Below are 213,400 nucleotides of genomic sequence, written 5' to 3'. Positions count from 1 at the left end.
TAAGGGTTCGGAACGGAAACTATGATTTAAGGGTGTTGGCATCCCCCAATCATGACGCAAATGCATAGGGATGATGTCCTAATCATTATCGGTCTGTCGACACCAAATTCGTCATGGTACGTTGATATTTTGTGGCACGGGTATTGGACCTCGATACCGGGATAACAGCAGGGTCCAGAATTTCAGAACCACAGACCCTCCTTTTGCCCTCATATTAGGCAATAACTCATGTTAATCTGAGTCCAAATCTGTATAAATGAATTCGTGGAGATGCTGCTGTAGCATCATTCTGTTGCTCAGTTCGTCCCTTGACACAGGCTTCCTTACACACGGAGTAGCACAGAGGCCACATAGTGCAGGAGCGCACTGTATACACAGGCAGAACATAAACAGAAGCGCTAAAATCATCCCAATGAAGATCAGTGTTTTCCATCCCCAGGCAGTGATCAGTTCCCAGAACCACCCTAGCAGGGACCAATCCCCTTTTTCCACGTGAAGGGAACCAGATATTTCGTGTAGTTTGGAGATGGCCTGGTACACTGTCGGTGCATTATCAGGGATGAAAATGCAGCAACTGGATTGGATCACTCTACATACACCACCACGGTCTGCAAGTATGATATCTAGGGCAACCCGGTTCTGAAGGGTCATAAGTCGATCCGACTGAAGCTCAGCTGTTAAGTTGCCAAGGGCTCCGGCCGTTTCGGTCACGGCGGATTCAACTATCCTCGATAACTGGCGAATGTTCCTGCTGTTCACCATAGGCCCCCAAAATGGCAGAAAACCCTTTGCGAAGTCTGCAAATTCCTGACCCGCAGTGTCGTCTTGACTCACGACACCCCTAGCTGTTCTTGTCCGATGGTAATCTGCCCTGGCCGTGTAGGTGGGTGGCAGCAGAAATGAGATGAAACACGTGCCCGAGAAGTTAGGGGGCAACCATGTATAGGCTTTGTCATGGCAGACGAAATAGGTGCCTTTAGCTGCCAAGAATAGAGGGGAAGTTCGGGAAGCGAATACATACGTTTCAGTGCATACGCTCTTCCCTATTTGTGCTTTGGGATCCCTGCCGATACCTTGCAGACATAAGTGACCTCGGTGGGGCACTATCCAAACTGGGCGGGAGTTCTTTGCTGTCTGGCACTTACTCAAGGAAACCCCATATTTAGTTACGTTCCAACGACTGTATGGAGTGAGTTCATCTTTAGGAATCGCTTGATATGTGTCAATATCCCTACTCATATTTCTTATCCCTGCCACGAGTGCCTTGTTGCTGGAATCGCTCTCAGTGGAACGGGGCGGGTATGGTTCTAGGGCGAACAGGAACATGCTCTGAAAAGCCCACAGAGAACCATAATAACTGAATGGCAGGATGAAGTATGGGATACCCTTATCAGTTGTGTGCGGCATGAGTCCGCATATCCAACAGTTCGATGTGTTCATTATGGACTGGTGTTGGTGTAGGAGTTGGATGAATGAGTTATTTATAAATTCGAGTCTTCTGGCAGACTCGTGTTCAGGTAGAGGGTGAAAGGAGTGTGGAGAGATAGTAGGAGGAGGTGTGGGCCGAGTGTCATTTGCAAAGGTAACTTGAAATATGAATAGAGTATAGCCAATCAAGAACAGCGTTATGCTACACAACATTAAAATACATATTATCAGAAACCTTTTTCTGGCCAGTACTGTGCATAATTGCCTTTTAAAGTTCGTGAATCTAGCAGGTCTCTCTACCCTCGGAAACTCCATCCTCTAGTTGCTGCCCGCGGTGGGAGATTGATTCTGCCAGGGAGTGCGCTCTGTCCAGTCCGGGGTAACTCCCTTGGACCAACCAGAACCGTTGACCTAAACGTCCCCAGCTGCACTCCCCAGACTTCAACCGCGACCCTAGCAGCAGAACCGGATGGCGGTTCGAAAATCAAAAAATGAGCAAGTTCCCTGGGCGAGAGAGCTGAAAAATCAAAAATAGTTCTTGGGGGAAAGGAAAATCGCATTAATTTGCCTTTTTTTTTTATTAGTCTCTTTGTCTCGACCTTAGATTATATCGTTGTTTCCCAGGTACGGTGTGGTCTTCAAACAATGTCTCAGGTTCTGTAGTGTCCAACTGCATTGACGGTGGCACAAGTCCTTGTAAAATACGATCACTCTCCTTTGCGGTACCAGTTCCTTTCAGACATGCATCGCTGAAAGGGACGAAGCGAGGTATGGACTCTGTCTCGGAGTCGGCAATTCCTTCCTTGACCCACCGGTCATATGGAAGGGGCAGAGGGACCCGTTTACAATGGGTCCCGTGGATCTAGTTCTTCTTTCCTTCCACCCGAACGACTGATCTCGTGGAAAGAAGGACAAGGTATGGTCCGGTCCACCTGGGCTGTCCGTTGTTCGTGCGCTGAAAATTCCGCACCAGCACCCAGGTGCCGGGTTCGATGGAGTGACCTGGATCATCAGAGGCTGGTGGAGAGGAACTGTGAACCTGTTGGTGTAAAACACGCAATTTAGTTGTTAATTCGCACAAATAGTCAATCAGTACAGGGTGCTCTATTTCGCTGAGTTTCTTTGGCCTTGGCACGCCCCAGACATTGGCTGGGCGGCCAAACACTATTTCATGGGGGCTAAGTCCTAATCTGGAATGGACAGTCGTTCTGGTAGACAGGAGTGCTAGAGGCAAGGCGTCAGGCCATTTAAGACCTGTACTGGCTTGGATCTTGGCTAGTTTGAGTTTTAACGTGCCATTGTAGCATTCCACTAATCCAGCTGATTGGGGGTGATTTGCAGCGTGGAATTTCTGGTGTATGCCTAGACACTCACACACTCTCCTCATCACTCGTCCCACGAATTCACTTCCATTATCACTCCAGACGATTCTAGGCATACCGAACCTAGGGAAGAATTCCTTGACAAGGGCTTTGGCAGTTGACAAGGCGGTGTTGTCCTTAAGGGGATACTCTTCCACCCACCTGGAGAAGGCGCAAACAACAACGAGCACATATTTCAGATTGTTGCACCTCTCCATGTGGATGAAATCGAGCTGCAAAACCTCGAACGGGTACGTTGGAGGCGCAAAATGACCAGCTGGAGTTGGGGTTCCCCTACCGGGATTGTGCTTCAAACACACCATACAGTTTCTGACCACATTCTCTGCACATTTTGGGATATTACTATTCTGCCATACTGGGGCCAATAGTTTACAGATTCCTTTCGTACTGATGTGCGCAATTCCATGGGCCATTGTTACCACTGCAAGTACATATGCGTTAGGTAATAGCCATCGCTGGTGTTCTGACAATTCGACCCAACAACCATTCGCATCTAATCTACCCTTGCTTTCTCTCCATTCATTCACCTCTTTCTCAGTGGCCTCAGATTGCATAGTTTTCACGCTTTCAATGGTGTCCTCACACATACCCACATCGGTAATCCATCTAGCGGGACCTACAACGTACATCCGACTCATTGTGTTCCTTGCAGTCTCTTTCGCAACCTCGTCTGCAAATGCATTCCCACGGCCGACATCATCTTGAATCTTTCGGTGTGCACTGCATTTCACAATTGCAACTTGTAGTGGCAAGGTCAGTGACTCGAGGAGCTCATTAACTAGCTGACCATGTTGTATCTTTGCACCATGCGACGTCAGGAACCCACGTTCACGCCACAATCTCCCAAAACTGTGAGCCACGCCAAAGGCGTATTGGCTGTCAGTGTACACATTCACTCGCTTTCCTTTCGCCAACACACATGCTCTTGTAAGTGCGATTAGCTCTGCGGCTTGCGCGGAATTGTGGGAAATGCGCGTGGTCTCTATAATGGTGTGTAATGTCGTTACGGCATATGCTGCAGTCGTATCACCATTCGGCAACTTGAAACATGAACCATCAACCCATAAAGTATTATTGCATTCAGGAAGGGGAGTGTCCTGTAAGTCTACTCTCCCTTTGGTTTCTTCTTCTGTCCTAAAGCAGCAGTCATGTTTTTCAACCTCGTCTGTCTCTGCCGGGATGGGTAGTAGCGTAGCGGGGTTGAGTGTATCACACCTCTTTATGTGAATGTGACTCGCTAACAGTGTTAGTTCGTAACTGGACAGTCGAGCGCTAGTAAGATGTTGTGTCTTCGTCCTGTTTAGCAAAATGTCTACTGCATGCGGGACCATAACGATCAGAGTGTTATTCATGACTAACCCAGCGGACTGCCGAATGCAGACAGCCGCTGCGGCGGTGGCCCTCAGACAACTTGGTAGTGCCCGAGCCACAGGATCTAGAGTCGCTGAAAAATACGCGCATGGGCGCTGTTTGTCCCCAAAGTATTGTGTTAGGACTGATAATGCACAACCTTCCTTCTCATGGACATATAATGTAAAAGGCTTACTGTAGTTGGGGTTTCCCAACACAGGAGCCGAACACAATGCATCACGCAACTCGTGGAAACTTGTCTGACAATCTTCAGACCAGGGCATGGGATTGGGCGTGTCTTTACAGAGTAGTGCCAGCAAGGGTTTAGCCAGTAGTGAGAAATTCGGTATCCATTGTCTACAGTACGATGTAATGCCCAAGAAGGCCCGAACCTCTCTCTGTGTCCTCGGGGCACTCAGTTCTGCAATTGCCTGTATTCTTTCTGGTGTCAGTCTCCTTCCCTCCTTCGATAAGATGTGACCTAGGTAGGTCACTTCTTGTCGACAAAATTGCAGGTTTGAAAGAGAGACTTTGTGCTTCATGTCACATAAGTGACTCAATAACGACAATGTAGCGCGCTTGCAAATTTCTTCAGTGTCTGCAGCGATCAGCAGATCGTCGACATACTGAATCAGAGTTGAACCATCAGGTAGAACAATCATGTCTAGTTGTGTTTTCAGGGCCTGACTGAATATTGATGGGCTTTCGCAGTAGCCTTAAGGAGCGCGCTTGAAGCGGAAGCTTCGTCCTCCTAAATTGAAGCCAAAAATATCTCTACTCTCCTCAGCAATCGGGATGCTGAAGAAAGCGTTCTTCAGGTCAATCACCGAAAACCAAGTGGCAGAAGCTGGAACCATTGTCAATAAGGCAGTAATGTCGGGGACAACTGGAAACTGTGGGATAACCACCTTATTCACTTCTCTAAGGTCAATCACAAACCTGTACACAGGGGGCTGTGAAGGATCGGTACGCTTTAAGATGGGCAAAACAGGACTGTTACAAACGTTGCCTGTTGTTTCTTCGATGACATCTTTCTCGATCAGATCATAAATAATCGTCAACAACACCTTTTCGCATTCGCTAGATATTTTGTATTGGGGAATACGTGGCAACCTAACGTTGGCTTTCAATGTTATGACATACGGTGCTATCTCCAAACGGCCTACATCATTGGAACCATTAGCCCATAGTATATCCGGAAGAGACGACAATTCAGTTGGAACATTTTCCTTTGACAAATACATTGGAGAAATGACTTTCTTACCTAACATAAGTTGTACTCCCAAGGGAGAACAGTACAAAGTCGCATATAACCTCTTTAGTAAATCCAAACCTAACAAATTTTCACCGCAACCTGTTGTAAGAATGAGGGGTGCTTCTAACTCGCATGGGCCAACAGAAATGGACATGGGACTAGAGATCGGGTTTCTAACAGGGGCGCCAGAGAAACCTACTGAAACATTCATTTCGCCAGACAAAGGTGCGCCAGGAAGTTTCGAGTGCATAATAGAACTTTTTGTAGCACCAGTATCCAGCAGAAATGGCTCTGACACTCCTGAGGTAATCACCTCGATATAAGGTCCATTCTGATCTACTGGAACTGAAACAACTCCCTCTCTTTGTTCGTGGCTGTCCTAGCAATTATTACCCTCATTCTCGTGTTCGGTGTAATAGTCGTCAGCATAGTACTGAGCTGACCTAGACGATGCATTATTCTGTTGGTCAAAGCTGTTCATGGAATTCTGAGGCGGAAAAGAAGTTGTATTCTGGGTGAAATTTCCACGGCCCCTACCCCTAGGAGCATGTTGAACACCTCTACCCCTTATACCTGAAACACCGTTTAAACGTTGCGCAAGAGCCGGACAATTACCTTTGAAGTGACCCTCTTCCTTGCAATATGCACACTGATTCGGGCCATACGGAAGACGCTGATGGGAAAACTCGTTTCCTTGCGTGTTTCTCGAATACTGCTGTGGTTGTTGATAATTGGGTTGACTAGCCGTGCGAGGCGGATAGGCCTGCTGGAAAAGAACTTTAGTTTTTAAGTCTTTCGTCTTTTTGTCTACCTTATCTAGCTCGTCTTTGTGCCTATTTTCATAGTACTGGGCTGTAGCTAAAATCTGCGCTGACGTGGAGACAGCCCAAGCACTTTCTGAATCTTTCAGTTTATTACACAGTTCAGGAAGCATATTATGTACAAATTTGTCTACAAACAATCTTTGACCACCCTCGGTAGCCATATCCTGACCACTATGATCGGTGAAAGTCTCCTCGAATCTCGTGAAAAAGTCAGACACATTCTCATCTTTCTTCTGCTTGCACGCAGACAGCTTGTCCCAATTTACGCGTAATTCAGGCATTAATCTTTTCATGTACGCGATAATCCTACCGGGAAGTTCGGCTATTAACGGCTCAGGTTTAGAACCACCGACTTGTGTAGCGGTAATATTAGCCCATGAGTCACCTAGTTCTTGATCATGATCTGTATGACGAATTTTACTCCATAAAGGATGCGGAACAACATTCCCGAACAACATGTCTACGTCCGCTAAATTCATTATACATGAGCTGGCAGTCTGCGATAACTCCTTATAATACCCAGTCGGATTTTTACGGGGATCAGGTAGTGTCTGCTTGAGTGCTAAAACTTCGGATCTTTTCCAGGGGACATGTACCCATACACGCTGAAAATGTGGCATAATTGGTGGATTTACATTCGCATCACCTTCCCTCCAAACTGGAGGAACCTCTCTCATGGGGTACTGTCTCGCTTTTTTCCTACCTGATACGTCGTCTTCGTACAATGATCTAGAGACGTTTCCCTTACTCCTATAAGAAAACAATAAATCTATCGCTTTCTCAACATCGGCACCTATAATCATACCCTCATGGAACTTAAAACGCATACGCCATAATTCGTTCATTTTGCGTTTGGGATCATTTGTCTCCAAATCTTCACACAGATATACACACATCTCTTCGAATACGTATCTCTGAGTGGGTGCATCCCATTGACGGAAAACTTCCATAACAGACTGAACATCATATCTAACAGTGTCCGTAATCCATTTGCGTGCTAGCTCATTCAGCACTTCTCTTTCCTCGTAATCAGGCAGCTGACTACGTAACTGTCTACGTTCTGTTTTAGGGGTCGTTCTAGGCGACCCAAAGAAAGGTGAAAACAGATCAGTGACAGTACTTGCCACTCTCTGTCTAATAGAAGGAGGAGCTTGCGGAGGGGTAGATGCGTCGGAAAAGACATGCTGATGCAAAGAAGAAGTCGAAGCAATAGCAGAGGAAGTTGAAGCAGTGGCAGACGTAGTATCATAGGGAACAGTTGGAGCTGTAGGCAAAGTGGTAGAAGTAGATGGAGTATGTAGCAAAGGCGGCGGCCCTTGAGAAGGAGCGCCGGAGAAGTAGAAACCAGCTGAAGAGGAGCTGGCGTTTGTGCAAGAGCTGTGTTTCGTGCGCCGGGGCGCGGTATAATAAAATGCTTTGGGGGTGCGGTAGCGTCTAACGCATACGGTGGCGGTGAGCTTAATAAGTGGGACATTAATGGATCTTTCTCAGATGTTCCTTTTGAACCTTGTCCCTTATCTGGTAACATTGGGTAGCATTTATCCACTGCTAGTTTCGTGCTCCTAAGCACTTGTTCGCTTTCCTGCTCTTCCTCGTTATCCCTGTATGCAACGGCAGCTTGCACCATCGACATCCCTCTTTTATTCCTTTTTGCTAATTTTATTTCTTTCTGTTTGGCTTCTTTGCGCCATAAGCGAAAAGAGTCAAACATCGCCGGCCGGGCTTTTTTCTTGAACAATTTGACCTCGATGTTATCTAATATTTCTGAGTCAAAACTACCATATTGGGGCCATTTTAGAACACCATCCTTGCGGGTGTATTTTATCCACACTTCATTATATGTGATAGGACCTACGCCATGTTTTACGTATAACTCATATGTTAGAGTTCCAATCGGAGGAACCGGACAGGAATCCCCTAATCGGGAGTCCTTACTACAACCAAGACAAAACAAGTTTCCAAGTCTGCTAAAACCAGGCATCTTTGCTCACTAGTCTAGCTTCAAACTTCAAAGGGTTTATCGATTACAATATTTCTCGTGAATACACGAGTCCTTCGGCTTTGGGGCTTGCAAGTACCAAATCAAAAGCATATCTCAAGGATACCAAAAACTAAGGATCAAACTAAGGTCTGGGAGACGCTCCACTTATACTTAACTGAAGTATTTGAAGATCGATGACGTCACTAGAAGACTCGTCTATCGTTTCGCTCTACCAAGGATCACTGGGTCCAAAACAGGGCGATAGTCAGGGCAGCAGTCCTTCGCAGCCGTCGGGATGCGGGGAACCTCGCAGCAAAGACCTTCGGAACCACGTCGACATACAGGGGTCGCTGAAGTGGCTGGCCATCCTCTGGAATTTTCACACGAAGCTCCTCACGAACATCTGGCTTGGACCGTCGCCGCTTGATACCGCCCCGAGTTGGGCGCCAACTGAGGTGCCGGGTTTTTAGGAACCTGGTGGTGCCAGGGGATAACACCCGAAGACCTCTGAGTTCTCCCTGTTCCGGACCACAGAAACACAGAGTCTTCCAGTTGAAGTCAGAGATCGAGTTTTATTGGGTGCACCCAAGTAACACGTGTCCTAGAAATACGACAACACGGGTCGTATATCCTCAGGAGACTGTTCGTTTTTACAGAACCAGGCTTCTCCTTATTTACAGAAATAATAGCTGTAGGCAAGAATTCTTGAGTTTATGATATGGCTATACACATATTTCTACAATAATACAAAGAGCGAAGTCATGTAGGCCAACCCATATTTTAGACGTCCAGTTCGTGATAGATTACCCGGCCAGGCCCGGAACTCCCATCAGATATTGATGAAACCCCAATAAAGCAGGGCACCTCCTAGTCATAAACTGGCCATAAACAAGGAACATGGACAGGTGTGTGTGTGTAGAAAACATGGTCGGTATGTAGTGAATGGTTTGTGGCATGTTATGCATTGATGCTATCTTATTCGGCCACTGGGCGAAGAGCTGCCCAAACAGGTTCGGCTGGAGGCAATGGAGTCAGTTGGGACAGATCAGGGGAAAGTCAGGGAAGGTGGACGTGTCCTTTTAGATCAAGCTCGACCTTACTCAATTGACCTATATGAGGGCAAGACACAAGATGGATGCTGTTCACAAAATGGAGTCTAAGGGTTCGGAACGGAAACTATGATTTAAGGGTGTTGGCATCCCCCAATCATGACGCAAATGCATAGGGATGATGTCCTAATCATTATCGGTCTGTCGACACCAAATTCGTCATGGTACGTTGATATTTTGTGGCACGGGTATTGGACCTCGATACCGGGATAACAGCAGGGTCCAGAATTTCAGAACCACAAGGTGGTCTTTGAAGAAGGCCCTTTTTGCAGATCTGATGAGGTGATGGTGTCTGCGGGTGGCGTTCTTGTGGGCTGCATAGCTGTCTGGTGTTTGTTCACGCATCCATTTCTTCTTCAGTTTTCGGCATGTCTGCTTGGAGGCCTTAAGGTCTTCAGTGAACCAGCTGGCTTTCTTGCTGGTGTGGCTGTTGGAGGTTCTTTTGAGCGGGGCGAGGGAGTTGGTGCAATTGTCGAACCACTGTCAGAGGTTGCGGGTGGCGTTGTCGGGGTCGGTGGGGTCAGCGGGTGGGCTCTGGGCGAGGGAGGTGGTTAGCTGGTCTTCGGTGACTATGCTCCAGCAGCGGCGGGGCATCTGTTGGGTGATTTGGTGCATGGTGGGCTTCTTGAAGGTGAAGTGGATGCAGCGATGGTCGGTCCAGTGGAGTTCGGTGGTGTGGTTGAAGGAGACTTGGGGGCTTGCAGAGAAGATGGGGTGGAGCGTGTGGCCGGCTGAGTGGGTGGGTGTTGTGACGACTTGTCTGAGTCGGAGGTTGGCTAGGTTGTCGATCAGGGTGGTGGAATTGGTGTCGTTGTTGTTCTCGAGGAGGAAGTTAAGGTCACCGAGGAGGATGTAGTCCATGGAGGCGAGGGCGTGTGTGCTGATGAAGTCGGCGATAAAGTCGCTGAACTGAGGTCGGGGTCCGGGGGGTCTGTAGATCAGAGTTCCTCTGAGGATGGTGTTGGGATCGGTGTGGATCTGGAAGTGCAGGTGTTTGGTGGTGCTGATGGTGTCGTTGGTGTTGGTCGAGACTCTGAGAGTGTTCCTGTAGACGATGGCAATTCCTCCTCCTACTCCGTTGGTTCGGTTCCTGTGGGTGATCTTGTAGCCTTCCGGTACAGCTATGGTGATGTTGGGTGCCGAGGAGGCGTTCATCCAGGTCTCTGTCAGGAAGGCGACATCCGGGGAGGTTGAGTCGAGTAGGTCCCAGAGTTCAACGGCGTGTTTGCGGGCTGAGCGGGTGTTGAGGAGGATGCATCTGAGGTAGTTGGGTTCTTTCCTGGTGGTGGCTTGGCGGGGCAAATGCTGGTGAAGCTGCAGTTCGGTCAGGGGAAAGTTCCATGGGTGCGCTTCGGGGCGGCCAGATAGCCGGTGTGTGGTCATTCGGTGTTAAGTGCGTGGAGGGTGCTGGCATCATAGTGGTGGTGGGCATCATGGTGGTGGCGGGGGCCAGAGGTTCTGGCGCTGGGTGCAATCCAGGCCCAGACGGGCGCCGACGGGCTTGCCTGAGGCGCACCTGTTGCGAGCGCCCGCTGCGAGCGTCCTCTGTGCGGCCTCCATATAAGGGGAGTTGGGAGGGAGGCACAGCTGGGAGGCGGGAGGCGGGCGGCGAATGAGTGAGCAGGTGGGCGGGGCCGCAGGGACGCAGTGGCGGAAAGAGCGGGAAAAGGGTGGGTGATGGACGGTGGGCGGGGGGAACAGAAGGTAAGTTGGGCACAGAATTAGCATGGGGGAACAAGGAAGGAGAAATAACAGCATGTTATAACAGGGCAGATACAATCAAGGAAGGAGAAAGAACGACACGTTACAACAGAGAGAGGAAAGAAGGCAGGTTACAGCAGGACAAGTACAGTTAAGCAGACTGCAGACCAATCAGTGCAGCAGAGTGAGCACCAGTACACCGAGGCAGTGCATCGGCGTGGGGAGCGACCTGCCTGCAAGCAGGGTCAGAGGTTGAGTGTAAGCAGGGCTTGAGGAAGTACATAAAGGCAGAAGGACAGTGCCTGTGTCTGGGGCCCCCTCAGCAGCCCTCCCTAACTTCACCAGCATCCTTCCTCCACTGAGCTGTGCCAAAGTCCAGCTCACCCACCTACCAGCCCCCCAACAACGCTCTCCACTCAGGGGACTCTAGAATGCCTGGTTCCCCCAGAGCAAGCACGGTCTAGATTCATTCTTCCTTCAGCTGTGACAACCTTTTCTAAAAGCGAAGCCCTTTGCAGTGAGACCTGTTTCTGAAGTCCTGAATTCACTCAAAGTCAGCCCTGTGCAAAATGTATATTTTGCAAGAATGATGTGCAACAACCTCTGAGTATCTTCACCTTGAATCCCCTGATACTCTCAAAGCATTGCAAGCATTGACAGGATTCCTGGACTTTGGACACATTTCCATCCTATGCAGGGAGAACAGGACCTTTAAACAATTGATTACTGCTCCCTTTCTGTCACAGATTGGACAGAAGAGCATGCTCACATTCTCAAAGATTGGGAGAGGCATGATAGCATCAGACATTTGCAAATACAAGGCAATGCAATCAGTTTGGTTATAAGAATAGTCTCTAGCCAATCAGCATTCAACCTGCCTTCTGTAATAAAGGACAAACCCCCAGATGCATCAACAACCCTATTTGCTGATTCCTTAATAGCGAAAAATACCCATTCGCTATTAAGGAATTGCAAAATGGAATGCATCAAGAAATAACTTAAAACATAGCGATTTCTTAGAATTCCTTAATTGCGACTCGCAAATTGAAACTATTCTCACTGCTGTCTAAAGTGCTCTCAGTAAGAAGTGACCACTGCACCAAGAAAGAATGAACTGTAGCAGCGCATACGTAGATGCTGCCACCAAAGCATGCGGTCCCAATGCTGTGTGTTACATGTGCGCAGGGTGCAATGCGCCACGCGTTAGCCCATTTCAGATGTAGAACTTAAATAGGGCCATGCACTGCAAATACAGGAGTGTTCACAATACCAACAGGTCCTGTTAAATTTGAGCATTGAGAAGTTAACATCAAGCATACACGTGTGCAGAGCTGAGGCGACAACTGCTCAAATGACACTTTACTTAGGTCAAACGCCACATTTTGTTTTCTGGGATACAATGTTGATTTAAGGCATTGGGAGGCCCATGACTGCACAGACTCCAGAGGGAAGACATTAAAAGCTGGACAGCTTACAGCCCTCACAACTGTCTAGTAAACAAGAGTGCAGCCAGAAACAGAAAGTGGCCTCACTTTTCCCCATATCCGAATGACAGTGAGTGAGTAAGTGAAGTGAGTGAATGAGGCACTCATTCGGATGCTCCCCCGAAGGAATTTTGAAAATGCTAAATGGTGAATTTTACACCATTTTTCTCAATGCATTTTGTCATCCATCCGTTCATCCTTCTCTCCATGCGCCCTTCTTTTTTTTCATCCACTCACCATTCCGTTCTTCTTTAACCCGTTGCGTACCGTTCCGTCACGAGCCTCGGGTGGGCTGTGCTGGTGACGGAACAGTTCCGTCACGGCCCGCTCGCCGCGCCTGCGTGGCGGGAATTCCGCGCCTGTGCTGAGCGGTCTATTAGGCGGGCGGGGCCATGACGGAACCGTTCCGTCACAAGCACAGCCTACCCGAGGCTTGTGACAGAGCGGTTCCGTCACGAGTACGGGAGCGCCACCCGGCCCCCCTCAGCGCTGCAGCGGAATTGCCACCGCAGCTAAGGGGTTAATCAGTCAATGCATCCATCCATCCATCCACCCATCCATCTATCCGTCCATCCATCCATCCATCCGTCCATCCATCCGCCCATCTGTCCATCTATCCGTCCATCCATTCATCCATCCATCCACCCATTTGTCCATCCATCCATCCTTCCGTGCATCTATCTGTCCATCCATCCATCCATCTGTCCATCCATCTGTCCATCCATCTGTCCTTCCATCCGTCCATCCATCTATCCGTCCATCCATCTATCCGTCCATCCATCCATCCATCCATCCATCCATCCATCTGGGATGACAAAGATTGAGGGGCATATTACCAAGCAATAGCGATAATTATCGCTATTGCTTGGTTAGAGAGAAAATTTTACCGCTACGTTGCGGCGATTTTTACCGCAGATAAACCTTGGTATTACCAAGGTTTATCGCAAATGCGATAAAAAACGGCCGCAATGCATGAATATCGCTGAAAAGTCAGCGATATTCATGCATTACCGAGCTAATGCTCTTAGCCATGTTATCCACCTCCCATTGGATAACATGGCTAAGAACTGCTCAGGGGCAGGTGTTAGCTTTTGGAGATATTCGCGCTTAGCGCGAATATCTCCAAAAGTTGGTAATAGGAGATAGCGATGTTAGCGACTGTTTCCAGTCGCTAACATCTTGGCACGCCCACTTTGCATGTCATTAGTGATAAATATCACTGACATGCAAAGTGGGGCCCAAGATGGTCGCTATCTCCTACTAGCTGTCGCTAACTGGTGTTAGCGACAGCTAGGTAATAGGGAGATAATTTTATCTCCGCTTTCTTGGCTTTTAAAGCCAAAAAAGCGGAGATAAACCCCCTTGATAATATGCCCCTTAGTTTCTTTGAGTGCTAGTGCAAAGAGTTGACAACTGGGCTGTGAAGTGCGTGCTTTGTCATGTAAAAGAAAAATTGCATTACATACGTTCTGGTATTACTAAAATCTACCCTTTGAAAGCACCATTTTATCATAAAACTCTTTACACATTTTGTATCCGTCTATCTTATTCTGCGTGTAATGAAGTAGAAAATAATGACACATATTCACATTGCTTTCTGTCAAAGGCGGTGACCTCAAAGCACTAAAAATACACAAGTTACTTTTCTCCACTGCACCTACCATGATTGAATTCTGTGGCCCTCTGGTTACAGACAGAGACCTCTGCAGTGCATTAACTAATAGAAGTTTCATAATGTACTACAGTGCATTTACCACTGAGTAACAACTTTTTAAATTTATTTTTCATTTAAGCTGCCTATTATTTTATATGAAGCCACCTGATGGTGACAGATCTGAAACACGTACAGAATATTTTGGGGCTTCTTTGTGAGAGGCTTGCACCACAAGAGCGCCACTTTTTATATGCTCCAGCAGTGCAAGCATCGCAACCATACCTATGAGGCGGAGCAAAGTCACCCTGAGCGGCTTCACAAGGCCTTGTAGATACGGAGTAGGAGAAAGCAGCGTTGCCTCACTCTGCATCAAGGAGGCATTCCATGGGCGGTTCCCACGCAACGCCCATGGATTTTGATACTGTCCGAGAGTTACAAATTCACGTAAACCTGGGACAGCGCCCAAACCTCACGCCTCCCCAGCGGAGGCGTAACGAGGAGGAATGTTTTCAGTTCTCCTCCTTTCTTTCTCTTTCCATGTGTGCTGTATTCTGCAGCTCTCATAGGAAGAGGAAAAGACCTCTCAGGATTGTTCTTGTGAAGGAGAGTGGCCCCTTCCTGCGTAAAAACAATCCTGCCTATGTTGGTGGGAGGCAGCGATTTCTGCGCCAACGCAAGGGGAAAGGACAGGAATGCACCGTATTTCATGAATACGGTACATCCTGTCCTTTCACATTGGCGTAGGGCAGTGCAGCAAGGAGACTTGCGTCACTGTCCTGCACCAATTCCTCACTAATGAACCCCTTTGTTTTTAGCCACACCTTTGACCTCGCCCCCACGCTCACTGACCTTTGGTTTGATAAACACTGTTTAATATTATTTCCCCATCGTGAAAATGGTTTGCGGTGGGAATTGGGGGCGTTTATGGTTGTCGATAGTTGCCGATGATGAGGAGTACCAGGTTCTAGAACGTTTTGTCAGGAGGAGGTCCTTATGCCTAAAACACTTTGACGAGAGTGTCCGGCATCAAAATGTTTGAAGACCTCTGTGATAGAGGGTAGAGCAGCAATGCCCTCGCACAAGAGGATGTCCCGGTCCGAACCCCTTAACCCCTTGGCTGCGGGGCTGATTCCCCTGCTGTGCTGGGGGGTGGGGGGCACGCACAGCACCCCGGTGCTCATGACGAGCTCAGCTCGTCATGAGCCACGGTTCTCGTGTGCTCATGACGAGCTGAGCTCGTCACGGCCACACCCGTTTTCATAGAACGTTCAGCAGAGCAGGGGAATTAGCCCCGCGTGCGAGCGATCTAACGGCTGTGACGAGCTCAGCTCGTCATGAGCACACGGGAACCGTGGCTCATGACAAGCTCAGCTCGTCATGAGCACGGGAGGGGTTAAAGACCAACCAATGCTCAAGCACAGATTATTTAAATGGTTGATAATAAAGCAATATTGCCCTCCGCACACCCTCTAGAATAAATAAATGAGCTTAACAAATATTTACAGTGGTTCAGCATTGGTAACTCAAGAGATTCAGAATCAGACTTTTCAAAGACTGTCCCTTTGAATTAAAAAATGGCTGCAGAATTAAATAAAAATTAGAAGAAACTGTACTAGAAACTCCGTTACAGAGTATGGTATAGAGCTAGATATAAAAACTGTATTGCATGTATGTTTTGATTTTTACGAATGCTGATTTTGCTTCTGATTTGGCTGATTATACTCGTTTGTTGTGCCAATGGTGCATGTTGAATACATTACAAAACTCAAATATTCAGATATAGCTGTTCAAATATTAAATTACTTTTTGGAGAAAATTCACAGATTCACTAGAAGTGTGTCTCCGTAAGCTATAACAGGCACACAACATAGGGGCTTATCTACAAGGAGTTAACACCACCAGAACATCACTTTTTCCGATGTTCTGGTGGCGTTAAGTCCTTCGCCTTATTTACAAGGCGGTGTTAAGCCTCTTAACATGGCTTAACGCTACCTTGTAGATGATGCCCCTGCTCATGCAGCACTTAGCATGAAAGGGACGGACAATGTGAGTTGCAGGGGGCGTTCTGCCGCAACACCCATCGATTTTTGACACAGCCCCAGATTTATAAGTTATGGGACAGCGTCAGACGTATCACCAGGGAATACCTGGTTCTTAAGCAGTCAACATTTCTTCTCATATTTTGCTCTTTCCATGTGTGCTGCAGTCTGCAGCAAACATAGAAACAGGGACTTGCCTGTAAAGATTGCTTCCTGCACATAAACAATCCCCCCTGCAGTGCAGGCACCCTTGCAACATGGCGCCAGGGTGCCTGCGCTGGCACTAGGCAGCTTTTTTAGCGCCAGCGGTAGGGGAAACACAGGGGTGCACTTCATTCTTGTAAATACGGTGCATCCCTGCATTTTGAAACTGAAGGAGCACGGCGGTACCAATTTTTGGGTAACACCGCGCTCCGCCTGTTTCTCGTAAATATGCCCCATTGTGTCTACCAGGAGGACTTCGAATTTCAAGGGCTCATTTACAAGCCCCTTGTGCCGCCAGTGCGTCTCTTTTATGTGATCAAAAGTGACGCACCGGCGGCACAAGAGGCTTCTAAATAAGCCCCTCAGATTTTAGGTCCTGCAGAAACTGTGCAACAGTCCCACAGCTCTCACCTAGCATCCTACCTGCAGGCCGCTACGCCAGTGATTCGAACATAAATGCAGTGAAGGAATTGGTTCTTGATCCACAGTTGCATACTCCCATTTTAGATGCTCACCCACATCTCACTACGAGTAATTACCCGCTTAACTGCACCGGATGACAAGTTGACATTCACTCATTTGCAGAGGATGTCAGCCAATCGTCCAAGGCACTCTGAAAAAATTGGTTCTGGTGCGCCAAAAGGTTTTTTTTTTTATAAAGTCAAAGGGGCATATTACCAAGATTAAGCGATAATTATCGCTTAACATGGTTAGCGTCAATATTATTATCGCCGAGCTCCGCCGATTTTTATTGCAGATAAACCTTGCTATTATCAAGGTTTATCTCAAAAGCGATGAAAATCGGCTGAAATGCATGAATATCACTGAAAAGTCAGCGATATTCATGCATTATCGAGCTAATGCTCTTAGCCATGTTATCCACCTACCATTGGATAACAGGGCTAAGAACTGCTCAGGGGTAGGTGTTAGCTTTTGGAGATATTCGCCAATTTCCAAAAGTACGCCTTTGTAGGTAATAGGAGATAGCGATGTTAGCGACTGTTTACAGTCGCTAACATCTTGGCACGCCCACTTTGCATGTCATTAGCGATAAATATCGCTGACAGGCAAAGCGGGCCCCCAAGTCGATCGCTATCTCCTACTAGCTGTCGCTAACTGGTGTTAGCGACAGCTAGGTAATAGGGCGATAAAATTATCGCCGCTTTAGCGGGAAAAATTCCTGCTAAAGCGGCGATAAGGCCCCTGGTAATATGCCCCAAAGTTTGAACATGAGGGAAAGGCTTCCTTGCTGTCCCAAATTTGCTTTTCTGGGTTGCTGTCACATGCAGCATGCACACTGTGCAGATGTTACAGCAAACCAAAGTGAAAGCAGACCACGCCATTAGGTCAGGCAGCCTAACGCTGCATCTGAGCATAGATGAAGGCGGGAAAGGCAGCGCTGGAAAGGGAACAACGCCTCCTTTCTAGCTTTTCATCTCTCTAGTTGAACCCTGCTTGGGTATCACACCTGGGAACATAACCACTAAGCAGGGATCTATCGACTAGACACCAGAGGAGGCTCTCTTAAAGGAGATTGGCCCATTGGGATATGGCTCACTGATTTCACCCCCATTGTTAGAAGGTGACTCTGACACTATGGGCCACCTGGATTTTTTGCTTTTTGAGCACCTAATTGTTGAGCTTTTAATGTGGGGAAGCCTCATACATTGGGACTCACCCACAGTGAACTCAGGATGTAAGAGACTGCATGGGGATTTTACTGGTATACCCTGGCTTGACCAGGCCACTGCACAGCAGCTGGGATAAGGGACACCGGGCTGGTTAGATGCACACGTGTACAAATGAAGTTGGCAAGGAAACTGGAAATACAAAAGCATAGTTTAATAAACCCTTAAAGGTGGTGATACAACCTCCACAACACTTCTACAGCATTGTACAGAGTAGCACACTGAATACAAGCACATGGCCCCTTTTATTCACAGTGGAAGGGGTTCAGTTTACAGTTTAGACAGAGGTTACAACCACGTAAAGACATTTCTAAACATATCAGTGGGTGGAGCTAACAGTATTTCTAGAACATGGGAGGGCTATGCTAATAAGGAACAGCTGCTACGTCTGCTGAGCATGCGCTACACTCTCAAGAAGGACTAATAATAACTGTTGCTAGGTAGAATCCACAGTGTAACTGGCAGAGAGGTAGGACAATCAGAACATTGAGCACATGGCAATGTAGGGCATGAAAAATGGCAGACTCGAAATACAAAATGGAATCCGTATACTAGATATTTGGACTAATGCATTATGGCTTTGGCTAATGCTTAATAATACCGCTGTTTTATTTACAACAGACGACCCTTTCAGCATTAGCTGAAGCCATTCCATTTCATAGGGTAGTCATCATACTCATCTTGAATGTCAATGCTCATAATGTTAGAAATTTCTTTAGTTAGACTTTTTTGATAAGCAGCTTTGGAAACAGCTTTCTTATTGGGTATACAAGAGGTAATACAAAGAGAACATATCATAGGACCACATTGAATACACATACAGCAAGTGAAGAGAATTGCTACTATTATACAAAGGCCAGTGAGGATCTTCCAACCCCATGTAGTAAATAAGGTCCAAAACCAACTAGAGAAAGTCCATGTACCATTATCTACATGTATGTCGGCAGCTATTTTATGCAGTTTATTTATGGCATTATATACAGAAGGCGAGTGGTCTGGGATGAAGACACAACAGCTGCTTCCAATAATTCTACAAGCTCCTCCCTTTTCTGCTAATATGACATCTAACACCATTCTGTTCTGCAGGGCAACAATTCTAGTAATTTGCAACTCTTCAGTTACGTTTCCTAGTGCTGCAGCAGTTTGGTTGGTCACTGCCTCTACAACTCTAGTTAGTCTTCTTATCTTTCTACTGTTTAGGGCAGCTCCAACAAAGAAGAATAAACCTAGGTTAAAATCTACATATTGCTGCAAACTAGTGTCGGTCTGGTCCACATCATCGATAGATAAAGTACGTTTGTATCTATTCACAGTGGCATTATTCAACAATTTCAAGTCTTTATGTTATGTAGCAGGTGCTAAAAACACTGGTGGTAATAAAAACGATACATAGCATACTCCTGACCAGCCAGCTGGTAATCGATAATATCCTCTATTACCGCATACAAAATATGTATTATGGGATGCTAAAAATGTGCTATTATTCAGACCATCTATATTTAAGACTTTAATACAATCACTAACACCTACAGGGATGTACCCAACACTTTGCACACATAAGTCCGCTTGTGCTTGTGCAACTGAGATCACAAATTTTTCACTTTCGACAGTGTCTCTAGTGTTCGTAAAAATGTAGGGAGTAGACTCATTGTCTGGTCGATATTCTTCCCACTCCCATATAGTTCCATTGGCTTGTGGATAGCCTTCTTTATTCTGGTGACATTCTTTGTTTAGTCTAAAAAGTAACCTTCCAACAGCAGGCTTTCTTGTGGCAAATAGAAGAGTATACCAGGCACGACAAGAACCATTATGAGAGAAAGGGAGAGGTATGAACGGTGTTCCCCCCTTCTTCTGGTGCGCTGGCATCATACCACATATCCAGCAATTTGTTTCATTTGTAGCAGTGTGGGTATGATGTAGCATCTGAATGAAGGTGTTATTTACAAAGGACAAGCGGTGTTTTGATTCCTGATAGGGGAGCGTATAAAAGAAATGCTCCTCTGGCACCGGTGTAGAAACCACATATAGATCACGGGCAGGAATTACATCCTCAGCAAACCACGTGATAATGGCAACAACTGCCACAATATCAATGAATCCAAAAGCGCAGATCACTTTCTTTCTCTCCATGTTGAACAAATGTCTCGCAAATCTTCCTGAAACTAAAAAAAAGGTTGTCAGAACTCTTCCCCCAAGGCGGCCGTTGTTTTCTTCACCAGCGGGCCAAGACGGGTGTCACTACTCTAATGCAAGGCTGATCCCCCCCCCCTTGCCTCATCGGCTCTCCGTTGCACCAACCGAGGGGCCGTTCTGACAACAGTCTAAACAGCAGCAAACTTCTTCCTGAGTTGAAGGTTGTATTTTCTTACTCCAGAAGTCGTCGGGTCCGGGAAGAACTCCTCTTGCTCATCAGGTACCACAGCAGGGCCTTTCTCTGTAGTCAGGATTTCTCGATGGTCAGTCAACACGGCAGGCTCCACCAATCCGGGTTGCACTCTGCGACAGTGAAGGGAGTGGATCCAGTTTTTCCGGTTGGTCACTCGGACAGCCATTCTTGTTGCGAGCAGAACCTGCTCGGGACCGCACCATCAGGGCTCCAGGCCACTCGTCCTCTCGAACGCCTTGATGAGGACGAAGTCACCGGGTCGGAGACTATGACCCTCGCCTGTGGACCGGTCAGGGAGTGCTTCTCGAACCTGTTGATGAATAGAAAACAAGTTATCAGTTAATTGTGCCAGATAGTCATTCATCAATACACAAGGTACATCATATACGGAACTTGGTTTGGGCACTCCCCAAATATTCATGGGACGACCAAACACCACTTCATACGGTGTAAGGCCGGTTCAGGAGTGTGGTACTGATCTTATTGACAACAATGCCAAAGGCAAAGCGTCTGGCCAAGTCAGAGAAGTGGAAGCCTGGATCTTTGCTAGTTTAAGCTTCAGTGTTCCATTGTACCGTTCCACCAAGCCAGCCGACTGTGGATGGAACACTGCATGGAACTTCTGCTTTATCCCCAGACCTTTTAGAACATACTTGATAACGTCTGCTATAAAATGAGGCCTGTTATCACTCCATAGCAGTCTACAAACACCATACCTAGGGAAGAACTCCTTCAGTAGCACCTTTGCTGTAGTCATTGCAGTATTGTCCTTAGTAGGGTAGGCTTCAATCCATTTCCTGAAAGCACACACCACCACCAAGACGTACTTTAAATTATTACAGCGTTCGAGTTGGATATAGTCCATTTGCAGGACTTCAAAAGGGGCAGTAGGTATTTCAAATCCTCCTGCTGGAGTCTGTGTTCCTTTCCCTGGGTTGTATTTAAGACAGATCATACAGGTCTGTACCACTCTCTTGGCCGTGCTAGCAATCTCTGGATGCTCCCAAACTTGCGCAAGCAATTTCACAATCGCTGAAGCTCCAACATGTGCTATCCCATGTGCCATTTGAACCATAGGTTGGACAAAAGCTGTGGGCAACTTCCACCTATCCATTTGTTTGTTGCGCCAACAACCTTCATCATCCAGTTCTCCATTTTCAGACCATTGCTCTCGTTCTTTATCAGAAGCAACTCTCTGTATTTCCATCACTTCTTTCCTAGCATCATGCCATCGTTCTGCTTGTGACTTCACAACATACATTGAAGTGGAGTCAGGTCTCATTGCAGTTTCTCGTGCTACTTAGTCAGCGAAAGCATTTCCTTGCCCTACTTTGTCGGTAACCTTCTTACGTGCACTGCATTTCACTATAGCTATCTTTTTAGGAAATGTCAAGGCAGTCAAAAGATTGTGCAACAATTCTCCATACATAATTTGTGCTCCGTGTGATGTCAGAAAACCTCTTTCTTTCCAGAGCAGGCCAAAGTCGTGCGCTACTCCGAAAGCATAGCGGCTATCTGTATAAATATTCACACACAACTCTGTACTAAGTTCACATGCTTGTGTCAATGCTATCAGCTCCGCTGCCTGGGCTGATTTCTGTGGTATGCGTGCTGTTTCCACGATAGTATACAAAGTAGTGATGGCATATGCTGCCGAAGTCGTACCATCCGGTAGCTTCAGGCAGGAGCCATCCACCCATAATTCTCCATCTACATCTGAGAAAGGCGTATCCTGGAGATCGATACGACCCTTTGTCTGTTCCTCAGTCACAAAAATACAATCATGTGCTTCTTGTGCCTCAGGCTGAGTCGTCGGGAATGGTAACAATGTTGCTGGATTTAACGTAGCACATCTCCTCAATGTGATATGGGGAGCCAGCAACGTTAGTTCATATCCGGTCAGACGGGCACTTGTTAAATGCTGCGTCTGTGTTTGATTCAAAAGGCGTCAACAGCATGGGGAACCAACACTAACAGCTTGTGAGATAACACTATTCCCTCACTCTGACGTATTGACACAGCTGTCGCTGCGACCGAACGAAAACACCCCGGCAATGCCCGAGCAACAGGATCGAGCAATGCCGAGAAGTATGCACACGGACGCTGCCTGTCCCCGTGCATCTGTACTAACACAGATGACACACATCCATCTCTCTCGTGTACATATAATGTGAAAAGTTTCGTGTAATCAGGAGTGCCCAACACTGGTGCTGAACAAAGGGCCTGACGTAACTGTTGAAAAGCGTTTTCACATTCATCTGTCCACATAAGGGGAATTGGAGTGTCTTTTGTCAACAGCGCTAACAGTAGTTTGACTATGTGTGAAAAACCCAGTATCCACTGCCTACAAAAGGACGTAAGACCCAAAAATGCTCGAACATCTTTCTGTGTAGAAGGTGTTGGTGTGTCCAGGATGGCTTGGATACGATCTGATGTAAGTGCACGCCCCTCCTTAGACAAAAGGTGGCCTAGGTAGGTCACCTTAGGTCTACAGAATTGCAATTTCTTCTTAGATACCATATGATTGTGGGAAGCCAGAAAGGAAAGCAAGGACAACGTACAAGTCTCACATTGCTCAGGGGTGTCAGCAGCCAACAAAATGTCATCGACATATTGAATAAGCACTACCCCCTCAAGCAAGACAAAGGAATCCAACTGTCTTTTCAATGCCTGACTGTAGATACTAGGGCTCTCAGTATAGCCCTGTGGAATTCTACAAAATCTATACGATCGATTCTTCAAAGTGAAGCCGAAACGGTAACGGGTATCAGGGTGAATAGGGATCGAAAAGAAGGCGTTCTTCAGGTCGACAACCGAGAACGTTGTCGCTGTTGGTGGGACCAAAGTAAGGAGTGTCGTAATGTCAGAAACAACAGGATATTGGGGCACCACTATCTTGTTTACCTCCCTCAAATCAATAATGAATCGATATACCCTAGTATCAGTGTCTTTCTTCAAGATTGGTAGAATAGGACTGTTACAAACATTGTATGGGACTTCTTCCACCACCCCCACTCGGATGAGATCCTGCACAATCTGTATGAGCGCCTCCTCACCCTCCTGTGAAATCCTATATTGAGGCAGTCGTGGCAACACAGCTCCCTCCTTCACACTAATGTGAACCGGAGGAATGACCATTTGTCCCACATCAGTGTCTGAAGTAGCCCACAACGTGTGAGGTAAAGAGGCTAATGCAGCACTTTCAGCGACCATACACACTCTCTCTTTTGCGGGGTAATTGTCATTTAAAATCACACATACTCCTTCAGGGGAGCAGCGGATTGTGGCTCGAATATGTTTCAACATATCTAGACCCATAATGTTGTCAGGCGTGTTTGAGGAAAGCAAGAATGGACATGGTGCTGTAAATTTATCGACATGGAATGCAAGGGGTTGGGATTATGGGCTAAGAGAAGGTGTTCCATCAAACCCTACAGATGTGATCGTTAAGCCAGACAGGGGAGCCCTCGGAACCAATTGTTTAGACAAAGCGCTACGAGTAGCCCCTGTATCAACCAGAAACTGATCAGTAGAACCCAAAACATGTGCTGTAACATAAGGACCCCTCTGATCTACTGGCACTTCAACTGATTCCTCCCCCCATCCTACGCAATCCTATGCATATTGGGAATCATGACTTTCGGGGTGCACATAGTCAGACATCTGATACTGATTTCGTCTATCAAAGGTATTAGACCCTCCTTGTTGTTGCTCCTTGGATTCAAATCTAGCCCTGTCATTTAGGTTACCTCGTGGTCCAGAGAAACCCCCACGATTTCTCCCAAAACCTCTACCCCGTCCCATAGCCCTGTGCTCTCGCGCTAAAGGACACTCATTGGCCCAGTGGCCTCGCTGCTTACAATATGCACATTGATCTTTAGCCAAGTCTGTGTGGTTATATGTAGAATCATAAAAACCCCGACCACCTCTATTATTTCCTCTCTGGGGTGGTCCATACACTTGTGCTAACATAACTTTTGTTTTCAAATCCTTAGATTTCTTATCTTCATTACTTTTTGCTTCTAATTTCTGGCGCTCGTAATACTGAGCCATTGTCAGGAGGGATGCCGGAGTCTAAGTCGTCCAGGAGCTTTCACTCGCTTTCAACCGAGCTGCTACTCCCGGTAATGAATTCGAGACATATTTGTCTACAAACAGATGTCGACCCGTGTCATCCGTCAGAGACTGACCACTGAAATCGTGAAAAGTTTCTTCAAATCGCGTAAAGAAGTCAGAAACTGATTCGTCTGTCTTTTGCTTGCAAGATGCTAACATAGTCCAGTCAATCTTTTTAGGGGGGATAATCGTCTTCAATTTAGTCAAAATGGCAGCAGGGAGGCCTAGATTGAGCTGGGGTGGTTTCTGCGCAGGTTTCCTAGCTCTGTCCTCCTCCTCAATGTCTTCCCATTTAGCTTTAAACGTCACTAAATCGTCAATTTTCCGTACTGATCTCCACATGTCAGGGGGTAATATAAGACCAAAGAATAAATCAATGTCAGCTAATGTCATAGTACAAGAATTCAAAGCCCCCTGAACTTCCTCATAAAAGGCAGCAGGATTTTTCCGTGGGTCAGGTAACACTTTCTTTAAGGCCATAACATCCGCTCTATTCCAAGGAGTATATACCCAATTATAGATAAAATACCCTCGGGCATCAGCTGAATTTTTATCTGAACTAGTACCCGCTCCTTTAGGAGGAACATACAAAGGCGCTGCCTCTCGCATAGGTTTAACATGCACAATCTCGACCTTATCTGAAGAAGAGATAGGTGATTGTTTCCCGTCGCCACTCAAACCCGTCTCTTTGTCGTCCGCCGTCTCTTGTCGTTTTTCTTCTCGTAACCGAGACGTCTCATCCCGCAATGCGAATAACCGTCGAACTGCATCAGCTGCCTGGGAAGGAGAAAAGAGACCTTTACGCAATTCTTTCTTATCTTGTACTATGTCATCAGGTTCAAGAACAGGAGAATATTTTCGAAAAGCCCCTACTACTTCATCAGAAAAGGTTTCAAGAAAATAATTTTTTTCCCTGTCCGGCCATTGTTCAAGAGGCAACAATATTTCAGCAAGAGGAATTTTACCCTTAAGAATACGATAAGAAATTTGTCGGAGCTCCGCCATATGATCAGATGTTAACTTAGACCGCGTGTCTACCTTATCTTTAAGTGATCCAGAATCCTCATCTTCCCCTTTCGGAGCAGACGGGCCAGCATACGGAGGCGGAGAACGATCTAGTAATGAAAAATCATCATCAGAATTATTAAGGACAGGATAAAGAGGCCGTCTAATAGGATATTGGCCAGATATCTGCAATCTACGTTCTTTTTCCCGTTTTTCTTCCGCTTCTTTTTGTTCACGTTGTCTCATTTCTTGCGCATTCTCACGCACATTCTTCCTCTGCTCTTTCTCAATCAGCGTATGTTCACGTTTCTCACGCTCACGTACTTCTTTCACCCACATTCGCACACTCTCAAACATGTCTTGTCTCGCTCGGCGCTTACACAGGCACTGTTCCAAATACTCAATTTTGCGCAAATCAAACGAACCATACAAAGGCCATCTCAACTCAGGATCCTTCTTGGTATACTTCCTCCATAATGTGCTGTACATTATAGGAGAAAGACCAAACTTGATGTACATATCCCTATTCGGCGTCCCTTCTGGGGGAGCCGGCTGCGATTCTTCAAGACTTAACCGGTTTCCACAGCAGCACCACTTACGTAGTGTGCTAAAAGCAGGCATGCTAGAAATAGTGCGAAAAACGCAATATTATACAGAAAAATAGCGCTTAATCGTTGCGCCGCTCACAACCATATGTTGGAGAAAAATCTCCACATTACCTACCTATATGTGTTGCAACGCATATATACCCATATTCATAATCATAATATGATCGGTCATCCAAACATCTCCATATCCATATCCATATCCATAAGCCACTGCAAGCGTATCCTAAAACTGCCTTGCTAATCACTGGCTACCATAAACACTTACAGTAATTACCATACAATGGTCCTTACCAAGCACGAGCGTCCAGATTCCACCTGCCAAGTTTCACAATTTGCTCAAACAGCTTATCCACAGCAAACCGACAGAAGAGGTCTCAGTCGAGGACCGGCGCCACCCAGATGGTCAGATAGGAAGGAAGGAAGAAATACCTCAGGATGCCAGGACTAAAGACGCCGCTGGCAGTGATCACTTCCCCGGCAGAGTTCCATTCCTTCGTCACGACCAGTCCTTCGAGCCTCCGAGTCGCCGATGAGCCCCACGTGACGGGCGCCAATTGATGAATTCCGACCTCAGCAAGGCCCAAAGGTACCGAAAGGGTTCGCCCTTCTGTGTACAAAGTCCTTAGACTTACAAATGAAGTTGGCAAGGAAACTGGAAATACAAAAGCATAGTTTAATAAACCTTTAAAGGTGGTGATACAACCTCCACAACACTTCTACAGCATTGTACAGAGTAGCACACTGAATACAAGCACATGGCCCCTTTTATTCACAGAGGAAGGGGTTCAGTTTACAGTTTAGACAGAGGTTACAACCACGTAAGGACATTTCTAAACATATCAGTGGGTGGAGCTAACAGTATTTCTAGAACATGGGAGGGCTATGCTAATAAGGAACAGCTGCTACTTCTGCTGAGCATGCGCTACACTCTCAAGAAGGACTAATAATAACTGTTGCTAGGTAGAATCCACAGTGTAACTGGCAGAGAGGTAGGACAATCAGAACATTGAGCACATGGCAATGTAGGGCATGAAAAATGGCAGACTCGAAATACACAATGGAATCCGTATACTAGATATTTGGACTAATGCATTATGGCTTCGGCTAATGCTTAATAATACCGCTGTTTTATTTACAACAGTGGGACTGGGCCCTCAAAAAGCCGCCGATCGGCCGGGGTTGGGCAACCCAAGCTGTTACCATCACCTGGGGTCTGGGTGGGACTGGGGCCCCCACTGAGGCCCATGAAGTGGCCGGAGGCCCACATCACGGCTCTCCCCGGAGTAGCGGGAGAGCACTCATCAATTATGCAGGAGCGCCCATAATGCCTTGCATGCCTGGACCTGCCTGCAAGGAAAACCCAGTGTTTTTTTCTGCTTGTGGTGGCCCCCGGAGAGTGAGGTCACCACTACATGTGTGCCAAGGTGGAGGGGGAGCTGCAGGAGAAAGCAGTTTCCCCCAGCACGACTATTGGAAGTCCCTCCCCAAGTCACATGGGGATTTGAAAAAAATAACCACTCAAGGGCTCAGTCAACATTTAAACACCTTCTAGGCTGGAACTTTTGTCCTAGAGCTGAGGGTGTGTGGAAAAGTACATCACGGAGTGAAGGGCTGAGTTGGGGATATCTGGAGAAGGGCATCCTCTAGAGGTGAAGAGGAGTAATTGCACCACAAATTAATTTACTAACGGTTATTTATTTTAGAGGGACTGAAGGTCACATGTGTAATGTGAAGTACTGGTGTAAGGTGATGTCATAAGCAAAGTGGGGTTATGTTGCCAGACATTCCTGCTAGGGTGTCTGGCTGTGTATGTGTAATCCTGTCATTTCATCTGTGATGCCTTTAAGGGCTGTAATTGCAAAGCATTCTAATGATACCCAAATGTTATCAGTACTATCATTCTAAAGTGGTGCTTAAACATGTATTCTTGCTGCTGCACTTAGATGAAGAATCCAGACTGCTAGCCCTTAAGATGTAGCGGTGCATATTTCATGGTCAACAGGAAATGCGTAGCCAGGGTTGTGTGTCACCAAGGCAGTGTTACCTAATTTAAATGCTTGTTGAGATACTGGGGGGAGGTGAGGTCGCCACTGGGATGGTGCCAGTGTGCAGGGCCCACGCTCCAGGTTATGATCCACTAACTGCATTGGGGGCGAGATGATGTGCATACATGGGAGTGGTGGTACTAGACCCCACCCCCCGCGGGAGGGGTGGAGATGTTATGCAACGTCACAAAGTAATTCCAGCAGCTTATGTATATTTGTAAATTGGTGCATAATATTGAGTAGTGTGTGTGTTTAATAAATGTACTCTTACGGTGGCGTGGCTTGGACGGCAACGAGGACGGGTGCCTAGGTCCGATACCTCCACCACTCCGAGGGGAAAAAACGGCGAATTGACTAGCAAAACGAGCACCTTTCAGAGCCAAGAACAGAAATTGGAGCGTCGGAACACCTGGTGCACGCATTGAGTGCAAAGAACCCCCCCAATAAGGAAGAATAAAAGAGAATCCCTACACTTTCCTCTGGAAGAGAAGCGGCAGAGGGAAAAGCAAAATGGTGCTTTTAAAAACTGCTTGAGATCGGCTGGGTGTGGTCGGCTCGGGCGGACTCTGCAGCTGCATAAGATCCCCCCACTATGACAAGCCTCCGACAAGCCGCCAAGTAAGTGATAACGGGCGAGAGGGGATTTGGCAGCATCGCAAAACACCACGAGCAAGGCAGAAACGAAACCGAAAGCGCACAGACGGGGGTTGCCACTAGCCGCCACTCAGCCGCGCTAGGCCACTCGCCAGCATAATAGCAGCTAGGAAGTGTCAAGAGTCCAAATAATTACCGCAGACGACGAGGAAAAGTAAGGCCCCAAAACAAGCGCAATAGAGGAAACAGAGCCGACGGGAGTCAGCCCATCGTGGCTAAATCGAAACCGAAGGCACACCTCTGGGAGCCGCCATCTTGGCGACATCACATGCCCCAACAACTAGACCGCTGCATGAAGCCGCGATAGAAACAAAGAACTCACTGGCGGCGCACGCGGTCGGCTCGGGCGGACTCTGAAGTCGCAGGAAGGGTGAGTGCCCGCATAAGTGTGCAGCTATGACAAGCCCCCGACAATCCGCCAAGTAAACGCTAACGGGCGAGAGGGGATTTGGCAGCATCGCAAAACACCACGAGCAAGGCAGAAACGAAACCGATAACACACAGACGGGGTTGCCATTAGCCTCCATCAGCCGCTACTCAGCCGCGCCAGCCACTCGCCAGCACAATAACAGTTAGGAAGCGGCAAGGGTCCAAATAATTACCGTAGCCGACGAGGAGAAGTAAGGCCTCAAAACGAGCGCAATAGACGGGAGTCAACCCATCGCGGTGAAATCGAAACTGTAGGCACATCGCTGGGAGCCGCCATCTTGGCGGAAACATATGCCCCACCAACTAGACCGCTGCATGAAGCCGCGATAGAAACAAAGAACTCACTGGCGATATCCGCGTCAAGGGCGAACACATCGAGCTAAGGCTGCGTGCACCAACAACGAGCAGCAACAATTGAATAAGATAAGCGAGACTGGGCAAAAGAAGGGCATCTAACAAGGCCAACAAGAAAAACAGCTAAACGGCATCCGCGGCCTACAGGAAGAGAGCGTGAGCGGGGAAGCTGGCTCAAGTGCTACCACAAACACCGCAAGGGGAGCCGCTGCCTATCACAACACAGGCAGGCCAAGCAACAAGGTCCTTACAAATAGCCCACTACGCAGTTGAGAAGAGGGTAACATCACAGCAGAGAGTAGTGGACAAGGGCGGAAACTGGCAGGAGCAAAGACCAGGACAAGGTCCATCCGGGAACCAAGCAGATATAGACTAGACCCTCTAACCGCAAGGGAAGGTCATCTCGAGCCACAAGGAGAACGACCTGAGCACACACTCGCACAACAGAAAGGCGGCAGACTAGACAGCTACCTGGCCAGAAGAGGGTTCACAACAATGGCAGGTCAAGAAGCAAAAGGATCCAACAAGCCCAAGAAATACAAAAAGGACCCACCAGAATCGCCACAGAAGCAGACGCACGAGATAACACTGGATATGATCCTCAAAAAGGTCAACGAGGGAAACGACTTAGCTAAATCAACCAAACAGACAATAGACAACATGCAGCTTGAGCAGGCAGCCATAAGGGCAGACCAGCACAATACGAACAGCAGGATAGACGCTGCAGAAAAGCGAATCAGCGACATAGAGGATGGTAACGCCCAATCAAACAAGTCTCTACAGTCCTTCTCTAAGGTCTCTATCACCCTCCAGAAACAGCTAGCGGAACAAGACGACCGCAGCAGGAGAGGGAACATAAGACTCCTTGCGGTTCCTGAAGGAGAAGAGGACAAATCCGGATCCTGTATAACCCTCATAGAAGAACTAATACCACTACTAACAGGAAACAAGTTTGACAGACAATTTGAGCTAGACAAGGCATACAGGGTGCCGGCAGCTAAACATACACAAGGACGCGGCCCACGGCCAATCATCTGCAAGCCCCTAAGATCACAGCAAACAGAGGCAATTTTTCCCGTAGCACGGAAAAACCAGAACCTACGATGGAATGGCAACAAAATAATAATAATGCAAGACTTCTCAAGGCAAACGGTGGAGACTAGAAAGGGATTCCTGGTGCTAAGGGAAAATCTGCAGAGAGAGAACATCACCTTCAGCTTTGCTGGCCCTTTAAAAATGAGGATCACAGACAAATGGTGAACATTGGTTTTCGAGGACCCAAGCGAGCTGAGAATGTACCTCCGAGGCCCACCCCCGGAGGATATGGAGGCTCAAACCCTAGGAGCGACAAAAAGGAGAGCGTCCAAAGACAATCCAGGGGCTGAAGGGACTGAAGGTGCAGAGGACAACTGACGCCAGCTGCATCTAGGGTCACGCAATATGGAAGTGGGGGCTGCACCCCCAACGAACAACTACAGGACCGGCCGACCATACTCGCCAACAGAACGTGAACACAGAACCACACGAAACGCACAATGCTGGACATTGACACAACGCTAGATGACTAAAACAAGGCAGCCCAACACTAGGTAAACGCCGGGAACAGTATTAGCAGGACTAGTAACGGCTGCCTAGTTCACAAAGAGAAGCTGCGCCGGGCCAGACCGCTCCGAGGCGACCAGTAAGCACAAATTATGCACAGAATAAGCAAACTGGGGAGACCCAGAAACAACTGGCTGAAACTAGTTATATTCTACCTCGCTGAACCAATCTACCTCAGGTTACAACAAACTACCTCAAATCAAATATCCTTACCTCTCCAGTCCTGCGATCAGACGGAACGATCGCACAACAGGAACACTTTACATATCCTTTTAATGTTGACTAAGCTCTCCGGACATTGTCGACCTGGGCCACAGAGGGAGAGGGGAGACACCTAATAGCCATAGTCTAAGCCATTATTCCGACCTAAATAAATAATAAGGGCTCTGATTCAGCTCAACACAAGACCTCGGGGGGGAGGGAGGGAACATTGCTCGTATTTCAATCATGTGGGGGTGGGGGAGGGGTGGGAGAGGGGCAGGAGGGGCAGGTGGTCTCCAAGTACAGTTTCTTTTGTTTCCTTTCTTTCCTGTTATTTACCTTTCCTTAATCTTCTCTTTCTTCTTTTCGGACAGACGCAAGCGATCACCCAGCCAGCCAGGGCAACACATCACGCTTCATAGGGGGCAACACCGAAGGGTGAGCGGGGGCCAACAGCAGGAGGACTAGGTGCACACAAGATCCCCTCACTAATGGGCGACACCAAATTTAAGAAATGACACAAAAAAAAAAACCACAACTGCTCTCACGTTAAAGGGCTCAACCACCCGGTTAAGAGAAGGAAAACGATAGAATATCTGACAAAACTAAAGAGCGATGTGTGCGTGCTCCAAGAAACCAAGTTATCAGCACAGGACGCACAACGGCTGAAGGCGAACTGGATAGGCCACACCTTCTGCTCGCCAGCAGCGCATAAAAAGAGAGGAGTAATCACACTAATAAATAAGAAAGCCAGGCTGACACTGCACGAGAGCTACGATGACGAGGAAGGGAGAATGCTAATAACTAGCCTCAAGCGAGGGGAGGAGGTGATACATATTGCCAATATTTACGGCCCCAACACAGAGGACACCACCTTTTGGAGGGAGGTTGAAAATAGGCTGAGTAAGCTTCCCCAAGAGGACCTACTGATTGCAGCTGGAGATCTCAACCAAGTACTAGACCCTGCCACAGATAGATACCCGAAAGAGTCAGCCACCGCCCTCAGGGGCAGAATACCCTTAAGAATCTCTGCGCCAGAGGACACCACCTTTTGGAGGGAGGTTGAAAATAGGCTGAGTAAGCTTCCCCAAGAGGACCTACTGATTGCAGCTGGAGATCTCAACCAAGTACTAGACCCTGCCACAGATAGATACCCGAAAGAGTCAGCCACCGCCCTCAGGGGCAGAATACCCTTAAGAATCTCTGCGCCAAGCTCCAACTTAGGGACCCATGGAGACTCCAACACCCAGATGCTAGGGATTACACCTTCTATTCGCACCCAATCAACTCATACAGCAGGATCGACTACATCCTTATCTCAGCCTCACACACACACCTCATAGAACACACAGAGATTTCCCCAAGAACTATATAAGCCCACTCACACATCAGCCTAACGCTTAATGGACTACACAACGAACACACAAGCCGCAGGTGGAGATTCAACAGCGACATTCTTAAAAATCCAGCTAATGTAGCAGAGATAGAGGAGGCCATACAAGAGTACTTAGAGTTCAATGATAACCCTGACACTGACAAAGGTACACTCTGGGACGCCATGAAGGCCACAGTCAGGGGTAAGATACTTAGCATCAAATCTAGAATGAACAAAGGCAGAAATAAACAAGTATTAGAGCTCGAGGTGCAGATTAAGGATCTGGAAATGCATCACAGCACCAACCTAACAGGCAAGAACACCCTCACAGTTCTAACTAGGAAGAAATACGAACTCAACAAAATTTTAAGCGAAAGGGCAAGCATGTGGATAAACAAGTATAAGGCAATAAACCTCTGCTCAGCGAACAGGGCAGGGAAAGCACTAGCCTCATACCTTAAGTGCAAGCAGAGGCAACACACGATAACAGACACAAACGAGACCTCCCAAACATCAAACAAGGAAATCCTCAAGGTCTTTAAACACTTCTATGAGTGCCTTTACAAGGAGGACAAAGACCTTAAAGCCGACGCTGGTGCTAGCCTCCTAGACAAACTAAACCTACCCAAACTGACGGAAGTACAAAGAACGTCTCTAGATCAAGACATAACTGGGGCAGAGATAGAGAAAGCAGTGGCAGCCCTTAAAGATAACAAAGCACCTGGGCCGGACGGATTCACAGCAGGATACTATAAGCACTTCCTCCACCTAATCAAGCCTACAATGAAAGAGGTCTTCACGCATTGTATCAAAAAGGGGAAAATGACAAACTCGATGGCGGAAGCCAACATAATAGTCATCCCAAAAGAGGGCAAAGACCCACAACATCCGCAAAACTACCGACCCATCTCCCTAGTTAACGTAGACTGCAAGATCTACGCAAAGGTCCTAGCAGTGAGACTGAACGCGCAGCTTCCAAATCTAATCCACAACTCACAGGTCGGTTTTCTCAAGAACAGGATGTCCCAGGACAACACGAGACTCCTATGTCACCTAATAAACCATGCCTCTAACAACACTAAACCAGCAGTCATGATCGCACTCGACGCCGAAAAGGCATTTGATAGAGTGTCATGGCCCTTTCTTGACCAGTGCATGCTAAAGTTCGGACTAGGGGAAAACTATAGAAGAATGGTGATGGTGCTCTATAACGACCCGAAAGCCCGTGTGGTAGTTAACGGGGGCACCTCTGACCCCCTAAATCTGGGAAGAGGAACCAGACAAGGCTTCCCGCTCTCCCCAGCACTCTTCCTACTTTCCCTGGACCCACTGCTGACCATGATCAGGAACAACACTGAGATAAAAGGAATCTCCTTCATGGGCAACACGGTCAAACTAGCTGCATATGCGGATGATGTACTCATCACAACAGAGGACCTGGGGCCTTCGATAGCAGCCCTAATGACCACCATTGGTGAATACACACAGGTATCGGGCTACAAACTCAACAGGGACAAGTCTGAGTGCAAACCACTAAATGTGCATACAACAAGGTGGGTGCTAGGGGACTCAGGGCTGACCTGGCAGAAAAGCTTCCTGAAATATCTTGGCATCTACTTCGGCAGGGATCTCAAATCAACACTCGACTACAACGAGAAAATAATTCTAAACAAGCTAAAAGAGAAACTAGACACATGGTCACCAATGTTTGTCAGCTGGTGGGGCAGGGTAGAAACAATAAAAATGATGCTAACCCCCATGGTCAACTACCTACTTAGCATGCTCCCACTCATAACTACGGAGGACTTCCATAAAAAAATTGAATATCCTGACAAATAAATTCCTCTGGAGAGACAAGAAACCCTGGATAAGCCTACAGAAATTAAAATTAAGCAGAAACTTAGGGAGACTCAACCTCACCAACTTCAAAACATTCCAGACAGTATGTCTAGCCAAACAAGGGATATACTGGCACTCAACAGAGCAGGAATACACGCCAGTATGGCTGGCGCTAGAAAGAGCAATCCTAAAAGGTCTTGACCCCCTAGCCCTACTCACAGCTAATAAACACCCTGAGGCCAACAACACCATACTCAAAAACACCAAGAACGCTCTCCTCAAAGTAGACAAAAGAATGGAGAAGAGCATTAAGAACCCAGGATTGGAATCTATTTGGGACAACACCAAAATAAAATATAAAGACAAGACACTTAGTATTAACACGTGGTATGAACGGGGCATCTCCACCTCCAACCAGCTAGAGAGGCTGAACGTCCCGCTCACATTCGACTGCCTAAAACAAACACACAACTTACCAGATATAGAATTCTACAGCTTCTTAAGAATAAGGGCGGCCATCACAAGAGCAGACCTAAACAAAGATGCCCCAGCAATCTTCCAGTACATGGCGAACCTTATCAAAATCGGCCACCATACATCGCACCTATACAAACTCTTGAGTCCGAAAACAACAAGATTAAATGCCAAAACAACAGAATACTGGGAAGCCCACCAAGGTAGACAGTTCAGTGAGAAGGAAAAGATGCTCCTCTGGACTTCAACAGACAAAAACAAAGTCACCCCAATCCTAGCACAAACAAAATACTGGCTCCTTCACAGATCGTACTGGACGCCAGATCGCCTGGCGGCTGTCGGGCTCCAGACTAGTGATCTGTGTTGGAATTGCCAAAAGGAAAAGGGAGACTTAGCGCACCTTATCTTTTATTGCCCTAAAGTCAAGACATTCTGGGGAAGAATAGGGGAGTTCATACATAAAGTAACTGGGTACTTGCCACAATCAGACTTCCTAGGAGTAGTCACCGGCTTGATGCCTCCAGAAATAGAGTAAAAAAACGATAGCCAGCTGACCGACCTCCTCCTCATAGCGGCTGTTAAGACTATCCTAACTAATTGGAAAGACACGGGGAAAGCATCCTTCAAAAGTTGGCTCAACTGGATCACTTTCCTAAGAGGGGCGGACAACATAACAAAAAATCTATCACCAAAATGCAACTCAAAGGGCGAGATGTAGCACTCCTTGGACAAATACCCGGGCTGGCACAAATCACCCTAGGCAGCCCACACATCTCGGTACCCCACCCCCCAGCCACTGACCGTCGCGCCTATCGCAAACCCCTGGAAGTTTGCCGGCTTACTATGCGCTGCCCTCACTGTCCTCTCTTCTCTTTCTTTCCTTTCCTACTTTTGCTTCCCTCTCTCGAGGGCAATACATAGGCCCATCAAGGCTGCAAACATCATAGATCGTAAAAGACTACCCAAAGTGTAAAATGTCCAATCATATATACTGTACGCCAACTGTAACCCCAACAGTGTTATAACATGACCAGTATTGCCTTCATTCTCTCTGTACTGTTTATGTTAAACATTTTCTAATTAAATCTTTTGAAATTAAAAAAAAAAATACATAAATAAATGTACTCTTACTTTTATAAAGCAAAGTACAGACTGGACAATCAATTATTGAGTGTTATGTTTTTTGCGTCCCTGCAAATGGCGATTACTAGCCCACACCACCTCCCTTGAGTAAGCCTCAGACTGCTCTGCAACGCTACCCTCTGAGAGTCAGACGCTACAATTGGGTGTTTGGTTCCCAGTGAAGGACAAATGTAGTCCTGTTATTTGTGCAGGCCTCACAGATGCTGCCTCGTTTTCCATCACCCATGCACAAGTGTTTCTGCTCCCTGTGGGGGCCACATGGGGGTGCTTATTACTAATCTGCCCCTTTGTTGGGAGAAAGCCCACTTGACGCTAGGGTTTACTGACCATAAATAATAAAGGGCGGAGGGAGAATTCTGCAGCTTCCCACATCATCAAAATGAGTCATTTTTATGGCAAAAATGTGATATTTCCATATTGTGTTTTAGGGCCTTTCCTATCACGTGTGTGAGGCTTAGTCATGCAAGTGAATACTCTTTTTGTCGTGAGAAGAATAAAACATAAAAGAACATTTGTTTCTGTTTCTATCAACTAGACTTTTTTTTGCTTCCAAACGTGAGCCTGTGTGCAAGAAAGAATACATTCTGCCAAAGCCCCCTCCTACTCATTCGAACGTATGGGTAACCTGAAATTCCGAGACGTACAAATAAGCACTATTTCCAAACTCATTATCTTGTGAACATTTCATAGGGTGTCTTCATACCTATTTTCAAAGACTAACTTGTATTATATATATTGTTGTCTGGTCAGTTCACAAAGAAAAATCATTCCAAGCTGCAGGTCGGTTGTTGGCTCCGGCTATCGCGTGTTTTTGGACAACAATCACTATATATTCCTGCGAACAGAAGGATATAGTATGTTTGTAAGTCGGCCTTAAGGCCAAAAGTGACATAAAAAAGGCTCAGCATTGGGGTGGGAAAAGGCTCAGTAGTTAAGGGGTCCTAAGAAGACGTTTTGCTATCGCCAAGATGCTGGTTGGTACCTGCACATATTGAACCATTCATTCTATCAGGATTTATAAAGCGCTGCTAATCACCCGATAGGGTATCTAGGCACTCGCTGAATGCCACAAGGCCCCGATTCTGATATCAACCGAGGGAACACTGCCGAGCTCTGAAATGGTAAAACTTTAGTTGCCGTGAAATTTCTCAACTTCAAATTCCCTTCGACACATCAGACGGATCGCGAGCCGCACTTTTACCGCTGACGACTCTTCAACCACTCAAAGATGCTGGAACCTTGATACTTGCAAAATTTATTTTCAATAAAATACTTTGAAATAAAAAAATAAAAAAAATATTTGCACCCTTGCCTCTTTCAAGGGCAACATCTCCCACAGATTCAACAGTGGCCTTGGGAACTTAGGGTGAGTCAATTCAAGAGTCCAAACAGGCTTAGAGAAGAAGAAGATTCCCCCCCCCCTCAACAGGAGCCTCTGGAAGGCGAGGAATCTTGTTTGTGGTTTTCTGCTTCTTCTTGGAAGGTTTATTCTCTTCAACTTCAACTGAAACAAATCCTCTTGGGGCAGGATCAGCCTTGTTGCTTTTGTTTGGCCTGTAAAATATGGATGTGAGTCGTGTTTGACCCCAGACACCGCAGATAAGTGTCATGACGTGCAATCAGTTTGGAGTCTATAGCTTTGGGTATGCTGCAAGGGGCCTTGCTGTGCTGCCTGCCCTACCCCAAAATCCCAAAAATGAGGGCCTCTGTCTTTAAGGTGGGTTATCATTAACCCAAGTGAAAGCACGCCCATCGCTGTGATACCCAGGGCTTCAAGTGAGCCGGGTACTGCCAGGGCTGAGTAATGGGAATTGTAAATGTAAATGTAAATGTAAATGTAGTATACTTGTAAAGCGCACAGCTGCCCCAGCAACGGGGCGTCCCGGCGCTGTATAACTCTGGGGAACCCGTCCTGGCTTTCCCTGTGGGATGGTCCCTTGCTGGGAGTCCCCAAGGTGGAGCCAGGCATCCCCGGAATTGGTGGGGCCGTTGTGGAGATTAGGCAAGCTAATGCCCAGAGTTGCCGAGTGCAACCCCTGATTAGAGTAAGCACCGAAGCGAGAATTATCGAGTCCGCTGACCAAGGTCCACAACCCTGCCGCGTGGGGAATTGAACCCTGGTCCCGGGCTTACTTCTGCTCTCAGGCCTGCTGCCTCTAACCAGTGAGCCACACTACTACTATTGTAGTGTCTTGATAGTAATGATGACAGACACTATATATCTTTATCAAGGAGCTTTATTCTCTGCTTGTTTCTTCGTCCCAGTCCCTACTCTAACTACCTCTTAGCCAGTCCCTGGCTCCTCCTGTTCCTGTTCCTAGCTCCGCCCCCCCCAAGCACTAGACTGCATTGCACAATGTTACAGGAATAAAAGCGCTAGGCATTGAAGGAGGCTCCTACCAGACCTCCCTCTCTGACCCCCTCAGAAAAGAAAAAAAGTTGAATTAAAACAAATGAGTGAAAAGCTTAGAAGCAGGGCTGGTGTTGTTCTATTAAAAGTATAGCAGACATGCAGGGTTTGAAGGTATGCTGGGTCCTTCTGACAGGTGTAGGTTCTGTGCTTTATAAGTCTGGCAGCCCTACAAACAAGCACTGGTAACGTCCCTTTAAAGGCTGGCAGCCCTGCAGAGAAGGCCTGATCATGTCCTTGGAACTAAAGCATCCATGAGTCATGAGAGGCATCACCTTTCTGGCCCTCAAGGGACCTGCCAAGCTTCCATCTAGGGGCACACTGGGAAAGCTCAGTGGGTGCAAACCTGTTTGTTTCTGTCTTTTGCTTTATCACGAAAGACAGGGAAGGGTGGGAGGCTGTGGCATGTCGCTCTTGGTGGCCAATGGATGGGAGCACAGCGTCTCTGGGTCACTCCACAAAGGCTACAAACTAGCAAGATGGCGCCTGGCAAGTTTCCACTTGTTGTCTGCTCCCCCCTGCTTTCCCTCCACATTTGTTTTGTTCCCTCCCCCAGTCCGTATTTCTGATAATAACAATCCCTTTTTGTAAAGCGCAAACATATCACCCCATTAAGGGTTTCAAGGCACTGGAGGTCTTCGGCGAGATTAAGGGCCCGATGTAGGTAAATCTTTTTTACCACTTCTTAAATACCGATTCATACCGAATCGGTATTTAAGAAGTGGTAAAAAAGAGGAGGGCAGATGTAGGTAATTTTATTTTTATAATTACCGAATCGGAATCAATCGGTATTTGCCGATTCGGTAAATACCGAATCGGTAATGCCCATTGATTCCTATGGGCATTGAAGCCCATAGGAATCAGTGGGCATTACCGAATCAGTATTTACCAAATCGGTAAATACCGAATTTTGCAAGGGTGCAGGGGGTGTCACTTTGACACCCTCTGGCACCCCAATTACAGGCATGTGTGCCATGTGGCACACAGACATGCCCTAAGGGCATGTCTGTGTGTCACATGGCACAGGTGTGCATGCACAGATGTGCATGCACACCTGGATTCGGTATTTTACCACCCAATTGGATTGGGTGGTAAAATACCGACCCCTAAAGGCATGTGGCACTGTTTGCAGTGCCACCTACATGTGAGATTTACCGAATCGGTAAAATTACCGATTCGGTATTTTACAGAATCGGTAAATTTACTGATTCGGTAAATTTACCAATTCTGTAAAAAAGGTCCCCTACATCTCAATGACCCATTTACCGGTCGGTAACGGCCGAATTCGGCCGTTACCGACCGGTAATGGCCACCTACATCGGGCCCTAAGTGAGCTATTTCGCAGAGTTACATGATGTTGGACGGAGCTGCTGCTGGCGCCAGCGGTCGAACCGTGAGCCCGCTCGGGAAGCAGCTGCTCTGGCTGCTGCACCACACCTCTCCTTGTGGTGTTGTGTTGTCTTATCTGCGTTCCTGCTATATCCCTCTGCTCCGTGCCCCTGAGTCGCTTCAGCCTCGCTGCTGCGGGCACTGACGGGTGTTTCTTGGCCTCAGGGTGGTCCCTGCTGCCTTCCTGGCTCGGTGCTGCTGCTGCCTCCTTTGAAGTGCCTGGGGTGCCCCACTGCCTTCCCTTCCTGTGTATGCTTTATGTCAAGTCCTCGTGTACAGTTTGTTATTGTGCCTCTTGTTCTTAAAGGGCTGAGACAGATTTTGGGATCTCTTTATTGAGGGCAGAGATGTTTTAATGCATGGGCGAAGCGGGCTGGGCCCCAGCCTTTCAGGGGGCCACTGATAGACCCACCTCTGTTCTGCAGAGTCTTACCTAATGACCTTGAATATAGCCTTATAGCCCGCCGTAGCGGGCTATACCGGCTATTAAAGGCCTGCTCCCACGTTGAAGGCCAGAGCCGAAGGCGAGGGACTTTAACAAGCGAAAAGAACTTTAATAACAGGTATAGCCCTGCTACAAAGGGCTATAAGGACATTCTGCCACTAGAGGGCAGAATGTTCTAACAAATAAAACAATGGTCTCTCGAAGCTCTAGGGCATAGGTACTCACAAACTTTCTCTCGGGGGCCAAATTTACAGTTTGGTTTGTGTCCGAGGGCCGCATCGGTGGGGGGCGGGGTCAGTGGGGGAGGGGGCGGGGCTAGAGCAACAACATAAAACTGACCATGAGGTTGATCACAGGTCCCTGCAGCAGACGCCTTCGTCCACTGAGCCGTGCCAGCATACACACATCTCTCTCTCTCTTTCTCTCTCGGTCTCCCTCCCTCTCTCTAGCTCTCTCTCCCTCTCTAGCTCTCTCTCCCTCTCTCTCTCTCTCCCTCCCTCTCTCCTGTCTTCCTCTGTCTCACTCTGACTGTCTCACTCCCTCTCTCTCACTCCCTCCCTCTCTATCCCTCCCTCTCTCTCTCTCACTCCCTCTCCGTCTCCCTCCCTTTCCCTCCCTCTCACTCACTCTCCGTCTCACTCCCTTTCACTCCCTTTCCCTCCCTCTCCCTCCATTTCCCTTCCTTTTCCGCCCTCTCACGCCCTATCAGTCTCCCTCCCTTTCCCTCCCTCTCACTCCCTCTCCGTCTCCCTCCCTTTCCCTCCCTCTCCCTCCCTCTCACTCCTTCTCCGTCTCCCTCCCTTTCCCTCCCTCTCACTCCCCCTCCGTCTCCCTCCCTTTCCCTCCCTCTCCCTCCATTTCCCTTCCTTTCCCTCCCTCTCCCTCCATTTCCCTCCCTTTCCCTCCCTCTCCCTCCATTTCCCTCCCTTTCCCTCCATCTCACTCCCCATCAGTCTCCCTCCCTTTCCCTCCATCTCACTCCCCATCATTCTCCCTCCCTTTTCCTCCCTTTCCATCCCTCTCCTTCCCTTTCCCTACCTTTCCCTCCCTTTTTTGTCTCCGTCGCACTCCCTCTCCCTCCCTGTCCGTCTCACTCCCTCTCCGTCTCTCACTCCCTCCCTCTCCCACTCACTCCCTCTCCCACTCACTCACTCTCACTCACTCACTCACTCCCACTCACTCACTCACTCACTCACTCCCACTCACTCACTCACTCACTCCCACTCACTCACTCACTCACTCACTCCCTCTCACTCACTCCCTCCCTCTCCCTCCCTCCTTCCCTCTCACTCACTCCCTCCCTCTCACTCACTCACACTCTCTCTCACTCACTGTCACTCACTCTCACACTCACTCCCTCTCACTCACTCCTCCGTCTCCCTCACTCACTCCCTCTCACCCACTCACTCCCTCTCACCCACTCACTCCCTCTCACTCATTCTCACTCACTCCCTCCCTCTCACTCACTCCATCCCACTCCCTCCTTCTCACTCACTCCATCCCTCTCACTCACTCCATCCCTCTCACTCACTCATCCCTCTCAATCCCTCTCACTCCCTCGCAGTCACTCCCTCTCACTCTCGCTCACTCCCTCCCTCCCACTCACTCACTCCATCCCTCCCACTCACTCACTCCATCCCTCTCACTCACTCCATCCCTCTCACTCACTCCATCCCTCTCACTCTCTCCCTCTCACTCACTCCTTCCCTCTCACTCCCTCTCACTCACTCCCTCTCACTCCCTCCCTCTCACTCACTCCTTCCCTCTCACTCCCTCTCACTCACTCCCTCTCACTCCCTCCCTCTCACTCACTCCTTCCCTCTCACTCCCACTCACTCACTCCCTCTCACTCACTCACTCCCTCTCACTCCCTCTCCGTCTCCCTCCCCCTCCCTTTCCCTCCCACTCCCTCTGTCACCCTCTGTCATCTCACCCTGCCTGTGTGCCAGCCGGGGCACACAAACACTCACAGCCGCACCCGAGCACTTCACAGGTCGTTAAAGGCCATTTGCATGTTAATGAGGCCTTTGTATTTCACCTCTTCTTAGGCCCCTGCAGCTGTACTCTGGCCATTAATAGGATCGCCCGCCGGCAGCCTCCACAGAGCAGCAGAGTCTCTCGCGCTGCTGCAGACACTTAAAAAAACAAACCGTAAAACACAGGTATGATGTCTCGGGGGTCCGCGGGCCGCCAGGGAAGGCTTGCCGGGCCGCCCCTGGCCCGCGGGCCGTACTATGAGTACCCCTGCTCTAGGGGATTTAAATCCCCTCGAGCTCAGAGAGGCCTTTGTAAAACATTGGAATGTTGCGCTGTGAGACTTTACCGGCCCGTCAACACACATTGATACAAATCCAGACTAGACTCAGAGCAAAGCAGCACTTCTTGCACCTTACCTCTTTCTTCTGCTCTCTTCTTCCTACCCTATCTCTAATGTTTCACTGCTAGACAATGCAGGGGGCTCCAGCTGGACATGGTCAAAATAGTATCATGTAATGTTTGTAATGCCAGCTACGTTTTCATGTAATTCTTGTAATGCCAAGTATGTTCATCCGGAACCCTTCATGAGAATGCGATGTACCTGTTTTGTAAAAAATAATTATAAAAATACCTTGAAATTAAAAAAAATAATAACTTTAATAACGGTATAGCCCTGCTACGCAGGGCTATAAGGCTATTAGAACATTCTGCCACTACAGGGAAGAATGTTCTAACAAAACAAAGGCCTTTTGAAGATCGAGGGGATTTAAATTCCCTCGAGCTCTGAGAGGCCTTTGTAAAACATTGGAATGTTGCTCGGCGGGCCTTCACCGGCCGTAGAAGCCCGGAGCACTCCATTGTCTGCAATGGAGCTCCAAACATTCCAATGGTCTTGTAATTCTTAAACATTGTTTTAAATACAGCTTTCCTTTAATTTATTTTTAATGTGAGTGATGTATGGGACTCTATTACAGACATTTTGCAAAGAAATGTGTTTATGTTTTATTCAACATCTATAAAAAAAGTACCCTGTAGGTAATAGAGAGAGAGCTGGAGGGGCTGATGTGGAGTTTGGTGGTCGGTGGTCCATCCGTCGGTACGTTGGAGTACTCAGACATACCCTGGATTCTCCACCAGACAAATTCAGAGCTGTCCGTCAGCCCTGGGGATAACTCTGAGCATCGGCACCAATCGCCATCAAAGCGGTTCCTGTTAATGTTGTTAAAGTTTGACGACCTGCTCCGGCTGCCAGTCAAACCTTTCAAATGTTTTACTTTTTTCTAAAAAAAAACTCCCAAAGGGGGAGGTTGTTTTGGGAAAAAGTGCAATTAATGGCCCCCACACCATGGGAGTTGTCTCCTATGGTGTGGGGGTTATCATTTGATTTTTATTGTCCCTGACTGCAGCTGAAAAACAGCAAAACAAAACAAATAAACACCATTCACTCTACATCAGGTGAACGGTGTTATATGTGAACCTCTGGGGGCCGATACTCTGTCGTAGGAGTATGTCAGTGACGTAGCCGGAGTAGGCTAACTTAACATCCCCCTTCTGTAACTCAGTCGGCGAACCTTCAGTTTGGTGGAGAGGGCACTCAGTGCTGGTACGGGGGAGAATCCTCCCCCACAAACTGTAAGCAGCCCAGGAGCGCTCAGTACCTGGTAGGGATTCGACCAGAGTTAAGCAGAGCCTAGAGGCTTACTGCTGGCTTGTGAATAGGCCCCCTTTCCGCTGTGTTTAGCGTGAAAGGGGCGTGCAGTGGGTGTTTTGGTGAGTGTTCCACTGCAACACCAATTGATATTTACGCTGCCCCCTATTCACAAGGGCAGGCGTAAATAGGAGCTAACGCCAAACTTAGGACAAGGAAACCCCTGGTGTTAAGTGGGCGATACGAGGACAAATGCTTTATTTCTCTTCGTTTTTGCATTTTCCATGTGTGCTGCCTTGTGAAGCACACACGGAAAATGCAAAATGCCATGGTTTGTTTATGTACAGGAAGGTGTCCCTTCCTCTACATAAACAGACCTTTTTAAAAAAATGTTGTTTTGTAACTTAAATGTGTGCTGCATGAAGCAGCACACATGTAAGATACAAACTAGCATTTTAGGTTTATTTATGTGCAGGAGGGGACACCTTCCTGTACATAAACAAACCTCCCTGCTTGCAGACACCCTTGCACTCTGGTGCAGGGGTATTGGCGTTGGTGCTAAGTTGTGAAACTTAGCGCAATCGCAGCGGGAAAAGCAAGGCTGCACCATCTGCTTGTGAATATGGCGCAGCCTTGCTTTTCCGAAGTGGCTGCAGTCCTGCACGAGTTATCTTTACTCTGAAGGTACCTCGCCACTGTCACTCAGGCACTGATCATAGTAAAAGACAGTTTGATAGTTTTCACTTCATCGCTGTTGGAAGAGACCACAATGAGGCAGCTAATGCATGCAATACTTTATTTTTTATCATTATACTTTACTAAATAAAACATTTTTTAGCAACACTGTATGTCAAGGCTTGATGACGTTCCAGATCTGGGTCTCGTGCTTAGTGGGTGATGTTCTTCATTCATTGGTCAGGCTGTGGATGGAAAGAGAACGACATTAGAGGTCATGTACATCGCATCACCATAAGCCAATGGGAGTGGGAGGGTGGGAGATGATATACATCATGGATCACACATCATATACGTGATACGTCACATCAACATCAGCGAATGAGAGTGAGAGGGTGGGTGCTGATGAGGGAGAAGAAAGAAAGTGTCAATTTATCGAAACACCTCCTTTAGGCACTGATCTCACTGAGATGCAGACACTAAGGGCACCTGCACACTCGCGAGGCGTTGTGTTATGATAGTTCTTACATGGTGCACTTTTAAGCTGCCAGACAGCTCTTTTCAAGTAGGAGGCTGCAAACACTTAGCTGGAAAGCAGTAAAGGACGGTCGATGCTCTGCTGACCCGAAATAGTTTTAAACAAACAGTGATAAATCCAACAGCCGTCTGACAGAGTAACAATGCTAAAAATATTGTGTGGACAGAATATTGAGTCAAAAATATTGAGGAACAATTATCGAGAGGGTGCGTGCAAAGGAGTCAGTATAGAGTTACTGTTCTTAACTCCATGTCTACTTACCTTGAAGACGTGTATCGTCATGATGCATATATGTGGAGTTAAGTGAAACTCTGCTCACCCGTAGTAACTTACCTTCACAATATTTTGGAATCGATATTCTGTCCAAACACCAAACCAGTATCCAACAGTTTATGGTTTTCTAATGTGAAAGATTTGGGTGTCACGCCCAGAGAAATCCTGCCTTCACACAAAGGCCCCCGCAGGGAGACTGAAAGTGATCCAATGGACTTTAAAAAGGATCTTTTCTTCGAGCCAGGCCTGGCGTGGGTGGGGCTGCATGGGTGGTCATGCTCGACTCTTGGCGGCTTTGATGCCACTCACTTGCTCTTGCAGGAGAGTCTGGAAACCACAGTGGGGGTCTCCAACCAAACCTTGGCTTGCCTGCTTCCTCCAGAATCATAGAAAGTTGTGAGTATAGTACAAGCCACTCCAAGGGATCCGACAAGTGGGAGGGGCCCCATTACAGGTCGTTCGATACCACATATCAGTGCAACACTACTTACATCAATACTCTTGGAAATAAAAATACAACCTAATCTTCACCTCATGACTCTCCTGAGTGAATGGGAGGCAAAATCTTGTAGCATCACATATCCCATGAGAGGTAGCAACAATATTACAACATCTCAGACACAGGGTGCTGGCTCTCCTCCACGCGTGGAGTCATCCAGTCTGTTCAGTGAAGTCAGGTTCTCCCTGGCAGCAGTGGGGTTTCAGCCCATATGTGAGTTCCGGTAACCTTGAGTGACTCAAGTCAGGGTAAACGGGGACCGTGCAACCGCCCATGAATCTGCCTCTTCTTTTGGCCACTGTTGGGTTATTTCCGCCTCCTCCCGCATTCCCAAACACCACAAGCACAGGACCCCATCCCAGACAGACCTTTGGCTGGTAGGCACACTGCTTTAATTACCATGCCAGTATCCACTTCTGACCCCCTCGAGAACCACGGCAGCTCTGACTTGAAGTCCCATGAACAGTGCTTCAAGTTGGCAGGAAGTGTCCGGTACTGAGTTCCAGCACATCTTTCATTTGAAAGGGAGCGTACCGGCACTTCTCAGCGCTGCGGGAATGCATTTAATAGGAGCCTACCGGCACTTCTCAGCGACAAGCAATACTCTAAGTAGTAAGTGCCCGCACTTCTATATTATCATTAAACTCCCTGCCCATGAGGCAGCCAAGAATGGGCACCCTAGGAGCTGCCATGTTTGCTGCTTCTGTGGTGACCGTATGTGTGATTGTTTAGTAGGACCAGGCCATTATTAGCTGGATCAGTAGAGAGTGAAGTCTCCAGACCCAGCTTGTGTAAAGTTCCAGTTTAATGTTGTTGGACTTGGCCCTTTTGGCAGGTTCACCCCTAAACTTTTTGCTTTTATATGTGACTTGGTGTTGGTTGTTTTTGGCTTCTGCGCACTTTAACACTGTTTCCCAGTGGAAAGTGCGTGTGCACTCTGAGTGCATGTGGTGAGATTGGCCTGCCCTCCCATAGGAATGCATGGGGGATATGTGTGTCGATGGTAGTTCCTGATGTGTGGGGAGTGCAGGGTCGAGTTTGGTATGTGCAGACTCGTGAGATTAAATGCTGCGCGATGATGTGTGTAGATTTAATGTGTCTGGCGTGGAAGTGCCACTTCTAGAAGTTGGCATGTCTGTGTAGTAAATATGAATTGACTGTCTGGCTGGTGATTGGCTGGAGCTGGCTGGTGTGCCTGGCTCCAGGAGTCAGGATGGGTCTGCCCCAGTGGCGAATGGAGAGATCTGCATGTTGATGGGAGGGAGGAGTGCACCTGGGACCTGAATAGGGCTAGGCCTTCCCTCCACAATGCTGGCTCCACCCCCTGTGGTGCGTCTGATGTCCCTAGCCTGTCCTGTGAATGGGGAGAGGGGCTGAGCACAACAAAGTGTTCCAGAACCAGCTGCGACTGGTTCTCCCCCTGCCCTGCAGCCTGAGACAAAGGAAATATGGGTATAAGAAGGGGCTGTGACCCCATGCAAAATGTTCTCTGTGGATCCTATCTTGAGGGGGGGGCCTGCTGCTGCTGCTGGGCGCCAGGAGGTACCGTCACTGGGGACTGCCTCCCTGCCTGGAGGGCCCTGTGAGCTGGACCCTGGGCCCAGCCTTTGCCCCCCTGCCTTCCTTCCCTGAACTTTCCCTGAACTTTTGTCTTCTGTCTGCCAGCGCCTGGGAAGCGCTGCCCCCCCCTTACCTTCTAAGAGACTTTCCCCTGGACCTTGGGGGCTGTAGCGCCTGGGAGCGTTGTGCTTATTCCCTTGGTGGCCCTGAAAGAGAGAATCCCAAGCGCAGGGATTCCCCCCGTGGCCCCTTCGTAGCTGGTGCCTACCCTGCATTATGACTGCCGTGAAGGTGTGTATTTGAATTGCACGGGTGCCCACCCCATGGCTTTGTCCACATTTCTCTCTATAAAATTCTAGCGGGTGCCCACCCCGCTTGCTACATTCATTTTTCATCCCAAGGGAGCCTACCCCTTGTTTTGGCACCAAAGAAAATCACCGCCAGTGGCCCGGGAATTTTGTGAGGACCACCCTTCCGTCGCTGATGTCGAGATCGCTGCGCTGGGATTGGCCACAGTGTTGGGCATCCCCTAGTAAGGTAGGGGCTCGACAGAGACGAACCGCGCTGCCATTGGCTGCCCCAAGAAGTAAGCAGGAAGCAGACGGGAGCCTACCCCCGTAATCCTGCACCGCAGAGAAGAAGCAAGCGTTTCACCCCGGGGCTCCCGGGAGCGAGGGAAAGCCCCGGACCGCCTGCTTATTAAGGCGGGATTGACCGGGAGCCTCGGAGGCTCCGCCAGAGAAGACCGCGATCCATAGGAAGCGGAGTGGGCACGAGGCACATTGCCGGTGCCTGCCCCTCCGCGAGCCAAGAAAGGAGACCACCGCCTCAGGGAGATCCCGGCCCCCAGAGGACGGACCGGGTGGAGAGAGTAGTCCCCTACTGAAGAGAGCTGGTGAGTGAAAGCCGGCTGAGTGGGGTGGAGTGAGGTCGCGCACCCCGCCGGTGTCTCTACCCTGAGCAGCCCCGCTTCACAGAGGGCTGCTCCGACGTTTGGCCCTTTTGGTGTCCTGAGCGGCCCCACTTTGCAGCGGGCCACGCCACCGTTTAGTGGGACCTTTTTCTTTGGTTGTAGAGCGGCCCCAGGAGGCAGCGGGCCGCTCCCACGTTAATCTCCGCATTGGGGGGGCAATTCTTTCTGATTTAGAGCCCACGTGGCTCCCAAGCACACAGGGGCATTTCTTGTAGTCAGAGCCCGAGAGGCTCCAACGTTGTTTGGCCGCATTATCTAATTACCGAGCCCCGTGTCTCCAATGTGATTTGGGGCACATTGGTTTCAGAGCCTGCAAGGCTCCCACGTTGTTTTGAGGGCACTGTTGTTTCTTAGAGCCCCCGGGGAGAGCCAGGGTGCACGCTTGTGCCCAGGCTCAGTTCCCCATCTGCCCAGCACTTAGTGGGCAGCTGCATCGTTTAGGCTCCAAAACCCTTGCGCATTCTTCTTTGGTTGCCTGCGCAGCCCAGCCCTGACATTTTGGACAAAGGGCTTTTTAGCCCCTGAGAGGCCAAGTTGGTCTGGGGGTCAGTATCTAATGCAATTCTATGCAAGGTGATGGTATTTGTGTTCATGTTGGTAATGACCTGATGCCTTATGTGATTTATGCATAATGTGCAATGCCTTTATGCTTGTGATACCACTAACTGTGTTTATATGCTTAGGAGGTTGTTTTACCTAGTATAGTCATGCTAGTGAGTTGATGGTTCCCTGCGTGATATATGCCTAAGGTGGTTAGGATTGCGTAGTGTGTACCTACCTGTTACCAGTGGTTACTGGTTGTGTTCTGCAAGTATTATTTTGTGCATCAATTATTCTACATTCGAAGTGCTATGTCTACTAAATGATAATTCTGACAGTGGCCCATGTGGCCCTGTCCTGTGTATATAATCCCCTGTAAATACTGCCCAGTGCCAGTTGGCACAGTGTAATTATGTGATTATGATCTAATGTGTTTATGGTAATACAAAGGCTATTTTTATATATATCCTTGTGTGGAGTTCCTTTTTGTGGTGTACCTAGTATGTTGCTGCCGTGTGTGGGAGACAACCTTTACAACGCAACTTTTACTATGCAGTGCCATTACGACGCAACTTTTACAACGCAAACCATTACAACGCATTGCGCTGGGGGGGCGCTCTAGGATAGGGAATAGGTTTAATTTACTATCCAACACCTTCCCAACTATCCACGGGGACTGGAGTTGGAATAGTAAATTAAACAATTCACTATCCAGTGCCCCAAAGCACTATGCGTTGTAAAGGCATGCGTTGTGAAAACCGCGTTGTAAAGGTATGCGTTGTGAAAGCATGCGTTGTGATGTCATACATCCGCTGTGTGTGTGTGTTGCGCAAACGCTTTTCACATTGCCTCTGGGATAAGCCTGACTGCTCGTGCCAAGGTACCAAGGGGGTGAGCAAGGGTTATCTTGGCGTGTGACTTCTTGCCCTGACTAGAGTGGTGGTTTCTGCCTGGCTTTGGCGCAAGCCTTAGCCAACCAGTAATCCCATTTCTAACAAATGTGAATACAGACAGCTGACATTCAGCACATGTGCTGATTGTACGTGTGTGCAGTGCGGGTGGTGCACATGTATGGTACCAGGGCTCTGTTTGGTGAAGTCTGAAGACTGGAGTCAAGTAGGATCTACTTAAGATGGCGGCTGATTTGGCATGCTCCATTGTGAAGGGTGGTACTGCTTTCCCAGACAGTGAAAGTTTTCTGACAGCATTTCTATTACAGTAGAGTGGTAACCCAGACACCGTACTCAGGGGGATAGATCTATGGCAACCCATAGAAATTCCTCGCAAACCTTAATCCTTAGCACTGTCATTTTGATATTATTTAGGGGGGGTGGGGCTGTAGTGTCTGTTGCTCAATCAAGGCAAATACATATTTTCTAGTTAGGGTCTGTCTTTTCGTCTGTCCATGATTTCTGCTTCAGGAAGGCAGATGGCCTTTAGGTACAGAGCTCTCACGCGTCACTCTGTGCCCTTGTTATGTACACTCCTGCGAGCTCTCACGCGTCACTCTGTGCCCTTGCTATGTACACTCCTGCGAGCTCTCACACGTCACTCTGTGCCCTTGTTATGTACACTCCTGCGAGCTCTCACGCGTCACTCTGTGCCCTTGTTATGTGCACTCCTGCTTGGAGTCAGCATCATTATTCCCTGCTGAGAGTCATTACTGAGAAGCACCCATACACTGACATTTGAAAGAGAACCAACCCAAACCGGAGGAAAACCGAGTATAAAAGTGAAATCCAAAGCATCCCAATTTATTCCAGTACAGGTTCTTCTTGACCAAGGAAGGGAGTATCTCTAGAGTAATTGAAGGACTATTGTGTGACCAGGGCTGGTGTCTGTATGACAAACAGTCTCACACATGTGAGGGCACATCACTTGAAGTATGCACTTTGAGTAGCTGAGAGTTTGCTGGGAAGTCTCCCTGCCTGCTGTAACAATGAAGGAGAGAGCCTTGTCCAGGAGGAGGAGCGACTGGTCAGGAGGAAAAGCCAAGCATGTTGTGTTGTAGGGCTTGTCCTTAATCTCCATTTTGGATTTCCCTTTTCAGCTTCACATCTTTTTCCAATGGTGACTTTTCGCACATTTGATTCTAACACAAGAATGTGCTGCATGTATTCTTGGTAGGCACTGTCACCATGTAGTCTGTACATTTAGTTCAAGGGTCTTACTCTAGCCTTCCAGCCCAACACCTTACTCTAGCCTTCCAACCCAACACCTTACTCTAGCCTTCCAGCCCAGCACCTTACAACAGCCTTCCAACCCAGCACCTTACTCTAGCCTTCCAACCCAACACCTTACTCTAGCCTTCCAACCCAACACCTTACTCTAGCCTTCCAAGTCAACACCTCACTCTAGCCTTCCAACCCAACACCTTACTCTAGCCTTCCAGCCCAGCACCTTACAACAGCCTTCCAACCCAACACCTCACTCTAGCCTTCCAACCCAACACCTTACTCTAGCCTTCCAACCCAACACCTTACTCTAGCCTTCCAACTTGTCTAATGCCTTACTCTAGCCTTCCAACCGAACACCTTACTCTAGCCTTCCTACCCAACACCTTACTCTAGCCTTCCTACCCAACACCTTACTCTAGCCTTCCAACCTGTCTAATGCCTTACTCTAGCCTTCCAACTTGTCTAATGCCTTACTCTAGCCTTCCAACTTGTCTAATGCCTTACTCTAGCCTTCCAACCGAACACCTTACTCTAGCCTTCCTACCCAACACCTTACTCTAGCCTTTCAACCCAGCACCTTACTCTAGCCTTCCTACCCAACACCTTACCCTAGCCTTCCAACCCAGCACCTCACTCTAGCCTTCCAACCCAGCACCTCACTCTAGCCTTCCAACCCAGCACCTCACTCTAGCCTTCCAACCCAGCACCTCACTCTAGCCTTCCAACCCAGCACCTCACTCTAGCCTTCCAACCGAGCACCTCACTCTAGCCTTCCTACCCAACACCTCACTCTAGCCTTCCAACCCAACACCTTACTCTAGCCTTCCTACCCAACACCTCACTCTAGCCTTCCAACCCAGCACCTCACTCTAGCCTTCCAACCGAGCACCTCACTCTAGCCTTCCAACCCAACACCTCACTCTAGCCTTCCAACCCAACACCTTACTCTAGCCTTCCTACCCAACACCTCACTCTAGCCTTCCAACCCAACACATTACTCTAGCCTTACAACCCAACACCTTACCCTAGCCTTCCAACCCAACACCTTACTTTAGCCTTCCAAGCCAACTCCATATTCTAGCCTTACAACCCCACACCTTACTCTAACCTTCCAACCCAAAACCTTACTCTAGCCTTCCAACCCACCTAACACCTCACTCTAGTCTTCCAACACCTCACTCTAGCCTTCCAACCTGTCTAACACCTCACTCTAGCCTTCCAACACCTTACTTTAGCCTTCCATAACCTGTGCTTACCCTCTGGCAGCTTGGCGCAGAGCAGGCAGGCTTATCATCAGAGACAATGTGTAAAGCGTTTGTGCAACACACTCACACAGCAACACAATAACTACACCACAAAATAGACTCCACACAGGATTGTATAAAAATATACTTTTAGTATTATATTTATCAGAAGACCAAAATGACATGAGTTGCAAAAATAGTGTGATTAATGCAGGATTACAATGTCCCATTCGATGCAGAAAATAACCATTGCATGATTATTATTTTTTGATGTGGGTAACGGAGAGGCTCTTTCCTCAGAGCAAAGTGCCTTTTAGGAACAATCACTCATATTGCAGCACAAGCATGGGCACAGAAGCACTGCACTCCTTTTAGCAGTTATACGGTACTTTCTGGGATGTTATTCACACAAGACAAATGCAATACAAATATCACACAAGTACCATTCTAGTTATCACAATAAATGTCTGAAGGGCATGCAATGTTCTAATAAACATTTGCTTCCTTGAGAGATGTTAAGACCACATGAAATGCAACAAATAAACAACAAGCGCCGAAGCACCTTTGCTTCTACCAGGGCATTAATGGTAACCAGTCTGTTGAGGGACAATGATCCTCATCAGGGATTAATCAAAGGACTCCTTAAGGCGGGAGCGGGCAACGCAGCACTCCGCCAACTCCTTGTGATGGCATCTATCAACACAACTGAGTTGCACACAGTGAGAGCCCGAGAGGCCTCCTGCGGTCCCTTGCAACAGCGCGTCTCTCAGGGCCTACACTCGCCTCGCCGCATTTGTGAAAGTGGCGGGGGAACTGCCTTGAGAATCGGGGCCACGCGGGCTGTTCAAGGGCAATGAACACAGCGATCCCTAGTGTTGTACATATGCTCTTTCTTGCAATTTTTCCAGTATTTATTTAGATCTCAGTGCCATATAGTGCATGTGTATTTCCTGACTGTTGTGTCCAATCAGGTTGATCCACATTATGATATATCATCATGGAATCTTTGTTGGGTATTTACATGATGTAATGCAATGTTGGGTGCATTTGTCGGCACTTCGTTCAGGAGCAGCACGTCAGGCTTTCACCTGCGTGTGGGCCTTTATGATATTTATTATTTAAAATAAATATTCTTTTTTGGGTCGAGCCTAGCGGAAGCGCGCATGCGCTGCTCGCTCTGCGAGGCATGCTGTATTAGGGTATACACTGGAAGCCCCACCCACTCTCCGCCCATATTTGTCATTGGCTTGTGTCATTGTCCTTCGAAAATGCTGGCTTCTGATTCTGGCTTCTGATTTGTACATAGGCTTATTAGTCCCGCTTTGGTACCGCCTTGTCTGGATTTGTTACCGCCCATAAAGACTGTTTGGATCTAGCCATGTGCAAATCAGATTTGGCCCCAGTTCTCATAACATGAACAATGTATGTGCTAATTTAAGGCAGAAGCTCTGCAACTGTTTTGATCTGAATGGTGTCACAAGTAGTTGAATAGCCCGAGCAGTGGTATTTTCTGATTTTAGGAAGTGGTAAAAGATAGTTTATCACAGGAACTTGAACGGAATGTGCAGCTTTTTTTGTAAATGTAACAGCACAAAACACAGTCCCCTCCAGCCCACTTTGCCATGGTTAGAAAGATCTATATGAAGTCTGAAGTCCTTTAGAAAGTCCTGCTTGCAAAACATGAGGGGTTCGAGTCTGACTTTAGCACTAAGTTTGATTTACCAAATAAAGGATTAGGTGTCCCTGGATTGTGTTATTCCCCAATTTTAGGTCTGGAACTTGAAATATTGCACATCAGCTCAAATCTATACCCCACTATATCATTATATATATTTGCATGTGTGCCTGATTCTTGCTGACCCTATAGAGTTCCAATAGTGTCTACCACCGAGAGTTCCATGATTACCTGTCTCCTATGGACCTTATAGAGAGTTCTATCTGTGTCAGGGGAGAACAAGTGAGCATCTAACAATGATGTTATGATAATCAGATGTACAATTTTGATTTATATGTTGAACAGACATTGTTATATTATTTTTCTTTTGTTCTGTAGCATACATTTAACCTGCGGATGAAGGACAATGATGTCTGAAATGCATTGAGGATTCAAAGTTTGAACATTCAATGAATGACTGAAATAGATAAACATCACATGTAATTATTAAAGATTCAATACACTTGGTTTGGAAGCAAAAGAACAGTTGGATGATATATTGATGATTTATTTGAGTATATTTGTGGAACCATTGAACCCCTATTGGGGAGACAAAGGAGTGCCAGGCGGACACTGCACTTGTATTGGGCAGTGCAACAGTGGGCTATCTTTCACTTACACAGCTCCTTGCTCATAGAGCTAGCTGGGCCTACCTTAGGGGTTATCTGTGTGTAATAAAAGGGGAGTGAAAGGTTTGGCAAGGAGTTTTAAATGCCAAGTTAAAGTGGCAGTAAACTGCATGCGCAGGTGCTGCTGTGGCAGGCCTGAGACAGATTTGAAAGGCGACATCTGCGGGTGGCATGAGAAGTGCTGCAGGCCCACTAGTAGCATGTAATTTACAGGCCCTGGGTGTATCGTTTACCACTTTACAAGGGAGGTACAAGAGAATTAAATATTCTAAACAGGTATAAACCAATCATACCCTGTTGTAGGGGTGAGAGCACTTGCACTTTAGCACTGGTTAGTAGAGCTAAAGTGTCCTAAAGCCAACAAAAAGGTCAGAAAAATCGGAGGAAGAAGGCAAACAATTTGGAGATAACCGGGCAAAAAGGGCCACGTCCAACAATTATAAATATTAGTAGCTTTTCGATCGCTACTAAGCAAACATTAAAACGAGTTTTCTGGCTGTAAATAGCATACATTGGAAAACATACATTTAGCTTTTTTAATGTGTGGTACGATGGACTTGAATACACCTGGATTAAAAAGAAGTTCATTTTGTATGGGGTGGAACTCTGGGGGCACTGTCCAATGAAAAGTATATCTAAAATTGAATATAGTTTTATCAGTCACGTAGTTGGTCTCCTCCCTAGTACCCAACTGTTTCACTTTGACTTGATTTGGGCATTAGACCGATTGCAGATGAAATAGGACTTAGACCACTAACTTTTTGGAGATGCATTTGGGCTACTGCAGAACTGGTTTTATAAAGGTCTGAGCTAAAAGAGGTAAGAGGTCTCTCAGGGGCAGGGAAATGACCCTGGTTTACACACATTAGAGACACGCTCCAGAGTATTGGGAAAATGAGCATGTGGAGTGATCGACAGTTTCATGTCCTGCAGCACCCAGGAATGAACTTGTTTGGAGTTATAGGGGGCAGAAACCTTCTCTCCTTCAGGGGAGCTCAGCACGAGGCTCTCTAACAGTAACATTCATGAGAATTAAAGATTACTATAACTCTGAGTCTTTCCTAGATGAAGTTCAGCCAGCCCTAGCTAGGAAACTATGGGCCCGATGTAGGTCGCCAATTACCGGTCGGTAACGGCCGATTTCGGCCGTTACCAACCGGTATTTGGGAATTGACATGCAGGGGGCATTTAATTTACAGAATCGGTATATTTACCGATTCGGTATATTTACCGATTCTGTAAAATACCGAATCGTTAAATTTACCGAATCGGTAAATACAGATGTAGGTGGCACTGGAAACAGTGCCACAGGCCATTACCGATTCGTTATTTACCATGTAATACTATTACATGGTAAATAACGAATTCCAGTGTACATGCACATCTGTGCATGTACACCTGTGCCATGTGGCACACAGACATGCCCTAAGGGCATGTATGTGGGTCACATGGCACACAAGCCAGTAACAGGGGTGCAACAGGGTGTCAAAGTGACACCCTGTCCCCCTTGTAAAATCGGTAATTTTACCGATTCGGTAATTACCGAATCGGTATTTGCTATTGAATCCTATGGGCTTCAAGGCCCATAGGAATCAATGGCAAATACCGATTCGGTAATTACCGAATCGGTAATTACGGAATCTTACCGATTCGGTATTTTTACTGAATTTTTTACCCACATAGCAATTACCGAATAGTGAATACCGAATTGGTAAAATTCGGTATTTACCATTCGGTAATTTGCTATTACCTACATCTAGGCCTTCATGTACAATTTGGGCGTGGGTCACTTCCTCTGCGCTCTTTTACCAATAAATGAGCAGGTGATGGAGCAAGGGAGAGACAACAAGTTTTGTGTACCCCTTGTGAAATTAATTTCGTATAACAATAACCGAATTATTGGTGTGATGCATGAAAAATTAATCAACAAAACGCACTTAGACATTTTTATTGCACGTGGGAAACGAATTGCCATTTTCAAAAATATTATACTAACAATTGTGAACGAGTCGTATTAATATAGTCCTGTAATACGGAAAAAGCATGTATGTTATGCTTCATTAGAGAGTATGTATTTATCGTGGCAAGAGAAAAGTAAATGCACTTGGTAAGTAAATTAAAGCTATATGTCACGCTTTTGCTAGGTAATCACTAAATAGGGATATTAGAATGGTGGGAGGTAAACAGACAAACTAAGGGGCATATTACCAACAAATAGCGATATTTATCGCTAAGTAGGGTTAGCGGCAATATTTTTATTGCTGCGCATCACCGGGTTTTATCGCTGGGATAACTTGCTATTAGCAAGGTTTATCTCAAAAGCGACAAAAATCAGGCGAAATGCCTAAATATCGCTGAGAATACAGCGATATTCACGCATTAGCGACGAAATGCTCTTAGCCATGTTATCCACCTCCCATTGGATAACATGGCTAACAACTGGTCTGAGCAGGCGTTGGTTTTTTGGCGATAGCGGGAATATTTCCATCGCTACGCCTGCCTTGCTAATAGTCGCTAACAGGTTGGGTACGCCCACTTTGCATGTCATTAGCGATAAATATCGCTGACATGCAAAGTGGGCCACAAACCGCTCGCTATCGTCTAAAAGCTGTCGCTAACATTAGTTAGCGACAGCTTGCTAATAGAGCGATAGAATTATCGCAGCTTAGCGGCCGAAAACGGCCGCTAAACCGGAGATAATTGCCTATCGCCACCCTTGGTAATATGCCCCTATAATTCTAAATCTAACCTCTGTTGTGTTTGTTTTTGCACTAGTTCTCATTGAAGCCTATGTGGCCTGATTGTTGAAAATGGCTGCTGACTGCGGGGTTGACATCGGCCTAAGAGAAAGAGGCTCTATGCATGTGCATAAATGAAAAGCCAAGTAAGCAGAATGACTGGTACACAGAGCAAAGTGATGTCAAGGTCAGCTTGACCTAGGGCGAGGAAGTGAATGACAAATATAAATGGAGATGACTGTCCTGAGAACATGTTAAGGATGACTACGCATTTTGGAAAACTGGTTTGGGCGAGGAAGGGATGAGGTGATCATAGCCACCCCTCTAATGGACCAATCAGAATGAACTGTCTACCCTAAAAGTTTCAATTTTAAGTTAGATGGTTAGAAAAAAAGGGTATAAAAGAGCTTATTCGAAAGGGTGAATAAGCTTGCTCCTTGGATTTATTTTGCACCACGACATGCTGTCGGATTGAACTATTTTATGGTGCTAGAGTCTTTGAAATATTAATGTACTCTAATTTTTGGAGCAATGAAGATGATGATCGAATGCAGAGATTTTGTTTTGGAAGAGAGGCGCTGAGGAGAATAGAGAGGCAGATTGAGACTAGTGCAACTCTGTTATTTTCTTATAACAGAACTTGGTAATATGATTTCTAAATTTCATTTTCTTTTAACATGTACTAAATAAAATGCTTAATTCTTGCTTGTCTAATACATTTTTAAATTTTAAACTCGAGTTGTAGTTTTATTTTATTAAAATGTTATGATAGATTAAAATGCTAAGGTTATAGGATTACTATGATTAAGCTGGTCTTAGTCTCCATCAACTAACTACTACTAGATGATCTATTGACCAAATAGTGGAGTACCTTGGTGTAGGATTTTCCAGGTAACATATTAACATATGTTGAATATTATAATGTATAAAGCACAAATCCTAGGTAGCCCGCTAACCAGCAGCTCGTATTCTTTGTCACTGATTCAGGTGTAAAGTATGTGTGTGTGTGTGAGTGTGACTCGCGGCGCTATGGGCCCCACTGATGAGTAGGTAATAATTGCACCTGGGTTAAGTGAAATGAGTATTGAAGGTTGTTAGAGAGTCACAGGCACCGTTCCGTAGCGTGCCCGGCCTGTGGGAAAGCTGAGGAATCAGAGAGTCATGTATTTTTTCTTCTGCCCATTGTCCAGAAAATTTAGATCTGGATGGTTGGTACAGCTGTGCAGAAATCTGGGGACCCCTTATTGTGCAGAAGCATTTAGGCTTCTGAAATACGATACCCAACAATCGATTACATATGCTGTCTCAAGATTCCTGTTTTCTATGTGGTTCATGCGTAAGTCAGTCTTGAGCCTTTAGTATTCCCACCTAAGCCAAACTGTTGTGTTCTTGGGGAAGGCCCAGGCTAGTTGTGGTCCGTGCTTGCTCGTTCTAATAGCACAAAGGTCTTCCATGGGGCAGGGATTGTGGGCAGAGGAGCGAGGAGTCTAATTGGACTTTCTGCTATTAAATTATAGCTGCATTATAGGAGGTTTTCTGAAAATGGTTGAAATATCCGGTCCTTTATCTGAGTGATTTAACGATTTGGATTTAGGCATATGCAAGTTATTCTTGGGACTGTAGTACTCGCACCTCAGCCAAATTGCTGTGCCCTCAGGTGGAGGTCCAGGCCAGTGTGTGGTGCGTGCCCGCCTGCTTTATCTGTATAAAGGCTCTCTATTGGGCAGCAACTTTGGGCAGGGGAGTGAGAAACCATTCGGGCCTTTTTAATCTATAATTGCACTTTAGAAAACTCTCTGCAAATGGTCCGAAGATCTTGCCCTTTTCTAACTGAGTTTTTTAATAAACAGGATTTTTTCTTATTTTACCATGAAACATGGAAGTTATAGTTTTATATTGTTATCTGAATATATTATAAGTCTTTATGGCCATGGCTGAAACAAAGAAGTATTTACTGAGGTGCACAGAAATATTCTAGAAAACGAGGTTTTAGAAATACTGCCACTTGACCACAGGCTATGAAGAGTACTGTCCAACTAAGTGAGTCGACCACAAACTACTTTTTTATTCTTCTCGATGTAGATAAAGAGACTCACACTCCTAGTGGAGACATTTTCCATCTGTACAAAACTGGTTTGAACCATCTAAAAGCAGACTATGTTTACATCAAACAATCACGAGTCCCAAGATTAAGTTAGATAGGCGTGGAGGAATATTGGCCTTTTTTTCGCATGCCATAACAACGCATGCCATAACAACGCGGCTGTTACAATGACCGCGTTGTTATTTCGCATACTGTTACAACGCAAGTCGGAAGAACGACTTGCTTTTAGGGGGCGCTTCCAGCGGTTGGTGAACCAGGTATTATCTGGCCTGGAGTCCTTCTCAGCAGCTTACCTGGATGACATAGCTGTCTTCAGTAGCACCTGGGAGGACCATCTGCAGCGTCTCCAGGAGGTGCTGCGGGCGTTACAACGGGCTGGCTTGACCATCAAAGCTAGCAAGTGCTAGATTGGACAGGGCTCTGTCGTGTACCTGGGACACTTGGTGGGCGGAGGTAAGGTGCAACCCCTCCAGGCCAAAATTGAGACCATCATGGCCTGGGAGTCCCCCAAAACTCAGACTGAGGTCCGAGCTTTCCTCGGCCTCACTGGCTATTACCGCAGATTCGTCAAGGGATATGGCACCATCGTGGCCCCCTTGACCGAGTTGACGTCCAAAAAGCAGCCACGTCAGGTCATCTGGACGGCTGCTTGCCAGGAGGCATTTGAAACCCTGAAGCGCGCGATGTGCACTGCTCCGGTGCTGGCCACTCCGGACTTCCAAAAAGAAGTCATCGTGCAGACAGATGCCTCAGAGCATGCCGTAGGCGCCGTGCTGTCGCAACTCAACGATGATGGCCAAGACCAACCTGTGGCCTTCATCTCCCGAAGACTCCTTCCTCGGGAACGCCGATGGAGTACCATCGAGCGAGAAGCCTTTGCTGTGGTCTGGGCTTTGAAGAAGTTGAGGCCATACCTCTTTGGCTCTCACTTCCTGGTTCAAACCGACCACCGACCCCTTCACTGGCTCATGCAAATGAGAGGCGAAAACCCAAAGTGCTAAGGTGGTCCATTTCCCTACAGGGGATGGACTTTAGGGTGGAACATCGACCCGGAGCTGACCATGCCAATGCTGACGGTCTCTCCCGGTTTTTCCGCCTTAGTGATGAGAACTCCCTAGAGGTTGGGTAGCTCTCCCCACTTTCAGCTTGGGGGGATGCATGTTAGACCTGTCAGCCCTAGGGTGGTCTTTCCCTGTGATTTTTTGCCCTTGCCTCATTTTTCCCACCTTCGTTTTGTTGGCCCTTAGGTCTTCGGGCACCTTTTCATAGCTAATGTGTGTTAGGGTGCAGGTGCTCTCTACTTTCAACATGGCTGCCACTGGCCCCTGCTACTGCAGCGTGGTCTTTTTAGTGTAGCACCCTAGTTGCCAGGAGCAGGCTGGGTCCCCATACAATGTTGCAACACCAGCCACCCAGCCCCTGTCCATAGTTAGAGTGGGGAAGCTCCTGGTACCTTCCAGAAGAAAGGCGGACCTGACTTTTCCCGCCTTAGAGAGTGGTCACCTGACCTGGGCGTATATAAGCAAGGGAGGGAACTTTTTCTAGTCAGTTGGGGCATCACTGACCTGGGAAACCCACACAGGAGTTTTAGGCGGGAGGGCCTAGTGAGGAACCTATGCTACTGGGAGTGACAGGATTTGGGTGCTGCCTCTTAAGCTGGGTGAGGTGTCCAAAGCTAGCCCCCTGATCTGGCCCAGTGGTAGGGAACCCCAGGGCCCATCTGCAGTGACTGAGGAGAAATTCTTCAAGCCTTCAACTCATCACTCCCCCCCCCCTTCCACTTCAAGAACAAGCAACTAAGGGCGCAGAACCATCCAAGCGCCAAGGAACCTGCTTCCTGGGACCAGATACTGGACTGTGCTGCCCTGCGCATCCCCTGCCTACAACTGGGCCTACCTGTCCCCCCCCTAACTGAACTGTATGACAAGCGCTATTATTTGCTCACATCCTGCCTGCCCTGAGCTAACTGTGCCCTCGTGACTCTAGCGCTGAAGTCCCCTGTGAGGCACTGGAATTCCAAGGCGTTTTTCCCCTCAGGGATCATCCTGCCTGCGAGGCGCTGCGTTGGCCCCCAAGCGCTCACCTGCTGTCCCCGAGCGCTGTGCCCAGAAGCGCTAATTGCCAGGCCAACTCACCGCCACGGCCCGGAGCTGTCCGCCCCCTCCCGGGGTGTCGTAGAATCTCCTCAGAGGGAGCGTGTATCCCCCTCGGCGGCCCCTGTATGCCAGGAGAGGGCCGCTGGAAAACCTGAGAGGCCGCGCTGGGCCGGGAAGTATCCTCATTCGTCTGCCCCGGCGCTCCGGTGAAGAGGCGCGCCATTGATCCCCCCTCGGCGGCCCCCGGTGTCAGAAGAGGGCCGCCGCAACGTAATCACTAGGCCGCTAGGCCTGAGGCCTTCCCCTACCTGCAGCACGTGACGGGGGAACTCCGGCCTCGTCATCGGCCACGCCCCCGCCACGCCGCGCAGCCATTGGCTGCTCCGATCCAGCCCTTCTTTCAAGGCCGGCACCCGGAACAGGCTGCGATTCATCGCGGAGGGGGCCCGAAGCTGGAAACGCCCCTCCGCTTGGTCCCGCAGTGTGTGTTTATCGCCCCTGGCGCCGGTGCGCTGTAGCAGCGTATGGCACCGCATCAGGCCGCGAGAGGTCCCCCAGCCGGCGGAAGCTTCTCCCGCCGACTCCAGCCTACGCAAGGACCCCGGAGGGCCAAAGCATAGAGGTAACCCCCTGGGGAGGAGGGCGGTAGGCCGAGTGTGGCCCGAGGTCGCCCCTCCCCCGGGGTTAACTGTGACTGGGCCCTGTTGGCCCCCTTTTGAATGTGCCTCAAGTATTTGGAGGCTGGAGGGTCAGACTCTTTCCTCATTAGATCGTAGTGCACCATATTTACAAGCCTGATAAATTCTACGTGAACCATATTTACAAGCCTGATATGTTCAAAGTGTACCATATTTACAAGCCTGATATGTTCAACGTGCACCATATTTACAAGCCTGATATGTTCAACGTGCACCATATTTACAAGCCTGATATGTTCAACGTGCACCATATTTACAAGCCTGTTAATGAGAGGGAGAGTCACTTCACTGTACTGAATTTTCTTGCAGAGGTGGACTTCCACAATATTCTGATGATCTGATCTGGGTCGCAAACCGATCTGTATTCACAAGAAGAAAGGCTTGTCACAGATGACTAAAGGCTGTGTTCTTTGAAGTTCCTTGTTCGACTGATAAGTACTTGCTGATATGTGTTATTCCTTTCCAGGAAAAGCATCCATGAGAGGTTTGATGTGTTAATTAGACGCATTACTATAGTCGCTTCTTGTAGGATCCTCCAGGTTTATACAATTACCCCTTTGCCTGCCGAAGAGTCTGATGCGACAGGCGGGGTTAGTTAATGTTTCACTGCATAGATGAGCTGGTTGTTATTTTAATGAAATGTCTTACTGAAATGCTCATCTGAAATGTTTACCCATTCACAGGAAATGCAATCTGCACGTGATTCATGAAACGTCTTAATGAAATGCTCGTCTGAAATGCTAATGAATTACCAATGCATTGATCTAATTGAAAGCCTATAAAAAAGATCTTGATTTTTCAAATACAACTACTGGTGTGGTCTCCATTATTGCGCCACTGTGTGTTTCATTGGATGTGTGTGTTAAATAGCTGCTTTACACGTAAGCCCCTGGCTGCCTTCCTGCTCGAGCCATGCTACCCCACGGAGAACTGGTGGTCCCAGTTCTTACATTGGTGGCGAGCGGTGGGATCCAGGACCTGTAGCTACCTAACCCTCCAGTGGGACAGGGCGTGCTGCAATTAATTGGGCACCTATCGTGCTACAAGCAAACCCAATTGCTCATCACTGTCTAGCCTGCAACAAAGTGTGTTGAACCAGTATTGTTGCCCACGTCCTAGAATTTTTCTTCCAGGTTATCTAGGTCCTCACCTGACAGAATGGAGTTCCAGCTGGCTGACCTTGATAGGTACACGGCAGTGCAGTTAAGGGAGTTTTGTCAGGGGATGGGGGTGCCTGTGGGGACGAGAGCTGTAAAAGAAGAGCTCCGTACCGCCTTAAGGGCATGGGTAAGGGCCCACCCAGAGGAAGAAGAGGATGGGGAACAGGTCACACACGGGGAGGTGGACACTCAGGAAGACCCAGGCCTACTCAACATTGACATATCAGACAATGTATTGCCAGGAAGACGTTCCGGGGCAGGGAGCAGTGTATCTAGGGAGAGTGTGTCACCGCAGGAGTCCGAGGACAGGAGGGAGGAGAGGCGATTGAAGTGGGAGCTTGCCAAGTTAGAGTTAGAGAGAGAAAGGGAAGATAAGCAGTTTGCTTTGGAGAGAGAAAAATTAGCATTGGAAGAAAGGAAGTGGGCGCACGAGCTGCAGCTCAAGGAAATTGAGCTGCAAGCATTGCAGTTGAGTGAGCCAGGAAGTCCTAATGGTGGCAGCGTACCATGAGCTCATCAGGAGCCCAGATTCTGGTTACCCAAGGAGGTGATAGCGAGCTACACCAAGGGGGATGACATTGCCAGGTGGTGGGAGGCGTATGAAGTGGCCTTGACTGCCCATGGGGTGCCTGAGAAACACTGGGGAGGTGGTTTGTACCGGTATATACCTCCTGATGTCAGGGACTCACTCCTGTATTTGGAGAAGGCAGACCAGTTTAGGTATTCCCCATGAAGGAGGCGCTTATCAAACATTTTGGCCTCAACCCTGAAAGGTATCGCCAGAGGTTTCGTGGCAGCCATTAGCTGTCCACGCAGAATTGGGTGGATTTTTTTTAATATGCCCTAAAGGCTCTGGATGGTTGGGTGCGTGGCAGCGAGGTGCATGATTTTGAGGGTCTGTATAACCTTTTTTTGAGAGAGCACCTCTTGGATAAGTGTTTTCCGGAGTTGCGCCAACGTTTGGTGGACCGCAAGCTTACTGATCCCCGTGAGCTTGCAGAGGAGGCGGATATTTGGGTTAGCACCCAGGTGTCACACAAGGGCCCCGGGGGAGATGGCCCGAAAGGCGGACAGGGCGCCCCTCAGAAGAAAGAGGGTGGTGATAAAAGAACGGAGTTCTCACGAGGCCCACAAACTAGACAGTTTGGGAAAGGAGTAGGTACCCCACCTCAGAACCGTTCCCCAAAACCCACTTACCCTGACACGAGTCAGCAGCCAAAAGTGATCCGGTGCTATGAGTGCGGAGAGGTCGGACACTACAAGGGAGACCCCCAGTGTCGCAAACGACCCCCAGCCCCCACTGGTGGCAAGAGTCCCGGGGTGGCTAGTGTAGCGCTTGGGTTGGAGCTGCCCCTAGATAGGGAAGGGGAGTGGACAGGCCTGACCCTGGTTTCACTCGGGGATAAAGAGATGGTCCCAGTGACGCCCTTACCATCGAATACTGCTAAGTACCAGCAGAGGGTGAAGGTCAATGGGGAGGAGGTGGACGCTCTGAGGGACACAGGAGCCAGCATGACCACTGTAGTGAGGCGGCTGGTGTCCCCTGAGCAGGTTGTTCCTGATGTGTACCATCCGGCCGTGTTGGCTGACGGCAGAATGAGCTACTATCCCGTGGCTCAAGTTCCCTTTGATTGGGGAGGAGTGTCAGGCCCGTTGAGAGTTGCGATCAGCCCTGCCTTGCCAGTGGACTGTCTGCTCAGTAATGACCTCGAACATACCGCCTGGAAGGAAGTGGAGTTTAAGGCCCACACTGAGATGCTGGGGTTACCAGGGTGGACGTGTGTAGTCACGCGGTCCACAGCTGCCCGGCAAGAAGTTCAACCCGGGTTGGAGCCTGAAACAATGGCCAAACCCACTGTCGGTCCAGAGGAGAGTGTTGTGGAGGACACACCCCGTGTGACGGATGGGGAGCCCGCGGAGGTAATCCCGGAGTCCGTGGAGGTGGATGTCGTTCCCGTGGGAGATTTGCCGACCCTTGCCGAGTGGCATGTGGAAGGAGGTCCTACCCGGGAGGATTTCTGTCGGGCGCAGAAGGAGTGCCCCGCGCTTGAAGGCATGCGGCGACAGGCCGAAGCCCAAGCGATGAACAAGGAGACCGGCAGTTATCACGTGTATTGGGAGGATGGCCTCCTGTACAGTGAGCCAAGGGTTCCGGTGCATGGGTCTTCAAGGGCCTTAGTGGTCCCCCAGTGCTACCGGGCCTTTTTGATGGAACTGGCGCATGAGATACCCTTAGCCGGACACCTGGGCCAGGACAAGACCTTTGCTAGGCTAGTCCCACATTTGTATTGGCCTAGGATGAGAGTTGCCTCTGACACCTATTGCAAGACCTGCAAGACTTGCCAGGCCAGTGGCAAGACTGGGACCAAATTGAAGGCCCCATTGGAACCACTCCCAGTGGTCGGGACCCCTTTCGAGCGGGTCGGTATAGACATCGTGGGGCCGTTGGACCCTCCGACCGATACGCGACATCGGTTCATTCTGGTGTTAGTGGACCACGCCACTCGGTACCCGGAGGCCATCCCTCTGAGGACCGTTACTGCACCTGTAGTGGCGCGGGCCCTAATGGGGATATTCACCCGAGTGGGATTCCCCAAGGTCGTGGTGTCAGACAGGGGCACAAATTTCATGTCAGCCTACATGCAGGCCATGTGGAAGGAGTGCGGAGTGACATATCGGTTCTCCACTCCTTACCACCCCCAGACTAACGGGCTCGTAGAGCGCTTCAACAAGACCTTGAAGGGGATGATCCGGAGTCTGCCAGAAGACCTGAGGCAGAAATGGGACATCCTCCTCCCTTGCTTGCTGTTCTCGTACCGCGAGGTACCCCAGAAGGGAGTTGGGTTCAGCCCCTTCGAATTGCTCAATGGCCATCCCGTTAGGGGACCCCTCAGTCTGGTCAAGGAGGGTTGGGAGAAGACTTCGAAGAAGCTTCCCCATGATGTTGTCAGCTACATGCTGGCATTCCGCAGCCAGATGGCTAAGCTGTGGAAGGAAGCCTCAGACAATCTGGAGGCTAGCCAAGCCATCATGAAGGAGTGGTATGACCACAACGCTCGGACGGTGGAGTTGGACGCTGGACAGAAGGTGTGGGTCATGGAGCCTGGGGAGCGTAGTGCCCTCCAGGACCGGTGGACTGGTCCGTACGAGATTGTGGAGCATAGAGGCCAGACCACCTACGTCATGGACTTGAAGACCCCCCGACAACCCCACCGGGTGCTCCATGTCAACCGCCTGAAGCCTCATCATGAGCGATCAGAGCTGGCTCTCCTCATGGTGACGGATGGAAGCAAGGAGGAGAAAAGTGAGCCTCTTCCTGACCTTCTAGCGGCTCAGGAGAAGGATGGTTCAGTGGAGGGAGTTGTCCTCTCCCCATCCTTGACCCCAGAACAACAGAGGGACTGCTGCCAGGTTTGGGTGCAGCACGCCTCATTGTTCTCCCTCACGCCTGGAATTACACATCTGTGTACCCATGATGTGGACACAGGGGACAGTCCGCCAGTGAAAACCAAGTCTTACCGGCTGTCCGATAAAGTAAAGAACAGCATCCAGGGTGAGGTGACCAAGATGCTGGAGTTGGGAGTAATCGAGCCCTCCAGCAGCCCGTGGGCTAGTCCGGTCGTGCTGGTGCCGAAAGCGGCTCCGCCAGGCGCCACACCAGAACTTCGGTTCTGTGTGTATTATCGGGGGTTGAATTCTGTCACCAAGACAGATGCTCACCCGATACCACGGGCAGACGAGCTGATTGACCGGCTGGGAGCAGCCAAGTACCTCAGCACCATCGACTTAACATCAGGGTACTGGCAGATTGCCATGGCCGATGGAGCAAAGGAGAAGACAGCGTTCTCCACCCCCGTGGGCCACTTCCAATTTCGAGTGATGCCCTTCGGGCTCAAGAATGCTCCGGCCACCTTCCAGCGGTTGGTGAACCAGGTATTATCTGGCCTGGAGTCCTTCTCAGCAGCTTACCTGGATGACATAGCTGTCTTCAGTAGCACCTGGGAGGACCATCTGCAGCATCTCCAGGAGGTGCTGCGGGCGTTACAACGGGCTGGCTTGACCATCAAAGCTAGCAAGTGCTAGATTGGACAGGGCTCTGTCGTGTACCTGGGACACTTGGTGGGCGGAGGTAAGGTGCAACCCCTCCAGGCCAAAATTGAGACCATCATGGCCTGGGAGTCCCCCAAAACTCAGACTGAGGTCTGAGCTTTCCTCGGCCTCACTGGCTATTACCGCAGATTCGTCAAGGGATATGGCACCATCGTGGCCCCCTTGACCGAGTTGACGTCCAAAAAGCAGCCACGTCAGGTCATCTGGACGGCTGCTTGCCAGGAGGCATTTGAAACCCTGAAGCGCGCGATGTGCACTGCTCCGGTGCTGGCCACTCCGGACTTCCAAAAAGAAGTCATCGTGCAGACAGATGCCTCAGAGCATGCCGTAGGCGCCGTGCTGTCGCAACTCAACGATGATGGCCAAGACCAACCTGTGGCCTTCATCTCCCGAAGACTCCTTCCTCGGGAACGCCGATGGAGTACCATCGAGCGAGAAGCCTTTGCTGTGGTCTGGGCTTTGAAGAAGTTGAGGCCATACCTCTTTGGCTCTCACTTCCTGGTTCAAACCGACCACCGACCCCTTCACTGGCTCATGCAAATGAGAGGCGAAAACCCAAAGTTGCTAAGGTGGTCCATTTCCCTACAGGGGATGGACTTTAGGGTGGAACATCGACCCGGAGCTGACCACGCCAATGCCGACGGTCTCTCCCGGTTTTTCCGCCTTAGTGATGAGAACTCCCTAGAGGTTGGGTAGCTCTCCCCACTTTCAGCTTGGGGGGATGCATGTTAGACCTGTCAGCCCTAGGGTGGTCTTTCCCTGTGATTTTCTGCCCTTGCCTCATTTTTCCCACCTTCGTTTTGTTGGCCCTTAGGTCTTCGGGCACCTTTTCATAGCTAATCTGTGTTAGGGTGCAGGTGCTCTCTACTTTCAACATGGCTGCCACTGGCCCCTGCTACTGCAGCGTGGTCTTTTTAGTGTAGCACCATAGTTGCCAGGAGCAGGCTGGGTCCCCATACAATGTTGCAACACCAGCCACCCAGCCCCTGTCCATAGTTAGAGTGGGGAAGCTCCTGGTACCTTCCAGAAGAAAGGCGGACCTGACTTTTCCCGCCTTAGAGAGTGGTCACCTGACCTGGGCGTATATAAGCAAGGGAGGGAACTTTTTCTAGTCAGTTGGGGCATCACTGACCTGGGGAACCCACGCCGGAGTTTTAGGCGGGAGGGCCTAGTGAGGAACCTATGCTACTGGGAGTGACAGGATTTGGGTGCTGCCTCTTAAGCTGGGTGAGGTGTCCAAAGCTAGCCCCCTGATCTGGCCCAGTGGTAGGGAACCCCAGGGCCCATCTGCAGTGACTGAGGAGAAATTCTTCAAGCCTTCAACTCATCACCCCCCCCCCTCTTCCACTTCAAGAAACAAGCAACTAAGGGCGCAGAACCATCCAAGCGCCAAGGAACCTGCTTCCTGGGACCAGATACTGGACTGTGCTGCCCTGCGCATCCCCTGCCTACAACTGGGCCTACCTGTCCCCCCCCTGACTGAACTGTATGACAAGCGCTATTATTTGCTCACATCCTGCCTGCCCTGAGCTAACTGTGCCCTGGTGACTCTAGCGCTGAAGTCCCCTGTGAGGCACTGGAATTCCAAGGTGTTTTTCCCCTCAGGGATCATCCTGCCTGTGAGGCGCTGCGTTGGCCCCCAAGCGCTCACCTGCTGTCCCCGAGCGCTGTGCCCAGAAGGGCTAATTGCCAGGCCAACTCACCGCCACGGCCCGGAGCTGTCCGCGCCCTCCCGGGGTGTCGTGGAATCTCCTCAGAGGAAGCATGTATCCCCCTCGGCGGCCCCCGTATGCCAGGAGAGGGCCACCGGAAACCCTGAGAGGCCGCGCTGGGCCGGGAAGTATCCTCATTCGTCTGCCCCGGCGCTCCGGTGAAGAGGCGCGCCATTGATCCCCCCTCGGCGGCCCCTGGTGTCAGAAGAGGGCCGCCGCAACATAATCACTAGGCCGCTAGGCCTGAGTCCTTCCCCTACCTGCAGCACGTGACGGGGGAACTCCGGCCTCGTCATCGGCCACGCCCCCCACCACGCCGCGCAGCCATTGGCTGCTCGGATCCAGCCCTTCTTTCAAGGCCGGCACCCGGAACAGGCTGCGATTCATCGCGGAGGGGGCCCGAAGCTGGAAACGCCCCTCCGCTTGGTCCCGCTGTGTGTGTTTCTCGCCCCTGGCGCCGGTGCGCTGTAGCAGCGTTTGGCACCGCGTCAGGCCGCGAGAGGTCCCCCAGCCAGCGGAAGCTTCTCCCGCCGACTCCAGCCTACGCAAGCGCCCCGGAGGGACGAAGCATAGAGGTAACCCCCTGGGGAGGAGGGCGGTAGGCCGAGTGTGGCCCGAAGTCGCCCCTCCCCTGGGGTTAACTGTGACTGGGCCCTGTTGGCCCCCTTTTGAATGTGCCTCAAGTATTTAGAGGCTGGAGGCTCAGACACTTTCCTCATTAGATCGTAGTGCACCATATTTACAAGCCTGATATGTTCAACGTGCACCATATTTACAAGCCTGATATGTTCAAAGTGCACCATATTTACAAGCCTGATATGTTCAACGTGCACCATATTTACAAGCATGTTAATGAGAGGGAGAGTCACTTCACTGTACTGAATTTTCTTGCAGGGGTGGACTTCCACAATATTCTGATGATCTGATCTGGGTCGCAAACCGATCTGTATTCACAAGAAGAAAGGCTTGTCACATATGACTAAAGGCTGTGTTCTTTGAAGTTCCTTGTTCGACTGATAAGTACTTGCTGATATGTGTTATTCCTTTCCAGGAAAAGCATCCATGAGAGCTTTGATGTGTTAATTAGACGCATTACTATAGTCGCTTCTTGTAGGATCCTCCAGGTTTATACAATTACCCCTTTGCCTGCCGAAGAGTCTGATGCGACAGGCGGGGTTAGTTAATGTTTCACTGCATAGATGAGCTGGTTGTTATTTTAATGAAATGTCTTACTGAAATGCTCATCTGAAATGTTTACCCCTTCACAGGAAGTGCAATCTGCACGTGATTCATGAAACGTCTTAATGAAATGTTTGTCTAAAATGCTAATGAATTACCAATGCATTGATCTAATTGAAAGCCTATAAAAAAGATCTTGATTTTTCAAATACAACTACTGGTGTGGTCTCTATTATTGCGCCACTGTGTGTTTCATTGGATGTGTGTGTTAAGTAGCTGCTTTACACGTAAGCCCCTGGCTGCCTTCCTGCTCGAGCCATGCTACCCCACGGAGAACTGGTGGTCCCAGTTCTTACACTTACTATTCCAACTCAAGTCTGTGCGGACACTAGGGAAGGTGTTGGATTTTAAATCCAACACCTTCTGCCCCCTAACGCAAGTCATTTTTCCAACTTGCATTGTAACGGTATGCTAAATAACAACACTGTCGTTGTAACGACTGCGTTGTTATGGCATGCGTTGTTTAGCATGCAAAGTAAAAGCTGTTTACCGGCATGGAGTAGACATCCAACTTGGCAGACCCCTTTAGTCCAGTGTTTAGTATTTTTTGAGGGTTTATATTGTTTCGATTTCATTGTCCCTTCAGAGGACGTTATAAAATACTTGAATGGACATTTATTGGTAATGGGAATGTGCACTTAAAATGGTGGCTATTTATGTACTGTATGTATGTATTGCTTTTTCACTTTTATGGTCATTTGACCGAAATACATTATTTTGATAACGATGATGAATATGCGGTACGATGGACTTCGATGCACATGGATGAAAAAGAAGTTTATTTTTATTGCAAAAAGTAGGACAATTCTACCCTTTGTTAATACACTTCAATTAAGAGCATTTAAAAGAGCCGTGAAGGGGTACCTGTAGTAATGTAAGCCATCTTTCTATGATGTATTGAATGTTCTACTATCACCAGGGTTGTCATTCCCTTGGTTATAGAATGTTTGCACTGAAGCTTCTGAGACTGTTATCTCATTCCCTGGAACGGTATTAAAGACTGTTTCCCTCAATCTACATCTGTGTATCTGGTCACTTCAGTACCGCCTACTGTTTAAATGCAATAGTAAATATCAAACATCTAAAACTGCAAGTAGTGAGTTCAGAGACCACAATGGCAGCAATGACGAAGCGTTACTCGAACCCCTTACAGGCGACAACAAAACGCGGCCATGATGTTAGGTTGTGTCAGATAATCCTCACACTTACACCTATTGTGCAAATAATCATTAAACATAAACTCAGATCCATCCTCTTAGGTGAATCAGGAACAAGTTTTCACAAGAGTTTGACTGTCTCAAATGAAAAGTTGGATCATGGAGAAAAAATGATTACCTCCCAAGGAGGTGAGAATTAGTGTCTCATTCGCTACCATTGGCAATGTTTTATGCCCGTAAACCCCTGTGAAAAGTATGTGAAAAAAAGAAAAAATTAAATTTCACTTTGCTTTTGAAGACTTTAGCCTTGTGTTTGATCCGGTGGAGCACCAAAATAAACCCAAATCCCAGTTGCAAATGGTGTAAAACAGGGATGTGTGTTGGCGCCCTTACTCTTTTCACTTTAGGTATCTGACTTTTCACGTTTTATAAAATATCTCAACCCTTCCTTCCGAAATCAGGGAATCATGAGATTTCTGGACTAACATATTCTGCTGACTTGGTGCTTGTAGAACCTCCCGGGGGAGGTTGGGGTAGCAGAGACAGATGCATTAGCTAACTACTCAAACCCACAATCTATTGGGTAATCAAAATAAAACCAACATTGTGAAAATGGGAACAGGCGGACTGTCAAGTGGTGATCCAATAACAAATATCTTGAGGCAGTTAAAGCTTTACTGACCTACAATTCACAATGACTAACAATCTATCTTGGTCAAGTTAAATGCAAATTCAATTAGCAAAAGCCAGTTCTGTTGGTTTGGATTTTGCTTTATGTTCTTGGGAAAAAAAACTTGCAATGTTTTTAAATAACCTAAAAACCTATAAATTGCCCCAGTTGTGTGTCATGGAATTAAAGGACATCCAATTACTTCCATTTATTTATTTATTTTATTTATTTATTTTGCTCATTTGTAAAGCGCATGAATCGCCCCACATGGGGTATCTCCGCGCTGAAGACTAGTGAGGTAATGTCAGTTGACTCAGAACAAGAGTGTTTTCAGCTGCTTCCTAAAGCTAAGATAATTATGATTTAGTCGCAGCAACTCAGGGAGCTGGTTCCATAACTTGGGCGCAAGATGAGAGAAGGCTCTACCTCCCCATTTCACTTTCTTAAAACGGGGAGTAACTAGGAGGCCTTTGCCTTCCGAAGGAAGCCTGCGTGGAGGCGTGTAGACTGTCAATTTGTTTGATAAATATGACGGGCCAAGTTGATGAAGACTCTTAAAGACTAGAACGCATATTTTGAAGTGGATTCGTTTGCGAACCGGAAGCCAATGTAATTTGTGAAGGAGGGGCAAGGAGGGAGTGCGGCGAGGGGCATTGGTGACCAGTCGGGCTACTGTGTTCTGAATCACCTGCAAAGAACGCAGGGCAGAGTCTGTAGCTGAAATAAGAAGTGAATTACTAAAGTCCAGCCGGCTTAGGACCAGAGCATGTATCAGGGTCTTACGGGTAGTGAGGGGTAGGAAGTGAAAGACTTTCCGTAAGAGGCTGAGGGCATGGAAGCAAGATCGTCTCGTAGATGCTATGTGCTCCTCCATGTTTAACTTGTTATCAACAAGAACCCCTAGGTTTTTTACAACTGATTTGGGGGTTGGAGCCGCACCTAGTTCTTCCGGCCACCAGCTCGGGGACCAGCTGGTGATTGCCTCCGTGAATAGCATGATTTCCGTCCTAGTTGTATTAAGCTGGAGGAAATTTCCGATTCATCCATGCCTTGATTTTAAGCATGCCTTCAGAAAAAATTTCACGGATGTTAGGAGCATTAGTATCATAGGCCAGGAGCAGCTGTGTATCATCTGAGTAGGAGACTGGGATAAACCCAATCTCTCTAAGCAGAGCAGCCAATGGAGCAATGTAAATATTAAAAAGGGTAGGGCTGAGACAGGAGCCCTGAGGGACTCCCTTAGTGACCAAGGTGGTTTTGGCTTTAAATGGGCCCAAGTTGCTGCCGGGCCGCCCCGAAACACATTCACGGACCCTTCACCTGCAGAACCTGCAAGTTCACCTGCCTCCGAACCTGCACCGCGCCCGCCAAGCCAAGCACCAGCAGCAACCTCAAGTGCATCCTGCTCAACACCCGCTCCGTCCACAGACACGCCGTGGAACTCTGGAACCTCCTCGACACAACATCACCAGACATCGCCTTCCTCACGGAAACCTGGATGAACGTCTCCTCAGCCCCCGACATCGCCATCGCCATCCCGGACGGATACAAGATCATCAGGAGGGACCGCGTCAACCAGACCGGAGGAGGCATCGCCATCGTCCACAAGAACACCATCCGCATCACGACCGACTCCAACGACACCTTCGCCGCCGCCGAGCACCTCTACTTCCAGATTCACACCAACCCAAAGACGACCCTCAGAGGCACCCTCATCTACAGACCCCCGGGACCACGCACACAATTCAGCGAAGACATCACGGACTTCATCAGCCCACACGCCCTACCCTCCGCCGACTACATCCTCCTAGGGGACCTCAACTTCCACCTGGAGAGCAACAAGGACCGCAACACCGCCGCCCTGCTGGACAACCTCGCCAACCTCGGACTCAAGCAACTGGTCAACACCCCCATCCACTACGCCGGCCACACGCTTGATCCCGTCTTCTCATCCAGCAAGCACATCACCTTCAGCCACTCCACCGGACTCCACTGGACCGACCACAGCTGCGTCCACTTCAGCTTCAGAAAAACCACAACCCACCACCACCCACAACAGGTTCCTCACAGGAACTGGAGCAAGATCGCCGCCGACCAGCTCACCACCTCCCTCAGCCAGAACCCACCTGCCAGCACAACGGACCCCAACGAAGCAGCCCGCAACTTCACGCAGTGGCTGACCGCCTGCGCCGACGACCTCGCACCACTGAAGAACCCTCCCAGCAGACCCAGAAGCAAGAAGGCCCCCTGGTTCACTGACAAACTCAAGGACTCCAAGAAGACCTGCCGCTCCCTTGAGAAAGCCTGGCTCCTCGACCAGACCACCGACAACATGACCGCCCTCAAACACGCCACCCGCAAGCACCACCAGCTCATCCGCACCACCAAGAAAAAATCACTGAAGGAGCGACTGGACAACAACGCCCACGACAGCAAGGAACTCTTCAGCATCGTCAAGGAGTTCTCCAACCCCAGCACCGGCAACAACGACATCACTCCTTCACAAGATCTCTGAGACTCTCTCGCCTCGTTCTTCCACCGCAAGATAGCCGACATCCACAACAGTTTCGGCGCTCCACCCACGCACCCAACCGTCGAACCAAGGCACCCCACCACCACCCTCCGCACCTGGACCACGGTGACCACCGAAGACACAGCCCGCACGATGAACAGCATCCACTCCGGATCTCCAACCGACCCCTGCCCCCACCACGTCTTCAACAAGGCCGACTCCACCATCGCACCCCAACTCCGGGACGTCATCAACACCTCCTTCAACACCGCCACCTTCCCGGAGAGCTGGAAGCATGCCGAGCTCAGCGCCCTACTGAAGAAACCAACAGCGGACCCCACCGACCTCAAAAACTTCTGCCCCATCTCGCTCCTCCTTTTTCCTGCCAAAGTCCTCGAGAAGATCGTTAACAGACAGCTTGCCGCCTTCCTCGAAACGAACGGATCCCTTGACCCCTCGCAGTCCGGTTTCAGAGCCAACCACAACACCGAGACCGCCCTCATCGCAGCCACCGACGACATCCGAGCCCTGCTCGACAACGGGGAAACAGCGGCACTCATCCTCCTGGACCTCTCTGCAGCGTTCGACACTGTCTGCCACCGCACCCTAGTCCAACGCCTCAGCAACATCGGCATCCAAGAGAAGGCACTGGAGTGGATCATCTCGTTCCTCGCCGGAAGAACACAGAGAGTCCGCCTCCCCCCGTTTCGATCCAAGGCCACCGAAGTCATCTGCGGCATCCCGCAAGGATCATCACTCAGCCCCACCCTCTTCAACGTCTACATGAGACCTCTTGCTGCCATCGCACGCCAACACAACCTCAACATCATCTCCTACACCGACGACACCCAGCTGATCCTCTCCCTCACCAGAGACCCCGACACCGCCAGAACCAACCTACATGAAGGGATGAAAGACGTCGCCGAATGGATGAAGAACAGCCGCCTGAAACTGAACTCAGATAAGACGGAAGTCCTCATCCTGGGACCATCGCCCTCCGCCTGGGACGACTCCTGGTGGCCCCCAGCCCTGGGCACCGCTCCTAAGCCAACAGACCACGCACGCAACCTGGGCTTCATCCTACATTCCTCCCTCTCGATGACCAGACAAGTCAACGCCGTCTCTTCATCGTGCTTTCCCACCCTTCGCATGCTTTGCAAGATCTTCCGATGGATCCCGACCGAAACCAGGAAGATGGTCACCCAGGCCCTCGTCACCAGCTGACTGGACTACGGAAACACCCTCTACGCTGGAACCACAGCCAAGCTACAGAACAGACTCCAACGCATCCAGAACGCCTCCGCCGACTCATCCTGGACATCCCCCGACGCAGCCACATCTCCGGCCACCTGAAGGACCTGCCATGTTTCCCCGTCAACAAGAGTATCACGTTCAGGCTCCTCACCCACGCACACAAATCTCTCCGAGACCTGGGCCCCAAGTACCTCAACGACCGCCTGACCTTCTACACGCCCACCCGCCAGCTACGGTCTACTAGCCTCGCCCTCGCCGCCGTACCACGCATCCGAAGAGCCACCGCCGGAGGCAGATCCTTCTCCTACCTTGCGGCCAAGACATGGAACTCCCTCCCCATCCACCTTCGGCTGACCCAGGACCACCTCGCCTTCAGGAGACAACTCAAGACCTGGCTGTTCGAGCAGTAGCGGACCCCTTCCCCCAAGCGCCTTGAGACCCTTCCGGGTGAATAGTGCGCTATACAAGTGTTATGATTGATTGATTGATTGAAGTTGACTGTTTGGGTCCGGTCCTTGAGAAAGTCAGTCAGCCATTCCAAGGCTTTATCCTGAATGCCTATTTTACTCAATCTATCCAGAAGAATCTAATGCGAGATGGTATCAAATGCGGCGGATAGGTCGAGCAGTACCAAAATGACTGCTCGACCCCCGTCTGCTTGCAATCTAATATCATCCAATACCTTGACCAAGGCAGTCTCGGTACTATACCTAGGTCAAAATCCTGACAGGAAATAGTCCAAGCAGTTGGAAATCTCAACAAAGGAGGAGAGGTGCTTGTTAATATGTTTCTCCAATATTTTGCTATAGAGTGGAAGCAGGGAGATGGGACAGTAATTAGTAATCACGTCCGGTGGAAGTTTTTGATTCTTCCTTATTGGCATAACTTGTGCATCTTTCCATTCTCTTGGAAGTTTACCAGCATTAATGGAGCTGTTAAAATCTGCTTCCAATGGTCCGGCCAAAGTGGAGGCAAGAGTTTTGGCAATTTTTGCCGGGGTGAGATTTTTGGGGGAATCTGACTTAGCAGATATGAGCAGGGTTTCTGTTTCTCCTAAAGTAAGGAGGGGAAACGTTTTTAGGGAGGACTTGGCGTTTTCCAAGGAATTCGGTAGAAAAGTATCTGTTTCTAAATCCCGAGAGCTGCACAAGGGAAATTTAGCATAGATATCCTCAACTTTGTTTGTTAAAAAGTTGGCAATGTTATCGCAAAGTAGTTGCGACGGCTCATCTTCGGGGTGACAGGCCTTAGGGTTCACTAGAGAATTGAGGATCTGGAACAGTGTTTTAGAAGTATTATCAGCTTGTTCCAATTGCGAAGCAATGTATTTCTTCCGAGTATTTCTAATATTCTTGTGGTATATCCTCTGTCTCTCTTTGAAACTATCCCTGTCTAAAATTGCTTTAGTTCGTCGCCAAGTTGGTTCCAATGTTTTACAAATACTTTTTTGTGCATTCAATTCTTTCGTATACCAGGCAGCTTGGGGCCGGCGTGCCACAGTGGCCGTCTTTTTTATAGGAATAATGGCGTCTAGAGTAGTGATGGTGGCCTCATGTAGAGAGTTCAGATGCTCTGCCACTGTTCTGTCAGCGGGAGGTAAGGAGGCATGAAATGCCTCAGAGAAGGACACTGGAGAGAGTTTGTGCCAATGCCTATATCTACGTACTCCGAGTTTTTTGTTCGGTAAATTCACTCTTGGCCCTACTAAATCAAAAGTAATCATATAATGGTCCGACCAGGTTAATGGTAAAGTTTGTTTATATATTAGGTCAGAAGAATTTGATAATATTTGATCAAGGGTATGCCCTGCGCTATGTGAAGGCCCATTATTTTTCTTGACCAGACCCAGGGAACAAATTTCTCCAACAAAATGCATGGTCTCTGAATCAAGACTATCTTCACTGTGAATATTAAAATCTCCCAATAAAATGAATTTATTAGAGGACATAACATGGGGTGCAATAAGTTCCGAGAGAGTATTAAGCGATGTGGCAATGGGGCCCGGAGGGCTGTATACGAGTGCGCCTTTCCAACTGAGTTGAGAATGAAGATCCAACCTAAATACAATGACTTCTAAGTCTGTTCATGTATTGATCTAGGATGGTTGCCCTGATGGGATCTTTGTATACAATAGCTATCCCACCACCCCTTTTCATGGGTCTATCTAATTTCAAAATTCTATAACCTTCCGGCAGGGCTGTAGCGATTGCTGGGGCAGAGTTGGTTTTAATCCATGTTTCTGTTAGAAACCCAAGCTCTGGTTTCAATGAGGTTAACAAATCCCAAATGTGGGTCGCGTGCTTAGGGAGGGAACGCACGTTAGCCAAAAAGGCTGTCCATCTATGATCGATCTGCGTTTCTCCCGTGACTGGGGGGACAGGGCAAGGAATATTGGTGCCTTCATTGAAACTATGGAATTTACAATGGCGACAAGAGATGGGTCCCTCCAGAATTGTGGGAAACTGGTATTTGCAAGAGATGGGCAAGATCTCAGAATTTTCCTGACTATTACTATGGCGAGTGAGATTTAAAAGCTCTTGCCTTGTGTAGTTAATGTTCGTTGTACCCGCAAGGTTGGAAGCGCCATTATGTAGGGCGCTGACATAATGCCTGACGCCTGGCAGCGGTCTGGCGTGGACGGGCGCAGACGGGCTCGCCTTTGGCGCGCCCGCTGCGCCCGCCCGCTGCGCGGTCGAGTAGCTGATGTCATTTATACCCAGGGGAGCGGGGGAATGCGAAACAGCTAGTCAGCCTAGTCCGCTCTCTGCCGTCCTCCCAAGATGTCTGCTGTCCCCCGGAGCGTCCGGCCGCAGCACCTAATCGTCTGCGGGGACCAGGGTTCGAGGGTGGAGAGGATGAGGTGGTAAGGTTAGCGAAACAGGAAAAAGTGCAATTGTGCAATGAGCAGCGATATATAAAATGTATTTAAAATGATGCAGCCAGTTCTGAGGAAAAAGTGCAATTGTGCAATGAGCAGCAATATATAAAACGTAGTTAAAATAATGCAGCCTGTTCTAATCCCCGGCTTTCCGCCTCAGGGAACAAGATTACCTAAGTAGTCCATTACCTAAGTAGACCAGTAGTTCATCACAAAGATGAATAAATTCGAGTCACAATGAAAATATTCCTAGCCGTAAGTGCCAGTAAGTTTCAATTCTATTAAGGACTCGGAGGCGAGGAATATGCCTTCTTCCTTCTCTCTTTATTCTTTTCACAGCAGCAAGAAAGACAATATAAACTACATTTCCCATGAACATTAGGGAAAGAACAACAAAAACGAGCCAGTCCTTTGTCAGTCTCTGCACTCCTGATAGCTCCCATCATGCTCTGCAGCCAGTTACTCTCTCTTCGCGCGAAGCATCCAGTTCAGCACCCTTAAGCATCCGCCTTGCCAGCCTCATTTCCTGCAAAAAACCACAATGTCAGAACTGAACCTCAGTCAGCCCTACACAAAGCAAATAGGCAACAGGGCAAAGCAACCACAGCTCAACGCAAGCATAAGCCAATGCATGAAAAGGTTTACTTACAGCCAGTACGGGGAAGGGTCCACTTCTTGGAAGTCATTGGGAGGGATAATCCTCGCCTCCGAGTCCTTAATAGAATTGAAACTTACTAGCACCTACGGCTAGGAAAATGTTCATTCTATGGCAGGACCGGAGGCTTCAGATTATGTTGGCTCAAAGCTTGTTGACTACAAAATTATCCACCTCCAGCACTGGTTTGAAATAAAACCGTTTAAAGGTGGAATCTGACGACCAATCGGCCGCTCGCATCAGATCTTCCAATCGTGCCCCAAGGGCGAATGCCTTAGAGGCCATAGCACCTCTTGATGAATGAGCACCAAACTGCTTAGTGTCAATCCATGCCTCCTGCATTACCCAAAGCACCCATCGGGCGATAGTCGGGGAAGAAACAGCCTTGTATGGCTTACGTAGAGCAATGAGAAGTTGTCTTTCGCCCGGAGGGCGGGTATCTTCGGTGGCATCTTCAGAAGCACGGAGGCACTGTACAATGCACAGCTTCGGGGAGTCCGGAAAGGCCGGATACGAGATAATTCTCGTATTGGATTTAGTCCGCCTACTCAGCGTGAAACACACTCCATCAGGAGAAAAGACTCTGGCCGAGATATCCAATGCTCGTACATTCGAGACTCGCCTGCAGGAAACCAGGCATAACAACATGGCCAATTTAGCCGTTAACTCCTTCCTAGACAAAAACCTATTTGGTTGCCATGACAGAAACAAATTCAGAACCCTGTTCACATCCCAAAGGGCCGAGTAACGCGGCTCCAGGGGTAGCGAGAGCCGAATCCCCCTCAGGAGCCTACACACCAGGGGATGTTCTCCCACCGGTGAACCTTGCACAGGTGCATGACCCGCTGAGATCGCAGACCGAACGGCATTGATAGACCGATAAGCCAGGCCATCCTCTGCCAGGCCTGCCAGGAAATTCAGGACATGGACTACATCTGCCCCCACGGGATCCACACCCCTTCGCACACACCAATGGCGCCATCGCTGCCAGGCCGATCGATACCTCTTGGTCGTGTTTGCGGCCCACGCTCTGTCGAGCAAGTCCTCAGCCTTTCCCGAAAGGCCCGGGAGTGCCCAGCGACACCGGAGATCCTCCATGCCATCAAGCGGAGAGACCCTTCGTGGACTAACCAGTGGGGAGCCCCATCTGGATTGAGCAGAATTTGCGGGTGCTGGGGGAGTAGGATTGGAGAATCCCAGGAAAGTTCCAGAAGAACTGGAAACCAAACTTGCGACCTCCACCACGGCGTGACCATCACCACCTCCATCAACTGGCGGCGCAGCAGAGCTGACACCCACCTGATCATCGAGAACGGAGGAAACGTGTATCCCTGCTCACCCGACCAATCCTGCAGGAACGCATCCGTCGCTTCCGCAAGCGGATACGGACGCCAGCTGAAAAACCTTGGAAGCTGATGGTCCAGACAGGACGCAAACAGATCTATTGTGAAGGGACCCCACGTCTCCGACAACAAGGCGAACACCTGAGGGTCCAGCTTCCACACACTGGTGTCCAGGAGATTACGGGAGTGCCAATCGGCCACCTCGTTCTGCTGACCCGGCAGATACTCCGCCGTAACCGATACCTGACGATCCAGGCAAAAGTACCAGAAGTCCCTCATGAGATCCGCCAGCATCTTGGATCTGGTACCTCCCAGATGATTTATGTATCTGACCGCTGACACATTGTCCATCCGCAGGAGGACACAGGACTGCACTCGTACACGTTATCATTCTTTTACTCTATGTTTCCCATCCCATAGAGTAAAAGAATGATAACGTGTACGATCACAAAGCATTGTGGTGACTGTAGGAACAAATATGCGGGAACTACGACATTTCTGAATAGTCCTTCGTCAAAGTTAGTGATAGAACCAGTTGAGGCACACGTGTTGCATATTAGAGGTTGGAACAGGGGCGTGAACATAAAAGTAAAAATTCGTTCAGTTTAAAAATGTTTGGATATGCGTCAGCAGTGCTCCGGCACACGGAGATTGAAGGAAGAAAAGCTCTTATTTTAACAAATTAGGGAATTATATGTCATGGTAAGCGCACAAAGGTCCACGTTTGCATTTATGTTTTGGTTAAAAAACTGCTGCATTGATTAGAAAACAGAGGCGATTGGATTGAGAAACCTTTTGAGTGAAGCACTAATGATGAAATGAAACCGAGCAAAAATGAAATAGCGGTAAACTGGTTTTGTAAAAACGTTGTTGCTACACTGTTAAGTAATCATACTGTTTTCAACATGGTTTTATAATGATGCACTTTTGTATTTATAGATGCCCCTGATGAAGGGAAGTGATTTCCCGAAATGCATTGGGTTGTTTTATTAAAATCATGGCAAGTGGAACCGAACATGGTATTCTGTGCTTTATTGAAACAACTACGCTTACAAAATTGAGTAAAATGAATTGATAACAAACGAAGAGTAAAAGTATGGTGAAATATGGATGAAACAAGGATTAAACCAAGAGTAAATTTTATTAAAAAATTGATACATTGGACTCAAACCATGAGTGTGGCAGTGCAGCCTGGCGGAATCAGAAATGGGGTTCCCTGTGGTAAAATTGTCTATGTCACAACGCACTGAGACGAAGCGTGAAGCAGGTTTTTGCACGCCAAAAAATTACTACGGCTAAAGACATCGACTAAACACGGACAACAAGGTGTGCATCTCTTTTCTCATGAACTTATCAATATTATCGATTGTATACATTTTTTAATCTTTCATTATTTAAACACGCCTAATTTTTACACTGTCACTTTATTTTATTTTCATAAACTCTTGCGCAGTCTCAGATCTGCTCATTCTTAGACAATGAATGCCCCATGTTTAAAAAAATTCCATGCAGGAGGACACACGTTTTCCATAACCACAGATTCCTCATGGGATATACTTCTTTCGACCTGCCTCTTTTACCTGCCGCCACACCACCGCATCAGCTGACCCTTTCCTTGCCGGCCCATAGGAGGGGCCGTGACGAACTTCCGCCGGAGCACCATAAAAGCAAGTGAGGCATCTCACAGCACAGTTTATTGTATGATTATTATATTGTTATGTTAAAAGAATTTATAACACGCTCAGCTCCTCATGAGTGTCCCGGCACGGAACCGAAAAAGGATAGACAGAGGATTTATGTTATGTTAAAAAAATTTATAACGCGCTTAGCTACTCATGAGTTATATTGTGTGTATCTTTTATGATCACCCTCTGGAAGATTAAATAAAGACAATTTAATTGAATTGACCTGCACAGGGTATTTCATTTTGTTTCCATTTCACAAAGACCTGAAGACCTACCTTTTCTTCTGACATCAGTATTTCACTGCATTGTGGCCAATGTTCTCTGGGCACCAGAACACCTCCACACACATAAATAAATTAACATAAAATAACATACCATATGAGGTTGCCAAAATTGAGTCTAAGATAAAAATACACATATGGGTGGGGGCCTAAAGAGAAGAGAGAATTAGGGCTTAATGTATATCTTGGATGTATGTATACTCCTTTGCAACGGGGTATACATACCGCAAAGGGAATGATCTGCCAGACAAATTCAATAGCAGGCGGACCTTCGGTTTAATCCCGGCGGAGACCACTCCGACTCCACTGTGGTTAAGCCCCTCCGATGGCCCTGCAGGCCTCTAATTCCACCCACCAAATTTAGTTGGACGGAATCAGAGGTCAGTTTCAGTGTCCGTCACCACCAGGAAAACACTAGCGATGAGGGGCAGCGGAAATTGCTAAATGCTCCTCTTGAAATGGGAGCGCTCCCATGGCGAAAGGAGCATTTTCATTTTCATTTCCAAAAAGAAAACCTTGCTTCAGGATTTTCTTTTTGAGGCTCCATAATGTTGACGGAGCCCAGCACCAAATGGTAAACAGCATTGACGGGAACCGCCATGATGCTTTAGAAATGATCACCAGCTTATTGGTCGCCTCCATCAGGGCGACAGAGTAATTTACTCTGTCTCCCTGGTCTTCTTAATAGAGAGATGGACCCCTGCTATTATATTAATTAGTCCCTTAGTTTCAGACTTTGCGGGAACATTAATACAGAAATTGAGATTCCTAAATTCACATCGTTTTCATGTCACATAATGTTAATAGAAACAAAATCACACAGTACATAGCTACATTTCCTCTGCTTTTAAATAACAATAAACACCTTTCAGTAGCACCGGGATGATGCTTGGGGCATGCGCAGTATAAAATAAGTTTACCGGGTGCTCGACTTAGGGGTCCACGATCCCCGCTTCAGAAAATGTGCAAAAGAGGCGTGGGTGCCTGTGGGATGAACAAACCTCTGCTCAAAATGTGGTGGGGTTACCTGGGAATTATAATCTGAAATACTTCCTTGGAGAAGCTTTGAACTTTATGACGTCATCGAGGAGCTCCTGGAGGCGGGGGCGGTGCTCCGGTTTGAACAGGTTGACATCTGAACCCAGGAAGTAATGGGGTAGATTTCCGTGCTGGAGGTAAAACACAAGATCATCCACCAGCCTTACGAAGCTCACCGTCAGGTCCTTCCAATCATTCTCTGAGGGGTGCTGCTCACAAGCCCAGAACAACACGGTCTGTAGAAACAAGCACATGTACTGGTTAGTCACACAAAAGATGCTCTAAACTACCTCATCATGCCATGTGCTCATTACTTTATTCAATGGTTTTTGTGGCATTTGCTTATGGTAATTGTTTAAGACGTTCCTACTGTCAGTTGTGGCTCATGACATTTTAAAGTGGTGCGGCATAAAAGTTTGGGATGAGAACCCTGTAGCGAGCGAACATAATGAGCGAGCCTGACTGCCTCTGCCCTAGAAAAACTTTGAAACAAGCATTTCCAATGCAATAGATCTTGCATTTGCAAGAGTTTAAGCTATTGGCATGGTAAATTACAATGACTTTTATTTATCTGTTTTGATAATTAACACATATATAAAAGGCATTGTCATTTACAATGCCAATAGCTCAAACTCTTGTAAATGCGGGACCTATTGCATTTCACAGAAGCAGCCGCCATCGTCCCCGGATGCAAACACCCTCATCTCACTCAACCACGGATGGCCGCTCAACTGCCACAAGGCCGCCCCCAAGCGCACCCACGTCCCCTTCACCTGCCGGAACTGCAGCTTCTCCTGCATCGAAGATGCCGAGACGCCTGCAATGACGGAACCCAACCAGCTCCGATGCATCCTGCTCAACACCCGCTCCGCATACAAACATGCCGTCGAGCTCTGGGACCTGCTCGACGCCACATCACCAGACATAGCCTTCCTGACCGAGACCTGGATGAACGAAGTCTCCGCCCCAGACAGTTCAGTGGCCATCCCCGACGGATACAAGATTACCCGCAGAGACTGTACCAACGGAGTCGGAGGAGGAATCGCCATCATCCACAAGAACACCATCAAGGTCTCTACAAACACCGTCAACACCCTCAACAGCGCCGAACACATGCACTTCCAGATCCATACGGACCCCAAGACCACCCTAAGAGGCACCCTCGTCTACAGACCACCCAGACCCCGTCCCCATTTCTGCAACTCCATCACCGACTTCATCAGCACGCACGCACTGACCTCCACCGACTACGTCCTCCTTGGCGACCTGAACTACCACCTGGACAACAACGACAGCAACTGCTCCACCCTGATCGACAACCTCGCCACCCTCGGACTGACACAGATCATCACAACACCTCCCCACATCGCCGGCCACATGCTCGATGCCATCTTCTCCTCCTGCCCCCACGATGCCTTCAGCCACGCTTCCGAACTCACCTGGACCGACCACCACTGCGTCCACTTCACCTTCCAGAAACCCGTCTCACATCACCGCACCCTACAGAACCCCACACATCGCTGGGGCAAAGTCACCAAAGAACTACTACAAACACAACTCGCACTCAACCCACCGACCAACCCCACAGACCCCGATGAGGGGGCCCGCACCCTCAGACTCTAGATGGAAGATTGCGCCAACACCTTAGCCCCTATGAGACTACACACCCACAGAGACACCAGCCAGAGAGCCAGCTGGTTCACCCCGGAGCTCCTAGCCTCCAAGCGCACCTGTCGGAGACTGGAAAACCTGGCACAGCGAGAAATCGCCCGACAGCCGCGCAGCCCTCAAAAACGCCATCCGCAGTCACCACCACCTCATCAGGACCACCAAGAAGGCTTCCTTCAAAGACCGCCTCAACAACAACGCACACAACAGCAAGGAGCTCTTTAACATCGTGAAGAAACTCTCAAACCCCAGCTCATGCACCAACAACATCCCGCCGTCTGAAGCCCTGTGCGATGCCCTCGCTGCCTTCTTCCACCGCAAGATCACTGACATCCACGACAGCTTCAATCCTCGGACGAACCCCACCAACCCCACCACGTCAGACCCACCGATCCCCACCGACCACGAACGCCTCACCGCATGGTCCAGCGTGACTACCGAGGACACCGTCAAAACCATGAGCACCATACACTCAGGCGCCCCTTCCGACCCCCTTCCCCACCACGTCGTCAACAAGGCCGACAGCTCCATCGCACCCCACCTGTGTAACATAATCAACCTCTCCTTCAAGACCGCGACTTTCCCTGAGAGCTGGAAACACGTCGAGATCAACACCCTACTGAAGAAACCCAAGGCGGACCCGAGAGACCTCAAGAACTTCCGGCCCATCTCCCTGCTTCCGTCCCCAGAGAAGGTCATCGAAAAGATCGTCAACACCCAACTCACCCGATACCTGGAAGACAACAGCATCCTCGATCCCTCACAGTCAGGTTTCTGCAAGAACCACAGTACCGAGTCCGCCCTCATCGCCGTCACAGATGACATCAGAATCCTACTCGACAATGGCGAGACAGCAGCCCTCATACTCCTGGACCTCTCCGCCTCCTTCGACACCGTCTGCCATCACACGCTACGCACAAGCCTCCACAACGCAGGGATCCGCGACAAGGCCCTGGACTAGATCACCTCCTTCCTCTCCGACAGATCCCAAAGAGTCCGCCTCGCCCGTTCCACTCAGGAGTCACCAAGACCATCTGCGGCGTCCAGCAAGGATCATCCCTCAGCCCGACACGTTTCAACATCTACATGGCACCACTCGCTCGCATCGCCAGTCTTCACGACCTCAACATATTCTCCTACGCCGACGACACCCAGCTGATCCTCTCCCTCACCAAGGACCCCCTCACCACCAAAGCCAACCTCGTATGAAGGGATGGAAGAGAGCCGGATCAAACTGAACACGGACAAGACGGAGATCCTCATCCTCGGGTCCAACCCCTCAGCCTGGGATGACTCCTGGTGGCCCACATCTCTGGGCACCGCCCCCACGCCAACCAACCACGCACGCAACCTGGGAGTCATCCTCGACTCGAAGCTCACCATGTCCAACCAAATCAACACAGTCTCCTCAACCTGCTTCTACACCCTCCGCATGCTCCGCAAGATCTACAGGTGGATCCCTACAGACACACGAAAAACCGTCACCCACGCCCTCATTAGCAGCAGACTCGACTATGGCAATGCCCTCTACTCCGGAGCCCCATCCAAGCTCATCAGCAGACTTCAAAGAATCCAGAACGCCTCTGCACGCCTGATCCTCGACGTCCCCCGCCGAGACCACATCACCCCCCACCTGAGAGACCTGCACTGGCTCCCCATCAACAGAAGAATCACCTTCAAACTCCTGACCCACGCACGCAAAGCACTCTACAATACTGGCCCAGAATACCTCAACAACCGACTATCATTCTACGTACCCAACAGGAAACTCCGCTCCGCCGACCTCTCACTGGGCGCCGTCCCACGCATCCACAGAGCCACTTCCGGGGGCAGGTCCTTCTCCCACCGCTCTGCCAAGACATGGAACTACCTCCCCCTCCTCCTACGTCAGACAGAAGACCCACAGACCTTCAGGAGACTACTCAAGACCTGCGGTGTGTAGTGCGCTTTATAAATTCTCTGATTGATTGATTGATTGAAAGCGTGATGGAGCGAGGCGGTAACAAAATTTTTTGTATACCCCTCGTGAAACCAGTTTCTCATAATTATAATATGTATTAATTGAGTGAATTTGAACTAACCAATAAAGAAAAAAAACACACACAGAAAAGTACACGTGGGGAACTAATTTGCTTGTGTTGCAAATCATAATACATTAATTATGTGAATTCGTCATACTAATAAAGTGCAATAATGCTCTAATTTAACAACGCTATGCATGTATGCTTCTTATAAGTATTCATTGTGGCAAAAAACGAAGGAGAATGGTAATAAAACAACGCATATTTGTAGCTTAAAGGCTAGGTAACCACTAACAGGGTTAACTTAGAATGGGGGTAGATAAACAGAAGGGCTTCACTTCGAAATCATTTAATTGTGTTTGTTTCTATAATAGTTCCCATTATGGCCCATGCGGCCTAAATAAAAATGGAGGTTTTGCGAGACTCTGAGAGTGTGTACTTCTACGCATGTGCGACTGTGCTCGAGAGATGTGCGTGCGGCCTGTGCCTGGGCTGCTGATGTCAAGGTCAGCGTGGCCTGAAGAGCAGAATGGTGCCAAATTGGAATGTCCGAGTTGAGAGCCTGGGAAAGTTGACCGAAGTGTCGATATAAGGACAAAAATGAAATATTGCAACATTAACAATTATGACCGTATGAGACTTATGGAAGTGACTTAGCAAAAATCAGACAATGAGGAGAGGAAGAGATCTTCATCCACCCCTCGAAGGGACCAATGAGAAATGAGTGTGGACCCTAAAGTTTCCAATTTTAGTTAGATAGTTAGGAAAAAAGGGTATAAAAGAGGCCGTTTGGACGAGAGAAAAATGCTTGCTTTGAATTATTTTCGCACCTTGACATGCTGTCAGACAGATCGATTTTTCTGGGTTCAAAGACTTTGAAATTTTTCCTGACTTTAACTTTTGATGGGGACGGAGTCTTGATGGGAGGTGAACATCGAGGAAGATAGAGAGGCTGTTTTGGGGAACTTTGCAGTTTAATCCTGATTTCCTTTTTGACCAAGAAGATGGGTAATATGTCTTTGAATTTTCTCATTTCTGAAGTATTCTGCTAATCAATGTAAACTAAGTGAACTTAATTTATCCTTTACTTGAAGTGATTAAAGAAATGCTTAACTAAATTTTCTGAATAAAGACAGCAGTTTGAGGAGTTGACAAAGGCCTTTGGGGTGCCTTTAGCACCAGCAAAGAAAGGTGGGCCCAACTGTAGGTTGACATTCCTTGGCATTGCACTAGACTCTGTGCAATGGATGACACGTTTGCCCAGGAAAAAGTCGATGACCTGAAGGCATTCCTGTCACAGGTTATGGGAGAAAAGAAGATTGAGTTGACAGCTGTTCAGAAGTTGCTGGGCTTACTGAATTTTGCGTGCAGGGTGGTGAGAGCTGGGAGGACATTCTGCAGGTGGCTTGGCATGGCCATCTCAGGCGCAGTCCTGCCACACCACAGGGTCAGGATCTCATTGGGGGTCAGGACAGATCTGGGAGTGTGGCAGATGTTTTTGGATGATTTCAATGGTGTCTCATTGGATTTCGCGGAAGAGAACACTGTCTCGCAGGTGCAGATAATTTCTGATGGTGCTGGCATTTCAGGCTTTGGTTTGTTCTGGGACGGCATTCGTGTGCGGAGAAGTGGCTGGTGCATTGGTTGAGTCATGGGCAGATTATTGCTTTCCTGGAGTTTTTTCCATTATTAGTGGCATTGTTGGTGTGGGGCAGTGAGCTGCAGAATCGGATGGTGCTTTTCCACGTAGACAATACCATGGTGGTGGAAGTGATGAACAGACAGAAGTCGAGGAAAAATACTGGCACTCACAGTGAAGTTAGCCCATGACTGAAGTGGGCTGACCCAGTGCCCATGTTTATGCTGCCGTGGGCAGAAGAAAATTGTGAATGATACAACAACAGACCAATGTATGAAGAGGCCGGATGAAAGCCTGTATCAGAATGCATATAACATATATGAATTTACAAAAATTCAAAGGTATTGTAAGACCTAAAAATTGAAACAACATGTCTGCACCAGTGTAAAAAAGGAAGCAGGTGACCCCGCAGCACGTGCAGCTGAGGGGCCCGTTTTTTAGGTCGAGCCTAGTGCATGCACTGCTCTAGGAGATTACCTTTTGGACACACAAACTAGGGAATCCTCCCTTCTACAACTCTATTACTTAATTGTCATTTACTATTGTTATTTGTCATAATATTAATATACTGGTCTGTTACATCACATTTTGTTTGGGTTGCAGCCCTGAGGAAGTCTTAGGTCAAATCTGACCAGACGAAACACGTGTTGGCTGCATGAAATTTTGTTAACCGAAGATTATACTGACAAATGGAACTTTCTCCAATGAAGAAGATAATTGGAAACAAATAAGAATAAATTTGCAACAATTTAAAGACTGTTATGGAATGTTATTGAGTGCTCGTTGTAAATAATACCTTTTGGAATCGGTCTGCACTTTTCAAGCACTCGTGCTTGTGGCGGAATCCACCTTGCGGGAGCGAGCAGCGGCACGCAGGGGCCATCTGTTTCCAATTTGCATGGCCGCGCTCGCTTGTTGACATTTCTCTACTCTCTCTCTCCGTACTTTACTGCACCTTAGTCGGGTAGCTGCTCTCATTCTTCCGTGCCTCTTGTGTTTTAATTTTTTAAAAGGAGTACCGGCGGCTGCAAAGTGACTACTGGCCTCTCATTTCCCCTTTTGCGCTATTGCACATGGTGTCTATTTTTATTTGTTTACTTATGCTGAGTTTTACAGCGCTTTGTCAAGAGGTTTCATCCTCTAGACTCCCCCGACTCCTGAATGTTCCCTGTACTATGTATTCCCGCAGCCTCTCTTTTGTGTATTATTGTATTTGATTTATATGGCACCGCCTTGTTGTTTGTCCCCATCTTACAATCTTATCGGGCATGTAGTACAGCATGCCTATTGTTTTAAATCGCCGAAGCCTCAGATTAATAGACCAGACAGCATCTTTTAATGGTGATAACGCACCATCTAATATTATACAGCTTATTTCCTCAGCGAAAATTACACTCCATTTTGCAGCTAAATGTATCGATGGATCCGATTTATTTGGCTAAAAAGCCGATACACCGTACATAATATCTTCTTCTGAGGAGAGTCATGCATAAGTACCAATAATTGCGGAGTCTCTACTGATTTAAGACCTAGCAATCTCACAAAATAATCCCTAACATGTATTTATAATAATGTTGCTGTGGTATCAAAAAAGTATCCTGTAAATCTTGAAAAGTACGAAAACCGTAACAATCATAGAGGTCTTTCAATTTATCCACTCCAAGACTAGCCCATTGTTTTGCAACCCTATCATGGAAAACATCTGGGAGAAGCGAATTATCCCACAGTGGAAACTTAGTGAAATAAATCGGTAGAGAATACATAGTAGCAATTTCTCGCCAAATAGTAGCTAACCACCTGTGAGTCTTAAAACGTACTCTCCTGAAGTAATTTGGATCATGTATCCGATAAAGAAAACACTGCAGAGCAGGCATATTGACATATAAATATTGAAAAATATAAATATCGCTGCAGAAATATCGTAGGGAAGAAATATCGACAACAGAAATATCGTGGACAAGAATATCGTCTGACAGGTAAATAATATCGATTACAAAAATATCGACGTGTTAAATATCGTTCACAAAAATATAGTTGACAAAAGATCAAATTATTAATAATTTTATGTATTTTAGTGTTTTTAATGAGAATAGTTTGTCATTTTATTATATGTTTGAAAATGTTAATAATTATTAATTTATTTTAAGTTAAATGTTGTGTTTTTAGTTCCGTAGCGGGTTGTGGGTTTATAGGAAATAGGGTGGGAAGTAATTTAATTATATAGATTTAAATTATAATTTATAGTAGTTAATATTTTTTTTTAATATGAATTTTGTGTTTTTAGTTCCGTTGCGGGTTGTGGGTTTATAGGTGAATGAGGTGGGAAGTAATTTAATTATATTAAATGTATTGAATAATTAATGTGGTAATTGATTAATTAATAATAGTTTAATCATTAGTTGTTAATTAATTTCAATTAATCAATTATTAATTAAGTTAATTGATTAATTTTAGGTGTGTGTTGTGGTGTTTATATGTGTACATGGTGTGAATGGTGTTGAGTAATACATTTTTCTTGAATATTTATTAAATATTTATAAATTAATTTCCATTAATTCATTAGTAATTTTTTATTGAAATTGTGTAATTAATTCTAGGTGTGTGTTGTGGTGTTTATATGTGTAAATGGTGTGAAGGGTGGTAAGTAATTTATGTATTTATTTATTAATTGTTAAATATTTATGAATTAATTTCCATTATTAATCAGTAATTATTAAATGTTATTGTGTAATTAATTTTAGGTGTGTGTTGTGGATATTTTAGTGTTAATTATTGCCTAATTAATGATTTTTTATTATCTTTCTTAATAATATTATATGTGATTTTTTATATTAATTATGTTAATATTGGAAATTTTAATAATAAACATGTTGACGTTTTTGATTTTTATTGTTGTGGGATCCAGCACTTTCCCTACTGTTGCACTCACTGGAGTGGTAATAGTAATTTTTACCCCTACGCTATCCAGCGCTTTCCCTACTGTTGCACTCACTGGAGTGGGAATAGTATACCCCTATGCTATTCAGCGCTTTCCCTACTGTTGCACTCACTGGAGTGGGAAAAGTAATTTTTACCTCTACACTATCCAGCTTTTTCTCTACTGTTGCACCCACTAGAGTCGGAATAGTAATTTTCACCCCTACGCTATCCAACACCTTCCCTACTGTTGCACTCACTGGAGTGGGAATAGTAATTCTTACCCCTACGCTATCCAGCGCTTTCTCTACTGTTGCACTCACTGGAGAGGGAATAGTAATTTTCACCCCTACGCTAACAAGCGCTTTCTCTACTGTTGCACTCACTGGAGTGAGAATAGTAATTTTTACCCCTACGCTATCCAGCGCTTTCCCTACTGTTGCACTCACTGGAGTGGGAATAGTATACCCCTATGCTATTCAGCGCTTTCCCTACTGTTGCACTCACTGGAGTGGGAATAGTAATTTTTAGCTCTACACTATCCAGCTTTTTCCACTACTATTGTGATTATTTTGTTATTAAATGCATGTTTTTTTTTTAGTTTAATGTGTTAATTAAACATAGAATATTGAATTTAATTCTAAAATATTTATTTATGCGTATATTTTATTTACATATAATTTTAAAAGGTTATAAATTAAATAAAGATAATAGTTAATAAAATATATGTATATGTACACATTGTTTGTGCTCATATTTATTAAATTAAGATTATTAGTTATAATTAGTTAAAATATATTTTACATTTAATTTATTTTGATAATATAAATATTATTTAATTAATTTTATTTAATTTATGTAATTTTTGTAAGTTCATATTTTTTCTTCTATATTTTTTACATTGATATTTTTGTGTTGATATTATTGTAATTACCTGTTTATATATAGGAAGTCGATATTTTTTGTTATCGATATTTTCACATCGATATTTTTTTCATCAATATTTTTAACATCGATATTTTAACATAGAACCAAAGAAACCTACAGTTGTCTTGGCTTAGCAAAAGCTTATGATTATAATCTTGGTAACTGTTAGAGAAAAGGCTACAAAGTCTGCGGTTAAAGGAGGCCCAATAGTAAAGTCTCAAATCAGGAAGTGTAAGACCAACTTGATTGAATGGATATTTAAAAAATGTGATTGCCCGACGAGCGTGCTAATAGCCCAATATGAAACTGCTCATTGCCCCATCAAGTTTCTTAAAAAACAAATTAGAAACTTTCAAAGGATTAGACCGGAATAAGTATAAAAACTTAGGAAGGATAGTCATCTTTACAATGTTACATTGTCCGATTATACTAATAGGTAATTTATTCTAATTCTTAAATATTTTAATAACATCAGCTAGTAATACATCATAGTTTAATTTAATTATATTTTCAATCTGAGGGGTGATACAAACACCCAAATAAATAGCTTTTAGACATGTTCCCATTATAGGACTGTCTGGCTTAAAGTAAAACCTGGGTTTTATTAGTGTTCAATTTGTAGCCCGAAAAGGAACGAAATTTCTCTGCCTCTTGTATAATTAGTTCTAAGGATTGACCTGAGTCCATGGAAAAGAATTAAAATATGATCTGAATAAGCTTTAACTTTTAATTCAGTAGGCCCTGGAGATAATGGTGAAATACCTTGAATCATCCATAAAACTCGGATAAAAGGTTCAAGATATAGTGCCAACAATAATGGAAAAAGGGGACATCCCTGATGTGTACCCCGGTTTATCCGAAAAGACCTAGACTGTAAACCAGCATAGCTCAGTTTAGCCTGAGGTAGATGATAAAGCACTTTTACCCATATCAAAAACCGGTCAGGAGCTCCAAATGCAGTAAGAGTAGACCAGAGACATCCTGTGCAACTCGGTCGAAAGCTTTCTCTGCATCCAACAGTATCATGCCTAGGTTAACATTAGTATACTCAGCCAGATCAAGTGCCATAATTGCAGCGTTGATATGAAATTACGTATCTCTTCCTACTATAAAACCATGTTGTTGACCAGAAACCAGTTTCTGCATCAGTGGAGAAAGACGGTTAGCTAAAATGTTTGCAAACTATTTAGCATCAGCATTAAAAAGTGATATTGGGCGGTAAGACCCGCAATCCACTGGTGGCTTTTTCTTCTTTAAAAAAACCAATGCTAATAATATCCCAGGAAGGTGGTACAGTTCCTAGTTCACCTATTTCTACAATAACCTTAATGAAGAGTGGGGTTATGGTGTTTCTAAAAACTTTATAAAATTCAACTGGAATCAGATCTTCACCTGAAGCTTTACCCGAAGGAAGTGATGACAAGGCCATCCAGATATCATCTGCTGATATCTCTGAATCAAGTTGGGTACAATCCTCAACTAAAAGTGAGGGAAGTCGTGCACTGACTAGATATATGGAGACCTCCTCTATTACTATCTGATCTGAGGGAGAATAGAGATCTTCATAAAAAGACGCAAATTGCTCTAAAATCGTGTGAGTTTCAGTGTATAGCACATTATCCGCACCTTTTGTCAGCAATTTTATAGGTTAATACCCTACCTACTTGCTCACTGTATTCATATTGTTCCGAGCGACATTTGTTGCAAGCAGTAGCCACTCTCTCCTTAATTATCCCCAATACTGATTCTTTCACTTTTATTAGTTTAATATAAGCCTGTAATATAATTTCGTCTTGTTCCTTCACAGAAAACGCATGGGAAAGTTCTAAGGTAGTTAATATCATGCAGGCTGCTTTAATAGAAGCCTCCTTGCTTTTGTTTTTAGCCAGTATAAATAGTTGTGTAATGCCCCTTATGAATGCCTTCATTGAGTCCCAAACCATTTGGGGTGAAGCAGTATGAATTTTAAATTGCAAAAATTCTGCCAACAATTTCCCCATATGTAAAATATACTCATCATCCGATAGCAAGTACAGTGGAAAACAAAAAGGGCGTCCTGCCTTGGAAGCGGGTAACAATTGGCTAGATAGCAAAATAGGATTATGATCTGAAGTAATCCGAGGGCAAACCTGCATCTTGGCTGTACACAATACTGCATTGCTAACCCAGGCCATATCTATCCTTGAATATGGTCCATGTCGACAAGAATAATATGTAAACCCCAGGGAGTCTGGATAAAAAACCCTCCATACATTCTGAATATCATACAGACGTGCAAGCTCCAAGATTGCAGCCCGTACTATCGGCATTTTTAAAGTAGAACGTCGAGTAGTTGAAAACATAGTTTGATTCATAACACTTTTAACTATCAGCGCCCTCTGAAATTTCAACAAGCTTAACATCAGTGCATTAAAAACCTCCGAATCATCTATATTGGGCCCATAAACGACAAATAAAACATATTTGATTCCATGAGTCTCCAGTTGAACAATAGCCCATCTCCCCTACGATCCGTTAAAATGCGGCCAATTTTATATACCAGGATCTTATTAGCGAATGTAGCCACACCCCTTATTGAGACTTTCTGAGATGAACAAACAAGAGTGTTATATCCAAGTTGATTAAGCAGTGCTCGATCTTTGTATGCTAGATGAGTTTCTGTTAAAAAGATTAGATGGGGATGATACATCTTTAACTCTCCTCGTACAAATTTATGCTTATGTGCAGCATTTAAACCTGTACCTTCCAATATAAACATTTAATCATCCCCATGGTATAACAAGGATTAGCTCACCTTTATCAACTTTTCCTAAAGTATCACCAATCAAAAACACTCCCCCAAATGAAAAAGAAATCTAATTCATGACTCCTTTGCTTTTACCCTGCACCAGCCCCCCCCTCGCCCACCCCTCTCTTGTTACCCACCCCATCTATAAAGAAAGAATCACCCCCCTCATTGCTGTCATTATAATGACAGCTTTGGAGGAAGGTCACATATAGGGGCCGATTCTGATCCTGGATTTTTATTTACCATACAAATAGGATTTGTATTTTTTTCCATACAAATTGTACAAGTCCCTTCCAACCCGTGTAGTACAATTCGTACAGGAAAAATACATATATATCGGCCCGATCCTTACAAATCGGATTGGGAAAAGCTGTACGACACAGACTTGTGAAAACACCATAAAATTTGTAAAAAGGCTGTCCAACCCGTCAAGTACGATTCGTACCGGGTTGTCAGTATACGATTTGTATGCAAAATGGCATGTATACGGGGAATGACTCGTACCGGGCAACAAAGCAAACCCCTATACGCCTCGTACCCTGGTATGACTCGTTCTGGGGGTACGAGTCATACCAGGGTACGGGTCGTATAGGGGTATGAGGCGTACAGGGATCCCCCCACATGCAAGGCGTGTGTATGGTGCATACCCCAACATCGCGCATGTACGCACCGTACATATGCGATTTTGGGGTACGGTGCGTACACAGGCGATTTCGGGGTACGGTGTGTACATACACGATTTTGGGGTACGGTGCTTGTACGGTGCGTACACGACCAGTACCCCTTCATCGCATATGTACCCCACTTTATGTGTCATCCGTACGCACCGTACATACGCACCATACCCCTGTATTTATGGGGTGTACGACGCGTACATGGGGGGGGTCTGTCTCGTACTGTTTCGGGGCGTACAAGGTTTTTCCGGCACTTTTTGGCTCTTGTAAAAAATGTGCCGTACGGAGTGCCGTTTGTACAAATCGTACTTGCCTGGTTGTAAACTGCTGCCGGAAATACATGGGAACGTCGCGTATAGAGCAATCCGAATCGGAATCGCTTGTATATACGAGTTGTTAGGTCTTTTTGTATGGAGTGCGTCTATTTGTACGGATCGTACTTCCTAGGTTGTAGGGGCCTCCTTACAAGTACGAGTTGTATGGGGAAAACGCTCCATACCACGATTTGTACAGAGTTTTTCCAGGATCAGAATCGGCCCCAATGTGTGCCCCCCAAATTGTCTTAGCAAAAATTCACACAAAAGTCCAGAAGAAATATCTGTCAACTGGGAGAAAAAGAAGAAAAATAGCAAGAAAGAAAATAAGAGTAAACAAAGACAAAATACAAGGAAGATACAGGGAAGATAGAAGAATTAAGAATTATAACTCATCACTTCAAATTTTTTCTCAGTCCCCTGTCCCCAAGAGCCCAGAACTTCCTGTGCCTCCTGTTCCATAAATACTAGTTTGATAATTTTTAGATGACCCGGTTCCTGAAGATAAACCTATGCTCCTCCAGCTTTCAAAGGATCGATAAACTGGCATAATTTCCATTACCTGTCCATTGTAGCCTTGCAAAAAATCAGACCTAACAAATATTGAAAATTAATCCAGCCATATAGGGGAAGTAGGCCAAGCTTTGATAGACACAGCTTACCTTAATAAAAAATGTCCAAAGTAAATAAGGATAAGCCTAGGGAAATGGCCAGGAGCTTTATTAGAAATCATCGGTAGCCTATGAGCACGTTGAACTTGACTGACCGAATTCAAATCAGCTAAATCACAGAAAGTTTTTGGGAAAAGATTTACAATGTATGCCTTCCAGTCTTTCTGATACACCAAACACTCGGAGAATATTAAGTTGTTGGATGTTTTCCAGATCTTCAATCTTCTTTGCACAGACCAAAGCCGAATATCATGTAATATTGATTTTTGATTGTCACAGCATCTTCTTTATGGTTAAATTCCTCGTTTAAACTTTTACCTTCAACCGCCACAGAGACACTGATCAATTTCCGACTATTGCCTCCCTCTGATGACCTAGTCACCCCACCAAGAAATCTGGGGCCTTGTCTTGAGCAACTGTAATGTAAACTGAACATATGTATCCCTCTATCCCTTATGTACCCAGCACCCCGCCCCTTCCCAATCGATTGCATACTCTTATGATTCCATGCTTTTTGTACAACGCTATGATTCTGTAAAGCGCTCTGATACCCTAACGGGTCAAGTTTGCACTCTATAAAACACAAAAATAAAATAAAATAAATGTGCCTCTGTAAGTTTGGCTGTCCTGCTTAAATAATTTTTCAGTGTCAGCTACCCTGTGCTGCAGCTCGGTAATATCAGATGTGAGAGAGGCTATTTGGCTTTTAATCTCAGAAAGAGATTGTTTGATCACGAGCTATCAGCCCTGCCTTGAGCGTAATAATCTTGAGTCTCAGTCCCTTGTACTTGGAATGCCTAAAGGATTTCTGTCAGTGATGCCTGGTCAGATATCTGGCCAGATTTTGGCTGTACATCCATTCGATCATCACCTGCTATAACCATAGTAGCAGCTGAGGGGGCCAAAAGAAGAAAAGGCGGAGGTAGTATCCGAACATTAGTACCCCTGCCACTAGTACTGTGGTCACCTTGTTCGAAAGGTAAGTTTCCTTGTGCAGCAGCCAAGGAGTCTTGAGAAATGTGTTTAGATTGGAGAGCCATACCTGAGCGAGAGCCGGAAAGACTCTTGAGGGTCGATTACAATGGCGGGCGGATCGCATTGGCAAAAGGGACCGCCCGCCATAGGTGCGGCGGTCCCGCTACACAAAATGGGATGCGCCCGCCACACTGGCGGGCGCATCCCATATTTTTATATTCCGGCGGGTGTTGCAGTAAGCAGCACCTCCCGCAATGTAAAAATACATGTTATGCATTTGAATGTACAACGTGACAGGCACCGTTCAGTGTCTGCCACAATGTACATGCAAATGCAGGGGGTACCATATGTACCCCCCATGTGCTGCCCTCCACCCCTCCTCCGCCCATTCCCAATCCCACCGCCATCCTAATTTGGCAGTTGGAATATTCAGGTTGATGGTGGTCGGACCGCCACCGCTGGCCCGGCGGTCCTCACCGCCGGCCCAGCAGTGGCGATCCACCCGCCATCGTAATCGGCCCCAAAGTTCCTGCGGACATCACTTTTTCCTCTGCTGTCTGGCCTGCGGCCGCAGTACCTTTATTTAATTATGTAACCAGTGAGCGTGGTCTTACTTGCTTAATGTCGTGAAATACATTTCTTTTTGGGAAAAAGTCCTTCTTTTTATGACTATTTATGACCTGCTCCAAGCGTAAGTGCTACCCTTGTCATGTTGCCCTCACTCCCGCCCCTCCCGTTGTTCTTGTTTACCACCTCCTTCGTCCCTATTTTCTATTTTAATCTACTTGCTTTCAGACTATTGATATGTATTTGACAGCCTCTCTCCCACCCCAATCAAGCTGCTCTATTTGTCTGCCATAGTGGGTGCTACACCACAGGCTTCCGGCTGGCTCTTTCTCGCTGTAAAGTTTAAAAGCAGCAATTCTTCCGTGCACACAGTAAACACAATTGTTTTACCAGAGCGCAGTTTCCCTGCTGAGACATGGATATGGAGGGACTGGAGGCTGTGATGAGGCAGGGGTGGTGGAGGCAGCTAGTTTCCTAATTCCTTCCCATGACCATCCCCAGCAGTAAACTTTTCCATTCTCCAAACTTTTAGTGAATGCGTGTTCTCTTTGTTTCTACCAGGGGCATACTTGCATGCAGTGTTTTAAGGGACATGCTTCTGTCTACTTTGCATGCTTTTTTATGAACCTTTTTCATTTAAAAGCACGATAAAAATCATTACTGTTAGCTGTTAGTTTATTTATTTAAAAGAAGCTCCTGGCAGTTGAACACATTGTTATACATTTAAGAACATAAAATAAAGCCCCCCATCTTATTAGAAAGGTGCCGCCCTCCTCCATGAATTATCAGCAGACCCTTCTCTAACACCAGCCCCTTCTCTCCGGCCTCTGTTTCGAGCCAGGGTGCCACTGTCAAAATCTACCATTCATTTATCTATAATGGCTGCTAAGCGTTTGGGAACCTACATTTGCATTTGTTTGCACAACATGTTGTCTGGTTTCGGTAACTCTTCTTTTTTTAGGTCTCGCCTATGCAGCACGCATGCGTTGCATAGGAAAGAAACCTGTAGCCATCAATTCAGGCAAAAAATGCTCTGAATGGCAATGCTTGCACGTTTGATGATTCCCTTGCGGGAGCGAGCGACACCATATGGTAGCAATTATCATGCTCGCTTCATCAAGGGAAACGCTGCGCGTCTCAGCTCTCGGCCGCACTCCCCCATTTGTTTTATAATCGTGATCGCTTTCGAGATCGCTTTCACTGCCACTTGTTTTGCTTTTGGCAGGTTTGCAACCAGATCGGGAAAGCGCTTGTTTGTCTGGTAGTTCCAAAGCAAAACTTTGTTTTTTAAGGATGTTTGTAGGATCCAATTTCTGTTTTGAAAATGTGTAAAATGATCGCATTTTTGAACTGAACTCGCCTATTTATCGCCATATGCACGATGGGCCAGGCATTTTACAACCACAGGATCTGTCCTGGACTAAGCTGTGGGCACAGCCAGGCCATGCAGCTCGTTCTATCACTGCATTTGATAGAACAAGTTGCATAGCCGCAGTTTTCGTGATACCTCGTGGGTTTCGGATATTGGGCAATTGCCTGCAGAATTCTGAAATTTCAGATCATACCCGAATACCTTTGTCTAAATTTCCAGGTATGAAGCAAGCGTGTATAAATATCCTAAAGGAAGAATGAAAGACTGTTTCAAGGAGATGGCGATAACAGTTAAACTAATTCACAAAGACATCAACAGGGCAGGTTGTGGATTAAAGACTCGTGCATCTTAATAGCAACAGAGTCAAGCTTCAATCTAGGCTGGTCACTGGGCCTGTCTAAGTCCTTGCAGTGAAGATGGCCAGCCAAGTGGCTGGGCGACACTTGTAACTGAATGCATCAAACACATCTGCGCCGTTAGGGCTACCCAGCTGCAAAGGGAGGCCATGAGTTAATAATGCATGTGTCCGGGATGACGACTGAGAGGTGTGCCAGAGGTAGGACGGCCCAGACTGTTGACATCCGGGCACATAGACCGTATTTGAAGAGAGAGGTCTTACAGGGGGACAGAGGCCCCGCATACTACAGTGGCGTTGATATTGCGGAATCCGGGAATTTTTACTATAAATGTAATAAGTGCAGTTCTTATACACTTTTGTTCTAAGATACATTAATATGACTAACCATTATCATTTCCACAAACGATACCTCCTTTAGCTGCAGACATGGTACATTTCTTCATCATATTCTCTCACAGTGGAGGTCTGTCAGTAAGCAAAATGTTAATATTGCCTCTTACCCCAGAAGAATCGCGTGCGACCCTTCTGGACCACGTGACTTCAGGTTGAACCAATGTCAATTATTCTGTGAAATCGAGGATTCCACGAGACAGACGCTGAAGGCGCTCCTTTGATGCTATAGTCAGATTCATCTTAGAAGGAAGCTTCACTGAAAGACTAACACCAGCAAACTCTGGGAAAGTTTAGCAGGTTTTCATCTAGTCCGTTAAACCAGAGTGCGGAGGGAGGAGAGGCATTTCCGCATTCAGATACCCGCGTGTCGTTTTCCTTGTCCCCAAGCTCAGGAAGGCTACGAGGAGAAGTCCAAAGATGGCAAACAAATGTTTGGAGTGGGTAGGTGGGGTTTTTAATACACACACAGGTTCACTTTCCAGACTGAACTCGCAGCTGGGGCTACAAAGTATTTCTTTGTTCCTCCTAAACACAAATTTGTTAAGTATTATTTCACTGTGTGTAGCCAGTGAAGAGTGGGAGCCAGTCAGCTGCAACATGTTATATTATTGAAAATGTGTTCAAGAGAAACTTTCTTACAAGTCAACGGAGGTGTTTGATAACCGCATGACACATCGCTGAACTTGAGAGGTGGTGAGAATTTATACTGCTTCCATTTTTATTGTAGGTCACTATAGTATTGAGTATGTGACAGAGAAATAGTTTGTTTACCTAAAACTATATGTATTGTATTGTATTGTAATTGCATTTATATAGCGCTTACTACCCCATACGAGGTGTTGAAGCGCTTTTTCGGACAAGTAGCAGGTTACTCCAGGACCCACAGAGGATTAGTGTTGAATTATTATAGTGAAACATGCAAGTACATTTTAAGTGGTGGATAGGTTAGTCAGTTATTTGGATTTGGAATGATAGCAGAAGGATAGAGTAGGACAAAGGTTTGTATTTATATAGCGCTTGTTGACGCACGCTATTCAGGAAGCCCATAAAGGATTAGTGGGAATTAATATGGTGACATATGAAGTAATTTCAGTGGGGGATATTTAGTCAGTTATTTGGAGTGAGAAGGATAACGGAAGGATAAAAGGGGAAGAAAGGTTTGCATTCATGTAGCACTTGTTACCCCGGATGGGTGTTGAAGCGCTTTACTGGCGAGTAGCACGCCACTCCGGAACCCATAAAGGATTAGTGTTGAAAATGAGTATAGTGAAATATGTAGTAATTTGAGTAGTGGATATGTTATTCAGTTATTTGGGTAGAGAAGGGTAGGTGGCAGGATAGAAGAGGGAAAGATGTTTGTATTTATATAGCGCTTGCCACCCCTGATGGGGTTTTGAAGCGCAAGTAGCCTTGCAAAGATGAAATCCACACATAATAAATATTTGATCAAGCTAACACTAAGGTGTAGAGCAAGCGCAGTACATGATAAAACTAGTACACCATTCTTTGTCATAAATTAGATTTAAAAAAACATATATTAAAAGCAATATGTGTATCATACTAGTATGTCAGGTTGGAGCCACTCAAATCGGGCTCTCTATTTTTCTACCAAAGCATAAAGGCCAGACTCAACACTTTGACAGTGTTGTCCTTGGATTTTAGTGTATGGTCGTTGAAGCAAAATAATAGCGCCTCTGACGTTGCTCTTATGCCCTCTGTGTTAACAATAGGCTTTCTGTATTTTTCCCCAGCATCCCGTAGGGCCGTGCACAAGGTATGTGTATTGCACGGTATGATTTTTTAAACTAAATTATAGATATGATACTGTCATTAAATCCTAGAAATATGGCATTTAGATTCTGATAATAAATGTATTGTATAATTTGCTACATGAATAAGTAATTTCAATTTTTCATATATTGATGTTCTTATGTGTCCATTGTGAATTTTAACGTTTAGAGTTGCCGTGGTTTTCTAGTACATGCTATACGTTTGAACCTTTGACATCCAGACACCATTGAAATTCTTAGGAAGATTTTTAAAAAACCTAAAGTGCAAGAATGCAATCTCATCCTGAGTCTTGCATGTTAAAATCGGGATAATGTCTTAAGGGAGCATATGTTTTGATGGGTTATTTCTTATGCTTCTATCTTGCTGCAGCCTCGGTATCCCTGAGCAGGCTTGAAACGTTTGCGCCTTTTTCCTCCAGTACCTTCCGAACCTTTCTAGACATGCCTGGTAATGCCACTATGGGGAGGGAGTTTATTAAATACCAGCAACTTTGCAACTGATCTTTCTGAAAATCCAGTTAAAGCTTTGTTAATGAGTGGTCTTAAGGTGTTATTCCTGCCTCCTTTGAATCTATGAAATAAATGATTCTGTTAATGTCAGGCAAAGCAGGAAGAGGGATAAAGCCTTAACAGTACAAATGGGTAAACTGACTTAAATGTTGACTTCTTCAGATACGGTTGGATACGATTGAATTTACATTTTGGATGATTGTACAAGGTGAAGTTAAAGAACTGCTTAAAAGAACAAGAATAATCATTGCTTTTATGACACCCAACAAAGGACCTACCACTTTACCCCTCCTCCTCCAATATACTCTAGAAAACCGTTTCAGTGCTTCCATAGTTCTAGAAGATCTACTTCTTAATTTATTGACGTTTCTTTTCTAATTTAGATTTTTCTCTAGTGTAAGCCCAGATCCCCAGATATGTGTATTCCTGGACTTCTTCTAGCTTAATGTTATCTATTTTCCAGATATTCTTGGATCTCTTTCGACCAAAGGACATTATCTTAGTTTTATTAATATTAATTAAAAGGTTATTCTCCTGATTGTGTGATTGCATTCTATTCGGTTGCCATTGTAGGCTTCTCTGAGTGGTTGCCAAATAAAAAGATCACCAGCATAAGCTAACAAGCATTGGCTGCGCGGCTGTAAAAGTCCACGTGGCCCGCTAAAGTGATCGCGATCGCAGACCGATGGTGGCTGCACGCATCACAAACAAGCATTGGCCGCGCAGCCGTAAAAGTAAAGCCGCGTGGCTGCGAAATGAAATAAAATTTAAAAAACACCAGTGGTGATGCGAGTGGTGCGCACGCGCGTCACCGCAAGTGCTACCTTGCCGACCACTAGCTTGCTATTAAGCGCACGCACGCGTGCTTTTGTGCGCGTGATAGTAAGTTGGTCGCCAGGAAAGTAGCACTTCTCAAAGCAGCTACTAAATGTCTCGGCCAGGACAGCGCATGCGCTAGTTCAGGCCGAGACCTAAAAAGGGGACTTTAGTCGCCCCCCACCCACCCCCAGCTTTGAGCGTCATCTAGTCTATGCACAAATAAGTCAGCCAGGCCAGACAGGTCCAGATTTAACCGGAGCAGGACTGAAATAAACCCTTGCTTTAGCTCATTATGAGTAATGGTTTTCTCAGCTGTGGCATTCCCATCAGACTCTGACCCAAGTGTTACTATTGAGTTCTGTTATCTGCTTTAAGAGACCAAGGGGTATACCCCACTTGCGGAGCTTCCTGCAAAGTCGAGTTTGATTTACTCTATTGCAAGCTTTTGAAAAATCATTAAACCAAGCAAATATTGTTTTTCTGACCACAGGCTTTCTTACAGATCATTGTTAAGGCTATAAAATAGTCTGCTGTATGGGCGAAAGCATGACTGATGGAAAAGTTAATCTATATGATTGTTTAACCCATGCTTGCAGATGAGTTAGTTTCTCATTTGCATCCAATAGGGCTTTAAGGTGGTAACTCCTCGGGGAATTTCTTTCATGTATGTATAACCATTTGCACCTAATGGCATCAGAGAGACCACATTTATGAGGTAGCCTGGAACAGCATCCTTGAGTGACCCATTATATTTGCTACAAACTCTTTTTCATTCTAGCCTGTTCTTTTTTTTGGTTTTTTTTTGTTGTTATTCTAGCCTAGTACATTTATTTTGAGTTGAAATTTTTTATTGAATTTTATCATGAAATACATAGTAACACACAAATAATAAAACAATACATTATTGATAATATTAAAATCATATGTTGGTGATAAATATGAACGAATAAATAACAATAAATAAGGAATCAAATTTTATATAAATAGTAAAATGAATAAATAAATGAGTAGATATATGGTATAAAGAACATGAAAAAGAATGTGATACCATACATATTATAATATATAAAATATGAATAAAGCTAAATATAAAAAAGAGAATAACTTTGTACGAGATAAGTAGAATAATATCATAGCACAAAAATGTATAAAAGAGGAGAAAATTGATATGAAAAGTGGAAGAAAGAAGAAAAGAAGAGAAAAAAAAGATAAACTGTAAAGAAGAGAATGAGAGAACAGTGAGAGATAGTAGAACCAGAGTAAGGGAGGTAAGGGAGGGAAGATGGGAATAGGGGAAATGAAATGATGAAGGATAAAGGAAAGGGAAGAAGAAAAGAAATACACAACATATAAAATAATGAATTAGTTAATTCAAGTGTTTGCAATACGAGAGAGAGTGGAGTTGGCATCATTGTTAATTTCAGTTTTTAGAAAAGAAGACCAAGTCTGGAGAAATACGCCAACTTGATCTTGAAGGTTAAAAATGGTGCGCTCATGTTGGGCTGTTTGCATCATTGCCACCAGCCATTCTTCCTGAGAGGGTGGAGAAGGAGACTTCCAATGACGCAAAATACAGATTTTAGCTGTACATTCTATCCTGTTCTAATGGGATGTAAGTGACTTACCTGAAGGTTAAACATGGTTTCATGTTAGGGAGCATGCTTCTCACCTCCTTGATGGTCTTTTGGCTACAAGCTGTATGTAAAGCTAGTGGCTACTTTAGGACAGGAGTAAGCTGAGATAGCTTAGAAACACCATCTGCCTCAGGGTTTTAAAAACAGATGTTCGGATTGCTTGCTCTGCTGATAAGGTATGGGTGATTGTTGGAACATGCATATATCCTCTATGTATCATCACTACAATACAAGCATTATAATCTATACTGGATTTAGGGCATGCACAGCAAACCTTGCTCCTATAAAAGCCTTCTTTAGAGTCTGCAGGTTGTAACTTGGGTAGTTGTACATCCCTGTTGTTGAACGGTTTCGGTGACCAAGCCTTTCTCGTGAAAGTCTCTTTATAGCTAAGCATGAGAGAAGAGCGCTCCTCATGTTGCTTGAGCTTCAATATTTGCTAGGTTTTGCTTTTTCAGTGTTGGGTCCTCTGCCATTAACACAACAGTGTATTTTGACAGACCGCTTAGGCACCTGTGGGCAGATTTACAACTTCTGGCACATCTCTGCAAATCAGCAGGGATGCGCCAGAACAGATGCGTCACGTAAGCCCCCCCTTGCGCCACCATGGATGCGTTGCATTGACAATGAAGTTGAAGTTGAAATTTCTTAATAAAGCGCACTGCGACCAAGCGGCTTCCTGGCGCTGGGGTTTGACAGAAGCACACAGAGGCGGACCTAGGGAAAATTAAAAAGGATAAGCTTGGGCAAACAGATGGGTCTTAAGCGCTCTGCGGAACTGGGGGTAAACAGTGATGGACCTGATGGTCAGAGGAAGACTGTTCCAGAAGCGGGGGGCTAGAATGGAGAACCTCGTTCCACCAACTCTGGACTTGCGGAAACGAGGGACATTGAGAAGGACCTGATTGGAGGAACGGAGGGTACGACTGGGAGTGTAAAGACTGATCAGAGAATTTATGAAAACCGGGGCAGTGCGGGCGCGGGCCATAAAGACTAAGCAACCCATCTTGAAGAGGGTTCTCTGAGGAATGGGGAGGCAATGAAGGGACTTGAGTAGGGGAGTGATGTGATGAAACTTGGGAAGATGATAAATGAGACGGGCGGCTTGATTCTGGATGGCCTGAAGACGGTGCAGTTCGTAGGCAGGAATGCCCACGTACAGGCTATTCCCATAATCTAGACGGGAGAGAATCATAGCCAAAACAATAAGTTTAAGGGCTTCAGGGGAAAAAAACGAGAGATTTTACGGATAATACGGAGGGATAAGAAACAGGATGAAACGACTGAGCTAATCTGGGGATGCATGGATAGGTCCTGGCTAACTTTAATACCCAGAGTCCTAACTGAAGCAGAGGGGACCGGGGGAGGACGAAAGGTGGAGGGCCAAAAGGCAGCAGACCAGGGGCTGGAAGAACCACCTGTCAGGATCAACTCCGTCTTGTCCGGATTTAGCTTAAGATGGTTATGATTCATCCAGTCAGAAATAAAAGTGAGGGTGGTGTGGAATTTCAAGAGGGAGTCAGGGGAAGGGGAAAGGTCAAATACAAGCTGAAGGTCATCCGCGTAGTTATACACGGAGATCTTCATGTCAGGCAGAGAAACAATAAGGGGGTGAATGTAAAGATTGAAAAGGAGGGGGGACAGGGAAGAGCCTTGGGGAACCCCGCAGGGTATCAAGCGGGTAGGGGCAGAGAAGCCTAAAAGGTGTACCGCCTGCGACCGCCCTTGGAGAAAGGAGGCGAGCCAAGAGAGGGCGGTGCCCTGAACGCCCGCTGCCCTGACACGGCCGAGAAGGATGGAATGGTCGACCCTGTCAAACGCAGCGGACAGATCAAGGAGCACCAAGGCTTGAGGTAAGTTGGAGTCAGCCTTACTCTTCAGCTCGTCTAGGACGGAAAGGACCACTGATTCAGTCGAGTGGACCGGACGGAATCCCGCTTGGTGGGAGGCCAGAAGATGGTTGTCCTCGATGTAAGCAGAGAGGCAGGTGGTAATATGACTCTCCAGGATCTTCCCGAGGTAGGGGAGAAGAGAAATGGGCCTAAAATTAGTGGGGAGGGTGGGGTTTGAACCAGGTTTTTTTTAAATGGGGATGACTATGGCCGATTTAAAGAATGATGGAACTGATCCTTGAGATATAGAGGTATTGAGGAGAGAGAGGGGAGGATCAGGGCAACTAAGGAACAGCTCCCTTAGGATGCGAGCCGGCCCACAGTCCGCGGGGGAACCAGACTTGACTTTCCTAAGGAGGGCAAGGAAAGATTCCTTTGAGATAGGAGGAAAGGGATCAAGAAGGGAAGAGGGCAAGGGAAGGAGAGGGGAGGGAGGAAGAGAAGGTACCAGAGGAATGTTACGTTTGATATTAGCGATCTTCTCTATAAAAAAAATCATTAAGAGAAGAGCAAAGAGCTTGGGAAGGAACAAGATTAGGGTTGACTCTGTCAGAAGCAGCCAAATTATGAACAATGGAGAAGATCTCTTTAGATTTATTGGCCGCCAATGTGATCTTCTCAGAAAAGTATTTGGTTTTGGCTGAGAGGACAGCTCTCTTATAGCTGTTAAGAAGACATTTATATTTGCCCCGCAAGGTGGGGCAATAATTGCGCCTCCACTGGTGTTCTGACCGTCTAAGGTCCAATTTAAGGGTTTTAAGTTCATTAGAGAACCATTTGTTAGCTTCATGGGGCGACAGGACTTAACTTTCCTGAGGGGGGCGACCAAGTCACAAGAGGCGGACAACCATGAGTTTACGGCGTCCACTTGGAGATCGAGGGGGAGGTCAGATAGATCAGGAGGGGAAGAAGCAATAGAGGTGCAAAGAGAATTGAGGTTGACCCGGTTCCAGTTCCGGGCTAGAATATTCTTGGGTAAAGGGGGTTTATCTATTGCGCCAAGGTCGATGGAAAAAGAGATCAGCGAGTGATCCGACCAGGTGCATGGGAGGATGGTTGGAGAGAAAATGGCACGACTGGCCGACCAGATTTGGTCCAGAGTGTGTCCGTGAACGTGGGTGGGGGCATGAATATGGGGGAAATAATTAAGGCAATGAAGAGTAGCCGAAAAGTCTTTAGAGGTCTGGTCTGCCCTGGGGTCCCCAGGCCAATAATTGAAGTCGCCCAAGAGAAGGACCGACGAGTTATTGACCATCAGAGTAGCTAGGAGTTCCTGCAGAGTAGACACAAAGGAGGGAATGTTTTGAGGGGGGCGGTAGAGTAGGACTATAGTCAGAGGAACCAGAAGATTCACCGAGCGAGCAACTAGAAAGTCCACATTGGAGATGGGGGGGTGAGGAAGGAGCTGGAACTGAAGATTAGACCGGATGATCATAGCCACACCCCCTCCGGCTTTCCCATCCGGGCGATCCGCACGGAGGGCATAATAAGAGTCGGGGAGAGTGGATAGGACATCAGGCAGAGAATCTGCGGAGAACCAAGTTTCTGTAAGAAACAAGAAATCCGGGATTTCAGTATTCAAGAGATTGAAGAGTTCCAGCTGATGCCTGCCTGCCGAACGGGTGTTAAGGAGATAAGCAGAGGCAACAGTAGGTGGAAGGGGGGGGGGGGAGAAGGAGGGGAAACCAGAGGAACAATTAATGGGGACATGCACAGGGTGAGAGCAGGCTGGGGGGGAAGAGGGGCAGAGAAATCTAATGCGGCAATACGTTTGAGCAGGGAAGAGCTGAGAGGCCAGTTACCATAATGAGCGAGAAGTTGAGCAGGGGAGTAAGTCACACAAGGGGCAGAGTCAGTGGCCCCGGGTCCCGACCGGTCGCGGACGGGCGCAGACGGGCTTAACTTAGGCGCAACTTCGGCGCCCCCCGTCGCGCCCACTGCGCGCGGCCGCTGCGCGGCCGGGAGGGTGGTGTCATTATGTAGAAGTAGGAGGGGGCGTGGCAGGAGGGAAGGGGCCAAGAGACTGCACTGGTAACCTCAGAGCACCCTGAAGATGGCGGCAAGACCTCGCCCGTCCCTGCTCCAGCAACCAGAACGGCAGTGAAGGGGAGCGATCAGTGGGTAGGCGCTCTGAAGTGCGGGCAGGTAAGAAAGTTAAAAGCAGCAGCAGGAGGTGTGCACAAAGTCCAAAGGTTGCACTTTAAAATAGCGAGGAAACGTTGCTCCCGGCAGGGCGCCTCAGGAGATCTGCAAGCGATAGTCGAACAGGCGCGATAGCAGTCATGCGCCAGAAGTACTTATCAGGGGGGGAGTGGCCGAGAGACTGCACCGGTAACCCCAGAGCACCCTGAAGATGGCGGCAAGACCTCGCCCGTCCCTGCTCCAGCAAACAGAACGGCAGTGAAGGGGAGCGATCAGTGGGTAGGCGCTCTGAAGTGCGGGCAGGTAAGAAAGGTAAAAGCAGCAGCAGGAGGTGTGCACAAAGTCCAAAGGTTGCACTTTAAAATAGCGAGGAAACGTTGCTCCCGGCAGGGCGCCTCAGGAGATCTGCAAGCGATAGTGGAACAATGCGGCGCACCATGGTGCAAGGAGGGGCAGATGCATGACGCATCTTGTGGCATACTGGTGGCGCATTCCTGGAGTTGCGTCGCAAGCGCGATGCAACTCCTACAATGCACAGGGGCCGCCCATACTTAATGTGGCGTAAGAATTTGACGCAGCAGCGTCGTAAAACTGACAGTTTTACGGGGCTTTCCTGCGAGGGAACGCACATGGGAAACCAGACGCAGGTTTCATGTGGTGCAGGGCTTTAAAACGTGACACATCTGCCTAGATGCGTCACATTGTAAATAAGTTGCAAAGTGGCGCATGGTTTACGCCGCCGCTACGTCACAAAAGTAGCACAACGGTGGTGTATAAGTGTCGCAAGGGGCTTGTAAATCTACCCCCTGATGTCTAGTACTGCATGAATCAATCCACTATCTATATTATGATTGCGCCCAGCTGGGCAAAAGCAGAAACTGTGTCAAGTAGCCCTTCCACCATCATTCTGGAAATATCATTCATTTGCTTAATCGTGTAGTTTTGTTTTATAAGCAAAATTGACTTTTTGGTGCCATGTGGTGAGCCAGTATCTTCAGTCTGTATTTTAGTTGTTTGAACAAGCAAGAAACGTACTGTCTTCATAATTTGTTTTCTAGTCCAGTTTGATAGGGCTGCTGGGTAAAAACTGGTCCATATTCAAAAGCTCATGGCTCAGCCGCTCAGCAGCCTGGAATTCGGCGTATGTTGCAAGCCTGAAAGTTTTGTTATTCTTAGGATGAAGAATCTACGGGCCATATTATCAAGAAAGGGCAATACATTATCGCCGCTTTTATTGCCAGGAAATTGCCGCTAAAGCGGGGATAATAGCCTTGATAATATGCGCTTGTGAATTCCCATAGCAGCCCAGGTTCTGGTGTTAACCTGGGCTTCTATGGGAATTCACTTGGGCATATTATCAAGCCCATTATCGCCGCTTTAGCGGCAGTTTCCTGCTGATAAAAGCAGCGATAATGTATCGCCCTTTCTTGATAATATGGCCCCACATTCCTGTTGCAGTCTCTTCAACCAGAGCTAGTAACCCTGAACAAACAGTGAGGTTAGGCATTGGTAATTCTGCTTGCGACATATTTGTTGCACTCCATAGCCGGGATCTGGGGAATTGGGTCTGGGGTGTTTGATCAGTGAAAGTAATCTCTGGTCATGTGTGACATCAGTCTTGGAGTGCATATTTGATATGTTTTCTGTATTTGTTTTTGGTCTTAAGCATGGAGCACCTCAAATGCTGGCACCAAGTGAAGAAGCCGAAAGAGGAGAACATAATTAAAAACAAAGCGGTACAAAAGGGGGGTGGTGATGGACGGAGCATCTGAACCAATCAAACACTCACACCCAGTCAACAGATCTGGGTTTAATCCATCACCGTTCTTTAGCCCACTCTGCCACCCCAGTTCAGACATGGCCATATGCAAATCAGGCTGACCCTGTGCCTCATGGTACCAGTCCAGCCCGAACTGCCAAGCCATGCCTTCCCTGGACCGGAAACAAGCTTCCTAGGACCGGTTTCTGGCATTGCAGCCGTCTTCAGCCAGGCTTGCTTGAATCCAGTGGCAAAGTGAGCAAGGGACTCACGTCTGAGCATACCCTGCCAAACTTATGGCGAACAAAGCGGTACAAAATGGGGTGGTGATGGACGGAGCATCTGAACCAATCACACACTCACACCCAGTCAACAGATCTGGGATTAATCCATCACCGTTCTTTAGCCCACTCTGCCACCCCAGTTCAGACATGGCCATATGCAAATCAGTCTGACCCTGTGCCTCATGGGAACTGTGGTACTGAAAATTCTGGACCCGTGTCATAAACATCGTCACACCATGACGATTTTGGTATCAGCAGACCGAGAATGACTAGTATATCATGTACGAGTATTTTCGTCATGTTCGAGTGACGAAATCACCCTGTAATCATAGTTTTCGTCCTGAACCCTCGGGTTCCATTTTGTGTACGGCAGCCATTTTGTGGGTTGCCCTCACATAGGCCGATGACTAAGGCCAAAAACGAGTCTGAAGGACACATACACCTTTGCTGACTTCTGTGTGACCTGGGCAAGCTGACTCTACTGCCTGAAGCCAAACCTGTTCGGTCAGTTCCTCTCCCAGTGGCCGAATGAGATAGTATCAAGGCACAACATATCATAAACCTTTCATCGCACACGAACCATGCCTAATCTTACACACACCTGTCCCTGGTTCTTTCTTTATGACTTGCTTTATGAGGAGGAGGTGCCCGTTTTTATTGAGGGTCCGTCGATATCTGATGAAAATACTGGGCATTGCCGGGTAATTGATTGTGGGCTGGACGAACTGAAATATGGGCTTGTCATCATGACTCTGCTTTTTCTTTGTAGTGAAAATATGTGAATGGTCAACTGTAAAATAAGGAATGTTTGCCTAAAGCATAATATTTTGTATAAAAAGACAAGGCTGGCTTTGTAAGGTTGAGCAGTCTCCTGAGAATATACACCGTGTTGTACTTCTAGGATACCTGTTACTGGCTGCAGCCAATAAAATCGATCTTTGTCTTCACCAAGAAGACTCTGTGTTTCTGTAGTCTGAAACAGGAAGGACTCGAAGTCTTAGGGTGCGTTCCCTGGCACCGCTGGGTTATCGGTTCTGAAAAACCCAGTACTTCAGTTGGCGCCCAACGTGGGACGATTTCAGCGGTACCGGTCTAAGCCAGAGGTTCGTGAGGAGCTTCGTGTGAAAATTCTGGAGGAAGGCCGCCACTTCATCGACCCCTGCATGTCGACGTGGACCGAAAGTCTTTGCTGCGAGGTTCCCCGCTTCCCGACGGCTACAAAAGGCCTGCTGCCCTGACTATCGCCCTGTTTTGGACCCTTTCATGATTTGTAGAGCGAAACGATAGACGAGTCTTCTGGTGATGTCATCGATACCTCAGTTAAGTATAAGTGGAGCGTCTCCCAGTCCTTAGTTTGGTTCTTAGTTTGGGTATCCCCTTGGGATCTTTGATTTGGAACTTGCAAGTACCAAAGCCGAGGGACTCGTGTATTCACGAGAATATCGTATTCGATAATCCTTTGAAGTTTGAAGCTAGACTAGAGAGCGAAGATGCCTGGTCTTAGCAGATTTGGAAATTTGTTTTGTCTTGGTTGTAATAGGGATTCCCGATTGGAGGACTCGTGTCCGGTTCCTCCGATTGGAACTCCAACCTATGAACTGTATGTGAAACATGGAGTAGGCCCCATCACATACAATGAAGTATGGATCCTATACACCAGGAAGGATGGTGTTTTAAAATGGCCCCAATATGGTAGCTTTGACACCGAAGTTCTGGATAATCTAGAGGTTAGACTCTTTAAAAAGAAAGCCCGGCCGGCAATGTTTGACTCTTTCCGCCTCTGGCGTAAGGAAGCCAAACAGAAGGAAATTAAATTAGGGAAAAAAAATAAGAGAGAAAAGGGTATCTCGATAATGCAAGCTGCTACGCAGTATAAAGATAATGAAGAAGAACAGGCAAGTGAGCAGTTGCACAGGCAACGTAAAATGGCGATTGATAAATGTTATCCTGTTTTGCTGCCTCTTCAGCAGGATGCAGCAAAAGAACTTCTATTCTATTCTATTCTATTCTATAGTTTGGTAAAGCGCAAACAGCTGCCCCAGCGAAGAGGTTTCCCGGCGCTAGAGAAACCACAGGCCCAGGCCTGAGAGATGAAGGTGGAGAGGAGAGTTAAGGGGAGGGGAATAGGTGCGTTTTATTGGCTTTTCGGAAGGCAGGTAGACTTTCTATGGAGCGGATATTTTGTGGCAGATCGTTCCATAGTTTGGCTCCCAGAACCCTAAAGGAGCGGCCGCCCGTGCGGCAGAGTTTTATGCGAGGAACGCACAGAAGATGCTGGTTGGAGGATTGCAGGTTGCGTGACGGAGCATAGGGAGTGAGAAGAGGTCGGAGTAGTGTTGGACTGGCGAGTTTGAAAATTTTAAAGATCATGATGAGGGTTTTGAATTTAATTCTGGAGTCAACGGGTAGCCAGTGTAGTTTGCGAATTGTAGCTCTGGCCGAGCATCTGCGAGGAAGGCCGACTAAGGCTCTGGCCGCAGAGTTCTGCACACGTTGTAAGCGTACTATCTCTCCTTTATTGGCCCCTAGGAGGAGTACATTGGCGTAGTCCAAACGCGAGAGGATAGTTGCTTGAATGATAAGCTGGCGAACCTTAGCATCAAAAAAGCCAAGTATGTGGCTGAGACTCCTCAGCAGGCCGACACAGGTACCAGCGACTTTTTTGGTATGGGTCTGGTAGGTAAGTGAGGCATCCATCCACACTCCTAGATTTTTAACTAGAGATTTGGGAGGTGGAGTGGTTCCCAGTGAAGACGGCCACCAGTGCTCATTCCAATGGCTGATGTTTTTACCAAGGAGTAGCACTTCTGTTTTTCCAGCATTGAGCTGTAAACAGTTGTCTGTCATCCATTGGGCTACTGTGGAAAGACTGTTTTCAAATCTAGAGGCCGGGATGGAAGGTCCTTCCGTAAGAGTGATGGCCAGCTGTGTGTCGTTGGCGTACGACACCAGTGTCAGGCCCCACTCTTTGGCCACTGTCGCAAGAGGTTGCACATAAAGATTAAAAAGGGATGGGCTCAACGCAGAGCCCTGCGAAACTCCCTGTGCAATGGGATGAGGTTTAGATAAAAAGGGGGGTGCCGAGACCTGGAAGGATCTGTCCTTGAGGAAAGATCGGAACCACTTTAAAGCAAGGCCAGATACTCCGAATGTCTCCAGGCGGTTAAAGGAGGATGTCGTGGGATACCGTGTCAAAGGCCGCGCTGAGGTCGAGAAGAATCAGCGTAGCACTTTGACCGGCATCTAAGATCGTCCGGAGGTATTCGGTAGTGGCCAGAAGAGCAGACTCCGTGCTATGGCCCGGTCTGAACCCATTTTGAGATGGGTCCAGGATGTTGTTTTGGACCATATGTTGGGACAAAATGCTGTTAGCATGGGCTTCTGCGAGTTTATGGATTAACTTATGCGCACTGTCATGGCGCAGGAGAAGGCCTGGATGGGCATTCCTGCACCAATAAGAATATAGTGAATGTGTAAGCGTCCCTTTTGTGACATGAGAAAACTCAAAAAAAAGAATAACATTGGATTAAATTTTGAAAATAAAATAACTGGACAAGAAGAAGAAGTTTGTGGCATTTTTTAGTATGCAAGTACACTAAGGCTGTGCACCTGGATGGGGGCGGAGACCCGCTGCCAACTCTCTTGCTTCTGCGAGTTTAGACATCCATGGAAGCAGAGAGATCGGTCGGAAATTTTCCGGTTTAGATGGATCTAGAGTGGGTTTCTTGATGATAGGTGAGACCCACGCTTGCTTCCAGGCAGATGGTACACTCGCTGAGGAGAAGGAGAGATTCAGAATAGAGGCCAGGGAAGGTAGAAAAAAATTAAGTGACTCCAAAAATTGAGCCGGGCGCATGGGGTCTGACGGAGAGCCAGTTTTGACTTTTCGGCATAGTTGGATGAGATTATCAAAGGAAATTTCTGGGATGTGAGTCAGGATAGTATAGTTAGGGGGGGGATTAGTGATTGTAGTAAGGCTGGGGGAGTGCTGGGGGAAGGATTGATAGATCTTTTGTACTATGTCGACAAAGAACGTGGCGAGATCCTCGCATTGTTGCGCAGAGGAGATGCTGGGGGGGGATTTACAGTTCTGTAGTTCTTGAACAAGTTTAAAGATTTCTTTGGCAGGGGTAGGGCTCGAGTTGATTTTATCTGCATAGAAGGTGGTTCGTGCGGCGCGGATGGCTTTGTGGTACGTTTTTTGTTTCAATAGATAATTGTTTTTATCTTCATTGTTATATTCCCTTCTCCATAGGCGCTCAGCTTTTTTACAGACTTTGCGCATGGCTTTGAGGGTGTCGTTGTACCATGGATTGGACGGTGAGCTACGTCCTTTCGTCCATTTTGCTGGGATAAGAGCGTCTAATCCTCCCGTGATCCAATCGTGGAACTTGCTATAGATTATGTTGATATCTAGGTTAGTCTCATGATGGAATTCCCCACGGGTGGTGTGGAGATCACTGATGGATAGTTTGTGCCATGGTCTTTTTAGACGGCGGGTAGGTGTGTTTTTGTGAACTGTTTTATTGACTAAAATGGTCATTTTAATAAGGTAGTGGTCTGTCCATGCCATCGGTAGGGGTGCCTCTGTCTTAACCTCCTCGATGTTTGTAAATACTGGATCTAGGATGTGACCAGCTAGATGCGTTTAGGTTTGAATAAGGCAGTTCAGTTGCAAGGCGGAGAAGTCAGCAAGAAGATTTTTGATTGTGGAATCGTTAAGCAGGTCAAAGTGAAGATTGAGGTCGCCTAGTATAGTGAAGTTAGCATTTTTAGTCACTAAAGAGTTTGTTGTCTCAAGAAGAGCTTCAATAAATTTTGAGGCCGGTCCAGGTGGGCGGTAGATATAGAGGCCCGACATGGTGAAATTAGGATTTATAGTAATTTTAAAGCGAGCACATTCACAGTCGGGAAGTTCTTCCTTGGTGAATAAGCATGAGAATAGTTTTTTGTGAATTACAGCAATACCTCCGCCTCTCCCATCCCTATTTAGGGTCGACATAAGGTAGTCGTCTGGAAGCGTGAGGTTAGGTATGACTGAAAAGCCGTCCCGTAACCAGGTTTCACAGAGGAAGAGGATGTCAGGGTTTTCATCCAGTATGACGGTGTTAATCTCAAGGTGATGTTTGATGAGTGACCTGACGTTGAGATGGAGGATTGTAATGGGGGTGGTTTTGGGTAGGTCTTGTAATTGTCGAGTATGGTGGGGGTTGGCTGTAGCAAAATGACAGATTTTACATTGAAGGCACGTGTGACCAAGCGTACCTGTTGTGTGTACACAAATCCGTCCAGAGTTCCAGGCAAGTAGTTGTTCCCTGTCATAGTGAAGGGGTGCTGATGGAGTCTGACCAGGGAGACTGGCGAGAGGCGATGACTTGGTGATGACGGGCGAAGACGGGCTTGCCTTAGGCGCGCCCGCTGCGCCCGTCTGCTGCGCGTCCGGTGAGCGCACATGTTTTAATAGGAGTGAGAGGGGCGGGGGGCGTGGCCTCGGAGTGGGTGTGGCCTCGCTGCACGCCGTCAATGGCGGCAGAGATTGTAGGTGTTTGTTGCTTCTGTGACAGCGCTAGATCCGCTGTGCAGAAAGTTCAAAGGGCACGTCCTGAAGGTGCCAGGAAGTCGAAGTAGGTGCTTTTTTTTAAAAGAATACAAGTTATAAGTGACACAAAAGTTTTAAAAACAGCTAATCTCGCTCCCGGCTTTCCGCCTCAGGAGGGTGAGTGATTCTGTATGCAGCGCTCGCAGTCAGCGCTTATATACAGGAGGGGCGTGGGGCGTGGCCTCGGAGTGGGCGTGGCCTCACTGCACGCCATCAATGGCGGCAGAGATTGTAGGTGTTTGTTGCTTCTGTGACAGCGCTAGATCCGCTGTGCAGAAAGTTCAAAGGGCACGTCCTGAAGGTGCCAGGAAGTCGAAGTAGGTGCTTTTTTTTAAAAGAATACAAGTTATAAGTGACACAAAAGTTTTAAAAACAGTTAATCTCGCTCCCGGCTTTCCGCCTCAGGAGGGTGAGTGATTCTGTATGCAGCGCTCGCAGTCAGCGCTTATATACAGGAGGGGCGGGGGGCGTGGCCTCGGAGTGGGCGTGGCCTCGCTGCACGCCGTCAATGGCGGCAGAGATTGTAGGTGTTTGTTGCTTCTGTGACAGCGCTAGATCCGCTGTGCAGAAAGTTCAAAGGGCACGTCCTGAAGGTGCCAGGAAGTCGAAGTAGGTGCTTTTTTTAAAAAGAATACAAGTTATAAGTGACACAAAAGTTTTAAAACAGCTAATCTCACTCCCGGCTTTCCACCTCAGGAGGGTGAGTGATTCTGTATTCAGCGCTCGCAGTCAGCGCTTATATACAGGAGGGGCGGGGGCGTGGCCTCGGAGTGGGCGTGGCCTCGCTGCACGCCGTCAATTGCGGCAGAGATTGTAGGTGTTTGTTGCTTCTGTGACAGCGCTAGATCCGCTGTGCAGAAAGTTCAAAGGGCACATCCTGAAGGTGCCAGGAAGTCGAACTAGGTGCTTTTTTTAAAAAGAATACAAGTTATAAGTGACACAAAAGTTTTAAAAACAGCTAATCTCGCTCCCGGCTTTCCGCCTCAGGAGGGTGAGTGATTCTGTATGCAGCGCTCGCAGTCAGCGCTTATATACAGGAGGGGCGGGGGGCGTGGCCTCGGAGTGGGCGTGGCCTCGCTGCACGCCGTCAATGGCGGCAGAGATTGTAGGTGTTTGTTGCTTCTGTGACAGCGCTAGATCCGCTGTGCAGAAAGTTCAAAGGGCACGTCCTGAAGGTGCCAGGAAGTCGAAGTAGGTGCTTTTTTTAAAAAGAATACAAGTTATAAGTGACACAAAAGTTTTAAAAACAGCTAATCTCGCTCCCGGCTTTCCGCCTCAGGAGGGTGAGTGATTCTGTATGCAGCGCTCGCAGTCAGCGCTTATATACAGGAGGGGCGGGGGGCGTGGCCTCGGAGTGGGCGTGTCCTCGCTGCACGCTGTCAATGGCGGCAGAGATTGTAGGTGTTTGTTGCTTCTGTGACAGCGCTAGATCCGCCGTGCAGAAAGTTCAAAGGGCACGTCCTGAAGGTGCCAGGATGTCGAAGTAGGTGCTTTTTTTTAAAAGAATACAAGTTATAAGTGACACAAAAGTTTTAAAACCAGCTAATCTCGCTCCCGGCTTTCCGCCTCAGGAGGGTGAGTGAAAAAGATCCTTTAATGTCGCACTTATTGAGTTTGCCACCACCTTATGCGCAGAGTGCTACAGCACCTCCGCAACCTTTAGTTGTGCAACCTCCGGTTATTGTACCTCAGGTTCTTCCACAACCGCCAGCTCCCCTTCAGTTGGCTCCTACTCCTATGGCGCAGCCCCCTCAAGGGCCGCCGACTTTGCTACCTGCTCCATCTGTACTTCCTACTGCCTCTTCTGGTATTCCTTCTGATACCGCCTCTGCGTCTGCCTCTGTTTTTCCTCCTGTTCTTTTGTCGACTTCTCCTTCTGTTCGACAGAGAATGGGTGACACCGTTGTTAATCTTCTATCTCCTTTCTTTGGAGCAGCAAGTATGACCCCTGTTTCAACAAGCAAACAGTTGCGTAGTCAATTGCCTGATTCTAGAGAACGGGAGATATTGGATCATTTGGCACATAAATGGGTTACAGACCCGATAAGATATGAGCTGGAATCTGTTATGGATGTCTTCCATCAGTGGGAAGCACCGAAACAGAGATATGTTTTTGAGAAAATGTGTGCTTTTCTTTGTGAGGAATTGGAGGAAAATGATTTGGAATCCAATTCGCCTGAGTTGTGTCGTGTACGGTTCAAGTTTGCAAAAGGCACGATTGTAGGTTCTGATGTTAAGAAAGCAGTTGCGACATTGTTGTTGTTTAGGAGTGAGGGTATCTCTCAGTCGTTGTTTGAGCCTGATTCCTCTTTTAGAAAGAAGGTGAAACAATATCCCATGAGAGAAGTTCCTCCGGTATGGAAGGAAGAAATACCTGCGGTGCGAATAACAATCCTCCAGCTATTCCAGCACATTTTCAACGTGTTTGGGTACATGTTCCATGGAAGCGAGACGAAGTTTTGGCTCTTAAACAGACATTGCCTGATCCCCGTAAAAAATCCTGCAGGGTATTACAAGGAATTGTCACAGACTGCAGGCTCATCCATTATGAATTTAGCTGATATAGACATGTTGTTTGGAAATGTTGTTCCACAGCCTTTATGGGGAAAGATTCGTCATGCGGATCATGATCAGGAGTTAGGTGACTCATGGGCTAATATTAGCGCTGCAGATGGCCGACAAGTCGGTGGTGCTAAACACGAGCCCTTGGTAGCAGAACTTCCTGGTAGGATCATTAATTACATGAAGACTTTAATGCCTGCGATGCGTGTGAATTGGGACAAGTTGTCTGCATGTAAGCAGAAGAAAGAGGAGACAGTGTCTGATTTCTTCACCAGAATTGAAGAGACGTTTATCGACCACAGTGGTCAAAATATGAGTACAGAAGGTGGTCAACGGTTGTTCGTTGACAAGTTTGTACACAATTTGCTTCCCGAGTTATGTAAGAAGTTAAAGGATTCAGAAAGTTCTTGGGCCGTTTCCTCTTCAGCACAAATATTGGCTACTGCACAGTATTATGAAAATCGAGATAAAGATGAAAAGGATAGGGCGGACAAGAAAACTAAAAGAATTAAAGACGAAGGTTCTTTTACAGCAGGCGTACCCACCACGTGGTGGTCAAAGTAACTATCAGCAACCTCAACAGTTTCAGAGGAACTCGAAAAGGTTTGAGTATCCTCAACAGCGTGTCCCTGTAGGTCCCAATCAGTGTTCATATTGTAAAGTAGAGGGTCATTTCAAGTATAGCTGTCCTATTTTGTTACAGCGTATGAATGGTGTTTCTAGCGCAAGAGGTCGAGGTGTCTCACAAGCTCCTAGAGGTAGAGGACGTGGAAATTTCCCCCAGAACGCGCGTCCCTTTCTGCCTCAAAATTCAATGAATAGTTTTGATCAGCAGAATAACGCATCTGGTAGGACGGCTCAGTACTATGCTGATGACTACTATGCAGAAGATGAGAATATGGAAGGTAATGATTGCTAGGACAGCCATAGACAAAGAGAGGGAGTTGTTTCAGTTCCAGTAGATCAGAGTGGACCTTATGTTGAGGTGATTACATCAGGTGTGTCAGAGCCTTTTCTGTTGGATACTGGTGCTACAAAGAGTTCTATTATGCTCTCAAAACTCCCTGGCGCACCTTTGTCTGGCGAAATGAATGTTTCAGTAGTTTTTTCTGGCGCCCCGGTTAGGAACCCGATTTCTAGTCCTATGTCCCTTTCTGTTGGACCTTGTGAATTCGAAGCACCCCTTATTCTGACGACAGGTTGTGGTGAGAACTTGTTGGGACTGGATTTGTTGAAAAGATTGTATGCGACGTTGTATTGCTCTCCCTCGGGAGTGCAACTTACACTGGGTAAGAAAGTGGTCTCCCCAATGTATTTGTCAAAGGATAAACTTCCGACAAAGTTGTCATTTCTTCCTGATATTCTCTGGGCTACTGGTCCTAATGATGTGGGTCTTTTGGAAATACCGCCATATGTTGTGACATTGAAAGCCAATGTTAAAATGCCACGAATCCCCCAATATAAGTTTTCTAATGAAGGTGAAAAGGCATTGCTAGCGATCATTTACGACTTGATTGAAAAAGATGTAATTGAAGAGACAAGAGGTAACGTTTGCAATAGTCATGTTCTGCCTGTTTTGAAGCGTACTGATCCTTCTCAGCCACCTGTTTACAGGTTTGTGATTGACCTTAGAGAGGTGAATAAGATTGTTGTCTCACAATTTCCAGTCGTTCCTGATATCACTGCCCTATTGACTATGATTCCAGCTTCTGACACTTGGTTTTCGGTGATTGATTTGAAGAATGCTTTCTTCAGCATCCTGATTGCCCAGGAGAGCAGGGATATTTTCGGATTCAGTTTAGGAGGCCGAAGCTTCCGCTTCAAACGCGCTCCCCAGGGCTACTGTGAAACCCCATCGACATATAGTCAGGCTTTAAAGACACAGCTTGACACGATTGTTTTACCTGATAGCGCTACACTTATTCAGTACGTCGACGATTTGCTCGTCGCTGCAGATACTGAAGAGATTTGTAAAAAAGCCACGTTGTCGTTGTTGCGTCATTTGTCTGATTTGCATCACAAAGTGTCTCTTTCGAAACTGCAATATTGTCGACAAGAAGTGACCTACTTAGGTCATCTCTTATCGAAGGAGGGAAGGAAACTGACCCCAGAAAGAATTCAGGCAATTGCGAAATTGAGTGTGCCAAGGACACAGAGAGAAGTACGTGCTTTCCTAGGTATTACATCATACTGCAGACAATGGATACCAAATTTTTCTTTGTTGGCCAAACCTTTGGTGGCATTAACTTGTAAAGATACACCGAATCCCATTCCATGGTCTGAAGATTGTCAGAAAAGTTTTTCTGAATTGCGCAATGCATTGTGTTCGGCTCCTGTGTTGGGTACCCCCGACTACAGTAAGCCCTTTACATTGTATGTCCATGAGAAAGAAGGTTGTGCAATATCAGTGTTGACACAGTTGTTCGGAGACAAGCAGCGTCCATGCGCGTATTTTTCGTCGACTTTGGATCCGGTAGCTAAAGCGTTGCCGAGTTGCCTGAGAGCCACAGCAGCAGCAGCTGTTTCCATTCGGCAGTCTGCTGGTTTAGTGATGAATAATACATTGATGGTGATGGTTCCACATGCAGTAGACACGTTGTTAAACAGGACCAAAACACAGCACTTAACTAGTGCTCGATTGTCAGGTTACGAGTTGACACTGTTAGCGAGTCATGTGCACATAAAGAGATGCAACACGTTGAATCCAGCTACGTTGTTGCCGATTGTAGCGGAGACAGAAGCTTCTGAACAGCATGATTGTTTTCTAAGGACATAGGAAGAAACGAAAGGGAGAGTAGACCTAAAAGACACTCCTTTTGTGAAGTGTGATGGTACCTTATGGGTGGATGGTTCATGCTTCAAGCTTCCGAATGGTGATACGACTGCGGCATATGCTGTCACGACTTTGCATACGATTGTTGAAGCAGCACGTATTCCACATAATTCAGCTCAAGCAGCAGAGTTGATTGCACTCACGAGAGCGTGTGCGTTGTCAAAAGGAATGAGAGTGAACATATATACCGACAGCCAGTATGCGTTTGGTGTGGCTCACAGTTTTGGACAATTGTGGAAAGAACGTGGGTTTCTGACTTCACATGGAGCTAAGATACAGCATGGTCAGTTGGTGAATGAGCTTCTTGAGTCACTGACCTTGCCGTTGCAAGTTGCGATTGTGAAATGTAGTGCACACAAGAAGGTTACTGATGATGTTGGTCGTGGCAATGCATTTGCTGACGAAGTCGCAAAAGAAACAGCAAGGGATGTGATAAGTCGAATGTATGTTGCAGGCCCTGCAAGATGGGTTGGTGATGTTGGAATGTGTGAAGACACAATAGAGAGTGTGAAGTCTATTCAAGCTGAAGCTACAGAGAAAGAGTTGAGTGTGTGGAGAGAGAGTACGGGTAAAATGGATGCAAATGGTTGTTGGGTTGAATTGTCAGAGCATCAGCGATGGTTGCTACCCGATGCGTATGTGCTTGCAGTGGTTACGATGGCCCATGGAATGGCTCATATCAGTGTGAAAGGGATTTGTAAGTTGTTGGCTCCAGTATGGCAAAATGCTGGAATTCCTAAGTGTGCAGAGAATGTGGTCAAGAATTGCATGGTGTGTCTGAAATACAATCCTGGTAGGGGAACCCCAACTCCAGCTGGTCATTTTGCGGCTCCTACGTATCCGTTCGAGGTTTTGCAGCTAGATTTGATCCACATGGAAAGGTGCAACAATTTGAAATACGTACTTGTTGTTGTTTGTGCCTTTTCGAGATGGGTAGAAGCATATCCCCTGAAAGACAACACTGCCCTGTCCACAGCTAAAGCCCTTGTCAGAGAATTCTTCCCTAGGTTCGGAATGCCGAGAATGGTCTGGAGTGACAATGGGAGTGAATTCGTGGGTCGAGTGATGAAGAAAGTATGTGAAGGGCTAGGCATCCAACAGAAATTCCACGCTGCAAATCACCCCCAATCAGCTGGACTAGTAGAATGCTACAATGGCACATTGAAACTGAAATTGGCCAAGATTCAAGCGAGCTCTGGTCTTAAATGGCCTGACACTCTGCCCTTAGCACTCTTATCAACAAGAATGACTGTGCATTCGCGAGTGGGACTTAGTCCCTATGAAATTGTGTTCGGCCGTCCAGCCAACATATGGGGAGTGCCAAGGCCGACAAAATTCAGTGAGATCGAATACCCTATACTGCTTGATTATTTGTACGAATTGATGGCTAAATTGCGTGTTTTACACCAACAGGTTCACGATACTCTGCCTCAGGTCTCTGAAGCTCCAGGACATCCGATCGATCCTGGATCCTGGGTGCTGGTCAAGAATTTCCAGCGAACAAAGAATGACCAGCCCCGCTGGACCGGCCCCCATCTAGTTCTTCTCTCAACGAGATCAGCCGTTCGAGTGGAAGGAAAGAAAAACTGGATCCACAGCGTGCATTGCAAGAGGGTCCCTTTGCCTCTGCCGTACGACCGGTGGGTCCAGGAGGGTGTCGCTGACTCAGAGACTGAAACTGTGCCTCGTTTTCTGTCTTTTAGCGATGCACATGTAAAAGGAACAATTTCTGAACAAGAAAGTGACAATCTTCTGCAAGAAGCTGTGCCACTGTCAAATCGATTGGACACTACCGAACCTGAACTCTTGTTCCAGAACCAGACAGTACCTGGAAAAAGCCGTTATAATTTGAGGCCGAGAACTATGGACTAATAAACATTTTTTTTCTTTCCCTTGCTATTCTCGAAAAGTGCAGCTCTCTCATCTGAGAAACTTTCTTATTTTTGTTTTTTCGAACCGCCATCCGGGTTCAGCTGTAGGGTCGTGGTTGCCCAAGTCTTTGGGGTGCAGCTGAAGACGTTAGGTCGACAGTTCTGGTTGGTCTAAGGGAGTTGCCCTGGACTGACAGGAAGGGGATGCCAGTGCTGAAAACATTTATTCCATACAAGTATTCATCAACCACAAACAGAAGATTAATTCCAGAGAGGGTATTGCTGTTTAGTTGCAATATTATTTTATACAAAAAGTCACCAAATTTAATACAAATTTTACTATACATCAGAGAAGAACCAAGGAAGAAAATCAAAAAATGGACGGACACATTATATTATATTCAACTGAGAATATCAAACACTCAAACATCCAATCATATCACATTCACAACGCATTCAAACGTGACTCTAGCACTCTAAGTAAAAGAACAAGAACAAGGTCTGCTGGAATTAAATAGCAAATGAAAAACAATTTTTGAAAAAAGTACAAAACCTAAGAATTTTCAATTTCAAACATTCATTTTAGCTTGAAACACATGGTTCATGTACTCAAAAATTGTAAGGGGTAAACAAATCAACTCCTATACGAGAGAGCAGATCATGGAGATGTTAGGCCTACGCGTTTCGAATCTCCTTTAATTCAGCAGAGATTCTCATTAGGGCCTCAGGCGGCTAAAAGAAAGAAAAACAGAAAACATACAAATAAAGTGTTTTGTGAGCATGGATACTAGCAGTTGTGGTTGAACACTTACAAACATTGCATATACCTGAAGTTTTACATAAAGGAGACACACTCGGAGTCTCAGGACTTAGTTGTGACGGATAATTCCATTATAGGTGAGACACTCCTAGGTCCTGCCGTTTACTAGACCTCGCACCTCAAGCCCCTGGTACTAATTTTGCTTTTGTTCATTTTTCTAACCATCCAGGTTCACGAGCTGGGGGTTTAATAATCCACACCACGCCCCCTTAAATCCTGAAGGTTCTTCGGTTCTTTCAAGCTGACGTCTTTTGGGCAGGCGTTTTCATCTTTATTTAAAGGTATTTACCTTCACCTCTTTTTTGTAGAGGTGTGACTCTTTTGCGACATTAATAAGCTCTACCTGCTTTTTGGGTCAGTACTGAGGTGTTTCTATTTGATTCCAGATTGTCCGTCCTGAAAATCCTCCCCCCTTTCACCGCCTGTGTTTTTGATTCTCACAGCGCGGTAAGTTATTTTCATTATGTTTCGTTAGCTACACGGTCCAATCCATGTAGCGCCATGATTCCATTAGACTGTTTTGTTTAAAATTACAGGTGGTCGTATTTCAGAGAAGCTCCCCTGGCCCCTTGGTCCCACGCAGGCCCTTGGTTAGCCCTATCCTTGGTAAGTCCGCCAGGTTATCGCTGGCACCGCCATGATAAATCCAGCTTATTGTGGAGGGGTGATCGATCCACACTGTTTAAGTCATTGTTCCCTCTGTTCTTTGCTCGTGTGGGTCACTAAGTCCTGAGACTCCGAGTGTGTCTCCTTTATGTAAAACTTCAGGTATATGCAATGTTTGTAAGTGTTCAACCACAACTGCTAGTATCCATGCTCACAAAACACTTTATTTGTATGTTTTCTGTTTTTCTTTCTTTTAGCCGCCTGAGGCCCTGATGAGAATCTCCGCTGAATTAAAGGAGATTCGAAACGCGTAGGCCTAACATCTCCATGGTCTGCTCTCTCGTATAGGAGTTGATTTGTTTACCCCTTACAATTTTTGAGTACATGAACCATGTGTTTCAAGCTAAAATGAATGTTTGAAATTGAAAATTCTTAGGTTTTGTACTTTTTTCAAAAATTGTTTTTCATTTGCTATTTAATTCCAGCAGACCTTGTTCTTGTTCTTTTACTTAGAGTGCTAGAGTCACGTTTGAATGCGTTGTGATGTGATATGATTGGATGTTTGAGTGTTTGATATTCTCAGTTGAATATAATATAATGTGTCCGTCCATTTTTTGATTTTCTTCCTTGGTTCTTTTCTGATGTATAGTAAAATTTGTATTAAATTTGGTGACTTTTTGTATAAAATAAAATTGCAACTAAACAGCAATATCCTCTCTGGAATTAATCTTCTGTTTGTGGTTGATGAATACTTGTATGGAATAAATGTTTTCAGCACTGGCATCCCCTTTTTGTTGCTTAAAATATCGGCTCAGCCTTGCTGAATAGAGCCAGCCCTATTTTTGTTTTCACTGGACTGACAGAGGCCTTCCTTAGCATAGAACACCCTACCACCGCGAGCAGCAATTAGAGAGGATGGAGTTTTTCGAGATGGAGAGATCTGCCAAAGAAACAAACTCTAAAGATAAAATTTGAAGAACGATGACCAAGAAACGCTTTTTGATATTATGCATTTTTATGTTGTTCAGTGTAATGATGTTTTTAATAGGATATGCTTTATTCTCTCTTCAAGTGACATTTGCACCCACTACATCGACCATACCTCCTCCTTCTACTGTTTCCTCACATTCTTTTCACCCTCTTCATGAACATGAATCCACTAGGAGATTAGAGTCTATCAATAACTCTTTCGTTCAGCTTTTGCACCAACACCAACTAGTAGTAAACACGACTAACTGGTGGGTGTGTGGTCTTATGCCTCACACTACGGATAAAGGTATCCCTTATCTGGTCCTGCCTTTCAGCCATAATGGTTCTGTGTGGGCATACAGAACAATGTTCATCTACGCACATGAAGTCTACCCCCTACGTTCTGTAAAAGATAATCCTAAGAACAGTGCTCTAGTTAAGGGTATAGTAGATATGATTAGGGAAGATATTTCCTATGAGACTATCCCGAGAGATGAGACACTAGTATATATAGGATGGAACGTGACCGGATATGGAGTCTCTGAGTGAGAAACAGCAAGCTAAAAGATCTTCCCCGATCTGGATTGTACCCCATCAGGGTCACCTATGTCTGCAAGGTAATGTCAAGAATCCCAGAGCTCAGTTAGGGAAGAGTACCTGCACTGAAACATATGTTTTTGTGTCTCAGACTTCCCCTTCGTTCCTAGCAGCTAAGGGTACCTATTTCATCTGCCATGATAGATCCTATACATGGTTGCCCCCTGACTTTTCGGGCACATGTTTTGTTTCGTTCCTGTTGCCTCCCACTTACACAGCTACGGCAGATTACCACAAGACAGGAATAGTTAGAGGTGTCTTCAGTAAAGAATACACTGCTGGACAAGAATTTGGAGACTTTGTGAAGGGTTTTCTGCCGTTTTGGGGACCCATGGTTAACAGCAGGAACATTAGGCAATTGACGAGGGTGGTTGAATCCACCGTAGTTGAAACTGCCGGTGCCCTTAGTAATTTGACTGCTGAGCTCCAGTCGGATCGTCTTATGACCCTTCAGAACAGGGTTGCGTTAGACGTCATACTTGCAGACCGAGGTGGGGTATGTAAAGTGATCCAATCGAGTTGCTGTGTTTTCATTCCAGATAACGCTCCAACAGTGTACCAGGCCATTTCCAAACTGCACAAGATCTCCGACTCTATTCACGTAGATAAAGGAGATTGGTCATTGATGGGGTGGTTCTGGTAACTGATATCCGCCTGGGGATGGAAAATTCTGATGGTCATTGGGATGATCTTAGCCATCCTCTTCCTGTTCTGTCTGTGCATACAGTGCGCTCCTGCAATATGTGGCCTCCGTGCTACATGGTGTGTAAGGAAACCTGTATCAAGGGACGAGCTAAGTAATAGGATGATGCTACAGCAACATCTAAATAACTTTATGAATATAGACCTGGACTCAGATTAGCATGAGTATAGGTTAATTGCCTATGTAAGGGCAAAAGGAGGGACTGTGGTACTGAAAATTCTGGACCCGTGTCATAAACATCGTCACACCATGACGATTTTGGTATCAGCAGACCGAGAATGACTAGTATATCATGTACGAGTATTTTCGTCATGTTCGAGTGACGAAATCACCCTGTAATCATAGTTTTTGTCCTGAACCCTCGGGTTCCATTTTGTGTAAGGCAGCCATTTTGTGGGTTGCCCTCACATAGGCCGATGACTAAGGCCAAAAATGAGTCTGAAGGACACATACTCCTTTGCTGACTTCTGTGTGACCTGGGCAAGCTGACTCCACTGCCTGAAGCCAAACCTGTTCGGTCAGTTCCTCTCCCAGTGGCCGAATGAGATAGTATCAAGGCACAACATATCATAAACCTTTCATCGCACACGCACCATGCCTAATCTTACACACACCTGTCCCTGGTTCTTTCTTTATGACTTGCTTTACGAGGAGGAGGTGCCCGTTTTTATTGAGGGTCCGTCGATATCTGATAAAAATACTGGGCCTTGCCGGGTAATTGATTGTGGGCTGGACGAACTGAAATATGGGCTTGTCATCATGACTCTGCTTTTTCTTTGTAGTGAAAATATGTGAATGGTCAACTGTAAAATAAGGAATGTTTGCCTAAAGCATAATATTTTGTATAAAAAGAGAAGGCTGGCTTTGTAAGGTTGAGCAGTCTCCTGAGAATATACACCGTGTTGTACTTCTAGGATACCTGTTACTGGCTGCAGCCAATAAAATCGATCTTTGACCTCACCAAGAAGACTCTGTGTTTCTGTAGTCTGAAACAGGAAGGACTCGAAGTCTTAGGGTGCGTTCCCTGGCACCGCTGGGTTATCGGTTCTGAAAAACCCAGTACATCAGAACAGTCCAGCCCAAACTGCCAAGCCATGCCTTCCCTGGACCGGAAACAAGCTTCCTAGGACCGGTTTCTGGCATTGCAGCAGTCTTCAGCCAGGCTTGCTTGAATCCAGTGGCAAAGTGAGCAAGGGACTCACGTCTGAGCATACCCTGCCAAACTTATGGCGAACAAAGCGGTACAAAAGGGGGTGGTAATGAACGGAGCATCTGAACCAATCAAACACTCACATGCAGTCAACAGATCTGGGTTTAATCCATCGCCGTTATATAGCCCACTCTGCCACCCCAGTACAGACATGGCCATATGCAAATCAGTCTGACCCTGTGCCTCATGGGAACAGTCCAGCCCGAACTGCCAAGCCATGCCTTCCCTGGACCGGAAACAAGCTTCCTAGGACCAGTTTCTGGCATTGCAGCCATCTTCAGCCAGGCTTGCTTGAATCCAGTGGCAAAGTGAGCAAGGGACTCTCGTCTGAGCATACCCTGCCAAACTTATGGCGAACAAAGCGGTACAAAAGGGGGTGGAGATGGACGCAGCATCTGAACCAATCAAACACTCACACCCACAAATTGGTGACCTGTTGATTCGGGGGCAAATGCATACATTGTGGACAGTAGCACGTTATTTAAAGCACCAGGCGTGAAGAATGACTTGCATAAAAGACAGAAAACACTGCACTTTTACCCACGGATTCCCCAAAATACTTGAGAATGTTAATACCAGATAGAATAAAGTAATGCAGTGAATGCGTTGCTAATGTAATGCATCCAATCTTTTCAACGAGGGCAAGCGACTATAAAATAATTGAAAAAAATAATTAGCAACTGCAGTTAAATATCAATCAATCAAAATATCTTTATTCGATTGTTAGATGCAATCATAAAAGTACAGATACAATGCATAATTACAATATTAAAAATGATACACGTATAAAACTACAGAAATTCATTAAATTGATGGGAATCAAGCACAGAAGGGAAAAACAATTACAATTTTAAAGTGCAGTTAAATGGCCATACGTTTCCTAATATTCATCACATTTTTTAAATACAAAGTTGTTGTTGCTACACATACATGGTTGTCAAGGGCTTGAATATTAATCATCGCCACTCGACACTGACGAAGTCCTAATTCTCTTAAAAATGGCAATAAGACATTTTTCCTCATTACATCATAGAATTTACAAAATAGAAAAACATGAATGGTACTCTGGGGTGAGATATTGTCACATGGGCAAGGAGGTAGATCGTGCGTCCAATTATTAATCATAGGAAAACTAACCAATCTGTGGAAAATATCAAATCTAAAGCGCGAAAGTAAAAAGCGCTCATATTTATTAGGTACATATATTAAGTAGGGCTGAATATTAAAAGTTTCTAAAATCATTCGGTGCTGCTGGACAGAAGGTTTTAAGACCTTCACTGCAATCTTATGAGAATCCAAAAGAGCTAGACACTCCTTCTTCAAATCTTTCCGTGAGATTGCTGAAATATCAATAGGATTCAAAAAATATTCTTCTCTCCCAATATCTTTTAAAAAATTGAAAACATACTTCACCCAAGGTATTTTTGTGGCTCCCTCTAATTTCAATATGTCTATCATGACATCTCCATTTAGACGTGTTGCTTCTTGTGTCCAGAGTCTGTGCCATAACAACACTGGCTCTAGTTTAATCAGGTCTGTTATATAGGAAAGACCCAATTCTGAGTGACAATTATAATTAGAGGAGCTTTTGGGGAGTGCCAAAATGTATTTTAAGAAAGAATTTTCAGCATTCTGAATAGGTGCGGAGTTTGCAAAGCCCCAATGCCCACTACCGTAAGTGGCACTAGCTACGCACTTTGCTTTATAAATTTTAATTAATTCTGCATGGGGTCTAGTCCCTAATTTATTTGAAAAGATTTTAAGAGCAGCAGTCGATCGAAAAAGCTCAAGCTTTTTAACAGAAACGGCTTGGGTCCACGTCTCGTTTTGGGCGACAAATATCCCAAGGTAAGAAAAGTGCTTAGCAAATTCGAGCTTCTGTCCTGCTATAAAAATAGGCCTCTTAGGTTTGCTTTGCCTGCCACAGTACATAGTGAAAGTCTTTGATGTATTGACTTTCAGGCCCACCTCATTCATAAAGCGGGAAAAGCTGTCAACCACCCGCTGTAAGCCCACTTGTGTACGTGACATAAGTACAGCATCATCAGCGTACAAAAGTGCTGGTATTGGGCGGCCTCCTACAAATGGGGGATCCAAGCTATCTTTGCACAAGACTTCTTTCAATCCATTTATATACAAATTAAAAAGGAAAGGGGCCAGGACACAGCCCTGCCTGACCCCACTCCTGATTGGAATTTTGTCGGTGCGTTCTCCGTTTAGGCCAAAGCGAACGCGGGCTGAAGCGTTGCTATAAAAACGTTTAAGATAATAAATAATGTTAGATTCAACCCCAAGTTTTTCTAATATTAACCACAGTTTAGAATGGACCACACAATCAAAGGTGGCCGAGAGATCTACGAAGGCCAAAAACAAGTTGCCTTGTTTTGCCCTCGTGTATTTCCCGACCAACATTAGCAAGTTCAGACCCTGTTCTACTGTCCCCAGGCCGGAACGAAAGCCATACTGAAGATCAGACAGAACAGAGTTGTCCTCCGCACACTCCAGAAGCCGGTCCAGAATAACTCTGCCCGCTATCTTAGTGAAGGAATCCAGTAGGGAAATAGGCCTGTAGCAGGCTGGGTCCTGTCTATTTCCCTTCTTGTAAATCGGAACTATGACAGATTCCACCCAAGTGGGCAGGAAATCAGCAACACAGCTAGCTTAAGCACCTGAACCAGGAGGGGCGCCCACAGAGAGGAAATGCTCTTAAATATGTCTATGGGAACCCCGTCTGGGCCAGGCGCCTTAGCGCTCTTGCTTCTACTCAGAGCTTTTTCAACCTCCTCGAGAGTAAAATGCAAGTTTCTATTAGGAGGGTAATCAGAAGTGGGGATCAAAGACCCCACTTGTTCCTCACCTTGATATACTCTTGAGAAGTGTCCGACCCAATCTGAGTCGCATATTGCTATTTCTATTTTCGGACTGACATCTTCACTAAGAAAGGGAGTTCTTCCAATTTTCCAAAAGCTCGCGCTATCATTTGTTATGGAAGCTGAGTGAAGAGCCTCCCAAGCTTCAGACCTCAAACTGTTTTTCCTATCTTTGATTGTCGTCTTATAATCTTTCCTACATCTGCTGATTACCTCAGCAGATCTAGGTTTACTGTGCAGCGCCTTTTTTAGGGCTGCATAGGCCCTAGTACACCTAGAGTCAAACCAGCCTCCCTCTTTCTTTCGGTTCTTAAACTGCCTAGTGAGGGAGTTTTTAATTTCGTTCGATATTACAGAAAAGGATGCAAGACAAATTTCAGGTGGTGAATCTACCTCTAAACACGTTGTTATTTCTAAAAGGCATTTATCAACCACTGTTTTAATTATCTCTGCCTCATTTACCATAGCCCATTTTAATGTATATCCGTTAATGTTACCAATAGTTAAATTAGTATCCAAGCTGTTACCTTCTTTATCGTTAATCAGCGTGGACACAGCGGGTAGCAAGATAGTCACGCAAAGCGGAAAGTGGTCGCTCATTACTATATCAGGAACACTGAAGGAATGAATTCTGTTCCCACACTTATTCGAGATAGTGACATAGTCTATGGTTGTAGAGCAACCTCTACCATTAAAGGTTGGGGCTTGTGTAGGGGTGGAGATACACATTTCATTTGCAAACCCTAGATCGAAATTAGCTAGCAAGATATTAAATGGTTCCCCTAAAATAGTATGTTTAAAATGCAAACGTCCCTCACCATCATCCCGTGTTAGACCGCACCTATTGTCTTTAGTTAATTCACACAAATTACAGTTGAAGTCCCCCAACATGATTATCATTAATTTGTGCTTTAAACTATTTTCCTGTACAGACAGGGCTTTAGTCAATTTCCTTAAGACATTCGTAACATCATCACTGGGAATATTATTATATAGATTGACAATTACAATTGGGGTATCACAAGCCAGACCAAGTACCAAAATTTGAAAATAAATGTCTTTAACAGGTACATTAATTTTCTCAAGCTCTAATTTGTTCGACAAATAGACACTCAAGCCACCCTCGGGTCTTCCATGAGGAGCAGCTACAGCTGAAGTATGGAAGGTTCTATAACCATTCAAATGTACCGGTTCAAGGCTCCATGTTTCTTGAAAACAGAGCAAGTCTTGAGATTGAATAAAATCCCTCCAAATTGGGTTTTCAATTTTAGATCTAATGCCAGCTATGTTCCAGGATGAAATTTTAGGTACCGGTGGACTTGTCAGGGGAATAGACAGGGCAGCAGGGGACATAAGGGTGGGATCAATGTGTAAGGGGGGGCAATTGGTCACCCCTCCCCCTGTGTCCTCATCTGCTGTCAGAACACCCCCCCAAGCTCCACACCCTCACACATGGCTAGAGCTACAGGTGGTAATTTCTCCCCATTTGCAACTACGTGTTCACTTATACCAAGATCAGGATGAAGGACTTCCTCTAAGCCTGGTGCAATGGGGTTAATAGTATCCAACTGCAGTCAGTCGATATTTTCCAAACCACTAAGAGTTTCATAGTAATTAAATGTTGGAATTCCATATCTTCCGACCCATGGTTCTTCCAAGTTCATGGGCGGGCAACGGGGGGCTGTGCGTCTAATTGGTCGAGGAGGGGAATAGAAGTAGCCAAGGGGAAGAATGTTAACAAAGTGTGAGTCATAAGTCCCCATGGCCACTCTTTCCAACACTGCATTAACCAGTTGAGGGGACCGAAATGATAGAACTACACAATCACCCCTCAACGTTTTAATCGAGGTGCCTACCCATCTTGCTCTTCTAGCCATTTTAAACTCTGATAAAAGATGATTTTTAAGTCCAACCTTAGATGACAGGAAAGAAAGAGATTTATTTCTCAGGGTTGACCAATCTTCAACAGTATTAGGGGGGAGTGGAGGTACATTTGCCAAGACCACAGTATATGGTGTTGCTTCTGGCGGCAGATATAAGTTAAAGAGGTTCGGCATTACCCCTACCTCAAATTCATCCTCCGAACTTTTATTTCTGTTTTGTTGGGATGGTACATACGAGGACACATTCGGGGCTACCATGGGTGAATCAGCTGGCCCATTATCATTAATTATAGTATCTCCTCTTAAGCCTTTGTGATCAGACCGATCAGTAGGCTTTGGATTAAGATGTTTAGATTTAGCTGGTGCTTTAGTTGGAGCTGGTGTTTTAACAGGAACTGCCACTTTGGCTGGAACTGACACTTTAGCGGGGGCTGATGGGATAGTTTTTGAACTTGTGGCACTAATGTGAGGTAAAGACTCAACCTCACTTGGGGTCGGTTTCTTGTCAAGCTTTCCCTCGATGTTAGTTAGCTTTAATTCTATATTTTTAACTTTTAGAGTAATAGGTTCTAAAAAAGTCATAAAAAGAGTTTCCATTCTCTCCCAGAATGAATCATCTTTTAGGTCCCTACTAGTAGTTGGTAGAGGGACAATTTTTATTTGATCATTCTCCTCGCTCCCTTTACTCCCATTTAACTTTTCCGTAGCTTTGTTTTGTTTAGATTTAGTATTCCTTTTACTAGTTTTACTTGTTTTGCTAGATTGCCTTTCCCTAGCAATATGTTTTTGCTTAGATCTAGCCTTCTGCCCTCTAGTTCTCACACAGGGGCTATCACTAATATTTAGAATGGGGATAGAGCTCCCCGAAATGTCTTGTCCCTCTTTGCCTGAGACGTCCTCATTTAGGAGATTTGGATCGCCGGTCTTATTACTGACACATAGAGAGGGGGTCAAGGATAACCTTGCAGTTGGAGGCAATAGTTCAATTACATCCTTGAGGCCCGTAAATGACCTCTCGTTTGTTGGTGTGGTACTATGTGTCCCAGGCAAAGCAACAAAAGAGGGGGCTAGTATGGAATCCTGGGAGTTAGTGGTTAGCATTGAAGTGTTTGTATTAGCTAGAGGGGGAGGAAGCCAGGTGGCAGAGATAAACGTCTTTCTGTGCTTTCAATTGCAGAGGCGACCACCCCAATCGTCTTCTGCAGCATTCGGTCTATTGCTGTCAGACTAGGTAAGGGGGTATTAGCAACTACTCTTGGTTTCCCATTAGAATGAATGGGAGTATTTTTCCCCATGTCTTTTGGCAATAGACTTAAATATATTAGAATGATAGCACAGTGAAATATTCACAGTATTAACACACTAAAAATACATATAACAATGATTGCATCACAATGTAAAAATAGAAATAGTACGCCTATAACTAGGTAGTATATAAATTACAGTATTTACTGATATTCAGTCCGCAGGCTGGAACGGGAAAAAAAGATAGGCCAAGAGGGGTGGCCCAGCCCAGCCTCGGTCAGCCACAGACGGTCCCGCCCTTGTCCCGGGCTTCTCCCGGGGCGTCCCGCGCGCCTCCTCGCGGGACGAAGGTCAACACGGAGCTTTATGCGCCTCCTTGCGCGGGTTGGTGGGCGGGGCAGCAGCGTCACCTGGAGCACAACTGCGGGCTGCTGGGGGTGGTAGTCCCGGACCGGCGGAACTAAGCCTGGCCGGTACTGAAGTCAGGAGGTGTTGTTCCAAAGTGCGGTCTCAGCGGGGCGAAGCCCAGCAAAACGCAAATTCCCCCGTAATATTCAGCACAAAGGTCCTCAGGCCACACGGAGCATTATGCGCCTCCTGGCGCGGGTTGGTGGGCGGGGCAGCAGCGTCACCTGGAGCACAACTGCGGGGCTGCTGGGGGTGGTAGTCCCGGACCGGCGGAGCTAAGCCCGGCCGGTACTGAAGTCAGGAGGTGTTGTTCCAAAGTGCGTTCTCAGCGGGGCGAAGCCCAGCCGAATGCAAATTCACCCATAATATTCAGCACAAAGGTCCTCAGGCCACACGGAGCTTTATGCGCCTCCTGGGGTGGGTTGGTGGGCGGGGCAGCAGTGTCACCTGGAGCAAAACTGCGGGGCTGCTGGAGGTGGTAGTCCCGGACCGGCGGAACTAAGCCTGGCCGGTACTGAAGTCAGGAGGTGTTGTTCCAAAGTGCGTTCTCAGCGGGGCGAAGCCCAGCAAAACGCAAATTCCCCCGTAATATTCAGCACAAAGGTCCTCAGGCCACACGGAGCTTTATGCGCCTCCTGGCGTGGGTTGGTGGGCGGGGCAGCAGCGTCACCTGGAGCACAACTGCTGCTGGGGGTGGTAGTCCCGGACCGGCGGAGCTAAGCCCGGCCGGTACTGAAGTCAGGAGGTGTTGTTCCAAAGTGCGTTCTCAGTGGGGCGAAGCCCAGCCGAACGCAAATTCCCCGTAATATTAAGCAACTGCAGTTAAATATTTATTTTCTGTGAAAAAAGCTGCTTTAACCATCGAGAGGAAGGTAATCTGGATTATGATAAATAAATGAAAGGTGTTACCTTTATCAACAGCTTGGCATGTTAAACCATGAAGGTTGATATCCAAAAACAAAAAGCTTCGAATGTAACCTTACAATGTCCCAGGGGCTGCACATAAGCAGAGGTAGGATGGTAGCTATTAATAGTAAAAACCGAAACATTTCAAGCATTCAAATATGCCACATTTCCTTCAGATGGTTTTTATTTATTAGAAAAAGTTAGTATAGTAAAGTGAAAGTTGCACACATAGAAGGAATTCCTTTTCAGGACATATACAAACAATGCTCCTATGTTGTTCCACATCTTGAGAAGACCTTAGTCTGAGAATTGGTGTGGCTCTGTGCTATTTTAGGATGAGTCAAAATTCTTCCACTAGACAAAACTACGGGGCATATTATCAAGAATGGTGTTAAAAAGTATCGCTGGTTTAGCGGCGGAAAACTGCCTCTAAAGCAGCGATAATGGGCTTGACAATACGCCGTAGAGAATTCCAATAGAAGCCCATGTTCTGGTGTGAACATGGGCTTCTATGGGAATTCTCAACAGGATATTATCATGCCCATTATCGCCACATTAGTGGCAGTTTTCTGCTGCTAAAGCGGCAATAATTTTATCGCTGTGCTTGATAACATGCCCCTCCCATCCTCTCCCTCTCTCCACGAAGAACATTAATCCATGAAGTGATCTTGACATTTTTATTGTTGCCTGAAAATTGCTGGAGGCAAAGAATACAGCAGCAGTTGCTTTTAAAACCATAATGTATGGCGCCCGAAGTCAGTGCCTGGTGTGGTCGCACCAGTCGCACCGCCCGAGAGCCGACCCTGCATGTAACTATTATTGAAGCATTCTGCTTGTGAAGGTGCTGGTTGTCTTGCCTGAATTGTGGGCTATAGTGCATGATGTGTTATGGCAACTGTGTGATGTTTATTCTATGCCAGAGCTCTTTCAACCGGAACTTGAAATAAGAGCCACTTCAAATGCTTGTAAAGAATACGCGCTTTTCTGGCTGTCTTTGCTGGAATTTTCCTACATTATTTCATGCCTTCGGGATGTTATTCAGTTGTTGATCTGCAGTTACCAAGCCGCTTGTGTGGTTGATGTGAATTCACATAACAATGAAAAACGTGGCACTTGTCAGGAGCATAAACTTAGCAATCTGAAAACACTGTGCTGCAATAGCAGAACTGATCTGGTCTTTATTATCTTCCATACAACCAGAACTGTGTAAAATTACTTTCAATGATGCTGGCATATTCATTTAATCAATTGCTTTTTTCAACAGCATATTATTTTTATTTCCCACCATTAGGTTACCACAAACGTTGATGTCTTTAATGGCTAATGTAATGTAATTGGTAATAACACTTATAAGGTCCCAAAGGCGAGACCTAATGGCTATGCCAATGCTTGATCTAATAGCAATTGAATGTGGCTGTGGAGCTATCAGCACATTCTCAAAGTGAGATTGTTGCAGTCGCATGACAGGTCACTGAGATGGTCAGGTAATGGCAAACATACGGCAAGTGGGACATGGGTGAGAGAGGTACCATGATCACGGCTGATGCTCCTGACTGATGTTAGTGTCTTCGGATAAAAATGTACACAAAGGAGATAAGACTACAGCAGACTCACCTTCAGGTGATAGGACACCAACACCTTCCCATACTTGGTCTTCCAAAGATCCTCTCGGACCTTCTTCAGGATACGAAGACTGTCACGCCGGCGTCCTCCATCTTCATCAATATTTTCAAGGAGCAATCGCTCAATTCGAGAGAAAGAATATCTGACCAATGCAAGCAAAGCACATCAAGTTATTGAAACTCAAACAGAGCAGTCCCTGGACAGATTACTTATATTATACAATGAGAGGGTTCAGACCTTTAATATATTCTGAGAGGTTAAGGTCTCATTCAATTTTTTCAAATCATCAACATTTTAATATTTTAGATATAACTCTTGCCTATCCAGCAACCCATTTAGAAAGGAGAGCTGCCCCTTAGCCCACTATGACAGGGTGAAGACCCCAGTAAAACTCATTTCACTAAGCCATCCCTCACTGTTGACTTCACTATCATTCTTCCACCCATCTCCATCCAACGTTCCATCTACGTCCTACCACTGCTTAATGAATCACTTTTTAGGTCTCACCTAAGCAGCGCGCATGCTCTGCCTTGGAGGGGACTTTTTGGAATTGATCAGCATTTTGGCCAAAAACATGCCCGTTTTGCATTGCTTTCTATTACAACGCGTGCACGTTTGACATTTCCCTTGCTGGAGTGAGCTTTGGCGACATCTGTTTGTAATTATCTTGCAAACAGATGGTGCCCCTGCCTGCTCCCACAAGGGAAATGCTGTGTCTGTCGGGTCCCTGTTACCATGCAGAGACTGCTTTTTTTATAATCTGCAGCACGTATGGCTTCCACCACCACCACCACGTCCACAACTTGCACCACCACTATCACTTCTAACACCAGATCCACCACATCCACCACCATGTCCACCACCACGTCCACCTCCACCACCAGGTCGACCACCACAATGTCCACCACCACCACATTAAAAGCTGGGTCGCAAAAATAATCTGTTGCAGGGTTTGGATTTATGAGCTCTATATTACTCAAACTTTAAATATTGCATTGGGTAAAGCTGCTACTTAATCCGAACCCCAACATATCTTTCATCACAAAGTAAGCAGTTGGAAAGCAGTATCAGCTAAAACACTATTAAAGTTTAGTGAATATGTTCTTTGTTACGTACATTAAAAAAATAAATACAGAGTGTGAATCTGCTGCCTGATGAAAATACTGGCACTTTCTTTGTTGCAAATTAAGCACCAAGAAGGCAGCGGTAGGTACGTATCCCAGAAAACAACTGTAGCTTTATGTTTGCAGCTACACCCACACAAAATTAGTAGCGTTAAATAAAGCAGAATCAATTTGTTCAAATACTCTACACATTTTTTAGAAAATAGCTTGCACGTTGCTTTTGTAATGCTGTTAATATAATGTAATGGATGGCGGGAAAAGATCTCCGGCGGGGCAAGATGGCGGCTGTGCGAGAGACCGCTGTGCTGTGTGCTCCTACCGGTGCTTTAAACGAAAGAATCAGATTAAGTAACGCTAATGGACCACTGTGTTACTCATCGATGACTCCTAGCTATGATTCCAAGAGCTCTTATGCCCTATAATATTACAGCAATATAGACTTATAAGGATTAATTAGGAAAAACCAGTGAGGTGAAAAACGGCGGAGATGGTGACGGAGCTCGCTCTTGATGGGAAGAAGCCGGCTAGGGATCACCTAACGATATTAACATCCTTGATCGGCCTCGTTGTTCTGCGATTATTGTGGAGAGTGAGATCCAAGGGCCCATCGCTACATGCTGAAACCCAAAGTGTAACAAAGGAAGAAATATACCTGACGGCATCTTGCGAGGGGAGGATCGGCAGACTCAACATTATGGCCCCAAAAAATGCAGCAGCACTGGCCACCAAGACCAGAGCAGCGCGGCAGGCTCAACGGGAAATCGGCGAGCTGACAGGGAAACAGGGAAGCGGCACAGGCATCATTGCAGATGCAGAGGCAGCCCCAAGCTCTAAAACCCCCAAGCACGGAGGCTCTACAACAAGGAAAGGAAGCGTGGCCGGCCCGTCAGTGGTTGGCCTGCTCCGGAAAGCCCCAACGAAACTCCTTCCGGATCGTGGGGGGAAGAGTCAGGTAGGAGAGCCTGTTCTGCAAAAAAATGCAGTTGTAGCTCTGACTGACGAATGCTGACTGCTACAATTAGCACCTTGGATGCATTAGGAATCTCTGATACCCCAGGGGGGGTGTGAAGGAATCAATACAAAGGCCAACAATGAGAACAATGAGATACCGGAGGTGAATCTGGACATTGCCAACGAGGTACAATGAGAAGGTATGTCCCCCTCACTGTCTCCCCCAATGACTGCCATAAATGTGCTTGCTACATTAGATGGGGTAATTGATAATAATATTGGAGCTAGCACTGACACTGAAGATGCAGACGGGAGACCTATTCCCCGAAAGAAATCCAATATGTTGAATGGATCTGCTCCCGGAACTGGAGGGATAAAAAGACACCAGGTGCAGGGGGACCTCATATCACCCCAAATTGTTTCTGATGAAGGTAATACGGTGATAGGCACTACTAAGATTATGGCTATGATAACAAACCCTAACCCGGATAGAGCGGAAGCCATAGAAGCCATAGGAGAGATGGACAAAGACCAAAGCGATTTTTATTCATCTTCTGACAAAGTTGAATGGTCAAAAGAAATTGAAGCTGAATCTGACCTAACTACTGAGAGTGATGATGGTATAAAACTAAATGCTCCTAACGGGGGGGGGGGGGGGGGGGGGACTGTTCTGAAAAGGAAAAAAAGCCATCACGGAGCAGGAGCGCTTGCTTGGGATTATACTCCAACAACTCAGTTTGTTACTACATCTGGCTCTTTGAGTGACCCGCAGAATCCAACCCACTCAACACAAGCAGATCCAATTATACCTACACTCGATACTGTATTGGACACTGTGCTTCAAGCTATTGCTGCGCATCGCGAGGAGACTTCTCAAGATAAAGCCCAAGTAGCTCTGCGTAAGGTGCAGGGGGTGGTACGCAAATTAACAAGAACTGGTAACACGTTTAACGACCGAATAACTGATGTTGAGTCTCGAATTGTTATCAATGAGGCAAAGGCAGAGATTGCTGCAACCCATGAAGAAGTTGAATCACACAAGGCTGAACTTGCTGATGTAAGGTGGAAGCTGGAAGATTGCGAAAACCGCCTGCGAAGAAACAACTTACACGTCTTAGGCATTCCAGAGGCGGCAGAGGGAGATGGCGCTCGCTCATACGTGATACAGCTTTTTCATGAATCCTTGCCTAAGCTATCCAGCTGGAATTGGGACATGGCATTTCAGCGTGCACATCGTGTTCCCTTAGTCTGAAACATCCACTAAAGTCGGGGGGATATCCACGAGCTATCTTGTTTATTTTGGAAACTTTCTTCTTAGACAAGCAATATTTGAGAAAGCCAGACCTGAAGCTAGACGTACCAGAGGCCCGATCTCCTACTTCTTGCGCCCAGACTTTTGCCACGTAACTGTCGAAAGGAGGTGGAGGCTCCGTCAGCTGATCAAACCCTTTCAAGAGAAGAAGGCACAGGCATATATTAATAATCCTGCTCGGTTAAAAGTAATCTATGGGGGTCAGATGAAATTTTTTACCTCAGAAATTAAAGCAAAGGAATATCTTGATGGACTTAAGTAGATATTAAGTATGGGTAGAATTTGAGAAACAATCTGAATGTATGCTGTAATATCTGCCTGTCACTTGGGAATAGATGGGGGGATGAGAATAGATAACACAGTGGTAAGGGTTAATCTGCACGTATCTCAAAAAGCAAAGAAAGTAGAGAAAATCCACAAAAAAAGAGAGATATATATGTGGAGTTTTTTCATCTGCTAATTTATTATGGTAGGTGTATTAAAAAAGTTAAGCACTGGTTAGGAGACACACTTCCATCATAACAGACTCTGACAGAGTCTGAATGCCCTTTTTTGGGTGCTGGGAGGGAGGGCAGGCTGTGTGGGGTGGGGCAGGGGAAGTGTGGTGGGGGGAAGCAGGGGGAGAAAACATTAAAAAAAGTAACTTCAGATGTACAGTAAGTATAAGTATAGACCTTTGTAAAATACAAAAGTTTGAAATCCTGATGTTAGGTGTTATGAAGAGAGGAACTAGAATTAGCATTATTTATACCTCATTTAAAAAACTACAATGGGGAGGTTGAAATTATGCTCCTGAAATATTGCTGGGCTGAATGATAAAGGGAAAAGGACTCGCTTGTGCAAAATATTTAGACAGAATTCCTATGATGTATTTTGTGTTCAAGAGACTCACTTACCGGGGGCTGAGAAGGATCTGTTGAGGGTCCCCGGGTATAATTTGCTTGCTTCAACAACACAAACTTCCAAAACCCGGGGGGTAGCTGTTTTAGCCAAAACATTTCTTGGACAAGCCAAGCGTAAGTTGGTTGATGCCCTGGGTAGATGGGTCATAGTAGAATTAGAGCTGGGTATCACTATTTGCTCACTATACGGTTCCAATCAGGATGACACTCATATATTTGAAGAACTGGAATTAGAGCTGGCCTCTTGGCCTAGGGCACTAATTGTGTGTGGCGATTTCAACGTATCCTTCGGTTCTATAAGGAATAGGCAGATACAGCACACATATATGGGTCGTAAACCTAAAGTCTTTAGAGTAGTTAATCATCTTAGGGCCAGCTATGATTTAATAGATATGTGGGATTATAAATAAAAATCCGACCCTGGGTCACCCACATAATAAGTATGTGAGGATTCATTATATAATGACAACTAGTGAATATTCGACTCATGCAGAAATAGATAAATGTCCAAAAACAATGTCAGATCATAATGCGTTGATTCTTACAATCAACATAGCCAATTTTAATAGAGTTCGCTGTCAGTGGTCATTCGACAGGAAACTATTGGCTAATAGAGAATATATACAGCATATAGCTGCCTAGACACAGGAATTCTTTGATTGTAACCGATACAGCGCTTCGAGAGGCATGGTCTATGATTGTTTTAAAGCTGCTCTAAGGGGAGAGACGATCAGCTTTGTAGCCAAGCGCAAGAAAATACAAGATAGTCTTAACCATCAACATATGCATGAATTGGCTAAAGTGGAAGAAGAACATGCCACCTTAATAATGCGAGGGGAAGATGGTGGAAACACTCATGCTAGTTCTCAAAAGCGAGCTTAATAGTGGGTTCACTCAAAGTGCAGCAGAAACTTTTCAGACAAATCAGAATGAAATCTACGAGAATGGAGAGAGGGTGGGAAACCAGCTGGCACTACGTACCCGCCAGAAGCAATCCTTTAATGCGATTACTTCTATTGATTTTGAGGGTCAGAGATATACAACACCTTTCGGTATTGCTGAGATTTTCCAGCAATATTATCAAAAATTATATCAAAACGAGGATTAAATTGAATCAAGTGATATTAAAGAATTTCTAAGAGAAGGGTTAATTGAGATGGGGCCGGGTAGGACCATCGATGACATTACTAGAGAAGACCTAGAAAAAGAAATTACGATCAGTGAACTGCAATTAGCTCTCTCAGGCCTGGCCTCTGGGAAGGCCGCTGGCCCAGACAAAATTCCACTAGAATTATATAAATTCCACGAAGGGCAAATATCTCCATACTTGTTAGATCTATTTTTAGGGATTCAATGGAGCGGTATTCCACCCGAGTCATCAATATACAAAGAGGCACAAGGCAGGGCTGTCCATGCTCGCCGATATTGTTTGCCATGTATATCAATCCACTAATCTTAAAATTAATTGCATCACGTACAATAGAACCCATCAGGGTGGGTATCTATGAAACTAAGATTCTGGAATACGCCGATGACGTGGCCGTTTTAACACCTAACCCTGCTGAGGCAATCGAGGAAATCGAGCGGATCACCCAGGCCTTTGGTAACTACTCGGGGTATTCCCTTAACCGAGATAAAACAGTGGTTATATGTACGGAAAATATTGCCTATGAGAATCCAAAGAATGTAGATAACGCTATTTATCTGGGAGTTTGTATCTCTCCTAGGGTAGAAATTATTAATAAACTTAATCACGAACCCCTAATGAAGGCTATAAAAAAAGATCTCATCAGGGTGTATAGACTTCACTTATCAAATATTGGCAGGGGGAATTTAAAAAAAATGAATATTCTTCCCAGGATATTATATTTATTTCGAGCCATTCCCCTGATAGTTGAAGATAACATTATTAAAACTATAGAGTCACATATGTCTAAATTCATCTGGCAATACGGGTAAATCAGGAGGGCTTTGGCATATCTATCTTTACCTCAGCACAGGGGCGGTTTGGCGATTCCTAATATAACGCTATATTTCTGGGCAGCTCTTTTCCAGCAAATGACACCGCTGTTTAATTGGAAAGTACCGACTGAAAATATACAGGATAGTGAGACACCGTCAATATATGAATTAGCAATCGGGAATAAAGCAAAAGGGCTTTTGTTAAGACAATTAGAGCCGTCCTACTTTAAGAAAGTGAAATTTAAGATCATTCATAGTGCATGGAAAATATTGAAAAAGTCCTCCAAACATCTAACAACCCCAAAATTTAATAAATATACCCCATTATGGCATTCTTCTGTATTACTAATACAAACTAATGATAATATTGCCAGAAAATGGGAAAGTTTGGGGATCGCTACAGTGGGGGATTTTCTCTGTCACGAATCAGATACCGGGTTCTTGAACCTTTAAATAAAATGTGGTGTTCTTAGTACTGACTTTTTTAAATTCATACAAGTTAATACTATCCTTAATCAAAAAACTCCGAAAATCACACTCGAGAGCATTCCTTTTTTCGAACTTATAAGGAAATGATCAACTAAGATAGGTACTATTTATGACATATTAATTGAGAAACAAAGGGACGATTTGGAACATGTTGAGGTATCATGGGCGGGCAAACTCAAGAACCCCAATGTAGATATCGATATGTCTTTGTTGTTAATATCTAAATTATTCTTATCATCTAATTTAAAGGCACAACTATATAAAACTATTTATAATTTATACTACACGCCAGCTAAGTTATACACTTGGGGTAAAAGAATAAATGATGAATGCCCAAGATGAGGAATAGGCAATGCAAACCTAATACATATGTTCTTTGAGTGTGCTAAATTAGATCCCTTTAAAAAAAATGCTATATGATTACTGGGATGAAGTGTTTGGTCATAAAGTACCGGTATCTCCTACACTTTATATATTAGGCTATGATAATACTCTTAGTCACAGCAGGGATGAGGTAACATGTTTATTCCTGGACACAGCGATTTACCGAATAATATTGGCAGCTCGGTGGAAGGAGGTTGACCCTCCCAATTTTCAAATGTGGTTAACTCGCTTTTTAGGAATCTACAATCAAGAAAAAGCTATTTATGAAGCCAGAGGTAAAAAATCTGAAATACGTGGTTGCCAAATAACGACCTAAGGAATGCTTTGTGAAGATGGTTCTGTTTTGTTTTTTCTTTCTTCTCTTCTTTTCTTTTTATTCTATCTTCTCTTTTGTATATAGATCTTACGCTTTTACAGTGTATATTGGGGAAAATTGAAGGTTTTATCGTTTTAGATGAATATTATGAATTAGCTGTGATCTTTTCTACAATAATTATTGTGGATGTATCTAAATGTTTTTATGTATTTTTGTACAATATCTGAAATTGATTGATAAACCCCAGTTCAGACATGGCCATATGCAAATCAGTCTTGACCCTGTGCCTCATGGGAACAGTCCAGACCGAACTGCTAAGCCATGTCTTCCCTGGACCGTAATCAAGCATTCCAGGACCGGTTTCTGGCTATCAGCCGTCTTCAGCCAGGATAGCTTGACTCCAGTGGCTTAGTGAGCTCGGGACCCACATCTGGGCATACCCTTCCCACACAGGGCGAACAGCAAAACACACAAGGTGATGGACGGAATGTTGCACATTGGCAAAACATTCACCCCAGTCACAGATTTGGGTATAATCCATCTTTATTTTGCTCACAACGCCACCCCAGTTCAGACATGGCCATATACAAATCAGTCTTGACCCTGTGCCTCATGGGAACAGTCCAGCTCGAACTGCCAAGCCATGTCCCTGGACCGGAATTACGCATACTAGGACCTGTTTCTGGCTATCAGCCGTCATCAGCCAGGATAGCTTGACTCCAGTGGTATTGTGAGCACAGGATCCATGTCTGGGCATACCCTTTCCACATAGGGCAAACAGCAAAACACACAAGGTGATGGACGGAATGTTGCACATTGGCAAAACATTCAACCCCAGTAACAGATCTGGGTATAATCCATTGTTATTTTGCTCACCACGCCACCCCAGTTCAGACATGGCCATATGCAAATCAGTCTTAACCCTGTGCCTCATGGGAACAGTCCAGCTCGAACTGCCAAGCCATGTCCCTGGACCGGAATCAAGCATACTAGGACTGGTTTCTGGCTATCAGCCGTCATCAGCCAGGATAGCTTGACTCCAGTGGTATTGTGAGCACAGGTTCCATGTCTGGGCATACCCTTTCCACATAGGGCAAACAGCAAAACACACAAGGTGATGGACGGAATGTTGCACATTGGCAAAACATTCAACCCCAGTAACAGATCTGGGTATAATCCATTGTTATTTTGCTCACCACGCCACCCCAGTTCAGACATGGCCATATGCAAATCAGTCTTGACCCTGTGCCTCATGGGAACAGTCCAGCCCGAACTGCCAAGCAATGTCTTCCCTGGACCGGAAAAAAGCATCCTGGGACCGGTTCCTGGCTATCAGCCGTTATCAGCCAGGATAGCTTGACTCCAGTGACGTAGTGAGCACGGGACCCTTCCCACATAGGGCGGACAGCAGAACACACAAGGTGATGGATGGAATGTTGCACATTGTTTTGCTAATAAGAGCCCCGGCACCTCTTTCGTCTCAAATTAAGCACTGGGAAAGCGGCTGTCACCAGCACTGTGAAAGCGGATTAGGCTAAGCCACACCCAACAAGGAACTGCGGCTGCCTGGGCACATGTGCATTGTGAGGGAAGTTGCCTTTCAAAAGTAAAATAAACGTGAGTGCTAATTGTCTCAACTTTTTGACTTTAAACAACATGCCCTTCCCATTAATACGGTTTCTGTTCTCTTTCTTAGTCAGGCTAACACAAAAAACATTTTATAGAATGCTGCCGCCCAATAAGAAACCCGGCACCGAAATGTAAAAGAAGGGTCCGTATGGAGTGTAAATAGCATGCTCTGATGGAAGAGTTTTGTGCAAAATATATCAAATGCAACAAACAAAAAACACAATTTCAAAAGCACTACTATTCAAAGAATTGCAAATAACTACAAAGTTGTCCACTGATACAACGTTGCCTATAGTTTTATTAGACACGTGAGCAAACATTATCTCTGGCTTTTGTGAATAATAAATCACACGCAACAAACCCCCCCAAAAAATCGTAACCACTGCTATTCCATTATATGACACTACAGGAATATTAACTTAAACAAGGGAGCTGGTCACACAAGCATTTTTCACAAAATTATCTTTTAAGCTATTATCAACGCGACTATTGAAAGTTATCGTAAGCACTGCTATGCAAAGAATTGCAGCTAACTACAAACACGTGCACTGTTACAAAGTTGCCTATTGACAAGTGTGCAAAAATTGTCTCTGGCTTTTGTGAAAAATAAATCACACGCAACAAACAAAATAAGCACTGCTATTGCGTAAACTGACACTAGAGGCAAGATTAACTTAAACAAGTGAGCTTGGCACACATGCTTTTGCCACGAAGTTGCCTTTCATAATATTATCAACGCGAGTAGTGAATGTCTCTAACATCGTAATTTCTGCTAGTACCACTACACTGCATACAAGTTTCACGTAAGCAAGCAAAAAACAATAATAGTTCCAACAGAAACACTTCAGGCCACTAATAGCATGCATACAGTATTTAGGCTTTGCAGTCTGGGCGTTCCCCCACAAAAAGGGAGGAACAGAAACACGTATCAATCTGTCAACAGAAAGAGAATATTAAAAACAAGCGGACGCACCAATAAAAAATCAAGAGGTGGAGTTTCACCACACAAACTAATTACTAGATATCTCGGAGAGACAGCGCATGCTCGCTGTCTAAACGAGACCATATGTGCGAAGTATTTAGCAACAGCAAAAAAATAAAACATAACACAGTACACATTGAATAACCAATTTCTAAAAACTTAGAAATAGTTAATATGACAAAATTCCAATAAGGGGACCAGACTTAAGAATGTTTAAAGTTATGAGGCAAAACGTTTCAAGAAAAAGTATTGTTTTAATCTAAAACCACTGTCAACCTTTGGGCAAGTCCTAGGCTCAAGTTCAGGTCGACAGTGATGGAAAAGAAGTCAGACACCCCAAATGATTCATGCTGATCAAACCTATAAAAGTCAAAATCCACCAGAGCGGTAAGGCTAAATGCTGCATCCTGTGCAGTCCTCTCAATGTCATAAAGCTGGTGGACAAGTTCCCACTGAAGTCATTGGTTTTGAAGAGAAAAGCTCCAAGCAGGAAAATTCTAATTTCGCAGCTGCCAAAGTACTCTCGTCAGTCGGATACTTTTTGAATCTTTGCCAGTGAATATATCGACCTTCAAACGTAGACCTAGATTTACTAAGTACTTATGTTGCCCTTACGCCTCACAAAGCTAACGCAAGCCCTTAAGCCAGATTTACTAAGCCATGCGAAGCCACATTGTGTGGCTCTCCATGGCTTAGTAAATCCAGAGTAACGCAAGACACCGCAAGTCACTGTCTTGCAGTACTGTGCGTTGGGAAGGTATTCAATAAATTATTTTGTTTCCGATACAGAACTTATGAAAGGAATATTAGATAGAGCATCGACATAGGTTGGCCTATGCAGGGGCGTCATCCTACCAATTTGTGTTGTAAAATAGGAGCTCTTTTTCTATTTTCTTCTCCTGAGAATGCCACGGACCCTTTGGGCCAGACAGGCATAACCATGTCGACAACACTTACCAATACGGTGATAGGGCAATAAGTTCCCCACGCTCACCGGCCTTGTATTGTAATATATAATCCCCTGTTCAGAATAAAATTCATTCTGCTGTTTATACTGATTTTTAAATTCACTCACTATATGGGCCCCCACTTAACTTTAGAAGTGCCTCCCTGCCTCCCTGTCTCCAGGTGTAGGCCCGCTCTCCATCAAACCGAAGTTTGGGAGTGCGAGGACTGCAGATGATGAAGCACGATACCTGGTGGTGTATGAGGACAGTCCTTCACTTTTTGTGAGATGCCATCACTCATTTCACTTCGTATTTTCTAGGTTTTAGTCACAAAATTTGGAGCAGCTTCTGTTGTGATTTCATGTTAGATTGGAGGCTAGCTGACTCCAAGCACCCTTTGCCTCTCTCTCCCTCCCCTGGTATGTGCTAGGGTTAGTGTGCTACATGGTTTGTACAGCTGATGGCCATGGGAATTAGTTAAGGGGCCTTCACATACATTTCTCTTAAAATAAGAGAAATACGCAGAACAGCTAAAGTAACTAAGGTACTTTGAATACTGGTAATTACCTATTACCCTATCTCCAGGTCACCCCAAGGAGGTGGGACCCACTACCTCACCCCGGTTTATTGGAGAACAAACTCACATTTGATGATTCAATCATTGCAGAGATACTGAGCGCTCCTTCTCTGCTAGCGGATGCAGTTGTGGCACAGACAGTGAAGAACTCGGACGACTGGGAAGCCCTCACTGCAATAAAGAAAGAACAAATACGGACTGCTCTTCATGGGCATTTATGACTGAGTACTTCCGAAAGAACACGGCACCAAGAGGGCTGATAGTCACTAATGAACCCAGGCTCTTTTTGAACAACAAAAGAGTTCTGCATCAGTTGGTCATGCATAGCTTGGAAGTTTACCAAGGACTTGCTCGTACTTATCATCAACACGGCCAGGCAATTAGCCGATGCTCTAATTGTGAGGATCCAACAGAGTGAGAGCAAACTGAAGACATCCGTACACATTTCAGTTTTCAAAAAGAAACTCGATGAGATAAACCCAGTACAAGGAATATCTTACACAATCGAAGCTTACGAAACTTAAAAAAGATGTACAGAAATTTAGCCGCAAAACTACTTACCCGTACATCACAGACTTATACTATGAGAAACCACCTCCTCAACCTACAGCAAGAAAACAACAACGGTTCAGCCCAACACCACAGAACTGGACATTCAGTTGAGGAGGAGTGGCAGTGACAGCAGCAGCGAAGAAAGCACAGGAGGCCCTCAAGGAAGACAATTCCTGAATTTCCAACATCAACCGATGCATCCTCCAATGCCACCTTTTGGCTACTGGCAGCAACCATACTACCCTCCAGCATTTCCATTCCAACAAGGACCAATATCTTTTTTATACAGGGGAAGAGGACATGGGAGGGGAAGACAAACACAGCCAAGACAAAACACCAGAGTTCACTGGGAAGACCACAGAGCAAAGGGAAGTTAAGGGAAAAACCACAAGCAGGGAACCATCATTATAGTGAATTTGAGCAGCCACCTGCATTCACCAGACGAGGAATTGGTTATATCAAAAGGACTGGTGTTTGTACCCACCCCAAGGAATGACCTCTTTACCCCACATATGGAACTAGCCCAGTTCTTCAGGAGTAATAAGCTAAAAGGTTTTTTCAAAATATCAGAACCAGACTGAGAAACCCCACCAACACAGGACTTAAGAAGAAATCCACTTTTGTATCACCCATACAGTCCATCCCCTGCCGTATACTGGCTTTCGAACAAGCAGTTCTTAATGACATTGAAACGATTGACGGTAATAACAACAAAGGTTTCCAGAACCTAAGGAGCGGTGAAAGAAAAGCACTCATGGACCTAAAAGAAAACACCGAACGTATCATAAAACCAGCGGAGAAAGGCGGGGCCATTGCGGTCATGGATAAATGCATGTATCAGGAAGAATGCCTCCGCTTATTATCAGACGAGGGCATCTATGAAGTCCTCCAGATCGATCCCACACCTAGACTGATGAATACTATCAAGACCATGGTGGATGAGGCTCTTCTCAATGGCTGGATTACAAAACACAAAGCAGATTTCTTGGTGTGTGACAACCCACGCACACCCATACTTTTCCCAAAATCCACAAGCATAGGTTCCCACCTCCAGGGAGACCTATAGTGTCAGGTATAGGTTCAGCACTTGAGACCTTATCTCAATTTTGCGATTTGTTCCTTAGACCTATTGTACAAGCCTCCACCTCATACCTTAGAGACACAAAAGATGTCCTATGTCTTCTAAGGGATACAGAGATCAATCCAGGAGAGGATCTGTTCATCACAATGGATATTGAGGCGATGTACACTAGTATACCCCAGAGACGTACCCTTGGTGTAGTGGAACACATTCTATCACAAAAAGACTGGGAATACACGACACCTAAACACTTTGTTATGGAATGTGCGTGTTAGAAATTAGAATTTCTGGTTGGCTGAGGCTTGCGCCAAAGCCAGGCAGAAACCCCCACTCTAGTCAGGGCAAGGAAGTTACCCGCCAAGATAACCCCTGCTCACCCCCTTGGTAGCTTGGCACGAGCAGTCAGGCTTATCTCAGAGGCGATGTGTAAAGCGTTTGCGCGCACACCCAGCAACACTGGGTATATAAAAAAATAGTCTTTGTATTATACCACAAACATTAGATAATAAACATATACTTTGCAAGGTGCCATGGGCACGTACATAATGTAGAGGGGATTATTTGTACCCCATGCAAGGGCACAACACAAGAACTGTTCCCAAGGTCAACTGGCCCCTGTGGGGCTGAAATGCCCTGTGTCCCAAATGTCAGGGCAGGCTGCGCAGGCAGCCAAGGAGAAATGCGCAAAGCCTAAATGGAGCAGCTGCCCACTAAGTGATGGGCAGCTGGGAATCTGAGCCTGGGCACAGCGTGCACCCTGGCTCTCCTCTGGGGCTTACAGGACCATCAGTGCCCCCAAAACAACGTTAGAGCCTCGCAGGCTCTAAGGACCAAACAACGGTGCCCCCGTGAGCCTTTCAGGCTCGAGAACGGTGTGCCCAGGAGCCTTGTGCCTCTTGATAACAATGTGGGGCAAGGTGGGAGCGGCCCGCTGCCAGCCGGGGCCGCTCTACCAATCAGGAAAAATGCCCCTGGACATCAGAGTCCCTCTCGGGGGACTCGAGAACAAATGCGGCACTCAATGCCCCCTGAGCCCTCGTGGGCTCTGAAGAAATGACGGGGCTAAACAACGGCGGAGTCCCTCTCAAGGGACTCGGGCTAAACTCAATGCCTCACTCCCATCGGAGCGGCCCGCTGTAAGGAAAACGAAACGGCCCCCGCACTCACCGGGAACTCGCTGGTTCTGCGGGGGCGGGAAACACTGCCGGGCTCCTTCAAGCAGCGCGGGGCTCCTCTTCAGCACCAGAGCCCCGCCTACTCTTCCAGCCGCTCTCTTCTCTCTTCAGGGTTCTCCTCTCGTGGAGAGACGCTGGCTTCCCTCGGGCAGTGCAGAAGCGCGGGGTGGGCTCCCGTCTGCTTCCTGTTTCCGCCTAAGTACTTCCGGGTCGCCGCGGGCAGCGCGGCGGCACCCCAGGCACTCAGAAATTGGCGACGTGGCAGACCGAGGGGTAGGCTCCCTCGGGAGGCGCGAATCTCCGGCCAAATCACGGGTCAAATGCAGGGTGGGCACCTGCTTCTTGAATGGGCAAAAGGCCCTTAACCCAGCGCTCCCCCTAGGCACAAAGCGCATAAAACCGCTAAAAGCGAAAGCGCTCCCAGGCGCTTTAGAGGCAATGTCCCAGCTCCTTTAGGAGATGGGGGGCCAGGCTGGGCAAAGTGAAAAATAAAGCACTCTGAGCGCTAGGGGCAAATCCAGCACTCCCAGGCACTGTAGGGCACAGAAAGTTTAAGTAAAGCGCTCCTTATGCGCTAGTGCCACCACAGTCCAGCACAGTGTCCTTCAGGGGGTGGGGGGTAAGGCTGGGTCCAGTATCCAGCTCACAGGGTCCTCCTAGGCAGGGAGGCAATCCCCAGTGGCGGTCCTCCTGGCACCCAGCAGCAGCAGGCCCCCCTCAGCTTGGATCAGGAAGAAGAACCTTTTGCAAGGGGACACAGCCCCTTTTTATACAGTAAATCCCTTTGTCTGGCTTCAGAGTGAGGGGAAAAACCAGTCGCAGCTGGTTTTGCAGCACTCTGTTGTGCTCTGCCACTCTTCCTATTCACTAGTCAGGCTAGGGTCATCAGTCGCACCACAGGGGGTGGAGCCAGCAATGTGTGGGGAAAGCCCAGCCCTATTCAGGTCCCAGGTGCACTCCTCCCCAGCCATCAGCATGCTAATCTCAACACTCACCACCGGGGCAGACCCATCCTGACTCCGGGAGCCAGGCTCACCAGCCAGCTCCAGCCAATCACACGCCAGACACAAATTACACAAACATGCCAACTTCTAGAAGTGGCACTTCCACACTAGACACAATCACGCCGCATACATCATTGCGCAGCATTTAATCACACGAGTCCGCACATACCAAACTCGCACCTGCACTCCCCACACATCAGGAACTAACATGGTCACACACATTCCCCATGCAATCCTATGGGAGGGCAGGCCAGCCTCACTACACGCACACACTTTACCCTGGGACACAGGAAAACGTGTGCAGAAACCAAAAATCACTATCACCAGGTCACAATTAAAAGCAAAAAGTTTAGGGGTGAACCTGCCACAAGGGCCAAGTCCAACACAACCCCCTTCCAGCCAAAACGCAGGGTAGACCAATCACCACTGTGATGGGCTTCCCTGCTTTGGGCACCACTGCCGGGACACCCTCCTGTTCTATGCCACGGTGAACCCATGGGATTCCTTCTAAAACCACCATCTGGAACAACTGGGCTACCCCACTGGTAATCCCAAGCTGTCCGCGGCCAGGAGCAGTCCCTAGGCCACCCAGGTGCCACCGGTCCTTGCCTATTCACAGATTAGGGGGTAGTAACCCCTGGTACATAGTAGCCACTCTCCACTCTTCCTGTCTGCAGGACAGGGCTAGACTGCCACTGGTTCTCCAGCCTAGGGTCTACACCCTCAGGCGGACCAGGAGTCACAGGGGATGCTCTCCTCCCTCTACCTCAGCTTCTAGGGTCCCTCCTGCTCCTGCAAGGGGTACCCTTAGAACACCACTCTCCCAACCTAGGGTTTAACCCCTCAGGTTGCACCGGGGTCAGAGGCGGGCTCTCCCACCCTCTGAGCCCCCTTCCAGAGTCCTGCACCCTCCCAACTGGAGTGGTACCCCTGGAAGATGAACTGGTCAGGACGCTGGTTACAGACGTCCTACCCTTCAGGTCAGGCGAATCCTGAACCTGGCATCCCAACCTCTGATCTAAAACCTTTCGTGGAATAATTGCCTGGCACTCCAGGACTTCTGGGGACACCGTCCCCCTGAGGCTAACACATGACTCATTTGTTGTGTGACTGTCTGGCGCAGATCTCCCGTCTCCTGTCCACCTGACAGTGTGGGGAGACCCCCCAGAACAGAAGTGGTATCAACATGATCACTACACGGGAACTTAGTACAACTGGGTAGTCCCTGACCCACTGGTTCTTCCACTGGGTAACACATCCCCCATTCACCCCTCACTTCGTACTTCTGTGCCCTCCCAACTGGAGTGACACTGCCAGACACTAGAACTACTGGAGCTCTATTTACAGACGCTCCAGGTTCTCTAGACACTAGGGGATCCCCCTCAAGGGGTCTAACAGGACAGCCTAGCTCCCCAACCTGGTGTTCCCTCAAGAAACCATCCAGGTTCCGAGACTGGGTTTCGGGCACCTGGGAACACTCAGTCCCCCACTCACTCCTACTCCACTGAGACAAGATGTGAGCCCCTACACCCCTCTCGCTACACTGGGACCTAGCTGGGCTACTCTGAGCCTCTTCCACCACGCTGGGCTGGAAGATACCTGAACCACTACTTTTGGGTTCACTCCCCAATGACTCTTCAGAACCTCTGGCACATTCCCAGAGGTCTGCTTCTTTTGCAAGGGCCCATGGACTAGCAAACCCACACTCCAACAGGTGTTGGTGCAGCTCCGGAAAACAACAACTGAGCAGCTGCTCTTTGATAACCAGATTGAACAGTCCTTCAAAATCCTGTGCCGTGTTAACCCTTATCCAATCAATTAGTGCATCATTACAATCATCCGCAAAATCCCCCCAATCCTGGTAAGACAGCTTCTTACTGTCCCTGAACTTCAACCTGCACTTCTCCTCTCGGGGACAAGGTACCATTCTTTGGGGACTGGGAATGGGACTTCCTGCACTGAACTCCATATTGCTGCCACCACTGGATCCAACCCTCCCTGGGGAATCCAGAAAACTATAACTGCGGTCAGGGGATAACCTATCCTCTAGAGCTAGCTTCTCCCTGACCAAGGCCCTCTCAGCCTCTGCAATCCTCTCCTGCACACCCAGCTGCACTATCTCCTTGGCATGCTCTAACCTGAGCTTCTCCAAAGACAGCTGGTGCTCCCCCACTTCCCTCCTATCTACCCACTCCCCTGGAGACAGGGACCGGGAAAGGGATGAGGCGCTGACTCCTACACTGGACCCAGCAAGGGACTCCCTATCTATGGGGTCCTCACTATCTGCTGGTGCCCATTCACTGTCATCTTCATCCTCCTCTTCAGACTCTTCAGGGCTCCCCTCAGACCCACCACCCTCATAGTGTGCGGCCCGGGCCCTATCTTCCTCACTTCGCTCACATTCCCAATCATTCTTCTGCCACAAGATCAGGTTGTCCCTCAATTTGGATGGGGTGTCTGACTCATTCACTGCTATGTCTCTTTCTTCACAAAACTCCACCAACTCACACATACTGTATCTCAACAGCCCACAGAAGTTAAAAGCAGACTCCATCTTGGCAGGATGCTCGGGGACACGTGCAACACAGGGGACCTAACACTCTGAACTGAGCAAGAGTACACAATCTGAAAATGACACTCTCAGGAGAGGGAATAATGGAACTTCACAAAAAAACAATAATCTCCACCATGTGATTATCTAAAATGCAGAGTTTTGTGGTGCAGCCAGTTGCCGCTGAGGTACAGGGCAAACGCAAGTCCTTTTCCCACCGCTGACCAACAATGTTAGAAATGGGAATTTCTGGTTGGCTGAGGCTTGCGCCAAAGCCAGGCAGAAACCCCCACTCTAGTCAGGGCAAGGAAGTTACCCGAGAAGATAACCCCTGCTCACCCCCTTGGTAGCTTGGCACGAGCAGTCAGGCTTATCTCAGAGGCGATGTGTAAAGCGTTTGCGCGCACACCCAGCAACAACACCCAAGGCCCACCACAAAGGAAACTCCACACCAGGGTACATATAAAAAATAGTCTTTGTATTATACCACAAACATTAGATAATAAACATATACTTTACAAGGTGCCATGGGCATGGGCAGAATGTAGAGGGGATTATTTACATGGGATAGGGCCACCTGGACCGCTGTCAGGATGAATCACTTTTAGAACTAGTATGTAGAACATATCATAACTGTAGTACCAAAATTAGCACATGTAGCACACAACCAGTACTCACTGGTAACAGGGAAACACCACCTACGTAATCCTAAAACACCTTAGGTAAATATCATGCAGGGCACCATGACCTCACTAGCATCACTCTTCTAGGGCAAACAACCTCCTAGGCATAAAAACACATATTTAGAGGCATGGGCAAACGCATTGCATCATCACATTAGGCAGGAAATCACATCTGCGCAAAACACATAGGGCCAAATATGTACCCCACGCAAGGGCACAACAAAAGAACTGTCCCCCCAGGTCAACTGGCCCCTCTAAGGCTGAAACGCCCTGTGTCCCAAATGTCAGGGCAGGCTGTGCAGGCAGCCAAGGAGAAATGCGTAAAGCCTAAATGGAGCAGCTGCTGGGCAGCTGGGAATCTGAGCCTGGGCACAGCGTGCACCCTGGCTCTCCTCTGGGGCTTACAGGACCATCAGTGCCCCCAAAACAACATTGGAGCCTCGCAGGCTCTAAAGGCCGAACAATGGTGCCCCCGTGAGCCTTTCAGGCTCAAGAACGGTGTGCCCAGGAGCCTCGTGGCTCTCGATAACAATGTGGGGCAAGGTGGGAGCGGACCGCTCCCAGCCGGGGCCGCTCTACCAATCAGGAAAAATGCCCCGGACGTCGGAGTCCCTCTCGGGGGACTCGAGAACAAATGCGGCACTCAATGCCCCCTGAGCCCTCGTGGGCTCTGAAGAAATGGCGGGGCTAAACATCGGCGGAGTCCCTCTCGGGGGACTCGGGCTAAACTCAATGCCTCACTCCCATTGGAGTGGCCCGCTGTAAGTAAAATGAAACGGCACTCACCGGGAACTCGCTGGTTCTGTGGGGCTGGGAAGCACTGCCGGTCTCCTTCAAGCAGCGCGGGGCTCCTCAAAAAAGAACCTGGGGCCTTTCGCCTCATTCACCACTTGTCCTACCCAGAAGGCGATTCGGTCAACCACTGGTTGGAGGAAGGAACATGCTCAGTGTCATACTGTTCTTTTGACATGGCGGTGGACATGGTCAGGAGAGCAGGGAAGGGGGCTTGGCTGGCGAAGGCAGATATAGAATCAGCCTTCCGCCTGCTCCTAATACACCCCGAGAGTCATCACCTACTGGGTTTTAAATCGCAAAACAAATTCTATTTCGACAAATGCATGCCAATGGGCTGCGCAGTCTCCTGCGCGTACTTTGAGGCGTTTAGCAGTTTCTTGCAGTGGGCACTCACCTGGTCATACAATACTGTCGGAGTCACACACTACCTGGATGACTTTCTCTTCATAGGGAAGGCGGGGACACAGGAATGCAGCACAGCACTACTTCACTTTCAGGAACTGGCAGGACGCTTGAGGGGCCGTTGGCAGGGTTGTGCCAGTGGGCAGAGTCTTCGCAAGGAGACTAGCAAGGGCCACAGCTAACGTGCTCAAAAAACATCACCTGGTGAGATTAACGAGGGGCTTAAAAGAGGACCTACTCATTTGGCATGGGTTTCTACTGCAATTTAATGGGGTGATCATCTGGAGGGCCCCCTGGGCGAGCAGTTCGGAAATTAGCCTATTCACTGATGCTTCAGGCAAGGAGGGCTTTGGCGCAATAATGGACTGCGAGTGGTGCGCGCAAAAATGGCCCAACGCTTGGCGGAAAAAGAAGGTGACTTCGAACATAACGGTGCTAGAGCTCTTCGCCATTGTCATCACTCTTCATCTATGGCCAGAGGCGCTGTCAGACAGGAGGGTGGTGTTCTGGTCCAACAACATGGCAGTGGTCCAGGCCATCAATGGGCAGACAGCAAGCTGCCCGCTGGTGTTGTGTGTCTGTTGAGGGAGTTGGTCAGGGTCTGCCTACACTGTAATGTAGAATTTAGGGCTAGACACATTGAGGGGGTCAAGAATGTGGCAGCTGGCGCTCTCTCTTGTTTTCAGTGGCTCAGTTTCACTCTCACTGCCTCAGTCTCTATCTTCTGACCTTGATCTGTTGTCTGTTCCCTAAGTCTTTGCTCTAAGAGTCTATCCTCTCACCCCTCTAATTGTTTTCTATCACCTTTGTAAACTCCTGGTGTGTTACCTTATTCCCTGCATTTCTGATTTGCCTCTATTCATTCTAGCCCTGCCCTTTTTCCTCTTCACTTTTATCCATGCTCTGCTCTCTCTCCCCCTGATCTTGACACTTTACTATCACTCTTTTAGCACTGATTAGCTGTGTCTCCGTTTCATCACTTGTCTGCGTTTTTCCCTCTATCCTGTCCTCCACATCCTTTCATTCTATCTTCTCTTTTCTTAATGCTCTCTTCTTCACATCATGGGTGCTTTCTCTTTGTATCTGATTTGCTCTTCTTTTCTTCTACTTATCTCCGTCTTATCTCTCTCCTCTCTTGTTGTTTCTTTCTCCTCTTTACTCCTGCTTGCTCCCTCATCTAGAACACTGCTGCTGCCTGTGACCCCTGTCGTCAGCCTGTACATGTCCCTGCTATTTTGAACTCAGAGTTTACCTGTTGTCATTCCTAAAGAAGTGAAAGATGGTGTGTTTTACTTTCTTACCTACACCAAGTGCAAAAACAAAATGTACACCAAATGAAAATGCTTTTTTTTTGCATATATTAATCAGTGCAGTATGACTGGGTTTATTGCAGAACAGACGGCTGCTCGAGCACAGTGGGTGATGTCACTGCTAGTGCTGCCTGTAATTAGTAGGTCCAGGGATGGCGATGGCATCGGCATCCACTGCTCAGCTTGCTGTTATCCTGCCTGCTACAGCACAGGCATTGTCCTTAGCCGTAATGTTGCCAATGCTGGTAAGTATGGCTGTGGTGCCTACTGGACTTACGCACGCTTAGCAATTACCATGCTGCGGTGCAGCGCACAGATTCTTCAGGTGACGCCATGGCGCACAAAAGTTGTATTGGTCCACAGCCACATCGGGCACATTGAGAATAGCAGAAATACAGGGCTGCAGGATATGCTACTCTGGCTATGCAGCAAGTTGAAAGTCCACACTTACTTTAGTTTATTCTTCCACAAGAGCCCTCACTCCCATGTTCCAAATGCGCTTTTGCAGCTTCCTTGCCTTAACTCCCTCATGAGGCAGCCCCCAGCTACAATTATCCAATGGTAGGCTCAGGCAGTGGCAGGGTGCAGCAGACTCAGGGAATAGAATGTAAGCCACAGTCTGTCAGTGACTTCTTGGATTTGTGGTCGGCGTGATGATCATCACTAACGTGGTGATACACAATCACGCCTGCCTGGACAGGCGTATGCTGAACCTGTCTCTGAACATTTCCCTGCCATCACCATGCAATGTATGTTATTCTTTTTATTTTTATTTTGAACAATTAATATTGAGACCACCACCTGCAGGGTCAGAAATTGTAGCCCTGGCCCTGTGAAAGAAGTGAAAGCACCTGCTCAAATTAAGCACTGGTCATTCGTCAGTGAGGCAGAAGACCAGGTCACTTAGCACCGGGACCCTGTCTCACACATGAAAGATCGGCGGCAGATCACCGTTCAAAAAATTATCCTATTCTGCTGTGTTTTAAGTGCTTCAATGACAATCATACTGGGTACATTGTATGTGTGTTCTCTGCTTTTGTTCTTTCATTTCCACCTCACGACGTTTGCGTTATTTTCGGTTAGTCTTAGAATTGCATTCTGCTCGGCCTTGTGGTTTAAATTGGTGACAATAAGATTTTTAAACTTAACTTCTCCTTTGATAAAATGTTGAGATCCTGGGCAAATCACTTCGCCTCCAAATGCCAGTGGGCATTATTTCATGCAACCATTAAAATATAATGCACTTAGAACCTGCAAGTTAATTTCAGGGGAGATGTAAATTGGATAAATCTGCAAATGCATCTTTCTGCTTCCGCAGCCCCGGTGTAAGTTACTGAGAAGCATAAAAGATGCAAGGGGGGTATAATATGACCCATAGCAAGCAGTACAGCTGATTCCCAAAGAGCTGTGAGTTCTTGGCAAGTCCCACAGCCACCACAAACATTGTAAATCAGAGGGAGCTCAGTGGGATACTGTTCCGGGTAAAAGGTCACACGTAAAGTGGCCCAGTCTCCCTTCATGTGTTCTTACTGATGGCGGCCTGCGTTGCTGTATGTCTCGTGGTGAGAGTATGTACAGCTCACCCGTTTCCGGGTTAACTGCCTCTACATGCAAGCTATGTGGTACCATGAAGACCTTTACATGTATTACCTCCTACCACTGCCCTTGTTCAGGTGATGAATCTAAAGAAGACACCCCAATATTTAGGGTTTAAATCACATATGCCTCTTTCGGAATATAAAAAAAAGCATTGAAAATGCAGTAGGTCACACCTTTGATAAAGTTAAGGCTATTTGCTTTGCTAATGGTATTGTATAACAAAACAAATGGCTTTAACGTAATGAAATGCCAGACCTATTGCTTTTTTAATGCTTGTTGTGAGATGCCATCACTCATTTCACTTTGTATTTGCTAGGTTTTAGTCACAAAATTTGGAGCAGCTTCTGTTGTGATTTCTTTCCATGGGTGGAGCCTGGGACTCTGCAGCACACATATAAAAGGGCAAACCCCTCTGAGGATTGCTTTTCTGCAGGAAGGTGCCCCTTCCTGAATAAAACAAGTATGCCTGTAATGCAGACACCATGGCACAGGGGTCCCTGCATTGGCATTCGGCAACACCCAGTGTGCCATTTCATAGAAGATATGGTGCATTCCTGCTCTCTCCTTTTGAAGCAGCACTGCAAGTTTTCTTGCTGCCATGCGTTGCGCTAAATGTTAGTAATTCTGGGCCCAAGTCTCTTATTTAGATCTCAAAACCTTCCGGTGACAAGTCTGAAGCTGTATCCAATGAAGTCCTTTTGAAATTGTACACCTTTGCCGCAAGGTCCCTCTGAAGCTCTGATGATTTCAGACATCCAAAAATCTTCCAAGTCCCAACTTTTCAGACTTTCTATAGCAGTTCCTCTTAGTCTTGTTTAACCACAGACTACAGATTAACTACATCCTCTTTCTGACCGCGCTCCACGCAGGGTGCGCTCTGGGGAAGTGCTTTGCTCCGTTTCTCCGCCCTGCCGGATTACTGCTTGCGGAACCCGCTGCGCGGGTCCCACTTCGCTGAGGCCACTGCCCTTCTGCCTCTGTGAAGGATTTTCTACTGCCAACTGCGGGGACCTGCAGGGCTGCGAGCGTGTTGTGGGCGCAGGACTCCAAGTCCCAGGAGCGCCCACAACTCCCGATCAACATCAGCTGGGACGCTCTCCCTGCAGGCTCCTCCCCTGGATTGCTGTGAGGCTACTAAAGCTGTCCGCCCTTTTACTTTGGTGGATTCCTGTGATACATCCTGTTTCTGACCGCGCTCCACGCAGGGTGCGCTCTGGGGAAGTGCTTTGCTCCGTTTCTCCGCCCTGCCGGATTACTGCTTTCGGAACCCGCTGCGCGGGTCCCGCTTCGCTGAGGCCACTGCCCTTCTGCCTCTGTGAAGGATTTTCTACTGCCAACTGCGGGGACCTGCAGGGCTGCGAGCGTGTTGTGGGCGCAGGACTCCAAGTCCCAGGAGCGCCCACAACTCCCAATCAACATCAGCTGGGACGCTCTCCCTGCAGGCTCCTCCCCTGGATTGCTGTGAGGCTACTAAAGCTGTCCGCCCTTTTACTTTGGTGGATTCCTGTGATACATCCTGTTTCTGACCGCGCTCCACGCAGGGTGCGCTCTGGGGAAGTGCTTTGCTCCGTTTCTCCGCCCTGCCGGATTACTGCTTGCGGAACCCGCTGCGCGGGTCCCGCTTCGCTGAGGCCACTGCCCTTCTGCCTCTGTGAAGGATTTTCTACTGCCAACTGCGGGGACCTGCAGGGCTGCGAGCGTGTTGTGGGCGCAGGACTCCAAGTCCCAGGAGCGCCCACAACTCCCAATCAACATCAGCTGGGACGCTCTCCCTGCAGGCTCCTCCCATTCCTTTTCAACCTTGGCTAGTACATATAGATCTTCAGCTTCCCGCGTCGCGGGAGCGCGCGGGAGGGCGCCAGGAGAAGCCCGGGACAAGGGCGGGACCGTCTGTGGCCGTCCGGGGACGTCCGAGGACGGGACGGGCGACCCCACTAACATTTTTGGACTCAGACTGTAAGGTAGGCCTTTAATCATGGCGGCTAACTCTGAGAACTCGAGCATAGCGGGGCCCAGCAAAAGGACACTTGACAATTATTTCACTAGGGCTGCTGTGGATCTGGATAAGGATGATTCATTATCCGAACGCAGGATTGAACGACGTCGTTCTATCGAATCCTTGAAAAACAGACCACTAATTGATCTGGCATCCCCACCCATTATGTCGGACATTATTACTGATACACCCCTTGACGATCCACTGTCACTGGATGAATTCCCACTACTCCTTAGAAGCACTTCACCGCCTATGGGCTCCCTAGTAATTGTTCCCTCACTTAATGTTTTGCCTCCATGTGTTTCTAGTCCCTCTCCAAAAGTGGCCTATGTACCTTGTTCTCTACCCAAGGAGCAGCCAAAAAGGCTAGGTAGACCACCCACCACTGCTAAAACCCTTGGCCCTCCGCCTACTAAAAAGAGGAGGGGGTTAGGAGCTCCCCAAAGGGGCAAGCTCAGTTACACTGAGTTTGGCAAGACATCTAAACTTAAGACCTCTGGCGTAATCGCACCTAAAACTTCGGTACCGACTGATTCAGTGCCCACAGCGGTACCAACTCCAGACCCTAACAACACACAACCTGGTAACATCAGAGGGAGGCAAGATGAGGCTGTTTCTATCCCAAGTTTAGTGACTATTCCCCCTATTGATATTGAGCAGAATACAGTTGAGCAGTTGCTTAGGTCCTTTATGCTCCCGATTTTGGATATCTTAAAAAGGGTGGAGCACCGACTAGGCAACTTGGAGGCCCTGTACAATGGTAAATCAAGTGCTACTATGACCTCTTTAATGCCTACCCCTGTGTCGACTATTTCACCACAGACTCCAACAGTTTCTGCTCCTATTACGCTGGCCCCAAATGATTCTAATAGAGGTAATAATAGAGTCGCTAAACCTCTTGCCAGTAATAAACAGGGCACTGTAGTCCCCCCAAGGACTACTGCTAAGACAATTACTGTAAACAGTAAGTCTTCAAACAACAACCAGCAGAAAAACTTGGTCCCTCAACAGGCCCAGGCTCCTGCCCAAACAGCAACAAAACTCATGGCTCAGGCACCAAGAGAAGCCCATGCGGGCGACGCTAATCCTAGCACTAAGACTAAGTATCTGAGTAGGGGGAGGTTTGTTAAGTCCACTAATGGTATCCCATACGGTCCCAATGTAGAATTACCTCCAGAGTCGCTACCTTTTGTAGTTGTACTCACTGGTGTCCCCCCATTAGAAGCAGGTCGAAAGGAGGGCCATCCTCAACTTAAGAATAAGATTCTACATTGGTTAGGTCAAAATAGACCACTCCCATATTTCATCGATGGGGAGATAGTCCATGTTAGACGCCTGCCCTGGCTAGGTACCAGGGAAAAAAACACTGAGGGTGACATAGTTGTTATTAACTTTAGGAACCCAGAAGCTGTTAGGGCTATACTAACAGGGCCCCCCAGGAATTTGAATACCGCTATAGTCCCACACGACCTAACTTACTTCTACCCAAGGTCGTATGTGACTCCTGCTCTTTTCCCCGGGGGGGTTCCAGACCATAATGGCATTGGGAACACTCATTTGCCTCCAACTAACAGCTATATGGGTCACTTTCAAAGGCCTCCCCCTCCTAGGAATAACTCAGTATGGAATATTGTCCCTGCTAGTGGCCGCAGCCAGCCCCCTGTGGGGCCAGAGTTTTTCCAGGGGAATAGAAACATGGACCACCTGATTCCTTTTACTCCACTGGAAACCTCGAATAGATATGGAGCAATTTCCGGCCTTGATGGCTGTGATTGACTCCCAGCTATGGCCGCCCCCCTTGCTAAAGATTTTAGTGTTGGTGGTGGGGGGCTAGTAGAGGAGGACATACAGAGTGGGACAAGGTACTCAATTACAACCCCCAAACGTGGTAGTTCCCCTTCTAGCATAGATGATGTCAACTGCACCGTAACTGCCCAGGAGATCTCAAAGGAACAGACGAGTACCGAAGTGGGTGATTCTATCGTGGAAATTGTTATACCTCCAAACCAGCCAGTTGAACAACAGTGTTCCAATAATAAAAATCTATTGTTGTTATCATGGAATGTGGCGGGTTTGGTTGTAAAGCTAGATAACATGGAGTGGTGTGCCTATGTGGATAACCATGGTATCTGCATATTTCAAGAGACTTGGGCTAGGACCATTCAGCATAGAGTGGGTTTTGTAACTTATGCCGAGCCTGCAACTAAAGGTCCTAGAGGCAGACCATCTGGTGGACTGACCATATGGGTGGGTGTCCATCTTGGGTTTTTGGTTAAAAGAATCAACACCAATTCTTGTGACATCTTATGTATTCTCCTAACCCGCAGAAACACACCCAAAATAGCGATTATTAACATCTACCTACGTCCGGTTTTGGGGGGTACGGTTTCTTCTACTCTAGAGTCCTTAACTGCACTATTAAATAGCCTCTCAACAGATACCAAGGTGATAATGGGGGGGGGACCTCAATTGTCATTATGAACCACTTGGGGGAGTCTCACAGTTAACCACAGATGAGGATGACGCTTGCCGGATTCCACCCCCAAATGTTTACCAAGTTAAAACCTGGACTCCCATGGCCATGCAGCTCACCTCACTGACATATACATTCTCACTTAGAGCTTGCAATGGCCGCTTCCCGGGGGATAGTCCAGGAAGGAGTACTTACAATGGAATGGGTCATTCGTCAACAATAGATTATCTTTTGGTTAGCATGTCCCTATGGCACTTGATTCGATGTTTCCACGTATTCGACCGTGTGGAAAGTGACCATAACCCCCTGGTTGCAGAACTGGATGTGCCAAATCACGACGGGGAGTACCAAGAGGTTGACTTGGTCTCCAGTGCCATTAGGATCACACAGGGCGGTAAAAAAATTAGATGGTCTACGATTAAGTCGTCGTCAGACAACCTGGCATCACTGTATAAAAGTGTCATTCCCCAGCTTGAGCGCTTTAATGTATTGCACGAAAATGCTTACAACCCAGATAAAGACGCTAAACTTTTAACTATACACAAAGAATTAATGTTGACCCTAGCGGTTAGTTTTTCGAAACCGGCAAAACAGACTGACCGACAGGTATGTGTCACAAATCCTTGGTATAACCAGTCTTGTAGGAAGGCGAAGATTACTCTAATTTCCGCCATCAAATCAGGCCATAGAGCAACCATTATGGCTGCAAGGAACTCCTATAAGAACCTCCTTTCTCATGCTAAATCTGAATGGGAAACAGAGAAATGGAAGGCCATCAAACAGGCACTAATAGCGAAAGATGCCCGAACTTTTTGGAATCTGGTCCACACTGGGAAGCCAGAAGGGAAGGTAAAGATAGATCCCAACATTGCCGAGGAAGCCTGGTGTGCATACTTTGGTGATCTTTACTCTAGCACTGCTTCCCCCTATAATGCATTACCTATAACGCCTTTGAGACCGGGCCTAGAATGCCCTTTCCCCCCCTTTACTATGTCGGAAGTTACACTTGCAGTCCAAGGGTTAAAATGTAATAAGGCCCCTGGGCTGGATAAGATCCCCGGTGATCTTTTTAGAGATGAGCCGAAGATCTGGGTCCCCTACTTGACCGTCGTATTTAACGCTATTCTTGACGGTCAAGAGCCTCCAAGTACTTGGCTGGGGGCCGAAATTATTCCGATTTATAAAAAGGGATCACCGTTGGCCCCGTCAAACTATAGACCAATCAGTCTTATTGACGTTACTCAAAAAATCTATGCCAAACTGCTTTTGCAACGCTTGCAAAATTGGATTAGCGAGAATAACACCCTCTCCCACTTGCAAGCAGGGTTCCGTGCTAAAACATCGACCATTGACCAATTACTACGGCTCCAGGTTCTTTACTGGAAGCATGTGGTGATGGAAGGGGGGAGCCTCTACCTGACATTTGTGGACCTCAAATCCGCATTTGACATGGTGGATAGAAACCAACTCTGGAGCATATTAACAGCAATGGGGATTCCACCCTATTTATGTCTCCAATTTAAAAGACTCCACGAAGGAACCTATGCAAAGGTTCGTTATGGCAAAAACGGCCAGCTAACAAGAGATTTTCCCATTGAGAAGGGAGTTAGGCAGGGATGCGTACTGGCCCCTACGCTATTCTCCCTTTTTTTAAATGGCCTTGTTGATGACCTGATTAGTGTACAAAACAGTGACGCCCCTAACTTAGCTGGTGGTAAATTTCCTGCACTCATGTTTGCAGATGACACCCTGCTGCTCTCAAAAACATCTATGGGGATGCAGCGGGTGTTAGACCAATTTACCAAATTCTGTAAGGACAGGAATCTGGTAATTAACATAGACAAAACAAAATACATGGTGTTTAATGGTACTGCAACTAATTGCCCTCGTCCGACAATGGATGGACGAGCCCTGGAAAGAGTAAATAATTTTACTTATCTAGGCCTGACCCTAAACGACAAAATGAGTTGGGAAACCCAAATGACTAAGGCTAATTTAACCCTTTCTCAGTCTATGGGGGGTATCCTTAAAGTGCAGAAATCTTGTGTCCATAAGCTAGTCAGTGTACCGCTGGAAATATATAAGGTTCAAACCAGATCATCCACCCTATACGGGGCGGAACTCTGGGGCTATTGCTCAGCAAACGAGATTAGTATAACAGAGAATAAATTTATTAGACAGCTGCTCTCCTTACCAACTAATACCCCCCTAGTTCCTCTAAGGTTGGATATAAATCTGAGGCCTATTGCAGAAGTAATTGCCTCACGCCCGCTTCTCTACTGGCGTAGATTGTGGAGTGTCCCGGAGCTTGAGTGCTATAGAGAAAAATTAAAGATTGTGATGGCACGCCCGGGTGTAGGGAGGATAAAGTGGTTATCTTTTATAAGGGGGCAGGCGTCTAGGATCGGCATGGAGAATCTCTGGTCCAACCCGGAGGACACATGCAAATCCATCTCAAAGAGAACCCTGGCTGAGTCTATAAAACATTATAACTTAGAAGAGGTCCTTCGATCAGCCAGGCCTACCAGTCTCACTGACAGCTTTTTGGATTCCAAGAATGTCTATAGCTTTGAGAAAGAACTAGACATTATAGAACCTGTCTTAGCAAAAAAACTGTTTTTACAGTTCAGATATGGTACACTACCCCTTCATTCTTATACTGATAAATGGAAATTGGGTTTAGCTCGTCCTTGCCCAGGTTGCAATGACCCAAATGAATCTTTAATCCATGTGATCTTGTTTTGTCCTGCTTATTCTGTTATCAGGAAAAAATGGATCATACAGCTATGTGTGAATCTAGGAGTCAGGAATTACATAGACTATTTTAGAATTTTAAAAACTGATACTAATGCACTGATAGTTACTGCTATTGCCAAATTTTTGTTTTCGATGTGGTTAATTAGACGAAGACTGATTCGTTTGTAGTAACCTACTTATTGTAAGTAGACTGCTCTGTTTCAGTAACATCTAGTTTTTTATCGTGTTTTAAATTTTGCTACCTCATGTATCTTATTGTCTTACTGCTTTTATCGTCACATTATAAACCGCACGCTAACTGACTTATCGCAAATATTCAAAATGAGATGTAACTGTGTATTAGCTGAGTTGTAAATGTATTCTTTCTATTATCGATGTACTTTTATGGTTCATTAACAAACCGAAATAAAGTTAAAATGATGATGATTAACCACAACAGGGCATCATGGATAGCACTTAGGGGCCACAACACACTTCAGCAGATGCTGCAGCAAGGGTGCAGTTCATATACAGTTCTAACTGATCAACTGGTCACTCCAGGAAAAAATCCTTTTGCAGCTTTACCTATCCCAGTAACCACACAGGAGGTCAGCCAAGTGAATATTGGAGGCCACTTCTTCGTTCTGAGAGCAAGCGAAAGCAGGTCCAGCCATTCAGGTCTCCACATAGGTTACTGACTTAGCTGTAGTGTTTTACAGTTCTGCCATAGGTCCAGAACATGATATCAGGAGCCAGGGGTGAGGTGCTAACTTTGTTTAAATCACTAGTCAGTGAGTTGGAGTGACCGACGAACGCTTCCAGACCAATGAGAAAGAAGTTCTCATGGGCAAACATGCCCAGTTTTACAAGACATCCTGTTTGCCTCATTGCAAACTATCCCACAGTCTACAATTCCCAAAATCCAAGATGGAAGAAACTTTCTGACCCTGAAGAATGCTTTAGGCACTCCTAGGGGTGTGTCTAAGGTATGAGCAGCTCCCTCCCTCTCAGCCACCCTAAACTGGTTCAGGTGCCAGATCGTCTCTCCACTGAGACTAAAGGCAGGAAGCTAAAGTATATTTTGGTACCAAGAGACCCCACCTCTCCAGGCTTTCCTTATCACTAAACTATTAAGAGGTAGATCTCCCCTTGGTCCCCTTCAAGTGTGTAATGTTCCTGGACCCTCATTAACTATCTTCTTGTCCTTCTTGGACATACCGAAGTGATTGTATCCAGTCTGAGAGCTGTATTTCACACCCCTTCAAATACCACACTGACAGGTCTGCTGCGGAAAATCTAATGCTAATTGGTCAGCTGACACTTCAGGGGTATAAAATCTAATTTCTTTTAAAGTTACCCTTTCTGTATAGTTATCAAAAATCTTACTTCACCACAGAATTGGATTTTAATAAATATTAACAGTATATGAATCATTTCTGTAGCATATCCCAAACCCAATGTAGCAAAAGTTGTATCTTGGCTGCACTTTAGTTATTCTCATAAGAACAGATATATCCATATATGGCAAAAATAGCTTTTGCGGCTTTGTCTCTAGAAAAATGCCAATAGGAAATTCTCATATATTCATCTTATAAATACTTATAAATACTAGCACCTACTTAGGGGTGACTAATGTAATATTTTTAATTAAGGCCCCTTTCTGTCAAAAAGGGTTATTTTGATAAGTTCACATGCAGGTTTAAAATGTACAGTATTCAGGCTACACATGTAGATCTGAGGCAACATGGCACAATAGGTGCTGCAGTCCACAGGTGACATTTAACTGTCTATGCAATTGGTGTAATTACTTGAACGTCTCCTCTGCTTCAGACATCCAATGCCTCAAACATTCTTGCATAATATACACACCTGGATGTCCGGTGCCTACCTGGAGTTAAACGCAGCCAAGACAGAATTCCCATTATTTGCCCAGAAAATCAAACAAGAAACAGTGCAAACCTGGCTCAACAGCATGAACCCTGACGGCATTGAACCCCAAATTTCACTGAATGCCAAGTCACTTGGATTCACCATTAAATAGAGAGGAGGCCTGGTACCAGCTCACTCGTCTAAAGAACGTGACACTGTTTATTTTCATTGAGCACCTTCAGAACTGCTGCTCAAGCCCTTGCGTTCTTGCAACAGGATGGTAGCAAAGCCCTACTCCATGGCAGCCCAGACTGCACATTGGCTCTCCTTAAGGACATCCTATAGGACACAGCCCCTTTCATCCAAGGCCTGAAGATATATGTCATCCTCACCCATATACTGATGATACTTCACTGGCTATCTTTTCCGCCCACCCCGTTGGTTTTTGACTGATTGATTTTATGGATTTGTAGAGCGCTTGAATGCCCTGAGGTGTCTAGGTGCTAAAAACCAGCTGCATCATTTACAGAGCTGTTACAACAAACACTCCCACCACTCTTGCAGAAAAGTCCACCTTCTATGCTGCCTCTCACCACATCTGCAGCCAGGACACCATCGGACTCCAGACTAAGAAGTGTAGAAACGAAGAAGCAAGACAGCACACTTTATCCACAGGGGCACCCCTCAGAACTACCACAAGGCTGCCACAATTAAGGAAACTGTTGAAGACACATCTCGTTAAAGAACACTACAACATAATGTATTAACAATCTACAATTTGGCTACCCCTCTCATCACTTGTTGACTTTATGTTTGGCTATGATCCTGTACGGTGCTCCTCTGCCTTTTGAGTAGGCTCATGCTACATAAATACCACAATCATACAAACATTTTCTAGGCTGGTGAACACCATCGTCCTGAATACTCCATGTATGAACTGGGCTTGCCTATTTGCTATGTGAGAGTCATAAATGAGGTCTGCGCACCCATCACTCTCAAACGTAACCAGCTGTCACTGATTAGGAGAGAGAGGTTTTAGGAAAGTGCCCTTTTATTTTGGTCACCCCCTCAACTTTTGCTCCAGTGCTGATGGTTATGACTCTGAAAATGCACTGGAGCCTGCTAACCAAGGCCCAGTGCCAATGCTCTCTCTCTAAAGAATGATGCATGGTAATTGGTAACCCCAATTGGTAAAGACTTTACCCCCCCCCTTATAAGTCCCTGGTAAGTGGTATCAGCGGTACCCAGGGCATGGGATTTAAGGGAGTCACCAAAAACGGAATCACTGATTGCGCCACCCAGAGTGCCCAGGTAATGAGATGCCAGCATTCTAAGCATTGTAGACTGCATGAGCAGTGTAAAACTGTTCAAACTTGACTTTGCGCTCACCATGAGTGGCAAGGTCACAGCATTATTTTTATTGTATGTCAGTCACCCAGTAGATAGGCCTCCTCCATTATATTAAAGGTGTAGACATATAAAGTGCAACCATATATGCCCCTGTAGTGACCTCCTTCCATTAGGGACTACTATAGAAGTTCAAGGAACTATAGGATAACATGGGCTGGCACGTTGGCATCCCAAGGTTACCAGCTCTATAATGGTCCCACTGAAATAGGTCATGCTTGGTATCAAACAGCTTGTCTCAATGAAGGGATTTGTCCCTCAAGTCAGATTAAATGTGGCATGCACCCAGGTGGCTACCTTTGAGATTGCCCAGTTGATTTCCCCAGCCTTTCCTGTGCCTTGGCTGGCAGCCTTCAGCTGCTGCTACCCAAACAAAAATCTAACCCCCTGGCAGGAGATGTGAATACTCCCAGGAGTCAGAAACACAGGCCTGCCTGGATAGGAGGTGTCACCTCTCTGCCCAATTGGATGGCTAGTGAAGTGGCCCATCAAGGCAGTGAGATTTAAAGGCCACACCACCTCTGATATGCAAGTAGGCTATATCCCAGAGGAGGACAAAGTCGACCCCCTACCCCAGGCACACTTGCACCCGGGCAGATGGGAAATTAAGTAGTCAGGACTGGAGACGTACAGCCCTAGACGGCAAACCACACCGCTAGGGTGGGCTACCTGGTCTGTGCAGCCAAGGATTTGTTCTGCCATTTTCAGAAGTACAAGTAGCCCATTGGCCACAAGACTCCACATCCCTAACACCCATATATCTAGGATTTAAGTGGCACCTTTGACACCAGAACCTCAAACCTGGTGAGCCTGTTACAAAGCTTAAAGAGACATGTGACTGCTACTTCAGGACCTGCACAAAATATAGGTGCTATAACCTGCACCAGCGACAACCATCCTGCGTCTGCACCGTCAAGTCGTCCTGGACCAGGGACCAGATCCAAATGAAAGGGGACCCACTCTGCAATCTAAAGGCAGCTCCAGAACTCCCTTGGACTAGAGGTACTAATCCCCTGCAGCCCACAGGCAACTCACACTCCCGGAGCCAAAGAATCATGGGCCAGTGGGTCCACCAAGGGACTGACAAAAAGTCCAGTGCATTGTGGGACATGTAGCCCTAACATCCAGCAAGTTTGAGGTGGCTACCATTTCCCCCAGACTTCAGGATGTCAAAATAATTGACAGCTGTGTTTGCTACTACCAAGGCTTGTTGGTGGCCAGACCAGCTACTGTCTAATTTGTTCGACGCTGTGCCTCGCGGGAACTTGACAGCATCCGCAACCTGTCGCCCCAGTGGCCCCGTTGTTGAGATTTTGCATCCCCTTCCTCACTAGCACCATCAAAGAGAAAATCCAGCACCCACTCAACTCCTCTTCCACACAACACACAGCTGCAACAACCTGCACACGGGCCATACAATCCAGGTAAATAATCTACAGACTGTCCAGGTCTGGTCCTAGGATCAGCCTCACCTTAATTTTCTGTGGGTTCCCATGAACTTGACCTGAAAGTGGCCGTTTGCCACTAGTCCATTTCTCTACTGACCGCAACGGTAAAACTTTGAAAGAGTAAACTGCACTGATTTATTTTTCCTTTAAAAATCCATAACTTTGGTTATACTCATCCAATTGTCTTTATTTTAGTATCTAAAATTATATTAAAATCTGCTTTTGTTTTATAAATTGGTGTAAGATTTCTTTTGAGTTGTGTCAATTACGTATCATCCATGTTGGTACTCTGACATGCTTAGCACATGAGATAAGGATTTATTAGCGTGAATCCAAAGAACCTATTGGGGGTATCGTGAAGGTATTACATAGAAAAGCCTGCAGCCTCACTGAATAATACCCCACTTTTCTACAGAGGTGCACACTTTATACAAAGCTTCCTCTATGATAAGAAGGCTGAGGTGGTTTGGCCTGGAACGTCTACTTCAGTAGAAGGTGTTTGAGAGAGAACACCGGGGTCAGGCGGACAACAGACAGACCTGAAGTCCTACCAGAGGTGCCTAAACCCCACCATTAACCTGTTACTCCCAATATTACGCGGCCTACACGTTTGAATGATGAATGTTGCTTTTCCATCCAACAGCATGTGTGTCTTGTGCATTAAGCACCAACAAAGCCAATTCACTGGTAAGTTGTTAATGTGAGGGGAGAGTGGAGGGAGGTGGACACTAGAGATCTATCTTTCTATGCAGTGGGCGGACCCTGCATCCCCTTTCTCCTCATGGAACTAGAACAATGGAGAACCACAGTCACGTCACAGACCACCATAAAGACAAGAACCGTTTTCAAGTTATTCTTCATCCAGTGCATCTCTTACCTCCAGTACAGGCTGTGCTTGGCCACCAGGTCCACACCAGTGTGCTGGATCCTATGTATCTTCTCTGCAGACGGCCAGGACAGTCCAGGACGCGGCCATGGGATGTTCCACGGACTGAAGGGATTCTTGATGACTGGCACCAGGTCCACGCTGATCTCCTTCCCGTAGTAGGTCACTGTGAGTCTAAGGGCGGGTGTCCCCTGCTGCAGTGGCCGGACTGTCACTGAACCTACACAGCAGAAACATACGACCGGGGGGGGGGGATACAATCGTTCAAATATTTCAGATGCCATCAAGGGTCTACAAATACACCTACACTTCACAAACTCCTCCTGCTGCCGTAGATTTATACTTATGTACATATACTTACCATCATGATATGTGTATTTAATTTCAGGGTATGCAGAGGTGGAGTTATATGTAGTAATTCTATGCTAACCTACGTAAACTTACTGCCATGATATGTGTCTATCTATATCCTGACGCCCCCACCATGCACAGTTTTCTCATCAATCATTTCATTGTAAATGTTGCTGTGATATTATCGATGATGTCATAGAAGATGCCATGCGTAAAGTAAGATGTGCATAATTAGCAGTGCAGGGCGAAGGCGGGAGTTATAGTTACCTTTAGGCACGAGTTATAGTTATTTGAGATCATTATAATTGGTGAATTTCTGTCATTTTTTTTTTTAAACGTTACATTGTTAATGAACATTTCACCTAACTATAACGTTTCTTTAACCTTTCTTTTTTTCAAGTAAGTTTCTAGGACTGATTAAACAAATTCCCAAATTTGCAGGAAAATCTAAAAAGAAACAGTTTTTGCCCCAGGTGGGGACCATACCACCAGGTCTAGGGGGGTCAGAGTATCCCTACCCTGCCCCCATGTTTTTGTGTGTATTTATTTAGTAATCGGGACATAACCCCGAGCCCTAAGGTGGCTGCTACCACTTCCTTATTGATGTGGTGGCAGCCAAACAGATCTCTGTCGGATCATAATCGATTTACACAAAATCACAAAAAGCACACTTTCTGGACCAAGATCTAGCTTCCTTCCAAATTCTATGTAAATCCGATCAGGGGTTTGGGATGTGTATGAAGTTTCAATGCAAATATGAATACGAAAAACACATTTTCGAACCCCGTTTTTTCTCGGCCCCCTCCCGAGCATGAGCTTTATTCTAATTGGCTGCCAACACTTCAAACTAGAAAGTGTTGGCAGCCATCTTGTGACTCGGTAGAACCGAGGCCCAAGAAAAAGGTACAAAAAAAGGTTAACAATGATGAAAAGGGGGCAGGGTAGAAATCGGCCTCGGGAGGGGGGCCTCTCGGCCCCCTGCCCGTTTTTTTTTAAAGAATTGTCGTAGGCCCAATAAATATTGAGAGAAGAGGGGCCACACAGCCATCCTTCTAACTATAAAAAAAGCCGGTATCTCACTGGAGGCCCCGGCCCTTCCCTGCACCACTGTGCAAACGCATCTTCTGGCGTGTTCTGGGTTAGGGGAATAAGTCCCGTAGAATCGTAAGGGTCCTTAGGGGCCAACTAGCCCATCAGGTACCTCCAGTAAACACCACATAGTGGGATTGCTGAGAGGTGGCCCGAGGCTATTCCCCTTTTCACACCACTCTGCAATCGTGCCTCTTAGCGTACTGCTGGTGCGACGATGAGGTCCTCTTGTGTCCTGAGGACCCCTGGAGTGAAGTGTACTTCATCCCCCGAGCATAAGTGTGCCAGGAGGAGCGTTTGCAAGGTGTTGTAAAAAGGGACCGTGGCCTCGGGCCACTATCAGCAATTCAGCTGTGTGGGGCTTACTAGTGATAACAGGAGGGCTAGCTGGCCCCCAGGAACCCTCAGGTGGAAGGGAACTTCATCCCCTAACCAAGAGCGCAACAGGAAGTGCATTCACAGAGTGGTGGAGAAAGGGGGCATGGCCTGTGTCCGCCTCTCAGCAATCCCACTATCTGGGGCTTATGGGAGGTGTCAGATAGAATAGTTAGAGAACAAGGACCCCAGCATCAAAGGGGACTCTAATCCCATCCAAGAGTGCACCAGGGAGCGCGTTTGCAGACTGGTGGGCAATCCACGTGATATTCTGATGCACCTCCTCACACCCTAATATAACCGTTGATACAGACTACCATTCACGAAGCAATATACACACCGATACCAGTTAGTACATGCCCGGTCACTGATACCTAGGTCTGAACACACATCCTCTCACTTACCCATACAGTCACTCATACATGCAGTCACTCATCAATAGAGCCACTATCATATGCACTCATACACCCATACAGACACTCTGACACCGCCACTCACCCATGGAGTTACCCACACACCTATTCAGCCATGCACAGAATCATTCACACTCCCATTTACTCACCTATACAGTTATGCCCTCACCACCTCACTTATTCATACAGATACTAACACATACTTAGTCTTATACAATCACTGACACAAACACACACTCATCCACACAGCCACACTCTCTCTCACATATAGTCACTTATATACCATAAAACTCACATATACTGCCTTTCACATATGTAGCTACTCACATATGTATCACTGAGACATTCATTCTTTCACCAACACAGCCATACACACACTAACCCACCCATGCAGGCCCTCACAGTTGCACTCTTGAACCTATACACCCAGTAAATCACCCCCACACAGACACATCCATGCAGGGAGTCACCCCATTTAATGATTATCCAGGCTCTCAAGCCTAAACACGTCACAAATCATCTCTCGTCACTTTCTCCTCTTTTTTAGAGTATTGTGCGAGGCAGACTGCATGACCTATGCCTAGAGCCCTCGAAGGCCCTGGAGACTGCCACGCCCCAGGGCCAGCTCCTACAGTGTCCCCGGGTGCCTACCCCTGGGACAGTGCTGTTTGCTATGAGAGGACGTGAGTCTCGCACCTTCCGCCCTCCCAAAGCAAACTTAGTTTGCATTTTGAAATACACAACAGTGAAATCTGTTCTCACTTTCAAAATCCAAACCAGATTTCTTTTCCACAATCAAGATAGCATCTCCCCATGCGGAAAAGCAATGCCGGCCCCCGCAGAACTCGGGAAGCCAGCGGGACCGTGGGGGCATTATGGCTCCCCCCATGGTCCCCAACATTTTTTATAAGACCCGGGGGATAGGGTCCCCGATAATATTAGAAATTACTGATAGGGACGATTTTTTTACGGTAAAATTAAAAGTCACGCACCCAGCTCAGTGCGGCCCCCTGGTGTGCACGCGCTGGATGCACGACTCATAATCTGTAGGGTGTGCGACTCCAGCACCTTTGGTGCACAACTTCTACGCGTTTGGGAGCCGGCATTGCTTTTCCACATGGAGACCTACTAACATGCAGCTCGCCATGTGGAAAAGCAATCTCATTTACATTTTGAAAGAGAGAAAAGATTTCCTTGCTATGTGAGGGTGGGATAGACACCACAGGACACTGCAGGAACCGGCCCTCTCACAATACATAAAGCCCGGGCAGTGGTGGTCCCTGGGACTTTCAACACCTTGCAGCCCCCCACAACCATTTATTTCTTCTAGCTCCAGCAGTGCGCCCCCCTGGTGTACACTCGCTGCATGCCCGACTCATAATCTGCTGTGCGGGACCGGCGCTAGGCATGGGCAGCGTGGGCAGCTGCCCAGGGCCTTGTGCTCAGCCCACCAGCATGGGGCCTGAACCGATCGTGTGCCCTGTTGTTTCCCTGTCTCCTTGCAATTAGGGTCCAGGGGAGGTCCCCCCTTCCTGGGCCTCTCATGGATGGCGTCTGGAGGCCTAGGGGAGGGAGACACTTCCCCTAGTTCCAATTGCAAGGAGACCCATTCAGAGATACTGCGGGAGGCCCATTGTACAGGATTTCAGCGCCCACACAGTGTTAACTCTCAGCCCACAAGCAATTCTTACACCTATCAGGCTGGAGGTGTGAGAATTGCTTGTGGGCTGATAGTTAAAACTATAGGGGCACTAAAATCCTGTACAATGGGCCTCCTGTGGTATCTGTGAATGCTTTGCAAGGGGTAATTTCAATAAATTAGAGGGGCCTTGCGCATTCCCTTTTGGCCCAGGGCCTCGCAAATCATAGAACCGTTCCTCCTGTGCGGTGCACGACTCCAGCACCTTTGATGCACAACTTCTACATGTTTGGGAGTCGCCATTGCTTTTCCACATGGAGACCTACTAACATGCACGTCGCCATGTGGAAAAGCAATCTCATTTACATTTTGAAAGAGAGAAAATATTTCCTTGCTATGGGAGGGCGGTATAGACACCCCAGGACACTGCAGGAGCCGGCCCTCCCACAATACATAATGCCCCGGGGAGTGGTGCTCCCTGGGGCTTTGGAGACCTTACAGCCCCCCCCAACCATTTTTTTATAGCCCCGGCGGTAACTGGCACTTGAGTGCTCCAGGAAGGGGTCACGCAGTCTCCTTCCCACAATACATAAAGCCCAGGGGAGTGGTGGTCCCCGGGCCTTTGGAGACCTTACAACCCCCAACCATTTTTTTTTGTAGCCCCGGGGGTAACGGGCCCTCGAGTGCTCCAGGAAGGGGGCCATGCAGTCCCCCTCCCACAATACATAAAGCCTCGGGGGTGATGGTCCCCGCAGCTTTGGGGACCTTGGACCCCTCCCCATTTTTTTCTTTTTATCCCTGGGGAGTGATGATCCCCGGGGCTGAAGAGCCCCTCTGGGCCCTCAATAAAATGTAATAACTTTGCTCCCGGTGGTAGGAGAGTAGTGTCTGCTTCCTATGGTCACCCCCACTTTTTGCTGTGATTCTCTGGCTTTTCGACTTTAGTGTGGCTCTGGGCCTGCTAATCAGACCCACAGCCCAGCTGTTCTCTCTCTAAATTGATACCATGTACTTTAGGTACATACCTGATTGCGAACTGGGTCACCTCTGTGAACCCCTGTATAGTGTACCATAGGTACCCAGGGCATAGGTGCATCCAAGGCATACCAGGGGCTGCAGCATGTATTATGCCACCCCAGGCTGGCCATCTAAACTGACACCACAGGCTGATCACTCAGCTTGGGTAAGGTGGTGTAATCACCCCTTACTGAGTTATAGTATACCTATATACCCATATATATAGACACATAAGCACCTATAAGTCACTCCTATGGTAGACCTCGACAATCCTGGAGGCAGAGTGCTTGGTTTTATGTGAGAGGGTGCTCTGGCATGAGCTGAGCCCCTCTGCAGCTTTCGGAACCAACTCCTTATAGCTGTTCTATGATATAGCCATTCCATATACTCTTAAGTGCATTATAATCCTAGCGGTTAATGCTAACTTTGGTTTGGCTTTATCAAAACATGTTGTGTAAGGTGTCACACTTTGGAATACTACCCCCCGCCAATTCTGGCGGCGGGGGTAGCATTCCACCCTTCTAGAGGGAGAAGACATGTTGGTTACTGCTTTACCCGGTTAAAGTTAAACAGAGCCTCAGCTTCATAAAAGGGATGCTGCTGCCACAGACACGAGTCTGACCTCCTGCTGCTGGACGAAACTCCTGCAGGGGAGGCCTGGACAATAAGTTTCCTGCCTTGGGAGGTGCTAGCACCTCCCCAGACAGGCTTTTAGTGGATTGGGGCAGGGAGGGCTGCAAAACAAGACACTGCCTGGGGCCGGAAGGTGCTCCATGCATAGCCCAGTTCAAACCAGTAGCTGGGGCACTCAAGCCCCGCTCTGGCACGAAACTGGACAAAGGGAAAGGGGTATAACCACCCCATTCCCAGGTCCACCCATACGAGGGATCTACCAGGTAATCCAGCCCCTAAGTTTGGTATAAAGATAGGAGCTGTGTCTAAAGACATTAGATTATCCTGGAATGAAAGTCTGAAATGAAACTCTTAGACCTTCGACATTCTATACCGACTAGAAGACTGAAGACATCTCCCTTGTGGTCAAGGAGTGACTACCCTGTTCAAACAGGCTCCACCAGTAACTTGCCGGTCTGCTTTGTCGACACTCCCGATGGATTCCGAAGACTCAGTGAGGCAGGACCTGAACTCTCAGACTTCTCTGACTCAGACCCACATCCATAGTAAAGCTGAAACCCGTGGCGGACATGAGAGACGTGGGACCAGACACCCTGTACATCCTGCATTTTGCTAACTGCATCGACTCCTGAAGTAACTTGCAGTTGTGCATTGGGGTACAAGAAGCTCCACACCCAAGCGCCTTTTGCACTGAAGCTCAGCCCTCCCCACTCCACGAGTGCCACGTGGGGCCTGCTCTTGCATATCAGAGTGACGCGTCTTCCCGGTTGCTAACCCGTTAGCTAGTGAGCCCCCTGAAGACGAATCTTTAAAATCATCTTGCTTTCCTGGTTGCTCCAGGCTTGCTCTAGCTTTCCTGCAAAGGAGAAGCTCTCCAGACCTTGCTGGTCTGACTTGAAGCCAATCTTCCCTTCCTACGTGGGTTGCGGTTACCAAGGCTTGTTGGGTCCAATCCAGAAACCGATACCGCAGTCAACTAGATCCTTCATGGAACAGCTTGAATCCAGCTCCTGGTTGTCGTCGACACCTCCTGGTTTTCATGGCTGCAGAGACAAGCTTCACCTCTTCACCTGAGATAATCGCGACATCGCCTGGTTCCTTCCTGGTTCCTTCCTGGTCACTGGCTAGTGACCCAGACTCTGTCCCCTCTGCTTTCAGGTTCTTCAGTTCTGCTATCCACCCTTGGATCCACCTGGACGCTCTTCCTTCGGCCGCCTGCAGCACTTCTTTTGTAGGTCTCCATTGAAAGCATCGACAAAACCCGACATGAAAAGACACCCATGCACCCGGCTTCCCTGGGTGAGGTAACTCGAGTACTCAGGTGCTCCCGTGGGTATTGACTCTTCAAGTGTCCTAATTAAAAGGGGTTTTACCGTAGTCCACCCGAAAGTGTCCTTAATCAGAAACTTTGTGACTTCTTCGTTCTCCATTATAAGTCAAGTTGGTTGTGTAGTGTAGCCCCAGCGATTCCCTAGGCACTATTCCTGAAGTGGTTCTTATACCACTTACTTAGTATATGGTTTGTGAGGCCCCTAGGGCAAAACTGTATTTGTGCAACTTATCGTAAGCTAATTGAGTAACTTGTGATGTACTTCGATCTCTGACCTCATAAAGAGTGCAGAGGGGTTGTGTTAGTAATAAATACATATTTATTTTATATATACCTTGTGTGGTGTCCTTTCATTTGGTATTCAAGGGATTATAATTGGTAAAACAGCTTGCTTCACATGCTCTCTGAAGTTTTAGCCTCAGACTGCTGGTCCACACTACCACTAGGATAGCTTGTCTATAAGGTTGACTTTACAACCACCATCAACAAAGGTCGTTTAGACTGGTGCAAGGTGCCCACTAGAATAGTGGATATCATATGCCAGGCTAACTTCTCACACTGGTATTTAGCCCCCCGAGGTCTAATTATAAGGGCCCCCCATAAAATTGAATAATTTTGCCCCCGGTATTTAACCCCCCAGTGTCTAATTATAAAAAAAGCTCTGTTTTATTTAATTATTTTGGTGGGCACTAGGGGTCTTTGTGGGACCCCCTAAGCAGGTCTAGAGGGTAAAATTATGTCTACCCTGCCCCCTTTCTCTGTTTTCCACACATATTCCACTGACTTCCTCAGCCCCGCTTCTAACGAGGCACAAAATGTCTGCCAACAGTCCCTGGTTTCGAATGTTTACAACCGCTTGACAACCAATTAGCATTGAGCGTGTGATTGGGACGGTGCGCTTATACTACGAAGACAATCCTCGCATCCACCGCGCCCATAGATATATAAATGACTTTAACCGTTATTTTCTCAGTAACTACTGAACAGATTGACACCATATAAGCAAAAGGCACAAGTCGGAACTGAGGACTACGTCTCTGCCAAATTTGGTGTAATTCCGTTCAGCCATTCGGGCTGAAGCCATGGCTAAAGGTCCTATGGGAAATTGCCTGGGGAAAACACATTTTGGGACCCCCCTTTTTTCTCCGCCCTGCTTGACGAATCACCCCCAAACTTTCAGGGAAGGAGTGGAACTGAGCTGGCCAAAAGTTTGGACAATTTCGAGAAGATTCATCAATGGGCGCCAAAGTTATTGGCAATAGAATGTTGCGGATTTCCTATGGGTAATCAATCCTAACTATAACTACCTATTGGCGACCGCCAGTAGGAAATATAAAACATACTTAAACTATTCAGAAACACACAGTCACTGGATGATGTCATCAGTGATGCCACCAGGGATGTCATTTGAGATGTCATCCATGATGTCATCAGTGATGTCACTCACCATGTCATGAGTGATATAATATGTGACGTCATCATCAGTGCATTGCAGAGGCGTGAGTTATTGTTAGCTGAACTAACTATAACGGCTGAATTTCTCTGGTTTTATAGAAGTGAAATATCCAACTAACTATAACGGCCCTCAAACCTGTGTTTTTTTCAGTGAATATATTCATATTTATATATATATTCACTGAAAAAACAATAGGTTTCAGACAAGTTATAGTTTTGAATTAATATTTAAAAACCTTAGAAATTCACTGAAAAAAACATTGGTTTTAGGGGTGTTATACTTAAATGGACATTTCACTCGTACAAAACCATTGAAATTCCCACGTTATAGTTAGTTGTACTAACTATAACTCGCGCACCCGCAATCCACTGCTGATGATGTCACATATTACATCATTCATGATATGGTCAGTGACATCACTGATGACATCTCAAATGACATCACTGATTACATCATCCATGTGACAATCTGATACATCTTATCATACACTAGTATAACCTTTCAACACTCATTATAAAATATGGAGTACCATATTTGAAACCATTGACACACCAATACAAGTTTCTAAAACCCACTCAGTGATTCCTCCATCTACACACACATCTAAACACTTACCTATATATTCACTCATACATGCTAACATAGATCAATAGAACACTATTAAAAATACTTATACACCTACATCAATATTACAACCAGCACACATCCTATTCACTTCTGCAGTCATGGTACTCACTTATGCAAACAAATGATCATACTTACATTTACTAAGCTACACACTTACACAAACACCACTTTAATTATTCATATAGTTAGAAAGTCATACTTAGTGTATTATAAAATCACTATTACAAGTATACAGTTATCCATATAGTCACTCATACAATCACTCAGTCTTAGGTATACTTATTTATACTTATTCATATACAACAACTGTCACATACACTGCCTTTTATATTTCTAGTTTGTTAAACATGTAACATTGAGAAATATATTTACTCATCACCACACCCATAAAGAGATTAACTCACTCAAACAACTGTTTCCACATATAGTCTTAACCTCATATACCTACTAAATAAACGATTTACACATCTTTGGACAGTCACACACCACCCACCCAACCACACACACATTCATTCACGATCCCATGCAAATACTCACTTCACTAATTAATAACTAATATAGACTTTCACATAGCTAGTAACCCACTTATGTAGTAGTTTACACAACAAGAGATAGAGTAATACAGGTATTCACACAGTTTAATCACTATCCCATATATTTTGTGAGACACTTTAAATTCGTCAATTAGACAATCGCATTGCTACTTAATCCTCCATTCAGACACTTATACATCCACTCACTCTTCAAGGCAGATTGCTATATATATATATATATATATATATATATATATATATATATATATATATATATAATACTTATTTAAATGTCGAATCAAATCACATTCACTGGATGATGTCATCAGTGATGTCATCAGTGATGTCATTTGAGATGTCATCAGTGATGTCACTGACCATGTCATGAATGATGTAATATGTGACATCATCAGCAGTGGATTGCGGGCGCGCGAGTTATAGTTAGTACAACTAACTATAACGTGGGAATTTCAATGGTTTTGTATGAGTGAAATGTCCAACTAACTATAACACCCCTAAAACTTATGGTTATTTCATTGAATTTCTAAGGTTTTTTAAATGGTAATTCCTAACTATAACTTGTCTGAAACCTATGGTTTTTTCAGTGAATTTGAAAGGTTTTTTTAAATGCTAATTCCTAACTATAACCTGCCTGAAACCTATGTTTTTTCAGTGAATTTTGAAGGTTTTTTAAATGACAATTCCTACATATACTGTTGACCACTTTCCCATATTTTCAACAAGTAACCAAATCTGCAATGCTACCTAAAAAATCAGGCAATAGTTCCACTAACAAATTAACCTCAACATTTTAGTACTGGAAGAACGTCGAATATGTACTGCGTGAATTACATTCAAATCACACCCATGTTTAAAGAGCAATATGTGATACAGTTTCTAATTATACACTTCCCACACCCAACAAAATCAAAATACCCAGTGCCACGATCACCGTAACCATACCCACGGACCCCTCCCCCCTACTACCTCAGAGGCAGCACAAAACAGTACTTTGGACCTTTCCAAAATAATATATCAATAGTACATGAGCTCAATATACAGAAATGTGGTAAGCAAGTATGTATAAGGGAAAGAACTCGAACATCAACAATAATGTACACAACGCTAAGACTACTCGTGAAATACTATACGCAATTCACTATAGAAATCAAAAACTTTTCAGTGTGAACATATACCATTGATACGTGTAGTGTACTGAATTGTGGACGCAACCATATTATCTCAGACACTGGGAGTATTTCGCTAATGTAGCTGTGTTCACCCCTCCCCCCTTTGAAAACAGAAGCGGAGTTGACTACTCCAACGTACACAACGTCAACGTTACTACAGCTAGAACACTCAACTCAATGTACAACAAACATTAATAATCGCAGAAATGTGTCATGTCCACCATCTTTTATGTATGCAACTATGAATGAATATAGAGTCAGTGATACCCTGTACCTTCCGTGTTGGCCATGTTGTGGAACTTTACAGATATAATGACAAATTTGCTTTTAAGACTACAAAACGGACACCCGAATCACTTGATTTCTCATATAGCTAACAACTGAACCACGCCCATAGCTCCGGAATCATGGTTCAGAGCCTCGCGCAGCACTGGCATACGTCAGGCCAGCCCACTCCACTTACGCTACCAGGAAAAAACAAAAACGCAACATTACCCAGATTTCCATTGACTGATTTCTTAGTTCCAGGTCTAGTTGTCAGAACGGCACACACACACACTCCCTCATGACTGGTATACACCCACACCACAACCATCCAGTGCATCGCCACTACACACGTGACCCTACCAATAAAAAAGATGGGGCGCACGTGCTCTACGCCATTTTAGAGTTGCTACCATCCCAAGCGCTGTGATGGCCCATCCTAGTGGTTCAATTGCCTCATGTAGGCCCGATCCACTGAGTAGGGGGGCCCACCACTACGTGTGTGGCCTCTTTGGTCACTGAGTTAGTGGTATCAGAAGCAGTGAGTGGGTGAGGAACCTGCAATGATGATGGGAGCACGAGTATGTCGTTAGCCATACCGATATCAAGACTCGGCACCATATATGAGACTTCTTAGTGGCAGATCAGGACTACATAATGCAGAAGGTGTCCTGTCCACGAAAAGGTGAGCAGTGAGGCCTGGGTGCGCATCGGAGGGAGTCGAAGGGCTGTAGCAGACTGGATATAAAAAAGCGAGGCAGCGATTTAGACGAACCCAGTCCTATATAATGTATCAAATTACATGTAAAAAAATGTTTTCCAATATCAGGAACGTTTTTACAATCGCTCAAACGTCCGGAATATAAACTATACAAATAGTTCTTTTAAATGTGAGAGGAAACGTGTGAAAGGCCGGTGTTATTCAACTCCACATTAAGATAGTAACAATTACCAAGCATAACATCTTTCTTTTACTATCTCTTAGATGTAGAGCTTCAGGTTGCATTATGTCCAGCACGTGGTGAAAAACACACTGGTGACAGAAAGTTGAGCTGCGAATATTCTTTGCAGTCACTCTCTCACTTCCTCTCTCCTTTGATATAAAAATTGCCTTTGATGTCTTTGAGGTAGGCAGGGAGTTCCCCTCCCCAGATCCTGGTTGTGGGTGTCTCCCGTCATGGGACACCTCACTCTTTGTAACAGGAAGGCAGGGTCATCAGCCGCCCAGCAGGACGGAGCGTCAGCATTGTGGAGGACAGGACACAGTCCAGAAACCACTCCTCCCCCTACTCTAAAAGGCAGACAGCTAACACCAGATGCTGAAGTTTCTTCAGGCCCTGTCACTATCTGCAGACGGTGAATACACATTCCAGCAATGGCACACAGCAAGATTGGACGAGGAAACAGTCACTTCCTAGATGTACTAGTTCCAAACTTAGAATTTAGATATCATACATCCTAAGGAATGTATTAATACATTCGGATTTCAGGGACGCTAGTCTCATATCTTTACCATGTTCCGTGGGTGAGATAGATCATCAGATGAAATAATCAAACCTGCCCATCTGGTCTCTGGGAGGCAGGTATCCTTACAGCAATAAAAACGAAAATGGCTGTAATTCATTACTAGGTCATGCCACATACATCAGGCCATGACCTACCCTTAGCTGACAATGCACCCTGCCCAGGGGCCTACCATAGGGGTGTCTGATATGTAGCAATGGGAGGGTTTAGGGGATGGCAAGTGGGTTTACTTGCCAAGTCGCTATGGCACCCACAGGCTGCACACAGGCCCTGCAATGGCAGGCCTGAGACACATTTTACCAGCTGCTTCTGTGGGTGGCACAACCAGTGCTGCAATCCCACCATCAGCATTTGACTTACCTGCCCTTGGCACACACAGTGCCCTAGACTAGGGTCGGACCAGTATGCCAAATATCCAAACATGGAGTCACTAATTCACACAGTACCTTATAACTGAGAGAGCATATGCACTTTAGCACTGATTAGCAGTGGTAAAGTGCTCAGAGCCCTAAAGCCAACATAAATAGGTCAGAGAAAAATGTAAATGTGAAGCAAAAAGTTTAGGGGTCATCCTTTAAAGAGGGCCAGGTCTCACATTAATATATTAGAAAAGTCTAGCAGCGGATGAGCCACACGGCCCGGGAGAAGAAAACAGCAATTTAAAACCTGAAATGAGGAGAGGTTTGCTTGGCGAACTTGAAGAAAAAGAAAGAAGCGTGGTCTTGGAAACGAGGTTGCGCATGCGTAGAGAGTACAACTGGTGCAGAAAAAAAACAGAATGTTTTACATGCTATCATAGAAATATAGCTCTTTTTTGACCAGTAAAGTTAGTTCTGAAAAGCACTGGTTGTTTTTGTCTTTTTTTAACATCAAAAAATTATTTGGAAAGAAAACAGTGTCCAACAGGAACAAATAAACAAACAAAAAAATTTGCGTCGTGAATAATGGTGCTCCTGTTTTCGCCGTTTAATTAAATTAATTGACTGCTCCCCGTAGCAGAGCGTCTCATTGCAAAATTTGCAATGGATGATTAAGTCAGCAAAATCCGGTTCGATATTTGGATGCGGCGTCCATGGCTGTGTGGTTGGTGCGGATGTATGACATTACAACGCATGCTTTTACCACGCATGCCTTTACAACGCAGTTTTTACAACGCATGCTGTTACAACGCATAGCGCTTAGGGGTGCTGGATAGTGAATAGTTTAATTTACTATTCCAAATCCAGTCCCCGTGGATAGTAGGGAAGGTGTTGGATAGTAAATTAAATCTATTCCCTATCCTAGAGCGCCCCCCAGCGCTATACGTTGTAATGACATGCGTTGTAATAGTTGGGTCGTAAAGGCACTGAGTGGTAAAAGTTGCGTTGTAAAGGATGTTTCCCGGTTGGTGCGCTTGAAGTGCTGGGAACTGCAGGTGATGGATTGTTCCGTAGCCTATCAGAGCAAGCTCTTGCATAATTGCGAGGATGGTAGGTTTTCACATGCCGAACCATGCTTGCTGTCCCAAATGAGTACTTCTTGCGTACTTCTTGCTCGGATCTCCTCTTGACAGTGTGGTGTCACAGATTTTGCAGGTGACCTTTGCAGCATTTTCTGTCCTTCTAGAAAGGTGAAAAATGTCCAGATTACTGCCTCTTTTCTTTTTCCCTGTGACTCCTCAGCTATAAATTCCTCCTCTGAAGAATGTTCCGAAGTGGATTCCAGAAATGCAGCCATATTAAAATTATTTTGTCAAATGACAGGTGCTCATGACAAGAGATGGTTCTTTTGAGAAAGTCAAAGAAGAATGATTAAAATGGGTTGGTCTTTCAACAGTTGGAATCAAATCTCTTATTTTAAAGTTACATGGCGTACGCTTACGGTGCGTGAATGGACGACATAGGCCGCCATTTGCGTAATTGCTTTTAAAAGTAACATACGCTTACTAAAAGTTAATAAATATTATTTTAATAATTATCCTAGACAATGTCTTCCCTCAATATTTACATTAAATACATCTTTTTAAACATTAAGACTTTTGCTGTATGCGTACAGTGCGCCGTACAAACGTGCATGACGTCACGGGAAATTCACTGAAAAAACCATAGGTTTTACACATGTTATAGTTAGCTGGACATTTCACTCATACAAAACCATTGAAATTCCCCCGTTATAGTTAGTTCAGCTAACTATAACTCATGCGCCCGCAATGCACTGCCGATGACGTCACATATTACATCACTCATGACATGGTCAGTGACATCACTTGTGACATCACTGATGACATCACTGATGACATCATCCCTGTGAAAGAGTGGCAGACCTCCTCTCAGTGTAACATAACCTTTGATACACACATTCAAAAGTAGAAACTACAATTTTCAAAAAATGGAGATACCAATACCAGTTACAACAACCTATTCAGTAGCTCCACCATCTACATACACCTCCACTCATTCACCAACAGTTCTATATAGTCACTCATACATGTACTCACTCATTATATGTACTCATACACCTATACATCCTATTACACACCAACACTCATCCATAGAGTTACTCACACACATACTCACACATGCAAATAAACTATCAAACATCCACTTATTTGCATATACAGCTAGATACACACCTCTACACTTACTTTTACAAAAACTTACACATACTTACTCTCTTAAACAATCACTTATAGAAAGACATACTTATTTATACAGGAACTCTTCCAATCTCTCACTCTCACATATAATCACTTATATACATCAATACTCACATATACTAGATTAAAACATATGTAGTTACTCATAAATATACTATTGAGACAGTCATTCACTCACTAACACACCCATACACACACTCATCCACCCATACAGTCCCCCCTCTACAAACAAGCATTCATGGCCCCAGTGATGGGGAGAAACGGGTGACCAGGGGGGCTGGGGGATGGGTCCTGCAGGCCTAGTGAGGCTTGGGGAGGGAGGCCGCACAGCCACCCTCCCCTTTATTTGAGTAAGTGGCCCTGGGGGTGTGGGGTCCTGTGCAGCCCCCTTTCCAGTTTAATTAAAAAAGCAGCCCTGGGTATGGGGTCTGTACGGCCAGGCGCTATGGCCAGGTTCGCGAACGTGGAAAATAAACCTTAGCGCGGGGAGGTCTGGTTTCTCTTTGCGAGTGGTCGCGTATGCTCACTACCGCTCGCGATGAGAAACTACCAGTCCGTGTTGAGAAAGCTGCCACTCGAGTAAAAATCTACTCGAGCAGCAGAAAACACAGCTAGCACTGGGCAAGATGCCGTTTTCAATGATTGCACAGTGCCGGATGCTTGTCTGCACTGTGCAATCATTGAAAACGGCATCTTGCACAGTGCGAACAGGGTACTACGCAGTTTGCGTAGAGCTACGCGTAGTTCCCATAGTGCGAAGTGCACTTCGCGTAGGTACGTGTAGCGCTACTTCGCGAACTACGCCCAGCCCTAATATTTACAACTGCATAATAACTCTTGTGGTTAATGAACTTGAGGGAGAGATTTTCCAGTCCTTCTAATATAGCACATTGAGCTATGCACAGGCATTAAAGTGCTACATCCAAAATGCAAGGCATAGGTTTAGTACCATATTTTTCCCCTCAATATTTCATTATTCTAAGGTTTCTAAAAGGTGTTCCTTTGCGTAGCAATACAATTTTATTAATATTACACCACAATCATTGTGTTACTTTTATGGTCTGATCTATTACCACGTTGTGCCTGGTTGACATCACAAAAGTGAGGCAAACCTGGTACAAAGTGCTGCTTTGGGACTTTCTTTCCTGTGCAAATCATGTTTTCCTTTAGACAGCAGCCAGAAAGTAACAGAAAGTTGCAGTATGCTCAACTTTACGTCAAGGTGGCGTCCGATGCATGGGTGGTGTGTGGATGTTCGCATGCGCTCACCCATGTGTTTTGACACTAATCCCTTTCTACCAACTTTGGTAGACACACAATGGAGTTAGACTTCCTTAAAGCAGCCGTAAACTTGGGGTAAAATGTATTTTCTACAAAATGTCTAACTTCGTATGTGTGCTGTGCAGTGTATCACATGTGGAAAAGTGGTAAACGTTGTCATAACATAGAATTTCGAGCTGGGAGGGTACCCTGCTAATACAAGGCCTCTGCTTGAAATCACCCAAACATCTTTGCACTATGGTGCAAGGGTGCGTGTCTTGGTGCAAGGCCGTTGCACGCCCGCACTTGAGGAGAGAGCACCGTCAGCATGTCTGAGTAGCTCCCAGGCGGTCCTGCTCTCCCCTTTTACCACAGCCCAGTGCAGAAACTTTTGTTGCTGCGCATCACAAGCACTAAAGCTCACCCGCCCTCTGGTTTCTCCAGGCCGAGCACTATTAACAAACCCACGGAGGTAAATTGGGTGTGGGTTTAGGGGGTGAAGCCCTTCTGAAGGAACAGCCCCAATCCTTGTCAGGGAGAAGAAAAAAAGTCATTACAAGAACCTGTGTTTAACCCGCTGGTGGCCTGGCACCAAAGCAGCGAGGCCTTAAGGTGTTTGTGCAACACTTAACAGTAATAAAGTGAAAACACAAGAAGTTTGAAAAATAGTAGGCATGGCAATATCGCGCCTATGCTGACAGGTGTCTCTAAGAAGCCTTACACATTCCTTTAAATCTTAAGCGCCTACCTGCCCGGGAGCTGCTGACGTCACGGACGAGCGCTTTGAAGCTCTGCATCACTTCTCCGGGGAGCAGCATGTTCACACGGATAAAGAAATAGCCAAGAAACCATTGTCGCTGGTGGACGGGAGTGAGCCAGTCCTGCAGGCCCGCGGCCCCCGCTCCACCCCCCGACACGTTGCTGCTGACCAGCACCGGCTGAAATGAAGCATCGGGGGGCTGCTCACTCACCCCCCACAGGGAGGACGCCGAGGCCACGGAGAGGGCCGGGAGCCCGTCCAGCTCCACCATCAAGTCGAACTCGTCCGGCTTAGACACCTTCAGCGCCTCGATGTAGCTGCCGCACCTCAAGGCGCTGGAGGAGAACCTGTGATCCTGGGCATGCACCTCCTTCAGGATGGGCTCCACCGCCGCCAGCACCCCCCTCAGGGCCCGGGAGGTGTCCTCCCTGCGGATCAGGACTCGTTCCTTCAGGAAGGTCTCCAGAGCCTCCGGGGCCAGGGGGCCCCACCATCCGTGCAGCGCGCTCATGGCCAGGACGGGCACGGGTGCCTGGAGGCGTCTCTTCTCGGCACCTGCATGTGTGTGTGAGCCCAGAGCGGGCACCAGTTCATATCACCCGCGCATCGCCCGCCCACGCCCACGGACGGGCGGCAACCAATCAACAGATGAAACTCAAGGCTTGATGCCACGTCTGAGGCTGGCACCGTGCCCACCGAGGGGTGCGGCTCAAGAATGTCCCCCAGGCGCCCAATGCGCACAGAGCCGGGCTGCTGCAGCATCTGGACACACACAGCTCTCCAGCTGCTGTTGGCACCGCTGGGCAGTGGCTGGAGTCCTATCTAGCCTCACCCCCAGCATTTCACAGATCTTTAAATTACGCCTCTTTATTCGAATGTATGACGTTACTACGCATACATTCAGCACCCATGACTTTGCAAAGTGTACGTCACAACGACCGCGTTGTTACCACGCCTGCCATTACATCACAAGTCGTAGCAACGACTTGCTGTAGGTGCCACACTGGACTTAGGAATGGCATTAATTACTCTTCCTACTCCAGATTGTGAAACAGCAGGATTTAAAATCCAACACTTTCCCTGGTCTCGCACGCCCCCTACAGCAAGTCGTTGTTACGGCTTGCGATGTAAAGGCATGCGTGGTAACAACGCGGTCGTTGTAACAACTGCGTTGTAAAGCCATGCGTTGTGGAAACAGCGCTGTAAACGCTGTTTCCCCTTTATCCACCTGCAAGTAATGCAAACTCAACATTCAAAAACAGTGTTCACTGCCAACCCACACAACACTGCATGTTTCCCTCTGTAAAATGAAAAATCGCACATTTTTACAACTATACATATATATACAATTCTAGTCCTTCAGTGACCCTTCTAGGCGCTTCGAAAGTTTGTCCCAATTGGGTCTTCAAGAACTGGCAATGGTCCCCAGGAGTGTCCATGACGTGTGTTGTTAAGGTGGGAGCAACAACAGTGAGGGTTTCTTCACTTGGTCCTTCACCAAGCGAGGAGCTATATCTTTGAAATGTGAAGAGTCTTGCGTGATGGACTTCCCAGGACGTGGGGCAATCACCTTATGTCCTTTAATGGTTGTTACCTGGAATGACTCACTGTGAAATGGAGCATCAGATTTACACTTTTGCGACTAACGGACAATCACTCAATCTCCTGGAGTGAATACAAAGTCCCTGGCATGCTGTCATCTCTCTGCATAGTCCTTTATTTTCTTTCTACGAACCAAGCCTTTGACACATGGGATTTCCTCCTTGTTCAAACTTTGTTGGTCTGTGATGTTTAGTCGTCATGGCTCTCCTAAACATTAAGGTTGCAGGGCTTTCACATGTGGTCGACTGACAGGTCGAACAGTAAGCTCGCAGAGTGGAATTTAAAACAGTCTGAAGGTTGAGCTTTTCTAAGGCAGCACCCTGAACAGCTTTCTTGTACTTCTGAATCGTTCAACAAAGTCATTGGCCTGGGGTCAAAGAGGTGTGGTCTTCTGATGCTTCACACTCAAATGATTTAAAAAATCTTGCAATTCTCAGCTATTGAAAGGTGGACCATTGTCAGTTTTTAAAATCGGACAAACACCCCATGTTGCAAAGAGCCTGTCTAATCTCTCGCTGACTCTCTCTTGCGTGATAGACGAGATCTTCTATCAATGGAATACAGCAGTATTCATCAGCAATCACCATCAGCTGATGTCCATTCTTAAGAGGAACAGAGAAATCAACAGCAATTCTATCCCGTACATGCTTCGACAACTCTGACATGTTCAAGGTGTGTTGAGTTGTTTTCGATGACAGTTCCTCAGATGATAGGCCTTCAATTCTTTCTGAACTCTTTCATCGAGATCAGGGAAGGAAACTCGGTCTCAGAGAGCTCGTCTGATGGCAACAATTCCACACTATCCTTCATGGGCCACTTCAGTTATCTGTTGTCTCAGACTCCCCGGAATAACAATGCCCCAACGTCTCAGAATAATGCCTTCTTGCGTTACAGACAGTTATTCTTTGACATTCTTGAATTTCTGGTGCTCACTGTCACTGGCAAGAGGTCAAGTGTACACCTATATGCAGCAGAAATCCATAACACTTATATACAATATATACACCTAAGTACAACCGAAATCAGTGATACTTAAAAGTCAATGAAGACATATGATGGCTGTAGGGAAGTAGGATCTGCTTTTTATGGTTACCCCCACTTTTTGCTGATGTTTCATTGTTTTTCGACTTTAGTCTGGCTGGAACCCTGCTATCCAGGACCCCAGCATAGCTGCTTCCTCTCTAAGATGATTGCATGTACTTTAGGTACACTCCAGTTTGGTTACTAGGGTACCCTTGAGAGTCCCTACTATGTGGTATACTATGTACCCAAGGCATAGGTACCCCAGAGGCCTCCCAGGGTCTGCAGCTTGTATTATGCCACCCCTGGGAAGCCTTCCAAAATGACACAACAGATCTGCTACTGCAGCCTGTGTATGGTGGTGTATGCACCCCTTACTTAGATATAGGTTTCCTATACCTACCTAATCACTACACATATGAACCTATCAGTCACCCCTTTGGCAGGCCTTATCAATCCTGAAGGCAGGGTGCTGGGGTTTGTGTGAGAGGGTGCCCATGCATGAGCAGAGCCGCTCTGCAGCCTTCAGAATCTCTCTTCCGGGATTGTTACGAATGCAGCCTAAACCATATACTCTTAAGTGCATTATAACCTCGCGGTAAATGCTAACTTTAAAACGGCTGCACAGAACCATGTTGTGTTTGGTGCCAAACACCTTGGAACCATAACTCCACACCAGGTATGATTCCTCCATGGCAGAACCACTAGTGTGGGGCACCGGGCTACCTGGTACCAGATTTTCATAACCCTTGTATCACAAAATGGATGCTGCAGCCACAGACACGAGTCTGGCCTGCTGCTGCTCAACGAAACTCCAGCAGGGTAGGTCTGGACAATAGGTTTCCTGTCACAGGGAGGTGTCACCACCTCCCAGAAAGGCTTTAGTGTATTGGGGCTGGGTGGATGCACTCCAATAGTGCTTTGAAGTCTGCACTGGGGGCACATTTGGTGTCCCTGTGCATAGCCCAGTTCAAACCGCTTGCAGGGGCTATCAATCCCTACTCTGGCATGAAACTGGACAAAGGAAATGGGTGTAGCCACCCCTCTTTCGATTTACCTGGAGGAAACTCTGATACTGAATCCTGGAACTTCGACGATCTGCACAAAGCTAAATGACTGAAGAATCTCCCTTGGGGTAAAGGAGTTACTCCCCAGCGTGGCAGGCATCAAAGATGCATCTGACCAGTTTGCATCTCCAAAGCTCGCGCTGGACTCTAAAGAAATTGCAACACAGGAGGTGGGTTCCCAGACTTCCCAGAGTCTGACCCGAGCTCCCAGTAAAGCTGAGACCCGAAGCCCTCGTGGGGACCGTGGAACCGGAACCCCTGGAAACGTGCACAGTTGCAAGTGCATATGCTTCTTGGCAATCCTTGAGGCTGTGCTTTGGGTTACTTGTAGCCCAGACCCCAAGCAGCATTTCCAATGAAGATTGCCGGCCTACACTCTAAAAATGTTCCGTGAACCAGCCCTTTGTGTTTTCTCTCGAGGTATCTTCACGATCCCTGGTCCTTCAACCTGTGGGTCCCTGAGAAGGCAACTTTAACTTTTCATGGGCTTCCCTTATTTCTCCAGACGTGCCCTGACTCTCCATCGCTTGGTGATTCCCTGGATCTTGCTGGTACTCTTCGACGCATCTTTTCTCCTTCTGCGTGGGTTGCTGTTGCCAAGGCTTTTTGTGTTTAATCCGAGCACCAATGCCGCAGCACTCGACATCCTTTGTGGGACAGATCGAATCCAGCTCCTGGTTGTCGTCGACGCCTCCTGGTCCTTGTGGTTGCAGAGTCAAGCTTCACTTCTTCGTACCGGAAGCACCCGACATCGGTAGGCATTCGTCTATCGTGCCCCTGGTCACTTGCAATGACCCAGACTCTGTTCCTACTGCTTTCAGGTTCTTCACATCTTTGATCCAGGCTTGGATCACAATGGACACTTTCCTTCTTCATGGCAGCAGCACTTTGCAGCAGGCCACCATTGAAAACAACGACGATTCCCAACACCATTTGACACCTATGCACCCCGCTTCCCTGGCTGAGGTAATGCGAGTACTCTGGTGCTCCTGTGGGTGTTGGCCCTAGAACCCCTTAAGACTAAAGTGGTTTGATCAAAGTCCTCTCCTAAGTGTCCTTAAACTTTAAAATTCCAACAGTGTCTTTCCCCATAGAAGCTAACGGAGCTTGTGGCTGTGTTCTCACACTGCACACGTCCCCCATGGGTCCCCTGTGACACTACTTTGGGTGGTTCCTTGGGGTCCCGGCGATTCTACAGGCTCTAGGCCGTGTGTCTAGTCAAGTCGTGGTTCTTATACCACTTTCTTAATATAAGATTTGGTCTCCTCATGGGGTCCATTGTATATTGTGCTATTTACTCAAGTTCTCACGTGTTTATATTGTGTACCCGGCTCTGTAATATCATAAAGAGATTACTAGAGAGTGTTCAGTAATAAATATACATATATATATATATTATATATATATGCCTTGTGTGGTTCTCCTTTCATTTAGGCATTCAAGAGGTTATGATATGGTAAACCAAGCTGCTTTACACTCCTTCAAGACTTAGCAGGAAGGCTGATCTCCATAGCTACCACTAAGATAGCTTTCAATAAAGGTTGTCTTAACCTATCATCAATAAGGGTTATTTGGATTGGTGCAAGGTGCCCACCATAACTAGTGGACAGCATATGCCAGGCCAACTTCTCACATTGGTGTGCAGCGGTTGGATCCAAGCTTGCTATTGCTTTACCAGATAATCTCAATGAGTGTCTAACTGAAAACCTCTATAGGTGCATAGGTACATATCAATCAAGATTAGAATACAGTAGGTTCTACTGAACTTAGAGTTAGGTGTCAAAAGTCTAGCACACCCTTTCTCCAACTCAAGAGAGAGTTTAGTAGACCCACTAGAGTAGGTAGGTGCAGATACCACACCACACCCCACCACACTAGTGTGTCTTCAAAGGCTGAAGCCAGTGGCTCCAGATTAACTAAGTATGACCATCTCCCATTTCCAGAATTGAGGAACGTGTGCATCTAGGAAATTGAAGACAGGGAAAAACCCTAAGGCCCAACGCCTCAGAGAGGTATTGGTTTTAGATGATCTCAGAAAGACCCCCTGGGTCTGATGAAACAGGCAGGTTGGGTGGGGCAGCAGAAGAGGGAAGGCAAGGAGGTGAAAACCTCCAGGAGCTGGACCTTGATGCTGACCAGGAAGAACATGATGATTCTAACCTGGACAATCCAACTCTCCCAGTGGAGGAAGGAGAGAACCCCCTGACGCCTCTATTCACCCCTCCAGGAAGAGTTAGCAGTGTACGTAGAAGGTCTAGATCTCCTTCTCAGGAATCTAACCATTCTGGTTCATCTGTAGGGATCTCTGTCTCTCATGGGACCTCAACCCCCTACAGGAGAGAGTCCTCCCATGTTAGAAATTGCAGCCTGCTTGCATTTGAAGAAGAAAAACTCAGAATCAGGAAAGAGCAGTTGGCTTTAGACAGGGACACCCTGCAGCTCCAGAGAGCTTCTATAAAGTTGGGGCAAGAGCACCATGGTGGCAGCATCAGTGTCCCTAGAGGTAGAGAACATACTCATGACCATAGGAACCTGAACAAGATTGCCCCTCCCTACTAGAGTGGGGATGATACCCACAAATGAATAACTGCACTTGAGAGGGCCTGTAAAGTACAGAGGGTCCCTCAGGAGCAGTCACTGCAATCTGGTGTCTCTCCTTTGCAGACAAAGGCAGCGACAAGGTCCTCACTGTAAGAGAAGAGGATGCTGATAATTATACTGCCTTGTAGAGTGCTCTGATTGATGGGTTTGGCTTAACCACTGAGCAATACAGGATTATGTTCAGAGACTCCCAAAAGGCACAGATTCAAGACGGGGTTGACTTTGTAGATTGTGCTACTAAGGCTCTGGAAGGCTGGTTACTTGGCAGTAAGATGTGTGATTTTAAAGGATTGTACAATTTGATTATGAGGAAGCAGATCCTGAATATTTGTCAAAACCAGCTGTTGTATCAGTACATGGTGGACTCTGACCTGACCTCAGAAGGCAGACAAATGAGTCAGAACCAGGATGATGCAGAAGGCTCAGAACCAAGGTGACTCCAAGAAGTAAGATTCTAAGAACGCTCATAAGGTGGGTAAAATGGTAAAGACCACAAGTCTTCTCAAGGTCCTCAAAAATCTGCATCTGGTGGGGAATCCCAATCTAACAAAGGAAAAGGCCAAAAGAAACCGTGGTGTAGTCTGTACACAAAAAACCCATTGGACTAGTGATTGTACTAAGCCCAAAGACTCAACTCCAGCCGCCACCTAAGGCATCTGTTCCCCCTAGTTCAGCTTCAAGTGGTGGTACTCAGCAGAAGGGTATCGTAGGGTTAACCCTGGGTTCTGAGATGGGCTCTGGCCTAGTCAGAGTTCCAACTCAGGCTGTTTTGATCTGTGATGGAGGCATGGATATGTCCCCCTTTGTGAGTCCCAGTACTCTGGGCAAATACAGACAGCAGCCTTTGATTCATGGAAAAGAGGCTTTGGCATTCAGGGACACATGAGCAAGTGTAACAATGGTGACACAAGATCTTGTGGCTCCTGAGCAGATCATACTTGGTGAGATTTACCAAGTGACCAATGCTAGCAATGTCAGGACTGACCATTCCTTGGCGGTTGTTAACTTCTCCTGGGGAGGGGTAACTGGCCTTAGGAAGGTTGTGGTAAGTGCAGACCCCCCTGTGGAATGCTTGTTTTGAAATGATTTAGAGACTTCAGTTTGGGCTGAAGTGGAGCTCAGGATTCATGCAGAAATGCTAGGAATCCCTGCACATGTGTTTGCTGTGACCAGGTCACAGGCCAAAATGTCTAAAACTGAATAGGCCCTGGATTCTGGAAGAATGGCCCAGATGCCTCCCAAGAGGAGGAGCAGTAGGGTTAAGGCAGTGCTCCCCCCCGACTCAGTGTACAGATCAGTCTCTTGAGGGAGATGATCTTAGTCCTGAAGAAGGAACTGTCCCAGATGAGCTTGAGCTTGATCAGGTTGAGTTCTTGGGGACAGGGGGCCCTTCCAGGGCAGATCTGAGCCAGGAGCAGCTGAGCTGCTCCTCTCTTGAATCCCTCAGACAGCAAGCTGCTGATGAGGCTGCTGGGAATGCCAGTGGAACCCATAGGATCTATTGGGATGATGGACTCCTGTACTCATGGAGTAGAGACCCCAAGCCTGGGGCAGCCAGGAGGTTGGTCATACCTTTGAAATTCAGGGGCTTCCTATTGACACTAGCCCATGATATTCCCTTAGCAGGGCACGTGGGCCAAAACAAGACTTGGGACAGGATTGTCCCTCACTTTCATTGGCCACATATGTCTGAAGACCCAAGGAGTTTTGTCGCTCCTGTGTCACCCGTCAAGGGAAACATCCTTTACAACGCAACTTTTACCACGCAGTGCCTTCACGACGCAACTTTTACAACGCAAACCATTACAACGCATTGCGCTGGGGGGCGCTCTAGGATAAGGAATAAGTTTAATTTACCATCCAACACCTTCCCTAGTTTCCACGGGGACTGGAGTTGGAATAGTAAATTAAACTATTCACTATCCAGCACCCCAAAGCGTTAACGCGTTGTAAAGGTTTGCACTGTAAAAACCGCGTTGTAAAGGCATGCGTGATAAAAGCATGTGTTGTAATGTCATACATCCCCTATCAAGCCAGAGGTAAGGCAGGTGGTACTACAAAGGCCCCCCTGATACCACTACCTGTGGTGGGGGTTTCCTTTGAGAGGGTGGGGTTTGATAAAGTTGGTCCCATGGATCCTTAGACAGCGTCTGGGCACATATTTTTTTTTTTATCCTGGTGGTGGTGGATCATGCCACTAGGCACCCAGAAGCCATTCCACTTAGGACCACCACAGCTCCTTTGGTGGCAAGGGCCCTCTTGAGAGTGTTCTCAAGGGTGGGTTTTCCTAAGGAGGTAGTTTCGGTCCGAGGTACTAACTTCATGTCTAGTTACTTGACTGCAATGTGGAAGTAGTGTGGAGTGAATTACATATTCACCACACTCTATCACCCACAATGCAATGGTTTAGTTGAGAGATTCCACAAAACCTTGGTGGGCATGATTAAAGGTCTCCCAGAAAAGCTTAGGCGCAGATGGGACATCCTTTTGCCCTGCCTTTTATTTGCCTACAGGGAGGTTCCTCAAAAAGGTGTTGGTTACAGCCCTTTTGAACTTTTGTTTGGACATCCTGTTAGGGGTCTATTGTGTCTGGTGAAGGAGGGATAGGGAGTTACCTCTCAAACCCCCTAAACAGGACATAGTGGACTATGTACTTGGTCTCTGCTCCAGGATGGCAGAGTATATGAAAAAGGCAACCAAAAACCTTAAGGCTAGCCAGGAATTGCAAAAGGCCTGGCATGACCAAAAGGCTGTGCTGACTGTTTACCAGCCAGGGCAGAAGGTGTGGGTGTTGGAGCCTGTGGACCCAGCAGCTCTCCAAGACAAGTTGAATGGCCCCCATATAATTGTTCAACAGAAGGGAGAGGTTACCTATTTGGTAGACCTTGGAACTCTCAGGAGCCCGCATAGGGTGCTTCATGTCAACAGACTGAAACCATATGTTGACAGGGCAGACACAGGCTTGCTCATGGCTACTGATGAGGGACAGGAGGAAGAGAGTGTCCCACTCCCTGACCTGCCCTCACAGAACCCTGATGATGGGTCAGAGAATGGTGTAGCCTTGGCAGGCAGCCTCACTGCCCAGCAGCAAGCAGTACAGACATTTGTTCTCTGACTCCAAGTCAGACTACCTGGTGCACTCATAAAGTGGACACTGGGGACAGTCTGCCTGTTAAAAATAAGATTTCAGGGACTGTATCAGGACTGAAGTCCAGAAGATGTTGGATTTGGGAGTTATTGAACCATCAGATAGCCTGTGGGCTAGTCCAGTAATCTTAGTGCCTAAACCTCACACCCAGGGTGGTAAGAGAGAGATGAGGTTTTGTGTAGACCACAGGGATCTCAATGCAGTTACTAGGACTGATGCCCATCCAATACCCAGAGCAGATAAGCTTATAGGCACTTTGGCCTCAGCCAAGTTTCTAAGCACATTTGATCTGACAGCTGGCTACTGGCATACCATACTAGCTGATGATACAAAGTCTAAGACAGCATTTTCTACCCATAGTGGGTACTACCAATTTGTGGTGATGCCCTTTGGTTTGAATAATACCCCAGCCACTTTTCAAAGGTTGGTGAATCAAGTCCTAACAGGCCTGGAAGACTATAGTGCAGCATATCTAGATGATATTGCTGTCTTTAGCTCTACCTGGGAGGATCACCTGGGCCACCTTGTAGGTGGAGGCCAGGTACAACCATTGCAGAGCAAAATCCGGACCATCATGGACTGGGTTGCTCCAACTACCCAGACTCAGGTCAGAGCTTTCTTGGGCCTGACTGGATACTACAGAAGATTTGTTAAGGGGTATGGATCCATTGTGACACCCCTGAATGACTTAACTTCCAAGAGAATGCCTAAGCAAGTTCAGTCGACAGTTCGCTGTCAAAAGGCATTTGATGACCTGAAGCAGGCCATGTGCACTTCACAAATTCTGCAAAGTCCTAACTACTCCAAGGAATTCATTGCCCAAACAGATGCATCTGAGTTGGGTGTAGGTACTATGCTATCACATGTGAATGATGAAGGTCAGGACCAGCCAGTAGCTTTTATTAGCAGAAGGCTGACTTTCAGAGAGAAACGTTGGTCAGCTATTGAGAGGGAGGCCTTTGCTGTGGTTTGGGCTCTCAGGAAGCTGAGGCCATACTTGTTTGGCAATCACTTCACTGTTCAGACTGACCATAAGCCCCTCTTATGGCTAAAACAGATGAAGGATGAAAACCCCAAACTTTTGAGGTGGTCCATTTCCCTAGAGGGGATGGACTATACAGTGGAACATAGACCTGGGAGTAACCATGCCAATGTAGATGGACTCCCCGGATATTTCCACTTAGAACATGAAGATTCATCTGGTTAAGGTTAGTTTAATGTCCCTGCGTTTGGGGGGGGGGGTTGTGTAGGAGAGTAGGATCTGCTCTTATGGTTACTCCCACTTTTTCTGGTGTTTCACAGTTTTTCTATCTTAGTCTGGATGGGGCCCTGCTATCCAGGACCCCAGCCTAGCACTGTGATGACAAAGATTTGTTTTTTTTTTAGTGCTAGTGCAAAGAGTTAACTGGGCTGTGAAGTGCGTGCTTTTAATCATAATTGTCTTTACACAGCCCTCAGTACCCCTAAGGATGTGTTTAAGGGACAGTTATGTAAAATAAAAATTGCATTATATACGCTCTGGTATTACTAAAATCTACATTTTCAAAGCACCATTTTATCATAAAACTATTTGCACATTTTCTATCTGTCTATCTTATTCTGTGTGTAATGCAAGTAGAAAATAATGACACATATTCCCAATGCTTTCTGCCAAAGGCTGTGACTGCATTGTACTAAAAATAGGCAAGTCACTATTCTCCGCTGCACCTACCAAGATTGAATTCTGTGGCTCTCTGGTTACACACAGACCCTGCAGTGGTTTGACTAATAGAGGTTTCATAATGTACTACAGTGCATTTACCACTTACTAACAACTTTTTAAATGTATTTTTCACTTAAGCTGCCTTTTACTTTATATGTAGCTACCTGGTGGTGAAAGACCTAAAAAACATACAGAATATTTTGGGGTTTATTTATGTGAGGCTTGAACCACCAGAGAATCACTTTTTTATATGCTCCAGCGGTGCAAGCATCGCAACCATTGTCTTAAACTGCATCAAGGAGGCATTCCATGGAAGTTGCGTGGGTGTTCCCACGCAACACCCATGGATGTTCATGCTGCCCCAGATTTACAAAATCACGTAATCCTGAGGCAGCACCAAAATCTTACGCCTTTCCAGTGGAGGCGTAACTAGGAGAAATGTTTTCATTTCTCCTCCTTTCTTTCTCTTTCCATGTGTGCTGTTTTCTGCAGCTCTCATAGAGAAAGGAAAACACCTCTCAGGATTGTTCTTGTGAAGGAGAGTGGCCCCTTCCTGCGTAAAAGCAATCCTGCCTGTTTTGGGGGAGGCAACAATTTCTGCACCAATGCAAGGGGAAAGGACAGGAATGCACTGTATTTCATGAATACAGTGTATTCCTGCCCTTTCACATTGGCGTAGGGCAGCACAGCAAGACGTCTTCCGTCACTGTCCTGCACCAATTCCTCACTAATGAGCCCCTTTGTTTTTAGATACACCTTTAACCACGCCCCCACCATCACTGACATTTGGTTTGATAAACACTGTTTAATATTATTTTCCCATCGTAAAAATGGTTTGTTGTGGGAATTGGGGGCATTTATGGTTGTCGATAGTTGCCGATGATGAGGGGTACCAGGTTCTAGAAACTTTTGGCAGGAAGGGTTACTTATGCCTAAAAAACTTTGACAACGGTGTCTTGGCATCAAAAAGTTTGAAGACCTCTGTGATAGAGGGGCAGGGACTGAAGGAAGAGTTTGCACCTGCCTATCGAGAGCCTGTTCTGATATCGGCAATAAAAGGAATGAGTACAATGATTTTACCACTGCTGCCCGGGAGGAAGAGAGGGTTGCTGGTGTCCATTGATGCAATAAAGCTGAATCATGTGGTCCCTCTTATACAGCAGACCAGGGCAGCGTCCAAAGCCACCGCCTACTGTGCACCTGTAAAGTATGTAAAAGAGGATGTCCCAGGTCGAACCCCATAAAGACCAACCAAGGCTCACGTACAGATTAGCAGCCACTTAAATGGATGATAATAAAGCAATATTGGCCTCTGCACTAACTAGAATTAAAAAATGAGCTTATCAAATATTTACCATGGTTTAGCATTGGTAACTCAAGTGATTCAGAATCAAACTTTTCGCAGACTGTTCCTTTGAATTAAAACATGGCTGGAGAATTAAACAAAAATGGGAAGAAACCGTACCAGAGACTCCGTTACAGAGTATGGTATAGAGCTAGATATAAAAACTGTTTTGCATGTATGTTTGGATTGTTACGCCCTCTGACCCCTCGGCGGACCTTATGTCCAGAGAATTCTCGGAACTCCTCCGTAGTCTTAACTTTTTGCCTCATGTCCACACCCCCACCCACATCCACGGCCATACCCATGACCAGGTCTGGTCACCTAACATTCCAGTTTCTCCCCCCGTTGTTACCCCATGCGCATGGTCGGATCACTGTCTGGTTTCTTTGTTTTTACACCCTAGCCTTGCTAAAAGACCCCCCTGCCTAGGAACACCTGGGCGCGTAATTGGAACCATGTGGATGTGGCATCTCTTTGCTCTTCTCTTTTGGCCTCAAGTCCTAATCTTGAAGACCTTTCTTCCTCTTCCCAAGTGGCCACTATTAATAAATGGCACTCTAGAGGGTGTGACCAGGTGGCCCCTCTGAGACGAGTTAGAGCCAGACGCGCCCACGACGCAAATAGGTGGTTCAACGCTGATCTCAAGGAGAGAAAACTCACAGTACGGCAGGCAGAGCGCGCCTGGAGACGCGCCTACTGTCCCACACTCAAACTGCAATACATCTCACTTCTTAACGAATACAAAAAAGCTATCCTCTTTGCCAAGACCAATTATTTTTCTTTAAAAATTCTTTCAGCTGAAAACCAGCCCAGAGAAATGTTTACCATTGTTCAGGATCTGGCTTTCTCCGATAGAGTCACCCTTAAACCCAAGCCCTCTGCGATTCTCTCAATGATTATTTTATTGAGAAAATCACAACAATTAAGTCCAATATTCCACCTCCCTCTCCCTCTTTTTCTGATCCTAAGCCCCCGCCGAATCGGTCCTACCTCGTAACTCTCCCATTGGACCTCCCGCCTCCCGGCCGACCCTCCCTCACGGCCCCTACTTAGCGCCGACTGAGCGCCGAAGGTGCGCCAAAGGTAAGCCCGTCTGCGCCCGTCCGCGCCTGGACCGCGCCCAGTGCCAGGACCCCTGGCCCCCACCGTTGGAAGCCGACCCGACGAATCTACGACGCCACCGAACTCATCGCACTCAACACTGACAGGACCCCGGGCTGCTACCGAGCCACACGGAGACGCACCCACGGACCCTTCAGCTGCCACTCCTGCAAGTTCACCTGCAACCGGACCCAAGCCACACCAGCACCCACCAAGCCGAACACCAGCAGCACCCACGTGAAGTGCATCCTGCTCAACACCCGCTCCGTCCACAGACACGCCGTCGAGCTCTGGAACCTGCTCGACACCACAGCCCCAGACGTCGCCTTCCTCACGGAAACCTGGATGAACGCCTCCTCAGCGCCCGACATCGCCATCGCCATCCCGGACGGCTACAAGATCATCCGGAGGGACCGCGTCAACCAGACAGGAGGAGGCATCGCCATCATCCACAGGAACACCATCCGCATCACGACCGACACCGACGACACCCTCGCACCCGCCGAACACCTGCACTTCCAGATCCACATCAACCCCAAGACAACCCTCAGAGGCACCCTCATCTACAGACCCCCGGGACCACGCACACAATTCAGCGAAGACATCGCCGACTTCATCAGCCCGCACGCACTCCTCTCCGCTGACTACATCCTCCTCGGGGACCTCAACTTCCACCTGGAGAACAACAACGACCGCAACACCACCACTCTGCTGGACAACCTCGCCAACCTCAGACTCAAGCAACTGGTAACCAGCCCCACCCACTACGCCGGACACACACTCGACCCCGTCTTCTCATCCAGCAAGGACATCGCCTTCAGCCACGCCACGGGACTCCACTGGACGGACCACAGCTGCGTCCACTTCAGCTTCAAAAGGACCACGCTCCACCATCACCAACAACAGGTCCCCCGCAGAAGCTGGAACAAGATCACAGCCTACCAGCTCGCGTCCTCCCTGAGCAAGAAGCCTCCCACCAGCACAACGAACCCCAGCCAAGCCGCCACCAACCTCACGAAATGGATCAGCGACTGCGCAGACGACCTCGCCCCTCTGAAGACCCCACCGAGCAGACCCGGCAGCAAGAAAGCCCCATGGTTTAACGACGAACTCAAGAGCTCCAAGAAGAACTGCAGAGCACTCGAGAAAACCTGGCGCAGAGACCCAACACCGGACAACATGACTGCCCTCAAGCTCGCCACCCGAAAACACCACCAACTGATCCACGCCACCAAGAAAACCGCATTCAAGGAACGACTGGACAATAACGCGCACAACAGCAAGGAACTCTTCAACATCGTGAAAGAGCTCTCCAACCCCAACGCCGGAAACAACGACATCACCCCGTCGCAAGACCTCTGCAACTCCCTCGCCTCCTACTTCCACAACAAGATCGCGGACATCCACAACAGCTTCAGCACTCAACCGACGCACGCCACGACCGAACCACCGCCCCCCACCACCACCCTCCGCGCCTGGACTCCGATCAGCACCGAAGACACCATCAGCACGATGAACTCCATCCACTCCGGATCCCCGACAGACCCCTGCCCTCACCACGTCTTCAACAAGGCCGACACTGTCATCGCACCCCACCAGCGGGACATCATCAACACCTCCTTCGACACCGCCACCTTCCCGGAGAGCTGGAAGCACGCCGAACTCAGCGCTCTACTCAAGAAACCATCAGCCGACCCCACCGACCTCAAGAACTACCGCCCCATCTCGCTGCTCCCGTTTCCGGCTAAAGTCATGGAGAAGACTGTCAACAAGCAACTGGCCGCCTTCCTTGAGACGAACGGCTCCCTCGACCTCTCGCAGTCTGGCTTCCGGGCCAACCACAGCACCGAGACCGCCCTGATCGCAGCTACCGATGACATCCGAGCCCTGCTCGACAACGGAGAAACGGCGGCCCTCATCCTCCTGGACCTCTCCGCGCCTTCGACACCGTCTGCCACAGTACCCTAGTACAGCGCCTCAGCAACGTCGGAATCCAGGAGAAGGCACTGGAGTGGATCATCTCCTTCCTCAACGGAAGGACACAGAGAGTCCGCCTCCCCCCGTTCAGATCGGAGGCCACCGAAGTCATCTGCGGCGTTCCTCAAGGCTCCTCGCTCAGCCCAACACTCTTCGACGTCTACATGAGCCCCCTCGCAGCCATCGCACGCCAGCACAACCTCAGCATCATCTCCTACGCCGACGACACCCAGCTGATCCTCTCCCTCACCAACGACCCCACCACCGCCAGAGCCAACCTGCACGAAGGGATGACAGACATGGCCAAATGGATGACGAACAGCCGCCTGAAACTGAACTCAGACAAGACGGAAGTCCTCATCCTAGGATCCTCACCCTCCGCCTGGGACGACTCCTGGTGGCCCCCCGCCCTGAGCAGCGCACCCAAACCAACAGACCACGCACGCAACCTGGGCTTCATCCTGGACTCCTCCCTCTCCATGACCAGACAAGTCAACGCCGTCTCCTCGTCGTGCTTCAACATCCTGCGCATGCTACGCAAGATCTTCCGATGGATCCCCTCCGAGACCAGGAAGATGGTCACCCAGGCCCTCGTCACCAGCCGTCTGGACTACGGCAACTCCCTCTACGCCGGAACCACCGCCAAACTCCAGAAGAGACTCCAGCGGATCCAGAACACCTCAGCACGACTCATCCTGGACATCCCCCGCCGCAGCCACATCTCCGGACACCTGAGAGACCTGCACTGGCTCCCGGTCAACAAGAGAATCACCTTCCGGCTCCTCACCCACGCACACAAAGCCCTACACAACCAAGGCCCAGGATACCTCAACAGCCGCCTCAACTTCTACGCTCCCAAACGCCAGCTTCGATCGACCAGCCACGCCCTCGCCGCCGTCCCCCGCATCCGAAGAGCCACCACAGGAGGAAGGTCCTTTTCCTACCTGGCCGCCAAGACTTGGAACTCCCTTCCGACCCGCCTCCGCCTGACCCAGGATCACCTCGCCTTCAGGAAGCAGCTCAAGACCTGGCTGTTCGAGCAGTAGCGGACCCCCCGCCCCCAGCGCCTTGAGACCCTCCGGGTGAGTAGCGCGCTATATAAATGCTTGATTGATTGATTGATTGATTGATTGATCAAATACCCTCTCTGACTAGGGAGACATTCCTGGCTCTACTCCAAAGGGTTAAGTCAGGATCCCCCACCGACATCTGCCCTGCACATATTCTAAGAGGAATCTATCTGGCTTGTCCCCTGGCCCCTCTCACTTTTCTCAATGACTCTCTCGCTCAGGGTATTGTGCCAGCCCTACACAAATCAGCTATCATAATCCCTATTTTAAAAAAGCCCGGTGCTGAGCCAACTTCTAAGGAAAACTATTGTCCCATTTCCCTCCTCCCTTTTTTAGGCAAAACTTTGGAACGACACGTCGCCAAAGTTCTTAGTGCCTTTGCTGAGGACAATGGCTGCCTAGCCCCTTGTCAGACGGGCTTTCGTCCCGCACACTCTACGGAGTCGGTAGTTCTCTCCGTTATGAACCAACTCAGAGAGGGAATGGACAACAATCTGCCCCAGGCATTGGTCCTTCTCAATTTATCTGCCGCCTTTGACACGGTTGACCACTCCATCCTTTTTGCTCGTGTCAGGGCGGCTGGCATCAGGGGATCTGCTCTGGTCTGGCTTTCCTCCTTCCTGAGGGAACGTACCCAGGCCGTCCATCTGGCCGAGTTTTCCGCACCCTCACGGAAGGTCCATTGCGGTGTTCCTCAGGGCTCTTCTTTGTCCCCCTTCTTGTTTAATTTGTATATCTTTCCTCTTATTTTTGCACTCCAGCAGATGAGGGTCATGGTCTTCAATTACGCTGATGACCTCCAGCTCATTTTTATTTTGTCCTCTTCTCCCGACTCCATTCACAATTTCCAATCTGTTATGATTTTCATCAGGGACTGGATGAACTACAACCATCTTAAGTTGAACCCTGATAAAACTGAGCTGGTCCTTACAAGTGGTAGCTCCAGTCCCTGGACCTCTTTGTTTTGGCCCTCTTCCCTGGGTCTTCCTCCTTCCCCCTCTTCCTCAGTTAAAACCTTAGGGATAAAACTGGATGATCACCTCACCCTGCACTCCCAGATCAGTTCAGTTGTTTCATCCTGCTTCCTGATCCTTCGCACTACAGCTCCCATCTGCCCCCCGGGGGAAGGGGGCAGAAAGACTGTAACTTTTGCGGGTGGGTGTGGGGCATTGGCATGCCAGTTTTGATCAGTCTCCACCCTAATTCAAATTGCCCAAAGAAAAATCCCTGCCGTCTAGTGGCCTTTTTGCCCCTGGTGGGCAGATTGGGGGCTACTGTCCCATCTTCCTCCCAGTGGGGGTGGAAATGCTGTCATTTTGGCGGGGGGTTGGGAGCATTGGCATTCCCGTTTGGGGCAGCCCCTACTCTAATATATATTGCCCTCCAAAAAATCCCTGGCATCTAGTGGGCTTTATGATCCCCGCAGGGGTAGATTAGAGGCTACCAACCCCATATGCCCCCCAGGGAGGACAGAAAGGCATTCATTGGGGTGGCGAGGAAGGGGCATTGGCATGCCAGTTTTGGGCAGCCCCCACCCTAATTGCATATTGTTGCATTTCACCTCTTATTTATTTATATCCTTTGCTGGAACTAGAACCCTGCTCCTGCGTGAGCCTTCCTGGTTCTATGTTCCAGATTCTCTGTTTGGCAGTTTAATCCTGCCCTGCTGTTCAACTGGATGCTCTGTGCCCTTTCTACCTTCAATAAATCCTTTTTAAGATATAAATCGCTTGGCTCGTACCTTACAAAATTGGCGACGATTGGAGAACCCACAGGAGTCCATTGCGGCATATTGAAGGCACAGGTGCGAGGATTCCTTCAAAAAAACGAACCCGTCTGTTGTTTTCGACGTTCATCTGAGTCGGAGTATTGTTGAACGGAAGCTCTTCACTTGCATTTTGTCGGCAACCTCGGGGTATGTACTTTGCCTAAGTTATTGAATTTTCACTGATTTCCCCGTTACGAGAGGACTGCCGTTTAGTTACCATAGTTACCAACCAGCCTGCCACTCCACACGTCATCACATTTGAGACGTCACCACGTTTAACGCGTCATCACACGGATCACGCTCCTTCTAAAGCTGATCCGCCTTGTTTTCTTGTTTGCCTCGTCACACAGAACGTCACAAAACATCCTCGATCAGCGTTCTCAATCAGTGTCCGCTTCAGAGGCCTCTGTCTAACAGACGCTGTGTTTACATTTGACGCACAACGACGTGGTTAAGCAGCAATTTCACCTTCTGCGCGCTGAGGAGATAAATTTCCAGGCTAAACGCTACACGCTACAATGGTTGGTACATCTACATTAAAAAGTTATTGTTGACTGACTTTTCCTGAAGAGACTTCTCTGCTATGTAAAAATTGAAACTATATAATTTTTTTTGACATTTTGACATTCCCAACAGTCATTTTGTGTGCACTTTGACATAATTTTTACATTTCACTCTTGGCAATTCCTGTACTTTTACAGACAATAATTTATTTAATTTGTGTAATTAACATATTATTCAGCCATGCAATTTGATCCTCCAAGCAAGTTTCTGCAAAGCAAAGGTGAACCACCTATTCCATGGTCACGTTGGAAAGAAGAGTTTATTACTTATCTAAAGGCTATCGATGGCGAACGTATGTCTGCTGAGAGGAAGAAGAATATTTTCCTCCACTGCTTGGGTTCAGAGGGTCAAAATGTATTCAGAACTATTCCTCCTATACGCTCAGGAGGGGATCATAATGTTTATGATGAAGCCTTATTGCGCATTGAAAATAGATTTAAACCAAATACTAGTGTGGCGTTAAACAGGTATAAATTCTATACTAGGGCTCAAGAAGATAATGAGAGTTTTGATGATTTTCTCACTGCACTTCGAGCTTTGTCCCTACATTGCAACTTTGGTTTAATGACCGACGAAATGCTTAGGGACCAAATCATTGTGCATGTAAGAAGCAAAAAGGTTCAGGAACAGCTTTGGATCCTAGGGGATCCCAGTTTAGAAGTGACTATCAGTACCTCCAAAGCCCTTGAACAATCTGAGCGTTGGATGAAGACTCTAGAAGCTAAAGCCTCCTCTGTTGCTGTTAGCAAATCATCCTCTACTGTTGATGAGGGCAATGTTAATGCTGTTGCTGTTTCCTCCTCTAGCTCATTTAACAAACCTAATGCTAATACCAAAACTCAGTCCAGTTCTAAAAATTATTACTGCTTTAGATGTGGTAATCCCAACCACATTGCTTCATATTCTCGCTGTCCTGCTATTGGAAAAGAGTGCAGTAAGTGTGGACGGGTAGGTCATTTTTCCAAAATGTGTAAAGACACTGGTAATAGAAAAGATTCTTCCTCCTCATATAAAGGCAAAATTTCTACGGTGTCACAAGATATGTCTTCATCTCAAGACCTGGAACATGGTATTGTTGTTTCTATCCGCAATGTAGTTGATATCAAATCTGCAGAAACTTTGAGTTCTCCGGATTGTATTGTTAATATTTTAGGAAAAGAGCTCAAACTTATGGCTGATTCAGGCTCTCCCTGGACCATTATTACCAAGTTATATTGCAATGAAATTTTTGGGAGCCTTGTTGATCTTTCTACCTTATATGAGTCTGACATTGCTGCACTAAACTTTGATGAATCCTGTATTAAGGTGATGGGGTATAAAGAAGTTATCATTGAATTTAGAGGGAACAGTGCTTGGATCAAGATGTATATTGCTGTCAAAGGTGTGAATGTTCTGGGCTGGAGGGATCAATTTAAACTTGGAATTACCTTAAATCCCAGGAACAAAGACCCTATCTCTGTAGTTGCCATCACTTGTGATACTGCACCTTTGGACAACACTACTTCCTGCAGTGCCAATACTCTTCTGTCTGATGATAGTATAATTGCTTCTGAATCTTCCAAGAATGAGTGTGATCTTGAGAAGGACCTCCCTTTGTTATTTCCTCAAGTTTTTTCTGAGAAACTTGGCAAACTAAGAGGTTTTTCCCATAGGATCAAAGTTAAAAGTGGTGCCATCCCAGTCAAACAAAAACTGAGGGGTGTACCCATTAGTATAAGAGCTGAACTCAAGGTCTTATTAGACGACATGATCCTGGGAGGTGTTATTGAGGAAGTGGAGTCCTCTGAATGGGTTTCGCCCATCGTTTTGGCTCAGAAACCCGATAAAAGTATCAGGTTGTGTGTGGACCTAAGGGCTCTCAATGCTAATTTAATCACTGATTGTCACCCCCTCCCTAATATAAACGAAATGGTTTGTTTGTTGGATGGTGCTTGCATTTTTTCTACACTTGATTTGCGTTCCGCTTATCACCAAATCGAATTGACTGATGATGCAAAGCATTTTACCGCTTTCATCACTCCGTTTGGCCTTTTTCAATTTAAGCGGATGCCTTTTGGCCTAGCCTCCGCCGCTTCGGTGTTTCAGAGAGCCATGCACCATATTTTTAAGGAGGTTAGCTCGTTTGTAAAATGTTTCCAGGATGATATCCTCATTTTTTCAAAGAATGTGGATGATCATCGTGTCCATCTTAAGGATGTGTGCAACAAGTTATGTGATGCTGGTCTTACCCTCAAATTTAACAAGTGTAAATTATTTTGTAAGAGTGTCGAATACTTGGGTCACACCTTGTCTGCTGACGGTGTAATTCCCAAGCGTTCTCTAGTTGATGCCATTGTAAAAGCCCCTTCTCCTGATAACAAGGAGAAATTGCTTTCCTTCGCTGGCTTATGCGAGTACTACAGTAAGTTCATTCGCAATTTTGCCACGAAAATGGAACCCCTCAGGGAGCTTACCAGGAAGTCCTCAGACTTTGTATGGTCTGAAAGGCAGGAGTCTGCCTTTTCTTCTATCAAAGAAGATATTGTCAATGCTCCCACTTTGAGATCCTTCTCTCTTAACAAGAAGTGCATCATTACCGTGGATGCCAGTTGTTATGGTCTTGGAGCTGTGTTAGGTCAGGTTGCTAGC

At 46.8% G+C, this 213,400-nt stretch overlaps 1 protein-coding gene across 2 annotated transcripts; it reads right to left on the bottom strand.

Annotated features, from left to right (window-relative positions):
* Nucleotides 1-44,981: 44,981 nt before the first annotated feature.
* Nucleotides 44,982-192,434, bottom strand: LOC144819191 (protein mab-21-like 3). 2 transcript variants are annotated; one of them, XM_078677167.1, is made up of 5 exons: nt 191,796-192,432; nt 174,703-174,931; nt 139,161-139,311; nt 84,341-84,587; nt 44,982-45,119 (listed from the first exon to the last, which is right to left on the bottom strand). In XM_078677167.1, exons 1-4 carry the CDS (start codon nt 192,316-192,318, stop codon nt 84,348-84,350), a joined length of 1,143 nt encoding a protein of 380 aa, XP_078533293.1. In that variant the 5' UTR covers nt 192,319-192,432; the 3' UTR covers nt 44,982-45,119; nt 84,341-84,347. The 2 variants fall into 2 exon arrangements, with proteins under 2 accessions (XP_078533293.1, XP_078533295.1); XM_078677169.1 differs by lacking the exon at nt 84,341-84,587 and having other exon boundaries at nt 191,796-192,434.
* Nucleotides 192,435-213,400: the final 20,966 nt, after the last annotated feature.

The sequence above is a fragment of the Lissotriton helveticus genome, chromosome 2_1 (assembly GCF_964261635.1).
Source record: "Lissotriton helveticus chromosome 2_1, aLisHel1.1, whole genome shotgun sequence".
NCBI classification, from domain to species: Eukaryota; Metazoa; Chordata; class Amphibia; order Caudata; family Salamandridae; genus Lissotriton; species Lissotriton helveticus.
The sequence above is the reverse complement of the archived record's forward strand: the minus strand, read 5'-3'. Positions and strand labels throughout refer to the sequence as shown.

What these genes read in the sequence shown, in the direction of transcription:
- LOC144819191 (XM_078677167.1), bottom strand. Translation starts at nt 192,318, where the DNA reads ATGAGCGCGCTGCACGGATGGTGGGGCCCCCTGGCCCCGGAGGCTCTG. An exon ending in CGTCAGCAGCTCCCGGGCAG is followed by an intron (nt 174,932 to 191,795) that starts GTAGGCGCTTAA and finishes TCTGCTGTGTAG; the next exon opens with GTTCAGTGACAGTCCGGCCA. An exon ending in TGGTGTCCTATCACCTGAAG is followed by an intron (nt 84,588 to 139,160) that starts GTGAGTCTGCTG and finishes TTGTTTCTACAG; the next exon opens with ACCGTGTTGTTCTGGGCTTG.